Source organism: Nomascus leucogenys, chromosome 9 (genome assembly GCF_006542625.1).
Source record: "Nomascus leucogenys isolate Asia chromosome 9, Asia_NLE_v1, whole genome shotgun sequence".
Classification (NCBI taxonomy): domain Eukaryota; kingdom Metazoa; phylum Chordata; class Mammalia; order Primates; family Hylobatidae; genus Nomascus; species Nomascus leucogenys.
Window position 1 is genome coordinate 34,486,912 of NC_044389.1, and position 268,361 is coordinate 34,755,272.

At 41.6% G+C, this 268,361-nt stretch overlaps 5 protein-coding genes and 1 pseudogene across 11 annotated transcripts; 4 read left to right on the forward strand and 2 right to left on the reverse strand.

The window, feature by feature from the left end:
* Positions 1 to 1,395: 1,395 nt before the first annotated feature.
* ORC1 (origin recognition complex subunit 1) lies at positions 1,396 to 30,957 on the reverse strand. 2 transcript variants are annotated; one of them, XM_030818807.1, is made up of 16 exons: positions 30,863 to 30,957; positions 30,097 to 30,224; positions 26,568 to 26,746; positions 24,931 to 25,249; positions 22,330 to 22,690; positions 17,783 to 17,887; positions 17,023 to 17,203; positions 14,382 to 14,479; positions 13,691 to 13,792; positions 13,085 to 13,256; positions 12,364 to 12,471; positions 11,948 to 12,097; positions 10,638 to 10,757; positions 3,647 to 3,816; positions 3,034 to 3,121; positions 1,396 to 1,590 (listed from the first exon to the last, which is right to left on the reverse strand). In XM_030818807.1, exons 1-16 carry the CDS (start codon positions 30,955 to 30,957, stop codon positions 1,396 to 1,398), a joined length of 2,571 nt encoding a protein of 856 aa, XP_030674667.1. The 2 variants fall into 2 exon arrangements, with proteins under 2 accessions (XP_030674667.1, XP_030674666.1); XM_030818806.1 differs by having other exon boundaries at positions 17,008 to 17,203.
* Positions 30,958 to 33,272: 2,315 nt separating this feature from the next.
* Positions 33,273 to 47,052, forward strand: PRPF38A (pre-mRNA processing factor 38A). Its single transcript, XM_003264591.4, has 10 exons — positions 33,273 to 33,632; positions 34,428 to 34,587; positions 37,331 to 37,452; positions 39,851 to 39,936; positions 41,243 to 41,353; positions 42,603 to 42,715; positions 43,340 to 43,366; positions 43,481 to 43,578; positions 44,057 to 44,105; positions 45,448 to 47,052. The coding sequence occupies exons 1-10, from the start codon at positions 33,503 to 33,505 to the stop codon at positions 45,488 to 45,490; spliced, it is 939 nt and encodes a 312-aa protein (XP_003264639.4). The 5' UTR covers positions 33,273 to 33,502; the 3' UTR covers positions 45,491 to 47,052.
* Positions 40,175 to 40,254, forward strand: LOC115836844 (annotated as a pseudogene).
* Positions 47,053 to 54,552: 7,500 nt separating the features above from the next.
* On the reverse strand, positions 54,553 to 187,786 carry TUT4 (terminal uridylyl transferase 4). 6 transcript variants are annotated; one of them, XM_030818810.1, is made up of 30 exons: positions 187,603 to 187,786; positions 159,748 to 160,557; positions 149,105 to 149,268; positions 142,560 to 142,676; positions 128,816 to 128,993; positions 127,243 to 127,331; positions 125,433 to 125,484; positions 122,554 to 122,623; positions 120,713 to 120,839; positions 113,596 to 113,715; positions 113,208 to 113,420; positions 109,513 to 109,687; positions 106,454 to 107,157; positions 103,631 to 103,781; positions 99,606 to 99,692; positions 96,534 to 96,637; positions 93,162 to 93,219; positions 92,962 to 93,065; positions 92,577 to 92,666; positions 89,808 to 89,921; positions 77,702 to 77,779; positions 77,379 to 77,556; positions 77,070 to 77,117; positions 76,900 to 76,982; positions 69,456 to 69,571; positions 68,039 to 68,220; positions 66,651 to 66,751; positions 62,298 to 62,745; positions 56,624 to 56,782; positions 54,553 to 55,185 (listed from the first exon to the last, which is right to left on the reverse strand). In XM_030818810.1, exons 2-30 carry the CDS (start codon positions 160,463 to 160,465, stop codon positions 55,097 to 55,099), a joined length of 4,917 nt encoding a protein of 1,638 aa, XP_030674670.1. In that variant the 5' UTR covers positions 160,466 to 160,557; positions 187,603 to 187,786; the 3' UTR covers positions 54,553 to 55,096. The 6 variants fall into 6 exon arrangements, with proteins under 6 accessions (XP_030674670.1, XP_030674669.1, XP_030674672.1 ...); XM_030818809.1 differs by having other exon boundaries at positions 68,039 to 68,232; XM_030818812.1 differs by having other exon boundaries at positions 54,553 to 55,274; positions 68,039 to 68,232.
* Positions 139,857 to 140,663, forward strand: LOC100599925 (non-histone chromosomal protein HMG-14). The gene has a single exon (XM_004088954.3). It carries the CDS (start codon positions 140,015 to 140,017, stop codon positions 140,315 to 140,317), a length of 303 nt encoding a protein of 100 aa, XP_004089002.1. The 5' UTR covers positions 139,857 to 140,014; the 3' UTR covers positions 140,318 to 140,663.
* Positions 187,787 to 237,732: 49,946 nt separating the features above from the next.
* Positions 237,733 to 244,438, forward strand: GPX7 (glutathione peroxidase 7). The gene is made up of 3 exons (XM_003264420.3): positions 237,733 to 237,903; positions 242,074 to 242,335; positions 243,654 to 244,438. The coding sequence occupies exons 1-3, from the start codon at positions 237,766 to 237,768 to the stop codon at positions 243,815 to 243,817; spliced, it is 564 nt and encodes a 187-aa protein (XP_003264468.2). The 5' UTR covers positions 237,733 to 237,765; the 3' UTR covers positions 243,818 to 244,438.
* Positions 244,439 to 268,361: the final 23,923 nt, after the last annotated feature.

Here is a 268,361-nt window from a genome sequence, read left to right on the forward strand (position 1 = left end):
TCTCAGCTCACTGCAACCTCTGCCTCCTGGGTGGGTTCAAGCAATTCTCCTGACTCCCAAGTAGCTGGGACTACAGGTGACACCACCATGCCCGACTAATTTTTGCATTTTTAGTAGAAACGAGATTTCACCATATTGATCAGGCTGGTCTCGAACTCCTGACCTCAGGTGATCTGCCTGCCTTGGCTTCCCAAAGTGTTGGGATTACCGGCATGAGCCACCCACACCCAGCCTCAGTACTTCATGAGGTTTTAGATGTCCATTGCCTGTTGTTGGTTTCCATATAAATATTAGAATTAACTGCAAAGTCATACAAGAAACCTTGCCAAGATTTTGATTGGAATTGATTTCTATCTGGAGATTACTTGCATCTCTTTATTAGATTTATTCCTAGGAGACAGACATGGTGGCCCACACCTGGAATCCCAGCTACTTACGAGGCTGAGGCAGGATTACTTGAACCCAGGAGGTTAAGGCTGGAGTAAGCTATGATCCATTACTGCATTCCAGCCTTGTAACAGAGGGAAAAAATAAACAAATATTTAAATCAATTTATTTCTAAGTACCTTATATTTTCTGTGACATATAAATCTTTTGTATTTAAAGATTTGTTTTGTTTTTATGGTAAATGGTACCTTTGTAAAAATTACACTTTCTAGCTATTTGTGGCTAGAGATTACTTATGATTTATATTATTTCCAGTAGTTCCTTTTCTATAAACTAAATTTTGTTTATATTATTCGAAACTTAAGACAGATAATGACATACAGTGAAAAGTCCTCCTCTAACTCCTAACCCTGGCCATCTGATTCTTTCCAGAGGTAATCAGTGTAATCAGTTTCTTGCATACTCTCTCAGAAGTATTTTATATAGATACAAGTAAATCGTGTACTTATATTTTATATATGTTACCATTAAATAAATGGCAGGCCTAGTAACAGAAATAAAAGTCACATGGAAGGACTATTGTAGGAAGGACAGTTTGGTTTCATAATCAGATGTTTGTAATGATTATAATGTAATAACTTCATAAACACTCAGGAAAAAGCAAATTATTTAATGGAAAATTCCAAAATACATGAGAGCCATTTCCATTCAATATACTTTGTTACAACAATTCCATGTACTTAGAAAATGGAAATCAGATTCTCTGTAGACTAGCTGGGCAACATAGTGAAGCCCTGTCTCTACAAAAAATCAGCTGGGCGTGGTGGCATGTGCCTGTAGTTTCACCCACCTGGGAGGCTGAGGTTGGGGGGTCACCTAAGCCTGAGAAGTCAAGGCTGCAGTGAGCCATGATCGTGCCACTGCACTCCAGCCTGGGCGACAGAGCAAGACCCTGTCTCAAAAAACAAAACCCAGCAAGACCACAGTCTTTTAACTTGTGAAGCCCCTTTAATCTTCTTTCAGTGCATACAGCACATCGTCCTGGCTGACGTTGAGCCGCACCCGAAGGAGCAGATCATTCCTGCTGGGTTCCACAAGCAGGAGGCGACAGGAGCCCAGACGAGAACACACGGCCATGGTCTCTGACATGGTGGGGTATGGCAGCCCCTCCATTCTGCACAGTGCCACATGTTGACTATATATCTAGACACAAATAGCAAGGCAAAGGTTAAGAGGAAATACAATCCTGGGGCTTTTTCTGTTCCTTTCTTTCTTCATTTGGGAAAATCAGACACGTGGCCCCCAGGATATCAAACACTCCAGAAGGCATCAATTGGTGCCCCAGTGGTACACAAAATGCAGAGGCAGAATGGGATGCTAGCCTTGGAATCAGAAAACAGCAGGCCTGAATCCTGGTGCTACCATTTACCTAAATATGTAAACCTGGGCAAGTTACTGCACTCTTTTGAACTTCAATTTTATCTATAAAATACACTGTACATCCCTTGTGAGTTAATGGATATAAAATGACTAGTAACTCTCACTGGTGATACAAATAGTCTTGTTTCCAGGGGCTGAGAGTTCCATAATTGAGATTGTCAAAATTCAAGTCAAATTTTACTACAAGGCCACTTTCCTTATCAGGTACAGTGAGCAAATGCCAAGGCATGACCCTTGGAAAAGCACAAAGGCCTAGAGAGAAAATTGAATAAAGAAATAAAGGGAGGCAGGAGGAGAGCTGGAAACATAGATTCCTACCCTAACGTTCTCAACTGGGTCAGCTAAATCTGCAGCATTTCTGGTCACTTTCCATTCTAAGTATCTATGAGTCCATCCCCGTCCCAGCCCCAAGACTGGGAGCTTGTCAGGAACAGAGATGTTAACCAAATCAGCTTGGGGTTCAAGGATCCATCACAGTTAATGGCACACTGCAGATGTTCAGGAAATGCTTACAAACTAAAATGAAAGTCACTCTCTGCAGAAGAGCTATCTCAGACTCTAGGAAGAGAACAGTAATGGGAAAAACATGACCAGTAGCTAAAATTTTAAACAAGAATTTACAACCAACCCAATAAATAAGTAGCTGAAAGGAAAATGTTTTCCTGACTTATTTTAGTTAAATAAAGATGTCTAAAACATACATACACAGACATACACCTCTCAGGTACACACTCATAAACACCTTTAACAATTCATCTTCCAAGGCAGCCAATTACCTAGAGATACCAGTCTTAAGTAAACTAACAAAGCACAAGCCCTACTGATTCCTCTCACTTGATCTAATTGAACTATACCCATGTAGGGATTGGACTGATCTGTGATTTGTTCTCAAATATGGCCTCATTCTGAAAGCCTTGACTCCACTACAACATAAGCTGTAATCAGGAAGTAACTGTCTTGTTCATCTCATTCTTTGAACAGTGTCTGGCACATAGGCCTTCAATCTAACATGCAGAAACCAGTCACTAAAGGTCTCTTCTCATGCAGCTCTATAAAATGTCACATTAAAATAGGTGCCGGTCTGGTATTCTTTCACATACTCCAGGTGGCACAAAATAGAGACTGTCACACATTCATGGAAATTTCCACGTATTTTAAAAGCGCAAGTCCAAAATCTAGAAGGATTTGAAAAGAGGAGGAGATCACCTGTTGAAATGTGGCTTCCTCCAGTCCTGATCGATGGAACTCTGCGAGGATGGCTCTCAGGAAGCTCTGTTCCAGAACAGAGGAATTTCTTAAAGGAAACGAGGGGATGTGAGTTGTTAGTGGCTGTAACCTCAGCCCAGAGGAAAGCCAAAGAAAACTTTTCTGTGTCTTTAGAAAAGAGAAAACCTGCGAAATAATTTCTCCTATATTATGTGGCAAGGTTCTCCCTAACCCCCAAACTCTCAAACTGATACAGAAAATGTCACTGTGGAAGTGAGGAAACACAGCAACTACATCTGGAAATATACTGGTCACTCATAAATACCCGTGCCCTCATTTCATGAGCTGAGCACATCAATCAGTGTGAGAGAAGCAGCTGCTTCTTTTTTTGTTCTTATCATAGCACTTTTACGCCCTAAACACCTATAATATAGCTCAATAAGTGGCAAATATTCTATTATCCTAGGGTTATATTTCTGTTTCCCTGACTAGATAATGTCCCTACGAAAAATAACTGTGTTATTAGTAAGCGCAGGTTGAATGAGTAAAAGCTTAGAAAGGGAAACATGTTGCTACAGCCTTCCAGGAAGGCTTAGGAAGTGGAGCATCTTACTTGATGGCCATGATGTGTGATGATGAAAACATCTCATCCACAGCTTCCATTGAGTGGGCTATGGTGACCAGGCCAGGGGAGTCAGGCTTCTGCTGGGAGAACTCACAGATCTCTGTGGCACGCCTGCAGATGTCCAGGCACCGTCGTGCATCTCCAGAGAGTGCTGCTACCTACAAGAGGGAATATTTTATTCCTGAGGCCCCCTTAGCCCAGAAGAACAAATAGATTCTGTATTCAACTAAAAAGAAAAGGTAGTGCTGGCAATGGACATAAGCGTAAAGTTGAGTACTTAGCCCTGGCAGGGAACCTTGAGGAAGAATAGAAATGAATTATTATATTGTGCATGGGACTCTAATCCTCTAGTCCAAACCTCTGTCTTGGTTTTACAGTTAACTCCACAGTGGACAACGCAGAAATTCTCAGCTTTACTATTCAGGAAATGAAGTCTAAAATCAGAGACGCTTGGTTCAAGATCATTATTGAAGCATCTGCAAACAGAGTTCTCACTCCTTGTATAGAAAGAGACGTGTGCCCCCAGAAGCAGCCAGCCAAAGACAAGAGGCTGAGGTGGAGCCTATCTGGAGATAAAGCCATAGCCACGCACCCCTTACAGCACGTGGTGAATTTGGGGTTGGCTTGGTCAACGGCTAAGAGGACTAGAATCAAGAATGGAGGAAGGGGCTGGATGCGGTGGTTCACACCTGTAATCCGAGAACTTTGGGAGGCCGAGGCAGGCGGATCACCTGAGGTCAGGAATTTGAGACCAGCCTGGCCAACATGGCGAAACCCCATCTCTACTAAAAACACAAAAATTAGCCAGGGTCGGGGGCGCGGTGGGTCACACCTGTAATCCCAGCATTTTGGGAGGCCCAGGCAGGTGGATCGCTTGAGGTCAGAAGTTTAGGACCAGCCTGACCAACATGGTGAAACCTATCTCTATTAAAAATACAAAAATTAGCCGGGCATGGTGGCACGCGCCTGTAATCCCAGCTACTGGGGAGGCTGAGGCAGGAGAGTCACTTGAACCTGGGAGGTAGAGGTTGCAGTGAGCCAAGATCATGCCACTGCACTCCAGTCTGGGTGACAAAGCTAGAGTCCGTCTAAAAAAAAAAAAAAAAAATCACTTTTCAAGTAACCCAGGACACAAACATGACTATCAGCTTATATTTTTCCCTTCCTCTAATCCCCAACATCGAACTGGTAAGGGTGTCCTGTAGACCTTCTGCTTTGTCAGTTCTCCTCCCCTCCCATCACATTGGGCTAATTTTTAAATTTTTTGTAGAGACGTGGTTTTAATATGGTGCCCAGGCTGGTCTCAAACTCCCGGGCTCAAGTAATCCTCTCACCTTGGCCTCCCAAAGTGCTGGGATTATAGGCATGAGCCACCCCACCCAGACACTTCCCTGAGTTTTTACAACCATAAGCCCTCGCTTGGATTTGGAGCCCAAATTTATGTTGTATTTCCTACAGTTCTCAAGTGGAGAATTTTATTTTAAAAATGGTAACAGTTGGTAGTGCCCCTAGATAACAGAAGCAAAAAAAAAAAAAAAAAACAAATTCTAAAGGAATTCAACTTCAACCCAGGCCCCAATTAACTCTCAAATAAAGGAGCATGCTGAATCCCATGCATATAGTAAAAATAAAATAAAAATCAAGACACAAAAATAAGAAAACGAAGCCACATATGCATGGGAACCAGCAGAATCAATGGTTATCAGAATCAGATCCCTGAAGACTTCAGATATCATAATTATAAGATATAGAATATAAAACAGACTCGCTTCGTTATATGTAAAGAAATAGAGAGGGTCCTTCCTTCCCTTCCCTTCCCTCCCTTCCTTCCTTCCCTTTTTCTTTCTTTCTCTTTCTTTCTTTCTTCCCTCTGTGGCCCAGGCTGGAGTAAACTCGGCTCGCTGCACACTCCCTGCGTCCGGCTCCCGTGATTCTCCTGCCCTGGCCTGCGGGCTGCCTGGGATTGCCGGCGCGCGCCACCACCCCTCCCTGGTTTTTTGTCTTTTTTTTTTTTTTTTTTTTCTTTTTCGGGAGAACGGGGTCTCGCTATATTGCCCAGGCAGGTCTCGAACTCCTGGGCTCAAGCTATCCTCCCGCCTCTTGCCTCGCTGAGAGCTGAGATTACAGGCGTGAGCCACCGCGCCCAGCCTCTCCCTGGTTTTTCTCCTTTGGCTGGAGGCGCGCTTTCGCCATGTCGGCCAGGCTGGTCTCCAGCTCCTGACCTCCAGTGCTCCGAGGTGCTGGGACTGCAGACAGAGGCTCGCTCACTCGGTGCTCGGTGTTGCCCGGGCTGGAGTGCGGTGGCGTGGTCTTGGCTCGCTGCAGCTTCCGCCTCCCAGCCGCCTGCCTTGGCCTCCCAGGGTGCTGGGATTGCAGCCTCTGCCCGGCCGCCGCCCCGTCTGGGAGGTGGGGAGCGTCTCTGCCTGGCCGCCCATCCTCTGGGTTATGAGGCGCTCCTCTGCCCGGCCGCCCCGTCTGGGAGGTGAGGAGCGCCTCTGCCCGGCCGCCACCCCGTCTAGGAAGTGAGGAACGTCTCTGCCTGGCCGCCCATCGTCTGGAATGTGAGGAGCGCCTCTGCCCGGCCGCCCCATCTGGGAAGTGAGGAGCGCCTCTGCCCGGCCGCCCCATCTGGGAAGTGAGGAGCGCCTCTGCCCGGCCGCCCCGTCTGGGAAGTGAGGAGCGCCTCTGCCCGGCCGCCCCTTCTGGGATGTGAGGAGCCCCTCTGCCTAGCTGCCACCCCGTCTAGGAAGTGAGGAGCGTCTCTGCCCGGCCGCCCCATCTGGGAAGTGAGGAGCACCTCTGCCTGGCTGCCCTGTCTGGGATGTGGGGAGCGCCTCTGCCCGGCCGCCCCGTCTGGGAGGTCTACCACAGAGGCCAGAAGCAATGTGGGGGCTGGATGTGGTGGCTCACGCCTGTAGTCCCAGTACTCTGGGAGGCTGAGGCGAGTTGATCACTTGAGGCTAGGAGCTCGAGACCAGCCTGGCCAACATGGCGAAACATATGAAAAATACAACTGTCAAACCAACCAACAAACCAAGCGACAACAAAACAGGTCTACCCTGGAGTCATACTCTAATTTTTTCTATTTTCCTCCCTTTCTGATCCTTTATCCCACTTTCTTTTTCTTCCTCTTCCTTCTCCTTCTTCTTTGTCAAATAGAGGATTGAGTTATTATCATTGATCCATAAAAAAAAAAAAAGAAATAGAGAGGGCTTTGAAACTATCAGCAAGAGATTTGAGGAAGAGCAGCATCCAAATCGGATGTCTTCTGAATCTTTGTTTAAAAAACCAGGCTGGGGCCGGGCGCAGTGGCTCATGCCTGTAATCCCAGCACTTTGGGAGGCTGCAGTGGGCAGATCATGAGGTCAGGAGATAGAGACCATCCTGGCTAACATGGTGAAACCCTGTCTCTACTAAAAATACAAAAAATTAGCTGGGTGTGGTGGCACATGCCTGTAGTCCCAGCTACTCAGGAGACTGAGGCAGGAGAATTGCTTGAACCCAGGAGGCAGAGGTTGCAGTAAGCCGAGATCATGCCACTGCACTCCAGCCTGGAGACAGAGTGAGACTCCGTCTCAAAACAAAAACAAACAAAAAAAAGCACCAAAACTCTGGCCAGGTGCAGTGGCTCACACCTATAATCCTTTAATTTTGGGAGGCCAAGGCAGGCAGATCACTTGAGGTCAGGAGTTCAAGACCAGCCTGGACAACATGGTGAAACCCCGCCTCTACTAAAAATACAAAAATTAGCTGGGCATGGTGGCGGGTGCCTGCCTGTAGTCCCAGCTACTCACAAGGCTGAGGCAGGAGAATTGCTTGAACCTGGGAGGCGGAGGTTGCAGGGAGCCAAGATCGTGCTGCTGCACTCCAGCCTGGGTGACAGAGCAAGACTCTGTCTCAAAAAACAATGACAACAACAACAACCCACCCAAAACTCTAAAAGGAAGGGAAGCAACGGGAGGAGATTTAAAAATATAATTTTGCAAGTTAGTGCCAGGCGCAGTGGCTCACGCCTGTAATCCCAGCAATTTGGGAGGCCAAGGCAGGCGGATTACGAGGTCAAGAGCTTGAGACCATCCTGGCTAACACGGTGAAACCACGTATCTACTGAAAATGCAAAAAATTAGCTGGGCATGTTGGCGGGCACCTGTAGTCCCAGCTACTAGGGAGGCTGAGGCAGGAGAATCACTTGAACCTGGGAGGCCGAGGTTGCAGTGAGCCGAGATCGTGCCACTGCACTCCAGCCTGGACAACAGAGCGAGACTCTGTCTCAAAAAATAATAATAATAATTATAATTCTGCAAGTTAGAAAGACATGGAAGAGTAGCAGTTAGTGTAGCAGACTGCAGAAAGCCAAATCCTAAACCTGTATTGGGGAATCCAAGAACAAATCTAAGTTACATTAAAAATCCTCAAAATGCTCAGGAGTTAGTGGTGCTGGAAAGAGGTAAAGCGGGGTTGTTTTGCTAAAGTAGGGAATTTTTTTTTTTTTTTTTGAGACAGAGTCTTGCTCTGTCTCCCAGGCTGGAGTGCAGTGGTGTGATCTCAGCTCACTGCAAACTCGGCCTCCCAGGTTCAAGTGATTCTCCTGCCTCAGCCTCCCTAGTAGCTGGGACTACAGGCTCGTGCCACCACGCCCAGCTAATTTTTTGTATTTTTAGTAGAGACGGGGTTTCACCGTGTTAGCCAGGATGGTCTCGATCTCCTGACCTTGTGATCCACCTGCCTCAGCCTCCCAAAGTGCTGGGATTACAGGCGTGAGCCACCACGCCTGGCCAAAAGTAGGTACTATTTGGTTGCAGTTGAAAGTTAAAAAAAGTTGAGGACGTTAAGAAACTAAAGATGCCTTAGATCAGGAAACAACAAAGTGTGGCTCACCATCTGTTTTTATAAATAAAAGTTTTATTGGCTGTAATCCCAGCACTTTGGGAGGCTGAGGTGGGTGGATCAGGAGGTCAAGAGATTGAGACCAGCCTGGCCAACATGGTTAAGCCCTGTCTCTACTAAAAATACAAAAATTAGCTGGGTGTGGTGGTGCACACCTGTAGTCCCAGCTACTTGGGAGGCTGAGGCAGGAGAATGGCTTGAACACAGGAGGCGGAGGTTGCGGTGAGCCGAAATTGCACCATTGCACTCCAGCCTGGAGACAGAGTAAGACTCCATCTCAAAAAAAAAACAAAAACAAAAACAAAAATAAACAAAAACAAAAAACAAAAACACAAACAAAAAAACACAAAAACAAACAACAAAAACAAACACAAACAAAAAACAAAAAAACAACAACAAAGGAAATTTATTCTCAAGCGAAGTTTAGCAAAAAGTCTCTGGTCCTAGGAATGCTAGGCATTATTGTAGAAGAGGTGTCCCTTACCAAAAATAGATGCTTACTATATGCATGCCAAACTGGAAGACCTCTTCTGTACCTGGCATCAGCCCCTCATTCCCAGAACACTGCCCTCCAGACAGGACAGGGGAAGCATACTGAGAAATCTGACTATCCCCATGGGAAAGATGGAAAGACAGTGATATTGGCCCACTCAGATCATCCCACAGCAAAGCTCATAGTGAATAAACCCCACTCACATGATCAGAGCCAGCTGTTTAATCTCTACACTTACACCTGAGAGGACAACCAAGACAACTGCAGAAAGTCTCTAACAATGCAAGATAGAGACCAAAATCAACTGACAGAAGCATCTTGGAGGAAAACGGGAGAGGACAATCTCAAATAAATAGGATGGCATTGCCTGAGTGCAGTGGCTTGCTCCTGTAATCCCAGCACTTTGGGAGGCCAAGGTGGGTGGATCACCTGAGGTCAGGAGTTCAAGACCAGCCTGGCCAACATGGCGAAACCCCATCTCTACTAAAATACAAAAATTAGCCGGGCATGGTGGTACACACCTGTAATCCCAGCTACTCGGGAGGCTGAGGTAGGAGAATCGCTTGAACCTAGAAGGCGGAAGTTGCAGTGAGCTGAGATCACACCACTGCACTCCAGCCTGGGTGTCAGAGTGAGACGCTGTTTCAAAAAAAAAAAAAAAAAAAGGATGGCATAAAAAAAGGATCGTTCGGAAAAAGAAAAAGCCTCTTAGATAGTCTAGATAGACAGCATAACAGCAAAAGTGAAAAACTCTACCCATAAAATGCCTAGATGATAACTTTGAGGATCTCTCTCCTGGAAAGCAAAGCCTGGAGACAGGCACACAGCTGGCTCACCTCTCACCCCAGTCCCTAATATAGTAGCTAGTTCCAAGCAGGAGTCACAGTCATGTGCTGCTGCTACAGCCATTCAGGGTGAAGGGTGTGTTGGCAAGAGGAAACTAGAAATAAGTTTATAATTCTTTTATGTGCTGAAATACTTGTGGATGTACGGTTTTTCTTTCTTTCAGCTTGAGGCAGACATTTAACCCACTTTGTTCCTCAGTAGCCGGGGAGACTAGTCTGTGGTGAACTCTCAGGGAGCATTCTCCTATTAGACTTGGAGGGGAGGGGCATCTAATACCTCATATCTAGCCTGGAGAGTGTGCCTTGCTGGGCATGTAATAGACGTGATCTTGTTATATTTTCACAATGACCCTATGAGGTAAGTGCTCCCATTCTTCTTCAGAGAAGAAAACTGAGGCTCAGGAAATTTTTAAGTAACTTGCCTATAACCTTCTGCATGCCTACTAAGCGTTACAGCCAGAATTCAAACCAGGTTTGTCTACCTGACTACTGTCCCTTTCATCATGCCAAACTGCTTGCTCCCTGAATCAATTCCTATTAGTTTGCATATAAACCCACAATACTTAGGGCCCTCTAATCAATCATAAAATAACAAGGCTGAGGAATTTCTCAGAATCTTGTCTCTCTTTTTTGATATTTTTACAGGACTTTCTAAATTTCTTTTCATCCTCAGAGTACCAGCATAGGGCCTCATACCCAGCAGGTACTCAGCAAAGATGTGCTGACTGATTTATGGGTGTAGCTGGTGACTTACCTTCCTGGCTACCAGCTGGATGGCATCATCCTCAAAGGCCTTTAGATGCTTGAGCCGGGACCTTAGGATCTGCTGCAGCTGGCTATATGTATAGGGCTGGAAGGACATCCTGGTAAGACCCTGGGGAGCCAAAACAACAGAGGAATAAGTTCGTTGATTGCCCAATGATTATCCAGGTGGAAAGTCACCCTTGGGCCCCCAAACCCGATTCCCAGGTCCCATATAACAAATTACACATTTCATACCTAGACTACCACTGCCTTTACTGACAATGACCAGTGGTGTCCTGTAGGGCAGTAATTCTTGAACTATTTTTTCATTTCATTTATGTACCTTTGATTCTTTTTTTTTTTTTTCTTTGAGACGGAGTCTCACTCTGCTGCCCAGGCTGGAGTGCAGTGGCATGATCTCAGCTCACTGCAAGCTCCGCCTCCTGGGTTCACGCCATTCTCCTGCCTCAGCCTCCCAAGGAGCTGGGACTACCGGCACCCACCACCACGCCCAGCTAATTTTTTTGTATTTTTAGTAGAGACAGGGTTTCACCGTGTTAGCCAGGATGGTCTCGATCGCCTGACCTCGTGATCCACCCGCCTTGGCCTCCCAAAGTGCTGGGATTACAGGTGTGAGCAACCACGCCAGGCCTAAACCGGGATTATAGGCATGAGCCACCAGGCCCAGCCTAAGGACCTTTGATTCTATCAGAATCATTTGGAAGTAGATAAAAACTGAGGTGCTTTAATTGGTGGGTGAGAGGATCTTCAGATCTATGCTATACATTGTCACTGCACTTGGCTTCACTTACCAGGCTCTTCATGATTTCTCGTTGTGCTTCCTGCTGAACTGCAAGGCCCGTGAGGGCAGACATTGCATCTGCCTGCTTTATTGCACTATTCCAAGCACCTAACGCTGCCTGGCAGGTTATAAGTGCTAAAACTTTTTTTTTTCTTTTTTTTTTTGAGACAGTTTCGCTCTTGTTGCCCAGGCTGGAGAGTGCAGTGGCGCGATCTCGGCTCACCGCAACCTCCGCCTCCCAGGTTCAAGCGATTCTCCTGCCTCAGCCTCCCAAGTAGCTGGGATTACAGGCATGTGTCATCACACCTGGCTAATTTTTGTATGTTTAGTAGAGATGGGGTTTCTCCATGTTGGTCAGGCTGGTCTTGAACTCCTGACCTCAGGTGATCTGCCTGCCTTGGCCTCCCAAAGTGCTGGGTTTACAAGCGTGAGCCACCACACCTGGACCATTTTTGCAGAACTTCTTGGCCAAGCTTACAGATCTACAAGAACAGCATGGGAACTGCCCTAGAACCTACCAGTCGGCTGGACACCCGGTTCATCATGATTCGCTCTGGCAGGTCCATTGTGTTGGCAATTGTCAGGACCACAAGCCGGGCCTCCTTATGAGTGGGCCAGTCAAAGAGATTGTACATTATGTCTTGTTTGTGAGTCCACAGAAGGTCGAGCTGCCAGGGAAAAGGAGAGAGGTGCAGAGTCAATCACAGAGACTGAGCTGGGGCTTCAAAATGAAGACCTATAACCACTGCTTTAGCTGCATGTTTCCCAAGTCATAGCACCAAAGCAGTCCATTGACACATGCCTCTCAGCACCAGAAAATGGGCTCATAGGAATGGAGAAGGGAGCCAGGACTTTCCTCCCTCCCACCCAGCACTTGCTCCTGAAATGTAAGTACAGCCCCGTTTCTTCTCCTGTCCTCCCATGGGCACCTCACCTCATCCACAAGCAGGATGGTGGTTTCCTGAGGAGGCCCTCGGGTGCAGAATCGCTTTGCCAGCAGTTCTGCCGCATGGTTAGCTGTTGCTTTTTGGCCTGTTAGCTTCTGCATTAGGAGAAACACAGTTGTGAGGAACTGTAAGGATATTACTCCCTTGGGCTTAAAGTTAAATCTGCAAATGGAGGGAGGCATTTAGCCTGAGGACTTTGGTATCCTATATTCTGCCTCCCAATCTAGTCTTAACCCTAACTTGGAAGGACAAGAGAACGCACCAAAAGAGAAGATAAAGAAAGTATATGAGTTTGAAATGCAAATGAGTCACAGGCTGGGCCAGAAGCCCCCTTAAAATCACTATTACATAATTCTATAACTGGATGTTACCTGCTCCAGAATAACAGCCCATGGACAAAAGAGCAAGGCTCAACCTCTGGCCTGCCACGGACTCCTTTTCCATGTTGCCACACTGCTACCTGTGAGCTCACAGATTTCACCATGTGGGTAAGTACTGGCTTCCTGGCTTGTAATCATTATCCAGCTCCTAGACTTTGAAGTCCCTTAGGGTAAGAATTCTGTCTTCCTTGCCCTTGCTACCTCTACAGAAAGGACAATGCCTGGTATATCATGAATATGCAATACACGCAAAATTAAGTAACTCTTTCCTTTTTCATGTGTCACGAAGAAACAGTATTTTCCAAAAAGCCCAAACAGCTCTGCTTACCTGCAAGATTTGCACATAGACTTGGTGGGGCTCCGTCAGCTTCATGCCATTGACCTCAATGTATTGAAAGGGAGGAACATCATTGGCTTGGGCTGCCTGCTGCAGGCAGCGTATCACCTCATGCACAGTAGCAGTCTTCCCTGTCCCAGGGACACCGGAGATGTACATGCACCTAGAGCAAGAAGGGAAAACCCGTGGGGTAGGTCTCAGCCAGCCACTACACGCTATAATCAGTTAGGAGTGTGGTAATGTATACTGAGGGAAGGACCGAGACCCTTGAAATGTGGAGGTGGGGGCAGTAGGGACCATCCTTGGAAGCTGGTCAGAGTAGGACCTGCTTATATAGAATCATTCATTCCACAAGTAATGCTATATACAAACTGCCTACTCAATGAAGGCCAGTTTCATTCTTTCTGAAAGGCAAAATTTCTGTTCCTATAGGATTACTTTGGCAACAAATGTTTCAGAAGCTTTAGGCTTCAGCAATGATTTGGTCTAGTCTGCTGATACTGGAGAAAGCCTCTATGGCTGAACTGTAACACCCAAGGCATTCTACTAGCAGGGGCCTTATTCCCCAAACTACCCTGCCTGCCTCACATGACTCACCCTCCGGTATGGTCAAGGAGTTTGCTTTCCACAAAGTTGTAGATGTCTTGGAATTCCTGTTCCCGACAGGGAAGAGACTCAGGTACAGCAGAAACGTGCAGCCTACCATTGGTGGCAAATGAGAGAAAATGAAGACTTTAGGAACATTCCCCAACCATGTACTCATTAATCAATGGAAAATGATTATGGTTTCTTGTCTATGTTTCTACCTGAAAACTCAATTTCAAATGCCAGAGAACCCCTTCATTCTCGAATCCCTCCATTTGGCCTCATAATCCTTGGCCTCCGTTTCTCCACCCAAATCACATGGGTGGACCTCATCCCACAGGAGATTCAGATTTTGCTTGATTTCTGACAGGATCCAGACTTATATGAAAGTCTCCATATGGTTCTAAAGGGCATCATAATAAAGAGACACTGTCCTGACTAATCATCTTCCATCCCTGCGGAAATGATGGCAGCAGACGGGAAGGTCAGTCCTCCCAGGGCCTGTCCACATTGGCTAACCCAGATGCTACCTGAGAGGTTTCTTTTTTCTAAACACACACTCACTTTACCTAGATAGGTAAAAGTATAGACACATAGTGTATCTATCTTTATTAGGTAGACCAGTGACTGCTAATTTCATGTGAATGAAAGCAGAGGCCCCATGGTTCCTGCCTCTCTGAAGGGGAATCAAGAGCAGCAGTACCTCAGTCGGGCTTTCTCTAGCACACTGGCTGGCTCCTGGGCAGCCAGGCTTCGACTACGGATCTGAGGAGTGGCACAACGTGGTGTTCTAGGCTTGAGCTGTATTCAAAACAGAGAACATATTTCACAAGAGAAAAGCAAAACACCATCCAGGACACACCAGCAAATGTGATTTGTGCTGATCTGATAAAAGGAAGAGAGGTGGTGAATTCTTCTTAGTTCCTTTCTGGATTTAAAGGACCATGACTCTCCCTCTCTCACCTCACATTGCATAAACTTTGTTCATCGTCCAAACATGGTTTCTTTTTTCTAATGTATGTATAGTATCAGGATTTATAACAATGTCAGTCTGAGGAAAGAATTAAGTTTGGATGAAATACTATTTAAAAGTAAAATATTATCTTGAAAGACAAGAAATGTTTAAGAAACCCTAACTACTCTGCCCAAATACAGAAGAGAAGAGGAGGCATAAACTAGGTTTGATTCATTAGATCTTTCCCTGGGCTTATTTGAAGATGTAGTCAAGCATCAGCCCAGGACTTCCATGGCCCACGGTATGGGACTTGGAGAAACCTTGGCAGATTTTTCCACTCCAAACCCCCAGGTCACCGCTTAGTGTAGTCTAACAGCCCTCTATCTTCTTCCTTGCTCATGGCTAGAGCAAGCCTGCTGCTGCTTCCCTCATCTTCATGGCGTTTCCACAAAGCATTCCTTTCTATGGGGCATTTCACTCTACCCATCCTGTTTTCAGCCTGGCTAGAGAGAGAACAATCTCTCTACTTCCTCCTGAGGCAGAAAGCACTTAAACTCTGTTTAAAAGGCTTTACAGGCTGGTGCGGTGACTTACGCCTGTAATCCCAGCACTTTGAAAGGCCAAGGCAGGAGGACTGCTTAAACTCAGGAGTTCGAGGCCAGCCTGGGCAACACAGAGGTGAAAGCCCCCTCTAAATTAGTTAGGCATGATGGCACACTCCTGTAGTCCCAGCTACTCAGGAGGCTGAGGTGGAAGGATTGCTTCAGCCCAGGAGGTTGAGGCTGCAGTGAGCTGAGATTGCACCACTGCACTCCAGCCTGGGCAAGAGACAGAGCAAGACCGTGTCTCAAAAAAAAAAAAAAAAAAAAAAAAAAAAAAAAAAAAAAAAAAAAGAAAAAAAAAAAAAAAAAGCTTTACATTTATTAATTTTGGAGAAAACAGAAAAGAGTTGATAAGGCCTTGCTGAGAAGGTATCAAGAAACCTGATGGGCTTCTGCCCTTTTTTATTATGCTGAAGGTACCCTACACCCTATATCCCTACTCTTGGGTGGGGGCCAGGAGACACAATCAAACCAGAGGCCTGTTGGGAACCAGGACACAGCAGGAGGTGAGTGGTGGGCAGGTGAGTATTACCACCTGAGTTCTGCCTTCTGCCAGAGCAGCAGAGGCATTAGATTCTCATAGGAGTGCAAATCCTATTGCGAACTGCGTGTGCAAGGGATCTAGGTTGCACACTCCTTATGAGAATCCAATGCCTGGTGATCTGGGGTAGAACAATTTCATCCTGAAACCATCCCCCGAGCCCCTGCCATTCACAGAAAATTTGTCTTCCATGAAGGGGGTCCCTGGTGCCAAAAGGGCTGGGGACTACTGATCTACTGGATTCCTTTCCCTAGAGACTTTTTTCTTGAGATAGAGTCTCACTCTGCCACCCAGGCTAGAGTGCTATGGTGCGATCTCAGCTCACTGAAACCTCCGCCTCCCAGGTTCAAGTGATTCTCCCACCTCAGCCTCCAGAGTAGCTGGGATTACAGGCACCTGCCACCATGCCCGGCTAATTTTTGTATTTTAAGCAGAGACAGGGTTTCACCATTGTTGGCAGGCTGGTCTTGAATTCCTGACCTCAACTGATCCACCCACCTCGGCCTCCAAAAGTGCTGGGATTACAGGCATGAGCCACCGTGCCCAGCCGAGATTTTTCTTTGATTTCAACCCAAGCCAAATCACATCTTCACATGGAAAAATGGACATCAGCTTTAGAAAGTCTTCTAATTAAGATTTCTCAATTGTGTTCCAAAGAATAAGATGCTCTGTCAGTTTTAAACTTTAATTCAAACATTTCTCAAGCACATTCGAACACGAGAAGATCCTCATCTGAATACCTTTTTGGTGTTCTGCTAAAGTTCCACAGGAAGCAGAAAAGATGTCCATTGATCTCCTCCTTCCATCTTGCTGTGACACGATTTGTTACCAATATGTAAGTAGCACTCCCGGTTTCTCAGGTGTATCAAGTGGGACAACAAAACTAACACCACCGCTCGGTGGCTGTACATGCGATACCCACTCTGCCAGTGCTCCGTGGGAAATGCAAAGAGGAGTGGGTCTTGTACTTCCCTCAGGAAGTTCAGCTCTTGGCCATCTGATTCTGTACCGTAAAAGGGACTTACCTCAAAAATCACTCTCTACTAGATTCATTTTCAGTCCTAGTGTTCACTTAGGTCCCTTTCTCCATGAATATTCCACAGAGAATAGCACTGAATATAACAGACCTGTCCTCAGATTCCAGCTGTTACTAATCTGTGACCTCAGCATTTGTAACTTTTAAACTAAGAGAGGGATGCTTCAATGGGAAGTAAACCTAGAAGAACCTTACACTTTTCTTTGGCACCTTCGTGGGGGTATGTAAGGATGACTTCAAGGAAGATTGCAGGTTCCTGGACACAGTTCTGGGTGTTCTCCTTGGACGGGGTGGTGTGGAAGCCTCTTCTTCATCACTGCTAGAGTCTGAAATCTCTGCTGCTGGCAGAATCTCTTTCTCTTCTTGGTCACTTTTACTATTACCTAGAAACCTGAATGGTAGGGACACATTTTTTGATACTCAGTGTTCAAGTCTAAATAAGGAGAACTCTGTAAGATTAGTGTGGATTACAAGTATTGCAGGGTCCCTCCTGTGACCAGGCAACATGGGTGCTTGCTACCGAGACACTCTGTTAGGAGCGTTATTTATATTATCTCATTAAACCCCTCAACGACTTTATGACATGTATATTATTATATTTTGTAGATGAGGAATTTCAGGCTTAGAAAGGTAATTTTGCCTTCCCAAGGTTACACAGATGGTAAATGACAAAGCCCAGGTTCAAATCCAGACCTGTCAGAATCCAAGTTCATGCTCTTACGCACCCCATCCCACCACCAGTCTTGCTGGACATGATGATTAGGGATGGGAGCCACCTAAGCCCAGGAAGTATTTCTTGCCCCTTCAAACTAAGACAATTATTTGAAACTTAACATAATTCCAGACATGCTAGGTAAAAGGTCAATTTCAATGGATTGGCAAATAAACAGGATAAGAGGCTTTAAGTGATAAGATTATAGATATCAGAGATGGCAGCAATGTTTCTCTGCCTGCCAAGGAGTAGTCTTACCGAAGCTGCTGCCTAATCCGGTTCATAGTCAAGACAGAACTCTTTCTGCGGATACGATGGGTAGTAGAGGTGGCTTCATTCTGAGCTTCTACTTCTTTTGCATCCCTACAAGAAATCACAGCGAGGTCAGGGGAAGCAGTTTTGGATACCAGAGTGTACAACAGGCACCAGAAGATAGTCAAGTGGCCCGACTGGCTCCCAGTCTTTTTATACATACTTTGAAAAGAGCAAAACTGGCCAGGCGCGGTGGCTCACGCCTGTAATCCCAGCACTTTGGGAGGCCGAGGCAGGTGGATCATGAGGTCAGGAGATTGAGACCATCCTGGCTGACAGAGACACGGTGAAACCCTGTCTCTACTAAAAATACAAAAAATTAGCTGGGCATGGTGGCGGGTGCCTGTAGTCCCAGCTACTCAGGAGGCTGAGGCAGGAGAACGGCGTGAACCTGGGAGGAAAAGCTTGCAGTGAGCTGAGATTGTGCCACTGCACTCCAGCCCGGGCGACAGAGCGAGACTCCATCTCAAAAAAAAAAAAAAAAAAAAGAGAAGAGCAAAACTTTCTTTTTGCTAAAAAGTTGGCAAAAAATTATAACTAAAAAGTTATAATTGAAGCTTGACTCAAACCCAGAGTTCAAAGTCTGCCTTAAGCTTATTTAAATTAGACTCACCACCTCCCCAACTAGAGACCAAAATATACTACTCCCAGGGAGAGGTGCTTGTCCTTTTTTGTTTCTGATGCATGCATGAATTTATTATCCACACAGGCTCAAGGTTAACAGAAATGCAGCTATATATTCAATATAAAGCATTTATTGAGCAACCTATTATGGAACAGGTGCTGAAGTTTCTAGGTAGCAAACACTACAAATTGTAACTTCTGGCTTGTTGCATTTTTATTTGTACAGCAAAGTTTGTTCTAAATGTCTTATCTTTTTGTACAGTTTGTATTTGAGAATAGTCTCCAGTTAAAAAATGAGTCCTAGCCAGAGCAATCAGAAAAGAGAAAGAAATAAAGGGCATCCGAATTAAAAAAGAGCATGTCAAACTGTTAATGTGCACCAATGATATGATCATATACCTAGAAAACTCTGAAGACTCATCCAAAAAGATCCTAGATCTGATACATTACTGAAAGAAATCATAGATGACACAAACAAATGGAAACACATCCCATGCTCATGGATGGGTAGAATCAATATTGTGTAAATGACCACACTGCAAAAGCAATCTACAGATTCAACATATTCAGTGCAATTCCCATCAAAATACTATCATCATTCTTCACAGAACTAGAAAAAACAATACAAAAATCCATATGGACCAAAAAAGAAAGCCCGCATAGACAAAGCAACACTAAGCAAAAAGAAAAATCCGGAGGCATCACATTACCTGACTTCAAACTATAACTTCAAGGATGTAGTTACCAAAACAGCATGGTACTGGTATAAAAATAGGCACGTAGACCAATGGAACAGAACAGAGAACCCAGAAATAAAGCCAAATACTTACAGCCGACTGATCTTCAACAAAGCAAACAAAAACATAAAGTGGGAAAAGGACACCCTATTCAACAAATGGTGCTGGAATAATTGGCAAGCCACACGTAGAAGAATGAAACTGGGGCCGGCCATGGTGGCTCATGCCTGTAATCCCAGCACTTTGGGAGGCCAACATGGGTGGACCACCTGAGGTCTGGAGTTTGAGATCAGCCTGGCCAACACGTTGAAACCCTGTCTCTACTAAAAATACAAAAATGGGAGGCCGAGGTGGGTGGATCACCTGAGGTCAGGAGTTTGAGATCAGCCTGGCCAACACAGTGAAACCCTGTCTCTACTAAAAATACAAAAAATTAGCTGGGCATGGTGGCAGGTGCCTGTAATGCCAGCTACTCAGGAGGCTGAGGCAAGAGAATCGCTTGAACTCAGGAGGCGGAGGTTGCAGTGATCCGAGATCGTGCCATTGCACTCCAGCCTGGACAATGAGAGCAAAACTCTGTCTCCAAAAAAACAAAAAAAAAAAAAGAAGAAGAAAGAAACTGGATCCTCATCTCTCATCTTATACAAAAATCAACTAAAGATGGATCAGAGACTTAAATCTAAAACCTGAAACCATAAAAAATCTAGAAGATAACGGGCAGGAGCAGTGGCTCACGCCTGTAATCCCAGTACTTTGGGAGGCTGAGGCAGGTGGATCACAAGGTCAGGAGTTCGAAACCAGCCTGGCCAATATGGTGAAACCCCGTCTCTACTAAAAATACAAAAATTAGCCAGGCGTAGTGGCTGGCGCTGGTAATCCCAGCTACTCGGGAGGCTGAGGCAGAAGAACTGCTTGAACCCGTGAGGCAGAGGTTGCAGTGAGCTGAGATCATGCCACTGCACTCCAGCCCGGGCGTCAGACAGAGTGAGACTCCATCTCAAAAAAAAAAAAAAAATCTAGATGATAACATCGGAAAAAGTCTTCTAGACATTGTTAGGCAAAGAATTCATGACTTAGAACCCAAAAGCAAATGCAACAAAAACAACAATAAATAAATGGGACCCAATGATACTAAAAAGCTTCTGCACAGCAAAAGAAATAATTAGCAGACTATAAACAGACAACCCACAGAGTGGGAGAAAATATTTGCAAACTATGCATCCAGCAAAGGGCTAATATCCAGAATCTACAAGGAACTCAAACAAATCAGCAAGAAAAAAACAAATAATCTGATCAAAAACTGGGCAAAGAGCGGGGTGCAGTGGCTCACGCCTGTAATCCCAGCACTCTGGGAGGCTGAGATGGGTGGATCACTTGACATCAGGAGTTCGAGACTAGCCTAGCCAACATGGCAAAATCCCACCTCTACTAAAATACAAAAATTAGTCGGGCGTGGTGGTGAGTGCCTATAGTCCCAGCTACTCAGGGAGGTTGAGGCAGGAGAACTGCTTGAACCCAGGAGGCAGAGGTTGTAGTGAGCCAAGATCGCACCACTGCACTCTAGCCTGGGCAACAGAGCAAGACTCCCGCTCAAAAAAAAAACAAAAGGTAAAAAAACGTAGGCAAAGGACATGAATAGACAATTCACAAAAGAAGATACAGAAACAGCCAGCAAACATATGAAAAAATATTCAACAGCACTAATTATCAGGGAAATGCAAATTAAAACCACAATGAAATACCACCTTATTCCTGTTAGAATGGCCACAATTTAAAAAATCAAAAAATAATAGATGTTGGTGTGGATGTGGTGAAAAGGGAACACCACTTCTTTTTTTTTTTTTTTTGAGACGGAGTCTCGATTTGTTGCCCAGGCTGGAGTGCAGTGGTGCAATCTCCGCTCACTGCAAACTCCGCCTCCCAGGTTCGCCGCATTCTCCTGCCTCAGCCTCCCAAGTAGCTGGGACCACAGGCGCCCACCACCACACCCGGCTAATTTTTTGTGTTTTAGTAGAGACAGGGTTTCACCATGTTAGCCAGGATGGTCTCGATCTCCTGACCTCGTGATCTGCCCGCCTTGGCCTCCCAAAGTGGTAGGATTACAGGCGTGAGCCACCACGCCCGGCCAGAAAAGGGAACACTTCTACACTGCTGGTGGGAATGTAAACTTGTACAACCACTATAGAAAACAGTGTGGAGACTCCTTAAAAAACTAAAAGTAGATCCACCATTTGATTCAGCAATCCCACTCCTGGGTATCTACCCAAAGGAAAAGAAGTCATTATATTAAAAAAAGACACATGCATACACATGTTTATAGCAGCACAATTTGCAATTGCAAAAATATGGAACCAGCCTAAATACCCATCAACCAACGAGTGGATAAAGAAAATGTGGTATATATCTACCATGGAATACTACTCAGCCATAAAACAATGAAATAATGGCACTTCCAGCAACTTGGATGGAGATGAGACCATTATTCTAAGTGAAGTGACTTGGGAATGGAAAACCAAATATCATATGTTCTCACTTATAAGTGGGAGCTAAGCTATGAGGATGCAAAGGCATAAGAATGATATAAGGGACTTTGGGGACTCAGGGGGAAGGGTGGAAGGAGGGTGAGGGATAAAAGACTACATATAGGGTACAATGTATACTGGTCAGGTGACAGGTGCAACAAAACCTCAGAAATCACCACTTAAGAACTTATCCATGTAACCAAAGACCACCTGTTCCCCAAAAACTATTGAAATTAAACAACAATGAAAAACTGCTTTAAAAAATGACTGTTAAAGTGTGGCAAAAAGCCACAGGAACTAATGAAATCCCAAACTGGATAGCAATGCAGGTTTGGGAAGTTATCTTCTATAGCAATAATCCCCAAGTAACAGCTCAGTGTACTGGAATCATCTGAAGAGCATTTCCAAATACAGATTCCTAGGACCAGTGCTTGGAGTCTGACTCACCAGGTGTGGGAAGAGGCCTAGAAATCTGTATTTTAAGAAAGCTCCCCAATACTTCTGTGACATAGGTTTTTCAACTACTGTTCTAACTTTTTTGACTATGACCCACACACTTCACATGATGTGAAGGATTTCAGTTTGCTCTGTGGGTAATGTCCCTGGTCACCTCTTTTTGATGTTTTCTGGTTTCAGAATCACGGATGGCACCACTGAAGATCTCTGTCCCCCACTGATAGGGGTAAGTGTTCTCTCCTCTCTAATGTCTATGGTTTTCGAAGCTGGAATTCGGGTTCTCAGGATTACGCAACGTTCAGGTGAAGCCTTCTTGTCATCCTCAGTATAAGAGAGTTCAGTCTCTCTGGTTTTCTCTGGGGCTTTCAGAGCTGGAGACAAGGTTTGAAGTTTATCAGGCTGAGATCTCTTAGAAGGTGAGGTGATCTCCGAGAAGGCCACTTTCCGTTTTATTCTTCCTGGAGAATCCAAGGAGGCACATGAAGTCTGCTGGGACATCTGAGGGTTACCTAAACCCAAGAGAAATCACCACAATGTGTAAATTTTTTACCTAACAATGTACAAACGTGCAATCTCATCACAGCCAAATTCAGCCACTGAGTTATATGTAAAACAGGAATTATCTTATATTTTTAATCATTCCAGGCTTTCTTTCTCCAGCCCAGGTAGCTCTAATAATTTTTCATCTCTCACCTAAATTTTAGGAGTGATTTTCCTAGTTAGAACCATAAGTCAACTTTTAAGTCAGCTTTTGCAGATAAATGGGGTAAGTGTTCTCTCATCTCTAACAGGTTTCCCTGAAATAACCTATCAGAACAGTGGGTCTCAATCAGGGGTGACATCACATGCCTTCAACCCTAACTCAATGACATTTGAAGAAATTTATACTAGAGGTGCTATCAAGTAACAATGAGGCCTAGATTTTTCTTAACCCAGATTATATCTGCCAGTGGAGAGAAGGGGGTTCCTGGGGACAATCCACTGGGTTCTGTGAATACACAAAACTGTGTGGAATTGCTCCTTCCTCACAAGAACCACAGCACCAAGGACCCCAGCTGCTCATTTGCAGATACCAACTGAGCAGTTAAAAAGGCAGGCGTGTGCCAGGGGCTAAGGTTAAACAAAAGATGAATGAGGCTCAATCCTGGTTCCAACACACAAAACACTCTAACAGATGATATACATGCCTGCCTATTTTATTATATAAAGTGAAATAAGTGTCCAGAAGCACCTGAGTGCTCATAAAGATGGCTTTTGAGATATACCTTGAAAGAAAGGTAAAATTTTAACAGAGTTGAAAGAGGAAGAAGAGGGGACATATGAGGACCTAAGGAGAAAAAAAAAAACAAAAAAACCCTTGTTTCTTTCTTTTTTTTTCTTTTTTTCTGAGACAGAGTCTCGCTCTGTTGCTCAGGCTGGAGTGCAATAGCGTGATCTCAGCTCACTGCAACCTGTGCCTCCCAGGTTCAAGCGATTCTCCTGCCTCAGCCTCTCGAGTAGCTGGGATTACAGGCATGCGCTGCCACACCTGGCTAATTTTTTGCATTTTTAGTAGAGACGGGGTTTCACCATGTTGGCCAGGTTGGTCTCAAGTGCCTGACCTCAGTTGATCCACCCGCCTCAGCCTCCAAAGGTGTTGGGATTACAGGTGTGAGCCACCACGTCCAGTCAGCCCCTTTATTTCTGAAGGTGATATTACAGATTAGTTAATATTTTTGCAGCATTTTCTAAATGTTTTATACATTTATATTCAGCTCCTAAAACACATACTGTACTATAGAGCTATCAAGAATACAAGTAACTTATACTTGAACTTGACACCTACACAAAAAATTCAAAAAAGGATGACTATAACAAGATGAGGATGAGGAAAGGCTGTGGAGTGAGTTTCAGATACATTGTAAGGGGAAACGGCAAGTTGGAAAAGAATATATCCAGTATGCTACCCTTTTGGTAAGAAAACGAAAAATAAAAATATATGTGTGTCTGTATATAGGTATACATATATGTATACATATCTGATTTTTCCAAAACGAAACATACGAAAGATAAACCAGAAAGTAAAACAATTAATTAACATACAGAAGGTGGGGTAAGCAGGGTGGGAGGGCAAGGAAACGAGTAGTGCTTTTCTGGGTACATTTAAGTAGTTTTGACTCGAATGATATTAATGTTTCACATATTTAAAAAATTAAATAAAAAATGGGAGAAGTCCTAAAATTAAACACAAACTTTGATAGTTGGGCATGGTGGCTCATGCCTGTAATCCCAGCACTTTGGGAGGCCAAGGCGGGTGGATCACTTGAGCCCAGGAGTTTGAGACCACCCTGGGCAACATGGCAAGACCCTCTTGCTACAAAAAATTAAAATAAAATTAGCCAGGCATAGTGGTACGCACTTGTAGTCCCAACTACTTGGGAGACTGAGGCAGGAGGATCATTTGAGCCCAGGAGGTCAAGCCTACAGTAAGTCGTGATTGTGCCATTGCATTCCAACCTGGGTGATACAGCAAGACTCTGTCTCAAAAAACAAAAACAAAAAAAAACCCAGAAAATAGAGCCAAGTGCAGTGATGTATCCTTGTAGTCCCAGCTACTGGGGAGGCTGAGGCAGGAGGATCGCTTGAGCTTGATCACTTGAGTTCCAGGCTATAGTGCACTATGATTACTAACTCAATACTTTCCCATAAATTAACATTTTTATCACATAACCCTTTAGCCCCAGTATTGCCCACTGTGATCCATTCCACAACTTACTGCCAAGCTCCAGCCTCTTTCTGGCTCTTGGGGTAAGAGGATGGGTAGGAGTTTGGCGAGATTTGCAGGCGGAGTGCCTTGATTCAATCCTTTTGGCCACATGTTCTGCTGGGGTCCAAGAAGGGGTTTCTGCACTCTTACTCTTGGCTCCCACGGGTTTCTGGAACTTGGCTGCACTCTCTTGTGGTTTATTCAACTCCGCAAATAGTTTTGAGGAAAGTGGCCTGAACTTCTTCTCATTCCAGGATAGTTTCACAAAGAGTGTCTTCTCATTTTTCAGATTCGTCGGTACCACATCCTTTGGGGCTAAAGGTATCACCTGAATTTAGGAAGTACAGATAAGCAGGAAGAGATAAGCCCCAAGAGAGCCAAGGAGTATTCCATCAGAGCTACAATTAAAAACATTTAAGTCCACATCTGTACCTAAAATGTTACCTTTCCAATCTAAAGACACAAAGACATGGTATAGCATATTGCTAGAAAAACACACAATAATGAATATTTACTGAGTATTTACTCATTTAATCATTAATGGCTTTAAAGACATCAATGAAATAAATTATTCCTTTCATTTCATTTTAAAAATGCTTATTGTTCATCTCTCAATTCCTATTATTATCACCCTAGTTCAAATACGCATCCTCTCACTGCTGGGTTATTTTCACAGATTCCTCCTAGCTGATATTCTTATACCCTACCATTGCTTTCTTTTCCAGTCCATTCTGTTCAGCTATGCCAAGTTTCCCCACAAACTTATCTAAACATGCTCCCCTGCTCAACAGCCAATAATGGCTCCCACTGTAGCAAGACCAAATTACTTAAACTAACTTTTCAATGCCTTCTAAGATCTGGCCTCATTTTACCTACAGAGTGTGCAATACTCCTTGAAGTGGTCTTGTTACAGTCCTGCTATTCCCACCACTGTGCTCCTGCCCAGATGCTCCAAGCCCTGTGCCTCTGCGTATACTCATCCTGCTGCCTCAACTTTTGCATCTGCCTCACACTCCTTTAGCTTTCTCTACTTCACTCATTTAACTCAAAGATAAATTAAGATAATCATGCCAGATGAGAGTCTCTACCCTAACGTTCAAAGAACCACATAATCAGCATACAACCACACCTCACATCACAACCTAATCCCATGTTGGGGAGCCTGAAGTCACTTCAGGAAAAACTCATAACCAGTGACTTACTTCAGCCTGCAAACCAGCCGCTCATTAGCACCTGATTTATTAAGAAATCCTGTCATACAAATTTGTCTGTAGCAACTAGCACTCTTTGTACTGATTTACTCAAGGTGCAGTCCTCGTTTAAGCCAGCATATTCAGCCTCACAATGCTTTATGCATGCTACAGTCATAGCTAAATATAACATCCCCCTGAGATACATCTGCTAATTCCTGCTCATCCCTCAGGTCACAACCCAAATGTCACTTCTTGTAGGAGGCTCCTAACACATGATATGTGCTCTAAATAAGTATCTGTTGAGATGAAACAGACAGGCAAGCACAGAAGATGACAGGAAATAATGCATTCCCCATGGGGTATTAGAGCCGGTAATATTTCTGGGGTCATGAAGTTCAGGAGGCAGACAGAAATAAGCTTCAAGGTAGAACCAAGGATTGTGGCATCACCTACCCCAACAAGGCCAATGATGGTCTCTGCATTAATATTGCTGTCACGGGCCGGGTAATCATACCAGAATATTTCCTGTGCACCAGGCTTCCGGCCCAACAAATGCCATTTACAGGCAGGGACTTCACAGAATCGGACAAACCACTGTACTCGAGCGCGTTTCTTAGAAGGAGGATCAGAATCTAGAAAGAATTCGGTGGAAAGGGAAAGGTTAAGACAACTCAAGGACACTTTACTGAGCAATTCCTATGTGCCAGACACTGTGCTTAGCCCTTGACATGTGTGGTTTTGTTTTTTGAGACAGAGTCTCTGTCACCCAGGCTGGAGTGTAGTGGCCCCATCTTGGCTCACTGCAACCTCTGCCTCCTGGGTTAAAGTGATTCTGCTGCCTCAGCCTCCTGAGTAGCTGGGAGTACAGGCGCCTGCCATCCTAATCGGCTAATTTTTGTATTTTTAGTAGAGACAAAGTCTCACCATGTTGGCCAGGCTGGTCTCAAACTCGTGACCTCATGTGATCTGCCTACCTTGACCTCCCAAAGTGCTGGAATTACAGGCATTAGCCACCACCTCTGGCCGACATTTTTTTTTTTTGTGACGGAGTCTTGCTCTGTCCCCCAGGCTGGAGTGCAGTGGCGTGATCTCGGCACACTGCAACCTCTGCCTCTCTGGTTCAGGAGATTCTCCTGGCTCAACCTCCCGAGTAGCTGGGACCACAGGCCTGTGCCACCACGCCTGGCTAATTTTTATATTTTTAGTACAGATGAGGTTTCACCATGTTGGCCAGGCTGGTCTCAAACTCTTGACCTCAAGTGATCTGCCCGCCTTGGCCTCTCAAAGTGCTGGGATTATAGGCATGAGCCACCGTGCCTGGCCCAACATGTGTTATCTTTTTTTTTTTTTTTTTGAGACGGAGTCTCACTCTGTCACCTGGACTGGAGTGCAGTGGTTTCATCCTGGCTCACTGCAAGCTCCGCCTCCCAGGTTCACGCCATTCTCCTGCCTCAGCCTCCCTAGTAGCTGGGATTACAGGCGCCCACCATCACACCTGGCTAATTTTTTTTTGTATTTTTAGTAGAGATGGGGTTTCACCGTGTTAGCCAGGACGGTCTCAATCTCCTGACCTTGTGATCCGCCTGCCTCGGCCTCCCAAAGTGCTGGGATTACAGGCATGAGCCACCACGCCCGGCCCGATCCTTAATCCTTCTAATAACCCTACAAGGTAGGTACTACAGCTATCCCCCTTTTCAGGCAAAGAAATCAAGTGACAAGGACCTTAAAGAGTTTGTCAAAGGTCACATGACCAACTGCAGCAATCTAATTCCAGCCTACACACCCGCTCTTCTGGGATTGCTCCATTTCCTAATGGTGCTATCAGCCGGCAAAGGAATGACAAAAAGGCCTCTGAGAGGAGCTTCTCTAAACACAGGCAATGAACAAATAAAAATCAGTGACTATAAAGACAGCATCAAACAGCAGCAAAACAAAAATCTTAGCAAGAACTATAGCATCAGGCTGGGTGCAGTGGCTCACGTCTGTAATCACAGTACTCTGGGAGGCCAAGGCAGGTGGATCACTTGAGGTCAGGAGTTGGAGACCAGCCCGCCCAACATGGTGAGACCTCATCTCTGCTAAAAATACAAAAAATTGTCCAGGTGCGGCGGCTCACGCCTGTAATTCCAGCACTTTGGGAGGCTGAGGTGGGCGGATCATGAGGTCAGGAGCTCGAGACCATCCTGGCTAACACAGTGAAACCCCGTCTCTACTAAAAATACAAAAAATTAGCTGGGCATGGTGGCGGGTGCCTGTAGTCTCAGCTACTCCAGAGGCTGAGGCAGGAGAATGGCTTGAACCCGGAGCTTGCAGTGAGCTGAGATGGCGCCACTGCACTCTAGACTGGGTGACACAGCGAGACTCTGTCTCAAAAAAAAAAAAAAAAGAAAAGAAAATTAGCTGGGCATGGTGGCAGGTGCCTGTCATCCCAGCTACTTCGGAGGCTGAGGCAGGAGAATTGCTTGAACCCAGGAGGTTGAGGCTGCATGAGCTGAGATTGTGCCATTGCACTCCAGTCTGGGCGACAGAGCAAGATTCTGTCACACACACACACAAAAGAATTACAGCATCAACTACTGAGATGACTTCTGGCAAATGCTTGCAATCTTCAGCTTTATTATTATAGCATACGATTAGTATCACTCCATACCAGCAATAGCTCCAACCGAAAGAACATTCATTAGTGCCATCATCATCATCATCATCATCATCTCTTCCCTTCTTAGCTTTCTTCAGAGAAAGACTAAAGCCATCCAATGGAGCACCAAGAGAGGATTCTAGAATCTATACACCGAAGCCCATGATTCTGATGTGCTGCCTCTACTGGACATTAGTTTGATGAGGTTTTTCTCCATACTTCCAAGTATGTCAAAGAGAAAGTATGCCAAAAATCCCCCTTATCTATGTGCAGTACTATCCCCTTATCTGCTGAGGGTATGCATCAAGACCAGTAGATGCTTGAACCTGCAGATACTGCCACTAACCCTGTATATGCTATGCTTTTTCCTACACATACATACTGTACAGCACAGATACACTGGACAAAGGGATGACTCACATTCCGGGTAGGAAAGCGTGAGATTTCACCACATTACTCACAATGGCACACAATTTAAAGCTTATGACTTGTTTTTTTCTGTAATTTTCCATTTAATATTTTTGGACTATGGTTGTCGTCAGGTAACTGAAATCGCAGAAGGTGAAACCACGGATAAGGGGGACTATAGTAATATAAAACATCTTTATCCACTCAGTCTATCAGTTCCTTCTCTTGGGCCTACAGACTACCACAGGATTACCTAATGACCATGTCCTTCTTCTGTCTCTTGAACGAGGCAGTTTTAGATAGTTTCAAATTGCTGTCTTCAGCAACTCAGCTAAGGCTTTCAATGTGGGCTTGTAGGCTCTGGTTGATGCCACCTTCCCTTTTGTTCCTCCAGCCTAGGGGCAGCAGTGGCTTCCTGCACTTACTCATCTCTGGGAAATGTCACCTTTTCTTCTAGCCTTTCCAACACTAACACACAAGTTCCTCTGGGTAAAATATCTTAAGTGTTTTTGTTTTCCCTGACTGAAACCCCAATTGCGACACCTTCCAAATCCAACTTACCTCTTCACTTGTAATGAAGTAGCCAAAACTAAAGGACACATCTCTACGATAGTGCAAATTACCTGTTTTTTCCTTCTCCCTTCCTCCCAAATTCATCCATTCTCTCCATCCCCCCCAATTCTGCCTTAAAAGCCATGCTTACTCCCCAAAATAATGAAAAAGTTAAATTATTGAGCCTTCCAGTTCCATTTTACTCAATACTGCTTTGATGAGTAAAGAAGTTTTCTAGATGGAAGAAGATGCAGCTAGTTCTTACGTGATCCCAGCTCAGTCTAATGTGCCCTGCACACTGCTGTGAACAAAAGAATCCACAATCTCCCCACCTCCCAATCATTCATGACAAGGAACGGTTTATTATTCCAGTCCCAAACTCACCATCTTCGAACAACTCAAGCAATTTAGCAACATACGGGTTTTCATCATCATCCCCTTCAATCAACACAAACTGTCCAATCTGGATGTGAATCTCGGTGGAACAACCTTCTGTTTTCACACACATTTCTCTAGGAAGTAACAGAGAAGCACATTAGGAAATGACTTAAAGTGGGTCAAGCTCTTCAGATCCCCTGGGCACAAAGGAGAGCGCTCTCCAATCCTGATTTCTTTCTGCTGACCAACTCTCCTACTGGGAAACCAATTCGCCCAGTTGTATTTAAGAATAGGCAAAATGGGTTGAATGAATTGTTTTAGCTGAGTAATGAATCCAAAGGTCTTATTATGAACCCTAATTCCTCTCAGTTATTGACAAAGAACAACAAATGCTTCCCACAACAAATGTTTCCCAAAGCTGTCAAGCTGCCCAGTAACAATGTCAAATTGTCAGAGATCTCCAGGGCTGGGAAAGACACAGTAAAAACATCTATCATCTCGTTTTCATCAAAAGTTATATAGAACTCACCTAAACAGACATGACATTATCCTACATACAAAATTTTATGAGCCTGCCATAATTTTGCTTCATCACTAACTGCTATATTTATCCCACCATCTTCTTGCATCAAACAAAACCCTCCTTACAATCAGTTCTAATCTCCTGTTCATTCATCATCAATCTGTAGTAATTAGAACAGGCTAGATACAAGCTGACTGTTTAGCTTGAGAAGCTGTATTTCCAGGACAACCAAAGGACCTCATCACTCACCTATAGGTTTGGTAGTGCAGTTTTCGATCCAACAATGGCCTGCCAACCCATGAATAAGTTTTTCTGGTCTTCAGCCTTGTGGGGTAGTGTGCCATGGCTTCTGTGGAAGAGTCCAAACTCTGAGTTACCATGATAAATATTTGGTATTTATCTGATGGATTCTACAACATAGTCAGTCCCTGCCTTCAAATGAGGTCAGACTTATTTTCTGCCCCTGCTACACTCCCATACATTTTAGACTAAGAAAACATTTTATTTGAAGTCATGGTCTACAAAGATTACACACAGGCAATTTAGTATCATCTGTGTCCATCTTGTACTATGTCGTATCTCTTCTCATCCAGGAAAACCAAAAGGCCAATTCCTAAGAAATGAAACTATAACATTTAGAAATACTAGGAATAAGGCAGAAAAATAGGTGTAAAACATCTAACAAAGTGAAATTAAAAGACAGTGATACAGGGGTTGTAAATGTCTTCATGACACTTATAAAATGCACACAAGGATAAAACAGAAATACAAAGGCTGGGCGCAGTGGCTCACGCCTGTAATCCCAGCACTTTGAGAGGCTGAGGTGAGTGGATCACCTGAGGTCAGGAGTTCAGGACTAGCCTGGCCAACATGGTGAAACCCCCGTCTCTACTAAAAATACAAAAAGTAGGTGGGCGTGATGGCAGGCGAATCACTTGAACCCAGGAGGTGGAGGTTGCAGTGAGCCGAGATCGCAACACTGCACTCTAGTCTGGGTGACAGAGCAGAACTCTGTCTCAAAATAAAAAAAGAAAGGTAGATGTTATTATCACTTCAAGGTGATAACTTATCCTATCTTATACAGGATGGCACAGCCTTAACTCAAACCCCGAAAAGCCAGATTGCAATTACTGTGCTCTTAACTACTTCACCTTACAACACACTGTGTGAAACTGGATAATGTTAATATGTAACCGAGAGCTTGCTTTTGGTGTACTTATTACAATAAATCAGGCTTCCCAGCCACTGACTGAGCATTGTGGATTGGGCCTCAATTTGCTTACCCACAAAATGGAGAAAATAGAATCTTCCTTTTATTCAACCAATATTTATTAAGTACGCATCGTGTGCCAGGCACTACTTTAGGATAATGGAAGATTAAGTAAAAAAATGCAAAATGGTAAATCCACTTTCCCACTACCTTAATCCCTTGCATTTATTTGTAAGGTACAGTGGTTTCACTTATTAAGTATCATTTGATGAATATTATGGAACTAACATATAATTCAAGTAAAATTTTGCATTCAATTTCGGCAGATTCACAAACCTCCTAAAGTCCACATATTGCCCTCCATTAAAGTTAAAAACCGTTGCAAAGGGACTTAAACCATTCTGTCATATTGGAAACTCCTTTGGCATTTCCAGCCCACCTAATACAGCAGAGAAGAGGGTACTATTATTCATGTATTACAGACAACTAGAATCGTATCTAATCATTGCAGTTTCACAAATAGACCAGGATAAGAATGCTTTTTCCAACTGTCACAGCAGAAGACTCTTCAATTCCAGGGTTAGACAAGAGAAGTAGAAAGGGGGCCACCAGACTTCTCTTCTGAAAAGGTGAATGACAGCCCAGCGGTTAGGAGCTCATCTGAAAAAAAGATCTGGGTAGGAGCCCAGACTGCTTAGTCACGAAAAGCGACCTAAGACACGTCCCTCTCTGGGAGCAATTTGCTACGTCCGTAAAATAGGGTAATAATCTCTGCTCCGCCTTCCCAGTAGTGATTCCTACACTATAGCTCAAAGGACGAAATAAGTAGAGTGCTTTACAAATGCAGATGGAGGGAAAGTCATCACTGAGCCTCAGGGTGCGGAGGGCAGGTACGCTCCTGCTTCTCGGCTGTTGGCTTCCGCCTTCCCCCCCTGCAAACTCAGTTCCCTGCAGCGCGGGAAGCCTTTTAGGAATCGGAATGTGGAACACAGGAACGCTCTTAACAGTTCAGAATAGTGCCTGGCACTGAACAGGCGCTTGGTACATGTCAGCTGAAAGAATCAATGACTGAGTCTACAGAGAACATCTTCAGTTTCAGAGGTTGGGATGCGCCCTCCCCCGAGTCCCTGGCAGCCCGCGGGACGCCACACTCACCCGGCTCCAAAGCTTCCTCCGGCTAGCCGCAAGCCCTCCGTTTCCTACCGCCTCCGCTTCGAGAGCTGCGGGGGATGCGGCGCCTCTAACCTGCACCAGCAGGGTTCCTTCTACAGCTACGGGCCGAAAGCCAGGACCAAAGCGTGTGTCTCGCTAGAAATGGAAAGAAGGTGGAAGGAGAAAAGAAAATTTCGCGCCAAGCGGCGCGGCCCCGCCCCCAGCGGCGCGGCCCCGCCCCCAGACCGTCCCTTCGTTGCGACACCAACTAGCTCGCCCCGCCCACTCCGTACACCTAAGAGGGGCGCATGACGTACATCCGCTAACGTGCAGCCGCCATCATTGATTTGATCGGCGACGCGGGGCGCGGAAGGTCTTTACACTGCGGTGTTTCCGGTTTCAAGATGGTCGCATAAGCCGTTTAGTGAAACTTCTTCCACCTTTCTCCATTCCTCTAGGTGCTTTTTCTGAACCTGGATGTGATGCATTAAAGGATCCAACTGAAATAGAATTGAAGGCATTCTAAAATGGCTAACCGTACAGTGAAGGATGCGCACAGCATCCACGGCACCAACCCTCAATATCTGGTGGAGAAGATCATTCGAACGCGAATCTATGAGTCCAAGTATTGGAAAGAGGAGTGCTTTGGCCTTACGGGTAAGTGGAAGCGCGCGGAGCGCCTCTCAGCCCCTTTGTGGCCCATTTCTCCTGACCGAGCGCCGGTAGGACTAGCGACTGGCCTCTGGGGGTGGTACTAGAGCGGAGTATGTCGATTATTCAGAAAAATTTGAGTGCCTGCTAAGTGCCTCGTCTTGTGTTGAGTATTAGAGACACAGATGAATCTGATAAGGTCATATTCTGAAGGGTGTCTCAGTTGGGTGTTGTGAGTTATTCCGTATTTAATGATAGCAGGTTGGGTTGCAACAGTGTTAAGCTCAGGGATCCGGATATAACACTTTGACACAATCTGTTGAAGGTCTTTAAGGACCTAACGTTAATATGCCAGAAACCAAATTCATGATCTTACTATCCTTAGATCTGGGCCGGTTCCAGTATTTATAAATATTAGTGCTTCAGAGAAGTCTTCCAGGTAATCTTCCGATTTGAATTCTGGCTTTAAATCCATGTCCTGTGACAATCTGTGGACCTTAAGCAAGTCACTTTACCTTTCTTAGCCCTCATTTTCCTTACCTGGAAGAACGTTGCTAGAACTTTCTTCATGACTTGTTAAAAAAGGTTAAGTGAGATAATATGGAAAGCTTAGCAGGGTACCTATTTTATTATCCATTCTCAATGTATATTAGCTGTTGTCGTTACTGTTATTAATACACATTCTTTCTCCTAATATTACACTGTTGATGTATATTTTGGAGAACCAAAGCTTGAACTAACTCCACTCCAACTAGGAAGAGCTTCGCCCTAATATGTCACTCTATTGTTTTTGTTTTTTAGCTGAACTTGTAGTCGATAAAGCCATGGAGTTAAGGTTTGTGGGTGGCGTCTATGGTGGCAACATAAAACCAACACCCTTTCTGTGTTTAACCTTGAAGATGCTTCAGATTCAACCCGAGAAGGATATCATTGTAGAGTTTATCAAAAATGAAGATTTCAAGTGAGTGCAATGTTCACTAGCTAATATAAGAGGTTTAATTTTGGCGGTTCAGAATTGGGCTTTGGTTAAGAGGGGTGTACACAATGTATCTCATTTCTGCAGAGTTCCACTCCAGATTTTTGCTTTTGAGCCCTTCAGTTTGTATTTTTTTTGTTTGTTTTTTGTTTTGGAAACAGAGTCTCTCTGTGTTGCCCAGGCTGGAGTGCAGTGGTGTGATCTCGGCTCGCCGCAACCTCCATTTCCTGGGTTCAAGTTATTCTCCTGTCTCAGCCTCCCGAGTAGATGGGATTACAGGCATGTGCCATCATGCCTGGCTAATTTTTGTATTTTTAGTAGAGATGGGGTTTCACCATGTTAGCCAGGCTGGTCTTGAACTCCAGACTTCAGGTGATCCCCTCCCCCCTGGGCCTCCCAGAGTGCTGGGATTACAGGCATGAGCCACCACACCCTGCCAAGTTTGTATTTTATCTGTTCTGATTGTATTAATCTTCTACTTTACTTTCTCAGTTTTGGTAATTTTTCCCTGAAAAAGGATTTCACAAATTCACTGAATATATATTAAGCAAAAGTGAGTGCCTGATATGTTGGTAGGCACTGGACGCTCAGGGGTGAAAATCAAACAACAAAAGGTGGTGGTTAAGAGGTGTAAGATCTGGGTTCACATCCAGATTTCTGTTGCCCATTAACTGTGACATTGGAGAGGTTACTTAATTTTCTAAACTTTGCTTATCTGTAAAATGGTGACTATAATATAAAAGTGAAAGAAGGTAATGCATGCAGATCTCTGAACACAGCACTTGCTGCATGGTAAACACCTAGAAAATGTCAGCTTCTCATTACCGTATTACCCATTCTCAAGGAAATCACAGGCAAGTATAGGAGACAGACATAATAGCTTCTTATGTGCCATGCTCTAAGGGCTTTGCATATAATAATTCATTTCACTTTCACAACAACCTTCTAAACTTTTAATCCCTATTGTACAGGAGAGGGAACTGAGGCACAGAGATTAAGTAATTTTGTCCAAGTTCAAACAGCTAGTAAGTGGCAAATCTGGCTTCAGAGTTCATATTCTTTGCTACAGTATTCTGCTTCTCCTACAAAGAAACTATAAGTTTCAAAAGCCTCCTAGTTACCCAAGAGGAAATTTAAGTAGTTGGATATAGGAAAAAGGGAAGAGGAATGACTCTTCTTGTTTGTTTGTTTGAGACGGAGTCTCTCTCTGTTGCCCAGGCTGGAGTGCAGTGGCGCAGTCTCGGCTCACTGTAAGCTCCGCCTCCCGGGTTCATGCCATTCTCCTGCCTCAGCCTCCCGAGTAGCTGGGACTACAGGCGCCCACCACTACGCCCGGCTAATTTTCTGTATTTTTACTAGAGATGGCGTTTCACCGTGTTAGCCAGGATGGTCTCGATCTCCTGACCTCGTGATCCACCCGCCTCAGCCTCCCAAAGTGCTGGGATTACAGGTGTGTGAGCCACCGCCCCTGGCTGGAACGACTCTTATAAAGCATTAACAGCTAGAAAATACCTAACTTTTGTTAGGCACTTACTGTGTGCTCTGTGCTATACTTAGCACTTTAAATGCATTTCTTGTTTATATACCAAGCCATAAATTAGGTATAATTATCTCCATCTTACAAGGATTGAGAAAACACATGATTTGACCAATAGTGTCACAGAATTAGTAAATTATGGAGTCAGAATTTGAACCCAGATTACTTTTTTCCAAAACCAGCAGTCATGTTTATGTGTACTTGTTCCTGTATTGTTATTAAATATATCTTCTACTTTCTGTTTTACAATTCAATATCTGGCCAGGTGTGGTGTCTCACACCTGTAATCCCAGCACTTTGGGAGGCCAAGGCAGGTGGATCTCTTGAGGTCAGGAGTTTGAGACCAGCCTGGCCAACATGGGGAAACCCCGTCTCTACTAAAAATACAAAAATAGGCCAGGCATGGTGGCTAACACCTGTAATCCCAGCACTTTGGGAGGCCAAGGCAGGCAGATCACCTGAGGTCAGGAGTTTGAGACTAGCCTGGCCAACATGGCAAAACCGGCCCCTACTTTTTTAAAAATACAAAAATTAGGCTGGGTATGGTGGCACATGCCTGTAATCCCAGCTACTTGGGAGGCTGAGACAGGAGAATCACTTGAACCCAGGAGGTGGAGGCTGCAGTGAGTTGAGATCGTGCCACTGCACTCCAGCCTGGGCAACAGAGCAAGATTCTGTCTCAAGAAATAAATAAATAAATAAAAATACAAAAATTAGCTGGGCATGGTGGCGGGCGCCTGTAATCCTCGCTACTCAGAGGCTGAGGCAGGAGAATTGCTTGATCTCAGGAGGCGGAGGTTGCAGTGAGCCAAGATCGTGCCACTGCACTGCAGCCTGGGCTACAGAGCAAGACTCTGCCTTAAATAAAATAAAATAAAATTCAGTATTTCTTTTATTCTTAGAGTAATCCTGTGAGATAAATAGGTTTTATTCTAGTTTTACTGATGATATATTTGAAAGTTGATCAATATGTGTGATGTTCCCACAGCCATAAATGGTAGCATGGGAACTTGAACCCAGGTCTCCATATTTTACCTGTCTTTCTTCTGCTGCATTCTGCCTCCACAATTGCAGCTTTCTTACCTGCCAAAGAGAAAAACATGTTTATTCACTACTGTCATGAGAAAAGCTAGTTGTAAAACTCAGGAACTTCTAGAATGGCCTGTTGTTTCACTGTCATCTGTCTATCAGGTATGTCCGCATGCTGGGGGCACTTTACATGAGGCTGACAGGCACAGCAATTGATTGCTACAAGTACTTGGAGCCTTTGTACAATGACTATCGAAAAATCAAGAGCCAGAACCGAAATGGGGGTGAGTATGGTGCTAAGTTTCCTGACTGTCATTTTTAAGCCAGTTTTTGTTTCACTAATACTTCTACCTTTGCATTGTCATAGACAGTGTGAATGCTCCTCTTCATCTACATTGTTACTGTCTCTATGCAGGTTTTCCCTTGTCCCTCATGGGAGTTTTCAGTCTGACTGCTAGCTTCGTGTTGGCCTTACCCAGCCTGCCTCTGTCTGCCTCCCTTTCCAAGTGCATCTTATGTTAATCCCTGCCTTGCATCATATGCCCCCTTTACATGTGCTCCATCCCAAAAGATCTAGCTGCAGAATGGCTTCTCCATAAAAACCTTCCCCAGCCCTCTCAGACAAAATTAGTTTTCCATATTTTACATCTTCACAGTTCTTTCTACTGTCCTCTCCTCTAGCACTGTAATTCACACTGCAGCATATAAGACTACTCATTTTTATACAGGAATCCCACTGAAAAATAAGTATATCCAAGAGAGGCAGCTCCATACCTTCTACAAAGAGATTACTTAATGTGTTAAGGAGGGATTCCAAGTAATGCAGTCAAAACCTTTTCTCACTTGGTGTCATAACAGAAAATAGGAACATTTACCTTTCCCCCTACATGTATCATTAAACAGTAGAAGGTTAAGAATTTGGGGCCAAGCATGGTGTCTCACACCTCTAATCCCAGCACTTTGGGAGGCCAAGGTGGGCAGATCACTTGTGGTCAGGAGTTTGAGACCAGCCTCGTCAATATGGTGAAACCCTGTCTTTACTAAAATTACAGAAATTAGCAGGGTGTGGAGTTGCACACCTTTAATCCCAGCTACTCAGGAGGCTGAGGTAGGAGAATCCCTTGAACTGGGAGGCAGAGGTTGCAGTGAGCCGAGATCACGCCACTGTATTCCAGCCTGGGCGACAGAACAAGACTCCATCTTAAAAAAAATAGAATTTGGTATTATACTTTAAACTTATTAATTCATTCATTGAATAAATACATTTTAAGTGCCATTGACATGTCACATACTGTGCTATGTGGTGTAAATACCATGGTGAACAAGATGGAGATGGTCATGGCCATGATGGAGTTATTTATTTATTATTTTATTACGTAAAACTAAGAATTTCTGAACCTATTGACATTTTAGGTCATACAATTTTTGTGTGAGGATTGACATGTGCATCATAGAATGAGTAGCAGTATCTCTAGCCTCTACCCACTAGATGGAAGTAACACCTCCTTCTAAATAGGGGGATGGGCATGTGCAAAATTGCCCATGGTTGAGAACCCCAGAAGTAAGGTAATGTTTACCATGGAAGTTCTCAAAAGCTATATATGTGTATGTGTATACATATATGTATATATATGTGTATATATGTATATGTATATACACACATATACACATATAATTTATATATAAATATATGCATATATAATTATATATAATTATGTATAAATATATACATATATAATTATATACGATTTGTATATATACATGTGTAATTATATGTGTATATAAATTATATATGTAATTATATATGTAAATTATATATAATTTATTATATAAATAATATAATTTATATGCAAATATATATAATTATATATAAATGTATTATATATACAAGTATGTAATTATATATACAAATATATATACAAATATATAATTATATATAATTTATATACATACATAATTATATTTACATATAAATATACATAAGTATATATAATTTTTATATATAACAATTTATATATAATTTTTATATATAACAATTTTTATATATATATATATATATATATATATAAAATTTTTTTTTTTTTTTTTAGACGGAGTCGCGCTCTGTTGCCCGGGCTGGAGTGCAGTGGTGTGGTCTCAGGTCACTGCAACCTCTGCCTCCCAGGTTCAAATGATTCTCCTGCCTCAGCCTCTTGAGTAGCTGGGATTACATGTGCCCACCACCATGCCCAGCTAATTTTTGTATTTTTAGTAGAGATGGGGTTTCGCCACGTTGGCCAGGCCTGTCTTGAACTCCTAACCTCAAGTGATCTGCCTGCCTTGGCCTCCCAAAGTGCTGGGATTACAGGCGTGAGCCACCGCTCCTAGCCAGTTCTCAAAAGCTATCACTCCATGTGCCATATAAGATACATGTTCTAAATTCAGAAACATTGCAGGTTCAGATGAGAAATTATATTTGAGTTATATGATCTCTTCAAGATCACCCCTACATAATTCAGGACTGTTTGTGCTTGCTTTTGTGTTTGTCTCCTGCTAATTGGGACATCTTCATTCATCCCTTAATCTCTTCTAAAGAGGCCTAGCACATAGATGTCCCGATATGAGGTCTTAACACTTCTTTTACTTTTTGGCATCTAAATCTATTATTTCCAGGTTGTTTGCTCTAATGACTTTTTCTTGCAGAGTTTGAATTGATGCATGTTGATGAGTTTATTGATGAACTATTGCACAGTGAGAGAGTCTGTGATATCATTCTGCCCCGACTACAGGTAAGAAATAAAAGTCTCTTACCAGAGTCACCCTTCTCTTCCTAGACAGGCAGGCAGGCAAACACATACACACAGCTTAAACACTGAAGCCTGTGGATCTTATGGGTCCTCTTAATGAATAGTCTTCCTGTCTGGGAGAAAGATAGTGGATTGGGAGTGAGAGGAAAATAGATAAAATATTTGAAGGGTAGGGCTTTAAAAGTGAATAGTTTAAAACAAGGAAACTTTGTTTTTCTCCATCCTTTTGTAGTTCACGTGCATGTGTGAATTGTGCCTCCCTCAAACCTTGTTACAACGTCAGCACGTTACCCACCTATAATGAAAAAAGAAATTTATTAAGGATGTTACATCAAGGGTATTATAGCTAGATTAGGTAGGGATTTTTTAACTCCATGAACAGTTTTTTTCAAACTAATCTTCATGTAAAAAGCCAGGACATAAAACAGATAAAAATAGGGCCAGGAGTGGGAGACTGAGCCCTTAATCCCTTAAACTTGCCTTTACCATCCTGCTTCCCTTTCCTAGTGATAAACGATTATCCATGAGGCATCTTTTCAGGAAATGAGTGTGATACAGCTCTCCTGTTCCATGTTGGCACTGTAGGGCATGTAGTGGAAAGAATGAGATTATAAATTTGAAAACCTACTTTGAGGGCCCAATTCTTATAGCAAGACAATGTCTTGCTATGTTGCCCAGGCTGGTCTTAAAACTCCTGGGCTCAAGAGATCTTCCCACCTCAGTCTCCCGAGGAGCTGGGACCATGGGTACATGCCACTACATTTAGCCATTTGGCGTTTTTGAAATCAGCTTTGCCTCTCTGATCCTTAGCCACTCAAACATTGCTAAGCCATATCCCCGATTAAAATGGAACCAGTTCAAAATGCATGAATATCAGCAGCTCCTGAGATCCTGGGTCTACTGGAGATTTGGTGCTACTCTAGGGCTAGGCCTCTTCTAGTGGAATTACCAGCCATGAACTTACTAGCCCTTGAATTTTCTCTGTGTATGAAGCCCTTACTTTTCGTTCTAGGCTATACCTATACTGATTGATACTCCCATGACTTTAGAGTGTAAGATACAGGGAATAGAGCCAATAGAAAATGAAGATGTTCTCTTGAGGTTTGTATTTATGTTTATAGGAGAACTATAGATTTCAGGTCTATTAAACTTGTTAGGAAAATCTTGAACTGTCTTTGAAATGAAATTGCCTCAGCTGTGGCTCCTTGGAACCCTGAAGCCCAGTGTTGAGGTTTCAAGAAACAGGGGAAATGGCAACAACCCCTAACTCTCATTATGTTCTCTGTAGAAACGCTATGTATTAGAGGAGGCTGAGCAACTGGAGCCTCGAGTTAGTGCTCTGGAAGAGGACATGGATGATGTGGAGTCCAGTGAAGAGGAAGAAGAGGAGGATGAGAAGGTCAGGCACCTGAGACTTTCATGGTTGTAGGGGAGGGAGTAATAGAAAATGGGAATGGTTTTTTGTTTTTAGACTTTAATTTTTAACTCTATTCACCAGGCGTGGTCGCTCACACCTGTAATCATAGCACTTTGGGAGGCCAAGGTGAGCAGATGACCAGAGGTCAGGAGTTCAAGACCAGCCTGGCCAACATGGTGGTGAAACATCTTCTCTACTAAAAATACAAAAATTAGCTGGCGTCGTGGCGGGTGCCTGTAATCCTAGCTATCCAGGAGGCTGAGGCAGGAGAATCGCTTGAACCTGGGAGGTGGAGGTTGCAGTGAGCCAAGATTGCACCACTGCACTCCAGCCTGGGCAAAAGTGAGACTCCGTCTCAAAAAAAAAAAATGTTTTTTAACTCTAACCAAAAACAATATTTCTTTATTAAAAGCACCTCAGCTCTGCCATATACTAGTGGTATAATCTTACACAAATTACTTAAATTTAGTTTTCTCCTATGTAAAGTGAGGTTAATGATACTTTTTTCCCCAAGACTGTTTAAAGTATTAAATAAGATTATAAACTTAAAGCCCTTAGCAGAGTATTGGCACATTATAATTGCCTAATAAATGGTGGCAGCTATTAAATACTTGGAAAGAAGTAACACTTTCATAATTGCACCTATCCTAAGGAATAAGCCTTGTTTAGGAGGGGGAAAATGTCAACCGCATAGTCATGTTCTTTCAGTACTAGTTACAGTGCTGAAAAGTTGAAAACAACCAAGCTGCCCAGTTGTTTCAGGAAGCAGTCAAACTTTTTTTTTTGAGATAGGGTCTTGCTCTGTTGCCCAGGCTGAGGTGCAGTGGCTCACTGCATTCTCAGCCTCCCAGGCTCAAGCAATCCTCCCACCTCAGCCTCCCAAGTAGCTGGAACTACAGGCGCGTGCCAGCATACCTGGCTAATTTGTGTATTTTTTTTGTAGAGATGGGATTTCAGCATGTTGCCCAGGCTGCAGATAAACTAAACATACACACACACAGGTCTGTTTCTGTTCCCTCTCCTGTGAGTCATTTTGGCTGTCTTACATAGCTCATAATAAGTTTTGTTAGTTAATAGGGTAAGTGCCTCCCTCTTTGCATTCAGGTTACTGTGCTTTAAAGTCACATGGAGATGGTCTTTGGGACAAGATGGGGCATGAAGTATAATTAGTGTTCCTAGATGGCTCTTTATAAGCCTGTGCCTTTCAATGACCCAGTCATCTTGTTTCCAGTTGGAAAGAGTGCCATCACCTGATCACCGCCGGAGAAGCTACCGAGACTTGGACAAGCCCCGTCGCTCTCCCACACTGCGCTACAGAAGGAGTAGGAGCCGGTCTCCCAGAAGGTAAAGCCTAGTCATTGGCCTTTTCCCAGGAGATTTTGAGCACTGTAACCTAGAAGTTTGAATTTTAGAGAAGGAAAAATGCCAGTCTATGGAGAATGTTTGCCCAATGTATTAGTTATCTGTTGCTGCAAAACCACCACCTATAAAACCTCATTGGCAGACAACAACCATTTGTTCCTTTCACAAGTCTGCAGTCAGTGATTTAAGCAGAGCTTGGATAGGCAGTTTTTTAAGTACCTGTTCTGTTGTCGGCTGTCTACTGGCTGGTATGGAATTGCCTTAGCTTGGATGACGGGAAATTTCTCTTCTCTGTGTCATCCTCCAGCAGGCTAAGTTGGGCATATTCTCATGGTAGTGGCAGAACTCAAGAGCAAACAAACCCGGTCATGCAAATGTTTTTCCAGTATCTGCTTTTATCACATTTGCAAATATCCCATTAGCCAAAGCAAGTCATGTGGCCAGTCCTAAAGTTAGAATGGGAGGGTGCTAGAGTTACATGACAAAAGACATGAACACAGAGAAGGGTGATACAGAGAAGCGTGAAGGATAAGATTGGGGCCGTTTTTGCAATCTACAACATCCAGTGCACCAACCTAGGCTTTCTTCTTCCTCTCCTCTTTATAGGCGGAGTCGATCTCCCAAAAGGAGAAGGTAGGCCTTCAGTCATTTGTGATGAAGGATAGGGCTTTGGGGAGGGGGTGGTGGTATTGGTGTTGTACGTATATTGCTAACCAGATGTGGTAGTCTGACCAGTCTTTTCTACAGCCCCTCCCCTCGCCGAGAAAGGCATCGGAGCAAGAGTCCAAGACGTCACCGCAGCAGGTCCCGAGATCGGCGGCACAGATCCCGTTCCAAGTCCCCAGGTAAAGCATGTGGGCCTTTTGCCACAGGTTGTCTTAACAAAGAAATGTAAAAGGAGTAGTTAGCCTCCTGCAGTACAGGAGTACCTGACTGTACTGCCTAACAGAAAAGGAAATGGACATAGAATTTGAAAATTAAGGTTCACAGCTTGACTGTCACTTATAAGCTTTGCTGATAAGGTTTGCTTCAGTTTTTTCATCTAAAATTATAGGAATAAGATCTAACATAATAGTGAAAACCCAATATGATGTTTGTGAAATTAGCCATAAAGCCCTTGAATGTATATGTATTTGAACTGGTCTCATTACTACTTTCTTTGGTGCCTCTTCCTCCACTAATTCAGAGTTGCTTCCACTAAGAGGTGTCCCCTGCATAGGCCAAAAGAATATTAAGCCAATGGCAGGTATTAGGGGAGGTGAGAATGACAGTTTAATAAGAGTAGAAGGGTAAGATCTTATACAATGGCCTTTTCTTCCCCAGGTCATCACCGTAGTCACAGACACAGGAGCCACTCAAAGTCTCCCGAAAGGTAAGGAATTGATCTCTGTTTTAACTTTACAGAAATAGTCCAAATTACAACTAATTGGACCTGAAATTTTCTTGTTTTGTTGAGGGATGTTAGGAATTCTCCTTCATTACTAGACAAAATTGGTCTATTGCTTTGAGAATTACTGGGGTTAGATAACTTTTTCTTTTTTCTTTTTTTTTTTTTTTTTGAGAACTGAGTTTCGTGCTTGTCTCCCAGGCTGGAGTGCAATGGTGTGAACTTGGCTCACTCTAGCCTCTGCCTCCCGGGTTCAAGCGAGATACCTGTTTTGCTTTGTTTTGCTTTACAGGATTGCAGCTTTGGATAAAGGATGAGCTTTGGTCTCAGAAAACATGGGGTTTAGTCCCAAGTTTTAAAACTTAACAGTTGAGTGACCTTGGACAAGTCACTTTCATTTGATAAGATTTCATTAGAAACCCCCACGTGCCATATACGGTTGGGTGCACTCTTTTTTTTTTTGAGACGGAGTCTCGCTCTATCGCCCAGGCTGGAGTGCAGTGGCGCGATCTCGGCCCACTGCAAGCTACACCTCCTGGGCTCACGCCATTCTCCTGCCTCAGCCTCTCGAGTAGCCAGGACTACAGGTGCCCACCACCACGCCCGGCTAATTTTTTATATTTTTAGTAGAGATGGGGTTTCACCATTTTAGCCAGGATGGTCTCAATCTGACCTTGTGATCCGCCCACCTCGGTCTCCCAAAGTGCTGGGATTACAGGCGTGAGCCACCGCGCCCGGCCTGTTGGGTGCACTCTTAACCTCCGAGAGGTGAAATGACCTATAGTGACTCACCTGACTCAATAGTGTTGCTGCTATTATTCAAAGATCAAAGGAGTAAAACATTTCCTCAATGGTAAAATTTGGATAGTCATGCCTGACTCAATAGTGTTGCTCTGAATCAAAAAAATACCAAGCAGTTTAAAGAATATTGAGTGTCAGCTCCATCCCCATCAATGTCAGCATACCAAGGTCTTTCTCAGGACTCCTTTTTTTTTTGTTTGAGACGGAGTCTCACTCTTGTCATTGAGGCTGGAGTGCAATGGCCCAATCTCGGCTCACAGCGACCTCCGCCTCCTGGGTTCAAGCAATTCTCCTGTCTCAGCCTCCCGAGTAGCTGGGATTACAGGCACCCACCGCCACGCTCAGCTAATTTTTGTACTTTTAGTAGAGACAGGGTTTCACCATGTTGGCCAGGCTGGTCTCGAATTCCTGACCTCAGGTGATCTGCCTACCTTGGCCTCCCGAAGTGCTGGGATTACAGGCGTGAGCCACCATGCCTGGCTGCCCAGCTTCTTAATATAATTATTTATATGTGTTGCCATTTCAGGTCTAAGAAGAGCCACAAGAAGAGCCGGAGAGGGAATGAGTAATGGACTCAGTTTGGTTTTAGTCCACATGACCTCCTGTGGATATGAGGATATCTGTCTATGTGGAAGGATTAAGATCTCCCCCAGGCAGCTATAAGAATATTTTAGTTTTTTTCTTATCAAGTTTCTCAACGTTTATTTTTAATGAAGGAGGTGCTGAGTTTTGTATCTTTTTAATCATAATCAACATAAGTGTTTTTGACCCAACTAACCTTGACTGTAATCAAACTTATGAGTAGAAAGGATCTGGAGGTTGGGGATATGAATGACAAGGAAAGGATGTGGCCACTTGATGACCCTTTCCCTTTTTATTAAACCGGACACACCTGTTTCCCATTTTTCTGTAGTTTAGTTTTGGTTTGTTGTGGTTGGAACTGCTTTGAGAATCCTGGGATTTGTGTTGCTGCTATTATTCAAAGATCAAAGGAGTAAAACATAGTAGCTCCTAACTTTTTTCCAGCAGCAGCAAGTGGTAATAAACATGAAAACTGGTTTGTAGCAGTTTTGAAAGAACAGAATGCATTCAATTGTAAGGCTTCTTCTGGATCATTAAAGCCAGTTTCATCAAACAGTTCAACAGAGAGCAGCACTTAATACCCTTTATACAGCCCATTTTTTCATAGTTTCATTTGTTCTTGCCCACAAGCTTGAAATCCTGGTTAAGCTATCCAGCCTTTATCATATAAGCATTGACATTATCCAGGCCTAGTCAGTAGCAGTAGGGTAACAGGATTGAAAAAGATTTGATGGAGAGGAAAGTATCTAATATTAGTCATGGTTTTGACCTAAATTGCTAGACAGTTGTGCCATTCACAAAGTCAGAAAATACAGCAGGAAGAGACAGCTTTTAGAGGGGCAGAGAATTAGAGGATTGTGGTAGTAATGAAAATGATGCATTCAGTTTAACAAGTTTAATTTGAGATAGCTATGGTATAGCTAAAAACAAAAGCCCATAAAGTTGGAGATAGGGACCAGAGTTTAACATAGCTATCTAGGCCAGAATTGACAATGTTTAAGTAATTGTGGAATCTGTCAAGACTTCCCAGAGTGTTTATATATATCAGAAATGCACACAACAGAACCATAGGCAACACCAACACTGGTGACAGGAAGAAACAGAAGTCACCTGTTGGAAACTGGAATGGCCCATTCAGAAAGACAGGAGAATTAGGAGAGAATGAGTGAAAGAAGCCAAGGGTCAAGAATGCAGAAGCAAAGGAAGGACTAAAAAGCCTCCACGGACATCAATAATCAAGAGATTATTAAGATCTTTGCTAGAAGAGTTCCTTTACCTGTACTTAACTCCCTTAAAAAGAGAAAAGTGATGGAATGACTTCCTGCAACTGTAGTCCCAGCAGGAATTGTGAAGACCAGCTGCCCTGCAGGATCCAGTTTTTCTTGGGAGGCTGTATCTGGTCATAAGGTAAACATTCTATATATTCTATGCCTGCTTTAGAATTGAAAGACTTCAGCAGTATTAAAGCATTTTTTAATCTTATTTGAGCTTTCATATTCTTCAGTGATTCCTTTCATAATACCTGAGTTAATAAAAGTGGTCTGAAAGAGCTCTTACGGTTTCTGATACAACTATATAGGACTACCTTTTAAGATTAAATATAAGCATCTGTATGTAAATGTATTACAGTGTCATAGCAGTTATGTCTTTATGAAAGTGATCTAGGTAGAAAGAAATGTCTTCTGGCACAGACAGAAGTGACCTATGGACCAACCAAGCTGTCATCCAGTACACTCTTAAAATAAAACTTTATCTTAAAATATGTTTTATTTATTTTTATTTTTTTTTTTTTTGAGACGGAGTCTTGCTCTGTCGCCCAGGCTGGAGTGCAGTGGCGCAATCTCGGCTCACTGCAAGCTCCGCCTCCCGGGTTCACGCCATTCTCCTGCCTCAGCCTCTCCGAGTAGCTGGGACTACAGGTGCCCGCCACCACGCCCAGCTAATTTTTTTGTATTTTTAGTAGAGACAGGGATTCACCGTGGTCTCGATCTCCTGACCTCGTGATCTGTCCGCCTTGGCCTCCCAAAGTGCTGGGATTACAAGCGTGAGCCACCGCGCCCGGCCTTAAAATACGTTTTAAAGTAAAAATAAACCCACACACAAAGCCCAATAAATTTTAGTAACAGAAATAAACCTCCCTAAACAAACGTTAAAACATACTTGTTTAGACGTATGGTAATATGTGGACCAAAATAGAGGTACCACAGCCAATCAATAGCAGGAAGGAGAATGTCCCTATTCTTTAATTAGAAGAAGGAGGTAAGAGTAAGATATGTTGCATGTCTGTAGATACCGTTTTGATAAAATTACACGGGAGATGGAGCTTGAGGACAAACCTTGCTGTAAGGCTCTTTCTGTCATCCACATGCTTGCTTATGGATGAAGCATTTTAAACTTTTTGACTACAGCATACATTTTAAAAACGTATTTTACCTCTTATGTACACATCTGTATTCTGTACTGAGACAAATTTCAGGAAAGAATACTTAACTATGCAAAGTGAATTCTGGTATTTCCTACTTGGTAACAGTTTTTAATATTGGATGAAACCACTTAATCGATTTTACTTCCAATAATTTGAAATACACTGACTTAAAAGCTTTGCCATAGGGCACAATCACCTTTTAATACAAAGAAATTAAGGGAGATGTGTTCCAAGGGGCAAAAGAAATAATGCATTTTTGGCCAGGCGCGGTGGCTCACGCCTGTAATCCCAGCACTTTGGGAGGCCGAGGCGGGCAGATCACCTGAGGTCGGGAGTTTGAGATCAGCCTGGCCAACGTGGAGAAACCCCATTTCTACTAAAAAATACGGCTGGGCATGGTGGCACATGCGTGTAATCCCAGTTACTCGGGAGGCTGAGGCAGGAGAATCGCTTGAACCCAGGAGGCAGAGGCTGCGGTGAGCTGAGATCGTGCCATTGCACTTCAGCCTGGGCAAAAAGAGCGAAACTCCATCTCAAAAAATAATAATAATAATGGGTTTGGTGAGAGAGTTCCAATATTAACAACCCAACTTCAAGCTCATTCCTCTAACCTCTTCCTGTTATTCTTCAGTAGACCAAAGTTTAAAGAAGCATTATTTAGAAGAATGATCACAGATTGCCCACTCCCTCAAAAAGGTTAATGTGACAGAAATTCTCCACATGCTCAAAAAAGGCAGCAGACATGATCTCTTTTAAAAAAAAAAAAAAAAAAAAGGTTCAAAAGAGATTAAGAGATGGAAAATAAGATTGGTGGAGTTTAAAGGCCTTATACTAGAAACCACAAAACATAAAACAGCACAGAGAAAATAGGCTGGAGGAAATAAAAAATGGAAAAGAGAAATATATAGAATAAAGAAATACTCTGATGGTTTAAGAAGAACTGGCCGGGTGCGGTGGCTCACACCTGTAATCCTAGCACTTTGGGAGGCCGAGGCAGGTGGATCGCGAGGTCAGGAGATCGAGACCATCCAGGCTAACACAGTGAAACCCGTCTCTACTAAAAATACAAAAAAATTAGCTGGGTGTGCTGGCAGGCGGAGCTACTAGGGAGGCTGAGGCAGGAGAATGGTGTGAATCCGGGAGGCGGAGCTTGCAGTGAGCCGAGATCGCGCCATTGCACTCCAGCCTGGGCAACAGAGTGAGACTCCGTCTCAAAAAGAAAAAAGAATTAAATGGGGTCAGGATGGTCTCAGATCTTATAACAAGAAGGCAATGAAGCAAAAGGCTCCAAAGGTTTGAGAAAAAGTGCCAGAAATTTTATACTTTGCCAAAGTTGTCTTAAAATACAAAGGCTACAGATGTTCTCAAGTTTGTAAGAACTTAAAAGTACAAATCATGAGCCTTTGGGAAAAAACTGCCCAATAATGAAATTCAACTAAAGAAGAAATGAATCAAATTAAGGACTTAGGAACAAAGAATCAGTAAAAGGAGGGTTAGTAAACACTTCAGAAACTTTAAAAATAATGGGCAATGATTATAAAGTCAAAATTAAATATGAACACTGTCTACATAGAAATAACAAGTAGAGTGTGCTGGTTTCATCTTTCATAGCAGGAATCACATACAGTCTAATTAAAACAAACATGAAGCTAGAAAAAAAATAGCCTCTTTATTTTCCGTAATTGTCCTTAATTTTAGGAGAAATCTTACAAGACTAGATTCTCCTGTGGGAAAAAAGTATTTAAATTGAGCATTTTTTCAGTTTCACACTTGTTTTCCTTTTGTTAATGTGCTATATTTGTTAAATATAGCATATGAGCCCACTTTTGTAAAACTGTTTGTATCTATGTGCCTGTATGATTAACAGAGATGGTTGGAATGAATGAAGTTCACCAGATAAGTACTTCTTTCTGGCTGATGAACTTTTGAGTGATTAAACCTTGTACTTTTATATAATGCTTATTTTCTTTTTACAATAAACATGTTAATTTCTACAAGGAAGAAATGAGTTGTTGGGAGTTAAAAGCTTTTTTATAAGCATACCAACACATTTTACGTATTGTTTGCTGGAACTAAAAATTAATAACCACTTTTATGAAGGTCAATTTGGCAATATGTAGCAGGAACCTTAGAACTTTTGATCCTTTTACCCAGTAATCCCACTTATGGGAATTCACCCTAATAGAATAATTACATGTACACACAAATAGCTTTATCCCATCATCATTTTACACATTATATATATAATATATATATATAAGAATAACTGGAAACAGCAAAAATATCCATCTGTAGGGGATATAAATAAATATACAGTACATATTTATATTTTTAATAATCCTAATGTCAAGGGAAAATACTAATCTCCATGTTATTAAACAGAACATTTCAAAACAATTTGGTCTTAAATGTGTGTGTTCTCCCTGTATAAGATTGATAATTTTCTACTTAACTGCTCTACAATGAATCTGAACTCATAATCTACTTTGCAAACTTAAAATCTGAGTGAGTTTCTACTGTATCAATTTTAAACTACATATGTTTTCCAACAGAACAGTTTTGCCAATTATTGAACACTGGCAGTTACTGAAGGAGGGGCAAATGAGATGCTGAAAACTAGTATCTATAACACTATCATATAAGTAAAACCTAGGCTATTGGTTACTAGGTTGCCAGTTAATAGGTTTTGCCAAGTGGTATTATACTGCCTTCCTTAAGGAAGAAAGGTTGAGGGGTTGGGGCATTCTGTTATTGGAAGTTGTTTTATTTTTAATGAATACTTTTTTTTATTTTTTTATTTTTTTATTTTTATTTTTGCACACAAAACAATAAACATTTTCTAAAAGTACATACAAACAAAAAGATGCATATCAAACATATTAGGAAGGTTGCCCATGGGAAGACGTGGAATAGAAATGAGGGGTGGGAATTAAAGAAAATAAATGAGAGAGGGACTTTGTATGGATCAATGATAATATCTCAATCTCTATTTGACAAAGAAGAAGGAGAAGGAAGAGGAAGAAAAAGAAAGTGGGATAAAGGATCAGAAAGGGAGGAAAATAGAAAAAATTAGCGTATGACTCCAGGGTAGACCTGTTTTGTTGTCGCTTGGTTGGTTGGTTGGTTTGTCAGTTGTATTTTTCATACGTTTCGCCATGTTGGCCAGGCTGGTCTCGAACTCCTAGCCTCAAGTGATCAACCCGCCTCGGCCTCCCAGAGTACTGGGACTACAGGCGTGAGCCACCACATCCAGCCCCCACATTGCTTCTGGCCTCTGTGGTAGACCTCCCAGACGGGGCGGCCGGGCAGAGGCGCTCCCCACATCCCAGACGGGGTGGCCGGGCAGAGGTGCTCCTCACTTCCCAGACAGGGCAGCCGGGCAGAGACGCTCACTTCCTAGACGGGGTGGTGGCCGGGCAGAGGCGCTCCTCACTTCTTCCCAGACGGGGCGGCCGGGCAGAGGTGCTCCTCACATCCCAGAAGGGGCGGCCGGGCAGAGGCGCTCCTCACTTCCCAGACAGGGTGGCCGCGCAGAGGCGCTCCTCACTTCCCAGACGGGGCGGCCGGGCAGAGGCGCTCCTCACATCCCAGACGATGGGTGGCCGGGCAGAGGCGCTCCTCACATCCCAGACGATGGGCGGCCGGGCAGAGGCGCTCCTCACTTCTTCCCAGACTGGGAGGCCGGGCAGACACACTCCTCACTTCCTAGACGGGGTGGTGGCCGGGCAGAGGTGCTCCTCACTTCCCGGACGGGGCGGCCGGGCAGAGGCGCTCCTCACATCCCAGACGATGGGTGGCCGGGCAGAGGCGCTCCTCACTTCCCAGACGGGGCGGCCGGGCAGAGACGCTCCTCACTTCCCAGACGTGGCGGCCGGGCAGAGGCGCTCCTCACTTCCCAGACGGGGCGGCCGGGCAGAGGCGCTCCTCACATCCCACACGATGGGCGGCCAGGCAGAGACGTTCCTCACTTCCTAAAAAGGGGTGGCGGCTGGGCAGAGGCGCTCCTCACCTCCCAGACGGGGCGGCCGGGCAGAGGAGCTCCTCATAACCCAGACGATGGGCGGCCAGGCAGAGACGCTCCCCACCTCCCAGACGGGGCGGTGGCCGGGCAGAGGCTGCAATCCCAGCACCCTGGGAGGCCAAGGCAGGCGGCTGGGAGGCGGAGGCTGCAGCGAGCCAAGACCACGCCACCGCACTCCACCCGGGCAACATCGAGCACCGAGTGAGCGAGCCTCTGTCTGCAGTCCCAGCACCTCTAGAGGCCGAGGCGGGCAGACCACCGGAGGTCAGGAGCTGGAGACCAGCCTGGCGGACATGGCGAAACCGCGCCTCCAGCCAAAGGAGAAAAACCAGGGAGGGGTGGTGGCGCGCGCCGGCAATCCCAGGCAGCCCGCAGGCCAGGGCAGGAGAATCACGGGAGCCGGACGCAGGGAGTCTGCAGCGAGCGGAGTGTACTCCAGCCTGGGCCACAGAGGGAAGAAAAGAAAAAGAAAGAAGAAAGAAAGGGAAGAAAGGGAGGGAGGGAAAAAAAAAAGGAAGAAGGAAGGAAGGAAGGAAGGAAGGAAGGAAGGAAGGAAGGAAGGAAGGAAGGAAGGAAGGAAAAAAAAGAGAAAAAGAAAGAGAAAGAAAGAAAGAAATTTCGAATACAATCCTCCCCTTGGTATGTGGTGGGGGATTGGTTCCAGGACTTCCCGCAGATATACCAAAATCCAAGGATGCTCAGGTCCCTGATATAAAATAGTACAGTCTTTGCATATAACCTATGCACATCCTCCTTTATACTTTAAATCATTTCTAGATTATATATAATGCCTCATACAATGTAAATTCTGTGGGAAAAGTTGTTATACTGTATTGTTTAGGGAATAATAACAAACTGTACAAGTTCAGTACAGACACAATTTTTTTTAATATCTGCAATCCGTGGTTGGTTGAATCCATAGATGCAAAGCCCATGGATATGGAGGGCCTACTGTATGTACAGAAGTAAAGAGAATAATAAACACCCCTGTATACATCATTACCTGTTCTCCAAAATGTGGAAGGACATGAAGTATTGAATGTTAATTTAAATCTTTTTTTTTTTTTTTTTTTTTTTTTTTTTGAGACGGAGTCTTTCTCTGTCCCCCAGGCTGGAGTGCGGTGACGCGATCTCGGCTCACCGCAACCTCCACCTCCTGGGTTCACGCCATTCTCCTGCCTCAGCCTCCCGAGTAGCTGGGACCACAGGCGCCCGCCAGCACGCCCGGCTAATTTTTTTGTATTTTTTAGTAGAGACGGGGTTTCACCGTGTTAGCCAGGATGGTCTCGATCTCTTGACCTCGTGATCCACCTGCCTCGGCCTCCCAAAGTGCTGGGATTACAGGCTTGAGCCACCGCGCCCGGCCTGTTAATTTAAATCTTGAATGCTCCAGGTCATTTTAACATAAATGCATAGTTGGGTCGGGTATCTTGTTAATAAATGATTTAAGTCCACCACTTGATAGGATTCTGAAGGATGCTGATGCTTTAATAAGAAAAAATGGTAAATATACCTGACTTTAACTCAGGGCTGTAAATACAGCATGAATACCCTCAACCTCCTGCAATAGGTTTCAAATATCTTCCATGTTGCAAAATATGGCAAGGGCCCAAGCAGTCTCCTATTTAAGTAAATTTAAGTAATGTGTATCAGAGGAAGCACAGCAAAGATAACCCACTGTCCTTACATTTTTGTCTACTTACTCTGCACATTTCCAAATAGATATATAGCATCATTTAGCCTAAAATCCCAGGCAACTGGACGGACTAATTAAGGGGTTAGAGAAAATTACCTCACCTCACTGCTAAAACAGCTAAAACATTATGCCACTAACAACTCGAGTCTGAATTCCAATACCCAATAATAATTAATTCCAAGTATTACTGGTAAATATACTTGGAATTAATTATCATCTTGGCAAGTGTGCTTTCCAGGTGGAAGTATAGGACTCAAAATGAATAGAGTCTGGGCTGGGTGCGGTGGCTCAACACCTGTAATCCCAGCACTTTGGGAGGCCAAGGCAGGTGGATCACCTGAGGTCAGGAATTCGAGACCAGCCTCACCAACGTGGTGAAACCCCACCTCTACTAAAAATACAAAAATTAGCCAAGTGTGGTGGCGTGTGCCTGTAATCCCAGCTACTTGGGAGGCTGAGGGAGGAGAATCACTCAAATCCAGAAGGCAGAGGTTGCAGTGAGCCGAGATCATACTACAGCACTGCAGCCTGGGTGACAGATATAGACTCTATCTCAAAAAAAAAAAAAAGTTATCTTCCCTCCACTCTAATTGCCAATATTAGTCTCAGTGTTTTAAAACTCTCTTTCCAAATACTTTTCAGTTCAGACTCCAGCATGTAAGTTTGCTTTTTGGAATTTACTGCTTTGCATTTCAGTTTTTATTTTCAAAGATAAAATGGAAATGGCTTCTGCTTCTATCAACCTCATATGGGTGTTGTGAACATCCAACCAAATAAAGGACATGAAATGATACTTGAATCTCTAAAACTAAAATCTGTGATTTAGAATGCTCTATTCACTGAAATTAAAAGAAATCTCGTTACATAATATTTCCATCATCTATACAACAGATTAACCAAATTTAACTCTTGTCAAAAAGATTTATTAACTTAAAATAGAAGTACTTCAAATACAGACAAAATCAACTTTCCGTTCAAGTTTGAATGTTCAATATACAAGTATGGAAAAGAAAAAAAATCTGAATCTTCATGTTGTAATTTTATTTTAATTTTTTACCTTTTAAAAAGTTTTTGGCACTACAAGGTTCTGTAAAGAATAGAAGTGACAATTTAAAACACATGAAATTCTTTCCTAACTTTTAAGAACAATATATAAAGTCTGAAGCAACCAAAGTATGAATACAGCTAATAGAAAATAAAGAATGTAATTTTTTAAATTCTCTCTTTATACAATTCATCAAGGTTAAACAAAACATAAAATTCCCTTAAAAATAGGGTAATAAAATAGATGAAATTTGTATCACTCAATTTGGTGATACTAGTAAAAACTATAGTTCATATTTATATACAAATAATACAGTCTGTAAAAACAGTCTTAGAATTTAAATAAGCTATCTAAACGTGTTAAAATTTTAAATCAGGACCTGATTTGTTTTGCTTTCCATTAAATGTCACTTTTTCTGCTGAATGTAACTGACATTGAGGTACGGATACCCTTGAGACAGCAGGATTGGCTGGTTGCTGTGCATCGGTAGACCAGCTGAAAGAAAATGGACTCGCATTACTCCGACACGTTTCCTCTTGGTGGGTGGGGACAACGCTCTCTACACCGACGGGTGGCACATCTGTCTGTTGGATACAACACAGACAGGAAACTGAAAGGCTTGTGCCTGTTTATCTGACAACACCTTAGAATTAACTTGTAGTTAGCTTTCTTTTTTTCTATTTATATAATAGGAGGAGATAAAGCATGCTGCAAAACATTTGAGAGGGTGGGGAGAAAAAGGAAGAAGGGAAGGAAATACCTGTTTGTGAAAAAAGGAGAGGACACGAAAGATGGAGAAGAGGAATCAAAGGGAAAAAACCCACTAAAGAAGAGTTGCAGACTCTCCCCTCCTAAAAGGGCTTATGACTAATAATAACTTCCTTCCGCCCCAGTTCTTTGCTCAAGAGAAGAGCTCAACCACAGTCAAGGCTCTGCCACTCTATAATACAGGGATGCCCCAGTAGTATATGGGTGGTTTAAGAAGGCTTAAATATAACAAGCTTGAGACCATACCAGGCACCTCCCCTTTATCATTTCATTCAATCAGCATTTCCTGAGTGCCTGTTTTAACTTCTTGAACTCCTAGTTTAACTATATGGACTGACCCAAGTGTTCTGAACTAGGTTAACAAGGAGCTGAAGGCCAGACTCAGACAATGCCTGTAAGAACAAATACCTCTGAGGCAAGTAGGTTAGATAAAATGCTCCAAGTTTCTAGGAATTCTTTGTTTGTAATATTCATTACCCAGTCAAAGCCATTATTAGTACTACAATAGCACCAGCAGAACATAATAAATTTTAATGTCATTCAAGTCCTGCGTTTACTAAACAAATCTGATTATGTCTTCATTCCACTAAAAACCTTTCATTAGATCCCCAATGCTCAGTAAACCAAGTCCAAACTCATAATATGGTCTAAGCCTACCCTCTCTAGCCTTATCACCATCTTTCCCATATACCTCCGTCCTCTAGCCCAAATATTTTCTCCTCTTCTTCATTATGCCAGGCAAAACTCAGTGACTGCATATATTAATCCCTCAGCTAAGCATACTCCTCCTCCTCTCTCATCTCTAGGCAAAAAAAAAAAAAAAAGAATTCCTGCGTCTCTTTCAAGATCTAGGTCAACTGTCAAAATCTTGCGATGTAATAATCTCTTACATCCACATCCTGTTTGGATTTGCTAGGGCAATGTTAACTGATTCATCTAAACTCCTTTTCTATTTAACATGTCTGGCTTTCCTAATAAAATGTGCATCGAGTAATTGAGATTTTGTTTTACAAGCACCTAGCACCATCTGACACACAGTATAATCTCTCAGTAAATGTTTACTGAATTTATGAATTTTCACTCCCAGATCCTGGCCTTCACTAAGGCTCTCTATCCCAGAATAAAACCCACCCAAGTCTGTTAACTAATTTGTATGCAATGGTACCTTGAGTATAGAAAGGTTTGTTGGGCTGAAATCGGGCATTTCCCTGATGCATGAAGTTTTGATGCAAACCATAAGGCCACGAAGCTGGGACAAGGGGGAAATGGGGACGCGGTGCATGTTCCCAAGGAATTGGAGGAGTCAGTCCTCGAAAGCCTGGCTCTGCATTTCAACAAGAAGGGAAAAAGACATTTAAAAACATTAGTTCATTCATTGAAATATCCCTTCATTCCACAAAGATATATTCAGTACCTACTATTGGCTAAGAACTATGCTAAATTCAGATAATACTAAACAAATTTTTTTAAAGAATAAAGCATTGGTATTTGCTCAAATTATTCATAAGAGACATACAAGAAGATATATATATATACAACAATATGTAATAATTGCTAGAACAGGCAAAATGTTCTGAAGAGAGGGCTAACCCAGTCTTTGAAGGTTAGAGACAGTCTTCCTAAGATGATTGACTAATTTGAGTTTTAAAAAACAAGGAAAAATTTAGGCAAAATAGGGAGGGGTGGGGGGGCATTTCAGAGAGAAGGAGTATCATGTACAAAAGCCTGAAAGCAGGAAAGCACATCAAGTTTGGGGAAATGCATAACAATCTGCAATATAGGGACAGGAGTGACAGAGGAAGTGGTAAGAGAAAAGGCGGGACAGGTAGGTGGGAATATACATTTCAAAAAACCTTAGTACATCATGCAAAGGAACTTAAGATTTTATCCTAAAGACAATGCCAACTACCCCAGAATCAATTATATCTTGGCCTGGAAGGAGATCCTATTACAAGCTTGAGGCATTGTGGCATAATGGTTGAGAACTTGGGCTTTGAGGCCAAACAGGTCTAAGCTCAAATCTCATTTCCTAAAACTACCAAGGTTCCATTTTGAACCTCAGATTGTTATGAGGTTTAAATTGGATAACCAAAAGAAAGTAGCTTGCACAAGAGCTAGCATATAGGTAGGTACTCAAAAAATGTAAGTCCTATTCTTTTTATGGCTAACTATCCCCCCAAATGTTTCTATTTCCCTTTAAAATGTATCTTTAAGTACATTTTTCGAAGTGCAGTACCCAGTTGATATTCTGGATCATTTCTGGTGGCTTTTCTCATTCAGAGTCACAATGTGCTAGGGAATAAAAGGGAATAACTGCCCTTATTCACTAAACTTCCCAGCAAGAACTCAAATTAAGTATGGGATAGGCAAGAGTAGACAGCAAAAAAACTAAAGCCTGTGTGAACTGCATTCTTAGAAGCTGAATCTTCTCAGGAGGTAAGCAAACCAGCTAGTTCACTGTGAATTCATAAAAGCCAAGTTACAACTAAGGGCTGAAGCTGAAGGGCTCAGGGTTTACAAAAATAAGTGAAACCGGTATATCCAGAATTAGGTCATAACCAAATGAGAAATGATGTTTTAACATAAAAGGGTATTTTTAAAAGATATATTCCAATCCCCTTTGCCTGTTTTTCATAACCCAAAATTTCCATAAAACGAGTAATACAATCTCATTAAAGATAACTTGAAAAATGGGGGAAAAAAACTCATATAATAATCTTCTCTGATACAACTATGATTATTATTTTAATATATTTCCATTCAGTCCTTCCACTTTCAACACAGTGTAACTGTAGCTTTAATATCAATTATGAATTGGGTATCTATACAATGAATAATATTAAGTATAATTTATTAGATAATAATACTATATAACAGGAATAATGTATCTAACATGGCAGGCTACTGAAGAGAAAACTAAACTCGCTACTAGAGAGAAAATGACAACAATTTTTTGCCTCTAGAAGTTCAGTCTAATGGGTTATGCAGATGAGTAAACAGACAATTTCAGCACAGTAAGACAAATGTTATGATATGGATATTAAGAAAATAAGGAGGACTTCCTGAAGAAAGTGATCTAAATTTAAAAATGGAGGATGAGTGAGTTAGCCAAGCTTTGAGGCAGCACAGAAGGAGGTAAGAGTGAGCAGCAGAGGTAACAGAGAGGACATTCCAAGCAGAAGGAACAACTTAGATAACCAGGGGTAAGAGGCAGTACAGTATGTTTGTGGGACATTAATTAGTTCACTGTGACTAAAACATTGAGAACAACAAGTGGCAGGGGGATGGAAGACTTGAAATTATAAAAATGGAGCTGATACATCAAAGGGCAAAACACTGGGTCTGTCTTCATGGTTCTTTAACTCAGTGACTATCACAGTACATGTCATGGCATATACACAATAAACACGTTGAATGATATATGAGAAGGACCATGTATGCCATATATCCTTTGATCTTAGAAATCTAATTAAGTTACCATATTCTGGCATTTTTGCTCAGCAAAATACCTTACTTGCATTGTTCCAAAAGAAGCTGGAGATAGCAAAATAATGGATACTGGCAACAATTATCAATGGCAGCTAAGGCTATTAAGTAAAAATTAATGATGAACTTGATAATGGGTAAAACAGGCTGATAAAACCAAACTCACAGATCAATCTTAAGTCACTAAAATAGTTACAACCAGACAGTAAGTTCCTTCTGAAGTGAGGAAACTGGAAATTATATGGGACCCACCAAGCAGCATTCTTACCAACTGAAAGAGCCTGAATCTAATCCAGTCTCTGAATCTAAATCCCAGTTTACAGGAAATACAGAGACAGAGGTACACATTAAATGATGCCACAAAGACATTATCAGCCAACTCCAGAATATGGGAAATTCTACAGTGCCTTATAGTTAATATTGGAAAAAAAAAATAGAAGCACCAACTGTTACAAAGGACAGTTAAGAGATATAAAAATCAAACACACAGTTTTAATTTTGATTCAAATAATAATAGGAATACTTTTTTAGGCTGGGCACAGTGGCTCACGCCTGTAAACCCAGCACTTTAGGAGGCCGAGGCAGACGGATCATGAGGTCAAGAGATCGAGACCATCCCGGCCAACATGGTGAATGAAAACCTATCTCTACTAAAAATACAAAAATTAGGGCCAGACGCGGTGGCTCACACCTGTAATCCCTGTACTTTGGAAGGCCAAGGCAGGCGGATCATTTGAGGTCAGAAGTTCAAGACCAGCTTGACCTACATAGTGAAACCCCATCTGTACTAAAATACAAAATTTAGCTGGGCGTGGTGGTGAGCGCCTCTAATCCCAGCTACTTGGGAGGCTGAGGCAGGAGAATCGCTTGAACCCAGGAGGCGGAGGTTGCAGTGAGCTGAGATCGTTCCACTGCACTCCAGCCTGGGCAACAGAGCAAGACTCCCTCTAAAAAAAAAAAAAAAAATCTGGGCATGGTGGTGTGCTCCTGTAGTCTCAGCTATTCGGGAGGCTGAGGCAGGAGAATCGCTTGAACTCAGAAGGCGGAGGTTGCAGTGAGCTGAGATCGTGCCACTGCACTCCAGCCTGGCAACAGAGCGAGACTGTCTCAAAAAACTATATACTTTTTTAGATAAACAGGAAAAACTGAACAAGTACTAGGTATTAGATGATACTAGGTATGGCAATGATCTCATGATTTTTTTTTAAGTGACACAACTGAAGTTAAAAAGCAAATTTGATCCAATGTGTGAGATTTGATCAGTCAAGTCAAAAATATTTTTAATGGTTAGGAGTGCTAGATAAAAGAATAGCAAATTATTGATAACTGTTAAAGTTGGTTAATGGGAAGGGGGGTTCATTATATACTTTACTGTCTTTCGTGTATGTTTCAAAATTTCCATAATAGCTTTTTTTTTTTTTTCTTTTTTTTTGAGATGGAGTCTCGCTCTGTCGCCCAGGCTGGAGTGCAGTGGCGCGATCTCGGCTCATGGCAAGTTCTGCCTCCCAGGTTCACACCATCCTCCTGCCTCAGCCTCCCAAGTAGCTGGGACTACAGGCACCCGCCACCACGCCCGGCTGATTTTTTGTATTTTTTAAGTAGAGACTGAGTTTCACCGTGTTAGCCAGGATGTGCTTGATCTCCTGACCCTGTGATCTGCCCACCTCGGCCTCCCAAAGTGCTAACAGTTCTTAAGATAAAAATAATTATCACTAAAAAGTTGGGCATAAGTCAGGCGCAGTGGTGTGTGCCTGTAGTCCCACAGCTACTCAGGAGGCTAAGGCAGGAGGAGCACTTGAGCCCAGGAGTTCAAGGTTGTAGTGTGCTAGACTGGCCTGTGAATAGCCACTGCACTCCAACCTGGACAACACTTTGAGACTTTGTCTAAGTGTCTAAATATATATATATATATATATATATTTTTTTTTGGAGAGAGTCTCACTCTGTTGCCCAGGCTGGAATGCAATGGCATGATCTCAACTCACTGCAACCTCTCTTTCCCTGGGTTCAAGTGATTCTCCTGCCTCAGCCTCCTGAGTAGCTGGGATTACAGGCGTGCATCACCACACCCAGCTAATTTTTGTATTTTTAATAGAGACAAGAGTTTTGCCATGTTGGCCAGGCTGGTCTTAAACTCCTGGCCTCAAGTGATCTGCCCACCTCAGCCTTCCAAAGTTCTGGGATTACTCGTGTAAGCCACAGTGCCAGCCTGTGTGTGTATGTGTAAGTGTGTATAAACATTTATATGTATGTGTGTGTGTGTATATATATATATATATATATATGTATATTTTAAAGCTGGATATAAAACTAGATTTATAGCATGTATCAACTATTTTCTTAAATAGGCAGTTTTTTTTTTTTTAAATGACTGAATGGTAATACACCAAAATATTCCTTAGTATTTATGTCTAGGAATTGAGATGATAGATGATTTATTTCTCAAATACTCTATAATGAACATGTATTACTTAGATATCAGAAAAAAAACTATTTTTCTTTTTTAAAGAATTGTTCCTTACTGAGAAAAAATAGTGTCTAGGGCATGCAGCAGCACAGTTTTGAACAAAGAAATTAGTTTAAGTCTTGGACCTACCATTATTATTAATTTTTTTGGTTTCCTTGATCTTGTTTTTGTTTGAGACAGTTCTGCTCTGTCGCCCTGGCTGGAGTGCAATGGCGCAATCTCGGCTCACTGCAACCTCCGCCTCCTGGGTTCAAGCAATCCTCCTGCCTCAGCCTCCCACACAGTTGGGATTACAGGCGTGCACCACCACGCCCAGCTAATTTTTGTATTTTTAGTAGAGATGGGGTTTCACCATGTTGGCCAGGCTGGTCTCGAACTCCAGACTTCAGGTGATCCACCTGCCTCGGCCTCCCAAAGTGCTGGGATTACAGGCGTGAGCCACCATGCCCGGCCAACCTACCATTATTAACCATGACAGTAAGACAGTGAAGTTACTTAACTCTTCAATTTCATCAACTGTATAATAAATAATACACCAAACAGGGTGGCAGTGAAAATTTTTTAAAATACTTAAATAATAGCTAACATTTATGTGTGTTACACCTCATTTAACATTTACAATATCCCTGTGAGTTAGATGGCCTATTTTACAGATGAAACCAATGCACGAAGACATTAAGTAATTGCCCAAGCTACATAATAAGTGGCAGGGCCAGGATTCAAATCCAGGCAGTCTGAATCCAGAGCCCATATTCTTAATCTTTATCTAATCCTGTACCGTCCATCCACAAATACTGCTTTCCTTCTTTTTCCTCACATTGTTTCTACAGACAGATACAAAAGAAGAAAAGACATGCAGATAAAAAAGAAGAAAAGGAAAGGTTACCTGAATTCCCCACTGCACCATTGTTCACCAGGGAATTCGGAGCCACAGTACGGGGCCAGTGTCCATCGTGAGATGTGTTAGGGATTGCCACAGGTCTGGCAGCAGGCTGTGCAAAGATGATGCTGGGATCATTCAGGCCAATACTGCTGGGGGCACTGCCTGGTGCAGAGTGGATCACTGGGCCATGGATGGGCCAGGACGGGGCAGGGATCTGGAGAGGGTGCACTGGCAACAATCCCATATTGTGCATGGGAGAATACTGAGCTGGTGGTGACTGGGGAAAGTTATACAGTGGCATCTGGACCTGATGGGGAGGTTGGGCTCCCTGCTGAGGTGGGCCAAGCTTAGGTTGGGATCCTGGCTGAGATGAAGGCTGAGTAATAGCAGCTGACTGGGAAGAGTTCTGTGGAAATGGCTGAGGCTGAGGAGAATAAGATGGTGATTCAGACTGCAGACAAAAAAAAAAAATTTAAAATTAATTTATAAACATCTTAATTTTATCAAAGTAGAGATAAAACACAAAACTAAAAACTTTATAAAACAGAACTCTATGATGTATATCATAACAAATAATTAGTTTTTCCCAAGGTACTCAACCCCCCTTTTCAAGTAGGTATTGCCTCACAAATCGTTTTATTGTCCAAAGAAAAGAGAGCCCAGACATGGTTCCCATAGTGCAGAACACATACTTCCTATTGCAAACTCAAAACTTCCATCTAAGTATCTCATAGTCACTTTCCATCAGTCCCTCAACAAGTATTTATTGTGTCAATTATGTACTAAGTATTGTTCTAGGTAATAAAAATGTAATACCAACATGTATGCCCTCATGGAACTCAACGTTTAAGGGGGATAAGGAGGGGAGCAGATAAAGATTACATAAGCAATCAGAATAAGTATAATGAGTACTATGATAAAGAATGTATACTATACAGTTGTCCGTCAGGATATGCAGGGGATTGGTTCCAGGACCCCCACAATCCTCCTGTACTCAAGTCCCACAGTCAGCTCTACAGAATCCATATATACAAAAAGTTGGATCTCTGAATACTTGGGTTTTGCATCCTGGGAATACTGTATTTTCCAACCACAATCTGTTGGAAAAAAATTCATGTGTAAGTAGACCCACGCAGTTCAAACCTGTTTTGTTCAAGGGTCAGCTACATAATGAAATCCCAGTGCTGGAACACCTAAAGCCACTTTGGGAGAAGGAGAGAAGAGAAATCAAGGAAAGCTTCCCAGAAAAAGTGATCTTTTAGCTGAGACTCAGGGTAAACAGAAATCAGTCTGATACAAGAAGGGAGAGATAAGGGGAGAGGAAGAGTGTTCAATATGATTGAAGGTCCAGAGGTATGAAAACACATGGCTTTTCAAAGTAATTGGAATCTGAAAGAAGTTTAATATTACTGGAGTACATATAATGGCAGGGGAATGGCCGAGGCTGAAGAGCTAAATAGGGGCAAGACAATGAAGTGTCTTATAAGCCTTGTAATTTAGACTATATCCTAAGTGCAGCGGTAAACCACTGAAGGGTTTTAAACAGGTAAGGAACATGATCAATCTGAACTTTAGAAAGATTATCCTGGTTTAATAAGAATAAAACAGAGAATTTTTTTTAAAGGCTGATGAGAGACAGGAACAGTGGCTCAAGACTGTAAACCTAGCACTTTCAGAGGCTGAGGCAGGCAGATCACTTGAGCTCAGGAGTTTGAGACCTGCCTGGGCAACATGTTGAAATCCCATCTTTACAAGAAATACAAAAATCAGCCAAGTGTGGTGGTGCATATCTGTAGTCCCAGCTACTCTGGAGGCTGACATGGGAGAATCACCTAAGCCTAGGAGGACGAGACTGCAGTGAGCCATGATTGTGCCACTGCACTCCAGCCTGGGCAACAGAGCAAGACGCTGTCTCAAAAATGAATGAATAAATAAATAAGTAAAAATTAAAAGGCTCTTGAGACTGATTAGGACGTTGCTATAATATAGCAGTCCTGAGATGATAGTAGCCTAGGCTAAGGAAATATAAACAGGGATAGAGGGAAGCAAATGGCTGTGAGATACTTTTTTTTTTTTTTTTTTTTGAGACAGTCTCGCTGTGTTGCCCAGGCTGGAGTGCAATGGTGCAAATCTCAGCACATTGCAATCTCTGCCTCCTGGGTTCAAGTGATTCTCCTGCCTCAGTCTCCCAACTAGCTGGGATGACAGGTTCCCTGCCACCACACTCAGCTAATTTTTTGTATTTTTAGCAGAGATGCGGTTTTACCATGTTGATCAGGCTGGTCTCAAACTCCTGACCTTAGGTGATCCACCCACCTCAGCCTCCTGAAGTGCTGGGATTACAGGAGTGAGCCACCACACCTAGCTTTTTTAAAGGCAGAAACAACAGGACTTAGTGACTGAATATAGAAGTTGAAGGAGAGGGAAAAGTTTTGGAAACTAGATAGAAAATGGGATCATTCAATGAGATATAAAACACAGGAGGAAGAGGCAAGTCCTGGGGGTTGGAAGGAAAGATTAACTATATTTTAGACATGTTGAGGTGCTCTGTTAGACATCAGAGTAGCAATGTCCATTAGACAGACTCTTTCCGAAAGCACGGGTGAGAGAAAAGTGAGGACTAGTGGCATAAAATGAAAATTAGGGCAGCATAGAAAAGTGGTTAGAGCATAAGCTTTGCTGACAGAGAGTCTGAGGGTTCACATTCTGATTCCAAGTGTCTATTGACCTCAGGCAAGAAACTGAAACCTCGGTTTCTTTACCTATAAAATATAATCAGAATTTGCCTCAGGTTTTTGAGATTAACTGAACAATGCATGTGGAACATATAACCACCAAGTTCAAGATAGCAGATACATTTCTGTAGCAAGGGAAGGATGGTAGGAAGCTTTTAAGATAGGAATGGGATCAAAGAAGAATGTACAGGGGTTTCAACTGAGGGTAATTTTTTAATAAAGCTAAAATAACAGTGTTAAAAACTGTTAAAGCCTGGTAGTGATACATAGAGATTTATTTTCTATACTTTTCTGTACTTTTGAAATATTTTATAATCACAAACAAAGAATGAATGCATGTATAGCACACAGTTTACACTCAAAAAATGTTAACTACATTAAATGTGATTATTGTGTTTATGAAAGTATCAAGCACATAATAGGTATTCAAGTGTTTGAGGTGAGGGTGGAAAATTTCCTAAATGTTTTCCAAAGATTCTCCCTAATACTCTTCAAATACTTGAAAGTTTTTTCTACAACACAAATCACATTAGATTTAGCATGTTAAATGGTTAACGGATTTGATGCTAGAGAGACTTCGGTTTGATTTTTATAATCTCTTATTCTCAGTTTCCCAATTGGTAAAATTTGATGATACTAATACCTACCACTTCACATGGCCACTCGAAGGATTAAATTTGCTAAGTGTAAAGCACTGAACATTTTGTCAGATTTAGAGTGTTATTTAGAGTCATTATTAATTAAGAAGTACAAGGTGAATACAGATTTACACAAAGGTTAAGAGCAACTCAGCAAACTTAATATTAAACTTATGAGTCTGGGCTGGGCACAATGGCTCACACCTGTAATCCCAGCACTGTGGGGAGCCAAGGCAGGTGGATCACTTGAGGTCAGGAGTTCAAGACCAGCCTGACCAATATGGTGAAACCCCATCTATACTAAAAATACAAAAATTAGCTGGGCATGATAGCATTGCCTGCAGTCCAGCTACTCAGGAGATGGAGACAGAACTGCGTGATCCCAGGGGTGCGGAGGTTGCAGTGAGCCGAGAACGCGCCACTACACTTCAGCCTAGACAATGGAGCAAGACTCCATCTTAAAAAGAAAGAAAAGATAGTAAAATAAACTTATGAGTCTGAATTCTCATTCAATACTGTTTTTTTACAGGGTGTATTTCACTAGGTATCCACAGGTCAAGCTATGAGAAGACAGAAGTTTCATGCAAGCAAAATGCCATGTATATATTGCCCTAACAACACTAAATGCCTAAAACATCTCAATTTTTATGTCTATTTTTATTAATGGTATTGATATTTTTCCACTAAGCGAAGTCTGAAACCTCAAAGTCATTACCTTATTTTTAATCCATCTTATTAGGTAGTTATTGTATAATTTAAGAGTAGGCTCATGTAAATTAAGTAGCTTCTCTGTAGACAGAAACCCAGATCTACATTATTCCAAAAGGAATGCTCATTCCACCTTATGTGCCTAGCAAGGACATATATACAAAGCACTGTGTAATCTGGAAGATCGTATTTGCCAGTCAGAGAAAACACTATCACCCATTAAAGATACCGCTATCATCAGTCAAGACTAACACATTCACAGGCAGAATACTTACACATTCTGAGGACTGTCTAGTCCTTATGGACTGATCACCCTGTTGCTGAGCTGAACCAGCCACCTGTTGAGCATTTACAAGGTTGCGGACCAGCTGGGCTGCTAAGAGAAGGCATCACAAAGAAAATCAACAGATGAGGAAAGTAGCAGAGAAATGACAATAAATAAACTCCCTTCTTATGTAAAAGAATCTCAAATATCTCTGCAATTTTATAAACTTAGACTTTTAAAACTTAAGTATATTAGCGAAGGACTTGCAGCAACTGAGCTACTTAATTTTAAAAGCTATTTGTCAAACTAGCAGATCAAGAAAAAAAATAAACCGATCCTAGAAGCAAGAACAAATGTCATTCTGCTTTTCTAAAGGAGACAACATATTTATTTGAGAAATACTTTCTGGTTGGGTGCAGTGGCTCATATCTGTAATCCTAGTATTCTGGGAGGCTGAGGTGGGAGGATCACTTGAGTCTGGGAGGTCAAAGCTGCACTGAGCTGTGATCATACCACTATACTGCAGCCTGGGCAACAAGAGTCTATCTCTCTCTCTCTCTCTCTCTCACACACACACACACACACACACACACACACAAACAAAAACCTTTCTGCAGTAAGAATCTGAGTAACTGGAAATCACTACTTCTAAAGTGTTCTCTTATTTTCTTTCAATAAACTCTTACTTGGGTTACTATTTAATTCTCAAAATTCCTTGTGAAATATAACATGAACAGGTATCCTTCTCTCACAGCAGCAGTGGGAAGAAATATAATTTCTCCAATATGTTTCTAGGAAAAAAGTCTCTTGGAAAGAATGTTAGTGACAGAAACAGATGAAGAATCTGACTCAAATCCAAAGAATAGGCTGGCCACGGTGGCTCACGCCTGTAATCCCAGCACTTTGGGAGGCCAAGGCAGGTGGATCGCCTGAGGTCAGGAATTTGAGACCAGCCTGGCCAACATAGTGAAACCATGTCTCTACTGAAGTCCAAAAATTAGCTGGGGCGTGGTGGCATGCGCCTGTAATCCCAGCTACTCAGGAGGCTGAGGCAGGAGAATCGCTTGAACCCGGGAGGCAGAGGTTGCAGTGAGCCGAGATTGCGCCACTGCACTCCAGGCTGGGTAACAAGAGCGAGACTCCGTCTCAAAAAAAAACAAAAAACAAACAAACAAAAAAATCCAAAGAATACTTACAGGGAGATAATTGAATACAACAGACTGTGGAGACCTTGATAATGAACTTATCCAAGTACTATTCAAAGTATAAGCCTCATTGTCTAAATTTTATCTCTTTAAGAAATTGTAAGGTCCAAAATCATACAATTAGGTTTGCAATAGAGAGGAACATAAATGACTTCGTTTCTACCAGAAACTATGTTTGGCCTTCTCTATTTACCTGCCACGCTGCTATTCCTCTGACGGGCCAGCTTGACCTCTGGGCACTCCCTTCGTACGTGTCCAGCATCTCCACATATAAAACATCTGAGGTCTCTAAAGTCTCGGGGGTCATGGAGGTCTCGGGAATCTTTCTCTTCTTCATTCCCTTCCTTCTCCTCTTCACTGTCTTTCTTCTTTAGTCTAAACAGTAAACTGCTGATACCAATAATGTGGGGCTAGGGACTTGTAAATTAAGTGAGTCACAGAATAAACTACGCAGGACTCTCACAATAACAAAAGGACTAACATGCCTGTCATTTCCTGCGTCTTTTTGAAGGCAAGGGAACAAACATTTATGGCACATCTGCTCATTTGGCAGGAACTCGATTTCCCAACAGTTTTGTAAAACAATATTATATTAAATTTTTTTAAAATACCAAATTTTAAACCTTTAACAATCCTTAGAGGTTGATATTTATTATCTCCAGTTTTAAAAAGAAATTGAGGCTTAGAGAAGATAAGTGGCTTGACTAAATTTAATAGTAAATAGCAGTGATGGAAACTGAAGTTTGTTCTGTCTCAAAAGTTCCAAGTTTTTATATTAGGCCAGACTTGATGACAAAAGAAAAAGATCTTCCTGACCTACTACAATATACAGAACCTGGGAGACTATAATTCACAGATATATTTTGAGGGAGTATAGAAGATGTACATTCCCCCAGATCTATAAATATAGCTCACAGCTTCCATTAATTATATTTTAATTATCAGTTTGCATGACTGTGAGATCCTCAGCAAGAACCCAATGTCTTGGTCACTTTTATTTCTCCTAGAACAATTCCCAACACATAGATGGTGTCAATAAACACTTCTTCATTTAAAAAAAACCACAAAACTGGCTGGCATGGTGTCTCACGCCTGTAATCCCAGCACTTTGGGAGGCCAAGGCAGGCAGATCACGAGGTCAGGCGTTCGAGACCAGCCTGGCCAACACTGGTGAAACCCCATCTCTACTAAAGATAACAAAAAGTCAGCTGGGCATTGTGGTGCGTGCCTGTAATCCCAGCTACTTGGGAGGCGGAGGCAGGAGAATCACTTGAAACCGGGAGGTGGAGGATGCAGTGAGCTGAGATCACACCATTGCACTCCAGCCTGGGCGACAGGGCGAGATGCCGTCTCAAAAAAAATAAAAACAAAAACAAAAACAAAAAAACTGAGTGAATTAATGGATAAATGAACAAATGAATGTTAGAAGATACTATTATACCACATACAAATCTTACCCTATTACAAAATTCCACTCAAATGAACATTTACCTTAGGTATAATTAAATACCCTAAACTTTCTCACTTAAACATTTCTGAACATAATTATAGCTACAAATTGGTCTCTCATTTATTTTCCTCAAAATGTTGATATATATACATTTGCCAACCTTTTCCTTTTAGGGCAGTCTTTCATGTAGTGGCCTATTTTTCCACACACACGGCAACATCTATCATTGGGAGCCAGTTCTCCATCTGTTAATACTCTGGAATCAAAGAAGTACTCCTAGGGAGAAAATGCAATTTTACTAGGAGGAATCACTATAAAACTTTTGAATCCAAATGGAAAGAAGACCAAGATGCAAACATGGTTTATTTTTACAAAGAAAATAACAGCAACAAATATTTCACTTGTAAGTAAAACCCAAGATATGAAAATAAGATTCACAATCATCATCATCACAGTTGCTAATAGTACTAACCAAGTTACATCCATATGACATTACACAAAGATGCTACAGATGAATAAGAAAAATCTCAATAAAGTAGATACTATTTTCATTCTCACTTTATAGGTGGGGAAACTGATTCAGGAGTTCAAGTCATTTGCCCATAGAAAAAAATAGGTTAAGTCTCAGATAAAAGATGTAGAGCTAAGTCTGTCTCACAACAAAACTCATGCTTTCTGCTATATTGGGCTACTTTTGGAAAGGAATTATTCTCTGTACAAAATTGCCTGTAGGCTAAGTGCAGTGACTCATGCCTGTAATCCCAACACTTTGGGAGGCTGAGGCAGGGGGATCACCTGAAGTCAGGAGTTCGAGACCAGCCTGGCCAATATGGCGAAACCCCGTCTCTACTAAAAACACAAAAATTAGCTGAGCATGGTGGCGTGTGCCTGTAGTCCCAGCTATTCAGGAGGAAGAGACAGGAGAGTTGCTTGAATCCAGGAAGTGGACGTTGCAGTAAGCAAAGATCGTGCCACTGCAGTCCCAGTTACTCAGGAGGCCGAGATGGGAGGACCACTTGAGGCCAGGAGTTTGAGGCTGTAGTGCATAATGACTGTGCCTATGAATAGCCACTGCACTCCAGCTGGGACGAAGTAGTGAAACTCTGTCTCTAAAAACTAAAAATAAATAAGTAAATAACAACAACAAAAAAAAGCAATTCTCTGGTTTATGTGAAATATGATTGGATTTAATACAGCTTTTTAAGAACATGTAACATGTATCATGTAAAGAGGAACAGACCTAAAGAAAAGGCAGGGGATTAAAAAGAAGTAAATAATTTTCCAAAGTCTTAGAACCAGACTTATTTCTGCTTTATCTTTGCACCTTGCTTATCCCTCTAAACTTTAGCTTAGTTTTGCATTGTCACAAAGACTAGCTGGTCCTAACAGTGTCCATCCTTCTGGAAGTCAAGAGAACATGTCCACTTAGCTATTTTCACATTTCCCTAAACTCAAGGATAAAAGTATAAGAGACATGCCCAATAGGATGCCTACAGCTTTAAAAAGACAATAACAAGTATTGGTGAGGATGCAGAAAAACTGGAACACATACGTATTGCTGGTGGGAATGTAAAGTAGCACAGCCACTTTAGAAAACAGTTCCTTGAAAAGTTAAACATAAATTTATCAAAATGACACAGCAATTACACTATTAAGTATATACCAAGAGAAATAAAAACATACATTCTCACAAAAATTTGCACACAAATATTCACAACAGCATTATTCATAATAGCCAAAAAGTAGAAACAACTCAAATATCCAACAACTGATGAATGGATAATAAAATGTGGTATATCCATACAACGGAATATTTTTCAGCCATAAAAGGGAATGAAGTATTGATACATGGTACAGCATGAAGGAACCTTGAAAACATCACGCTAAAATGAAAGAAGCCAGTTTCAAAATGTTACATATCATATGATTTCACTTATATGAAATGTCCAAAATAGGCAAATCTACAGAGACAAAAAGTGGTTAATGGTTTGAGAAGAGGGGAAGAGAGGGAATGAGAACTGACTGCTAATGAGGACAAGGGTTTATTTTAAAAGAAGACGAAAATGTTCTAAAATTAAATTGTAGGGATGGTTGCACAATCCTGTATATATATTAAAAACCACTGAATTGCACAGTGAGTTGTATATAATGTGGACTCTATTCCAATGAAGCTGTTTGGTTTGGTTTTATTTGCCTTTTTAGAGACAGCATCTCGCTGTGTTGGCCAGGCTGGTCTTGAACTCCTGGCCTCAAGCGATCTTCCTGCCCTGGCCTTCCAAAATAATAGATTACAGGCATGAGCCACCATGCCCATCTTGTGTTTTTTTTTTAAAGACAAGAGATACAATTCTTCATTACTACTGATAAATCAATGTAGCTAATTAAAATCATCATCCTATTTTTTGCCAGGACAACATAAAGGTCTTAATTCACCCAAGCTGCTTAAGACAGAAACCTAAGAAGCATCCTGAACTTGTTCTCTTTCGCCCATCACTTCTAATTAATGACCAAGTTGTATCCATTCTATTGCTGAATATCTCTTGAATCCACTTTTCTCTATCCTTCCACCCCAGTTAGGGTGGCCTACACCTGAGGCCAGCAAACTTATTCTGTAAAGAGTCAGGTAGTAAATCTTTTAGGTGCTGTGACAAAATTGAAGATGTAATATAGGTACTTACATAATGAGAGAAAGCAAATTTCCACAAAAAAATTTTACTGAAGAAATGTTAAATATGCTAATAGAAATAATTAGATATAATCTTTTATAAGTTTACTACTAAGAAGAATATAATTATTTTGGAGGGAGATATAGTTTATTTAATTGGGGTTCAAAGTTAGTGCTCCCTATCATTAAAACTGAGAGCAACTGTTCATCTATAAATGCTGATCTGCAATGACATTTTATGTATTTTAACTAAAAACGCTTTTCACAGATGAAGAGGTTGAAGATTCAGAGGAGATAGAATAATCTAGAGTACATATGTAAGAACTAATCTTTCATAAAGAAGAAATACCTACAGATGCAGGTAGATTTACAGATCTTGTAGCAGAAAGCTAAAGGACTATTTATTTGATACTATGTACTGTCTCAGAGGAAAAGCATCCACTGGAGTGAGAAGGGCAGAGGTAAAAGGTGGGACAAAGTGCAGGGCATACGGCTTTTTTTTTTTTTTTTTTTTTTTGAGACAGAGTCTCGCTCTGTTGCCCAGGCTGGAGCGCAGTGGCGCAATCTCAGCTCACTGCAACCTCCGCCTCCTGGGTTCAAGCAATTCTCCTGCCTCAGCCAAGCTGGGACTACAGGCGTGCACCACCACTCCCAGCTAATTTTTTTTTTTTTTGTATTTTTAGTAGAGACGGGGTTTCACCACGTTGACCAGGCTGTTCTCCAACTCCTGACCTTGTGATCTGCCTGCCTCAGCCTCCCAAAGTGCTGGGATTACAAAGTGAGCCACTGCACCTGGCTGGCATACTGCATTTTGAGTAAAATAAGTAAATCTGAAATAGTGCTAACAGAATAGGAGCTAAAGGTAACTGAAGAAATATGACTGTCACACATTACTGAAAGTCCAGTTGAGGCTGGTAAACGTTTATGACTGTAATATATACTTAAAACTGTCTAGCTTTTTGACTTTTTTCCATTAGTGTACAGCTACCCAAGGACAGGCACATGGTGGATACCTGAATTCATATAAGGTACAATACAGAAGAGTGCACAGGAAGGACTGTGGCACAAAGGAATTCAAGATATATGTTAGATGGCCGGGCGCAGTGGCTCACACCTGTAATCCCAGCATTCTGGGAGGCCAAGGCGGGCAATCATTTGAGGTCAGGAGTTTGTGACCAGTCTGGCCAGCGGGTGAAACCCTGTCTCTACTAAAAATACAAAAATTATCTGGGCATGGTGGCATGCACCTGTAATCCCAGCTACTCTGGAGGCCAAGGCAGGAGGATCGCTTGAACCTGGATGGCAGAGGCTGCAGTGAGCTGGGATGGCACCAGTGCACTCCAGCATGGGTGACAGAGTGAGACTCCATCTCAAAAAAAAAAAAAAAAAAAAAAAGCCAAAGTATATACTAGAGAGCAGACAAAATCTAAGTTAAATGGGGAAGAAAAATGACAGAAGACAGCTGATGGACAGGGACAAAATGGGTCAATATATAGGAGAACATAATGATGTAGAAAAATAACTGAAAGAACAAGAAAGATGAAAGGACAGGAAATATACTTATCTTTATCTTTCATAATTTAGGGAAATAAGGCAAATCTATCTTGCATGCTGTTATAATCTCAGTAACTAGGAGTGAAACAGGTATGAAATATAAGCATGAAAGACTATGTACAAGGACATTTTCGACCATACAGGTTGAGTATCCCTTATCCAAAATGCTTGAGATCAGAAGTGTTTTGGATTTTGGAATACCTGCATTACATTTACACCAGTTGAGCACCCAAATCAGAAAATCGGAAATCTCAAATGCTCCATATGAGCATTTCCTTTGAGGGCCATGTCAGTGCTCAATAAGTTTCAGGCTTCAGATTTGGGGTGCTCAACCTGTGTAAGTTGTAACACTGACACGATGAAGATAACCTAAATGTCCATCAAAAGAAAAGTTAGATAAACTAGTATATCCAAGTTATGGAATACTACATACTGACTTTTGAAAGAGAATAAAGTAAATCAAAAAATGATTAGCAGACTCATGGGCCCTTCTGCTAGGCCCCAAATGACATTCAAGACCAAAGATTTTGACATCTATATGTAATTATAATATATTGCATTAAGAATTACTAAAAATTTGTATGCATAAACTAAAACGGGCCCATTTCCAGTTTACCGAGGACTCTAATTTAGTATTCTACTAGAAAGTCTCGGCCAGGCACAGTGGCTCACGCCTGTAATCCCAGCACTTTGGGAGGCCGAGGCGGGTGGACCACCTAACGTCAGGAGTTCAAAACCAGCCTGACCAACATGGCAAAACCCCGTCTCTACTAAAAATACAAAATTAGCTGGGCATAGTGGCACATGCCTGTCTGTAATCCCAGCTACTTGGGAGGCTGAGGCAAGAGAATCGCTTGAACCTGGGAGGCAGAGGTTGCAGTGTGCCAAGATTGTGCCACTGCACTCCAGCCTGGGAAACAAGAGTGAGACTCTGTCTCAAAAAAAAAAAAAAAAAAGGCCGGGTGCAGTGGCTCACGCCTGTAATCCCAGCACTTTGGGAGGCTGAGATGGGCGGATCACCTGGTCAGGAGTTCGAGACCAACCTGACCAACATGGTGAAACCCTGTCTCTACTAAAAATACAAAAAAATTAGACAGGTGTGGTGGCACGTGCCTGTAATCCCAGCTACTTGAGAGGCCGAGGCAGGAGAATTGCTTGAACCTGGGAGGTGGAGGTTGTGGTGAGCCGAGATCGCGCCATCGCACTCCAGCCTGGGCAACAAGAGCAAAAACCCCATCTCAAAAAAAAAAGTGTCACTACATGGGGCTGAGCATGGTGGCTGATGCCTGAAATCTCGGCACTTTAGGAGGCCAAGGCAGGAGGATCACTTGAGCCCAGGTGTCCAAGGCTGCAGTGAGCTATGATCGCACCACTGCACTCCAGCCTGGGGACGAGAGCAAGACCCTGTATCAAAAAAACAAACATTAACCAAAAGGTCTGACGGCATGCAACACTGTGAGGTTCCTACTGAACACATGCATATATAAACACAAATAGTTGGATTCCTCACAATTCTCAGGTAAAATGCTTTATCAGTGTATCATCATATTTGTTTTGATCTGTTTTCCATTGTTTCTATTTCAATTAAAATATTAGTCAACTTATGCCAAATGCGGTGGCTCATGCCTGCAATCCCAGCACTTTGGGAGGCCAAGGTAGGTGGATCATGAGGTCAGGAGATAGATTGAGACCATCCTCCTGATCAACATGGTGAAATCCCGTCTCTACTAAAAATACAAAAATTAGCTGGGCGTGGTGTCAGGTGCCTGTGGTCCCTGCTACTCTCAGCTGAGGCAGGAGGATCGCTTGAATCCAGGAGGCAGAGGTTGCAGTGTGCCGAGATCACACCACTGCACTCCAGCCTGGTGACAGAGCAAGACTCCGTCTCAAAAAAAAAAAAAAAATTGTTTGCTTTTCCTTTTTTCAGTAATTTTGTTTTTACATTTTTTGCATTGTTTCAAATTTTACGATTATTTTATTTCTCTCCATTGTAATTATTATTACCCCATAAGAGGCTAGAAAATAAAAGTATCTGAGAACCAGTGCTCCAAGGGAAAAGAAGACTTCTGTCTGCTTTTCTTATTCTACCCCCAAGAAATAAGACACCTGAAACTGGACTGAACAAGTTCAAGGACATTCACTAAGTAAATGCATGTTTGTTGTGATGGCTAATATTGAATGTCAATTTGACTGGACTGAAGCATACAAACTATTAATCCTGGGCATGTCTGTTGGGTGTTGCCAAAAGAGATTAACATTTGAGTCAGTGGGCTGGGGAAGGCACATCCGAACTTAATCTAGTGGGCATAATTTAATCATCTTCCAGTGAATATAAGGCAAGCAGAAAAACGTGAAAAGGCAAGACATGCCTAGCCTCCCAGCCTACATCTTTCTCCTGTGCTGAATGCTTCCTTCCCTCAAATGTCGGACTCCAAGTTCTTCAGTTTTGGGACTTGGACTGGCTCTCCTTGCCCCTCAGCTGCAGACACTCTATTATGGGACCTTGTGATCATGTAAGTTAATACTAATAAACTCATATATGTGTGTATATATATGTATATGTGTGTATATGTATGTATATATGTGTATATATATGTATATATGGGTATATATATGTATATATGTGTGTATGTATATATATATAATAGGATATATATATATCCTATTAGCTCTGTCCCTCTAAGAGAACCCTAATACATTTGTTCTCTTTCTTGAGATTTCTTCTAAGTCTCTTGCTCTGAAGCTAAAACCTCCTGCAGTCTCCCTAACCATAAGAAAGCAGGCAAAAACCAGAGTGAATGTGTGACAATGTGTGACCAAGAGGAATGTGTGACACTCTCCCACCCAATTCAGGCAGAAGGAAACTTCTCGGTTCCATGCCATCTAATTCAGCTTACTAAAGCGATACAAAAATTAGGGAAGCCCCAACAAATAATAAAGTATTTCTTTGGTTTTGTCTTCTATGTGTATATTTTCATCAAGATTTCTGGAGATAAAAGAGGGATGATGAGCAGCACCTAAAATTCAACAATCCAGAGTCCTGACTATCTATTCTCATTTCACTCAACAAATCCTTATTTGGTACATCCAATGCGCCAGACACTATGTATGTACTGGAAATAGAAAGGTGAACCTTACAGACATGAATCCTGTCTTCATGGGGTTTATAGTCTAGTGGAGAAGACAGAATTTAACAAATAGTTTAAACAAATAAAATTTTGAAAATATATATCTCATTATGGACTATGATAAATGCATTAAGAGAAAATATACAAAGCTATGACCATCTCTTTCTCTATATCTAACATCAGTTTGGAAACACGATTAAGCTTCTTGTTCTATTTAAAAAGAGAAAAGATTCACAATTCATATAATGTAAACTTACAGCTTCTCTGCCAATGAGTGGATAAAAAGGGGTACCAAAAAGTTTCCTTCCGTTGATAAATGCTTTCATGATGAAATTGGTCACTATTAAAGAAAGAAGAAAACAATAAAGATGCAGACATTAATGTGTCAGAGTTTTAAAATCAGAGAATCTCTATATTTAAAACTTACTTTTTCTAGAAACTCCAGCACCAAGATTATGATTCAAGTCAAAAGGGTCTACAAAAGAAATATATCAATGATTAAGAATTACATTCACTGAACCATAAAAATATACTTAGAAGTCATTGCTAAAGTCTAATACTTATATGTACTCAGACTATACAAATCAGCAAACTCTTCCTCTAAAATTACACATTAAAGGATGAAAACTGATAAAAGAGGAAGAATCTTCCAAATCCTAATGTATTTCAGTTTTCCCCTCAATTTCCTTGACCAAATTTTGGTTGCTCCTGAATTAATATCAGCTTAAATGATTACCTTCAATTGCAATGCACTTGGAAGTCCACTGCTTCTCAAAAGTTGTCAACAGCTTTTTCTGCCGAATGCTAATTACATATTCCTTGAAATCAAACTCTTCAGTATAGAAACGAAGCAGTCCCAACCAAAGCTCCCCTAATGATTCTGTGTTCTTTCCAAGTGAAGGTAAACGCTTTTTCTACATATAAAAAAAAGAAAAGAACAATGTCTATACAGTACTATCCAAAACATGGACAGCAAATCCAAGTAAAATTATTAAATTAAACAAATGCTAACATAATATCAGTGAGCATTCTAGAACATAAAGACTATTTTAAAATTACCAGTTCTTCTGTTTTATCAAAGAAAAAAGCATTCCATCCATCAACCATTCTCTGTGGAATCTGTTTTCCATCAAAGATCTGCATAAAAAAATTAATTGTATTATTAGATTTCAAGTGATCCAACCCAAAGGTCCAAATACTCTAATACCATTTTAGAATTTACCTATAAGACACAGTAAAATACTTCTTCCAAAAAGAACATGTCACGATGATGGTATAATTTGATGCCAAGAAATTAATGAATAAAACGTATCTGAAAGACCAAAGCTGGAAAAGGATGTCTTAAGAGCATCAAACTCCAAATGATACATTTGATGTTATCTACTTGGCCTATCAAAACATACCCAGTCCAAGAATAATGAAGCAAAACTTAAAAAAGAAACAGCAGTCATGATGAAACAGCAGTTTCATCAAAGGATCACAGATGTAAAAATACAAAATAGATAATACCTACTGATTGTGCACCCAAAGGAAGTCAACAGAACTGTTTTGGGACCTAGTACTTTTAATCATTTATCTGTATCAGATAAGGCTAAAAAGCAATTGGACAATCATTTTGTAAAAATGGAAAACTAGGGCCGGGCACAGTGGTTCATGCCTGTAATCCCAGCACTTTGGGAGGCCAAGAAGGGTGGATCATGAGGTCAGGAGTTTGAGACCAGCCTGGCCAACATGGTGAAACCCAGTCTCTACTAAAGATACAAAAAATTAGCTGGGCGTGGTGGCGTGCACCTGTAATCCCATCTACTCGGGAGGCTGAGGCAGGAGAAACACTTGAACCTGGAAAGCAGAGGTTGCAGTGAGCCGAGATTGTGCCACTGCACTCCAGCCTGAGTGACAGGGCGAGACTCCGTCTCACCAAAAAAACAAAACAAAACAAAACAAAAAAAAAAGGAAAATTAGGAAGCTTTCCCTTACATTTTGATAAAGACTATAAACTTTATTAATTATGAATAATAATTCGCTGTCCTAAGGAGAAGAAAAAAGGAGAAAAAAACGCTATTTTTACAAGAAGAAAAATATCCCGTAAGATGTCTGTGTAACTGACTTCCACAAGTAATTGATACTTTTATTCTAAAGGAGGCTTAAGAAAGAGATGCAATAAAGTAGGAAGGTGCAATAGATTCAGTCAGGAGACCTGATTTCTAGCCTCTTATCCTGAGGAATAGTGATTCTGGGCAAGATAATCATCTCCCTAAGTGCTCAGTTTTCCCAGTGAAAATGAGAAAAGACTATATAAATTAGTCAGTCAGTAGTTTATAAATGGAGAAAACATATCACACCACCTTCTCTTTACCCTCCACCCTGACTAATGGGTCCCAGAATACAGTTAAACCACAATACCATTTAAATCCACTAGTTAAGGTGGGCCTGGGCCCAATGGCCATTTCCATTTTTGATGTGACAGTGATTTATAAAATTAACTACATGTCTGGCCCCTCCAATTTTATTCTCAGATTTAAGTTCTTTGTGGGTAAGGACTATGGCTTATCTCTGAAACCCAGAACCCTACTAGACCAAAGCCACATAGAGAACACTTAATATATGTTTGTTGAATGACTACATTTACTATGTAAGTATGTTACACAGAAATCAAGCTTCCAGGGACTAGGGCTAGTAGTTGCTTTTTTACATTTACATATTACTTAAACAGATACAGTTTACCAAAAGTCATCTAGCATATATTCTGACATTTCATAAAACAAAAAAGTGAAAGACTGAGGCCGGGCGCAGTGGCTCATGCCTGTAATCCCAGCACTTTGGGAGGCCGAGGCAGGCAGATCACCTGAGGTCAGGAGTTCAAGACCAGCCTAGCCAACATGGCAAAACCCGGTCTCTAACAAAAATACAAAAAATTGGCCGGGCGTGGTGGTTTGTGCTTGTAGTCCCAGCTACTTGGGAGGCTGAGGCAGGAGAATCGCTTGAACTCAGTAGATTGAGGTTGCAATGAGCTGAGATTGCACCACTACACTCCAGCCTGGGTGACTGAGCGAGATTCTGTCTCAAAAAAAAAAAAAAAGTAAGAGGCAATTACAGCTATTAATATCTGAAACAAAAGATATAGGATTTCTGACCTCAAGAAAGAAGTGAAGATATTAAGGGGCTGACGTGTAACATTTTACCCTTAAAGATTCAGACGCTATTATAGGTACTTCATGTTTTGTAAACACAGATTTATTTGCTAGATATTGAAATAAACTACCTCTTTAGAACCCTGTTTTCAGATAATTCATACTTCTGAGTAACAACAATCCAACTCTTTAGATCTTGATTTTTTTAAGAGATTTCATATTTTTCAGTAATATCCATGATCCAACCCAACTATGTTGGCTGATAACGCAGTGGAGTAGGTCTGTGGGCATTGGAACGTTAATCATCACTCATTTTGCCTACTCTTTTGAATTATCATGTTTTACTGTGTTTAATTCTCCCCACTCTGTTTCAGCCCTCAGAAGCACTAATGCTATCCACTTTTACACACACACGCACACACACACACACACTCTCTCTCTCCCTGCTGTCTCTCTGTTCTCTCTCATTCAACACGAATCATCTTCAACTTAGCACTCAGTCCTCCCTCTAAACAAGTCAATCATATTACAAGGATCACTAAATAAGTCAATCATATTTATGTAAAGAATGACCCTAAACATTTCCAAATTTCTTATCTTATTGTGATATTCTAATATGTACTGCTATATTTATATTGCATTTTTCTTTTTAGACAGAGTCTTGCTCTGTCACCCAGGCTGGAGTGCAGTGGCACAATCTCAGCTCACTGCAACCTCCACCTTGCCAGTTCAAGCCATTCTCGTGCCTCAGCCTCCCAAGTAGCTGGGATTACAGGCATATGCCACCATGCCCGGCTAATTTTTGTATTTTTTAGTAGAGACGAGGTTTCACCATATTGGCCAGGCTGGTCTCAAACTCCTAACCTCAAGTAATCTACCCCCCTCGGCCTCCCAAAGTGCTGGGATTACAGGAGTGAGCCACTGAGACTGGCCTAACTTGTAATTTTTTAGTTGTGGTAAGATACACAAAATATAAAATTTACCATCATAAGCATACAGTTCTGCGGCCTAAGTATAGTCATACTGTCACACTACGATCACCACCATCCATTCACAGAATTCTTATCATCTGGTAAAACTAAAACTCTATATTTATGAAACTATTACTTCCCATTTCTCCCTCCTTGATTTCCTGGCAACCACCACTCTACTTTCTGTCCCTATGAATTTGACTACTCTAGGTACTTCATATAAGTAGAATCAAATAGTATTTGTCTTTCTGTGACTGGATTACTTCACTTAGCATAATGTCCTCAAGGTTCATCCATTAAGTTGCAATTTTTAAGCTGATATGGGTTAAAAAAATTTTTCATAAAATCATGTGTGAACACTCCCAAATCTCTTTTGGAATTAATTTTTATGTGAAAATTTGCTTTTACTTATTATGATTTGCTAGGTTAGAGCAAAAATCTTCTGCCTAGGACAGCTCTTTTTGACATAAAGAACTTTGTACTGCTGACCATCAAAAAAATGCTCTTAGCTGTGCCTTAGTAATACCCAGCCACATAAAGTTAAAGCTTAATTACAAATGGAGGCAGACATCATTAGCTTCTTTAAACATATCCTTACCCTTAAAAGATAATTGATGCCAATGGTCAATACTTAAATGATGCCAGAGCAATGGACAATGAGGTCCCATATGACAACCATTAAAAAAGGCCAGAAACAAAAATCCACGTATCATCAGTGTATATATATCACAAAGTCCCCCGAAATCAAACCTCATTATGATGGGAAACATTCCATGAACTGTCTCTCGTTTGATCAATATTAAGCAGATGTCTGTTAAACAGATAATGAAAGAGTTTTTAAAGTTGAATATGGTAGTCCTACCTACATTTTTCCAATAATAATAGTAATAATGCTGCTAATGAGCATAAATCATAATAGTAAAAATAATAAAAGCAAGCACTGTTTATGAATGTCTACTTTCGCACCTACTACATTCAAAAGCATTCAATGTTTCTGTTCCTCATATCAACACTGAAATATTATCATTATTACATTTTTAATGATGATGAAACTCAGACTTATGCAGATTGTTGAAGGCCAAAATGTTAGAATTAGGATTCTGACTAGTTATCTCTGGCTCTAAATACCATGCCTTGCTATTTCTATTACTTCATGCTACCTCAGTGACTCCTAAATCCATGAGTAAGGAGAGAATACAGACAAACCACCAAGAAAATCAAATTTGTGGTCCATTTTTGTTATTCATAGTATTCTGGCAAAGTGGCAAATGATATTACTGGAGAATTAGTACGTATGATCCCTATTTAAAGCCTAAACAATGATTAGAATAATACAGAGAGTAGGCTGGGTGTGGTGGCTCACGCCTGTAATCCCAGCACTCTGGGAGGCCCAGGTGGGTGGGTCACGAGGTCAGGAGATTGAGACCATCCTGGCTAACACGGTGAAACCCCATCTCTACTAAAAATACAAAAAATTAGCCGGGCAAGGTGGCGGGCGCCTGTAGTCCCAGCTGCTCGGGAGGCTGAGGCAGGAGAATGGCGTGAACCTGAGAGGTGGAGCTTGCAGTGAGCCGAGATTGCACCACTGCACTCCAGCCTGGGCGACAGAGCGAGACTCTGTCTCAAAAAATAACAATAATAATGATAATAATACAGAGAGTAATGCTGGCCTTGGCAGGCCTAATTAATTTATGGTAAATTTTAAATATCATCCAGTGAACAAATTTGTTAAAAAACAATTCACTCCTAGCCAGGCTAATTAAGAAAAGAAGAGAAGGTATATAAATTACTAACGACAGAAATGAAAGAGGGGATATCAATACATATCTCATGGACATTAAAAGAATAATAATACTATGAACTACAATTTTGATAACCTAGATGAAATGAACTAATTCCTTAAAAGACACAATATACCAGCCAGGGGTGGTGGCTCATGCCTGTAATCCCAGCACTTTGGGAGGCCAAGGCGGGCGGATCACCTGAGGTCAGGAGTTCAAGGCCAGCCTGGCCAACATTGGCGAAACCCTGTCTCTACTAAAAATACAAAAATGAGCCGGGCATGGTGGCGGGCACCTGTAATCCCAGGTACTCGGGAGGCTGAGGCAGGAGAATTGCTTGAACCCAGGAGGCGGAGATTGCACTGAGCCGAGATCACGCCACTGTACTCCAGCCTGGGCGACACAGTGAGATTCCATCTCAAAAAAAAAAAAAAAAAAAAAAAAAGGCACAATATGCCAAAACTCACACAAGAAGAAACAGAAAATTTGAATGGGCCTATATCTATTAAATAAACCGAATCAATAATTAATAACCATCCAAAAGAGAAAGCACTAGGCCTAGATGGGTACACTGATGAATTCTACCAAACATTTAAGGAAGAAATTAAACCAATTCTCGAAGAATGAGTGAGGAAGTGTTCCTTCTGCCTCATCTCTTTCAGAGGACAGAAGCAGAATGAACACTTCCAAACTCATTCTACGAGGCCAGCATTAACCTAATACAAAAACCAGACAGAGACATTGCATTGTAAGTAAAGAAAACTACAGACCAATCTCTCATGAACAATGATGCAAAATTCCTCAACAAAATATTAGCAAATCAAATCCAATAATGTACAAAAGAGAGTTATACAAAGCAGGTTCAACATCTGAAAATCAACTGATCTAATTGTGGTATTATAACTGGCCTCCAAACCCGTTTCCTGACATACAACTCCTAACATCCTTGGAATCTCCAAAGAGAAGTCTTTTTGTACACAAGCAAGTTGACTACTGGCTGACAGCCCCTAGGTATCTTTAAAATAGGGGTTGGTCACCAGAAAGACCAAGGCATGATTACAGGGTTGGGACTTTCAGCCCTATACCCCAACCTTTGGGGAGCGGAGAAGGGCTAAAGGTTAAGTTGATCACCAATGGCAAACAGCTTGGCTTAATCGATCTTGCATATGTAATGAAGCCTCCATAAAAACCCAAAGGTCTCGGTCCAAATAGCTTCTTGATAGCTGAACACATGGAGGTTCCTAGATGGTGGTATGCCCTGACAGGGCATGAAAGCTCCTCATCCCTTCTCCCATACCTTGTTTTATGTATTTCTTCATTTATATCCTTTGTAATATCCCTTATAATAAACCAGTAAGCCTAAGTAAATGGTTGAGTTCTGTGAGCCATTCTAGCAAATTAATCAAATCCAAAGAGGTCATCATAGGAACCCAAACTTTAAGCTGGTCAGTCAGAAGTTCTGGGGGGCCTAGACTTCAACTGGTGTCTAAACTGGAGATAGTCTTGTGAGACTGAGCCCTCAACCAGTGGAATATGATGCTATAGACGGTGCCAGAATTGAATTGGAGGACACCATGGTGTTTAGTGCAGAAGTGGTTGCTTGCTTGGTGTGTGGGGAAAACCCCCCAACACATTTGGTCACAGAAGTCTTTTGTGATTATTGTTGTTGAGTGAAAGAATAAAAAAAACACTTTGGGGGCTGGGCGTGGTGGCTCAGGCCTGTAATACCAGCACTTTGGGAGGCTGAGGCAGGTGGATCACCTGAGGTAAGGAGTTCGAGACTAGCCTGCGTGGCGAAACCCCGTCTCTACTAAAAATACAAAACAATTAGCCGGGCATGGTGGTGGGCACCTGTAATCCCAACTACTGGGGAGGCTGAGGCAGGAGAATCACTTGAACCCGGGAGGCGGAGGCTGGAGTAAGCCGAGATTGCAACACTGCACTCCAGCCTGGGTGACAAGAGAGAAATTACGTCTCAAAACAAAAAGAAATAAAAAACATTTTGGGTTTGAGTGTGTGTTTTCTCCTCAGTAACGCATCACATCAACAGGCTGAAGAAGAAAAGTCACAGATCAATAGATGCAGAAAAAGCATTTGACAAAATCCAACACCCATTCATGATTTAAAAAAGAAAACCTCTCTATAAACTAAGAATGGAGAAAAATTTCCTCAGCTTGTTAAAGAAATCTATAAAAATCCTACAGCTAACATCATACTCAAATGGTGAAAAACTCAACGCTTTCCCTTGTAAAATTAGGAATAATATAAGGATGTTCTCTTTCACCACTCCTTTTCAACATCTGGTAAGTCTTAGGTAATGCTGATACTGGAAGTTCTAGCTAATGCAATGAGACAAAAAAAGGAAATAAAAGGTATACAGGTTGAGAAGAAATAAAACTGTTCACATATGACATGATAATCTATGCAAAAAATCCAAATTGGAACAATACTCCAAGAAGTAATAAGCAATTACAGCAAGTTTACAAGACACAAGATTAATATAAAAAATTCAAACACTTTCCTAGATACATGCAATGAACAAGTGGAATTTGAAATTAGAAATACAATACCATTTACATCAGCACCAAAAAATGAAATACATAGGTATAAGTCTAACAAAATATGTGCAAGGTCTCCATGAGGAACACTATAAAACTCTGATGAGCAAAATCAAAGAACTAAATAAATGGAGAGATATTCCATTATAATTGACAGGAAGACTCAAAATTGTCAAGATGTCAGTTCTTCCCTACTTGGTCTCCAGATTCAATTCAATCCCAATCAAAATTCTAGCAAGTCATTTTGTGGATATTGACCAACTGATTCTAAAGTTTACATAGAGAGGCAAAAGACTCAGAATAGCTAACACAATATTGAAGAAGAAGAACAAAGCTGGAAGACTGATGCAACCCAACCTCAAGACTTATTATAACGCCACTATAAATAAGAGAGTATGGCATTGGTGAAATTATAAATAAATCAATGCGACAGTGGAGGGCCCAAAAGTGTATAAATATAGTACATAAATATAGTCAACTGATCCTTGACAAAGGAGCAAAGACAATACAGTGGAGAAATAATATTCTTTTCAACAAATGGTATTGAAACAAATGAACATCCACACGCAAAACAATGAATCTAGGCATAGACCTTATTCCCTTCACAAAAAATTAACTCTAAATGGCTCACAGGCCTAAATGTAAAATAAAACTCCTGGAAGAATACACAAGAGAAAATCTACATGACCTTGAGTATAGTGATATCTTTTTAGACACAACATCAAAGGCAAGAGCTATGAAAGAAATAATTGACAAGACGGACTTCACTAAAATTAAAATTTTCTGCTCTGCAAAAGGCAATGTCAAGGGAATGAAGAAAAAAGCCACAGACATGGAGAACATAGTTGCAAAACACACATCTGATAAAGGACTATTATTCAAAATACACAAAGAACTCCTTAAACTCAACAGTAAGAAAATAACCTGTTTAAAAAAATGGACCAAAGAACCTCACCAAAGAAGACATATGAATGGCAAAATAAGCATATGAAAAGATTTCCACATAATGTCATCAGGGACATGCAAATTAAAATACAACAATGGCCAGGTGAGGTGGCTCACACTTGTAATCCCAGCACTTTGGGAGGCCAAGGCAGGCAAATTACTTGAGCCCGGAGTTCGAGACCAACCTGGGCAACATGGAGAAATCCTCTCTCTATAAAACATACAAAAATTAGCCAGACATGGTGGCTCATGTCTGTAATCCCCGCTACTTGGGAGGCTTATGTAGGAGGATCACTTGAGCCCAGGAAGTGGAGGTTGCAGTGACTGGAGATTGTGCCACTGTAATCTAGCGTGGGCAACAGAGCAAGACCCTCTCTCAAAAATAAATAAATAGATAAATAAAACAAAATATTAGATTGATGCAAAAGTAACTGCGGTTTTGCCATTAAAAGTAATCTCAACACTTTGAAAGGCCAAGGTGGGCTTGAGCCCAGGAGTTCGAGACCAGCCTAATAAGCAACATGGCAAAATCCCATCTCTACTGAATATATAAAAAATTAGCTGGGCTTGGTGGTGTGCACCCATAGTCCCAGCTATTCAGGAGGCTGAGGTGTGAGAATCACCTTAGCCTGGGAAGTTGAGGCTGCAGGGAGCCGTGACTACACCACTACAGTCCAGCCCGGGCAGCAACAAGAGTGAGACACTATCTTAAAAAAAAAAAAAAAAAAAAAAAAAAAAAAAAAAAAAAAGGCCGGGCGCGGTGGCTCACGCTTGTAATCCCAGCACTTTGGGAGGCCGAGGCGGACAGATCACGAGGTCAGGAGATCGAGACCACGGTGAAACCCCGTCTCTACTAAAAATAGAAAAAAATTAGCCGGGCGTGGTGGCAGGCACCTGTAGTCCCAGCTACTCGGAGAGGCTGAGGCAGGAGAATGGCGTGAACCCGGGAGGCGGAGCTTACAGTGAGCCGAGATTGCGCCACTGCACTCCAGCCTGGGCGACAGAGCAAGAGTCCATCTCAAAAAAAAAAAAAAAAAAAAAAAAAAAAAAAAAGGGGGGGGGGAGAGGAGAGGAAGGGAGGGGAGGGCGGGGGGAGAGGAAGGGAGGGGAGGGCGGGGGGGAGGGAGGGAGGGGAGGGCGGGGGGGAGGGAGGGAGGGAGGGGGAGGGAGGATGGACGGACGGATGGACAGACAATTATACACCTAAGAAAACAAAGAAAGACTACTACACACCTAAGAGAATGGCCAAAATTTGGAACATGGACAAGTACTCAAATGCTGGGTGGATGTGGAGCAACAGGAACTCTCACACATTGCTGGTAGAAATGCAAACTGGTACAGCCACTTTGGAAAACAGTTGGCCATTTCTTACAAAACTAAACATACTCGTACGTATGATTCAGCAATGTGACTCCTTCGTATTCACCCAAAAGACTTGAAAACTATGTCCATACAAAAACTTGCACACAGATGTCTGTAACAGCTTCATTCTTAATAGCCAACACTTGGAAGTAACACAGATGTTCTTCCATATGTGACTGAATAAACTGTGGTACATCCCAACAACGGAATATTACTGAGCACTAAAAAGAAATGATAGGCCAGGAATGGTGGCTCATGCCTGTAATCCCAGCACTTTGGGAGGCCGAGGCGGGTGGATCACCTGAGGTCAGACATTAGAGAACAGCCTGGCCAACATAGTAAAACCCCACTCTACTAAAAATACAAAAATCAGCAGGGCATGGTGGTGCATGCCTGTAATCCCAGCTACTCAGGAGGCTTAGGCAAGAGAATCGCTTTAATCGCTTGAACCCTGGAGGTGGAGGTTGCAGTGAGCTGAGATCGTGCCACTGCACTCCAGCCTGGGCAACAGAGTGAGACTGTGTCTCAAAAAAAGAAAAAAAAAGAAAGATAAAATAGATTTAGAGGTTCAACAAAAAAGTCTGAACATTTAAAAATTAAAAAAACAGAAAAAGAAATGAGCTATCAAGCCATGAAAAGACATGGAGGAAATTTAAACACATATCACTGAGTGATGGAAGTCAATCTGAAAAAGCTACATACTGTATGATTCCAACAATATGATATTCTGGAAAAGTCAGAACTATGAAGACAGCACAAAGATTAGTGGTTGCCAGGGGTTGAGGGGAGGATGACTAGGCAAAGTACAAAAATTCTTAAGGCACTGAAAATTGTATGATACTGTAATGGCATATATTGATGTATCATTGATTATGATAAAATGTGTACATCATTATATATTGTCCAAACCCTTAGAATATACAACATCAAGAATAAATGTTAATTGCAAACTATGGACTTGGGGTGATTATATGTCAATGTAGGTTCATCAGTTGTAAAAAATGTACCACTCTGGTGGGGTTAATAATGGGGGAGGCTATGCATGTGTGGGTACAGGAGGTATGTTGGAAACTCTTTACCGTCCTCTCAATTTTGCTGTGAACTTAAAAGTGCTCTGAAAAAATACTTTAAAAACACACCCAAACATACATCACCCAACACAGATTCAGCAACTTAAATCTTTGGCTAGGAAAGGATTCCCATTCGTTGTTTAAAACAGGGAAGGAAACGCTGGTAAAACCATATATATTCATTAGAACTTCTTAAAACTTAGTAAGGCTATCTGACATCTAGTATATGGCTTATAATTTTGTGATTTTTCTTTTTTTTTTTTTTTTTTGAGACGGACTCTCCCTCTGTCACCAGGCTGGAGTGCAGTGGTGTGATCTCAGTTCACTGCAACCTCCGCCTCTCAGGTTCAAGCAATTCTCCTGCCTCAGCCTCCCGAGTAGTTGGGATTACAGGCACACACCACCACGCCCAGCTAATTTTTATATTTTTAGTAGAGAGGAAGTTTCACCATGTTGGCCAGGATGGTCTCGATCTCTTGACCTCGTGATCTGCCCGCCTCGGCCTCCCAAAGCGCTGAGATTACAGGCGTGAACCACCGGGCCTGGCCTATTTTGTGATTTTCTTCTTTGCCATAACTATCAAAATTGATGTGAAACCAGAATATGTGACTTTTCCAACCAAGTCTGATGCTTGTCTCCTAACTAAAAATAGTCACCAGTCTAAAAAATTTGAATTGGATCCTCCCTAACGCCTACAAATCTACTTTGTGCCAAGAATCAGGAGGAACAGATGGATGATTAATATCTCCTTTGTACCAATTTCAGAGAGTATAAATTGACTACAAAAATGAACTTTATAAGTCACCAATTCTGAGTGAATAAGTATAATCTGTTTCTTTCAATGTACATTCTTATGTTTAATGTAATTAATATGACTTCAGAAGAGATAAGGAAGAGTTTCCCTGGGTTCATTCTAAACCAATTCACAAGGTTGACCAAAGTACACATAAGAATAAATCAATCTTCATTGCCAGGCAACAGGAGGGAAAATATTCTAGAAAGAAGAAACTTGTGTACTTGCATCTTGGAGACTATAAAATATATGAGTTCATGGCTGGCTACAAGAACTTCACAATCATCCACAGCACTCTAAGACTGTAAAATTTAAAAACATTACAAAAGATATTCAATGGTTCTGTTCATCTAATATTCTTTTGGTAGTCTATATTTTCCCATAATAAATTTTTCAAAAAGATTCATTGTTTAATTATAGCATTAATGGAAAGAGAAAACTTAGGACATCCATGATGGAAAAATCCTTCACGATGACATGAACCAAGCAAAATCTCCTGTGTTTAGATCTATTGTTTTCAAAAAAACTCCTTTATAGTTTTCTTAAACACCTACCTCTTGTAGAACTGGGATAACTGGTGGCTTTCTCTGCTGCAGAAAGTACAGCACCATAAGGATATATGCATATGAAGATAAACTTCCTCTGGAAGCATCCCCAATGTCACATCGCTAAAAAACAACATGATTGAAAACAAAACTTCAGAGTCTTACTCCATGCAGAAGTATATTAAACATTCTGCCACATCATTTTTTTTTAACCCATAGAACTGGGTTAAATTGGGTTAAAAACAAACTGCACCGTCTATAATCCCAACACTCTGGGAGGTTGAGGTGAAAGAAATGCTTGAGCCCAGGAGGTCAAGACCAGCCTGGGTAATGCAGTGAGACCCCATCTTACAAACAAACAAACAAAAAACTACTATACATGATGTGGGGAAATAGGTACTCTCACACACTGCAGGTCAGAGTGTAAATTAATACAAACACTATGAAGAATATTTGACAATATCACAATTACAAAGCACATTTTCTTTGAACCAGCAGTCCTATTCTAAGAATGTACCCTGCAAACATGCCAAAAAATATGTGAAATGACTAAGAAGGTTTTTTTAATTGCAGCACTATTATAATAGCAAAAAATCAGAAATAGTTTTAGGTTCATCAATAAAGCACAGGTTTAAAATAACTAAGCACTATTCACAAAATGGAATGGTATGCAGCCATTATAAAAGAACGAAGTCCCCTGATGGTCTCGTGGTTAGGAAAAACATCTTTTTTAATAAATAAAAAACAAATAAAAAAGAACAAGGGGCTAACATGATGAAACCCCGTCTCTACTAAAAATACAAAAAGTTAGCTGGGCGCAGTGGCGGGCGCCTGTAGTCCCAGCTACTCAGCACACTGAGGCAGGAGAATGGCGTGAACCCAGGAGGCGGAGCGTGCAGCGAGCCGAGATAGTGCCACTGCACTCCAGCCTGGGCGACAGAGCGAGACTCCATCTCAAAAAAAAAAAAAAGGAAGCCAGATATGGTGGCTCACGTCTGTCATATCAGCACTTCGAAAAGCCGAGGAGGGTGGATTGCTTGAGCCCAAGAGTTCAACAACAGTCTGGGCAACATGGCGAAACCCCATCTCTACAAGAAATACAAAAAATAGTTGGGCATGGTGGCACATGCCTGTAGTCCCAGCTACTCAAGAGGCTGAGGTGGGAGGATCAACTGAGCCCAGGAGGTCAAGGCTACAGTGAGCTGTAATCACACCACTTTACTCCAGCCTGGGCAACAGAGAGGGATCCTGCCTCAAAAATAAAAATAAAGGCTGGGCGTGGTGGCTCACGCCTCTAATCACAGCACTTTGGGAGGCCGAGGCGGGCGGAGGAGGTCAAGAGTTCAAGACCAGCCTGGCCAACATGGCAAAACCCTGTCTCTGCTAAAAATACAAAAATTAGCCAGGCGTGGTAACAGGCACCTGTAATCCCAGCTACTCTGGAGGCTGAGGCAGGGAAAACTGCTTGAATCCAGGAGATGGAGGCTGCAGTGAGCCGAGACTGTGCCACTGCACTCCAGCCTGGGTGACAGAGCAAGATCCCATCTCAAAAAAACATAAAATTAAAATTAAAATTAAAATTAAAAAAGGGGAGGGGGGGAGGGGGGAGGGGAGGGGGGGAATGCAACCTGAAAGAATCTTCAGAGACTTCTTCCCTTCAGCAAGGATTTAGCTTATATCTATATTTAAAGGGGAAAGGGGTGATTTCATTAACAGAATTCTATGTAGTTATAACAAAACTGTCATGTTAGAGTTACGTTGTTAGGTGAATCTAGAGAAGTAGGCATATCAAGTCTTATATGTAGTATGTGCCTGAATGCTTTTCTAAGATACACTCTTGTCTAGAAAGACATGTACAGGAATATCTTTAAAAATATGCTTTCCAGCCAGGCACAGTAATCCCAGCACTTTGGGAGGCCGAGGCTGGAGGATCACTTGAGGTCAGGAGTTTGAGACCAGCCCGGCCAATACAGTGAAACCCCGTCTCTACTAAAAATACAAAAATTAGCCAGGCATGGTGGTGAGTGCCTGTAATCCCAGGTACTTGGGAGGCTGAGGCAGGAGAATCGCTTAAACCCAGGAGGCGGAGGTTGCAGTGAGCTGAGATCCCACCACTGCACTCCAGCCTGGGTGACAGAGTGAGACTCCATCTCAACAACAGCAACAACAACAACAGCCTTCCTATTAGAAAGACAAAGCTTTATGAAATGAAAACCTGACCAAGTTTCTCCCCTACTAAAACTCTTCCACTAACACATTTCTAGTGAGCAGCTACCATAAAGCAGGCACTACAATGAACTAGGGAAACAGAGGTCCCTGTTCTCATCTAGTTTACACATTTAGCAAAAGAATGAGAAAATTAAATTCAATGTCATAACAAGTGTTATAATAGGAGAAGCATAAGGTATTATTGGTATTGTTCTGTTTTCTGGGTCAGAAAAATTTATCACTCAACTCAAATATAAGATTTCTTAACCCAGAAATTCTTAACTAGGATGATATGCCAACTCCCATGCCTGGGGCTGAAAATCACTGCATTAAGAAATGTTACTGCTGAGAAACTGACTAGTCAGTTGCACATGGGAATAGAACACATACAGGAAAAAAAGACAGAGCCACCCTACTCTGATAGGTATCAATTCAACCTATGTAATACTGAAAGTTTCTTTTTTGAAAGCTCAGATAAACAAAACTGAGACAAAATTTTTCACAAATCTGACATTAGTTTTCACTTTAATTATCATGAACAAAGCAGATCATTAATTTTTTCATAAATACCTTAGCAAACACTTTCATAGTATATCCCAAATACTGCACTCTAGGATCAATAGCTGCATAAGTAGCTAGCATTCTTGTGTTATGTTGAGCCTGAAAAATAATTACGTATTTGAAAGGATTTCAAATTTCTTAAAATTAAACTACAAATCAGATTTAAAAATATAATACACTCCAAATACAAAATATATAAATGTAAAATGTAAAATACCTATTAATGAGTCAAACAAAAACTGACCTTCAATCTGAAGGAAATATCAAGATAACTAGTAAAATACTTTTTCCTTATACTGTTCACGTTTGAAAGTTTTAAACATAAAGGTAGAGTCAGTAATCTGTAAAGTTTTAAAATGAAAAGTATATACATGGCCCATAAAGATAAACTTACCAACGTATTATATAAACTGATATCGCCTTCTAACCCACTTCGTCTGTGTTCAAATTTTACTATAGGCACTTTGGCAGTAGTTATAGGCAAAATGTTTCTTAAACCTAATTAAAAAAAAAAAGACTTCAGTAGGTTAAATAATTTTCATATATGCTAAAAAAAACTTCTTTTGTTTTAAAGATAAGATTTAAAATTCATACCTGGATGTCTCTTAAGAATTTTTGCCAAATTTTCAATTATTTCCTTACAATTTAATTTCTAAAAAACAAATCAAATAAATAAAAGTTTGACTCAATTTCACCTTGTGCAAATTCTACTTTAATCTAGGCATTTAATAGTAGCATTTACAATTCCCAGCCATAAAGCTCTATAATAACCTTGCTACTCCAAGTAAGTGATTCATAGACCTACAGTATCAGCATAATCTGGAAACTTGATAGAAATGCAGAATCTGAGGACCCTCCCCAGTCTACTAAATCATAATCTGCATTTTAACAGGATCCCAGGGTAATTCACATGCAGATTAAAGTTTGAGAAGCACAAAGTCAGGAGAAGAATATGGTTTTCAATAAGTGAATAAACAAATAGAGGTGAGTTTGGTAAAGGTAAAACAATATACTGATTAAGTAAGTACATAGGCTCTGAATTGAGACAACCCTGGATTCAAATCTTTTTTTTTTTTTTTTTGAGACGGTGTCTCGCTCTTTCACCCAGGCCAGAGTGCAGTGGTGCTATCTTGGCTCACTGCAAGCTCTGCCTCCCGGGTTCATGCCATTCTCCTGTCTCAGCCTCCCGAGTAGCTGGGAATACAGGCACCCGCCACCGTGCCCAGCTAATTTTTTTGTATTTTTATTAGAGACGGGGTTTCACTGTGTTCACCAGGATGGTCTCGATCTCCCAACCTCGTGAGCCGCCCGCCTCGGCCTCCCAAAGTGCTGGGATTACAGGCGTGAGCCACAGCGCCCGGTCTCAAATCTTAAACTAAGTATTGATTAGCTGTGTGACTAACCAGATGTTTAACCTCTCTGAGCATTACATCACTATTCTATAAAATCAAGATAATCATAAACTCCTGTCCTGCAGAGCTGTTGGGAGGATTACATGAGACATGTATGTAAAGCACTCAGCAGAATGCCTGGCACAAAATAAGCCTTTAAATCTGTGAGTTATTTATTATAATTATGTTCATATGGAAAAGAAAGATACTCCTATTATCACCAGCACCTATTTCTCCAAGGAAATTCTTACCTCTGTAAATTTAAATGTGTTACTATTGTAAAAACCAGAGACAGCAGAGCTGGTATGGTAATGATAATCATAATACATAATGATTATGGCATTAAAAATTAACTGGAAATAGCTGAAGGGTATAAACATCAATCCCAAGAGTAATAAAGTCACTTGCATTTTTCCAACATGTTCTTTTTAGCTACATGAGAGCAGGAGCCATTGCAGCTAAACCAAAGGATTTCAAAGAAACCATTAGTTACTAATTCACATACGATAAAATTAACAAAGAAGGTCATTTTTCTCTTTGTTATCCAAGGATACAATTATGCTAAATCTTAAAAGTTTCAATTATGGCTCATCTGAAAGAAAATGATTTATTATTTTCATTGTTTCAACTTCCCAGTAGGAATGGCACAGATTATATATAATATACAAACCCTTAGTGATTAGAAGTTTAATAAATTTTACATAGAAGATATCTAAAACTCTAACCTCTTTCCTGGGTATAAAAATCTTTTCCTATTCCCTCAATTCTTACTCTTCAGAATGGAGAAGGGCAGCCACTTTCCAAGTAGGTGGCTCTAAGCAGAATTTAAGTAAAGGAGAACAAATAAAATACTTGCAACTTTTCAGTTTCTTTATAAAACAAGATGTTAAGACACCAGAAGCAAATTCTTATGGCCAGAAATAAGTCATCACTGCCATCTTTACTCCGGGTCTAACAATTTCAAAACTACCATTCAAAAGAATGATTTTAGAAAAGCACACTATTCTGCTGAATTCTTTTATAACGTAACAGAGGCAATACTGACACCACTACAGATGCCAGAAGCTGGGCCTCACCCCAATCTTGCAAGCAGTCCCTCATTTTGAAACATAAATAACAATAGCTAGGCTGGTAAAGGACTAAACATCTACAAGGATACCCTCCTTTGCTAGTTGCTGTTGAGAAGGCCTGGGACACTTCTTCCCTGTCCAATCAATCTTTTCCTTCCCTGGAGCTTGGACAATCTCCTTCCCACTATTAAGGCCTGGTATACAAAAAAGGAAAGCGTAAGTACCCACTCTTATTGCTGAAATTGCACTTGGGGAAGGTCTGCTCCTGGCATCTCACAGTGGAACTCAGAAAGCTATCAGTTTCAGAAAGCAGTGGTTAGGTTCTACAGTACTATTAGTACTATATTTCAGCTACATTATGGGTTAAAAAAATTACAGAGAGGCAGTGAGATACAATGGAAAGAGCATGAACTCTGGAGTCAGACAGACCTGGGTTACGAATCCCGGCTCCAACAATTACTAGCTGTGTGAACTTGGACAAGTCAGTTTATCTTTCAAAGCCTCAGTTTCCTCATCTGTAAAATGGGGGAAATAATACCTACCTCGAAGGTGGTTGTAAGAATGAAATGAGATAATGTATGTAAAAGTGTATACTGGGAACTCAATAAATGTTAGTTCTCCTCCCCGCCCAAAATGAGCTTCTAAAAGCTATCTTAGCATTTTATTTATTTATTTATTTATTTATTTATTTATTTATTTATTATTTTGAGATGGAGTCTCACTCTATCGCCAGGCTGGAGTGCAGTGGTGCGACCTCGGCTCACTGCAGGCTCCGCCTCCCGGGTTCAAGCGATTCTCCTGCCTCAGCCTCCTGAGTAGCTGGGACTACAGGCGTGCCACCATGCCCAGCTAATTTTTTTATTTTTCGTAGAGACAGGGTTTCACCATGTTGGCCAGGAGTGTCTCGATCTCTTGACCTCATGATCTGCCCACCTTGGCCTCTCAAAGTGCTGGGATTACAGGCATGAGCTACCGCGCCCAGCCCTTAGCATATCATTTATAACATTGCCTCTATGGAAAAAATTTTATGTTAGTGGTCAAAAATTATAACTAACTTTTAAAACAAAACCAATTATAAATTAGATGACCACCTATATTTACTACCTATAGTAACGCAAAGACATCATCTAATGAAAGAGATATGAGAAGACAAAGTATGAAAGATCAATGTTCACTACAAAACTGACGCATCAGCTTCCCATTGGTTCTAGTGAAAAAATTCCAACTTCGTGGTATATTAACTTTTTCCCAAAATTCATTACAAATCACTTGTAACTCTCAGTGACATGGTTTTTGTATCATAAAATTACTGAAACAGTTTTACTTAAGAGTTTAATGTCTTCTAAACTGAAAATGCTACTGTTTTCATATTTCAAACACTTATTTTGATAATATATTTATACAAAGAGTGATACCACATTTTTATCAATATCACATACAAAAATAAACATAGAATCGTCATTGGGAGAAAATAAACTTACATAACGCTTTCCAAACACTCTTACCTCTGCATTTTCATGGCCTTCCAGGGTCATACAAATATCCAGATCACTATCACGAAATCCAAATCCATTCTTAGAAGAGCCAAATAAGCACAACCTTGCCTTTTCTAAGCAAAGGAAAACAAAGTCCAAAGCCTTATTGTAAGCAGAGAGGAGGAGTCTTCTGTTGTCTACTAATGACTTAATACAACATGCTCTTGTCCATTTCTATGATTTAAATTACCTACCACTGGAAGAAATACTGAGAAATTCCAAAACATCTTGAGCCCAAGCTTTTGCCCAAGTTCCCATACCGATGTACCCAACTGCTTTTTCCAATTTTCCACAGACATCATAAATTCAACATGTCTGAACTATCAACTTTGCCCCAAGTCTATTATTATTTCTATTATCCCTCTTCTTAGCAAATAGTACCATCATGTACTCAGCTGCCCACATCAGAAATACAGGTGCAATCCTTAGTATCCCTCTCTCAATGTCCACATCCAAACAATCATTGAGACTTTTAGCTTTTTCCGACTTACGTAATAAATCCATCTGCTTTTATACATTCTCAACATCACTACCAATAGTTAAGATCAATATTTGAGGACTGCCCTCTTAAAAATAAATTAGTTCTTTCAAAGCACAATTCATGTAGGTTTACAAATATCACCTTAGTATATGATTCTCTTCCAAAAATGAGTGATTATAGTCCACTTGATATAAATTATGACAGGGTTAACACTTCAGACTGAGTGTCATCCAATAACAGCTACCATTTCAAATAAGCTATGGTTTAACAGAATTGGATTTTTCTTCCCATTACTTTTTTTTTTTTTTTAGAGACAGGGTCTTGCTATATTGCCCAGGCTAGAGTGCACTGGCTATTCACAGGCACAATCATTATACACTACAGTCTTGAACTCCTTGCCTCAAGCAATACTCCCACCTCAACCTCCCAAGTGGCTGGGATAACAGGTGTGTGCCACTGGGCCTGGCTCTTCCTATTAATTCTAAAGTAGACTACACATTTACAGGACACTCTGTACCTTCAAAACTTCATACCCCCATCCAGTTCTGATGCTCTACTTGAAATTTCAATGATAGCTGAGAGGCAAAAAAGAAGCTATACTCATCAGCAAATAAAACTGAGCATGAGTTTTATATAATAGAGACTTAGATTTGGTCAATACTTTATATACTCCTATAATCCCAGTGCTTCAGGAAGCCAAGGTGGGAGGATCGTTTGAGACCAGCCTGGGCAACATGGTGAGACTTTGTCTTTATAAAAATTTTTTAAAATAAAAAAGAAGGCGAGGTGCGGTGGCTCATGCCTGTAATCCTAGAATTCTGGGAAACTGAGGTGGGTGGATCACTTGAGTTCAGGAGTTTGAGACCTGCTTGGAAAACATGGTGAGACTCCATCTCTACAAAAAATAATGTGCTGGGTGTGGTGGCGCGCACCTGTGGTCCCAGCTACTCAGGAGACTAAGGTAGGAGGATCGCTTGAGCAGTTGAGCCTGTGTGACAGAGCAATATCCTATTTCAAAAAAAATAAAAATAAAAAAAAAATATATATATATACATATATTTCTTTTTTGAGACGGAGTTTCGCTCTTGTCACCCAGACTGGAGTGCAAAGGCATGATCTTGGCTCACTGCAACCTCTGCCTCCCAGGTTCAAGTGATTCTCCTGCCACAGCCTGAGTAGCTGGGACTATAGGCGTGTGCCACCACGCCCAGCAAATTCTTGTACTTTTAGTAGAGACGGGTTTCACCATGTTGGCCAGGCTTGTCTCGAACTCCTGACCTCAGGTGATCCACCTGCCTCAGCCTCCCAAAGTGCTGGGATTATAGGTGTAAGCCACCGCACCTGGCCAAAAAAAAAATTTCTTAATAAAAAATACATTAGCCAAGCATGGTGGCACACACCTGTAGTCCTAACGACTTAGGAGGCTAAGGCAGGAGGACTGCTTGAGCCCGGAAGTTTGAGGCTGCAGTGAGCTATGATCATGCCACTGCACTCCAGTCTGGGCAACAAAGTGAGACCCTGTCTCTAAAAAACAATAATGATAATATAATTTTTTAATTAAAAAATACTGTTTTCAAATACTTTTAAATGTAATATATAGCACATAATGGGTCATCTTGTAAAAGTACAAATTCATTCTGATTAAAGTAAACTTTTATCCTTTTCTAAAATATTTAGTCACAAAAATCTTTATTCTTCATCCTCATGCCCAAAACTTACTCTTCCTGCTCTCTTTGCCATCTCAGTTATATAGGACCACCCATTGTAACTGTTATAGCAAAAACCTTGAAACCATCCTTGATTTCTTTCTTTCTCTCACACCTCACATTTTCCATCAGCAAATCCTATTGGTTCTACCTTCAAAATATATCCCAAATCTGACCACTTCTCATCTACTCTGGACTCACACAGCAGCCTCCTAAATGTTCTGCTTGCTTCTAGTCTTATAGCTCAGCAACCCATTCTCTCAGATCATGTCATTTATTAACTAAAAATCCTCTAAAAGATTTTCATTAGGTACTCAGAATAAAATTCAAAGTCTTTCTACCAACATCCATAAGGCACTAATGACTCAATCCCTAGACCACCTCTCTGACCTCTTCTATACATTACAATCTACCTCTAATACTCCACTCCAGCCACACTGACTTCCTGGCTATTCCTCAAATATGCCAGACATAATCTAGTCTTGTTCCATCAACAATGTTTTCTCCTTGGATATTTATATAACTTGCTCCTTCATGTTCTTCAGGATTCTGCTCAAATGCTACCTTATGAGAGAGGCCTATCATAACACCCCATCACTTCAATTCTTTTATCTCCTACACTTTTAACAGCATGTATTATTTGCTGACATAATATTATATATTTATTAGTCCACTATTTGTCTCCCCGTTTGAAACATAAGCTTCATGAGGTTTCATCTCTTTTATTATCACTGTATTCCCAGCAACTAAAATAGCACTTAACACATAACATTCAATAAATATTTTTAAATAAATGAAACTCAAGACTATATGACTACAGCAAAAATGCAATAAAATTTTTAACCTATGACATACCATCATATTCTTTTTGAATAAACTTTTCCAAGCCAATTAAAATTTGCTCCCTGTTGTGTTGTTCAGAACAAGGTGGTGATAACTCATCTGGGTTTATAAAAAGAAGAAAAAAGGAAAAAGCAAAGTAAGGAAAACAGAATCTGAAAACATCTTCAAGTTTTTACCCTAAAAATTTTACTTACAGTTTGTTCATTATTTGTTGACTTCTCTGACTTTAAAACCATAAATGTTACTGGGGAAGGGTCTGGGAGACAGAAGGAAAAAAACCGTTTTTCTGTTTAGCAACCCAGGGGAAGAAACGAAAATAAATGAAACAGAAAAATAATTTTTAAGATATATGTACATTTCGCATGATCATTTTCCGTATAGCTACAAACCTATTTACTTCTTCACTCTCCTCCATATCCATGCTTATTTTCCCATCTGTTAAGATCTGTATTCATGTTGCTACACTAGGCATCTGGCCCACTCAAATTTAACAGTTCCCTCAAATGCCTGGTCAAAATTTCTATCTTCCCTATAAACTGTTTTGCCTAACCACAGCCTTCAATCATCTCTCCTTAGTTCCACACTTCTTTGGTTCTTCAAACTGTGTGCCACAGTCTAGTACCTAATTTATTTTGTCCTTTTGGTTTTCTAGTTATTTCATTTATATTCATCTTATTTTTCCAAATAAGTCCATATATTTCTTAAGAACAAAGTCTTTTTTTCCCTATCTCTTCCAGACTTATCCCCAAAAGTTAATACAGTAACAGAAACAAAGCAGTAATTTATTAATAATTTGTTATAATGAATTAAACTAATATTCAGCTTTTTAAAAACAAATGCAGTGGCCGGGCACGGTGGCTCACGCTTGTAATCCCAGCACTCTGGGAGGCCGAGGCGGGCGGATCACGAGGTCAGGAGATCGAGACCACGGTGAAACCCCGTCTCTACTAAAAATACAAAAAATTAGCCGGGCGTGGTGGCGGGCGCCTGTAGTCCCAGCTACTCGGGAGGCTGAGGCAGGAGAATGGCATGAACCCGGGAGGCAGAGCTTGCAGTGAGCCGAGATTGCGCCACTGCACTCCAGCCTGGGCGACAGACAAATGCAGTTTATCAGTGCTTACAGAAGGGGAGTTAAATAAATGAAATTAATGTAATTTGTTAACTTGTTTTAGGGCAGTGAAACTATTCTGTATGACACTCTAATGGTGGATACATGACACAATGCACTTGTCAAAACCCACAGAACTTTGCAGCACAAAGAGTGAGCCTTAATGTATGCAATTTTAAAAAAATCATCTAGGAGGTCAGAGGATCTCAGGATGTAATGTAGACTGTAACAAAATAATCTAACTGTATTATAAATGTATGAAACAACTTCACATGAGGGAGTGGGGGGAAAGGTGCTGACCTAAGTAAATTTGAAAATGAGTGGAATTGATAAGACTAAGGGCAAAAGAAACCATACATAAGCACTGCACTCTAGTTAATAAAGTTGTTTCCCACAGGGGTATTGGTTAACAGTTCTGATACTGCTATACATATGTACTAAAATGGAACAATTTAAAAAATGAATAATAGATGGTGGGAACCAGGTTTCTCACTGTTGGAGTGGGGGTTTACATATATGCGTGGCTAAAACGAGCCATGTGGTAATGAGTTAGTTGGATATACCATTATGAAATCATGTTTGGTTTAATACAGATAAGATGGCTACATATAGGCTGTGCGCCGTGGCTCACGCCTGTAATCTCAGCACTTTGGGAGGCCGAGGAGGGCGGATCACAAGGTCAGGAGATCAAGACCATCCCGGCTAACACAGGGAAACCCTGTGTCTACTAAAAATACAAAAAATTAGCCGGGTGTGGTGGCACGAGCCTGTAGTCCCAGCTACTCGGGAGGCTGAGGCAGGAGAATTGGCAGGAACCCAGGAGGCAGAGCTTGCAGTGAGCTGAGATGGCGCCACTGCACTCCAGCCTGGGCGACACAGCGAGATTCAGTCTCCAGAAAAAAAAAAAAAAAAAAGACGGCTACATATAGAAATATTTATAGTAAGTTTATATACGTAGATTAGTATATACACACGTATTTTCTTGCTCTGAGATGGCCTCAAAGCAATGACAGCCCAGTAACAGCAAGCACATCTAGTGTTCAGGTCTTGGTTTCTAATCTCATTCTCCAATAGAAGGAACCACAGCTCCTTGGACAAATGTCCAATTCTAGGAGTAGGGCACAAAATATACATGCAGTGCCAGGAGCATCTTGTAGTGCCAGAAAGTATGGAAGTGTTAAAACCCAAACAAACAAAAAAACCACACACTGACGGATATATATAAAAGGGACTAGGTAGTCAAGTAAAAGAGCTCCCAATGGCCAAAGCTAGAATAATCTGAACAAAAGAAAATTATATTCAATTATAACCCAAAGTATCAAATATCTATGAGCCCACATTGAGGTAAATAAATGACTAAATAAGTAAAAGTAAATGTAAATTGTATCTTAATAAAGCTGCTAAAAAACATGTGCCATGACCCAGCCATTCTAAGTATTTAGCCAAGATAAATAAAAGCATATGTTCATACCCAGACCCACCCAGCCAAAATTTTGAAATGAGACAAATATTTATCAACAGGTGAATGGATAAACTACACTACTCAGATACAAGAAGAAATTAACCACTGATACACAACAACATAAATAAATCTCAAAGTAATTATACTGAGTGAAAAAAGCCAGACATAAAAAAGAATACATTCTGTATAATTCCACTTTTACAGAACTCTAGAAAATGCAAACTATCTATAGTGACAAAAGCAGAAAAGTGGGAGGCAGAAATGGGGAAGAAGGGAGAGATTACAATGAAGCACTAAATGTTATGACCAGAAATTTTATCTTACCTGGACACTGCAAGTAATTCATAAATGTTTGCTGAGTAAAGGTGACTCCCAGGTACTCCGTAAACGTTTGCTGAATAAAGGCATGCAGGGCTTTCCCCAAAATATCTTTATAGCCTTATCTCTCTCTATTGCCTTTCTTATACCCTACCAAATCAAAGGCAATTATTCCCCCAAACAAATTATGCACTCTATGCTTTTTTTTTTTTTTTTTTTTTTTTTTTTTTTTTTTTTTTTTTTTTTTAAGACGGAGTCTCACTCTGTTGCCCAGGCTGGAGTGCAGTGGCATAATCTTGGCTCACCACAACCTCCACCTCCCGGGTCCAAGCGATTCTCCTGCCTCAGACTCGCGAGTTACTGGGACTACAGGCACCGGCCACCATGCCCGGCTAATTTCTGTATTTTAAGTAGAGACAGGGTTTCACCATGTTGGCCAGGCTGGTCTCGAACTCCTGACCTCATGATCCGCCCACCTTGGCCTCCCAAAATGCTGGGATTACAGGCATAATCTTTGACGTTTTATGCATAAATCTTTGACATTTAAAAATGCAGCTCAAGGTCCATCTCAAATATCACATCATTAATCCTGATTCCTCTAATCCACCCCAGATAAAACTGTGTTTACACTGCGTTTCATTTACCATTACTATAGCATGTAACACATTCTATTTCCAATTATGGCAATTTACATAAATGCCATATTAATCCATCTAGAGCAGTGTTATCCAAGAACGCTGCAATGATGAAAATGTTCTCTATCAATGCTGTCCAATGCAGCAGCCACTAGCCACATATAGCTACTGAGTACTTGAGATATGTCTAGTATAAAACTGAAGAACCTGGTTTTTAATTTAATTTTAATTGATTTAAATTTAAAAGCCACATAGGCTAGAAGCTACCATGTTAGACAGCTCATATCCATATTTTAAGCTCCTTAAAAGCAATATATATGGACTCTCAATTCCCCTTGGCATTTACCATGATGCCTTGCACATAACAGTCATTTAGTAAATATCTGTGCTTGGGTATCTATTCAAAAACCTCTAGCAAAACAAAACGTAAACAAACTGTTTTTAAATCAGAAAATTAATATTTAATATCTAAGAAGGAATCTAGTCCCAATACTTGTAGTAATGAAAGACTTACCAAAACATCTTTTACATACTAAATCAAGTATTTCCCGAAATCGGTTTGTCATTGGTGGTAGAGGTTTTAGATCAATTTTCCTAAAATCCTCTGGGCAATCATTCTTTGAATGGCCATCCTTTTTGCAGATGCTGCATACTATCGTTGGTGGCTACACAAAGATAAAAAGAAATCTAATCTAATAAACTTTTGAGGGACATCATCACTTAGGAAGTGAATTCAAAACAAATCTTTTATGTAACTCAGTTTTGATAACCTGTGCTTTCAGGAGGTAATTAAAAAAAAAAAACATGTTGTTAAAATGCAGTATTAGCTACAAAAAACTTTTTTGAGTCAACCACTTTTTCTTCCCCACTAAAATTATATCAAGGATTAAATTAACCTGAAAATGGAAGATACAGAAAATGCCAGGAGATGCAGAAAGTATGAGTTCATTCAAACAGCTCCCAAAGGAAAATATATGCATTATATTTTTAACTCACTGAGATCTAACAAAATAGGTTATAAAGAAATTTTAAGGTGCACCTTTCATTTCACTCCAAACATTTTCTATTTTCTGAATCAATCACAGAACCCTCACTTAGTTGGTTCAATTTATTAAATTAGTTGCTCAAGAGACCAAACTGCAGACTGAACACTAAAAATAAATTAGCTTCATACGAACAGTAACTTATTCAATAGCCACAAAATGAACTCCAAACCCTATATAACCATTTTAAATGTATTTCAATGGACACCAAACAAGTGGTTAAAACACAAAAATTTATGCCAACTCAATGAAACAAACACATATGTTTAAAAAACACCAATACTCTTTTCTTTACTGTAATATGCCTACATCCTGTAAGTGTCTTTCTCCAATGTTAGCCTGGACATTTATATAGCCATAAATTCTGATACAAATTATATAAAGAAATCTCTCTTTGTAAGAATGATGCACTGTGGGCTAATTAACAGTACTATAAGAATCTCTATCACCTTTTCAAAGCTTTTTTTAAAAAATGACATATTTAGGCAGGAAACTCTTTAAATAGTAAAAATGAAAACTGGAGAAACAGTACTTACCCTAAGTTTCCAGGAAAAAAAGTATAAAGCATAAGACATGTAAACTGAAGTTATATAATTAAGTTTTCTAAAAACCTGCCATTTATTTGATGCTTTCAATAGTCCATGTGCCTTAAATACTGCAACCTAGATAAAATGCAACAGATGTATATTTATACAGAATGAAGAAATACTGCTTACTGGGAGGGGAAAACGGGGAGGTGTTGGTCAAAGGGTACAAAGTTTCATTTATGCAAAATAAATAAGTTCCAGAGATCTGTACAAAGTAGTTCTGGAAATCTGTACAGATTAACAATACTGTATTATATTCTTAAATTTGCTAATAAGGTACCTCTTAAGCTCTCTAACAACAAAAGGAAAAAAAGCAGAGGGTACTTTTGGAGCTGATGGATGGACAGGTTTGTGGCATTGACAGTGATAATAATATATATACTTAAGTTCAAACACATCCAGTTGTAGACATTAAATATCTATAGCTTTTTAAATGCTAGCCATACTTTAATAAAGCAGATTTTTTAAAAATAGGCAATACTATTTAATAATTAGGTTAAACATCTTAAAGCTTGTCAATAATTACTGATAAAACAATAAGCCTGGATAAGGCTAGATGGCTTCCCTTTTTTTTTTTTAATATTCTACTTGGCTTATGAATGATCTGTATAATCATTTTTTCACATGGATAATAATAATGATATTTCAATTATCTGGAATGCACTTGAAGTAATGTGATTTGGTTAAAACTTTGTTTTATTCACAAAGCAGTTATTGCTTACTTCCTGTTCAATGGGTTTTTTCCTATGATTTTAAATGATTTCCTTTATGACTTAAAGTTCAGACTATCTGGCCGGGTGCAGTAGCTCACATCTATAATCCCAGCACTTTGGGGGGCCAAGGCAGGCGGATCACTTGAGCTCACGAGTTCGAGACCAGCCTGGGCAACATGGCGAAATCCCGTCTCTACAAAAAAAATACAAAAATTAGCCAGACATGGTGGTATGAGCCTATTGTCCCAGCTACTCAGGAGGCTGAGGTGGGAGAATGGCTTGAGCCTGGGAGGCGGAGGTTGCAGTGAGCTGAGATTGCACCACTGCACTTCAGTCTGGGCAACAGAGCCAGACCTTGTCTCAAAATAATAGTAATAATAAGTTCATGCTATCTTACTTGAAAAGAAAAAGTAGAAAAGTTTGGATTCCTGTAATTCATACAGGATAAGCCAAAATCCAGAGGCTCAGCAGCAGAAACAGAATCTGGATTCTTCATTTTTTTGACTACTAATCCTAGTTTCCCTCAACTACCTTTAGTATGCTTATATTTCCCCCCTCTAAAAATATCTTTAAAGTAGAATACTATTAGAATTTACAAACCTTTTATTTTTGGGGGAAGAAAAATTTTATGTATAAAAATAAGCTTGAATGTGGCTTTTGTTGGGGGAAAAAAAAGAAACAAATACAAAATAAGCAATATTTAAAATGCAGGCTACCTTTGCTAAGATTTTCATGAAATATCAGATGAATCCTTTCATACATGAGAAAGTAAAGGAAACCAACTGGTAATAGAATGCTGAAATCTTTTGAGGCTTTATATACATTATTTAAAGGCAACTATATGAAAAACACAAAAGGTAAAATACATACCAAAATATCATTCCAAAACAAGTCACCACTATATATAGCTATTTTTACATTTCTAATCTAAAAAATATACATAGTCATACAACAACCACAAAATCTTATAGATCATTTACAAACTGTATCCTACCTTGCCAGAGGTTAAAATAAATTTATCAAACACATAATATAATTCCTGGGTGGGGAGGTTATCATCATCATTAAGGTCAGAAACATCTTCTGTAGCTTTGCAGTTGCAAGAGGTAGCAGATGTGTCGGTGCACACACTCTGATGTGAACTCTCTGTTTCTAAATTTGACCTGCAGTCTGTTCCAGTAGATTTATCTGGGTCAGGCGACTTAGACAAATCAATGCAATTACATTGGCTGAGCTCTTTTTTTAAACAAGTTTCTGAAGGCGCTAAATCATCTTGTTTCTTATCTGATTTTGGCTCTAATTCACTGCTTTTGCTGGTAGAAAGAGATGAAGAGTCCTGTCCGTGGTCAGCAAAATCTAGTTCATTTACCAACAAATTGTTGTTGTCAATAATACATCTCTGTGATGTACATTCCATTTCATCATATTTAACAGGTTGCTCTCTTTCTGCATTTATTTTTTCTGTGGTTTCCCCAAGCAGAATACAACCATTGGTTGCCATATTGTTCGACTTGACTGGTTTCTTATTGCTTATTTTCCCCTTCTCTCTTTTCTTGAAGTCCACTGTAGACTTATTTCCACCCTTCGTCTGAGGACAGGCAAAATACCGATAAGCTGCCCTAAATCTCTCCACAACATATTCGTAAACCAGCTGGCTGTTTAAGCTCCGTGCAACATTCCTCTTGACTGAAAATGGATCTAGCAAAACAGAAAATGGTAAATAGCTAAGTCTCTACTAACAAACTACATTTCCAAGCTCATACGAGTAGATCTTAACTGATAAATTGTCAGAATACATTTTCCCAAGGGGTTTTTCTAAGCTAGACTCCCAACGAAAGTTCCTGAAAATGGGAGGAAATACAATTGCAACATTTTTTTTCTTTCTCTCATAAAATAAAAAGCTAAAAGGAAAAATAAACAAGACTAATAATAAGATAACTAATAATGGGATGGCTGAGAAGGCCAACTAGGTAATTAGTTTCAATGATGAAATTGTGGAAAAAGGAGTTTTTTTTTTTCTTTTGAGATGGAGTCTTGCTCTGTCCCCCAAGCTGGAGTACAGTGCTATGATCTCAGCTCACTGCAACCTCTGCCTCCCAGGTTCAAGAGATTCTCCTGACTCAGCCTCCCGAGTAGCTGGGACTATGGGCACATGCCACCATGCCCAGCTAATTTTTGTATTTTTAGTAGAGATGGAGTTTCACCATGTTGGCCAGGCTGGTCTTGAACTTTTGACCTCAGGTGATCCGGCTGCTTCAGCCTCCCAAAGTGTTGGGATTACAGGCATGAGCCACTGCGCCCAGGTCATAGTGTTCTTTAATATAGTTATATGCTCTTTGCAATATAAACAAGTAAAACCTAAAACTCTCAAGGCTTCAACTTGGAAAAAAACTGATTTTAAGATTTAACTTTAGTGAGATAAATCCCATCTCTACAAAAAAATACAAAAATTAGCCAGACATGGTGGTACGCGCCTGTTGTCCCAGCTGTTCAGGAGGCTAAGGTGGGAGAATGGCTTGAGCCTGGGAGGCGGAGGTTGCAGTGAGCTGAGATTGCACCACTGCACTTCAGCCTGGGCAACAGAGCCAGACCTTGTCTCAAAATAATAGTAATAATATGTAACAGACAGTAGTAGGAAGAAACAGCAAAAAAGCAAGAAACCTAAAAAAGTAAAAATTAATCCAATATTTAAATTTCGATCCAGTCAAAAATAACTACCCTGCAAAGTCTTGACACAGCTGCATCCTTATTATTAACATGGCAGATTTCTGAAAATATCTGTAAGCCTTAAATATAGATAAGCCCCAGGAAAAATGAACAGTGCACCAAAAAGACAATACATATGCTCTCCACTACTTAAGATCTTTTGGTATTAACAGGCCAGGCTTCAAACTGTTAAAGCTGGGGCATCTGTTACTTTTTGCTGCTATCTAAATCCACAGGCTTTAAAAAGATTTTTCTACTTTCTTCCTCACTTCCCAAAGCAAATGAAAAAGGGGGGGAAAAGAAAGAAAAAAATAGAGATAAATTATGGCTGGAAGGCTTCAGAGCTCATTTATTTACTATATATAAGAGTACAAGATGTGTATAAATGTTTGCATGTATATTTCAGAATATTTCTGGGTTGAACTCACAGTAGAAAAGGCCAGCAGGAGTGAGGGAATGGAATAAGATGTAGGCTGAACAGACTAAAACGGACATAAATTCAATTTCTTATCTACAAAAGGTAAGTGAAATGCTGTGAAATTTAAATTTTTGATTAAGAATTGAGGAGCCACTCTATTGTTTTCTGTATCTCTGAAGATCTTAATGGTCTTGGGATCTGATGTGAAACTTTGTCAACATCAATTTTTATTTTTCTCCTTAGCGAAGCCACATTTATTAGGTGAGGTACTTTAAAAGACAATGAAAACTTTCTCATAATCTCATGACACAAATTTATTCAAAAAGATCTTATGGTATTCATAACTTATATTTTTCTGTATTTCTGTAAGTTTGCATAATTAAAAAATAAAGTTTTCAAATTTAAAAAATGCTAATTACTGACCTTAACCATATATGGCAGAAATCTTTAAATAAATACTAATTCTATAAAACTATAATAGACTTGACAAAGAATCTAAATAAATAATGAAGGCCATGCACGGGGGCTCACACCTATCATCCCAGCACTTTGAGAGACCAATGCAGAAGGATCACTTGAGGCCAAGAGTTCCAGACCAGCCTGAGCAACACAGTGAGACCCCCATCTCTACAAAAAATAAAAAAAATTAGCTGGGCATGGTAGCACAAGCCTATAGTCCTAGCTACTTAGGAGGCTGAGGATCCCTTGAACCCATGAGTTTGAGGATGCAGTAAGCCATGATCCTATCACTGCACTCCTGCCTGGGCGACAGGGCAAGACCCTGTCTCTAAAAAAATTAAAAATAAAGAATGACAATTTAGTGACATATATATATAGTGCTACAAAGCCAAAGGATTATTAACACTGAATTAGATAATGAGTAGCGCATAAAAAATATTCTCCAAATGAAATACAACATATCATCTCACCTTCAATGGCTATTCGCCTTTTAGGCCAGTTTTTATTTTCTCTTGTTAAAATATCTTGTATCCGTACACATATGACATATTCCTCCAAAGCAAAATCCAGTGTGTAAAATTTTAGCAGCTCTAACCATAACTGTCCCAAGGATACCCAATTTGGTGTTTCCAATGTTAAAGGAGACTGCAAAAGAAAAAACACTTTTCATTTAAGCTTAACAAAACCATAAAATCAACAGATTTTCAGTTAGAGAAGACCTTGGAGATCCCATTTTCAAAAACAGACATGAAGGAGTAATTTGCCAAAAAGCTGTCAGTTTGAAGCAAAGCTGGGAACAAAGTCCCAGTTTACTGACTCCTAGGAATTCTGCATTCTTTCCACCGAACCAGTGATTCTCGAACTTGGCTGCACATTAGAATCATGTGGAGAGCAGTAAAATACACTAGTACCTGAATTCCACACCACCCCCACCTTCTACACCCCTCCCAAGATTCTGCTAATTGACTAGGCTACCGGCCTAGGCCATGGTATTTTTAAAGCTCCCTAAAGTAATTTTCATGTGCAGCCAAAGCTGCAAACCACTGCGTAACTACTACGACTCCTTTTTCCAATAATTAATTTTAAAATATAAGCAAATGCCCTGGCTTTCAAAAACACTAATTCTTTCATTCAGCAAACATTTCTTTAGAACCTCCTATGTCCCTGACATTGTTGGGAATATCATAAAGTAAAGAAAGCTCACACTTATACATAAGGTCTACCATGTACCATTCACTCTTCTAAAAGCTGCACATATATTAACAATTAATTCTAACTATTCCATGAAGTGGATAGTTAGAAGACCACCTGGCTACTGGGTCCATGCAGTGAATCACTATACTATACTGCCACCTAAATAAGGTCCTACTTCATAGACTATTAGAAGGGGGAGAGACAATTTAACAATTATAGTAAGGGCTACATGCTAAGATGGGCCTCTAAATCAGGGGAATCATAACAGAAGATGTAACACCTGAATTCCAAAGAATTAGCTAGATGAAACCTGGCTAAAAGTAATCACTAGGCAGCATAAACACAATGAAACAATCATTCTCACATTCCATTCTGCAACTATTCATTGAGTGCCTACTTTGTGCAAGGCAGTGTTCTAGGCACTTAGGATATATCTTTGAGGGAAAAAAACCCCAAAGATCCTTGCCTTCATGGAGCTTACTTTCTATGGAAAGACAACAAACATATTTAATAAGTAAATTACATAGTAACTTAAAAGATAAGTACTACAGAAAAAAAGAGAGTTGAGTACGCTAAAAAGGATGGGAGTGTGGAAGCAGGAGAAGGTCACAGTGTTCAGTAGAGTAGTCAGGATAAGAATTATTGAGAAGGTACGGTTTAAGAAGAGGGAAAAGTGCTGTAGGAATGGGAAACAGTGCAAACGCACAAAGAATGAGACCAGTTTTAAAAAGAAAACCAAGATAGAGTGAGAGGAAGAGTAGAAGAGGAAAGAAAGCAAAGAGCCAGGAAGGGCTGTTTGGCTTGTTATCTAAATGAAATGAGGAACAACTGAAGCATTTGAGTGTGGGGAGAGGGAAGCGCATGATCTGACTTAAGTTTTAGAAGAACTGTTCTGATTGTTAAGAACAGACCATAAGAGGAAAGGGTAGACACAGGGAAACCTCTTAGGAGGCTATAGTAGTATCCCAGGCCAGAGATGATGGTGGCTAGGACCAGGAAGGTAACAGTGGAGGTAGTGAGAGGTAATCAAATTCTGGATATATATTGAAGTAAAGATGACAGGATTTCCTGACAAGACTTGACAGGGGGTATGAAAGAGGAGTAAAGGATGACTCCAAGGTTAACTAAAAGAAACATCCTTTCAGTTAATTAAGCAACTGAAAGGATGCAGTGCGAACAATTAAGATTAAAAAACTAAGTGTGGAGCAAGTTTAAAGGGAGGATCAGGAATTCAGTTTAGATACATTAAGACACCTATTAGATGGCTGGGCGCGGTGGCTCACGCCTGTAATCCTGGCACTTTGGGAGGCCGAGGCAGGTAGATCACGAGGTCAGGAGATTGAGACTATCCTGGCTAACACGGTGAAACCCCATTTCTACTAAAAATACAAAAAATTAGCCGGGCATGGTGGCGGGCACCTGTAGTCCCAGCTACTTGGGAGGCTGAGCTGAGGCAGCAGAATGGCATGAACCTGGGAGGCAGAGGTTTCAGTGAGCTGAGATTGCACCACTGCACTCCAGCCTGGGCAACAGAGTGAGACTCCGTCTCAGGAAAAAAAAAAAAAAAAAAAAAAGACATCTATTAGACATCTAAGTAGAGACAGTAAATGGGCAGTTGGTTATACAATTATGGTGGTCAGGAGAGAGGTCTGGCTGGAGATTTGAATTTGACAGTGATCATCATACAGACAGTACTTAAAATCCACAGGATTAGATGGGATTACCAACGGAATGTACATACACAAGAATAAAGGGATCGTGAACTATAGCACTTCAACTTTAAGAGATTACAGAGGGAAAAAGAAACCAGCAAAGGAAACTGAGAAGGAATAACCAGCCATGGGTCTGGTGTCCTGAAAGTCAAGTGAACAAAATTTTCAGAGAGGGAAGTAATTAACTGGCAGATGTTCCTAATAAATCAAAAACAACAGAAACTGAGAAATGACCACTGGATTTAGTAATGTGGAGGTTACTGACATTGATGATACAAGTTTTGGCAAACTGATGGGGTGACATCAAAGCCTGATTAGTGTGAGTTAACGGGAAACAGAAATCAAAAACAGTAAATACAGACATTTAAGAAGTTTCACTGCAAAAGGGAGCAAAGGAATAGCTGGGAGGGAAAGTGATGTCAGATTTTTCTCACAGTGGGAGAAATAAGAGCATGTTTGATTTTGTAGGGAATGAAAAATTGGTAATTTATGAGGGAATAATTGCTAGAGTGATATTCTGGAAAAGACAAGAGAGGATGAGACTGAATACACAAGTGAAGAAAATGACTTTAGATAAGAACATGGCAAGTTCTCAGTGAAGTAATAAGCAAGCATTAGCTGAGAGTATTAGTGGTTTGAGGTGAGAGTGTACAGTAGTCCAGGAAAGTGGAAGAGTTGAATACAATAGGCAAGTATATCAGGAAACTACAAATAATTCAGTATAGCTAGAGCAATGATTTCAGAAATGTTCAGATTTCTGTAATAATGCATCTGTCCATTTAGAAGACTACAAGCTTCTGGAGGACATAATCCATGTACCTTTAGTTCTCTAGCACTCAAGATAATGCCTGACACATAGCAGGTCCTTAATAAATGAATGCTGAATGATCAAATAAGCAAAGCTACCCTCTCTTACAGCACAGAGGCTTTATTTCTCCGCCCAATTGCCAACAAAATTCCCATATGCTGAAGTCTGGTCAGAGCCCAACTCTTGAAGGAAATTTACCTTGTCTAGATGAAAAATGACAGATTTATCTTGACATGATTCAAACAACACAAGTTTTCCAAAACAAGGCATAAATTCATTACAGAATCTTGGTACTGAAAAACTAAACCAGATCAACCCCTCACTTTATAGATGAGGAAAATGAGGCCAAGAGGCTTGCTCAAGGTCAATCTACAATTAAAATAGCTTCAATCGAAGGCATCACAAATTCTACAGATAGAAAAGCCAAAAAAACAAAAACAAAAAGGCTTACTTTGCCATGTTTTTCCTTCATGGCATTACTTTGGTTGTCTGTTTCTGTCTTCTTGGTATCATCTTTTGGTTGGTCTGCCTTAGCTTTGTTTTCCTCAGCAATTGAGTTTTTCTCAGTTGCACTACTTGAATTATATTCCCACTTCACAAACTTCTCTTCTACTATGCCCTTCAGCTGAAAGTCATCCATTCTTTTTGGGTCAAAGCCTTCAATCTATATAAAAAGGCATTCCAAATTGGTAGTGGAAAAATTATTTAAAAAAAAAAAAGATGGACAAACAGACAAACCAGAATTCCAGCTTAAAATGTTTGAGCAGAGTTCTCTGCAAGAGCAAACTATATATATATATATATATATATGCATATATATATCACAAACTCATGCTTACCCAACTTCCAAGTAAGCAAGGAAGAAGAGGGGGTTTTCTCTGTTGTAGAAAAAACATCACCATTAAAGCAAAACAGTAAGAAGGGATTCCACCATCAGTTTGGGAGTCAATATAGCACAACTGCAAAATGAAGGGGAAAAAAGTACTACCATTTAGCTTTCTTAATTTTCATGATAAAATTAGCTTGTTTTTTCCTACCCTAATCATTGTAAAAAGTTCAAATGACAATGAAAAATATAAGGAATAACTTGAAATATCATCATTCTAATAACCATTAAAATGTTGATCATTTTTTCATTCTTTTTAAAATTCATACAAAGATACATATTTTTATTAAAAGGAATAATATTATATGTAGTTATTTTACTGTGGATACATTTTAAAAATATTTTCTCATCTTGCCTCTACTTCTACTTCAATTAACAACCTTCTATGTCTTCTTCTAGGCCTTTTTCTATACTCATATACAAATACACATACATTTCTATTTCCTATATAGGTATATGGAGAAGTTTAAGTTTTTCAACATTATTTTACCAAAATAGTATATTATAGACACCTCTCTGTATATTACTCTTCTCCCTTAACAATATATCAAGAAAGTCCCTTTAAATCAATTAGCAAGATCTAACACGTTATTTTATTTTTGAGACAGGGTCTCGCTCTGTAGCCCAGGGTGGAGTGCAGTGGCATGATCACGACTCACTGCAGCCTCAAACTCCCAGGCTCAAGTGATCCTTCCACGTAGCTGGGACTACAGGCATGCACCACCACGCTCGGCTAATTTTTTTTATTTTATAGACAGATTTTTTTATTTTGTAGACTATTTGTAGACAAATTTTACTTATGTTGCCCAGGCTGGTCTCGAACCCTTGGGCTCAAAGGATCTCCCCGCTCGGCCTCCCAAAGTGCTGGGTATTTATACACATGAGCCACCATGCCCAGCCAACACATTCTTTTAAATGCTTAAATTATAGTCTATGATATGGATGGTTACATAATAGTTCCCCCATTCAAGAACATTCCCATGTTGTTCCCAGTTTTTGCCACTTCAAATAATGCTGTAATGTTCATCCTTATACATGTTTCCTAAGTATTGGTGCTTATTTCTATGAGCTGTATTCCCAGGAATGTTTGTTAAATTAAAAAATGAGTGATATATTTTAATCTTAAAATATATTGTTAAGAATCGTTTTTCCAAAATCACTACAAAAATTTGTATTTTCCACCAGGAACCTAGGTGTGTTCACCCCTTCGAACACTAGGTATTATCTAGTGCATACACGCCTTCAAACACTAGGTATTATCACTTAAAAAATAATTTTCAATAATTTTCAATGGGATGGGTGAAATGTAATATCTGATGGTTACTTTAATTTGCATGTCCTTGACCCTAAAGAGATTATGAAATTTGTGTATGTTTACCCTTTGGGATTTATTCTTTTCTAAATTGCCTATTAAATATTTTGCCAGTTTTTCTATTTTCATGCAATACATCAATTTATAAGAGTTTTAATTCTAGATAATAACCCTTTACATCTGATATATGCATTTGAAAGATGTTATTTTTCCCAATCTACTATTTTTCTTTTGATATTATTTATGATATATTTTACCATATAAAATTTTTTAATTTTCACTATGCTTTAGTTTAAATATGCTTATTTCAGACATTCAGCCCTCCATATCAATGGGTTCTGCATCTGCACATTCAATCAGCTGCATACTGAAAATATTTTTTAGGCTGGGCTCACTGGCTCATGCAAGTAATCCCAGCACTTTGGGAGGCAGAGTGAGTGGATCGCTTAAGGTCAGGAGTTCGAGACCAGCCTGGCCAACATAGTGAAACCCTGTCTCTACTAAAAATACAAAAATTAGCCAGGCACAGTGGCAGGCACCTTTAATCTCAGCTACTCGGGAGGCTGAGACAGGAGAATCACTTGAACCCAGGAGGTGGAGGTTGCAGTGAGCTGAGATTGCGCCTCCAGCCTGGGCAACACCCCATCAAAAAATTTATATATACATTTTTTTCATTAAGTAAAATTATTTATTTATTTATTTACTGCAAGGTGTGGTGATGGACACATATCACCTGCAGTTGATGTAGTCCTGGCTAACTACTCAAGAGGCAGAGGCAGAAGGATTGCTTGAGTCCAGGAGTTTGAGTCCAGCCCAGACAACATGGCAAGACCTCCGTCTCTAAAAATATATATAATTGAAAAATTTGTTAAATGCCAGGTGCAAAGGCCCTGCTCTTGAAAAAGCAAAACAAAACAAAACAAAAATATGCCAGGCACAGTGGCACACACCAGTAGTCCTAGCTACTCAGGAAGCTGAGGTGGGAGGATCCCTTGAGCCCAGGAGTTCAAGGTTACAGTGAGCTATTATGGCACCACTGCACTCTGGCCTGGGCAACAGAGTGAGACTCTGTCTCTGAAAAAAATTAAAATGTTAAATTTTAAAAACTAAAAATAGCAATATAATAAAAAATACAAATTAAAAAATACAGTTCAACAACCATTTACAGAGCATTTATACTGTATTAGATGTTATAAGTAATCTAGTGATGATTTAAAGTATGTTGGAGTCTATGTGAAGGTTAGATACAAATAACACACAATTTGTATAAGGCACTTGAGCATCCTCAAATTTTGGTATCCTTGGGGGTATCCCCCCCACCATTGGACACTGAGGACAACTGTACACCTTCTAGGTATCCTATCACAGTAAAAAGATCTCCCCATCCCATTATTTACATATACATACTCCTACATTTTTCTTCTAAAATTTTAAATTTTCATTTAAGTAAAATTTATTTTTGCATTTAGCATGCTGAGTCCAACATTATTTCCTTCCAGTAAGATACAGTTGTGAAAGCACTATTTAATAAAATCTATACACTAGATCATGAGCATTCCATTCTGTTCCACAGATCTATTTTTCTATTTCTATGCCAATAGCATGCTCTTGACTAAAGCAGTTTTACAGCCTTCCTTTTTGCTCCTCCTGAGTTCATTCCCACCTTGGAAGCTTTGGACTAACTGTCCCTTGGAGAGTTTTCCATCAGATTTTCATGTGGCTATTACCCGTCTGAGCTTAAATATCATCTCTTCCGAGTCTTTTCTTGACCATTCAGAGTAATGTCATTAATTCTATCATTTCATTTTTGTAGCACTAAGCTCTAGCAGATATTATTATTTATATATTTCTTTACTGTTTGACTCTTCCAGAAGCATGTGAGCACCATGAAAGCAGGACTCTGTATGTCCTGTTAGATGTTCCCAGCCTCTAGAACAGTGTCTGACACACAGGAGGCATTTAACGAATGTTTGCTGAACCCATGGATTTGTTCAGATTTTGCTTTCATCTTTCAATAATATAATTTCTTCTTATATCTTTCTTATTAAATCTCTTCCTTAGTGTTTTATAATTTATGTTGCTGTCATAAAGGTACATATTTTTCCCCATTTCCATTCTAACAGGTTATTTTTATGGCAGAGAATGGCCATTCACTTTTGTATATTTATCTTGTATTTAGTCATCTGACTAAATTCCCTTATTAATCCTAGTAGTTTTTTTACTAGGGTTTTCTAGGCATACAATCAGATCATTAGCACAAAGAGATACTTTTATCATTTTCCCAGTATTTACATTCAATTATTTCATTTTCTTATTGCATTTCCTAAAATCCCAAAACAATGTACATCAATGGTGAACTTCTCTGCAATATTCTTCATCTTAACATATATGGCTTAAATGATGTTTCTTCTTGTTTTGGCTTTGTTTTTGTGTGTTTTTAATAAATGGCTTTCATCATAAACTTCCATTTCTAGCTGACTTAAAAGTTTCTGTTAGGGGGAACATGCCCTTTTAGCATCTAGGATTCTTTTTTCTGCTTCATGTGTTAATATAATAAATTATGTGAACAGACTTCCTGATATTAAACCATTCTTATAATCTTGAAGTAAATCATGCATGATCATGGCATATTAACCTTTGATACATGGATATATTTCATTTGCTTACATTTCATTTAGATTGTAGCATCTATATACGATTGGTCTATACTGGATTGGTTGGATTCATTTTTAAATCATTGTTTTCTTCTGTAGACAATGAAGATTTAGGATAATAATAATATAGAGTAATTATACTGTAGTATAATATCTTGGTACATTTAAGATTGCAACTCAAAATAAAAGACAACTAAAAACACTTGTCAAAAAAGAGTTTGAAACATTCCACTAGAATAAACTCTCACTTATCCAAAATATTAAGACGGGTAAACTGCCTAATAAGTAAGTCAACTTAACCAAAAATTCCTTTGCAACTATAAAGAACTGTTAATACATTCTGCTAACATTACCAGACATCTCACAGATAAACGAGATTAAGGCAGTTTGAGAGCTCTTAAAACCCAGATATCTCTTTCAGGTGACAAATAGTGCTAAAATGCAATTCTTATATTAACCACAAAAAGTGGCTCTAAGTCAGGTAACTTGACTAATAATGTACTGATAAGGCTAAAGAGTTCTGCCACCTAGAGTTAAGAAGCTTTATCTAGAAAACTATTTCCTATTATTAAAATGCAAAGACTATAACTACTTTAGACAGCCAGAGAATAATCAACTGCAATCTCATATCACAGTTATAAGAATAAATTATATACTAGAATTGTCCTGAACCCCCAAATCATGGAAAAATGTGTGCTTAACTAGATAATGTACAATATGGCTTAAAACTTAAAGAAAAACAAAGCTATTTAAAAAAAACTTTAGAAGAAAAATATACTAGGAATTATTTCTAAGTTTCTTAAGAAAATGAATACCATGAGAAAACTTTCTTTGCAACTAACACAAATGACAAAAATGAGACATGTTATTCTGTTGGAAACAGAAAGGAACCACTCTACAACCAGTTTTGTAATATATGTTTCAGTGTCCATTGACTGGCATATTTAGAATCTATATGGATCAACTACTAAAACACCTCGAGCAACCTTTTCCAAGAGTCACTTTAGGAAACAATATTTATAGACCACATTTTTTTCCAAAATAAAAAGAATGTATTTGAGTATCATTTATAATCTTCTAACACAGACTACTTATTTTACTGAGTAGAACAATGTCTGGGAGAAAACTGACATGACTTTATGACCACAAAAAAAATTAGGGCATAATTTGAAAGTACCAACACAGAAGCAGCTATGTATTCCATCATCCTTTATGTTTCTGTAGTATTTTCGAGCCTAAAATATATTCTCATGAATTATCTAACAGCATTACCAAAATATTCTCTCCAGGTGAAAAAAACTGAAGCTCAGATAGGTGAAGTACCTTGCTTGAAGACTTAGCAAAGCCGGGTGCTGTGGCTCACACCTGTAATCCCAGCACTTTGGGAGACTAGGGTGGGAGGATCATTTGAGCCCTGGAGTTGAAGACCAGCCTAGGCAACAAAATGAGAACCCACCTCTACAAAAAAAAAAAATTAAAAATTAGCCAGGCATGCTGGTACATGCCTGTGGTCCCAGCTACTCTGGAAGCCTGCGGCAGGAGGATCGCTTGAGCCTGGGAGGTCAAGGCTACTGTGAGCCGTGATCGCTCACTCCAGCACTAGGTGACAGAGACCCCATCTCAAAAAACAAAAAAAAAAAACTTAGTAAAAAAAACCAGACCTGGAATTGGTTTACTCCATTTCATAGCACTGATTTCCTATAGTATGCTAGGCATAGAGTATAAGATAAATGAGAGGAAGTAGTCACCCTCCCTCAACCTATTTTACTGCCTCCACTCACTTCCATGGGTTAAAAATCTTTCTGGCCAGGCACAGTGCCTCACACCTGTAATTCCAGCACCTGGGAGGGCAAGGTGGGAGGACTGCTTGAGCCCAGAAGTTCAAGGCCAGCATGGGCAACATCATGAGACCCCATCTCTATTTAAAAAAAACAAAACAAAAAAAAAAAAACACAACTCCTTTCTGAAGAAACTAGGTCATTTATTCAACAAATATTTACTGAGTGCCTACTATGTGCTGACACAGTAAAATAAGCGGAAGTGGGGATCAGCCATTAATACAAAAACATTAAAATCCCTGCCCTCAAAGAGTTTACAATTTCACAGAACAGACTGCAACAAATTTATGTATGGCAGGTGGTAATCAATGTGAGCATAAACTTGAAAAAAGTAAAAGAGTGAAGCATTCTAAATACCGAAGGTAAGAACATTCTAGATGAAGGAAACAGCAAATACAAAGGCCTTGAGTATAAAGAAGCCCCAACCTTAGGCTTTCTGAGACTGCTCCGTACTCGGCCAGCTGGTGCTGCCTCAAGCATTGGGGCAATTCTCTAAACAGAGCCCAGACAAAAAATTCCAGAGACTTCTCTATTTTTGCTATGAAGTTACCACTCTAACACCATCCCCTTAATCAGTTTTCTTTGTATACGACTGAGAATTTACTTATCACCAGTCTAACAAGTGATGAATACTCTACTGATAGGGCAGGAATACACAAACAAAAAGCTAAAATCTCTCTCTCTAGTCATTTGGACTGATATTGATAACTAACCACTCCTCCCTATCCCCACACCAAAGAAATAAACACAGGGCAACCACAGCCTTCAGACATACAAATTAATTCTAATTTAGGAAATTTAAATAACTAATGCTCAGCAGTTGCCCAATCAGAAATTGGTACATGTTATCAATGATTTAGAGGAAAGAGAATAGCATTCTTAGAGACTGGGGAAAAAAATATGCCAACAAAAGAATCTTAACGTATATACATCGTAAAACCTTACAAGTTTAACTTACAATAAGAGTGAAAACTTGAGCCTCATATGCGATATGAAAGAGAACATTCTATAGTACATAAAAGGAGAATAAAGCATGACAATTAAAAATTCTAAAATATATCAGTAAGTGTATGTGTCTATAAAAATTTATTTTTATGTCCATAAATTACAACCTGCCACACCACTTTCTGTCTAGCACAGAAAACTACTTTGTCCCATATGTTATGATTGATGTTACATGTCAGTACAAGAAAAGGCCTAATTTTGAAGATTAAATACATTTCCTTCTAAAAATATAAATAAGTAGTTTCCCTTTCTTTCACTTACCTTAGCCCAGTAGCGAAAGGCTAACACCAAGGGAATAAAGACAGGTTCTATTTTGCCAAGGGCAGTAAGTAAATCAGTAGTGAGACATGCCATATCATTTCCTGCACTCACTCTACAAAGTAAACCACTGTGAATGAGAAAGAAACAAATTTCATTGTATTAATACCCTTAAAAGCAGAATACTTCAAATCCTGTGGCTACTCTTTCTAGTTATCATATTGTAATACAGTACCTTAAAAGCCCTAATAAAAACAAATGTTTTAATAAATTGAGAGCTAACTGAAAACTACATGTCATTCCATTACTAGAGTTCCATACGAATTAAAGAAAGATGTTTTTAACATTCATTTGTACTTCAGAAATAAATTTCGACCAAACTTAGTATTTAAGTTAATGAGAAATTAATTTCAAAAGCATCATTATGAATTATCAAAACTGATATACATGAGAGACAGGGCACTGTGATCTCTTCAATGTCAAATAGTGCAAGGTAATTTCCTAGTTCAATCCTCTTGCTTTGTACATGATAATAGCAAAAAATGAATACTTAACTGACTGGCTATACTTCTTGACTCTAATTTTTCCTATCCAAGCTTTTACAATTGTACTAATATGTTTTCAGAGTAAAGATTAGACAGGATTTGCAGATTAACCCACAAATTATACTTCTGTGTAAGTGAAAATAGCAGCTACCTTAAAAGGGATGACAGAAGTGTAGTGAAGATATTTTGAAAGCAGGGAGAAGAATAAATTTGAGGTGTCACACACAGGCAATTTAACACAATGTGGCAGAAAAAAACACTAAAAGTCACTTTGCCTCCATTTTCCAATTATAGTTTCCCCCTAAATGATGTGAATCTAGATAAATTGATAAACCACTCCAGGTCGCATTTTTCTAGTTTAGAAAATAAGAAATCTGAACTAGATCGCCATAGACTCATCCAGCTTTGAATAAGAAAATACCTTGATCTTAAAATATAATACAAGTTAATAATCAATAAAAGAATATCATTTCTGTATTGTTTCCATGTCTCCCATACTACTTTCAAATAGGATTTAGCTTTTGCTTTCAAAGGCACTTTGCTCTCTTAGACTTATAAACATCTAACTAGAAAGGCAAGATCAGTCTTCAATTTAGGACTGATCTTGAGTTTATTCAATTTAAATCAACTCATTCAATTTAAGTGAACTAAAAACTAAATTCTAAATTCTAATAGATTGTGAGATCCTTTAGAAGAGAGGCTTTTATTTTTTCTTTTTTATTTTTATTTTTTGAGACAGGGTCTCACTCTGTCACCCAGGCTGGAGTGCAGTGGCACAATCACGGCTCACTGCAGCCTCAACCTCCCAGGCTCAGGCCATCCTCTCACCTCAGCCTCCCGAGTAGCTGGGACCACAGGCACACACACCCACCATGCCCGGCTGATTTTTTTATTTTTTTTGTGGAGACAAGGTCTCACTATGTTGCCCAGGCTAGTCCTGAATTCCTGGGCTCAAGTGACTGAAGAGGGGCTATTTCTTCTTTATGTCTGTATCCCTAGAGCAAAGTAGTACCTGCATATAAGTAAATGCAATACTCTTGGGTGAGTGAATGACTTGAAAAAAAAAAAATTAAAGTTTTGCCTAGAGTATTTTATTTTCAACTGTCTGGTGTTCTATATATTTCTTGTTCACATGCATTTGGTAAGCTTGCTATTTTTAATGAATAGAAACTAGCTTAGTCATATTCATCCAAGGAGAAATCTAAAACAAAAACTTTCTCTCTTAAAGATCATTCACTATAAATTTGGTTGTTTGTTGGGGTTTGTTTTTTTAAATATTTTATCTTCATTGTTACCAACCTTTTTCGATCTCTGCACACCACAACAGGAACTTTAGCGTGAAAATCAGATTCCACATCTACATATAATACTAATAAGGAAAAAAAAAGTAAGCTAATGTCAACATCTCTAAAATATGTACTCTACGGCAAACATTAAGTAACAGTTTCCTTCTGAAAATCATTCTCATTGCTTCTGTGGGATAATCCACTCTTCTCATTATGAGCACCAACCCAACGAAATCTCTTACCTCTCTTGGTGTCATTCACTGTACATCACAAACCACAGGTAGAGCCCCAAATACTGTCCGAAAATTATAATCACCTTAAGAAAGGTCTTAACATCCCTAAAAGTTTTAATATTTCCAAGTAAGTAGATAATCTCGTCAAAGTTGTTAAACCTTCATAGATAATTGCAAAGAGAGGACACTCCTTACTCCTGAGAGCTAGTTCCACAGGAGCCATGAAAGGAAGACCTATCATGCTTTAACAGTTTCGTTCTTTTAAATTACCAATGTAATTGCAACCTAACTCTTCTGGCCACATTTCCCATTAGTATATGAAAAGTTTGCCTAATCAAAGCTGCTAAGGAAGGACTAACTGGATGAAGCACATTTCTACCCTGAAATCTTTCTCTGTATCTCCAAGGCTAAGCCCCAGGCCATAAATGTCTAATCTAAATAAAAACAGATAGATTGGCCGGGCGTAGTGGCTCACACCTGTAATCCCAGCACTTTGGGAGGCCAAGGTGGGTGGATCACGAGGTCAGGAGTTCAAGACCAGCCTGGCCAAGATGGTGAAACCTCGTCTCTACTAAAAATACAAAAATTATCCGGATGTGGTGGCACGCGCCTGTAATCCCAGCTACTCGGGAGGCTGAGGCAGAGACTGCTTGAACTCAGGAGGCAGAGGTTGCAGTGAGCCGAGATCGCGCCACTACATTCCACTTCAGCCTGAGCGAGACTCCATCTCAAAATAAACAAAACAAAAATAACAACAACAAAAAACCAGATAGATTAACATCACTTGTAATTCAAAGAAAATTTCTCAATAGTACTTGTTGTAACGATTAATTTAGTCAAAAAACACATGCTGAAGACCTGTATGTCAGAAATTTCATTAAGCAGGGTCAATATGACAATGAGTAAGACACAAAAAAGGTCAATAAGGGGTTTGGAACACAAATATATAAACAAATCCTGTAGGTGACCTGTAGAAGATACAATAAGAACATAAAGGAAGAAATAATCAATTTTACAATCAGACTGAGTTTTATAAGCCTACATTGTATGACTTAAGATGATCTACTTATATATCTTGGATGGAAAAGGCATATATTGAATATTTGTGCTAGGATGATACTACCTAGGAAGTCTGAAGAGGTAAATGCTATGTCTATGTCTTATCTGTAGTAAACTTTAAAGTTTTTCAGCAATTAGAAACAAGTATTTAAGAAAGAAAACTGTATTAAAATACCTTTATATGATAAACTGTACCAAACTCATTCCTAGAAAACTATTTTCCCAAGACAATGGCCAACAGGAAACTGATAAATAAGAGCTGATTGTGTGGACAGAAAGAAAAAAGAAATTTAGAATTCATATTAAAGCCAATGAGAGAGTATGGCTTTAAAAAAAAGCTCTCTCTTCTAACCCAAATTGCAAATACTTTTGCCAGATACTTTTGATTCATATAATTTAGGGTAATAATAACAATCACAACAGCAAAAATGTAATAAGAAGTTATTGTATATCCCACACTTTTCTAAACTATAGCTTAGCCTATCTCATTCTTACAACAACTTTCTCATCAAAAAGATACAATATTGCCATTTTACAGATGGGAAAGCTAAGGTATTAACACAAATAATTTGTCAAAGGACACACAACCAATAAGTGGCAGAACTAAAATCTGAGCCCAGAAAGTCTAGCTCCAGATCCCAAGCTTAATCTTAAGCATTTACTTTGTAACAAGAAAAACAGTAAGTAAAAACCAAGCAAATCTTGTAGATTGTAACACATGACCTGGAGCCTTGTTTGAGAATCTTGTAATTTTTAAAATTTTTTTACCTATATGAATGATGTGTTTACAAAGGCAATCCAGACAGACAAAGCACATATGAAAAACTCAACTAGGTATGATTCAACTGATGTAATATAAATGATTAAATATAGATGCTTTAGGTGGGAAAAAACATATTTACTCAATGCATGCATACATTTTTATTCCAAGTCTCTCCTTAATTTTTCAGTAATGACCTCATAATGATTATAGGTTTTGTCTTCTTTTACATAAGAAATGCCCATAATATTCAAAGCAAATATTTTTTAATTACCCAAAAGGCAGTAGTGTTTTGCATATGAAGGTTTTTTGTTTTTGTTTTTTCAAGACGGAGTTTCACTTTTGTCGCCCAGGCTGGAGTGTAGTGGCGCAATCTTGGCTCACTGCAACCTCCGCATCCCAGGTTCAAGCAATTCTTCTGCCTCAGTCTCCCAAGTAGCTGGGACTACAGGTACGTGCCACCACGCCTGGCTCATTTTGTGTTTTTAGTAGAGACGGGGTTTCACCATGTTAGTCAGGCTGGTCTCAAACGCCTGATCTCAGGTGATCCACCCATCTCGGCCTCCCAGAGTGCTGGCATTACAGGTGTGAGCCGCTGTGCCCAGCCTACATGTCAATTTTAATATGGCATTTTTTTTTTTTTTACCTAAGTTACAGTAAAATTATATTTTCTAGTATACCTATAAACAAGTGTGTGTATGTATCTCCATTTGTAATGCAATGACTCAACTATGCCAGCAGTTTAGTTTTAACTTGGTTAGCCATATATAAACAACACATGTATCTTTAGAAAGACAAACTTAAAAAAAAAAAAGAAAAAGAAAAAGAAAAGAAACTCACCATTTTTCTTTAAAATTCCAAGTACTTTTATCAGAAGATCTGGATGATTCATCTAAAAAAGTTTCAAAATAAATCGATATACTAATTTCAAAGTTTAGACAGCAGAACATTAAGGAGAACTCAATTTCATTAAATAACATTTAAATATAATCATGCTCTGTGTTTTAAATTGTGAAAACAGAATCGTTTTTTGTTTGTTTGTTTGTTTTTGAGATGAGGTTTCCCTGTATTGCCCAGGCTGCAGCGTGACCATAGCTCACTACAGCGTGAACTTCTGGGCTCAAAGACTCCTCCTGCCTCAGCATCCTGAGTAGCTAGGAGTGTAAGTGTGTGCCACCACATCCAGCTAATACTTTTTTTTTTTTTTTAAGAGACGAGGTCTTGCTATATTGCCCAGGCTGGTCTTGAACTCCCGGCAAGAAGGATTCCTCTTACTTTTGCCTCCAAAAGCACGGGAATTATAGGCATGAGCCACTTTGCCTGGCCATGTTTTACTTTTATGTCGACAAATCTTGTTCAAAGAAGTAGAATCTAATAAATGATATAGCACTATTATTCCAGAAACACTCTTAGAATTAATGGTTTCTTAAAGCAAGAAAAGGTTCTGGAATTTCCCATCTAAACAAAAAAGAAATGAGTTGACCAGATGACTGTGAAAAAGAAATTGTTGAGATAAAAACTTTAAGGGATATAGACAACTGGCAGCTTAGTCAAAAGGCTTAGAATAAAATACTATTTTATGTAACAAGCTTGGCAAATGTTTAAAGTGTTTTTTGCTATTTAAGAATATTTAGGCCAGGCGCGGTGGCTCACACCTGTAATCCCAGCACATTGGGAGGCCGAGGCAGGCAGATCACCTGAGGTCAGGAGTTGAAGACCAGCCTGACCAACGTGGTGAAACCCCGTTTCTACTAAAAATACAAAAATTAGTTGGGCATGGTGGCATACACCTGTAATCCCAGCTACTCAGGAGGCTGAGACAGGAGAATCGCTTGAACCCAGGAGGTGGAGGGTGCAGTGAGGCGACATTGCGTCACTGCACTCCAGCCTGGGGAACAAAGTGAGGCTCTGTCTCAGAAAACAAACAACAAAAATATTTAATAACCATACATTAATTATAAAGTAAATGTATCACCCTAAAAACACCAAATTTTCACCCAAATCAAACCTCCCTGAACATAAACATATTATTCAATTCAATTTAAAACATAAAATATTGACTTATTTTAAGATTGATATGTCAATAAAGAATGTCAGCAGTGCTAAACAATATTGTTCTAATACTGACAACAATATTAGAACAATATCGATATTGTTCTGATTCTAGGTACTACTTATTAAAATACCCATATGCACCAGATACTATATTAAAACACCCGACATATATTAATATTATCTCATTTAATATAAAAATTATTATTCCTGTTTTGGAAATGAGAAAACTGAAGCTCAAAAAGTTCAAGCAACTTGCTTATCACAGAGAAGATCTGAATCTAGGTATCTGATTTCAAAACTCTTCCCACCTTCTATACTGCTTACCAGAAGTATTAACTATTCAACATGTTCAAATATAAACATTTTTCCTTTTTCCAGCTTTCCTCTTCTGCTTCCTTTTGCCCTTGTCCCTTATTTCTTTTATCCTGCCTTTGTCTGAAATCTAATAGTAATTTCCAAAAGCACTGTTTAGTCATGATGGTAACACTATACAAACCAGAGTTTTATATTCCCCTATCCTTTCTCTACAAAGATAATCCATAAAAATTACTAAGTACTAGTTAAGAACCACACAGGTAAGATTCTAATTACTTACCTTGGGAGGAAATTTTATATCTATATTAACATCACTACTTTTCAGAGCAAATCTAGTCAGAGATGAGCCATACAACCTAAGTGAACATTCTGGAATAAAGGAAAAACATCAAAGCATGAAATAGCATGCAAATATGAGAGATGTAAAAAAACTGCGACAGGAAAATTTCACACACTTCAGTTCTACGTCTTCCATTTCTAGTAAGACAATTATACAAGAAGGACACCCTTTCTAACTGATCTATAAAATAAAAAAATGGTTCCCAGTTATGGAGTGTAGGCACAGAGAAGGGAGAGAGAAACTACTCATAGAAGCTTAGTGTTTAAACAAAATTTTAGTAATAGTTCATTTAGAAATGACTGAGAATATGTTTAGCATTCAATATATAACAGTAACTAATGTACCAACTTAGCTATGGCTACTGTCACAAACTACATTTATTCTTAAATATTTATGTAAGAGCACTTTGGGGAAAGGATCATAAAAATTCAATGCCAATGCTTTTATAAAATACGAAGTGAAGCCAAGTCAGTTAATTCTGTAAACCTAAAACCCAAAACACTGTGGTTCTCAAGTTTATAGAAAAAAAAAAAAGCAATAACACACTACTTACAGCTTTCCCAGACTATGAAACATGTTATTCCAAAAATCATAATAAGGCAAATGTTAAAAGGATCTCACCAGAGGCCAATTTGAAAATAGTATGATTGAGACAGATCAGGCAGATTTAGTTTCTTAGAAAGTTTAACTTCATCCTCAGTTATATATAAAAAAGTCTACTTTTCAAGTTCATAAAATGTCTGAAAGTCATTCAAGTCACTAAACCCATAAAAATTTCATTCCTTTTCTTATCATAGTAAATAATTTTTACATGTAACTTAAACAAGGATTCAATGTATTTTAGGTAGAAAGCCATATTATGATATAAATACTTCAAAAATTCCATTTTTAAATTTCAATTTTATATTCTTTCTTATAAATCTCAAAATGGATCTATATGAAAGTATAATTTATCAACTTTCCAAAATCCCTTTGGTGGGAAGAAGTAAGTCTTATGTCAGATACATTTACTTTAACCCTATACTGAGGCAAAAAAGGTATGGGTTAAGCAAATAGTCCATACATAAATATCTAAAATAAATCTGACACTCCCTTGTACCAAACAAGGACCTTTTTCTAAAGGCCCTATTAAAGTAAATTAATTTTTCCCCACCATCAGGCAACAGAAATTTAGTTCAGTGACTGGATGAAATGTTTATACTGAAAATAATATAACAAAATAGTCCACTCAGAAATCAGTGATATTGAAAAACTAAAATATTTGACTGCTAAGAAATAATTCTACATCTGGCATTTTTAAAATCTTTTTTTCTTAGTACAAAAGTGTGCTGTGCCATAATTCTCAATTTCCTTGTGTGAAATACTTCCCTCAAAAATTCATTCATAAAACAATAAAATTTATCTACTTTTAAGGAGAAAAGAGAAGAAAAACATTAAGAAATGTACCCTAGTTCAAGAGGAGCAAGGGAAGAGTTTTGTGATTTTCAAAATCAAATATGAAATGTATTTCTACCTGGTAAAAATGTCGTTATAACCTTTGACATTTCCTCCACAATATCCTGACGTACTCTGAGGTCATCATCTGTTATTCCATGTTCTTTTGCTAATTCAATGACTGCAACACTTAAAGCAGCCAAGTGGGCAGGGGAAGGAGGTGGCAGAGAACGAAGCTCACTTTCTTCTTGTTTTTCCTATTAATGTAATGATTCACAACAATAAAAACAAAAAAGGTTTCTATTTTAGTGTCCTTATATTTAGCAGGGAAAGACAGAAATAAACTAACTCAACAAATATTCACCTTCCATCTACCAGGTACCTACAATATGGAAATGAACGAAAGAGAGACTTCTGCCTTTGGGAAGCAGGGTTTTGAGAATGAGAGGTACTGTGTGGGGAGGGGATGCTACTAAGTTTTTAAAAATTTGTTCCACTGTACTGTCTGCATAAATTCTGAAATGCTACATTAAAGCCAAGGTACCTTAAGTACAATACTTACTTGATGATTTTGTTGCACCAAGGCAGATTGTCTTAGATGTAGCAGAAAAGTCTTGAATCCTATCTAATCAGTATATACAGTATCAAGTTAAATGGTCACAGGAAAACTTTCTGCCTACTATTTACCAGTGATTTCTCTTTGTGATTTTATCCAACGCTATGCAAAATGTTCAAAAAACCTCTATTCTGCTAAAAGTTTTAAAGCCAATTTAAATCTAGGAGGTAAAAAGACACTTTGCTATATATATGCAATGACTTTTATAAATTAATGTATTTTCTGATTTAAAAAATGTTAATTACAAAAGCTACATAAAACACAGGAAAATACAAAGAAGAAAATAACCCACAATTTCACATCCTACTATCTCCTTCATTCTTTAACACAACTGAGCCACAATCATTCTCTTTTATTTAGTATTATTAACACATCCCCGCCCCACACAGGCATTTTCTATTAACATTTTTCACTCAAGAAACCATCTCTTATCTTTTGAAACATGACGCTCCTATCAGATATAATAGCCAAAGCTAGTTGGTTTCCCCACCCAATCAAATATATTAAAGACTTTGGTCCATTCCTATTTTCACTAATTGTTACCATATTCAGACTTAACCTAAGTAAAACTTACCTCAGGTATGGAATTATCAAACATGAGGGGTAAGTCAAACTCATTTTTCTAAGTCTCTGTGATCATTTCTGCAATTCTTAATTATAATCTAACTCTTAGATGAGCATCTAAGTTTCAGTACTATTTTCTTTTTTTTTTGAGACAGAGTCTCGCTGTCACCCAGGCTGGAGTGCAGTGGCGCGATCTCGGCTCACTGCAAGCTCCGCCTCCCGGGTTCACACCATTCTCCTGCCTCAGCCTCCCGAGTAGCTGAGACTACAGGCACCCGCCACCTTGCCCGGCTAATTTTCTGTATTTTTAGTAGAGATGGGGTTTCACTGTGTTAGCCAGGATGGTCTCAATCTCCTGACCTCGTGATCTGCCAACCTCGGCCTCTCAAAGTGCTGGGATTACAGGTGTGAGCCACTGCGCCCAGCCGTTTCACTGAGGATCCATCCAAAGAACTAATAGCAACAGACTTAATGAAAAAATGATAAAAGGCCAGATGCAGCAGCTCACATGTGTAATCCTACCACTTTGGAAGGCCAAGGCAGGCATATCACTTAAGGTCAGGAGATGCAGACAACCCTGGCCAACATGGTGTAACCCTGTCTCTAATAGAAATACAAAAATTAGGTGGGCATAGTAGCAGGCACTTGTAATCCCAGCCACTTGGGAGGCTGAGGCAGGAGAATCATTTCAACCTCGGAGGCGGAGGTTGCAGTGAGTCAAGATCACACCACTGCACTCCAGCCTGGGTGACAGAGCAAGACTCCATCTAAAAAAAAAAAAAAAAATTATATATATATATATATATATGACATTTTTTACAGAAATATAAACATTAATCCTAAATTTACACGGACTCTCAAAGGACCCCAAATAGCCAAAACGATCCTGACAAAGAACAAAGCTGGAGGAGTCACACTTACTGGCTGCAAAACATACTACAAAGCTATAGTAATCAAAACAACATGGCCAGGCCAGGTAGCCCACAGCTGTAATTCCAGCAACTTGGGAAGCCGAGGCAGGCGGATTGCTTGAGGTCAGGAGTTCGAGACCAGACAGGCCGACATGGAGAAACCCCATCTCTACTAAAAATACAAAAATTAGCCGGCCATGGTGGCACACAACGGTAATCCCAGCTACTCAGGAGGCTGAGACAGGAGAACTGCTTGAACCCAGAGGCAGAGGTTACAGTGAGCCGAGATCGTGCCATTGTACTCCAGCCTGGGCAACAGAGCAAGACTCTATCTCAAAACACAAAACAAAACAAAACAAAACAAAACAGTATGTGTACTAGCATAAAGACAGACATGGCTGGGCACAGTGGCTCATGCCAGTAATCCTAGCACTCTAGGAGGCTGAAGTGGGAGGATCACTTGAGCCCAAGAGTTTGAGACCTGCCTAGGCAACATGGTGAAACCCCGTTTCTACAAAAAATACAAAAATTAGCCTGGCATGGTGGTGCCTGCCTGCAGTCCCACCTACTCAGGAGGCTGAGGTGAAGATGGCTTGAGCCCCGGAGGTGGAGGTTGCAGTGAGCTGAGATTGCACCACTGCACTCCAGCTTGAGTGACAAACAAGACCTTGCTTCAAAAAAATAAAATAAAAATACAGACAGACATATAGACCAATGGAATCAAACAGAGAGCCCAGGCCAGGCGTGGTGGCTCACGCCTATAAGCACTTTGGGAGGCAGAGGTGGGCGGATCACTTGAGGTCAGGAGTTTAAGACCAGCCTGGCCAACATGATGAAACCCTGTCTCTACTAAAAAAAACAAAAATAAATAAATATATATATATATATTAGCTGGGTGCGGTGGTGCATGCCTGTCTGTAATCCCAGCTACTTGGGAGGCTGAGGCAGGAGAATTGCTTGAACCAGGGAGGTGGAGGTTGCAGTGAGCTGAAATCATGCCACTACACTCCAGCCTGGGCAACAGAGCTAGACTCTGCTCAAAAAAAAAGAACAGAGAGCCCAGAAATAAACCCTGGCATGTATGGTCTAATTATTTTTGACAAGGGTGCCAAGAGCACTCAATAGGGAAAGGACAGTTTTTTCAACAAATGTTGCTGGGAAAACTGAATATCTACAAGTAAAAGAATGAAGCTGGACTCTGACCTTAGATCATACACAAAAATTAACTCAAAATGGATCAAAGATCTAAATGTCAGAAACTAAAACTAGGCCAGGTATAGTGGCTCACAGTTGTAATACTTTGGGAGGCCAAGGCAGGAGGATTGCTGAAGCCAAGGAATTTGAGATTAGCCTGGGCAACACAGTTGAGACTCCACCTCTACAAAAATAAAAAATTAGGCCAGGCACGGTGGCTCACGCCTGTAATCCCAGCACTTTGGGAGGCTGAGGCGGGTGGATCACCTGAGTTCAGGAATTCAAGACCAGCCTGACCAACATGGTGAAACTCCGTCTCTAATAAATACAAAAAATTAGCCGGGCATGGTGACAGATGCCTGTAATCCCAGCTACTTGGGAGATTGAGGCAGGAGAACTGCTTGAACTCAGGAGGCAGAGGTTGCAATGAGCCGAGATTGTGCCATTGCACTCCAGCCTCGGCAACAAGAATGAAATTCTGTCTCAAAAAAATAAAAATAAATAAAAAATTAGCTGGGCATGGTGGCACATGCTTGTGGTCCCAGCTACTTGGAAGGCTGAGGCAGGAGGATCACTTGAGCGCAGGAGGTAGAGGCTACAGTGAGCCATGACTGTACTCCAGCCTGGGCAACAAAGAGAGACCTCATTTCAAAAACAAAAAAAAGAAAAGAAAGATACTAAAACCTACACTTATAGCTGTAAAACCATAACTAAGAAATGTGAAATCATAAAACTCCTAGAAAAAAACAGAAGGGAAAAGTTTCATGACATTGGATTTGGCAATGATTTCTTGAATATGACACAAAAGACATAGGCAACAAAAGTAAAAGCAGATAAATTAGACTGGACGAAATTTAGAACTTCTGTTCATCAAAAGACACTATTGACAGAGTAAAAAGACAACCCACAAAATGGAAGAACATATTTGCAATCAAGTATCTGATAAGGGATTAATATCTAGAATATATAAATAATCCCTTAAACTCAACAATAAGAAAACAAACAACCCAATTCAAAAGTGAACAAAGGATTTGAATAGACATTTCTCCAAAGATATACAAATGCCAAATAAGTACATGAAAAGATGCTAAATATCACTAATCATTAGAGAAATGCAAATCAAAAGCACAATGAAATACCACTTCATATCCATCAGGATTGCTGAGGGTGGGGGGGATGGGGGGCAGAAAACAAGAGTTGGTGTGAATGTGGAGAAATTGGAACCCTTGTGCATTGCTGGTAAAGATGTACAATGATGTAGCCACTGTGGAAAACAGCATGACAATCCCAAAAAACTAAACATGGATTTACCATTTGACCCAGCAATTCCAATTCCGGGTATATACAAAAAATAAATGAAAAAAGGAACTCAAATAGGTATTTGTACATCGATGTTCACAGCAACATTATTCACAACAGCCAAATGGTGGAAACAACCCAAATGTCTATCCATGGATGAAATGATTCACAAAACATGGCATATAGATACGATGGAATATTATTCAACCTCAAAAAGGAAAGACATTCTGATAGATGCTACAACACGGTTGACCTGAAGACATGCTAAGTGAAATAACACTAAAGGATAAATAATGTATGATTCCATTTATATGGGGTACCTATTATAGACAAGCAAATAGAAACAGAAAATAGAATGGTGGTTACTACGGGCTGCAGGGAGAGGCGAATGGGGAGTTATTGCTTAATGGATACAGAGTTTCAGTATAGAATGATGAAAAAGTTCTGAATGAAGGTAGACAGTGGAGATGACTGAAAAACAATGTAAATGTAGTTAATGTCACTAAACTGTACACTTAAAAATGGTTAAAATGGTAAATTTTATCTTATATATATTTTACCACAATAAAAAATTTCAAAAAAAAAAAAACCTTCAATGTGCCAATAAGACAATGCAACATTTTCTCAACATGGAATATAAAGCGTTTTGGTCTCAATTTGCATTTCTAGGCCTTCCTCCAACCATTCCCTCCACCCTCTCCAATATTTTTGACAGACATCCACATTTAAACAGTCACCAGTCTCCAAATACTCTATGTGCCATTGGGCCTCCATGCCTTTAAATCATTTCGTCCCCTATGTGTATCCACCTGGTAAAACTAATCATCCTTCAAGGTATAGCTTAAAAGTCAAATATTCAGCGAACCCTTCTTAATATCTTTCTTTTCCAACATAATGAAATGCTCCATTTAAATCGTGATCAATACTATCACCTGTGCTCTGAATTCCATCCTTCTTTACCTACTCAGTAATAATCTCCTTCTCCTTATTTTAAACATTACACAATCTACTAGTCTGTGTTTTCAGCCCTCTTTTTTTTTTTTTTTTTTTTTTTTTGAGACGGGATCTCACTCTGCCACTCAGGTTGGCGTGCAATTGAGTAATCTCTGCTCACTGCAATCTCCACCTCCCAGATACAAGTGCTCCTCCACCTAAGCCTCTCAAGTAGCTGGGATCACAGGCACGTGCCACCACGCCCAGCTAATTTTTTGTATTTTTGGTAGAGATGGAGTTTCACTATGTTGCCCAGGCTGGTCTCAAACTCCTGAGCTCAGGAGATCCACCTTCCTCGGCCTCCCAAAGTACTAGGATTACAGGTGTGAGCCACCAAGCCCAGCACATTAAGAACAGCAACAACTATCATTTATTGAGTACCTACTATGGACCTGGCACCTTGCCAAGTGCTTTACAGATGTTATGTCATTTAATTCTCACAATATCACTCCCCAGATAGATACTACCAAAACCATTTTATACATAAGAATACTGAGGCTTACAGATGTTAAATATCGTCCTACAACTACAAAGTGGAACTGAGAATTAAATCTAGTTCTAACTCCAACACGTATGCTCTTTCCACTCCATTTAAATCATTAATCAACAAATATTTATGGAACAACTATATGCCAGGTACTGTGCTAAGATGGGAAAAAAATAATGCATATATTCCCAGCCCTCATGGAGCTGGGAAAGAAAGATTAAATGATTATTTAAATTAAAAAATTAAAACTGCGATGAGAATTTTACTCTGCCAAATTAAAAGAAAAAAAAAACTGTGTGCCACTCTAGCTACTACCAATCTTCCTTTCTTTTCTGCACCATTAAGTTTCCTGAAAGTTGAGTCTACTCTCCTTTTATTTCCTTATCCCTTCTCACTCAAAACTATGTCTTTTTTAGTTCTAAAGCAGAAGCTGTTCTTCCCAGGATTATCAAAACCTCCTTAGTTGCCAAATCTGACATTTTAAATTTTTATTTATTTTTTAATTGACAGGATTTTGCTACATGGCCCAGTATGGACCCAAACCCCTGGGCTCAAGCAATCCTCCCACCTCAGCATCCTGAGTAGCTGAGACTACAGGCACCAAATCAGACATTTTTAAGCTTTTAGATTATTTTTATCTATATTATCACATTTTCAACTAACATCTTGAAACTTTCTTTTAGCTTCTCTAACACCTTTCTCTCTCTACTTTTCCTATTATTCTACTCATTCACCAATCTATTCACTGTTCTTCCTCTACTAGTCCCTTAAATGTTTGTATTCCGTGACATTCTGTCCTTATTCATTTGGTGACCTCATCCACAACTATGATTTCAACTGCTGAAGTTTACCAAACCTTAATCTCCAACTGCTAATATAAGTTCCAGATCCTTATATTCAAATGACTGTGGGACATCTCTACTTGAAATGTTCCGTAAGTGTCTCAAACTCAGAATGTTATGAAACATTTTTTATTTCTGCTAAGTAAATGGCACCACAATCTATGATAACATCTCAAATCAGCTATCTTATGATCATTCAAGACATCCTAGGCCTCTACTCCCACAATTCTACATCCTGAATCTCTCTTAAAACTCAACTCCATTCTCACTAACTACTACTTCAGGTCAGTGTTCATCACAGCTTAATTAGATTATTATGAAAGGCTAACTGGTCTCCCCAAACAGACCCTTCTCAGGCTTCTTTCACAGAGGCCAGGGTGAGTGACCTTGCAGAAATACATGCTATGGCCAGGCGCAGTGTTTCACACCTGTAATCCCAGCACTTTGAGAGGCTGAGGTGGGCGGATCATGAGGTCAGGAGTTTGAGATCAGCCTGGCCAACATGGTGAAACCCCGTCTCTACTACAAATACAAAAATTGGCCAGGCGTGGTGGCATGCACTTGTAATCCCAGCTACTCGGGAGGCTGAGGCAGAAGAACTGCTTGAACCCAGGAGGCGGAGGTTGCAGTGAGATGAGAGAGCGCCACTGCACTTCAGTCTGGGCAATAGAGCAAGACTCTTTCAAAAAAAAAAAACAAACATGTTATTAAACTCCATAATGCTCAAAATCAAATCCAAATACTCTAACACAGAACACAAATGCAAAATCAAAACTATCTATCAAGCAATAACTCCCCATTTTCCCCTCCTCCAAGCCTATGGCAAGCACTATTGTGTCTCTGATTCTGACTACTCTAAAAACCTCATATAAGTGGAATCATACACTATTTTTCGTTTTCTAAAAGGCTTATTTAACCTAGCATAATTTCCCAAGGTTCATCCATGTTGTTGCATATTGCAGAATTTCCATCCTTTTTAAGGCTGAGTAATATTCCATTGTATGAATACCACACATTTTGCTTATCTATTCATCCATCAATGGATATCTGAATTGCTTCCACATACTAGCTATTGTGAATAATGTTGCCATGAACCTGGGTGTATAAATATCTCTTTGAAACCCTGCTTTCAATTCTTTTACGTATATACCCAGAAGTGAAATTACTGGATCATACTGTAGTTCTATTTTTAATTTGTTGAAGAACCACTGTACTCTTCCGTGGCAGCTACACTACTTTCATACCTGTCTTTTTTCCTAATCTTGGGGGGACACCATTCAGTCTTTCACACTTAAGTATGATGATAACTGTTAGTTTTTTGTGATTTTTTTTTTTAACAGGGTCTCATTATATTGCCCAGGCTGATCCAAACTCCTAGGTTCAAACAACCAAAGGAGCTGGGACTAACATACCCAGCTTTGTAGATGTGTTTATCATGTTATAGAAGTCGTCTTCTACTCCTAGTTTGCTTAGACTTTTTTTTTTTTTTTTTTTTTTGAGACAGAGTATCACTCTGCCACCCAGGCTGGAGTGCAGTGGCGCCATCTTAGCTCACTGTAACCTCCACCTCTGGGGTTCAAGCGATTCTCCTGCCTTAGCCTCTCGAGTAGCTGGAATTACAGGTGCAGGTCACCAAGCCTGGCTAATGTTCGTATTTTTAGTGGAGAGGGCATTTCACCACATTGGCCAGGCTGGTCTCGAATTCCCAACCTCAAGTGATCTGCCTGCCTCAGCCTCCCAAAGTGCTGGGATTACAGGCATGATCCACCGCACCCGGCCGTGCTTAGACTTTTTATCAAAGCATTTTTGAAAACACTTTTTCAGCATCTACTGAGATAATCACATAGTTTTCTCTGTTTGCTAACATGGTAAATTACAATGAGCGGGGTTTTTTTTTGTTTTTGTTGTTTTTTGAGATGAAGTCTTGCTCTGTTGCCCAGGCTGAAGTGCAGTGGCACGATCTGAGCTTACTGCAACCTCAACTTCCTGGGTTTAGCCTCCCAAGCAGCTGGGATTTCAGGCATGAGCCACCATGCCCGACTAATTTTTGTATTTTTAGTAGAGACGGGGTTTCACCATGTTGGCCAGGCTGGTCTCAAACTCCTAACCTCAGGTGATCCACCTTCCTCAGCCTCCCAAAGTGCTGGGATTACAGGCGTGAGCCACTGCGCCTGGCCAATGAGCGATTTTTTAATGTAAAACTAACATTGCACTCCTGGAATAAAGCCCCACTTGATCATGACATATTCATTCCTTTAATATGCTGTTGGATTCAATTGGCTAAAGTTATATTTAGAATTTTTGCGTCTATGTTCATGAGGAGTTTTGGTCTAAAGTTTTCTTTCTTTTTTTTCTCCCATCGGAGTCAAGTTAAGAATAAAGTTTTCCTTTATTGTAATATATGTCTCTGGTTTGAATATCAGAGTTATGTGGACCTCATACTCAGACTGAACTGGGAAGTATTTCTCCTCTTCAGTGTTCTGGAAAAATCTGTATAGAACAAGTACATGTATATTGATCAATTATCCCAGAGCTCATTGACTTTTTTCTTTTTTCTTTTTGTTTAATTTTTTCTTTCTGTGTTTCACTCCGGTGGTTTCCACTGCTATATCTTCAAGAGTTCACTAACCTTTTCTTTTGCAATGTTTGATGTACTATTATTCCTACCCAATATAGTTTTAATCTTAGATGCTGTAGTTTTCATTTCTAAAGGTCCTGTTCATATCTTTTTTATATTTTCCATGTCTCTACTTCATCTCTGGAACATCAAGAATACAGTTATATTAACTGTCTTACTGTCCTCTGCTAATCCTAACAAAGGCGTCAGTTCAAGGTCAGTTATTATAGCTGACTTTTCTCTTCATCATGATTTGTATTTTCCTGCCTCTTTGCATGCCTGATAATCTTTGACTAAATGCCACATTATGTGAACTTTTTTCAGTGATGAGTATTTTTGTATTTCTGTAATATTCCTAAGCTTTGTTCTGTAATGACATTAAACACTTGGAAACCATTTATCATTTTGAATCTTGCCTTTAAAATATTTTATGTAGGACCAGACCACATTTAATTTAGGGCTAAATATCCCCACTACTGAAACAAGAGTCTTCTGAGTACTCTACCCAGTGTCCCATGAAGCATGAGGCTTTCCAGTCTGGACAGGAAGAAGTCCTGTGTGAGCACCAATCACTGGTCTAATCTCCTCTGACAGTTCTTTCCCTGGGTTCAGGAAGCTTTTTCATATGCATGCACCAAACAGCATTGTGCTGAATACTTGAAGAGGATCATCCACAGTTCTCTGGATTTCTTTTTGTGCAGTTTTCTCATTTTAGTTACACTGTCCTGTGAATTCTAGCTATCTTGGACTTAGTGCACTCTAAGGTCCCTCTCTTCAACTGTGAGAGTCCACTGGGTTCCCTTCCCTTTGGTGCAACCTAGAAACTCTCAAGCTGGAGCCAACATTGGGCTCAGGCCATTTGTTTTTCATTCATTGACTCTCCTTTGTCGCCTGAAAACCACTGCTTCATATTTCTGTATTTTTTTTTTTTTTGTCATTTCAAGGGAAAAGTAAATCCACTGTTACTCTAACTTCACCAAAAGTATAAGTCCTATATGGCTGCATTCAAGTTTACTTTCTTTTTGTTCGTTTCTGTAATGTTCTAAAGTTTCCCTATACGGGCTGAGCATCCCTAATCTGAAAATCCAAAATGTGAAATGCTCCAAAATCTGAAACTTTTTGAACACCAACATGATGCTCAAAGGAAATGCTCATTAAAGTATAATGCGAATATTCCAAAATCTGAAAAAATCCAAAGTACTTTGGTCCCAAGCATTTAGGATAAGGTATACTCAATCTGTAATGTGTATAGGTATAGTTTTCCTTTTTTTTTTTTTTTTTTTTTTTGTGATAGAGTCTCACTCCCTTGCCCAGACTAAAGTGAAGTGGTGTGATCTTGGCTCACTGCAGCCTCCACCTCATGAGTTCAAACAATTCTCATACCTCAGCCTCCCAAGAAGCTGGGATTACAGGCACATGCCACCATGCCCAGCTAAATTTTATGTATTTTTAGTAGAAACAGGGTTTCGCCACGTTGCCCAGGCTGGTCTCAAACTCCTGGGCTCAAGCAATTCACCTGCCTCAGCCTCCCAAAGTGCTGGGATTACAGACTTTAGCCACTGCACCCAGCCTAGGTATGATTTTCTTTTTAAGTTTCTTGCTTGCCCAGGTGAAACCCCGTCTCTATTAAAAATACAAAAATCGAGCAGCTCGGGCGGCGGGAGGAGTGGCAGCGGCCAGGCAGCCCAGTTTCGCGAAGGCTCTTGGCGGGCCGCGACCCGCAGGCACCCAACACGCGCCTTCCCCGCCGCCAGGATGCCCAAGAGGAAGGTCAGTTCCGCCGAAGGCGCCGCCAAGGAAGAGCCCAAGAGGAGATCAGCACGGTTGTCAGCTAAACCTCCTGCAAAAGTGGAAGCAAAGCCGAAAAAGGCAGCAGCGAAGGATAAATCTTCAGACAAAAAAGTGCAAACAAAAGGGAAAAGGGGAGCAAAGGGAAAACAGGCCGAAGTGGTTAACCAAGAAACTAAAGAAGATTTACCTGCAGAAAACGGGGAAATGAAAACTGAGGAGAGTCCAGCCTCTGATGAAGCAGGAGAGAAAGAAGCCAAGTCTGATTAATACCATATACCATGTCTTATCAGTGGTCCCTGTCTCCCTTCTTGTACAATCCAGAGGAATATTTTTATATCAACTATTTTGTAAACGCAAGTTTTTTAGTAGCTCTAGAAACATTTTTAAGAAGGAGGGAATCCCACCTCATCCCATTTTTTAAGTGTAAATGCTTTTTTTTAAGAGGTGAAATCATTTGCTGGTTGTTTATTTTTTGGTACAACCAGAAAATAGTGTGGGATGTTGAATTATGGGAGGCTCTGGCTGTCTCGGATGTTAGCTTAACATTCTGTAGATGGGGAGTTAGTTTTTATATCCTATAATACAAAGCATATTAAATGGCAATATGGAGTCAGTCCCGCATTTAATGTCTTGAACATTTTAAATTACTTCTATTCCCATGTTGTTTTTTAGTAGAATTGTTTCCTAAAGAAAACCACTCTTTGATCATGGCTCTCCCTGCCAGAATTATGTGCACTCTGTAACATCTTTGGTTGTGGTAGTCCTGTTTTCCTAGTAACTTTGTTACTGTGCTGTGAAAGATTACAAATTTGAATATGTAGTTTACGTGCTATTGAGTTGTGAACTGGTGGGCTGTATGTAACAGCTGACCAACATGTGAAGATACCGGTACTTGATAGCCTCTTAAGGAAAATTTGCTTCCAAATTTTAAGCTGGAAAGTCACTGGAATAACTTTAAAAAAGAATTACAATACACGGCTTTTTAGAATTTCATTACCTATGTTAAGATTTGTGTACAAATTGAAATGTCTGCACTGATCCTCAACCAATAAAATCTCAATTATGAAAAAAATAAATAAATAAAAATACAAAAATCAGCCAGGCATGGTATGCCTGTAATCCTAGCTACCTGGGAGGCTAAGGCAGGGTAATTGCTTAAACCTGGGAGGCAGAGGTTACAGTGAGCCAAGATTGCGCCACTGAACTCCAGCCTGGAAGACAGAGTGAGACTCTGTCTCCTAAAAAAAAAAAAAAAAAGGTTTCTTGCTTGCAAGCCTGAGCTTCCTGGAACTAATGATAGGCATCTTCTGACATTTCTGGAAAATTCCTAATTATTATCACCTAAACTATTCCCTTGTCCCTGTTCTATCTGCTTCAGTTCATTTATTTTTTTCAAGAAAACTATGTTGAGCACCTACTGTTGTCAGACGCTGTCCTAAGCAACTCAGAAACAAAAATAACTAAATATGCCTTCTAGAACACTGCATACTGAAGTCTAGAAGGGAAGAGAAGGTAGACAGCCAGAATACAATGTGTTACATTTTCGGATCAAAATATGTGAAAGTTGTTATGGGGGCACAGAGAAGGAGTATCCAACCCAGACTTGCTGAGAGGGTCAGGCAGAATATTTCTTAAAGAAGATATATGAGCTAAGACTTAGAGATAAGTAAGAGGTTACACAGTATTATTATTGCTGTTGTAACTTTAAAAAGAAAAAATTAAATAGCTAATTTACTAATACATTTTTAAAAGAACTCTTATTCATATCTATGTCTATGGGATATTTCAATAGAAATAACTAAAAAATTACAAATTACCAAAGCCTATAAGTTTCTTAATGGCCTGCACTTCTCCAGCTTCACATCACACCATTTTCTCCCAGCTCTCTTTGTTCCAGTCATACTAGACTTAAAGTTACTCATATGCCATGCCTTTTCCTGCCTAAAGACTTTTAATTCATGCTGCTTTTTGTGTAAAATGCTCTCCCACTTACCCTTCTAGGCCACTCACCTTTTTGCCATTTAAACTACTACTTCATTCAAATGTCACTTTCTCAGAGAAACCTCCCCTGTTCTAGATCAAGTAAAATATCCTCGTACACCTCCTTAGCACAACCTTCCCCCTCTAACGAGACTCACTATATTTAAATCTTTATTCAACGCATGCCCTCATCAATTCTTAGAAAATCTGAGGGCAGGAACCACAACTATCTTACTCACCACTGCCTAGAACTAGCACACAAGAACTCAATAAACATCAGTTGGATGGACTAATTGTACCTAACAGCTCTAAACTTAGGAATCAACATTCTACAGGATGAGCAAACTGGTCTCAACAAGGTTCCTTCCTGATTATCTCAGATAAGGAAGGCAACAATAGCTTCCAAAGCTATCACTTCAGTTACTAATATAATAGTGGACAAATATTTCATTTTTAGTTTCACAAATAAAAAATATTCGATATGGTTTTACAACTTGAAAAATAAATAAATTTTTTAAAAAGAACTTACCAAAATATTTTTCTTATGTCGTTTCTCCTTTATATGTTTATGAGCCCCCTGGATATTTTCAATGTGAATTAAGCAAAGTTTGCATAGATACCGACAATTGGTATACTCTGGTGATCGCTGAAGAGACAAATTTAAAAAATGCACTTTACTCAGAAAACAGAGGAGTAAACTATTGACTATATAAGTGAATAATACAATTATGTAAGTAGACAGAAATAAGCACTGAAGGTTTTTTCTTTATCCTTTCCTTCTTCTAAAGTAATAGTTTTTAATAAACTTATATACCAAAGAGATAGTAGTCCTCTTTCAAAATAGTTATCATAGAAGATTACATACTAACTTTAATACAATATCTAACAATATCACGGTAATGCTAAATTATGTTTAATATTCACCTACTATCATCTTTAGAATCCAATGTAAGAAAAGCAGTCGGGCCGAGTGTGGTGGCTATGCCTGTAATCCCAGCACTTTGGGAGGACAAGGCTGGCAGATCACTTGAGCTCAGGAGTTGAAGACCAGCCTGGACAACATGGAGAAACCCATTCTCTACTAAAAATACAAAATTTAGCCGTGCATGGTGGCGCAGGCTTGTAATCCCAGCTACTCTGGTGGCTGAGGTGGAAGAATTGTCTCAGCCTGGGAGGCAGAGGTTGCAGCAGTGAGCCAAGATCACATCACTGCACTCAAGCCTGGGCAACAGAGCAAGACTTCGTCTTAACAAAAAAAGTGGTCTTGCTATTTAGTCTTATTCCAATGTTTTCCCCAAAACTGATTTCAAACTTAACTTGCAGCCATTTTGATTACTATAAAAAAATAAAATCTGCCCTCCAATTGGGGATTTCAAAAAAATGGGCCACAAATACGTAAGAAATTTCAAAAGTTGAGTTCAAAAAACACTCCAGTCACAGTATCATGGGGATAAATGAACAACCTCTTGAGGTCACTACTGAAGGGAATAACAATTCTAACACACTAAACTATCAGTCACAGAACGTCACTCACACTTCGTGTATGTATTCTCAAAATACTAATAAAACTTAGTAATTACTGAATACCTGTTATGTGCCAGGCACTATGCTAGGTGTTCGATATACAATTTGTCATTTTAATTCCCCTAATCATCCGATTAAATTGGCATTATTTTCATCTTACAGATGTGAAAACAAAAGCCCATAGAACCTGCACCCTTTACAAGGATACAGCAGTATTAAGTGGAAGACACTGAATTTAAATTCCTGTACACCTGAATCTGAAGTCAACATTCTACACAGATGACACAATAAAAAATTACAAACACACAATAAATACACGTGGAATTTCAAAAGTTTCTAATGCCTTACACTGAAACTTTAGCAATGCTTAGTTTTTATTTCAGATTGATTTACGATATTCAACAGGCTTCAGCTTCTGACAAAAAGATTCTTTCACCTCAGAAAATTACATAATTTCTTTTAAATGAGAAACTTGCTCCAAATTTAGCAACGATCCTGCTACAGACTAAAAATAAATATGGCCATCCCTTATAGAGTATTAACCTTTCAACAACCCTATCAGAACTCCCCATTTTATTGGCAAACTAAATCTCAGGGATTAAATAATTTGCCCAAGGCAACAAGTAAATAAGAAAAGTTGGCTCAATCTAGTTATTTCAATTCTCTAGCATAAAAATGCTGTCAAATCAGTTCCTATTGGAGAATGAATTAAGTCCTCAAAGAAAACGCTACTTCTTAGTTTCAAAACAACTACTTCTTTACTCGCCAAATATATTCTGAGCTCATATTACACAGCAAACATTTTTCTAGGAGCTGGGGATAAGAGCAGTAAATAAAATAGAAATCCCTGTCTATATGAATTTACATTACAGTGTAAGGAGACAGGTAATAAACAAATGCACAAATATGCCTGGGGTTGGGGGAGTTACTGTTTTTTAAAAGTAGAGACATCACTTAAGACCTTATTGATAAAGTAACTTTAAGGAAGTGAAGGATTAAGCTGTGTGGATATCTGAAAAGGCACATTTCAAGCAGAGGGAAAAGTGAATGCCAAGGCCCTGAGGCAGGAAGGTACCTAAAATATTTGAGAAACTACAAAAAAGTTAGCACAACTGGAACAGAGAGCTAATAGGGGACAGATCACAAAATCCCTTGTGAAGACTCTGGCTTTTATTCTAAGTATGAGGGAAAGCCATTGAAGGTTTATAAGCAGAGAATTACAAGATCTAATTTATATTTTAAAAGGATCATTTGCTTTCTATATTGAGAATAGAAGCAGGAAAAGGCTATTGCAGTTAACAGCATAATTCAATAATCCAAAAAAGAGATTATGTTGGCTTAGTTCAAGGTGAGAGTGGTGAAGGTGGTAAAAAGGGTTCCTTTCAGGAGTTGAAAGCATATATACAGAATACCTAAAGCCCTGTGTACTGATGAGGTCACCAAGGAAGTCATGAAATCAATCATATAAACTTTTCAATTGTAAAATGTTAACAGACCAAAGACAAGTCTACCAAGAAAATCTTGGTATTACACTGAATGGGGAGTCAGAAGGCCTTGGAGGACGTCTCAACTGACCTTGGATAAAGCTGTATCACTGCAGCCTGATTCTACCTCCTTATTTATAATAGAAAACTGCCCCACCTGGTTAAAATAATTCAGTTCTACAAGTAGCTCATCTTTATTTCTTACTACATACCAGGACTTGTGCTAAAAACTTTACTTGTATTATCTTATTTAATCCTCATAATAGTCCTATGAGCTAGGTGTTATAATTGTTATCAATCCCATTTTACTGATGAGTAAACTGATGTTTAAAGAATTTAAATAATTTATCCAAGGTTATACAACCAATAAGTGGCAGAGCTAGACCCAATGACTCCAAAATCCATGCACTTGACCACTGTGCACAGTCTAATTACCAACCAACCACTTCGTGCAAGGCACGTATTGGTCACAATATCAAATCAGACAAAACTGCTATTATCATAAACTTTCTAGTTTCACAGAAAAAAATACATAAAAAAAAGTTAAACACTTTTTATTATATTTTATTTTACTATTAAATAAACCAACTAGTAAATCTTTACCTTTCTGCAAACAAGCTAGAACAAAGATTTCTGGGTATTTCCAACTCAATATTTAACATTCAACCATAGGAAAATTTACCCTTCTGATCTAATGATTTGGACTTATTTCTTCTTTGGTACAGAGCAAAAATCTACAGTCTACATCTTTACTCCTCAATTAGATAATCTACGGAAACACTGAACCAAAGGACATGAAGAAATTAAAAAAAAAAAAAAAACCTGGGAATATTCTTAATGAGTGTCTAAATTTGGTAAAGAAAAATGTTAAGAGGACAAGCCAGTTGCGGTAGCGCATGCCTGTAGTCCCAGCTACCTGGGAGGCTGAGGCATGAGAATCACTTGAACCCAGAAGGCAGAGGTTGCAATGAGCCGAGATCGTGCCACTGCACTCCAGCTTGGGAGATAGAATGAGACCCTGTCTCAAAAAAAAAAAAAAATGTACAATGAATTTGCCTGAGCACCGTGGCTCACACCTGAAAACTCAGCACGTTGGGAGGCCGAGACCAGTATGGGCAACCTGGCAAAACACCATCTCTAAAAAAATACAAAAAACTAGCAGGCTTGGTGGCACATGCCTGTAGTCCCAAGCTACTCGGGAGGCTGAGGTACCTGAGCCTGGGAGGTCAAGGCTGCAATGAGCCATTATTGAACCACTGCAATTCAGCCTGAGCAACCAGAATGAGACCCTGTCTCAAAAAAAAAAAAAAGACCCTGTCTCAAAAACAAAACAAAAAAAGAGTACAATGAATTGTACCAAGTTCAGGAGGCCATTTAAAAAAAAAAAAAAGAGTACAATGAATTGAAAATAAGTTTGGAGGGCATGAGAAATAAAGAGGTAGAAAGGAAAGGGATTACAAATATCTACGCTGGTACTGGCACAGTAACTTTACAACATTACTGACTATAAATTGAACAATAAATAAAAGGTTTTCCAATGCTTCCAAGCTTTACTTTCACCCCAGGCCATTTTTCCTACTACCATCAAATACCTATTCCATCCTAACTTCTTCCTTCTTTCAATAACAACTGACCTTTCCTGCTTCATTCCTATGTAACTTCCCAACCAGTTCTCTGCTTATTTTTCTTGAAAATACATCTTTTCGTATTTCCTTCATACATGCAATTTACCTACACCATCCTTCTCCTACCTACCTGGTCATTTCCTAGCCATTTCTTGAGAGACAGCTCCAATGTCACCTTTTTTAAAGCATTCTCCAAACTGATGCCTCTATACTCACGACTTAAGTTGGTCACTCTTTTGTCTATGATACCATTTTCAAAAAATACTGTTATTATCACTATTATTTGCTTATGTGTCTTTTTCTAGTGAACTCCTAGAAAAGCAATCATGTTTTTTAAAACGTCAGGTACTAGATCATGGAACATAAAAGGCACTCAATATTTATTCTCACAATGGACAAAATTATAACACCTAGCACATAGGGCTATTACGAGGATTAAATAACACAAGTAAAGTTTTTGGCACAAAATCTGCTATGTATTAAGTACTAAATAAAGATGAACAGAATTGAATTATTTTACCAGGTAGGTCAATCTTTATTATATTATAAATAAGGAGATAGAATCAGGTTCCAGTGACAGAGATTTATCCAAGGTCAGTTGAGATGTCATCCAGAAATTTACTAATTCCAGAGGAAAAGTGAAAGAACTAAGTAAAGACAGAACTAAGTAAAAGGCCGGGCACGGTGGCTTCCACCTGTAATCCCAGCACTTTGGGAGGCCAGGGTGGGTGGATCACTTGAGGTCAGGAATTCGAGACCAGACTGGCCAATATAGTGAAACCCCGTCTCTACTAAAAATGCAAGAATTAGCCAGGCATGGTGGCGCACAATTGTAATACCAGCTACTCAAGAGGCTGAGGCAGGAGAATCGCTTGAACCCAGGAGGTGGAGGTTGCAGTAAGCTGAGATCATGCCAATGTACTCCAACCTGGGCGACAGAGCAAGACTCTGTCTCAAAAACAAATAAACAAACAAACAAAAGTAAAAGAGCAAATTGCAAAAAAGACTTCCTTTTAACTAGGATCTTGTAATACTAACTATACAACCCAAACTCTCTCTCGTGTATTATGATCCTCTACTCCTTGATATTCCTTTCTCTTTTCATGTGGCGACTACTCTGCTGTAAGTTCTAATAATAACCCAGGATTGTCTTGTTCAATCTAGGTATAATTTCATTTTTCTAAACTATACAAAATCATATCATTTCTTTCCTTATTTATCAAGAATGATGACCTATTTCCTTGTAAGCACATTTACAAATAATGCAAGTATCTATTTGTTAATAGTTTGATTTGTGATTTTTTTTTTTTTTTTTTTTTGAGACGGAGTCTTGCTCTGTCGCCCCGGCTGTTGTGCAGTGGCACAAGCTTGGCCCACTGCAACCTCTGCCTCCTGGGTTCAAGCAATTCTCCTGCCTCAGCCTCCCAAGTAGCTGGGACTACAGGTACCGACTACCACACCTCGCTAATTTTTGTATTTTTAGTAGAGACGGGGTTTCACCATGTTGGTCAGGCTGGTCTCGAATTCCTGACCTCAAGCAATCTGCCTGCCTCGGCTTCCCAAAATGCTGGGATTACAGGCTTGAGCCACTGGGCCTGGCCGTGATTTGTGATTCTTTCCTTCAAAATCTAGCAGTGTTTTTATTGAGGCCAGGAATGTGTATTTCTAGGTTAAGAAATTAATACACAGGAATAAGATACCAATGGCTAGGATAGTTCCTATTACATAGTTAATGTTCAATAAATATAGGAAAAGAGAAAAATGAGGAAGTATAGTGTGTTGTATAGTGTTTGCTATTTTATTTCCATCTATCTGAATGGACTTTTAACTTCTAATGGGAAGAAACTGCCATTTTCACCAATACATCCCCAGTGCCTATCATAATACCTGGCACAAAACAAGTGCTCAGTATCTATTTGATGAGTGACTAAATCAGAGGTCAGCAAGCTTCTTCTATAAAGGGGCAAATAAATATTTTGATAGACATTTTATGCTTTGGCAAAGACTAAATATTTTATGCTTTTCAAGCCATATAAGCTCTGTGACAACTACTCAACTCAAATTTCCTATCATAGCATGAAAGTAGCCATAGACAATATGTAAACAAATAGGCATGGCTATATTCCAATAAAATGTTTACCAAAAACGGTGGGGAGACTAGGTGTATTTTAACACATTCAAAAACAAAAACAAGGGGTAGACCATAGTCTGCCAACCCTTGGGATGAATGAAGTCAGACTCACAGATAGTAAGTAACTGCTGAAAAAGAGAGGCAAGGAAGAAAAGAGGGAAAGAAGAAGAAAGGTAGAGAAGAGGGAAGTAAGGAAAGATGAATGCTACCCCTGTCTTATGAATAAAAGAAAAATAAAAAGAGCTGTACTTGGGGAAAACAATTATGAAACACACATTTCCCCCCAAATAACTAAAACAACATAGTATACTTTTTCAAGTCGAAAGATGTGATCTCTTTCTAAGCGTTCTTCTGCTTGTTTCAACCCCAGCCTCTGCTCAGGTGTCAATGTAGATTCATCTATCACAGTGGCATTTTCTAAATAGTCCATCTCTGAAGAATTTTCTTTATTAGATTCATCATTCTTCATTTTACCTAGAAAAGAAAGCAATCACTCAGTTATCATCAGAACTGGTAAATTTTTAAATTTTTTAATGGAAAACAGACATTAAAGTTATACACAGAAAAATATTATTTCCTTATATTTTCCTTAGGAAAGTATACAAGTTGGTATGCATATATAAAATATAGGTAAGAGATAGACATGGTATCAAAAGTCACAAAGAAAAACCTTTATGGGTCAAATGACTAGCTTGTTCTTCCAACCTATCCATCAAGAGATACATAACTGAGACTTACATTACACAAAGCTAACTATACAAAGCTAATATAACATAATCATCTTGTAGAATCTCTGAAGTCAATCTGATAAAAAAAAACTGTTTGGAGTCCCACTCAAAGAAGATTAGTCACTGAACTAAATTCACTAGCAATTAAAACAACATATGTATACTCCAGACCACAAACCCACACAAGGCTCCTTCTTCTTTCCTTCCACAGAACTCCTGGATATCTCCACTACATCAATGATTTTCCTTTGCTTCTCTGCCTCCTAACTAGATTGTAATCTCTCTGAGGCATAGACGATGTTTTCACCTTTGCATCTGCAGCATCTAGCAGTATGTATCTAACCTACAGTAGGTTCTCCCACCAGCGCGATTTTTAAAATATAAACCAAATCACCTTATTCTCTTGCTTAAAACACATAAATGGCTTTTGTAGAGTTCAGAATAAATTTTTTTTTTTTTTTTTTTTTTTTTTTGAGACAGAGTCTCGCTCTGTCGCCCAGGCTGGAGTGCAGTGGCGCAATCTCGGCTCACTGCAAGCTCCGCCTCCTGGGTTCACGCCATTCTCCTGCCTCAGCCTCTCCGAGTAGCTGGGACTACAGGCGCCCGCCACCACGCCCGGCTAATTTTTTTGTATTTTTAGTAGAGACAGGGTTTCACCGTGGTCTCGATCTCCTGACCTCGTGATCCGCCCGCCTCGGCCTCCCAAAGTGCTGGGATTACAAGCGTGAGCCACCGCACCCGGCCCAGAATAAAGTTTTAACTCCCTAGCATATTACGCACAGTCCCTTGACCTCATGAAGGCAGTAAACAGAATAATTCCAAGTTGTAATAAATGTTACAAAGGAAAAAAGCAAGGAACTAAGAGGGAGACCAACTCTAGATATGGGAGCCAGAGAAGGCTTCTCTGAGGAGGTATCATTTAAGACAAAACCTAAAGAAAAAAATCTAGCTAACTTACCTGTAACTCTAACCTCAGATCTTGTCACGACACTTTTCGCTTCATATTAAATGTGCTAGAATTAATCACCAAAGCTGCTTCAAGTCTCAATGTCTTTACATATGCTACTCCCTCCTCCACTGATACTCTCCCATTAAATTAATATTTACCTGTCCTTCAAAATTCAGCTTAAGCACCACTTGTTTCCATAAGCCAGTCTGACATTCTCTTGTTCTATTACCCTCTATTATCTCACATTTACCGAGTAATGGAATTTGTATTCATTTATCTGTCTCCTATATTAGATGATGGATTTCTTGATGCTAATGACCGGGGTCTTACTTTTACCTTCAGATTTTAATACAATGCCTAGATCCGAGCTAATGCTCTGTATCATGTTGAATAAATAAATGAATCTGGATGTATCTACAAGTATTTTGAAAAAGAAATGCTCATAGATCATCAACAAATCTCTCCATTCTGTCCTCAAAAGCCAATTGCATGGCATCTAGAGGAACCCTGACAGTCAAGCCTACCTTTTGATAGCACTAATTTTCTGAACAAAGAAATGGTATGCCTCTGGAGATGGTGCATTTCCTACCATAAGAGCACAGGAGTTTCTAGACTAGGAAGGCAAACTCAGATAAGGATGTTATAAAAAGGACTCAAACATGAGAAGTATGGCTAGGTTACGTAAGTGTTTCTTAAATTACAGTTGGAGGAACATTGATGCACTATAAGCAACTTGCACTTACGTCCTAATATTTGGAAAAATGATTTAGTTTTTTAGTAACCATTTTATTATGGAAATGTAAAAGAAAAGATGAAATCCTAGTATTATTTCTACTTTTCATGAAAAAGGATAGTAAGAAGACAATATAATAATGTAACCTTCTTCTCTTTTCCATATGTATAACTGGCCTTGTGTGACAAGGTAACCAACATCAGCAAATCTTGTGAAAGTATCGTTTCTGCTAACATAAAGAATTAGAGAAAGCTGCCTTTCTTTAAAAGTCAGAAATATATGAAATTATTTAATTTTCTGGAATCAACATATAAAACAAAATAATATCAGGCAGAACATCCTAAATTGTGTTCCAAAAACAATAGTTCATTACATGTTAATACTCTCACAAAACAAGAATTGAAAACCTGTATCCACACAAAAACTTGTACATGAATGTTCACAGAATATTCACAATAGCCAAAGGTGGAAACAATCCAAAAACCCATTTCTGATGAATGGATAAACAAAATGAGGCATATGTATACAATGGAATATTATTCAGGTGTCATAGTCAGCTCAGGCTGCCACAACAAAATACTACAGACTGGGTGGCTTAAACAACAGAAATTTATTTTCTCACAGTTCGGGAGACTGGAAAGTCAAAGGTCAAGGTGTTGGCAGGGTCACTGTCTGGTGAGGGCTCTCTCCTGGGTTGCAAACAGCCACCTTCTTGCTGTGTGTTCACATGGCCTTTCCTTATAGGAGAGAGGTTTTCTCTTCTCCTTTTTTATAAGGCCAGATTAGGACCTCACCATTATGACCCCATTTAACCTTAATTACCACCTAAGGGACTGTAAACTAGTTCAACCATTGTGGAAGTCAGTGTGGCGATTCCTCAGGGATCTACAACTAGAAATACCATTTGACCCAGCCATCCCATTACTGGGTATATACCCAAAGGACTATAAATCATGCTGCTATAAAGACACATGCACACGTATGTTTATTGCAGCACTATTCACAATAGCAAAGAGTTGGAACCAACCCAAATGTCCAACAACGATGGACTGAATTAAGAAAATGTGGCACATATACACCATGGAATACTATGCAGCCATAAAAAATTATGAGTTCATGTCCTTTGTAGGGACATGGATGAAACTGGAAAACATCATTCTCAGTAAACTATCGCTAGGACAAAAAACCAAACACTGTATGTTCTCACTCACAGGTGGGAATTGAACAATGAGAACTCATGGACACAGGAAGGGGAACATCACACTCCGGGGACTGTTGTGGGGTTGGGGGAGGGGGGAGGGACAGCATTAGGAGATATAACTAATGCTAAATGACGAGTTAATGGGTGCAGGAAATCAACATGGCACATGGATACATATGTAACAAACCTGCACATTGTGCACATGTACCCTAAAACCTAAAGTATAATTTAAAAAAAAAAAAAAAAAAAAGAGAAAGAGAAAGAAAATATAAAGTTTTTTTTCTAAGTTGTAAAAAGAAAAAAAAAATTACCACCTAAAAGCCCTGTATCCAAATACAATTACGTTGGAGGTTAGGGCCTCAAAATATGAATTTGGGAGGGGACATAATCTAGTCCATAACAACAGCCATAAAAAGGAATGAGGTACTGATACACGTTACAACATGGATAAACCTTAAAAACATGACATTAAATGAAAGCCAGACACAGAAGACCACATATTGTATGATTTCATTTCTATGAAATATTTAGAATAGGCAAATACATAGAAATAGAAAGTGTATTAGTAGTTGCCAGAGGCTGGGGAAAGTGGGGAATGGGGAGTAACTCTTAATGGGCATGAGGTTTCCTTCTAGGATGATGAAATTAGACAGTAGTTATGACTGTGCAACACTGTGAATGTACTTAGTGCCACTGAATTGTATACTTTAAAATGGTTAAGATGGTAAATCTTATATATATTTATCACAAAAAAATTTATAGAGTTAGCATACAACTAGCAATTCCTTTTTTAAATATATATACAGAAAAAATGAAAACATACATCCACACAAAAACTTTTACACAAATGTTCAGAACAGCATTATTCAGAATAATCAAAAGATAGAAACAATCCAAATATCCATCAACTGATGAATGGACAAACAAAATGTAATATAACCATATAATGGAACACTATTTGGCAATAAAAGGGAATGACATACTAATACATGCCATAACATGAATTAACTTTGAAAAAAATATGCTAAGCCAAATAAGGCAGGCACAACAGGCCACATATTGTATTATTTCATTTATATAAAATAGGCACATCTAAAGAGAAAGAAAGTATATTCATGGGGAGGAGGAAGGGGTAATGAATAGTGACTGCTAATGGGTATGGAGTTTCTTTGTGGAGTGATGAAAATGTTCAGAATTAGATAGTGACGGCAGCACAACTTTGTGAATATAATAAAAACTACTGAATAATTAATACTTAGATTTTTAGTAAAATATTCCTTTTTTTTTTTTTGAGACGGAGTTTCGCTCTTGTTGTCCAGACTGGAGTGCAGTGGCGCAATCTCAGCTCACTGCAACCTCTGCCTCCCAGGTTCAAGCGATTCTTCCGCCTCAGCCTCCCAAGAAGCTGGGATTACAGCCATGCGCCACCTATGCCCAGCTAATTTTGTATTTTTAGTAGAGACGGGGTTTCGCCATGTTGGCCAAGCTAGTTTCGAACCCCTGACCACAGGTGATCTGCTCGCCTTGGCCTCCCAAAGTGCTGGGATTACAGGCGCAAGCCACTGCACCCAGCCTTGAATACTTAGATTTTTTAAATAGAAAAACTGACCCAACAGCAAGACAGAAGTATATACTTTAAAAGGATGAATTTTATGACATATAAATCCCAGCTACCTGGGAGGCTGAGGCAGGAGAATTGCTTGAACCCGGGAGGCGGAGGTTGAAGTGAGCTGAGATCGCGCCACTGCACTCCAGCCTGGGCATCAGAGTGAGACCCTATCTCAAACAAAAAAAAAAAAAAAGAAGGCAAAGGAAGTTTAAGAGAGCTAGCTATATGGACATTTGGGGAATGAGTGTTTGACGCAGAGGAAAAAGCAAATGCAAAGTTCCTCATATGGATATCTATCTTCTCAGTTGAGGAAATTCAAGAAAACCATGCGGATGGAGCAGAGAGAAAGGGTGAGAAGTAAACAAATGAGGGCAAGGCAGAGAAATAGGGGAGTGTCACAGATCGTGTAAGGCTCTACAGCCACTGTAAGAACACTAGCTTTTACTCTGATGGATGGGAAGCCACTGAAACGCTGTAAATACTAGTAATGTGATCTGCCTCATTTTAACAGGATCATTCTGCTTACTATACTGAAAACACAATGAAGGGTGATGTAAGTGAAAGTAAGATGAGTTGGTGCATGCTGCTTGAAAGCATTATCTTGACCAGCAGCATCAGCATCACTTGGGAGCTTATTAGAAATCCAATTTATCAGGCCTTATCCTAGGCTTTCTGAATCAAAACACACTGGAAATGAGGCCCAAGACTCTGCATTTTAATATGAATCCCAAACAATTCATATACATATTAAAGTTTGAGAAACCCAGATCAAGAATACTTTCTCCTCAAATATTCATCTGGCTCATTCACCTCTTTCCTTCAAGTATTTGCTCTACTGTCACTTTCTCATTGACACTTTAACTCCACCAATACCAATAGTAGCATCATTCCCTATATCGTTCCTATTTCATTTTTCTCAAAGGATTTAAAACCACCTTACTTAACTTACTCTATATATATACTTTTTTCTTTTTTTTTTTGAGATGGAGTTTCGCTCTTGTTGCCCAAGCTGGGGTGCAATGGCGCAATCTCAGCTCACTGCAACCTCCAGGCAATTCTTCTGCCTCAGCCTCCTGAGTAGCTGGTGTTACAGGCACACGCCACCATGCCTGGCTAATTTTTTGTATTTTTAGTAGAAACGGGGTTTCACCATGTTAGCCAGGCTATTCTTGAACTCCTGACCTCAGGTGATCCGCCTGCCTCGGCCTCCCAAAGTGCTGGGATTATAGGTGTGAGCCACTGTGCCCGGACAACTTACTACCTATTTTTCTTATTTATTGTGTGTTATCTGTTTCATCCCACTAGAATATTAACTCCGTAAGGGTGGAATTATCGGTTCCATCACTTCTATATTCCTAATGACTAGTTCACTGCCTGGCATGTAGTGGACACCAAAAGACGAAATTTTATTGAATGAATGAATAAATGACAAAAAGAAAAATGATGCGCCAGGTGGGAGCTAAAGTTAGGCCTAATGGAGAAGACTGAGATCAATCAAATTTCTATATAACCTATCAAGTCCAAATAGATAATGATCTAGCCATGTATGGTAGCTCATGCCTATAATCCCAGCACTTTGGGAGGCCGAGGCAGGCAGATGGCTTGAGGTCAGGAGTTCGAGACCAGCCTGGCTAACATGGTGAAACCCCGTCTTTACTAAAAATACAAAAATTAGCCCAGTGTGGTGGTACATGCCTGTAGTCCCAGCTACTCGGGAGGCTGAAGGACAAGAATCACTTAAGCCCGGAGGTGGAAGTTACAGTGAGCTGTGATCGTGCCACTGCACTCCAGCCTGGGCGACAGAGCGACTCTGTTTCAAAAAAAAAAAGACGGCTGGGCGCAGTGGCTCACACCTGTAATCCCAGCACTTTGGGAGGCCAAGGCGGGTGGATCACAAGGTCAGGAGTTCGAGACCAGCCTGATCAACATGGTGTAACCCCATTTCTACTAAAAATACAAAAATTAGCCAGGTGTGGTGGCATGCGCCTGTAATCCCAGCTACTCAGGAGGCTGAGGCAGGAGAATCACTTGAACCCAGGAGATGGAGGTTGCAGTGAGCCAAGAGCATACCACTGCACTCCAGTCAGGGCAAAAGAGCAAGACTCTGTCTCCAAAAAAAAAGATAATGATCTAGATGTAAGGGTTTTACTGTATTTATTTCACCGAGAATCAATCTAATAAGAAATCATTAATTCAAATATTATTAATTTGGATGTTTTCATATGGGGAAAAAAAGAAGTGCTAAACAATTACATATAAACATGACTTCAAGGCAAATATTATACATATCATATTATACATGAATTTAAAGAGAATTCTTTAAAACATGAGAAGCACTTACTTACAAAAAATGACTGTATACTACAAATCATTTTTATTAATTTGTTAAACCAAGTTTCCCAAAAGAACCTCTACTTGGTCCACTAGCTTCCTTAAGCTAGCTTCCTGAAACTAGTTCAACTCATTCTCCATGTTAACAAGTAAAAAAAGTAAAAACTGCATTTAATTGGAGTAATATAATAAGTGATAATCATTGCCATTGCATGCCCACTGTGTCTGGTACTACATGAAACCCTCTACTGGATTATTTCACATAATCTTTATAACATAGGCAGCAGCATCTCCACTTTTTTAAAAATGAGAAAATATATTTTTCAGTGATAAGCAGTTTATTGAAGGTTACAAAGTTACTAAGAAGCTGGAATTCAAAACCCATGCAATTTCACTCCAGAGCCCATATTCTTAACTATCTCTCTATGTCATCTCAATTATTTTGTTGGCTTTAAAAGAAAATAATCTTTGGCCAGGGCAGTGGCTCATGCCTGTAATCCCAGCACTTTGGGAGGCTGAGGCAGGCGGATCACCTGAGGTCAGCAGTCTGAGATCAGCCTGGCCAACATGGCAAAACCCCATCTCCACTACAAACACAAAAATTAGCTGGGTGTGGTGGCAGGCGCCTGCAGTCCCAGCTACTTGGGAGGCTGAGGTAGAAGAATCACTTGAACTCAGAGGCAGAGGTTGCAGTGAGCCGAGATCACACCACTGCACTCCACCCTGGACGACAGAGTCAAACTGTCTCAAAAAATAAATAATCTTTAAATCAAGCTTTTCACCAATTCAGATAACAAGACCCTTAACTAAGTGATCTTTTTTTTTTTTTTTTTTTTTTTTTTTTGAGACAGAGTCTCACTCTGTCATCCAGGCTGGAGTGCAGTGGCGCGATCCTTGCTCACTGCAACCTCCATCTCCTTGGTTCAGGCAATTCTCCTGCCTCAGCCTCCCAAGTAGCTGAGATTACAGGCATGTGCCACCACACCTGGCTGATTTTTGTATTTTTAGTAGAGATGGGATTTCACCATCTTGGCAAGGCTGGTCTTGACCTCCTGACCTCAGGTGATCCATGCACCTCGGCGTCCCAAAGTGCTGGGATTACAGGCATGAGCCACTGCGCCTGGCCAACTAAGTGACCTTAAACACCACTATTTCCTGGCTGGGTGTAGTGGCTCATGCCTGTAATCCCAGCACTTTGGGAGGTCAAGGTGGGGGGGTATCACTTGAGGCCAAGAGTTCAAGACCAGCTTAGCCAACATAGTGAAACCCAGTCTCTACTAAAAATACAGAATTAGCCATGCATGGTGGTGCACACCTGTAGTCCCAGCTGATGCAGGAGAATTGCTTGAACACGGGAGGCAGAAGTTGCAGTGGAGCCAAGATCACACCACTGCACTCCAGCCAGGGTGACAGAGCAAAACCCCATCTCAAAAACAAAACAAAACCAAAACAAAAAACAACCACCACTATTTCCTGAATCATTCAAGTACCATGATGTTTACATTTTTCCCATATCTAAACATTACTAGTATTATCACTTACTTGATTCTGTCTCTAAACTGACTTAGTTTTTAAATTTGGCCTTGTCCTCAGCCTTAATATACAATTATGAGACTGAGACACATAAAGTCAACTCTATTAAAATTCTTTTAAGTCTGTCAATATACCATCATCTGTGTACCACAAGAAATAAAAACAAGCTATTTCTGAATTCTTTACCAGTGTTTCTCAAAGTGTGGCAAATAATGATTCAGAAATAGGTTCTTTTTATTTCTACATCAAGATAACGCTGTATTCTTCCAGCCATGAAAACACTAGGAAAAAAAGATTATAAAAGAAATCATTTAATTTAAACAAAATCAGGATTAAAGTTACTCAAAAGACATAGACAATATTTCTAAACAATTAAAACTAAAATCAGGATCCCACAACAAAATGAATTTTACAACAGTTCTCAAGCAAACTCTAAGTGTCCTAACCAATCTCTGCTTCCAGTCCTGTTCCTATCAAAGAATTTCCTGCATTATACTCAAAAGGATTTTTTTTAAAAATCTGATCACAGCATTACTTTACTTAAAACTCTTCCAAAGGCCGCGCACGGTGGCTCACGCTTGTAATCCCAGCACTTTGGGAGGCCGAGGCAGGCGGATCGCGAGGTCAGGAGATCAAGACCACGGTGAAACCCTGTCTCTACTAAAAATACAAAAAGTTAGCCGGGCGTGGTGGTGGGCGCCTGTAGTCCCAGCTACTTGGAGAGGCAGAGGCAGGAGAATGGCGTGAACCCGGGAGGCAGAGCTTGCAGTGAGCCGAGATCGCACCACTGCACTCCACCCTGGGCGACAGAGCGAGACTCCGTCTCAAAAAAATAAAAAAAAATAAACTCTTCCATGCCTGTAATCCCAGCATTTTGGGAGGCCGAGGCAGGCGGATCAAAAGGTCAGGAGTTCGAGAACAGCCTGGCCAATATGGTGAAATCCCATCTCTACTGAAAATAAAAAAGTTAGCCGGGCATGGTGGCAGGTGCCTATAGTCCCAGCTACTCAGGAGGCTGAGACAGAATTGCTTGAACCCAGGAGGCGGAGGTTGCAGTGAGCCAAGATCGCACCACTGCACTCCAGCCTGGGCAACAGAGCAAGACACTGTCTCAGAAAAAAATAAAATAAAATAAAAATAAAAACTCTTCAATGGCTTCTCAAAATACTCAGGATAAAGTCCAAACTTTCTGGCATGGCTTAGAAGGCCCTGATATTCCTGTGTTCCCTTTCAGCTGCATCTTTTGCCATTCTCAACCTCAACTTTTTGCTCCAGCCATATTAAGTCTCAGTAATACTCAATCTCACAATTTATATCACCTATTTTGTCTGCCCAAAGTCTAAATCTCACTATTTCATCATGTGTTCTCTCAACTTCAATTACGTTTTTGGTGCTGAAAATCATTGTTTATCTGTATCCCCCTCCTATCAGACTGGAAGCTTCCTTGAAGTTTAGGGCTATGGTTTTTTTTTTTTTTTGGTTTTCCATTGTAAACAAATGCTTGATATATATATAAGAAGAACTCAATACATACATATTTGGTGAATGAATGAGCAATACAATATCAAGACCATTTAAACAGAGTATGTATGTGTACAAGCACGTGTGTACCAACTAAAGAAGACACTGAATTTTTATTTGCACAGTCTTTGTACCTACCATAATAAATGAAAATGCTTTTTTTAGCTTCACCAAGGATCAATCTAGTAAGAAACCATTAAATCAAGTATTATTAATACAGATGTTTTCATACGAGAACAAAAGTGCTAAACAATTATGTATAAACATGACTTTTTGTATTAAAATGGTTAAACTAGGGATAATCTAAAGAACATTAATATACAAAAATCCCTCCAAAAAATGACTTACTTAAATCGTCCGATACGTCTTCAATTCCTGAAGCACTATCATCGGAATCACCAGTATTATCTGTACATGTTTGTTGCTTCTGAGATCGTGGTGAGTTTTGCAGAGCATATTTTTCTCCCTCTACAGCTTCAATATTCACTTTGTCCACAGAAGTAAAGGAGGTTGGAATTTTTTTTCCAATCTGTTGTAATTCTGTCTTCTGTCTCATGTCTTTCAACAGTAAACTGGGCCCCTTTTCTGCTTCTGCTGGTGAACTCGGTACCTTTTCTGACTTCATCTGATAACTGGATGCTTTTTCTGCTTTCACTGAATTAGGTGACTTTGGTGATTTTTCTGCTTTTGCCTGTAAACTGGTTGCCTTTTCTAATTTTGCCTGTGAAATGGCTGCCTTTTCAGCTTTCACCGGTGAATTAGGAAATTTTTTTGCTTTGCAATGACTTTGATCTCGAAGGACTAACCCCAAATCTTTAGGACCTGGAAGGTTGGCAGCATTTACTTTACATGATTTAACTTCTGTTTTTTCTATACAAATATCATTTTGCTTATTTTTTTTACTACTATTCCTATTTGGAGAGCTGTTCCCAATTTCTTTTATGGATTTATCATTTCTAGTTTTCAATGTTTGATTACTTATAACTTGAACTGCTTTGCTTTCTTCACAAATAACATTCTTCTTTGGTTCATGATTTTCACTTTTTAAGGTTTTAGACTCTTCCATTATTTGAAAATCTGTTTCTTTCCAATTGTGATATTATAAAATGGCAGATCTCCAGTAGTTTAAATTGCTTCAAATCCAGTTAGGCAAGCAAACTATTGGGTTAAAAAAAAGAGAAAAATCTGTTATTTAAAATGCAAAAACAATTTTTTTATGGTTAGATATTTAAAAACAATTTTTTAAACTTGTTCTAAAAACTGAAGAAATCGTTAAAAAAAAAAAGACAAAACTCAGAAAACTATATGAGAAGGAGTTACAGCGCACTAGGTAAATAGCCAAATGCTCATCAAGGGAATTCTCATGTAATTGTGGTAAAACAGCACCAAAATAAATGATTTTAGAAGTAAAGGTTGTTTCATATTTCTTTAACATTTTCAATAGAAAACTAAAACTTGCAATTGAATATATCACAATTAACATGAAAGGAAACAGAATAAAGAAAACACAAGAATTCCAATCTTGGCTAGGTGTGGTGGCTCATGCCTGTAATCCCAGCACTTCAGGAGGCCGAGGTTGGCTGATCACTTGAGGTCAGGAGTTCAAGACCAGCCTGACCAATATGATAAAACCCCGTCTCTACTAAAAATACAAAAATTAGCCGGGCATGGTGGCATGCGCCTGTAATCCCAGTTACTCAGGGGCTGAGACAGGAGAATCACGTGAACCCGGGAGGCAGAGGTTGCAGTGAGCCGAGATCGCGCCATTGTACTCCAGCCTAGGCAACAAGAAGGAACGAAACTCCATCTCAAAGATGGAGAATCTCAATCTTTATGTGCTACAAATGAATCAGTTTATGGAATCCTAAATGGTAAAATCTTGCCCACAAGACTTTACCACCAATTAGCATCTATTTGTACCTCTAGCCTACCTCGAACTTACCTCAAACTTGACTCTCTAAATATGGGAAAACAATAGACTTTCTCCACCTTGAAGTAAAAGTGGGTTCAAATGAATTCGCCGAAGTATACTTTAAAAACCAACAGGGGCCGGGTGCAGTGGCTCATGCCTGTAATCCCAACACTTTGGGAGGCCAAGGCGGGTGGATCACGAGGTCAGGAGTTCAAGACCAGCCTGACCAACATGGTAAAACCCTGCCTCTACTAAAAACACAAAAATTAGCTGGGCATGGTGGCGCGTGCCTGTAATCCCAGCTACTCGGGAGGCTGAGGCGGGAGAATTGCTTGAACCAGGACCCAGAATGCAGAGGTTGCAGTGAGCCAAGATTGCACCACTGCACTCCAGCCTGGGCCACAGAGTAAGACACTGTCTCAAAAACAACAACAAAAAGGAACTTAAGATTTAAAAAAAAAAAAAAGTAATAGTAATAATCTCTATGACACTATAATAGTGAATATCTGTCACTATACATTTGTATAATGATACAAAATGCACATTACCAAGAATGAACCCTAAAGTAAACTATGGACACTGGGTGATCAGGTATCAATGCAGGCCAATGTAGGTTCATCCACTGTAATAAACATGCTACTCTGGTGCCAGATGTTGAAAGTGGCGGAGGCTATGCATGTGTGGATGCAGGGTATACATGGCAACTTTGTACTTTCTGCTCAATTTTGCTGTGAACCTGAAAGTGTTCTAAAAAATAATGTCAGCCAGGCATGGTGGCTCACGCCTGTAATCCCAGCACTTTGGGAGGCCGAGGTGGACAGATCACAAGGTCAGGAGTTCGAGACCAGCCTGGCCAACATGGTGGAACCTCGTCTCTACTAAAAATACAAAAATTAGCCGGGTACGGTGGCAGGCGCCTGTAAAATCCTACCTACTTAAGAGACTGAGGCAGGAGAATTGCTTGAACCCGGGAAGCGGAAGTTGCAGTGAGCTGAGATCACGCCACAGCACTCCAGCCTGGGTGACAGAGCAAGACTCCATCTCGAAAAAAAAAAAATAATAATAATAATACTAATAATAATGTCAACGCCGGGCACATGGCTCATACCTGTAATCCCAGCATTTTGGGAGCCCGAGGTTGGCTGACTGTTTGAGTCCAGGAGTTCAAGACCAGCCTGGACAACATGGTGAAACCCCATCTTTACAAAGAAAACAAAAATTAGCCGGCCACTGTGGCATGCGCCTGTAGTCCCAGCTACTCAGGAGGCTGAGGCGGGTGGATCGCTTGAGACCAGGAGGCAGAGGTTGCAGTGAGCCAAGATTGCAGCCCTGCATTCCAATCTGGGCAACAGAGTGAGACCCTGTCTCAAAAAAAAAACAGTGATTTTATTAAAAAATCAGGATGTTTTTTACTATTCACTTTGCCCTATACACCTTAAATTCAGATCCGTTTCTAAACAAAGATTAATAATATGAATAAAAATCAGAGTCCTTCTGCCTGCATAAGCAAACTGCATACAATTAAAATGTACCATCTTTGATTTTACTTGGTTGATTTACTAAATTACGAATTTAGGTAAACATCTCTATCATATAACTTTACATCACATAAACAAAAAAATCTTACCTAAAATAAAGAGTTCACTCTTTAATAATCGTTCACTGCAGCCTGGAACTCCTGGGCTCAAATGATCCTCCTGCCTCAGCCTCCCAAGCAGCTAAGAACATAGGCACACACCACCATACCTGGCTAACTTTTTTTTGTTGTAGAGACAAAGTCTCACTATGTTGCCCAGGCTTGTCTCAAACTCACAGCCTCAAGTGACCCTCCCACCTCAGTCTCCCAAAACACTGGGATTACAGGAATGAGCCACCACACTTGGCCAATAATTCTTCTTTATAGTGCAGTCCTCTACATTCTCTGCCTTGCTTTTCCAGAGTAATATTGTCTTTTACTTTAAACATGTATTAGGTTCTTCTTTCTAAATTATTATAATGAAAATTAAAGTCAAAACCATACCAGATACAGTGTCAGTTGGAGTCTAGCAAAGTATTTTAAGAAATTTTTTAATTAAAAAAAATTTTAAACTACACTACATTTTCACCATTAATATTTTGACTAACATTTTCCAGTAAAAGCTATAGAAACTTACAACTGCAAAAGAATGCTTTTGCTCCTAATTTTTATACATATGAATTTGTTTAATACATTTTGCTTTTATTATTCTTGATAAGGTGTTTTACATAACTGTCAGAAAAGTTGTCAAAACATATGACTATTTCTAAATTCTTGTGAGAACTGCTGCAGGTTCCTCATTTTAAAAACTAAAATGAGCTCTATTTCAAAAATTAAAATGAGTTATATTTCTAAAAGATTAGTTTTACCTTGTCTAGTAACCAAAATATCTTTAAATTTTTAATGCTAGTCTGCTATAACGATTCTTTAATAATTTTGTAGATGTCATCTGACAAAAGCCATAAACAATAAAGATTTGAAATAACAATGCTGAGCCACAATTTTGCTTGTAAAACATTTTAGACAATTTATTCATCCACTCAAAAAATACTCCATAAATCAAGTTTGTATACATAAACAAACGCTACAAAGATTAAAAAAAGAAAAAAAATCAAAGTACCTAATATAGATCAATGTACCTGGAGAGTCCCAGGCTCAGAAAATTGACAGGTTTTCAATTTGAGTAATCTTTTTTTTTTTTTCTTCTTTCTTGAGACATGGTCTTGCTCTGTCGTTCAGGTTGGGGGGTAAAGTGGCACAATTATGGTTCACTGCAGCCTTGACCTCCCCAGGCTCAAGCAATCCTCCCATCTCAGCTACCCAACTAGCTGGGACTACAGGTGTGTGCCACCATGCCAAGCCAATTTTTGTATTTTTTTGTAGAGACAGGATTTCACCGTGTTACCCAGGCTGGTTTCAAAGTCCTAAGCTTAAGCGATCCTCCTGCCTCGGCTTCCCAAACTGCTAGGACTACAGGCATGAGCCACTGCATCAGCCACTTTGAGTAATTTCTCATATAACTAAAAATACATTTAAATTACTAATAGGAGGTTGCAGTGAGCCGAGACCACGCCATTGCACTCCAGCCTGGGTGACAGAGTGAGACTCCATCTCAAAAAAAAAAAAAAAAAATTGCTAATAGGAATATGTGTTATGAAAAAGACTGTATTTTCCCATCTTCCTCATCTTTATTTTTTACTTTTTAAGGGTACATAGTAGGTGTATATATTTATGGGGTACAAGAGATGTTCCAGTACAGGCATGCAATGTAAAACAAGTGCATCACAGAGAATGGGGTATCCATCCCCTCAAGCATTTATCCTTTGAGTTACAAACAATCCAATTACACTCTTTATTTGTAAAAGTACAATTAAGTTATAATTAACGATAACTGCCCCCACATCTTTTCTTGTAAGAGTAGCCAATGTCTTACTGCCTCAAAAATTTTATCACAAAATTGCTATTTTCAGTTTTTTCTTTGAAGCTTTCAAGAGTACAAAATTTTCCCCAAAAAGCTATAATTCCTAGAAATGAAGTTCTCTCTGAGGAGAGAGTATTTTGAAGATAAGGCTCAGCTGGGCACAGTGACTGACACCTGTAATCTCAGCTGTATAGGAGGCTGAGGTAGGCTGATTGCTTGAGCTCGCAAGTTCGAGGCCAGCCTGGGCAACATGGTAAAACCCTGTCTCTACAAAAAATACATAAATTAGCCAGGTGTGGTGGTATGTGCCTGTAGTTTCAGCTACTTGGGAGGCTGAGGTAGGAGGATGGCTTGAGCCCGGGAGGCAGAGGTTGCAGTGAGCTGAGATAGCACCACTGCACTCCAGGCTGGGTGACAGAGCCAGAACTTGTCTCAAAAAAAGAAAACAGGCCGGGCGCGGTGGCTCACGCTTGTAATCCCAGCACTTTGGGAGGCCGAGGCGGGCGGATCACGAGGTCAGGAGATCGAGACCACGGTGAAACTCCGTCTCTACTAAAAATACAAAAAAATTAGCCGGGCGTGGTGGCAGGCGCCTGTAGTCCCAGCTACTCGGAGAGGCTGAGGCAGGAGAATGGCGTGAACCCGGGAGGCGGAGCTTGCAGTGAGCCGAGATCGCGCCACTGCACTCCAACCTGGGTGACAGAGCGAGACTCCGTCTCCAAAAAAAAAAAAAAAAAAAAGAAAACAAATGAAGGCTCACTGCTTCCCCTGCACACTTTATTTGGTTGAAACAAATAAAAATAATAGAATTCAAATAACCTCAAATCATGGAAAAAAATATTATCAGAACTAACCTCTAGTTCTTGGTTACATTTTTAGAATGTGGTAAATGGGTATTAAATGAAATTCTAACCTTAAATAACCAACTATATCTTAATAATTATCAAGAAAAAGTACTTTTTTTTTTTCAGAGCCAGGGTCTCCCTATGTCACCCAGGCTGGGGTGCAGTGATGCCATTCTAACTCACTACAGCTTCGAATTCCTGAGCTAAGGCAATCTTCCCAGCTGATGTGGCTGGACTGGGGGGCCACACTTAATGAACCATGGCTGTAAGAAGTGATCCTGAAAGCAGAAATGAAGGGACTTCTGTACAGTCTTACCATGAACAATCTGATTCATGTCAGTCTCCCCATTAGATTCTCAAGTCCATGAGGTAAGAAATCATTTCTGATTTTGCTTATCATTACATCTTCTGGGCATACCACAGTGCCTAATACAAAGTAGGCACCCAATAAATGCGTTAAATGGATTTTTTTAAAGTAATCTGAATTATTTTCAATTGTTCACACTTTAAAAATACATGAAATCCAAAAGATGTTTAATTGCATCATACTTTATGTTGTCTACAATATAACTAGGAAATGTCTCTCTTTCAGAAAGCTTTCCATAACCTACTCCTCCACCCTCCTACCCAGGATGGGCTCAGATAAATATGCCTCTTCTTAATGAACTCTTTTTACTTTTCTCACAGCACTTAGCACTTAAACCTATTTATGTTTTTACTTCCTATCTGAACAGTAGAGACTGTCTTTTCTCATCTTTTTTTTTTTTTTTTGAGACACAATCCCACTCTGCTGCCAGGCTGGAGTGCAGTCTCAGCTCACTGCAACCTCCGCTTCTCGGGTTCAAGCAAATCTCCTGCCTCAGCCTCCTAAGTAGCTGGGACTACAGGTGTGTACTATCACGCCCAGCTAATTTTTGTATTTTTAGTAGATACAGGGTTTTACCATGTTGGCCAGGATGGTCCTGACCTCATGTTCCGCCACCTCGGCCTCCCAAAGTGCTGGGATTACCACGCCAGGCCTCTAATTTGTTTTTAACAAAACAAATACATTTACATGGTTGAAAAACAGTACTCTCTTGCCAACTCCCAATTTCTCTCCTCAGAAGCAACTACCTACTTTCAATTATTTTTATTCATCTCCATATTTCTAAATAACATGCTTAAGATAATACTTCTTGTTTTGTTTTAGCTTTTTTTTTTTTTTTTGATACAGTACCTCACTCTGTCACCCACGCTGGAGTGCAGGGGCTTGCAATCATGGCTCACTGCAGCCTTGACCCCCTGGGCTCAAGCGAGCCTCCCACCTCAGCCTCACAGGCACACACGACCACACCTGGCAATTTAAAAAAAAAATTTTTATGGAGACAGGGTCTTACCATGTTGCCCAGGCTGTCTCGAACTCCTGGGCTCAAGTGATCCTGCTGCCTTGGCCTACCCAAGTGCCGGGATTACAGGCATGAGCTACCGCGCCCGGCCTTAGCTATTATCTGCTAACTTCCTACATGAAAGGTATGGATTTAGCTATCTCAAATATTCCCCGTAAAAACATAGATAACTGTGCAACGTAAGTACCTCCCCACCCTACCACCATCCTCCTAGGATGATTTTAATAAGATATGCCAATATTATTCACAGTTAAGCCAACTATACTGTAGCACAGAGGTTCCTAGATGTCCCTAAAAATTAACTTTCTCCTTTTTCCTGAGCACATGACTAGTCTACATTTCACAAACTTCTCTGCAGTCTGGTGTGGCCTTCTGATAAAGTTCTCACTTCCTCATGCTCTCTTTCTCTTCTCACTGAATAAAATTCTCAACTGCCCAGCTTCAATCAGTCAACCAACCATCATGTTCTAATCCAGACCAGTGAGTCTCAAACTTTTGTGTATAGGAATAAACAACTAAATGCGATTCTGATTCAGTAGATTGGGAGTGGGTTCTGATATTCTGCATTTCAAACAAACCCAGGTCACGTCCACTCAGCTAGTCCTTGGCCATACTTTTGGTGAGACAGCAGGATCAATGTAACTTGGGCCCCTGAATGACCACATGGAACAAACTACTCATCTAGATTTCCTGACCACTCACTTACCCAGCAACTATTATATGAGACAGGAATAAAACTCTTTGTTTTTTAAGCCACTCTATTACTGGATCTAGCTTTTGACTTAAGAAATATATATACTTAATCACATTTCCCTTTTACTTTTCAGTTTTACCTGAAATTAATCACTTCTTCATTTTTCTTAAGCTCTTCTACATATCTATCCATAATTCATTGACAGAACTATAAATATCTTCTCAGTAAGATCAAACACATCAAGTAATTTGGTTTTGTTGTTGCTGTTCTCTCCTTGGATATCTCTTCTTGGGAGCTTTCTGGTCATTACTACACTTTCACTACAGTTGTCATTATACTGAGACTTCCTTTCACTATCATCCTACCAATTCCCATACACCCTCTCATGTTGACTCTTCTTTTTACCTCTTCCATGATTTATTCCCTTGTTTTTGGTGGAACATATCCTCCAGCAGCTTTCTAAGAAAGGAAACATGAGGCCAGGCACAGTGGCTCACAGCTGTAATCCAAGCACTTTGGGAGGCTAAGGCAGGTAGATCACCTGAGGCCAGGAGTTCAAGACCAGCCTGGCATGGCGAAATCTCATCTCTATTAAAATACAAAAAAAATTTGGCCAGGTGTGGTAGCACACACCTGTAATCCCAGCTACTGGGGAGACTGAGGCACAAAAATCGCTTGAACCTGGGAGGTGGAGATTGCAGTGAGCTGAGATTGCACCACTGCACTCCAACTTGTGCAACAGTGTGCGACTCGGTCTCAAAAAAAGGAAGAAAACATGAAAGACATTGAAGAAAATAATTATGCCCCACTTTTGATATTTCATTCTGTGTAGAGGGATACCCGTTATCATAACATTCCTGACCTCTTTCCACTCCCCTCATTCATTCCTTACCTAAGGAGAAGAGGTAACTTACTTCATCGGTGAGTTTGGGAAAATAATCCAGACAAAACTTAGCCTCGTCCCCTCTCCTTCCCATTCTGTTCCATCACACCCTAACATTTACAGGTGTAAGCCTCACATAGGGCCTGCAGTTGTTCAGCTCTGCCAGTTCCTGAGGGCTAAGTCTGCCTAATTCTGGCACTCGTTATCAGTAAACCAGTTGAAAGTATAAGCTGCCTTCTCCAAATTGAACCGTATCAAAAATAAAATTATAAAAACTAAATAAAAATAAAATTATATTGTGGTCTCCATATGCTTCCTTTGTTTCACCCAATTTGTTGAAAATTCAGGAAAGCAAAAGGGGTGCTATTTATCGGACCCCCGCAAACTCCAACCAGAAGTAAATTTTATAAAACTGCGTATTTGAAATGTCTTTATTGTATCTTCACACCTCATTTAGTTAGGTATAAAATTCTAGGTTAGGGCCAGGCACGGTGGTTCATGTCTGCAATCCCAGCACTTTGGTAGATAGAGGCGGGAGGATCATTTGAGTTCAGAAGTTCAAAACTAGCTCAGGCAACATGGCAAAACTCTGTCTCTACAAAAAAAAAAAAAAAAAAAAATCAGCCAAATGTGGTGGTGCATGCCTGTGGTCCCAGCTACTTCGGAGGCTGAGGTGGAAGAATCACTTGAGCCCGGGAGGTCAAGGCTGCAGTGAGCCGTGATGGCACCACTGAACCCCAGCCTGGGCGACAGTGCAACACCCTGTCCCAAAAAAATAAACTAAAATTCTAGGTTAGAAATTATTCATTCAAAATGTTTTCAATGATTTCTAGTTTCTGGGACTAGCACTGAGAAAATTATGCCATTCTTATTCTTTACCTTTTTTACTGACCTGTTTTTTTCTCTATGAAAACTTCTAGGATGATCTCTTTGCTTTGGTATTCTGAAATTTCAAAGCGATAAGCCTGCTGTAGATATCTCCTAATTCATCTTGTTGCATAGTCATCTTGTTGCATAGTCAGCTGGCTCTTTTCATCAGTAATTCACATCATTCACTTCTGTAAAATTTTTTTCTTCTATCTACTATAAATTCCTCCTTTTCATCTTTTCTGTTCTTTCTATTGCTCCTATTAATTAGACTTGGGCCTCCTAAATTGATTCTCCAATTTTCTTGTCTTTTCTCTCCATTTTTCCACCTTTCTTTTTGTTCTCCTTCCTAGGTGATTTCCTCAACTCTGTCTTCCAACTCTTCTATCATATTTTTACTTCTAAGAACTCTCACTCTCTAATTATTCCTTTTTACAAGCACTCTGATCTTGTTTCATAGTTATAATCTCATATTTCTAAAGACCACTAATATTCAGAACACTAAAATTCTTTCTCAAACTTTTTTCTGCCCTCTGTATTTCTTGTTCTCTGGCATTTTGTTCCCTGGGCAATACTGTTTATTTTCTTCTCTACCAAGCATACCAACATATGCATAATAGGAGTCACAGAAAGAAGAAAAAGAAGGGTGTAGAAAAAATATTTGAAGAAACAAGGGTCAGAAACTTCCCCAATCTGATGAAAGACACAAGTATATACCTCCACAAAGCTCAATAAACTTTAAGCAGCATAAACTCAAAGAAATCCACACTGTGACACAGAGTCAAATTGTCAAAACCAAAGAGAACTATGAAAGAAGCAAGGGAGTTTAACTCATCAAACAAAAGTTAACAGCTGATTGCCCATAAGAAACCATGGAAATGAGAAGGCAATGCAGTGACATATGTGAAGTCCTAAAAGAAAAAAGCTGTGAACTAAGAATTCTCTAGCCAGTAAAACCACCCTTCAAGAATGAAGGAGAAATTGTATTTCCAGATAAACAAAAAGTGAGAAAGTTCATTCTGCCCTACAAGTGCTAAAAGAAATTCTTAATGCTGAGATGAAAAGACACCAGACAATAACTCAAATCCATAACAAGAAATAAAGAACACTAGTAAAAATAACTACATAGGTAAATATAAAAGCCAATGTTATTGTAACTTTGGTAACTCTTGGGTTTTTCCCTTTTACATGATTTAAAAAACAAATGCATAAAAATTCATTACAAACCTCTGTTAATAGGCACATACTATATAGATACAATCTGTGACAATAAAAATATAAAGGAGAGAAAGATGAGTAGGAGCAGAGTATTTGCGAACTATTTAAACTAAGCTGGCATTATTCAAACTAGGTTGTTATAAATTTAAGATGTTAATTACATCATTATCCCTAAGGCATCCACTAAGAAAGTAACACACACACACAAAATCAAAACAGGATTATAATTCTATAAAAAATCAACTAAATACATAAAAAGGCAGCATTAGAGGAACAAAAAGCATAAAAAACATATGGAAAAGAAAGAGCTAAATGGCAGAAGTAAATCCTTCCTTACCAGTAATTACTTTAAATGTAACTGAATTAAACTTTCCAATTAAAAAGAGAATCGATTGGCCAGGCATGGTGGCTCACGCCTGTAATCCCAGCACTTTGGGAGGCCGAGGTAGGTGGATTATATGAGATCAGGAGTTCACAACCAGCCTGGAGAACATGGTGAAACTCTGTCTCTACTAAAAATACAAAAAAATAAGGGGGCGTGGTGGTGGGTGCTTGTAATCCCAGCTACTTGGAGGCTGAGGCAGGAGAATCACTTGAACCCAGGAGGTGCAGGTTGCAGTGAGCCGAGACTGCGCCACTGCACTCCAGCCTGGGCAACAAGAGTGAAACTTCATCTCAAAAAAGTAAAATTAAATTAAATTTAAAAAAATAGGCCAGGCGTGGTGGCTCATGCCTGTAATCCCAGCACTTTGGGAGGCCGAGGCGGGCGGATCATGAGGTCAGGAGATCGAAACCATCCTGGCTAACACAGTGAAACCCCGTCTCTACAAACAAAAAATTAGCTGGGTGTGGTGGCGTGAGCCTGTAGTCCCAGCTACTCGGGAGGCTGAGGCAGGAGAATGGCATGAACCCGGGAGGTGGTGCCTGCAGTGAGCCCAGATCGTGCCACTGCACTCCAGCCTGGGCATTACAGCAAGACTCCATCTCAAAAAAAATTTAAAAAAAATAATAAAAATAAAAATAGGCTGGGCATGGTGGCTCAAACCTGTAATCCCAGGACTTTGGGAGGCTGAGGCGGGTGGATCACCTGAGGTCAGGAGTTCAAGACAGGCCTGACCAACATGGAGAAACCCCGTCTTTACTAAAAATACAAAATTAGCCAGGTGTGGTGGCACATACCTGTAATCCCGGCTACTTGGGAGGCTGAGGCAGGAGAATCGCTTGAACCCAGGAGGTGGAGGTTGCAGTGAGCCAAGATTGTGCCACTGCACTCCAGCAGCCTGGGCAATAATAGCGAAACTCTATCTCAAAATAAATAAATAAATAAAAATTTTTTAAAAAAGAGAGATTGGCAAATTGGAAAACACAAATCTTTTTTTTTTTTTTTTTTTTTGAGACGGAGTCTTGCTCTGTCGCCCAGGCTGGAGTGCAGTGGCGCAATCTCGGCTCACTGCAAGCTCCACCTCCCGGGTTCACGCCATTCTCCTGCCTCAGCCTCTCCGAGTAGCTGGGACTACAGGCGCCCGCCACCACGCCCGGCTAATTTTTTGTATTTTTAGTAGAGACGGGGTTTCACCGTGGTCTCGATCTCCTGACCTCGTGATCCGCCCGCCTCGGCCTCCCAAAGTGCTGGGATTACAAGCGTGAGCCACCGCGCCCGGCTGGAAAACACAAATCTATCATCTATCTACAAGATTCACTTTAGATACAAAGAGCAAAAGCGTTATAAGAAAAAATGAAAAAAGATATTCCATGCAAAGAGTAACAAAGAGAGAGCTGGGGCTAAATTATTATCAGATAAAATAACACTTTAAGTCAAAAAAGGTTACAAAACAAAGACAGATATTATATATTGATAAAAGGTTCAATCCACCAAGGACATATGACAGTTATAAACATATGCACCTAACAACAGTGACCTAAAATATAGGAAACAAAAGTTAACACAATTGAAAAGAGAAAGTGTTCTATAATCATACTTGGAGACTTCAATACCCCACTTTTCAATAACAGATAGAACAAACAGACAGAAGATCAAAAAGGAAATAGAGGATTTGTGTAACACTATAAACTAATTTGACCGGCTGGGCGCAGTGGCTCACACCTGTAATCTCAGCACTTTGAGAGGCCAGGGCGGGTGCATTACCTGAGGTCAGGAGCTCAAGACCAGCCTGGCCAACATGGCAAAATCCCATCTCTACTAAAAATACAAAAATTAGCCAGGCATGGTGGCACGTGCCTGTAATCCCAGCTACTCAGGAAGCTGAAGCAGGAAGATCGCTTGAACCGAGGAGGCACTTTGCCGTGAGCCAAGATCGGGCTACTGCACTCTAGCCTGGGCAACAAAAGCGAAACTGTCTCAAAAATAAATAAATAAACTAATTAGACTGGCTGGACATGGCGGTTCATGCCTATAATCTCAGCACTTTGGGAGACCAAAGGGGGCAGATCACTTGAGGTCAGGAGTTCAAGAAAAGCCTGGGCAACATGGTGAAACCCTGTCTCTACTAAAAATACAAAAATTAGCTGGGTGTGGGCCACCAGCTGCTTGGGAGGCTGAGGCACAAGAGTCGCTTGAACCCAGGATGTGGAGGTTGCAGTGAGCCAAGATTGCGTCACTGCACTCCAACCTGAGCGAAAGAGACTCCATCTCAAAAAAATAAAATAATTAGACCTAACAGATATATAAAGACTGTATCCAACATCAGCAGAATATACATTCTATCCACAATGGGCATGTAACATGAAAGACAAATAAATGCTCTTGTTTTGGCAACTGAGAAAAAAAAAGGGAGCTGGGTGCGGTGGTTCATGCCTGTAATCACAGCACTTTTGGGAGGACAAGGTGGGAGGACCGTTTGAGTCCAGGAGTTTGAGACCAGCCTAGGCAACTCCATCTCTACAAAATACAAAAAATTAGCCAGACACCTGTAGTCCCAGTCTCAGGAGGCTGAAGTGGGAGGATCACTTGCACCCGGGAGGCGAAGGCTACAGTGAGCTGCAATCATGCCACTGCACTCCAGCCTAGGCAACAGAGCAAGACTCTGTCTCGAAAAAAAAAAAAAAAAAGAAAAAGAAAAAGGAAAAAGAAGATAAAAGAAACATGAATGGTCAAAGAATCCTATCATATCTTTCCTTACTAGTGTTACTTCCCTGAATTAAACATTTATTCTAAAAATGATGATGCAGAAGGAAAGGGAAAGACAGTGCAATTCATATCTCCTTTTCCTTTCATTCCTGCCTTACTTATCACCAAGTTAAAGAGAGTGTTGAGGCCAGGTAAAGTGGCTTACACCTGTAATCCCAACACTTTAGGGCGCCAAGACAATTCTCTCACCTCAGCCTCCCAAAGTAATCCCGGAATTACAGGTGTGAGCCACCACTAGTTATACAATTTGTAGATAATTTGTACTGGGTTGCGAAGTTACAGAATCACTATTTCAATAGGGTAAGGAACACAACAGTAATCATGCTGATGAAGGGAAAGGATAAAGCCAAAAAGAGGCTTTACAGTGAAATTAGGGATAGATAAAAAAAACTAAAGAAACATTAAAAATACATATACAGATAATTCAGAAAATTTTGGTTAGAAGAATCATTTTGAATCATATGAATAGGAGCTATCAAGGAAAGTAGAGCTGAATATCACTAGAAGATAGAAATTAAGGAAATAAAGTGTTAGATACATTCAATGTTATGCTTCCAACTGCCCAATATGGATGTCACGAATTACACCAAAGTATCAGTGAATATAAAGGGGTGACCTAGAGATTCCTAGATTGAAATGACAATGTCAGATAAGAAATATAGCCATCAGGACACCAGTCTCACAAGAGAACGAAGAATAGATATTAGGTAGTAAACTACGGATATATTTCCTGGCTTTGAGGAAACAGGTATGGGCAGAAAAGCAATGTTCAAGACATTACCCACATTAACAATGCCACAAGTTCCTACAAAAAGTCCTGGAGCTCTTACAAATTTTCAGTTTTAAAAAAAGATGGCAGGGCAGGGCGCGGTGGCTCCTATAATCACAGCACTTTGGGAGGCCAAGGCAGGTGGATCACCTGAGGTCAGGAGTTTGAGATCAGCCTGGGCAACACAGTGAAATCCCATCTCTACTAAAAAGACAAAAAAATTGCAGGGCGTGGTGGCATGCACCTGTAGTCCGATTTCGCAGGAGGCTGTGGCAGAGGAATCACTTGAACCTGGGAGGTAGAGATTGCAGTGACCTAAGATCGCACCACTGCACTCCAGCCTGGGCGAAAGGGCAAGAGTCCGACTCAAAAAAAAAAAAAAAGAAAAAAAGACAAACACTACCTGTCTAGCATGCCCATTCACTTATCCTTACACATCTGTGAAGTTACTATAGTCTTGTAGTATTTCCATTTTATACATTAATGAGGCACCCTGTTTATGACTTGCCTAAGATAACACAAATGGGACTGGTATATGACTACAAGAAACATGACTCCCAATTTTTGGTCCAAGTTTATGTACTAGAGTATGTCTCTGAGCCTAAATCAGTAATTCTCAAACTTCTTGGTCTCAGAATACCTTTATACTCTTAAAATACTGAGGATCCAAAGAACCTTTGTCTTTGTGTGTTATATCTATTGATACATGCATCATTAGATTAGTAAAGCTGAGAAATTTTTCAAATACAAGAATACACTGGCCAGATGCAGTGGCTCATGCCTGTAATCTCAGCACTTTAGTAGGCCAAGGCAGGCAGATCACCCAAGGCCAGGAGTTAGGGACCAGCCTGGCCAACATGGTAAAATGCTGTCTCTACTAAAAATACAAAAATTAGCTGGGCATGGTGGCGTACGCCTGTAATCTCAACTACTAGGGTGACTGAGGCACAAGAATTGCCTGAACCCGGGAGGAGGCAGAGGTTGCAGTGAGCCGAGATCACGCCACTGCACTCCAGCCTGGGCCACAGAGCGAGACTCTATCCTAAAAAAAAAAAAAAAAAAGAAGTAAAACTTCTACATCAGGCTGGGCACGGGGGCTCACGTCTGTAATCCTAGCACTTTGGGAGGCCAAGGCAGCGGATTACTTGAGGTCAGGAGTTCGAGACTAGCCTGGCCAACGTGGTGAAACCCCATCTCTACTAAAAATACAAAAATTAGCTGGGCATGGTGGCGGGCACCTGTAATCCCAGCTAATTGGGAGGCTGAAGTAGGAGAATCGCTTGAACCCAGGAGGCAGATGTTGCAGTGAGCCGAGATCGTGCCATTGCGCTCCAGCCTGTGTGACAGAGCGAGACTCCATCTCAAAAAAAAAAAAAGAAAGAAACTCCTACATCATGTCACATTAAAAAAAAAACTCAAAATGGATGAAAGACCTAAATGTAGAAGCTAAAAGTGTAAAACTGTTAGAAGAAAACATAGGAGTAAATCTTCATAATCTTGGATCAACAATGATTTTTTAGGTATGACACTTAAAGCAGAGAAAACTAAAGAAAAGATAAATGGGACTTCATCAAATTTAAAACTTTTGTATTTCAATGAGCACACTCAAGAAAATGAAAAAACAGTATGACAACTCCTCAAAAAATTAAACGTAGAATGATCTAACAATTCCAATTCTAAGTATATGCCCAAATAACCAAAAGCAGAAACAGGTATTTGAACATCAACGTTCAAAGAAGCATTATTCACGATAGCCAAAATGTGAAGGCAACCCAAGTATCCACCAACAGATGAATGGATAAACAAAATGTGGGACATATATATAATGAACTACTACTCTGCCTTAAAAAGGTAGACAATTCTGACACATGCTATGACATGGATGAACTTTGAAGACATTATGCTATATGAAAGAAGCCAGTCACAACAAATATTATATGAGTCTACTGATACGCAGTACCTAGAGCAGTCAAAATCATAGAGAAATAAAGTAGAATGGTGGTTGCTAGAGGTTAGGAAGCAAGGGAAATGAGAATTTATTGTTTTATGGGGACAGAGTTTCGGCTTGGGAAAATGGAAATGTTCTGGAAATGGATGGTGGTGATAGTTGCACAATCATGTAAATAAATTTAATGTCACTGAATGTATGCTTAGCTACTTGGGAGGCTGAGGCTTAAAATGAAAATAGTATAAACATTCATGCAAAAATCCATAACAGAATACTAGCAAACTGAATTCAGCAGCACAGTTAAAGAATTATACACCATGACCAAATGGGATTTATTCCTGGAATGCAAGGATGGTTCAACATATGAAAACAGATCAATGTAACATACATTAACCAAACAAAGCGAAAAACCACATGATCATCTCAATTGATGCAGACAAAGAAGCTGACAAAATTCAATACCCTTTCATGATAAAAACACTCAACAATCTAGGAATAGAAAGAAACTACTTCAATATAATAAAAGCTATCTAAGGAAAACCTACAGTAGACATCATACTCAATGATAAAAATGAAAACCTTTTCCTCTAACATCAAGACAAGGGAAAGATGTCTGTTTTCACCATTTCTTTTTTTTTTTTTTTGAGACGGAGTCTTGCTCTGTCATCCAGGATGGAGTGCAGTGGCGCGATCTTGGCTCACTGCAAGCTCTGCCTCCCGGGTTCACGGCATTCTCCTGCCTCAGCCTCCCGAATAGCTGGGACTACAGGTTCCCGCCACTGCGCCCGGCTAATTTTTACTATTTTTAGTAGAGACGGGGTTTCACCGTTTTAGCCAGGATGGTCTCGATCTCCTGACCTCGTGATCCGCCCGCCTTGGCCTCCCAAAGTGCTGGGATTACAGGCATGAGCCACTGTGCCCGGCTTTTTTTTTTTTTTTTTGAGGCAGAGTTTTGCTCTTGTTGCCCAGGCTGGAGTGCAATGGCACGATCTTGGCTCACCACAACCTTTGCCTCCCAGGTTCAAGTGGTTCTCCTGCCTCAGCCTCCCAAGTAGCTGGGATTACAGGCCACCGTGCCCAGCTAATTTTGTATTTTTAGTAGAGACAAGGTTTCTCCATGTTGGTCAGGCTGGTCTCGAACTCCTGACCTCAGGTGATCCACCCACCTTAGCCTCCCAAAGTGCTGGGATTATAGGCATAAGCCACCATGCCCGGCCTGTGTTCACCATTTCTACTCAACACGGTACTGGAAGTTCTAGCCAACGCCATTAGGCAAAAGAAACAAAATGCATCTCAATTAGAAAAGAAGTAGTAAAATTATCTCAGTTTGCAAATAATATGATTTTATATGTGGAAAACCCTAAAGATTACACACACACACACACACACACACACACACACACAACAACTAAAAAATGAATTCAGCAAAGTAGCAGGATACAAAGTCAACACACAAAAAACCAGCTGCATTTCTAAACACAATACATAACCTAAAGGGAAATTTTAAAAATTCCATTTACAATACCATCAAAAAGAATAAAGTACTAAGGAATTACATAACCAAAGAAGTGAAAAACATGTACAATGAAAACTATAAAATATTGCTGAAAGAAATTTAGAAATATATAAACAGAAACACATTCTATGTTCACAGACCAAAAGACTTAATTTTTTTTTTTTTTTTTGAGGTGGAGTCTCGCTCTCTCTCCCAGACTGGAGTGCAATGGCGCAATCTCAGCTCACTGCAACCTCCGCCTCCCGGGTTCAAGTGATTCTCCTGCCTCAGCCTCCTGAGTAGCTGGGATTACAGGTGCCTGCCACTGGGCCCAAATAATTTTTGTATTTTTAGTAGGGACAGGGTATCACCATGTTGGCCAGGCTGGTCTTGAACTCCTAACCTCAGGTAATCCACCCGCCTCAGCCTCCCAAAGTGCTGGGATTACAGGCATGAGCCACCACGCCTGGCCTTACTGTTGTTAAAATGTCCACACTACCCAAAGCAATCTAAACATTTAATGCAATCCCTATCAAAATCCCAATGACATTTTTTGCAGAAATACAAAAATCAATCTTAAAATTCACATGGAATCTCAAGAGACCCCAAATAGCCAAAAGTCTTGACAAAGAAAAACAAAGGTGGAAGACTCATACTTCCTAGTTGCAAAACTTACTACAAAGCCACAGTAATCAGGCCGGGCACGGTGGCTCACGCCTGTAATCCCAGCACTGCGGGAGGCCGAGGCAGGTAGATCACGAGGTCAGGAGATGAGACCATCCTGGCTAACACGGTGAAACCCCGTCTCTACTAAAAATACAAAAACTTAGCTGGGTGTGGTGGTGGGCGCCTGTAGTCCCAGGCTACTCGGGAGGCTGAGGCAGGAGAATGGCGTGAACCTGGGAGGCAGAGCTTGCGGTGAGCTGAGATCGTACCACTGCACTCCAGCCTGGGTGACAGAGCGAGACTCCGTCTCAAAAAAAAAAAAAAGCTACAGTAATCAGAATAGTATGGTATTAGTATAAATACAGACAGATAGACCAATGGAATCAAACAGACCAGAAATAAACCCTCACATATGTGCTCAAATAATTTTTAACAAGGATGACAAAGCTATTCAATAGGGAAAGGACAGTCTTTTCAGCAAATGGCACTGGGAAAACTGGTAATCCACCTGCAAAAGATTGAATTTTGACCATTAACAAAAATTAACTCAAAATGGATCAAAGACCTAAGAAACCTAAACTTGTAACTATAAAACCATAACTAAGAAACATAAAACTATAAAGCTCTTAGACGAAAACAGAAGGGAAAAGCTTCATGACATTGGAGTTGGCAATTATTTGTTGAGTATGACACCAAAGGCACGGGCAACAAAAGAAAAAATGGACAAACTAGACTGGCTGAAAATTTAAAACTTTTGTTAATCAAAAGACACTATCAACTGAGTAAAATGGTGGCCAGGCTAGGCATGGTGGCTCACACCTATAATCCCAGCACTCTGGGAGGCCCAGCCAGGAGGATCACTTGAGGCCAGGAGTTCAAGGCCAGCCTATGCAACATAGTGAGACCCTGTCTCTACAAAAATCTTAAAATTCGAGTGTCGTGGTGACATGTGCCTGTAGTCCCAGCTACTCCAAAGGCTGAGGTGGGATGATCTCTTGAGCCCAGGGAGGTCAAGGCTGCACTGAGCCATGACTGCGCCACTGCACCCCAGCCTAGGGGACAGAGTGAGACCTTGTCCCAAAAAAAAAAAACAAAACAAAAAACAGAAAAGAAACAGAGTAAAGGCCAGGCATGGTGGCTCATGCCTATAATCCTCATACTTTGGGAGGCCGAAGTGGGTGGAACATTTGAGGTCAGGAGTTCAAGACCAGCCTGGCCAACATGGTGAAATCCCATCTCTACTAAAAATATAAAATTTAGCTGGGCAGTAGTGGCAAGCGCCTGTAATCCCAGCTACTCAGGAGAAGGAGGTACGAGAATTGCTTGAGCCTGGGAGCTGGAGGTTGTGGTGAGCCAAGATTGCGCCACTGCTCTACAGTCTAGGTGACAGAGAGTAAGACTCTGTCTCAAAAAAAAAAAGAAACAAGAGAAAAAAAAAAGAACCCCACAGAACAGAAATGGAAGAAAATATTTATAAATCATGTATCTGATAAGGGACTAATATCCAGAATATATAGCAACTCCAAAAAATGAACAAAAAACCTGATTCAAAAATAGGCAAAGGGCTGACATAGACATTTCTCCAAAGAAGATATACAGATCGCCACAAGCACGTGAAAAGATGCTGAATATCACTAATCATTAGGGAAATGCAAATCAAAACTCCAATGAGATACCAACTCACAACCCATAGGACAGGACTACTATTAAATAAATAGAAAATAGCAATTGTTGGCAAGGCTGTGGAAATATTAGAACCTTTGTGCACTGTTGGTAGGAACGTAAAATGGTACAGCCACTATGGAAAATAAATAGCAGTTCCTCAAAAAATTAAAAATATACTCAATGATGTAAGGTGTCAAAAATAATAATAATAATAGGCCAGGCGCGATGGCTCATGCCTGTAATCCCAGCAGTCTGGGAGGCCGAGGCAGGCAGATAACTCGAGCTCAGGAGTTCGAGACCAGCCTGGGCTAAACGGTGAAACTGCATCGCTACAAAAATACAAAAAAAAAAAAAAAAATTAGCCAGGTGTGGTCGCAAGAGCCCACAGTCCCAGCTACTCAAGAGGCTGAGGTGGGAGGATGGCTTGAGCCCAGGAGGCAGAGGTTGCAGTGAGCCAAGACCATGCCACTGCACTCCAGCTTGGGAGACTGAGCCAGATCTTGTCTCATAAATAAATAAATAGAAGAAGAAGAATAAAATTAACATATGATCCAATAATTTCACTTCTGAGTATACACCAAAAAAACTGAAAGCAGGCTAAGAGATACTGTACACTCATGTTCACAGCGGCATCATTCACAATAGCTAAAACATGGAAATAACCCAAGTGTCTACTCATAGACAAAGGGATAAGCAAAACGTGGTATATCCATACAATGGAATGTTATTCAGCCTTAAAAAAGAAGGAAATTCTGCAATATGCCACATGAATGAACCTTGAGGACACTATGCTAAGTGAAATAAGCCACAAGACAAATACTGTATGATTCAATTTATATGAGGTATTTAGAGTAGTCAAAATCGTAAAGACAGAATAGTGGTTGTCAGGGGTGAGGGAAGAAGGGAACGGGAAATTATCATTTAATGGGTATAGAGTTTCAGTTTTATAAGATGAAAAGGGTTATAGGGATGGATGGTGATGATGGTTGCACAACATTATGAATGTATTTAATACCACTGAATGATACACTTAAAAATCATTAAGATGATATGTTGTGCTATGTATATTTTACTGCAATTTTTAAAAGTTGGAAACAAGGCTAAATGGTTAATTTTGTTATGTACATTTTATCACAATTTTTAGAATCTTTTTTAAGGTGAATAGACACTCCACAAAATGAGACAGCATTTTTGTAAATAATATATCTAAAAAGGGTCTAGGTTGGGCGAGATGGCTCACACCTGTAATCCTGGCACTCTGGGAGGCTGAGGAAGGAGGATTATTTGAGGCCAGGAGTTTGAGACCAGCCTTGACAACATAGTGAGACCCTGTCTCTACAAAAATAAATAAATCAATCAAAAAAATTAGCTGGGCATGGTGGCATGCACCTGTAGTCCTAGCTACTGAAGAGGCTAAGGCAGGAGGATTGCTTGAGGCCCAGGAGGTGGAGGCCAGAAGGCAGAGGCTGCAGTGAGCCGTGTTCACGCCACTGCACTTCAGTCTTGGTGATAGAGCAAGACTGTCTCAAAAAAAAAAAAAGTGGGGGCATCTAGTATCCAGAATATATTGAGTTGTTAAAACTCAACAATTTTTAAAAACGGGTAAAGGATTTGAATAGGTATCTTTTCAAAGGAGATAGACAAATGCACAACAGGCACATGAAGAGATGCTCAACATCTTATTAATCATTAGGGAAATGCAAATCAAACCCAAAATGAGGTAGTGAGATAGTGGGTGAAGTGTCACCCACTAGATGATAGTGAGGATGTAGAGAAATTGGAACCTTCTATACATTGCCACTGAGAATGTAAAATGGTACAACTTTGGAAAACAGTTTGGCAGTTCCTCATAGTTAATCATAAGTTTATCAAAACACCCAGCAATTACAATCTGGGTATATACCCAAGAGAAATGAAAATGTACATCCACACAAAAACTTTTAACGATGTTCACAGCAGCAGTATTCCTTATAGGCAAAAAGTAGAAATAACCCAAATGTCCATCAAATGATGAATGGTTAAACAAAATGTGGTCTCTCCATAGAAGGTAATACTATTCAGCCAGAAAAAAGCTAAAACATGCTACACTATGGCCAACCTTGAAAACATTAAGTTCAGTGAAAGAAGCCAGGCACAAACAGCCGCATACTATATAATTCCTTGTATATGTAATGTCCATAATTTCTAGAGACGTAGCTTAGTGCTTGCCAAAGGCTTGGAGGAGGAAGGAATGGGGAGTGATTGTTAATGGGAACTGGGTTTCATTATGGGATAAAAATATTCCAAAATTAAATAGTGATGGTTACACAACCTTATAAATATACTAAAAGCTACTGAATTGTATCTTTTAAAAGTGTGAATTTTATGGTATTGTAAATTATATCTCAAAGAAAAATGGGAAAAAAAATACACTATTACACATTACATTAGCCATCAAAGCAATAAAGTCTTCACATGTCACTCCAGACCAGGGAATAAGGGAAAAGTCAAATTGTGTCTTAATATTACCATGAAAACAGTTTGACTCAGAGACACCCCTCTCCAAGAGATCCCCAAACATAGTTTGAATACCACTGGCCTAAACTGATACTCAGCACATGACTAGCACTCAATGAACACTTAATGATTGGTCAATTATTTAAACTATAGTGTTAGTCAAATATTTAATTTAATAATTATATTATTAAACTACACACTGACAAAATGCAATCAGGTTTATTCTTTATAATTGATACTTTGCATACTTGCAAAATATTTTTGACAACCTATGTGACTACAGAATTTAATACTCTCTGAACACAAAATTTTGACACCCTAAGCTTGAAGGTACAACACAGTATAGTGGCAAACAGCTATGACTCTAGACTCAGACACTTTGAATTCAAATCCTGACTGCAGCAAACTAGCTATAAGATATTGTCCAAGGTACTCAACCCTTCTACATAGACTTTCCCCGTCTGTAAATGAGGATAATATAAAAAGGGTTGTTTTGAAGACTAAGTTAACACTTCAAAGATCTTGACAAAGAAATTAGCTCGTAGTAACTATGCAACGTTATCTATTATCATTGTAAATCAAATACCCACTTAAAGCAATCAGATTGTTGTGTGGTTAACAAACATACCTATTTCTTTTTAAAAGTACAAGACGCCTTATGTAAAGATTAGGACTTTGCCCATCTGTAGTGGTGAACATCAAACTTGCATGAATAGCGTCTCCCTTCTTCCAGCCCATGCTCTTCAACACCTTAAGCTATTGTTTTCTGGAGCTAAACTAGAAAATAGTCAACTAATCCAAGCCAACAAGTGAAAAAACTTCCTAAGTAGTATAACAAGGTGATTTCCCCCAGAGGTGTTCTCATCTCAAAAGACTTTTCTAAAAAATTAAAAGTTCTTGGACAGTAAGATTTGGATCACAGAATCCTCAAGATAAAAGTCTAGAATACAGGGAGAGAAGAGTGGTATGGAAAAGGCGGCTTGCCTGTCCACTAAAAACGGGTAAACTCTGTTAGCAAAGAAGCCAAGGAGAAAGAAATACAAAACTAGGAGTCAGAAAACAAAGTTCTAATCACAGCTCAACCACTATCTCACTTGGTGATCTCACAAGATAAAAATTCAAACACCTTAATACAACATAAATGGTCCCTCACAATTTGCTACTTCCAATCATTTATCTCACCATTCTATCCATATCAATTCCTACCACACTGAATTTCTCACTCTCACCCACTCCCCAAGGCTCATTACAATTTATCATCTTTGCATGTTATTCCCTAGGTCTGGAATGACCTCCAACCTCCAGTCCATCTTCCTCTCCACCTAGCAAACTCCTACTCACCCTTCAAGAGGTAGTTTCTTCCCTCTCAACTCCCACAATCTAGTGTGTTGTAATTTACTGTATTATATGTAGACTGATACAAATGCAAATGTTTGATGAAATGAATGTTTAAATGAATGAATGAATGAACAACCTTAGGCAGTTTCCCATTCTAAATAATTGAGAAAATAATACACCTGAAAAGTAACATCACATATACATTATATTAGGAAGAGAGATCTGCTTTGAAATCTAATTCTATGATCTTCAGCAAATCACTAACCTCTGTGAGTCAAAGATTCCTTGCCTATAAACAGGTTTCAAAGGGTTACACTGAACAAGTGAAAAAAAAAATGCATAAACAGTGTCTAGCACAGTGCCTGGAACAAAACAGGCACTCTAAAAAATTTTGGTTCCCTTCTCTCTCCCTCAACTCATAATTATAGATATCCAATGAGATGATTTGACATAAAAATAATCTGAACATAAGGCACCACACAAATCTCTCACTTAAGGGGGGAAAATCCTAACATTAATCTTTGCATTCATATACCCTTTCTTCTCTTTGGGTCTATAAGAAATACTCTGGAGGAAAAGTTGGAACCTGCTTTTTCAGAGTGTGTGGTTTATTTGAATACAGTCTGTACATAATAAAATAAAGATTTAAAAAAGGAAAGAAAAATACTCTGCAGAAATGATGGTTTTTAAACATTTCCCCCAAATTATGTAATTATTTAGGATTCTAGAATTAGAACAATTCAGTTAGTACCATGTAAACAACTCTAATTGCTCTAAGATTAATCAGAAAAAGTCTACATATCCTGTTTTAAACTATGGTGTCCCTTTCCTTTGTCTTTTTTAGGTCTTTCTAGAATTGTTCATTTTTAGAACATATTTCTATCCTACAGCAGTGGCTTTAACTGAATTTAATATTTTTTAATCAATTCAAGTATTTGTAATTTATTTGAAAAAGGAACACAACTCATTGAATTCTGTTTTGTCAAACAAAACGTTCTGGCATCAACATTAACAGGTAAGTATTGCTTTTTTTTTTTTTTTTTTTTTTAAGACAGGGTCTTACTCTGTCGCCTAGGCTGGAGTACAGTGGCGCAATTGTGCCTCACTGCAACCTTGAACTCTGGGCTCAGGCAATCCTCCCACCTCAGCTTCTGGGACTACAGACGCACACCACCACGCCCAGCTAATTTGTTTTATTTTTTGGTAGTGACAAAGTCTCACTATGCTGCCCAGACTGATATCAAACTCCTACGCTCAAGCAATCCTCTCTCCTCCACTTCCCAAAGTGCTGAGATTACAGGCGTGAGCCACCTGGCCAGGCCCTACAGGTAAGTGTTGGTTATTTTGTTTCTCTGAAACTAGAAACTTTCTACAGTGAATAAATTCAAACACCTTTCTTGACCAACAGATCCTGATTTGACATTCTGTAGAGAACACAACATAATTAATGGTACTTATTTTGTATGTCAAGGTTAACTTTGAGACAAAAAAAATTCTAATTACTTACTCTAAAATGAATCTGCTGAGAGCTAATAAAAATTCTCTTTAAACAGCTCTTTGTTAATCAGAGAAATTTATAATTATACATTTTGATTCTAAAAGGTCTAAAATTAAAACGTAGACACTACTGTTCTAGCTCCAGCAACTAAAAATAAATGTAATTTTAGGTGTCACTTAGAATTTATAAAATTGAACTTATATGCACGACAATATTTGTTAATTTATCTGTACTAACAACTTGGCCTATGACAATGAAAATACTTTAAATTTCTTTTCTATATTTAAATGTTTGCTGGATTTAAAATATCAAATGTCATTAACTTTCACTTCCATTTCTGAATTATTTTAAGAAAACTTCATTTTTCATTTTCCACACTTGCCAAGTGAAAAACTGCAAGCAGCAGGAAAATTTATCTAAGAGTTTTAAAAGTTTCTTTTGTTTATATTAAATATAAATATTTTTAAAGCATAAAACGACTTAAAATTCTTATCTTCCCCAAAGTATATGGTTTCTAAGCACTCTTTAAAAATTTGTTTATAAAAGCAACATAGCACACTAGACACTAATGAGTTATCTTAAGCACAGCTTTTTAAGCGAATCAATATTTCATCATTTTACAAGTTGTGACTAATCAGTACTACGTTGCAGTGTAGTGACATACATGAGTTCTGAACCTAAAGAAAATTTCAGCGCGCGCGCACACACACACACACACACACACACACACGTCGGCTTTTCTTTTTAAACCATCCCACAATTCAACACCTCAGTGTGGCATTCTCTCTAAATTATCATATCCGACTAGGATTATCCAATTTTATTAGCTAACAGTTCTCATTACTTTAAAAACAGAAACAGGATATGTTCTGTTTCATCAAGTGCTACAAACATTTCGCTGCTGTAAGACTGGAGGGAAAAAATCTTTGGAAATAAAAGGTAATCTGATCCACTCGAGCTAATTACTAAATGCATGCCAACAATACACAATTCGAATTGCATTTCTGGACACAATTTAAGATCACGATAGGGCAGGTCAAATGTGTAAGGAACTACTATCAAAATGAAGAAGCAGATATACGGAATCTAAGATCTCACGCAAAAGTCATCTAAGACTTGGTAATCTTCTGAAAAGAAAACGTGTAATCAATGTTGTTAATGCAACAGTAATTCATCCCATTCAAGTACGACTAGAAATCCCGCTGATATGCTTCTTTCAGGTCTAAACATCTCATTCTTTCGCAATCCAGATACCAACAGGAGTCTGAAACCCTTCGCAGAGGCGTGCAACACACTAGGAGAGCGCTATCTGTTTACAAATACGAATCTCAGTTACCCACGTCAAAACCGCGCATTACCACCTTTCGACTGGGGGGCGAGGGAGAGTGAAGGCGGGCGAGCAAGAAACGAAATCCACACAAACACCTCTGCCTTCTCCCTACAAGGACGAGCCCAGGGAAACATTCAGTATGTATCATATGCGTGTATACATTTATATACATTATGTAGTCACCTATGTCTAAGCAAGGGTGAAAGAAAAAGGTACACATGACAGGGAATCGTAACTGCACCCAAGAGAAATGTTCAAACCAATCCCGTTAACTCAAAATCCGCCCCTCTGGTCTACAACAGGTTTCGGTCCGGGACCGGGAGCCCCAGCCACAGTGTAGAGTTCATCCCCAAAGCGCCCCAATGCCCTCCTCAGGCCGCCCAGGCCGCCGTCCCTACCTCCCTTACCTCAGCCTTCCCCTGGGACACCCGAAGCCCGTTCCAGGAAAGAAAGAAGTGTCAGGCCCCAAGGGGCGGCTGAGACGCTCTCAGGCCAGGCCCCCGACACCTGCGAAGCGCCGCACCTGGGGAGGGCGAAACGGGGGCCTCCCGGCCTTCCCGAGCACACCCCCTCGGCACCCGGCGCTGCCCCGCGGCCGGAACCTCGTACCTGCGAGGCCCGCGAGCTACTGGCGCGCGCGACGCCTCCTCATCTCAGTGGCTCCCGCTCTCCCTCCGCCTCCTGCTGCCGCCACCGTCGCCGCTGCCGCCGCTGGAGGCCGGGACACGACGAGCTCAGGACTCCAGCGCCATGTCCGCCGCGCCGCGAACTGCATTGTGGGGGGGAAGGGATGGGGAGGGGGAAGAGGAGGGAGAGGGAGAGGGAGAGAAAGAGGAGGACCGGCTGAGGGGAGGGGGCGAGGGAGAGCGGTAGCCGGGGGAGAGGGGGAGGGGAGAGGACAGAGCCTGTAATGGGGTCCAGGCCCGGGAGAGGAGGAGCTACGCGCGGAGGAAAGGGTTCGGGGGACCCCACAGGCACCGTTTACACCGGGGCGGGGGAGGGAGAAACAGCACTGGGGGGAGGGGTCTCGTGGTGGCCGCGAAGAAACAATGGGGAGAAGGCCGAGGTAGGAGGATCGCGCACTCACACCCACGCGGAGGGAAGGGAGCGCGCGAGAGACACTCGTTAGCTCGCGAGGAGGGGGCGGGCCGCGGGCAGAGGGGAGGAGGGAGCCACCCGGGGCTCGCAGGCAGGGGCGGGGCCACCGAGCGGAGGTCGCGAGGTCCCGCAGCCCGCCTGGGCGCCGCGAGGGAGCCGCGCTGATTCGCCCGCTTGCCGGAGTGGGTGGGGGTGGCGGGCACCCCAGTGCTGCCCCAGTCTGGTTCCTGGTCTCTGCCGAGGCCCCCCGAGCTGGAAGCCGAGCCCGAGAGCCGCCTCGGCGCCTCGCGTCCAAGGCTGCTCCCCCTGGGGAGGAAGGCCGGCCTGGAATGGGTACCGTCTGGCCTGGCACTCGGACTGGGCCCGGCCCGAGCCTCGGCGGACCCTCGGAAGCCCGAGCGGGCTTCGGAGCAACTGCGGCAGGGAGCGGGACAGAGGAAGCCGCCAGGGTCGACCCCCACCCACTCACCACGGCCTCCAGCCCACAGCAGCTGGACCTTTTTTCCTTTTAAAAGGCAGTCAGTTCAGGAATGAAGGAGCTCAAAGAGAAATCTCTGGAGCACTCCATCTCCCACCCCCAAAAGTGGTTTTAGAAATCATTTCTTTAGCTGCAGGCAGGCATAAAACCAACTACCATCAATGGGCCCCCTCATCCCCTTGCTTTTAACGTATTACATTCCTCTACATAATTATTTAAAGTCACGGGCAGAACGGACTTAAGGTTTTGTTAGTTTTGTTTTTTGTTGTTTTTTTAAGACCCCAGCCTCAGAGATTATTTAGCCAACCTCTGACCTCAAAGCTGGACAAAGCCCACAACCTCTGTGCTCTTTGCCCAGCCCTTTGAGTTTGACACATGCTAGGCAGGAAAAAGGCATAAAAAGAGTGGACGTAGAGGTGAAGGGAAGATGTTAAATCTTAAGTATCTACAAGATAGTGCCTTATAAATTTTCTTATAATGTGACTCAGGCTGGGACTGGTTAGAGGTTACAGAGGGACGCTCCACTTCACGATAGCCCTGTGAGGTACGTACTGTTGCTCCCATTTACGGATGAAAAAACTAGGGTTCAGAGTTAGTGCATTTTACCCCAATCTGGCTGATGCTACAAGGCCCAGGTACAATGGATAGAGGACTGGATTTCAAGTCAAAAGAGCCCTACCTGGTTTTGGCGTTTATCAACATGATGCCTTTGAGCAAATGTACCCTCTGAGTTTCCTCATCTGCAAATTCTTAATCTGTATCCCTGCTTCGCTTGGCTAGCCTAGAAACAAAGAGAAAATCCCTACTTCAACAGGCTGAAAGCCTAAAAGCCTATAGAGACACTAAGAAGATACCGACATGCCCTTCAATTCAGTGATATCAGTGTCCTTAGAACAAGTTCAATTGAGTAAACATTTCCTAATTAAGAGCAAAGCGTTGTTAGGTGCCTAGGGAGACAGAGACAAATCATTGATTCCTGTCTCCAAAAAGTTCACCATTGAGCAAGCAGGTGAGCTACAATAAAAGCAACAGGTCTTATTAACGAAGAGCTGGGCAAATCCAGAGGAGAGTGTGATAAATTCCACTTTGGTGAGACCTCAGTGGAAGAACTAGAAGCTGGACCTTGAAGATTTGCCTGCTGGCCGGGCGCGGTGGCTCACGCCTGTAATCCCAGCACTTTGGGAGGCCGAGGCAGGCGGATCACGAGGTCAGGAGATCGAGACCATCCTGGCTAACACGGTGAAACCCCATCTCTACAAAAAAGTACAAAAAATTAGCCAGGCGAGGTGGCGGGCGCCTGTAGTCCCAGCTACTCTGGAGGCTGAGGCAGGAGAATGGCATGAACCCCAGGGGGCGGAGCCTGCAGTGAGCTGAGATCGCGCCACTGCACTCCAGCCTGGGTGACAGCGAGACTCCGTCTCAACAAAAAAAACAAAAAAAAAAGGTTTGCCTGCTGTGTGCCAGACACATGTCTGTGATTCAGAGGACAGCATTGAGTCGGGAGTGTGCAGAAGATAATGAGTCTGGAAAAGAAAACTGGGGCCAGACTGAGAATTTCAGTGCCTCTCTGCCCTTATCCCCGCCAGATAACTCTCTTCTACTACCTTGCTTATTCCCCAATACCCAGCTCAACCTCTACCTTCTTTATTAAATATTCCTGATTACCACCCCTCCTCTGCACTCCACTGAATGTGATCCCTCTATTCTCTGAATTCCGTGACCCCAATAGATTGTACACTTTAGCACAGATACTTACAAGGTATTCCTTCTGATACCTACATACTTGTCGAGTTGAAAATTTTGGCAACTATAATTTTGTTTATCATCACAGCTAGAGCAAGTATGGTTCTGACACAAAGAATAAGGAAATTTATGGAGTATAAGGTTTAATTCATGCCCAGGGTCATACAGTAAGTCACAGGCTGGACTAGAATGCCAGCCCTGTATTCTTTCCATTGAACCACAGGTTTTTGAGATATAAAATGGTAAATGTCTGATTTCTATGTAAAAATACTCTGAGGACTTACACTTTCAAGGGAAATCTCATGATTGTGGTTAAGCCTCCAGTCTGGAAGTTCTGAAAACTTAGTTTCATCCAAACCCAGGTGAAAATAACTTGCAGCAAAAATCTTATTTCATTGTATTTCATGAGGAATATAATTACTCAGCAGATCAATATTCATATTCTGTTGTCTTCCTAGGTGAATAAGAAAACTTAGTAAAATACTAATAATATTAAATGAAAAGGTGACTTGGTAAGTAAAATTATAACAAGAAAGGTGCCTAGTCCCAGCACTTTGGGAGGCCGAGGTGGGCAGATCACTTGAGGTCAGGAGTTCAAGACCAGCCTGGCCAACATGGTGAAACCCCATCTCTACTAAAAATACAAAAATTAGCCAGGCATGGTGGTGGGTGCCTGTAATCCCAGCTACTCACTCGGGAGGTTGAGGCAGGAGAATCACTTGAACCCGGGAGGCAGAGGTTGCAGTGAGCCGAGATCATGCCTCTGCACTCCAGTCTGGGTGACAGAACAGGACTCCATTTCAAGAAAAAAAAAAGGTGCCTAAGTCTGTTCAAACCAAGTTTTGCTGTTTGATCATAAAGGGCCCTGTATGCCATTGGAAAAAAAGCAGGCTTTATATTGTAGTAATTGGGGAATCACTGATCACTTACGCAGAGATAAATACAATCAGACCTGCTACGCTGTTTCTGTGAGCCCCATTTTTTTTCCTGTGTACTTGATTTCTCCAAGGAGAGAGACTATAGGCCCCGGATGATAATGATATCTAGTGAAAAACAGTGCATCACCCCATGATGTGGTCCTAACCAAGTCTCCTTTACCTTTGTATTTTCAGCACCCAGCATAATCCTGACACATAGAAAGCACTCAGAAATTGCTTGTTGACACTCTAAGTTGTCTGTAAAGCATAAGATATGGTCAGTGTTTAAAATTTTTGTGATTCTTGCAAAGATCATGACAATACCAGAGCTCTTAAGGTGTGTGCTCACCTCAAGATAGTGTAAAGGATTTACTTCTCTTTGTCTGTTTGCATTCTTAAAAGTCAATGAGATGAAAATGTGTAAAAATGCCTATTTCATGGTAAACGTTCCACACAAATGAATTCCCTTTCTTCTTAAAATGTAGTTTCTTCTCATCTGCCCCATTTGGATTTCATGTGTCCTTAGACTCACATGTGTGTACTTGCTACCTGTTGATTCCATTTCATCTGTCCTGAGGATTCTATGTGTGGAATTTTAAACTACAGCCACACCCTGTAGCTTACTTCATTGAAACATTAGAAAGTCAGTTTTTCTTAAGATGGCATTTTTTTAAGTGAATAAGATTTTAGAATTTAAAAGGACATTAGCGTTCATAAAGTTAGAGATATCAAGAACATATATACATGGCAGAAGATGATGCTATAAAGTTAGACTAGGACCGCATCATTTTTAAAAAAGCAAGTTTTTATTCTGAAGTTAATGGGCAATCATGGAACATCTATAAACAAGGAGAGAGATGTTCAGACTTGCCTTATACAGCAGGTGTTCATCTGACTTCTGTTTGTACATGCGTAGCTATAGAGAGCTCATTCCTTACCAAATCTGCCTATTCTAGGAAATAGAAGTACTTCCTCAACAGAGCTGAACTTTTCCTTCCGTGATACATATTTGTTGGTAATCCTGGCCTTAGGAATAACATCAGCCTTCTTTGTACATAAAAACGAGGGAGCCAGGCATGATGGCTCACACCTGTAATCCCAGCAATTTGGGAGGCTGAGGCAAGAGGATCAAGGCCAGGAGCTTGAGACCAGCCTGGGCAACATGGTGAGACCCCATCTTAAAAAAAATAAAATTTAGCTGGGCACCATGGCTCACACCTATAATCACAGCACTTTGGGAGGCCAAAGCAGTTGGATCACTTGGCAATCAGGAGTTCGAGACCAGCCTGGCAAACATGGTTAAAATTCCATCTCTACTAAAAAATACAGAAGTTAGCTGGGCATAGCACATGGCTGTAGTCCCAGCTACTCGGGAGGCTGAGACAGGAGAATCACTTGAACCCGGGAGGTAGAGGTTGCTGCAGTGGTCTGAGATCATGCCACTGCCCTCCAGCCTGGATGACAGAGGGAGACTCTTGTCTCAAAAAAATAAATTAATTAAATAAAATTAAAAATTTAAACAGGAATGGTGGTGCATGTCTGTAGTCCTAGCTACTTGAGAGACTGAGTTGGGAGAATCACTTGAGCCCAGGGGGTGGAGGCTTCAGTGAGTTATGAATGTGCCTCTGCACTCCAGGCTGGGTGACAGAGTGAGACCCTGACTCTTAAATGTAAAAAGAAAGAAAAAGGTGTGAGCCAGATGAACTAGGTCAGGAAAGGAGTCTAAAAATCCATAATTCTTTTTTATTTTATGTTTTTGAGACAGAATCTCGCTCTGTTGCCTAGGCTGGAGTGCAGTGGCATGATCTCGGCTCACTGCAACCTCTGCCTCCCGGGTTCAAGCGGTTCTCCTGCCTCAGTCTCCCGAGTAGCTGGGACTACAGGCGCATGCCACCACGCCCAGCTAATTTTTGTATTTTTAGTAGAGACAGGGTTTCACCATGTTGGCCAGGCTGGTCTCAAACTCTTGACCTTAGGTGATCTGCCCACCTCAGCCTCCCAAAGTGCTGGGATTACAGGTATAAGCCACTTCACCCGGCCAATTCTTTTTTATTTATTTTGAGACAGGGTCTCACTCTGTCACCCAAGCTGGAGTGCAATGGGATGATCACAGTTCATTACACCCTTGACCTCCTGGGCTCAAGCTATCCTCCTACCTCAGCCCCCCAAGTGGCTGGGACTACAGGCACACACCACCATGCCTGGCTAATTTTTTATTTTTTGTAGAGGTGGGGGGTCTCACCATGTTGCCCAGGCTGGTCTCAAACCCCTGGACTCAAGTGATCCTTCAGCCACAGCCTCCCAAAGTGCTGGGATTACAGGCATAAGCCACCTCACCTGGCTCTAAATATCTATAATTCTGACATGAATTTCCTTTAAGTCAGCTAATTTACCTCCCTCGAAGTCAAATCTCTCCCCTTTTTCTCTGAAACAAAAATGAGATCCAACTCCATTCTAAACAATGTCCCTCTGACCAATTCTAATGTATTAGAACAGTCTGCACTCTCATGCACCTTTGTGCCCTACAAAATGTAATGCCCTCTCTCCGGAAATAAATCGTCACATATATGGTCAAATGATTTTCAACAAAGATGCCAAGACTATTCAATGGATAAGAGACAGTCTTTTCAGTAAATGGTGCTGGGAGAATGGAATACCCAGATGCAAAAGAATGAACTTGGGCCCTGACCTTAGACGATATACAGAAATTAACTCAAATGGATCATAAGACCTAAAACTATAAAACTCTTAGAATAAAACATAGGACAAGAGCTTCACAACATTGGATTTGGCAATGATTTCTTGGATATGACGCCAAAGGCACAGGCAACAAAAGAAAAACTGTATGAAAATGTAAAACATTTGTTTGTCAAAAGACACTATCAGAACTGGGGACACTGGCATGCACCTGTAGTCACCACTACTCAAGAGGCTGAGGTGAGAGGATGGCTTGAGTCCAGGAATCAGACTGGGCAACAGAACAAGAGTCAGGAAGGGAAAGAAGAAAAGAAAAAACAAAGATATGATCAACAGAGTAAAAAGGCAACCCGCAGGATGGGAGAAAATATTTGTAACTCAGAAACCAAAAAAACTCAATTGAAAAATGTCTAAATAACTTGAACAGATATTTCTCCAAAAAAGACATATCACTAATCACAAAGGAAATGTAAATCAAAACTACAATGAGATCCCACTTCACACCCATTAGGATGGCTATGGAAACAAAAAATTGAAGACCAGCCTGGGCAAGATAGGGAGACCCCATCTCTACCAAAACACAGAAAATAACAAGAGTTGTTATGAATGTGGAGAAATTGGAACCTTTGTACACTCATGGTGGACATGTAAAATGATAGTCACTGTGGAAAACAGTATAATGGTTCCTCTAAAAATTAAAAATAGAATTACCGGCTGGGTGTGGTGGCTCACACCTGTAATCCCAGCATTTTGGGAGGACGAAACAGGCAGGCAGATCACTTGAGTTCAGGAGTTTGAGACCAGACTGGCCAACATGGTGAAACCCTGTCTCTACTAATAATACAAAAATTAGCCAGGTGTGTGGCATGCGACTGTAGTCCCAGCTAGTTGGGAGGCTGGGGCATGAGAATCACTTGAACCTGGGAGGTGGAGGATGCAGTGAGCTGAGATTGCACCACTGCACTCCAGCCTGGGCAAAAAAAAAGACTTAACATGCGATCCAGCAGTTTCACTTCTGGGTATGTACACAAGATAATTGAAAGCATGGTCTCAAAGAGATATGTGTACATCCGTGTTCATAGCAGAATTATTCACAATAGCTAAAATGTGGAAACAATCCCAAATGTCCATTGGTGTATGAATGGATAAACAAAATGTGGTATATCCATACAACGGAATGTTATTCAGCCTTAAAAAGGAAGGAAATTCCGCAATATACCACAACGTGGATGAACATTGGGGATGTTATGGTAAGTGAAATAAGCCAATCACAAAAAGACATATACTGTATGATTCCACTTTTATGAGGTGATGAAAGTAGTCAAAATCATAGACACAGAAAGTAGGTTGGTAGTTGCCAGAGGCTGTGGGAGGGGAGACTAGGGAGTTATCATTTAACTGGCATAGAGTTTCGGTTTTATCGGATGAAGAAAGTGGGCTGGGTGCAGTGGCTCATGCCTATAATCCCAGCACTTTGGGAGGCTGACGCAGGTGGGTCTTTTGAGGCCAGGAGTTCAAGACCAGTCTTGGCAACATAGTAAGACCGCATCTCTACAAAAAATTTTTTTTAAATAAGCCAGTCACGCTGGCGTGCACCTGTAGCCCCAGCTACTCGGGAGGCTGAGGCACATGGATCCCCTGAGCCCAGGAGTTGGGGCTGCAGTAAGCTCTGATTGTGCCACTGTCCTCCAGCCTGTATGACAGAGCAAGACCCTGCCTCTAAAAAAAATCATTTAAAAAATCCTGGAGATGGATGATGGTGATGGTTGCACAACAATATGGATATACTTGACATCATTGAACTGTACACTTTAAAATGATTAATATAGTAAATTTTTTTTTGAGACAGAGTTACACTCTTGTCGCCTAAGCTGGAGTGCAGTGGCATGATCTCAGCTCACTGCAACCTCTGCCTCCTGGGTTCAAGCGATTCTCCTGCCTAAGTAGCTGGGATTACAGGCATGTGACACCACACCCGGCTAATTTTGTATTTTTAGCAGAGATGGGGTTTCACCATGTTGGCCAGGCTGGTCTTGAACTCCTGACCTCAGGTGATCCGCCTACTTCGGCCTCTCAAAGTGCTGGGATTATAGGCGTTAGCCACTGCACCCGGCCAACATAGTAAATTTTATGTTATGTGTATTTCTACCACTTTTTTTTGAGGCAGGGTATTGCCGTGTCATCCAGACAGAGGCACAATCACAGCGCATTGCAGCCTCGATCTCCCAGCCTCCAGCCATCCTCTCACCTCAATTTTTAAATTTTTTGGATAGAAGACAAGGTCTCACTATATTGCCCAGGTTGGTCTTGAACTTCTGGGCTCAAGCAATCCTCTGGCCTCAGCCTCCCAAAGTGCTGGGATTACAGGCATGAGCCACTGCACTTGGCCCTTACCACAATTTTTTAAATTAGAGGACAATGTTATGCAGTCTGATGAGTTCTGGAGCTATAAAGTTCTTTCCCATCAAGGATCTCTCAGAAATATAAACAGATAATAATATAACTGCCACAATAAGGATATGTATAAAGTATTATGAGTACACAAATAAGAGATAATTGATTTTGCCGGGGAGAGAATAACTTTAGTAGCAAAAGAATGATCAACAAAAATTTGGGGCCGGGTGCGATGGCTCATACCTGTAATCCCAGCACTTTGGGAGGCCAAGGCGGGCAGATCGCTTGAGTCCAAGAGTTCGAGACCAGCCTGGGCAACATGGTGAAACCCCATCTCTACTAAAAATACAAAAAATTAGCCAGGCACATAGTGGCAGGTGCCTGTGGTCCCAGCTACTCAGGAGGCTGAGGTGGGAGGATCATTTGAGCCCAGGAAGGAGAGGCTGCAGTGAGCCAAGATGGTACCACTGCACTCCAGCCTGGGTGACAGAGTGAGACCCTGTCTCAAAAAAAAAAAAAAAAAAAAGATAGTAAAAGTCATTTGAGTCTTGAAGAGTGAATGGACTTAGCCAGGTAGGGGAAACAGCATTCAAGACACAGAAGAGAAAAGGGGCAGGGCACAATTCAGGAAACTGCAGATAGTTGGCATCTAGGGGTGGAGGGGCAAGGTATAGGAAATGGTACTGAGGAGATGAGTGGGGCAAGATCATGAGGCCAGTAATACCATGCTAAGCACTTATGCTTAACTGGAAAGGTAGTCCTTCAAGGGTCTTACCCAGGATAATGATGTAGTTATATTTGGATATTTATGCTGTTTTCTTCTGGAGAGGAAACAGCAGTGTGTGGAAAAGAATAAAAGAGCCAAACTGAAAGCAAGGGAAACAGTAAGGGATTATTGCAGAAAATCAGGTGAGAGATTATATAAATAGGAGCAGTAGGCCAGCACGGTGGCTCACCCCTCTAATCCCAGCACTTTGGGAGGCCGAGGTGGGTGGATCACTTAAGGTCAGGAGTTGGAGACCAGCCTGGCCAACATGGTGAAACCCCATCTCCACTAAAAATACAAAATTAGCCAGGCATGGTGGTGTGCACCTGTAATCCCAGCTACTTGGGAAGCTGTGGCACAAGAATCGCTTGAACCCAGGAGGCAGAGGTTGCAGTGAGCCGAGATCGCACCACTGCACTCAAAACAAACAAACAAAAAAAGAAGCAGTAGGAGTGGGAAAAGGGGCAGATTAGAGAGATATTAGTGATAGAGTCAGTTAAGACAAATAATTTATTAAATGTGTTGTGGGTGGTGGAGATGATAGTTTTCATGTAGAAGAGGTCATTCTCAGGCCGGGCGCGGTGGCTCACGCTTGTAATCCCAGCACTTTGGGAGGCCGAGGCAGGTGGATCACGAGGTCAGGAGATCGAGACCACGGTGAAACCCCGTCTCTACTAAAAATACAAAAAAATTAGCTGGGTGTGGTGGCGGGCGCCTGTAGTCCCAGCTACTCGGAGAGGCTGAGGCAGGAGAATGGCGTGAACCCGGGAGGCGGAGCTTGCAGTGAGCCGAGATCGCACCACTGCACTCCAGCCTGGGTGACAGAGCAAGACTCCGTCTCAAAAAAAAAAAAAAAGAGGTCATTCTCCTCCAGGGAGATTTCACTAGTACCAACTGGTTATTTCAGTTCTGAATAACTAGTAGTGGCTGCTGGTGTGCAGTTTAGAAAAAGAGCCTAAAGCCCAACCTAGGCACAATGAGAAAAAATAGTGAATTAGTAATGTCTACAATGGATGCAGAATGGGAGAGCATTGACACATGACAAATACTTAACACTCCTATTCTCAGGCAGGAGAAACTTAAAAAGGTACTGTGTTTTGATGAATACATATGGTGTGTTTCCATTTTTTGAAATTCAAGAACAGGAAAAATTAATCTTTGTTGATAGAAGTCAGAATAGTGGTTATCTCTGTGGAGGTATAGATATGGACAGGAAAAGATATGGGAGCCTTCTAGAGAGTTGGAAATTAACTAGATCTTACTGAGTCACAGTTACACATGTGTATACTTATGTGACCATCCACTGAGTTATACACTGAAATTTTATACTCCTCACTGTACAAATGTTTTATGTGAATAAAAACGTGAAAAATGGGCCGGACATGGTGGCTCATGCCTGTAATCCCAGCACTTTGAGAGGCTGAGGCAGGTGGATCACTTGAGGTCAGGAGTTTGACACCAGCCTGGCCAACATAGTGAAACTCCGTCTCTACTAAAAATACAAAAATTAGCCGAGTGTGGTGGTGCAGGCCTGTAGTCTCAGCTACTTGAGAGGCTGAGGCGGGAGAATCACTTGAACCCAGGAACCAGAGGTTGCAGTGAGCCAAGATCATGCCATGCACTCCAGCCTGGGCGACAGGGCAAGACTTCATCTAAAAAAAAAAAGTGAAAAATGTTAATAGTTAATATATGTTAAACATATAATAAATGTTTAAGGAATGGCAAGTAGTCTGATATCACATAGAGAGAGGAAGAAAAAATGGTTTGCAGACAACTGGGAGATAAAGTTGGAGAGATGGAATGACAATAGATTGTAAAAGGGCCGGTACAGTGGCTCACGCCTGTAATCCTAGCACTTTGGAAGGCTGAGGTGGGCAGATCACCTGAGGTCAGGAGTTTGAGACCAGCCTGGCCAACATGGTGAAACCCTGTCTCTACGGAAAATAAAAAAATTAGCCGGGTGTGGTGGTAGGCGCCTGTAATCCCAGCTACTCAGGAGGCTGAGGCAGGAGAATCACTTGAACCCAGGAGGTGGAGGTAACAGTCAGCACTCCAGCCTCGGCGACAGAGTGAGACTCCATCTCAAAAAAAAAAAAAAAAAAAGTCTTGGGAGCCATATTAAGTCACTTGGACTTGATCCTGCAAACATTTGGGGAGCATTCAAAGTTTTGAAGTAGGGGAAATATGTGCTTGTATCTCTGTTTTGAAAAATAAACTGGGGGCAGTGCAGAGTCGGCTTTGAAGGGAGGAAGATGGAGAACAGATTCTCTGACCCAGATAGGATCTCAAACCCCATATCTTGTTGGCTAGAGGAATATCAGTTTTATATTCATCCTTGGAAATCATGAAAGGGAAGAAAATTCAATAGTTATCTATGAAAGCACTGGATGAGTGACTTCAGTAAACTTCAAATATTTTTATTTAAAATAACATAACCACATTGCAAAATTTTAAACCTATAGAAAAATGACATAAACTACCCACAATCCCACCATAGTGCTATTTGGTATTCTGGATTTCCTGCCATTCTGTTTTTTCTTTTTATTTTAACAGCTCTTCAAGATGAGGCAGCTGGCCTATGCTGATAGGAGAGTACAATGGTCTAGGTCAGATCTGGAGAGACATAACCAAAGGTAGTCAGTAAGCTTATTTTGGCAGGAGCAAGACAAAATTTAAATAAAAACCAAGTCAGAAATATGTGTCAAAATGAGCAAGCAGGCCGGGCACAGTGGTCCTGCCTGTAATCCCAACACTTCGGGAAGCCAAGGCGGGAGGATTGCTTGAGCCTAGGAGTTTGAGACCAGCTTGGGCAACATAGTGAGACCCAGTCTCTAAATACAAATTTAAAAAATTAGCCGGGTGTAGTGGCACACCCCTGTAGTTTAAGCTACTCCAGAGGCTGAGGCGGGAGGATCACTTGAGCCTAGGAGTTCATTACAGTGAGCTATGATTGCACCACTACACTTCAGTCTGGGCCACAAAGTGAGACCCTGTCTCAAGGGGGGGAAAAAAAAAGAAGGAAGCAAAGAGCAAAGATACAAAGGTGGAAAAGTTCGAGAGTGCCCTAGAAAGGGCCAGGGAAGTGGAGAAGATTAATATATACAAAACATAGAAGGAATGGGTAAGACCTAGTATTTGCTAGCACAACAGGGTGACTATAGTCAAAATAATTTAATTGTACATTTAAAAATAACTAAAAGAGTAAAATTGGATTGTTTGTAACACAAAGGATAAATGCTTGAGGTGATAGATACCCCATTTACCCTGTGTGATTATTATACATTGCATGCCTGTATCGAAATATTTCATGTAACTCACAAATATATACCCCTACTATGTACTCACAAAAATTAAAAATTAGTGCTATAGGCTAGCCAGGCATGGTAGCATGTGCCTGTAGTCCCAGCTACTCAGGAGACTGAGGCAAGAGGATCCCTTGAACCTAGGAGTTTGAGGCTGCAGTGAGAATTGTGATTGTGCACTGCACTCCAGCCTGTTTGACAGAGCAAGACTCCATCTCTAAAAATAAAAAAGAGTGCTATAGGCTGAATGTTGGTGTCCCCCCAAAATTTGTATTTTGGAACCTAATACCCAATGAGATAGTATTAAGAGATGGGGTCTTTTGGGAAGTGATTAAGTCATGAAGGTGTCATCCTCATGAATGGGATTAGTGTCCTTATAAAGGGAGATGGAAGGAAACTGTCTTGCCCCTTTCACCATGTGAAGGTGCAGCAAGAAAGTGCCATCTTTGAAGCAGAGAGTAAGGCTTCTTCAGACACTGAATCCGCTGGCACGTTGACCTTGGACTCTATGGCCTCCAGAACTGTGAGCAATACATTTCTATTGTTTATAATACCCAGACTAAGGTATTTTGTTGCAGCAGCCAAACAGACTAAGACAGAGAGCTAGCCACGGCAGATGATATAGTTTAGCTCTATGTCCCCACCCAAATCTCACCTTGAATTGTAGTTCCCATAATCCCACGTGTCATGGGAGGGACCCAGTGGGAGGTAATCGAATCATGGAGGCAGTTACCTTCATGCTGTTCTTGTGACAGTGAGTGATTTCTCACGAGATCTGATGGTTTTATAAGGAGCTTTTCCCTGTTTTGCTTGGCACTTCTCCTTGCTGCTGCCATGTGAAGAAGGATTTGCTTCCCCTTCCTCCATGACTGTAAGTTTCCTGAGGCCTCCCCGGCCATGCTGAACTGTGAGTCAATTAAACTTCTTTCCTGGCCTGACGTGGTGGCTCACACCTGTAATCCCAGCACTTTGGGAGGCCGAGGCAGGCAGATCATGAGGTTAGGAGATCGAGACCATCCTGGCCAACATGGTGAAACCCCATCTCTACTAAAAAAAAATATATATAAAAAATTAGCCAGGCATGGTGGCATGCACCTGTAGTCCCGGCTATTTGGGAGGCTGAGGCAGGGGAATGGCTTGAACCTGGGAGGTGGAGGTGGCAGTGAGCCAAGATTGCGCCACTGTACTCCAGCTTGGTGACAGAGCAAGACTCCATCTAAAATAAAATGAATTTTTTTTTTAAATCTCTTTCCTTTATAAATTAGTCACAGGTATGTCTTTATTAGCAGTGTGAGAACAGACTAATACAGCAAGAATGGCAATATGTGTAGGGAAATTCCTTTTACTGGGTGCCTACTGCATGCTGTGGGGCTGAGTATGATTGCTTAAAGGTGCTAAACTGGATGGCTGTAATCATAATTATTTTGGCCTCTTTTCATTTCACCTTAAATCATAAGCATTTTTCATGTTGTTCTATAGCTTTCATAAATACCTGTTTTTCCAGAGGTTAAATTTCATTTTATTCCTTTTAACACTTTTTTTGTTTTCTTTTCGTTAGCCTTTTACTCCTAAATCTTTTGTAAAATTATTTTTAACTTATAGCAATGCAAGAATATAAAATTTTAAAATTTATTATTATTATTGTTATTTTGAGACAGAGTCTCGCTCTGTCACCCAGGCTGGAGTGCAGTGGCACCATCTTGGCTCACTGCAACCTCCGTCTCCCAGATTCAAGTGATTCTCGTGCTTCAGTCTCCCGAGTAGCTGGGATTATAGGTATGCACCACCACGCCTGGCTAATTTTTGTATTTTTAATAGAAACGGGGTTTCACTATGTTGGCCAGGCTAGTCTCGAACGCCTGGCTTCAAGTGATCCATCTGTCTTGCCTCCCAAAGTGCTGGGATTATAGACATGAGCCAACGTGCCCGGCCTAAAAAAATTATTTTTAGCAAAATGACTTTTATGTGTGTAAACATTTAGTTGCCTGATGTTTTTAAACTTTTAAAATTAAACTTTTTTCTGATTATAATAGTATTAAAGGTCTTTTACAGAAAATCTGGAAAACATAGGAAAACATAAAGAAAAAAATAATGATAACAATAATCTGTAACTCCATTATTTTAAGACCACCAATGTAAATAACTTTTTGGCATATTTCCTTCCAGTCTTTTTTTAAATGCCTTTTAACATGGTTGAGATCATATTTTGTCTATAATTTTTTACTTAATATTTTGCTGTATTTTCCCATATCCTTAAGAATGTTTTACAAATACAGTTTTAGCATCTGCAAAATACTACATTAAGAGAAGGTGCCAGAGTTTGCTTAACCAGTCCCTTATTGTTGGGCATTTAAGTTACTTCTAATTTTCTGCTATTATAAATAATGCTTTTTGCATAAATGCATAAAGCACTATAAGGTTATTTCCTCAGGGAAAATTCTCAGATGTGGGATTTCTATATCAAGTAGTGTGAAAATTTAAAAGGTTCCTGATATGCACTGCCAAATTGCTTTTTAAGAGGTTTGTACTAAATTCCACTTACACTATTATGTGGGAGAGAAAACCAACTAAACATTCTTAAGCTTTAAAAATGATAAGCTTCTCAGAATCTCTGGGCAAGGGCTATAGCATCCACACATGTATTTTCCTTTGAAAACTAAATATTGCCTGGTAGCATAAAGTCTCAGATTTTGCAGGGAGGGTTTCACACACTTTACTTCCCTTGACATCCCCAAGAACCCAAGAAACATACCTTTTAGTCAGCTAAGTACCTCCACCTTGCAAGCCAACAATATTTTAAAGAGAAATTTTCTTAAGGTTATACAACATCAACAAACTGTCTTGCTGGGTGTCTCTGAAGTTCCCCAGAGAATAAGATCACTCACAGCTTTGGAGGAAGGACTTCTAAGGGATCCCTGAAGGGATCGTCAGTTCTAGCAGATTTAGAGCTGCAGCTCTAAATTTTTCTTGTTTGGACAGTCTTTGGTCTAGTTCTAGAGATCCCAGCCTTAGATCTCTCCCAACATTCCTCTGGGGCCCTCCAGACATCCACAATCTCAAGAGAAATTGCAAGCTTCTCACCATCTCTCTCTCGCCCATACATGCTCCGGCTCCCCCCACTTCATTCGCTCTCTCTCCTCTTCTTGTTCTCCCTAGCTTCTCTTCATATGCTCTCCTCCCCCAACTGTCTCTCTCCTCTTGCTAAGTGTGCCCTCCTGAGTCTATCTTGTAAATTTCTTTTTAAGCCTTACTTTTAATATTCTCCCTTTCTCTCTCTCCCCTCTCTCGGCTGAGTCTTTGTGTGACTGTTTTCTACCCCCCCACACCCCCACCCCACCGTCCTTCTAATTGTCTCAGACTTTAGTCCTTTCCTCCTCTCTCAAGGGGACACAGTTGACCTTTCCTAGGAGTAGCCTCTTTTTTTGTCCCCAGACTTCTTGCCCCTGGGCTCTTCTATTCTTTTCAAATGGCACACATGCCATCCCTGAATTTGCAGGAGTTTCTTTCTGCCTGTTTCACGCCAAATATAGCTTTTTTTTCATACCATGTTACCAAGGAATAATCTTAGTAGACCGCTGTTAATACTTCTAGACCCCACCATGACTTCCTTCTAGTATTTATCCTTATCATACACTCCACGAAAGGATCACTTATATTATGCCCATATTTTCCTCATTCTATCCAAATCAGGATACCTAAGAGTAGAAGTCTAAGCCTACTTATAATTACAGTAAGATAGGATATTTGAAATCTGGGCTGTCCTCGGAAATCTGGGACATAATGTTGCTATAAATGCCACCTATCCAGAATCCAGCTCTCAAGCAGTTTCATAAGCAAGCACTCTGAACATCCTCAGCATTGTCAGGAAGTTTGTATATTACACTCAGACTAAAAAAGGTTTTCCTCTCATTTTGTCCATTCTGGGAATCAGAATTTTGACTGCACATGAGGTGGGGTCTGGCCATCCAGGTTGCTATCTAGAAATCACCACATAGGGGGATTCTTCACAAAAAGTTTTTGTGAGTTTTTTATGAAGCTCACAAAAATCTTTCACTGAGGCCAGGCGCAGTGGCTCACACCTGTAATCCCAGCACTTTGGGAGGCCAAGGGGTGGGGGGGGGGGTGGATCATCTGAGGTCAAGAGTTCAAGACCAGCCTGGACAACATGATGAAACCCCATCTCTACTAAAAATAGAAAAATTACACGGGTGTGGTGGCAGGTGCCTGTAATCCCAGCTACTTGGGAGGCTGAGGCAGGAGAATCGCTTGAACCCAGGAGGCAGAGGTTGCAGTGAGCTGAGATCGCGCCATGGCACTCCAGCCTGGGTGACAGAGCGAGACTACACCTCAAAAAAAAAAAAAATCTTTCACTGAGAAAGGTTGAACCCAAGTCTGAAATGAAAGCATACAGTTTACTACCCACTGATTGATTTATGCAGAAATCTGTATAAAGATCTCCAAAGGTGGCTTAGTAGGTTCTGTTTTAAACTTTCAGTTCCTCCTCCCTAGAATGTTAGGGAAACCTCTTAACCAATATGAGTTCCTCTGATCTGAGCTGAACTTTCCTTCTTCCACTATCCAAATTCTGCTGATTCTTTTCTGTCCAGGATATTCATCTAAGTCACCATGGTTGTATATGCTCAAGGTTCACTTTAAGTACAGTCTTAATCTTGTTTCTGAGGAAGTTTGCTTTCTCCAGTAGGTCTGCAAAACTTCCGCTTCTTATTTCCTATTGCCCCTGAAATGACATTTCTCCTTGTGAATTAATATGGGACTGCCTACCTCTAGGTAATCCTGTTTTTGTCATGTATCTGTATTGCATTTTCTGCCCACTTTTGTCCTCTCCTACAGTGAAGGGAGCATTTTAAACTTTTTTGTTTCCGTAGAAGAGTAACTTGCTGGTTGGAAGACCCAAGTTTAACATGGATCCCCGGAGAAACATGGACCCCCGGAGAAACATGGAGAGCCTGAGACATCCTGTGTAATTCAATAAATATCCACCCACTCCCACCCCCACCTTTGCTGGCTACAGCAGCTGGGGAAGTTAGAGGGAAGGAGGTTTTTTTATGTTTTGTTTTGTTTTGTTTTGGAGACGGAGTTTTGCTCTTGTTGCCTAAGCTGGAGTGCAATGGCATGAACTTGGCTCACTGCAACCTCCGTCTCCTAGGTTCGAGCAATTCTCCTGTTTCAGCCTCCCGAGTATCTGGGATTACAGGCACACACCAAACCGCCTGGCTAATTTTTTGCATTTTTAATAGAAACAGGGTTCCACCATGTTAGCCAGGCTGGTCTCGAACTCCTGACCTCAGGTGATCTGCCCGCCTCGGCCTCCCAAAGTGCTGGGATTACAGGCGTGAGCTACCGCGCCCGGCCAAAAGGAGTTATTTTTGAGCATTTTATGCAGCTCAGTCTTGTGCAGACCGCACATACTGTAGAGTTCATGCACTTTTCTCCCAGTAGTGACTTTCAGCTCTTGCTTTACATGTAGTTCCAACAAGCTTGGATATTTAGTTTCCATGTCTATAGCAGATCAAAATTAACAATTAGTGGGTGGGGGTTGGGAGGCCAGAATAAGACAGTTAAAAGCACAGATTCTGGAGTCAAACTGAGTCTTTGAATCCTGTGCTGCTGCTTTCTAACTGTATGACTTTGAAGTATTTAACCTTTTAGCTTCAATTTCCTCATCTGTAAAATGAGAATAATAATAGTAGCTATTTTGCACAGTTGTCATAAAGATTAAATAAGTTAATATATATTAAGTGCCTGCAATTGTAAGTACTATATGAGTATAGAGAGGGCACATTGGTAACAGTAGTGATGAGATGTAGCAAAGAAGCAAACCAACCAAAAAAAAGCAGTGAAAACAGAGCATTCTAGGATCCAACTGTGTAAGACAGAGGTTCCCAAACTTTCTCAGCTCAAAGGCACCTTTAGTGTCTCAGTAATTTTTTCATGGTGCCTTCTCCATGTCCACCCCCCCAACAAGAAAACCAAAGTAATAAATCTGTTTATTAAGTAGTGAAGTCCAAACAATTTAATCAGTATTTATAACATCCTAGTAATTTACTAACCATTTGAAATGATAATTATATAAGTTTTTATTCTTTTCTTTCTTTCTTTCTTTTTTTTTGAGATAGAGTCTTGCCCTGTCGCCCAGACTGGGGTGCAGTGGTGCCATCTCAGCTCACTGTAACCTCCGCCTCCGGGTTCAAGTGATTCTCTTGCCTGTTCTTTAAGGAGATGGGGATCATTAAAAGAAACTGAATATTGAAAAAAAAAAGTTTAATTTAAGGTCAGTTCCATTTATGAAGACTGAGAAATACCAAGTGCCGACTTAACAAGATTGCCATCCAACATTATTAACATTTAAAATAAAAATATTGGGCCGGGAGTGGTGGCTCACACCTGTGGCTCACATCCCAGCACTTTGGAAGGCAAAGGAGGAAGGATTGCTTGAAGCCAGGAGTTCAACACAAGCCTGGGCAGCAAAGCAAGATTCTGTCTCTACAAAAAATATATAAAAAATTAGCTGGGCATGGTGATGCATGCCTATAATCGTAGCTACTCGGGAGGATGAGCTAGGAGGCTCACTTGAGCCCAGGAGTTTGAGTCTGCAGTGAGCTATGACTGCGCTACTGCACTCCAGCCTGGGCAATAGAGTAAGACCTTACTCTAAAAGTAAAGAAATAAATAAATGTACTTTCAGCTACGCTAAAAACTTACAAGGTCATTGTCAGGCCCCATCCTTTCCTCAAAGAACAAAGAACACAAACCTTAGAGTCACATAGTTTTGGATTCAAATTTAGACCCACTGCTTTCCATGATCTTGAGCAAGTCTCTCAATCTTTCCAATCACCTTCTCATAAAAAATTTAGACCATAATTCTCACCTCTTAAGTTCTTATGGAAAGTGAAAGAACTTATAAAAAGTGCCTAGCACAGACCCTGGAACATAACAGGTGGTCAAGACCCCCTTGCCATTTTCTAAACATGCCTTAGACTTGCATCCTACTAAACCTTTGCAACATGGTGCTTCCTTGGCCTGATAAACCCTACTGCTTTTGTCTGCTGCCAAACTCTGTTCATTCTGTGTCACCCAACTTAAATACATTCTTCTCTCTGAAGCTTCTCTTGGCTTCTTTGGAGAGAATGAGTCACTCTCTCGTTCAGTTCTGCAGGATTTACCACTATCGCCTCACTTGATCACATTATGTTGTAATTGCTTATTTATGAATCTTCTCCCTCACCAGATTTTATGGTCCTCCTCCATGGCTGAAGCCACATATTTTCACAGCACCTGGCATGGTACTTGGCCCTCAATAAATGTTTTGATGAATGGAGGAATAATAATAGCAAACACTCAGTGCTTAATTCTAGGCACTATTCCAAGTGCTTTACAAATATTATTAACTTGTTTAATCTCCATGACAATTCTATGAATTATTATCATTTCTCTCTTGCAGATGAGGAAAATGGCACATAGAAAAGTTATGTAATTTGTCTAAGATCACTCAGCTGTTAATTGTCAAAGCCAGGATTCAAACCCAAGCAGTTGGTGTGAGTCCAGACTTTTAGCCAACACACCACAATGCCTCCCAGTGAACAAAGGAACGAATAATCACAAACAAATTTGCTTTTCCCAAATGTCTTGCTTTCTCAGGTTTTGGAATGGCTCATCCATTCATTTAACAAACATTTTACATAGAGCTTTCTATGTGTATAATTATCACACTAAACACCAATCTCTGCTTTCCTCACCCCGGCCACACCCCACTTCACACAATCTTCACTGCTTGCCCCAACCTCGACTGGTCTGTGAATTTCTTTGTTTTGTTTTGCTGGAAACAGGGTCTTACCCTGTCACTCAGGTTGGAGAGCAGTGGCATGATCATAGTTCACTGTAGCCTGGAACTCCTGGGCTCAAATGAGCCTCCTGCCTCAGCCTCCAGCCTCCAGCCTGAGTACCTAGGACTTCAGGTGCCCATCATCACACCTGGCTAATTTTTAATATGTTTTTGGAGAGACAAAGTCTAGCTATGTTGCCCAGGCTGGTCTCAAACTCCTGGACTCAAGCAATCCTCCCATTTCAGCCTCCCAAAGTGTTGGGATTATAGGCATGAGCCACCGTGCCCAGTCCTCTTTCAGTTTCTGGAATGTGTTGTGCTCTCTCCCACCTCTGACTCGTGATTGCCACATTGACTAGCTAACTTGTACTTTTTCTTCAATTCTCAGCTTAAATTTCTTCCTTCTGAAAGACTTCCATTAGTGCCCTAAAGAAAGTTAGGTACACCTGCTCTGGGCTTCCCATGGCACTTGACACTTTCCTCATCATAACATTTTTCATATGTACTATTCTTGCCCATTTGCTTGTCCACCTTCTGCACTAGACTATAAGCTCTACGAGAGCAAGAACTGAGTCTATCCAGGTTGTCACTGAATCTGCAGCACCTAGCCTGATGTCTGGCATATAGTAGGTACCTGACAAATATTTTTTGAATGACAGATTGAAGCACGAGCAAGACAAAATCTCTATGCTTAAGTCTAGGGAGGCTGGGCACTGTGGTTCATTCCTATAATCCCAGTGCTTTGGGAGGCCCAGGCAAGAGGATCACTTGAGGCCAAAGGTTCAAGACCAGCCTGGGCAACATAGCAAGACCCCATCTCTACAAAAATAAATAAATTAGCGGCATGGTGGTGTGTGGTTGTAGTCCTAGCTATTCTGGAGGCTGAGGTGGGAGGATCTCTTGAGCCCATGAGTAATTACAGTGAGCTATGACTGTGCCCCTGCACCCCAGTCTGGGCAATAGAGCAAGACCCTGCTTCTTAAAAAATAAAAAAATACAGAAGTCTACTGGGGGAAAAAAGCCTAGAGGGGATACAGGAAAATAATCACTTGTAGTATATTGTGATAACTACTATAATAGAGATCTCCCAGGGTTCTTCAGGGACACAGAGGGAAAGATTTCTAACTCTACTTGGGGTAAAGTGGAAGGAGGAAAGCTCACCAGAGTCTTAAAGGATAAGTGAGAGTTGAAAAGAAAGAGGTTATTAGCTAGGCGCAGTGGCTTATGCCTATAATCCCAGCACTTTGGGATGCCGAGGTGGATGGATCACCTGAAGTCAGGAGTTCGAGACCAGCCTGGCCAACGTGGTAAAATCTCATCTCTATGAAAAATGCAAAAATTAGCCAGGCGTGGTGGCACATGCCTGTAGTCTCAGCTACTCGGGAGGCTGAGGCACGAGAATTGCTTGAAGCTGGGAGGTAGAGGTTGTAGTGAACCGAGATCACACCACTGCACTCCAACCTGGGCCACAGAGTGAGATTCCATCTCAAAAAAAAAAAAAAGAAAAGAAGAAAAGAAAGAAAGATGTAGTATAGAGGCGAAAAGTAAGATCAAGAACTGTAATAGAAATTGCTTTGTAGCCTAAATGGCTAAATCATTTTTCTGTGTGTCTAAAAATAACATTAATCTAAACTTAGTCTTACAATTGGCTTGTTTAGTAAGAATTTGGAAGCAATATGAAATAACTTAAAAGGTAACATGATGGAATAATGTTATTTCTTAATTATCACTCCTATAAATTCCCATGAAAATCCCTTCTTTATTATCATATTTATTATGCTGCACTACCATTGTCAAAATGTGTCTATCCTACCTGATTGTGAGCTATTTAAGGCATTGGATTAAAGAGCATTAAGATCTGATTCGATTCTGTGTATTCCTCATACCGAGAACAAAGCCAGGCCCAGAGGATCTGTGAATACTCCAGCATGACCACAAAGTCCTAAATGAACTGACCCCCAACAAGCTGTGTTTTGTCTTGTGTCCCATACTCTGTGCTTCAGCCAATATTAAACACCTTTCAGTTACCTGGGCAAAATTTGGCTGCTTAAAGCCTCTAGGCCTTCACACATGCCAATGCCACTCCCATTTTCTTCCCACCCATTTCCCAGCTCTTCATCTAACTAACTTCTACTCAGCTTTCAGCTTAAACATTACTTCTGAAGGAAGCTTTCCCTGACCTGAAGGCACAATTAGACCTTCCTATTATATGGCCTTTAACGCCCTATATTTTTCTTTGGTGTCATTTGTCATACTTGTAGATACTTAATCATTCTCTCTCCTTTAGATAGTAAGTTTCATAATTCAGCACTTGGACTACAGCATATAAGGCAGATGCTCAATAAAAATTATTTTGAATAAGTTACTGAAAAAATGAATAAGGTGCTACTATGTGTTTTTAAGTATGATTTTAGTGGCTCGGTTTTCAGGAATCTCTATGTGGTATCGTGGTGGACTGGAATTAATTAAAATCATTAAATCAAACTAGGGCCAGGCACGGTGGCTTATGCCTGTAATCCCAGCCCTTTGGGAGGCTGAGGTGGGCAGATCACTTGAGGTCAGGAGTTTGACACCAGCCTGGCCAACTTGGTGAAACCCCATCTCTATTAAAAATATAAATAAAAAAAAATTAGCTGGGCATAGTGGCACACACCTGTAGTCTCAGCTACTTGGGAGGCTGAGGCAGGAGAATCACTTGAACATGGGAGGCAAAGGTTGCAGTGAGCCAAGATCGTGCCCCTGCACTCTAGCCTGGGTGACAGAGTGAGACTTTGTCTCAAAAAAAAGAAAAAATAGACTAATCAAATCAGTGAATCACCATGTAGTGATTTAGTACTAGAAGCACTTCGCATGCACCATTAAGAATCAAGGTTGTGGTCGGGGGTGGTGGCTCACACTTGGAATCCCAGCACTTTGGGAGACCAAGGCAGAGGATAGCTTGAGCCCAGGAGTTTGAGATTAGCCTGGGCAACACAGCAGGACCCTGTCTTCATTAAAAAAAAAAAAAAAAAAAAAAAAAAAAAAAGGTCTGGGCGTGGTGGCTCACACCTGTAATCCCAGCACTTTGGGAGGCGGAGGCGGGCGGATCACGAGGTCAGGAGATCGAGACCCTCCTGGCTAACACGGTGAAACCTCGTCTCTACTAAAAATACAAAAAAAATTAGCCAGGCGTGGTGGCGGGCGCCTGTAGTCCCAGCTACTCAGGAGGCTGAGGCAGGAGAATGGCATGAACCTGGGAGGCAGAGCTTGCAGTGAGCCGAGATCGCACCACTGCACTCCAGCCTGGGCGACAGAGCGAGACTCCGTCTCAAAAAAAAAGAATCAGGGTTGTTGCTCTGCAGAGCAAGTAGTTGAGGCAACAATGCCTTATCCAAGAAGAGTTAGGTGGCCCTCTGTTCACACCACTTTCTTCCCTCTACTCTTTTTTTTTTTTTTTTTTTTTTTTTTTTGTCGGTGGGACAAAGTCTCGTTCTGCCGTCCAGGCTGGAGTGCAGAGGACAATCTCGCCTCACTGCAACCTCTGTCTCCCAGGTTCAAGCGATTCTCCTGCCTCACCTCCCAAGTAGCTGAGATTACAGGCACCTGCCACCACGCCTGGCTATTTTGCATTTTTAGTAGAGGTTTTGCCATGTTTGCCAGGCTGGTCTCAAACTCCTGACCTCAGGTGATCCTCCTGCCTCCCAAAATGCTGGGATTACAGGAGTGAGCCACAGCACCCTGCCTTCCCTCTGTTCTTTCTGGTGATCCTCTCCTTGCTATCAAAATTCCTTCCTAGGCTTACATTTGTTTTTTAGAGATGAGGTTTCACTATGTTGTCCGAGCTGGACTCAATCTCCTGGGCTCAAGCTATGCTCCCACCTCAGCCTCCTGAGTAGCTGGGATTACAGGCATGAGCCACCGCACTTGGCTTTACTTTACTTATACCAGCTTTCAACTCATCTCTAGCTCCAGGTCCTCTTCCTGGATCTTCGAAGGCTTGCCCCATCCAGCCAGCACCAGGAGCCACCTTTCCTCCACAGCCTTGCCCGGGCAGCAGAATATTACTGCTTCTGGCCCCAGACTATCTTACTCAACACCTCTTCAGATCCTACCAACCTTCATTACTAGTGAGCTCTGGCATAAGGCAAGAGTTTGGGTGTGTGGAGGAGCCAAAGAAAGTTCCTACCCTGAAGCAGCTCCCAGTCTATTGAAGACACAAAGGGTATTTCCTCTTTCATAAAGAAGTTTAGAAGAGTCATCATTCTTGAGTCTTCCTTTTCACTTACCACACATCCAATCCCTCTCCAATTCTTGTTCTATTTCTTTTTAGCACTTGTATCTCTCCCTTTCTCTCTATGCCCACCACCACTGTCCTGAGTTAGACCTCATAAACTTTATTCTGGACTATTGCAATAGCCTCCCTCAATTATCTCCTTGTTTCTATTTTCAAATGCCATTCAATCCATTCTCCACAGTAACTGGAGTGATGTTCTCAAAACACGACTCTGATCACATCCCTCCTCTGCTGAAAACCTCTGATAGCATCTGTTACTCTTAGAATAAAGTGCAGGCATTCAAGGTCCTTTATAATCTGCTGACCAACTCACCTTTCTCAAGTTTGGCTCAGGTTTTGGCAGTTGTTCAATGGGAAATCTATGCAAAGGAATAGGGTAAGGCCTTATCACAAATGTTCATTTTGGCATTGAGCTATATATTCAATTTTTAAAGGAAATATTTCAGGTATACACAAAATTATACAAAACAATACAGTGAATACTGTATTCCCATCACCCACCTTAAGAAATGAAACATTACCAATAAAATGGAAGCCCCTGTGTACTCCTCCCCAGTTGTCTAATCCCCTCTTCCCAAGCATCCAGAGGTATCCACTGTCTTGAATTTGTTTTTCATTCCCATGTGTGTTTCTAGACTTACAATATGTATTTGTACCCCTGAAAAATGTATAGTGTTATTTTGTATTTTTAAATTCTTTAATTTAAAATAATTTTTTAAAAAGAGTTGCAAAACCAGTACAGATAGCTCTACATATCCTTTACCCTTTTTTTTTTTTTTTTTTTTTTTTTGAGACAGGATCTCACACTGTTGTCCAGGCTGGAGTGTAGTGGTGGGACCATGGCTCATTGCAGCCTCAACTTCCTGGGCTCAGGTGATTCTCCCACCTCAGCCTCCCAAGTAGCTGGGACTACAGGCACACGCCACCACATCTGGCTAATTTTTGTATTTTGTAGAAGCAGGGTCTGGTCTTGAATTCCTGGGTTCCAGTGATCTGCCCATCTCGGCCTCCCAAAGTGCTGGAATTACAGATGTAAGCCACCACACCCAGCCCCAGTTTTTTAATGCCAATATATTGCACAATCATAGTATAATTATCAAAATTTAGAAATTAACATTAACACAATATTATTAATTAAACTAAAATCTTTATTCAGATTTCACCAGTTTCTCCACAATGTCCTTTTTCTAATCTTGGATCCAGTCTGGGGTCTCACATTGCATTTGTTTGTTTGTTTGTTTGTTTGTTTTTGTTTTTTTGGGACAGGATCTAGCTCTGTTGCTGGAGTGCAGTGGTGCAATCATGGCTCACTGCAGTCTTGACCTCCCTGGCTCAAGTGAGCCTCTCGCCTCAGCCCCCCAAATAGCTGGGTGCACCCCCATACCTGGCTAATTTTTGTATTTTTTGTAGAGACGGGGTTTCTCCACTTTGCCCAGGCTGGTCTCAAACTTCTGAGCTCAAGGCACCCACCACCTCAGCTTCCCAAAGTGCTGGGATTACAGGCATGAGCCACTGTGGCCAGCCTCACCTTGCATTTTGTTGTCAGCCTCTTTAGTCTCCTCCAATCTGTGATGGTTCCTCCAGTCTTTACTCTTTTATTGTAATTTTGGCGCATTTGAAGAATACTGGTTAGATATTTTTAGAATGTTCCACAGTTTGGGTTTGCTGGCCAGCAATTGTCTTAAGAGTAGCCTTTTGTTTGATTCATCCTCTGCATTATTCCTAAGAGCCATAGAGCTACCAATTGTAAAGATTATTGTTAGTCACTCATAGTTATTTGTAGGTGGTAGGCAGTTTTCTAAGGAGAAAGGAAACTTGGTTGCCCAACTCTCACTCTAGGGACATTATAACTGTCACATTCATATGGTGACCCTCTTGTGGAGAACACAGTAGGAGAGTTCTGTTAAATAGCCAAATTCCCTATTCCTTTACTCACAGTTATTTGTGAATAATACTTGCATGTTGTATAACTGCATCAATATGGAGTTAACAAAAGAAGGGGGTATCTGTCTGCTTTTATGCTTTCCCCACAACCCCACTGGAAGTGACCAGAGGCTCCCACTGAAAAGATCGATGACCCACTGGCATCAGTTGATAGTGGCAAGGCAGTGTCAAGCTAATGGGCTTACCCTGGCTCTAGAACTATGTTTTTAGTCCCATTATCATACTACACTGCTGAGGGAAAAGTATAGATGGGGAATTAGAAAGTTTGGATTCCAGTCCTTGCTGCGCCACCAACATCGTGTGACCTTGAACAAGTCTGAACATCCAGTTGCCAGTGTGTACAATAATAGCATTGGTTTAGAAGGGCTTGGAGATAGACTTCCACTCTAAACTTCCGTGAAACATTAGACTTTAACCAACTGCACCAATCACAGAAACATAACAAGGCACTATTATCATAAATTCACTTATGGGATGGAAAAGAACCTTGAGTTGAATTGAAGGTAGTTATTGTAGTCCACCTTCCCTCAAGAGCTTGAAGTCCTGATGCAGCCTTCATAAACAGTTCTTCAAACTCAGTTTTTATGCAACTTTTTGCTCACAGCCCATATAAAATTCAAACTTCCTGCTCTGCTTGCTCATTCATAAATCCAGTCAGGGAAGTATAGACCGACGACACTGACAAGACTCATTATCCCCCTCCTCATACAGTTGAGAAACATGAGGTCCAGAGAGTGAGGCTTTTCCTCAGGTTACTCAGCAAATTTTAGACAAATAATAAATTCTCCAGCAATACCATCAAAAGACAGATCAATCCTGGTTATTATTGAATTTCAAATATAAATAATTATTTCTTCAAACAGAAAAAGCAAGTTACATATCAGAAGGTAAAACAGCCACATTGTAAGCTCTGGGTTTTTTTAGAGATGGGATCTCACTATGTTGCCCAGGCTGAAGTGCTGTGGTTATTCACAGGCACAATCATAGTGCACTACAACCTCAAACTCCTGAGCTCAAGCAATCCACCTTCCTCAGTCTTTGAGTAGCTGGGACTATAACTTGTACCATTGTATCCATCTCAGACTGTAAACTCTAAGAGCAGAAGCCATGACTTCGCTCTCTTTTTTTCGTCTCCTACCTCTGCCTAGCACAGGGCTAGGAAGTTCTAGAAACTTCCTCTTTTTATTATTATTTTTTTTTTGAGGTGGAGTCTCACTCTGTCACCCAGGCTGTAGTGCAATGGCATATTCTCAGCTCACTGCAACCTCTGCCTCCAGGGTTCAAGCGATTCTCCCGTCTCAGCCTCCCGAGTGGCTGGGACTACAGGCACGTGCCACCACACCCAGCTACTTTTTGTATTTTTAGTAGAGATGGGGGTTCACTATGTTGGCCAGGCTGGTCTTGAAATCCTGACTTTGTGATATGCCCACCTCAGCCTCCCAAAGTGCTGGGATTACAGGCATGAGCCACCATGCCCAGCCAAGCCTTTTTTCTTTTTTTTTTTTGAGACGGAGTTTCACTTTGTCATCCAGGCTAGAGTGCAGTGGTGTGATCTTGGCTCACTGCAACCTCTGCCTCCCAGGTTCAAGCAATTCTCCTGCCTCAGCCTCCCAAGTAGCTGAGATTACAGGTGCGCGCCACCATGTCCAGCTAATTTTTGGTTTTTTTAGTAGAGACGGGGTTTCACTATATTGACCAGGCTGATCTTGAACTCCTGACCTCAAGCGATCCACCCACCTTGGGCTCCCAAAGTGCTGGGATTACAGGTGTGAGCCACCATGCCCCCCACAAGAAACTTCCTAAAGTGACTGGTAATATTAAAGAAAGAAGGAATATATTCAGTGCATATGGGAATATGTCTCTGTATTGTAGAAACTTGTGCTCAGTCTCCGTCCTCATATCAGGAGGCTGGGGTACCTGGCCAATGATGTTTCCAATTCTGAGATGGATGCCAGGTGCCAAACAAAGTGCCTGGTATTGAAGACTTTGAGAATAGGTACCTGGGATGGGAGGTGGAAGGGTATAATTCTTTTTTAGTTTCTTTTTTTTTTTTTGAAATAAGATCTTGCTCTATCGCCCAGGCTGTAGCGCAGTGGCATGATCATGGCTCACTGAAGCCTCAACCTGCCAGGCTCAAGCGATCCCCCACCTCAGCCTTCTGAGAAGCTGGGACCACAGACGGGCACCACCACACCTGGCTAATTTTTTAAGGGAGAGTGTAATTCGTAGTTGGCTAACACTCCTTTGTCCTTCGGGTCTCAGATGTCATCTTTGCAGAATATCTTCCCTGATGTCTCCTGATTTCCTATAAAAATCAGTTCCTCTCCTTTGTAATCCCAGAGTCCCCTCTGCTTTCTTCTATCCTGGCCATTATCACAGTGCATTCAAATTGTCCATGTACTCACTTGTCTCCTACCAAACCAGACCTGGAATTCTCGAAGGCAGATGCTGTGTGTTGGTCACCTTTGTATTCTCAAGGCACAATATTACAAGTTCAATAACTATCTGTTGAGTGTAGAGGACAGTTGCAATTCTGAGTGCCCCACATCTGAACCTCTTCTCTATGTTGGGAGACTCCTTATGGGTCTTGGTGAAAGATAGAAAGCTAATATAGAAGCAGAAATTGCAAAATGCTCGTTTTCCTAGCCTCCCTTGCAGATAAGCATGTACCCACCAACTAGTTGTATCCAACCAAAACTTTGAATCAGAAACTGGTGACCATCGAGAATTCATTCTTATGGCAGTGGGAGCAGCAGCAGGCATACGTGGTTTCCAGGGAGCAGTGGCAACATACAGGGCCCAGAGAAGGCAGTGGTAATGGTCATGGCAGCAACCTCTCTAGTCTGGTTTGGTTGTGTGATTTGGGTTGTGGGCTGGGTACTCACTGCCTTGCCTCTCTGGTTCCAGCCTGTTTTCCAAGGCTTCCCTGTGATTCTGTGAAATCTTCAGTGCCCTTTGGGTATATTTTTCTGCTGAAATCCATAAGAGTCCGTTTCTGTTGCTTACTACTTAGAGCATTGTTATAGGATGAATTGGGTTCAACCCCATTTCAAAATTTGTATGTTGAAGCCTTAAGCCCCAGTACCTCCAAAGGTGACAGTATTTGGAGAAAGTGCCTTTGAAGGGATGATTAAGTTAAAAGAAGCTTTTAGGGTGGGTCCTAATCCAATCTGACTGGTGTGCTTATAAGAAGAGGAAATTTGGACACATGAGGAGACGCTATGGGGTATACATGTGCAGAGGGACCACCATATGAAGAAGCATGGAGAGGAAGGTCACCTGCAAGCCAAAGAGGCCTCAGAAGAAACCAAAGCTGCCAACACCTTGATCTTGGACTTCCAGCCTCTAGAACTGTGAGGAAATTAATGTATGTTGTTGAAACCACCCAGTCTATGGTATTTTGTTATGGCAGCCCTAGAAAACTAATACAAATCCTGACGACATTTAATGATTGATTCAATGGATGAATAAATTATTTCCTGGTCAGTCACAAATTGGAATAAGATTACAATATGCAAATAGGGCAAGACAAGAAGGAAGAGTCAAGGTGTGAAGCCAAGCAGGACCCCAGGAAAGTGTGGACTTGGAGGTGCAAAGCAGAAGGTAAGACTGGAAGCCTAGGGGAATTCTTTAACACCAATGAAAGTATTTATGTGGACCCCAAGACTGAGAGTCTTGGAATGAATACATAGGCTATAACAGAGAGATCCAGGACTTCAACAGCAGAGATCTGGCTTCAAAATCTCACCCAATCACTTAATGCAGAAGTGGGCAAATTAGCCTTTCTGGACCTCCATATTCTAATCTGTAAAACAAAAATGAAAAATAATACCTATTTCATGGAGTTGTTAGGATTAAATTAAGTAAGAAAGATGCCTAACATCTAATAAATGTTGAAATCCTTTCTTATTTTTCCCTTGGGCTGGGGGAAGACAGAAGAAGTGGAAACCTAGTGAGGAGGAGACTTAAGAACTTCTTGGGCCAATGCACAATGTTCAAAGAGTGTGATGAGCATAGACACACTCTGGATACATGGTTTAGGTAACAGAAGCCAGAGTCTAGGCAGTAAGTGATACTAATAAGAGTCTGGGACAGTGCAGTGGCTCATGCCTGTAATCCCAGCACTTTGGGAGGCCAGACAGGAGGAATACTTGAGTCCATGAGTCTAAGACTAGTCTGGGCAACATAGCAAGACCCCATCTCTATTATTTTTAAAAAATATAGAATGAAAAAAGAGCCTGATGTGGAGAAACATTGTGGTTCTGGGTTATCTGTCTGCTCATGGCCATATGCCAGCTGGTTGCATAAGGAACAGGATCCAGCCCCACTCCCTACCTGGGTTAGGATTAGTAAGACTTACACAGGCTGATGACCATGGGCGGGTGTATTAAGCGGGAGAATTTCAGCTAAAGACCACTTGTGCAAACTGAACCAGGGGTCACACCTGGTCTATCCCAAACCAGTCTAATTATTGGCCCTGCCTGCTATTATAAATGAAGCTTTCTGCCCCCATGTTGGCCAGGATTGGCTAAAAAACTGGGCAGAGCCGAGCCTTTGGTTCAAGGGTAGAGCTGTAATAATGGTTAAAACTTACTAGCAATTACTATATGCCAGGATTTCATATACCTTCTTTCCCCACCTCATCATAACCCTTAGAGGTAAGAACTGTTATTTCCCCCAAATTTTTTTTCAGAAAAGGAAATCGAGTTTCAGAGAGGTTAAGAAACTTGTCCAGAGCTATGTAGTTAATCAGTGGTAGGGCTAAGAGTTTGATAAATCCCAAAGTTTGCCAGCTGAAGAAAAGAAGAGGTTTTAATTGTTGACAATGTAAATAAATTTCTAAAAAAGGAATTTTCTAATATCACATCAGATTCCTTACAAGTACAGTATACCTCCTAGCATCTCAATATGGGGCCCAGCTTCAGACCTTTGATACTTCTACCAGAAACCCATATAACAGAGGGCAGCGCTATGGAATATTTTCCACAGGAAACATCTGCCCAAATATTTCAGAGGCTGCAAAGTGTCCCAAGAGGGAGGGGGGAAAGCTGAGATCAGTCACAAGGATAGTGATAAGTCCAGGTACCAGGTGGACTGAAACAGAGAGAAAACGCAGGCTTCCTGCTTTCCGCTCCCTCTGGAAGCATGCTCTGGTAAAATAAACTCTTTCCAAGACTCGGGTTCCCAGGTTAGTGATCTGGTTTTCTTCTCGTAGGAAGTGAGCTGTCTCTCAATCAGAAGGTGGGGGAAGGGAAAATTATTGCCAATTACTCCAAATAAGTAAGCAGGAAGATTCAGATATTTCATGTCTTTACAATTAAGAGACCTCCACTTTATTCTAAGAGTCAGTCACAGCCCAGCCACAGGATAGACATTCTTTGAGTGTTTACAGGAGAATCAATTTCAAAAGATTTTTTAGGCTGGGCGCAGTGGCTCACGCCTGTAATCCCAGCACTTTGGGAGGCCGAGGCCGGCGGATCACCGGAGGTCAGGAGTTGGAGACCAGCCTAGGCAACAAGGTGAAATCCTGTCTCTACTAAAAATACAAAAATTAGCCAGGTGTGGTAGCACAGGCCTATAGTCCCAGCTACTCGGGAGGCTGAGGCAGGAGAATCACTTGAACCAGGGGGCAGAGTTGCAGTGAGCTGAGATCGTGCCATTGCACTCCAGCCTGGGCAACAGAGTGAAACTCTTGTCTCAAAAACAACAACAACAACAACAAAAAGAAAAAGAAAATTGCTACCAGGAAACAATATAACAATATATATATTTTTAAATGAATGTCTTTGAGTGGAAATAGAGTCTGTAGTCGTCCTGAATGTACTGTTCAGACTCAGTGTTCCTTATATTTCGACTTCACATGTGCTTAATGAGAACTGCTCCCCCACGTACCAGGCATTGAGGAGCCAAGGGTATGAATCTATCCTGATCCTTGCCCTTCAAGGGCTTCCGGTCTGGGGATAAAATAGACTGGTACTCGCAGATGGTACAAGGGAGTGAATAAAAGGATGGGGAAAGTAAGGTCTAAGGGGGAGTGAGCACACAACACCCAGTTAGAGGGTTTTGTTTTTGTTTTTGTTTTTGTTTTTTTTGAGACAGTGTCTCCCTCTATCGCCCAAGCTGGAGTGCAGTGGCACTATCTCAGCTCACTGCAACCTCAGCCTCCTGGGTTCAAGCAATTCTTCTCCATCAGCCCTCCGAGTACCTGGGACTACAGGCTCCACCACAACACCTGGCTAATTTTTTGTATTTTTAGTAGAGATGGGGTTTCACCATGTTAGCCAGATGGTCTCGATCTCCTGACCTTGTGATCCGCCTGCCTCGGCCTCCCAAAGTGCTGGGATTACAGGCGTGATCCACCGCGCCCGGCCGTTAGGGGGTTCTAAATTGGAATTTGGGCTCCCTGAGTGAGAATGTGTTCAGAATTGGTTCCTTCCGGTGGGTTCTTGGTCTTGCTGACTTCAAGAATGAAGCCGTGGACCCTCACAGTGAGTGTTACAGTTATTAAAGATGGTGTGTCCGGAGTTTGTTCCTTCAGATGTTCAGATGTGTCCGGAGTGTCTTCCTTCCGGTGGGTTCGTGGTCTCAGGAATGAAGCCGCAGACCTTCTCAGTGAGTGTTACAGCTCTTAAAGGTGGCACGTCCAGAGTTATTTGTTCCTCCCAGTGGTTTCGTGGTCTCGCTGACTTCAGGAGTGAAGCCGCAGACCTTTGCAGCGAGTGTTTACAGCTCATAAAGGTAGTGGAGACCCAAAAAATGAACAGCAGCAAGATTTATTATGAAGAGCGAAACAACAAACCTTCCACACTGTAGAAGGGGACAGACCCGGTTACCGCTGCTTGCTTGGCTGGCCAGCTTTTATTCCCTTATTTGGCCCCACCCACATCCTACTGATTTGTCTATTTTACAGAGCGCTGACTGGTCCATTTTACAGAGTGCTGACTGGTCCGTTTTTAGAGAGTGCTGATTGGTGCAGTTACAAACTTTTAGACACGGAGCACTGATTGGTGCATTTTTACAGCATGCTGATTGGAGCATTTACAAACCTTTAGCTAGATGCAGAGCACTGATTGGTGCATTTACAATCCTTTAGCTAGACAGAAAAGTTCTCCAAGTCCCCACCTGACCTGGAAGCCCAGCTGGCTTCACCTCTCAAGAAGAAGTGGAAAGCTCTTTAGTCTTCTCCCAAAAATGATGGAGGGAAAAAATCCTCTTTATCTGAAGATAAAGGGGAATTGTCTTTTTTGCTGTTTTTTTTGTTTTGTTTTGTTTTTTTCTGTTTTTGAGACAGGGTCTCACTCTGTTGCCCAGGGTGGAGTGCAGTGGCATGATCTTAGTTCACTGCAGCCTCAAACTCCCGGCCTTAAGCAGTCCTCCCACCTCAGCCTCCCAAGTAGCTGGGACTACAGGCATGCACCACCATGCTAATTTTTGCATTTTTTTGTACAGACGGCATTTTGCCATGTTGCCCAGGTTGGTCTCAAACTCCTGGGCTCAAGCCATCCACCTGCCTCGGCCTCCTGAAGTGCTGGGATTACAGGTCTGAGCCACCGCACCTGGCCAAGGGGAACTGTCTTTTCCTTGTTCTTCTCTTCAGCCACTGCTATGCAACCCATCTGTCCGTTCATTCAGCCAGCACTAACTATGTGCCAAGTACTGTGATAGGCATTTATAGCATTTTCTCATTCAACCTTCACAACAATCCTGTGAGGTTGGAACTATTGCTCCACTTGACCCTTGGGAAAGTGAAGTCAAAGAAGGTTAAGTAACTTACTCAAACTCACAAGCTAGTATGGGGTTCAACTGAGATTTTCCCTTAGTTTGTTTGTTCCTGAAAGCCCAGGCACTCTCCACTATAGGAAAAGCCACAAGAGTTCTTAGAGACTAATTAGATAGGATTCTTGCCTTTGAGCAACTCATTCTTCAGTGGAGGAGAAAGACACAGAAATAGTTTGTTCATTTATTCAGTTTTCCAACAATATTTATTTATTTATTTAGATAGGGTCTTGCTCTGTCACCCAGGCTGGAGTGCAGTGGCACATTCATAGCTCACAGAAGCCTTGAAATCCTGGGCCCAAGCAATCCCTCTGCCTTAGCCTCCTCAGCAGCTTGGACTACAGCTGGGCACCACCACACCTAGCTAAGTTTTAACATTTTTTGTAGAGATGGGGTCTTGCTATGTTGCCCAGGCTGGTCTCAAACTCCTGGCCTCAAGCAATTCTCCCCCCTTGGCCTCTCAAAGTGCTGGGATTCCAAGTGTGAGCCACTGCATCTAGCCTCAACAATATTTGTTAGGTGCCCACTATTCACTAGTTGCTGTTGCAAGGCAGAATCAGACATAGTTCCCTGTCTTCAAGAACTCACAGTCTTTAGAAGGCAGATAAATATAAACAAAATATTACGACCCAGATAAATGATAATATAATGTAATAAATCCTGTCTAAGAAAAGACATTGTAAGGCTTCAGGGAACAGAAGAGGATAGAAGTCTCCCTGGGACATGGCACCCATGTGGAGCCATGGGGAATGGCTCCACGAAGAAGGCTTATGTTTCAGTGGAGACTAAAAGAATGTGTAAAAATTTGCCATGAGGGCCGGGCGCGGTGGCTCACGCTTGTAATCCCAGCACTTTGGGAGGCCGAGGCGGGCGGATCACGAGGTCAGGAGATTGAGACCACGGTGAAACCCCGTCTCTACTAAAAATACAAAAAAAAAAAATTAGCCAGGCGTGGTGGCGGGCGCCTGTAGTCCCAGCTACTCGGAGAGGCTGAGGCAGGAGAATGGCCCCGGGAGGCGGAGCTTGCAGTGAGCCGAGATCGCGCCACTGCACTCCAGCCTGGGCGACAGAGCGAGACTCCGTCTCAAAAAAAAAAAAAATTGCCATGAGAAGCTTCTTTTGCTTGTCCAAATGTACCACGCTGTCTTGCCTCTGAGCCTTTACTCATGTTGTTCCTCTCTCTAGACCAGTTCCCTCTTCCCCTTTCCTGACCTGAGTAAAACCACAAATCTTTCTAGTATCAGCTGGAGTGACACTTCCTCCTGGAAGCCTTCTTTCACATGCCCTTTCCCCATTCTACATGCAGATTACAGACATAATGTCATGGCTTTCCATAGAACTGTGTATGTATGCAAAAGTTTGAGGGGGATAGAGTTTTTGTTCATTATATGAAAAGAAATAAGAACTTCAGTGTGGTTGAAGCACAGGGTACATGGCTCACAATAAATATTTGTGGAATAAATGAATGAATGGATGAATACCTGAAAGAACTGTAATTTTGAGGCAGGAGAATAGGGCCTGGAGGCAGGGAATCTAAGGCAGATTCATGCTGACTTCCTAGAACCAAATCAAAAGGAAAACTCCAACTTTCCACACCCAAGTAACAAAAGGACTGGAGGCTACTCCCTTTGCAAACCCCCCGCCTTTTTTTCTGTGTGGCAGTTGGAAAATTGAAAGTATTTCTGCAACCAATCAGACGTTTACATAGGAGCGTAACTTTGTAGCTTCCCTTCAGCCGCTGAGCAACCAATCAGACTAATTTCGGGCCAAGTATTTGTTTGCATAGAAGTGTTAATTTTGTAACTTCACTTCAGCCTCTGACTGGTTGCTTTTCACAATCAATCAGACTGATTGCCGGCCACTACTTCATTTACCTAGGGTGTACACCAGGTAACCCAAGGGAAACCTCTAGAGGGTATTTAAACCCCAGACAATTCTGTAAAGGGGATTTTGAGCCCCTGTGTACGTTGATTTTCAATAAATCTCTGCTTTTGTTGTTTCATTCTTTCCTTGCTTTGTTTGTGTGTTTTGTCCAATTCTTTGTTCAAGACACCAAGAACCTGGATACCTTCAACTCGTAACATTTTCACCCAGGAAAGTAAGCTTCAACCAGATTATTAAAGCTCTCCTAAACCTACATCACATGCCATTTGAACTGCCTCCATCATGTTCCCCTGTCTCTACCTGGCTGCCTCCTAGTCGTTGTTCAAAATGTCCCCTTGTCCTGGAATCCTTTTCTGACAGCCTTCCTTTCTTTCTATAGTTTGGGTCAAGTGCTTACTGATCTGTTGTGCCTTTTGGGGATCAGTGAGGTCAGGCAGAGAGGCTCTGGGGTTCTGGTATTGCTGCTTTATGGATCAAAGCCCACCAATCCCAAATTTCAGATATCAAGTTGGAGAGAACCTTCAAGGTTATCCTTTCTCCCATGGGAAACTGTCCTCCTGGCCTCTGGGCTCTTGTTTGTGATTGCAGCACCTACTCCATGGAAAGCTTTGCTGGGGAGAGCAGCAAGGTGACCGCAATAGAGTCCAGCTTGGATCTCTCCACCAGTGGGCACCTCAAATTCAACTTTTCCAAAATCAAAATAGTGGAAAGAGCTCAGACAACCCTGGGTTTGATTCTGGACTTTACTTGTTTTCTGGACTTTTGGCAAGTTATTTCAACTCTCTAAACCTTGGTTTCTTCCAGGAGAGCCAGGAGGTTTTGGAATAGGGGAGCACAGGGATCTGATGCCTGTTTTAAAACAATCCTTCTTGCAGCTGTGGGGGGAGGGGACTGGGGGGAGGGGATGGGCTGGAAAGGAGGAACCAGAGGCTGCTGAATAGAAGTGTTTCCAATTACCGTCAGGCTGGCCTTAGCAGCACACTCTCCACTGTGACCCCAGAGCCAACCTCATGCTGTTGCCTAGCAACTCACCTGCATCACCCAGGGATCTGAAGCTGGGGCCCCACCGTGGATGGGGAAATGACCAGTTAATTACAAAGGCTCGGGGGAATCATACATCACTTCATTCCTCAAATTCTCACTGCGCTCCAACCAAGTACCAGGCCCCATGCTAGATACCGGGGACTTAGAGATGAATAAAACCCTATCTCATTCGTCAAAGAACTCACAGAGTAGCAAGATGGACAGATTTCTTCATTCATCCAAGAAATATGTATTGAGTGCCCATCAACAATACAATGGTTAAACAAGTTGTAGCATATTTGCACAATTTAATAGCATACATGTGGCATGAGAATGAACAATCTACAATTACACACAAAAATATGGAATATTGATGAGTGAAACATATGATAAGTGAAAGAAGCCAAATAGAAAAGAGTACATTCTGTATGATTCTATTTAGATAAAATAAAAAACAGGCCACACTAATCTATGCTTTCAGAAATCAGGATTGGGGGCTTGGGAAGTAGTGACTGGAAGTAGCATAAGGAGGCCTTCTTATGTTTTCTTTATAGTCCTGGAAATACTATAAATCTGGGGGCAGGCCAGGCATAGTGGCTCATGCCTGTAATCCCACACTTTGGGAGGCCAAGGCAGGTGGATTTGCTGGAGCCCAGGAGTTCGAGACCAACCTGGGCAACATGGCAAAACCCTATCTCCACAAAATATACAAAAATTAGCCGGGTGTGGTGGCATGCACCTGTAGTCCCAGCGACTGGGGAGTTGGGGGGCTGAGGAGGGAGGATCACTTGAACCCAGGAGGTTGAGGATGCAGTGAGACATGATCACACCACTGCACCACAGCCTGGACGTCAAAGTGAGATCCTGTCCCCACCAGCCCAGAAAAAAAAAAAATCTGAATGCATGTTATATGGTGTGTTCACTTCGCAAAGTTTATCAAGGCCATATGCTTGCAATATCTTAACTTTGCTGTATGTATATTATATGTCAATAAGAAGTTTTTTTAAAAAAATTTTTGAATACCTATCACGTGCCAAATTCTGCATATTAGGTAAACAGAAATTTACAACACTGCATGATAAATACACAGGGGTGTGGGGGCACAAAGAAAGGACTTCTCATCAGAACCAGGCATGGTGGCTCGCACCTGTAATCTCAGCACTTTGGGAGGCCGAGGCGGGCAGATCACTGGAGGTCAGGAGTTCGAGACCAGCCTGGCCAACATGGTGAAACCTCATCTCTACTAAAAATACAAAAAAAAAAATTAGCCAGGCATGGTGGCATGTGCCTGTCAGTCCCAGCTACTCGGGAAGGCTGAGGCAGGAGAATCGCTTGAACCCGGGAGGTAGAGGTTGCAGTGAGCCGAGATCATGCCACTGCACTCCACCTAGGGTGACAAAGGGACACTGTCTCAAAGAAAAAAAAAAAAAAAGGTGTTCCAGGAGTCCAGGTAAGAGAAGCCAAGGCCCGAAGGAGGGTAGAGGCCAAAGAGAGGAGGAAGGGACTTTTAGAAATCAATTTCAGAACTTACCTGCTTTCCTTTTATACATAATAATAGAAAAAAATCCATGAGACACATGGCTTATATTATTTTTCAGCTTCAGGTACAGAGAATTGAGGTAAACATATTTCTCAATTCATAGCACACTGTATCCTTTGGCCTCAAAGGCCTCTTTCTTTTTTATTTACCCTCCTCCCACCTTTTTTTTTTTTTTTTTTTTTATGAGATGGAGTTTCACTCTTATTGCCCAGGCTGGAGTGCAATGGCACGATCTCTGCTTACCACAACCTCCGCCTCCCAGGTTCAAGTGATTCTCCTGCCTCAGCCTCCCGAGTAGCTGGGATTACAGGCATGTGCCACCATGCCCGGCTAATTTTGTATTTTTAGTAGAGAGGGGGTTTCTCCATGTTGGTCAGGCTGGTCTCGAACTCTCGACCTCAAATGATCCTCCTGCCTTGGCCTCCCAAAGCACTAGGATTATAGGCATGAGCCACTGCACTGGGCCCAACTTATTGCCTTTCATTCCCTTTCCTCTCCCTATCCCTACAGACAACTCTTCTAATGTGTTTATTGTGTAGCCATTTATGTTGTTCTTGCAAAATATGCATTTTCATTCTGTGTGCACATATTTTACATTTATATAAATGGTACTAGGTTATATATATCATCTGTATTTTACTTTTGCATACCACACTATATTTTTTCAATCTATCCCTGCTGCTATGAGTATCTTTAGTTTGTTGCTTCTAACTGTTCCCAGGACTACAGAACTGGATTGACAATACAATGCTACTATTATATTTGGCAATCCAAAGTGCTCTACCACAGAGTGGGGAGATTTCAGCTGTAACCTCTGTCTCTCTCGGGTTTGAACTTGGGCAAGTCCCTTCCCCTATTTGGGTTTCAGCTTCCCCATTTGTAAAATCAGAGGTGTCTTCTACTTCTAACCTTCCATGCAACCTCCCTTATTTTACATACAGGAAAATCTGGTCCAGATAGTGGGAGTGACTTGATCAAGGTCATGCAACAGTTATCAACAGTTCAATTCAATTTAGCCTACATTTATTGAGTGCCAGGCATGGTGCAAAATGCTTTAGACACTTAAATAACTAAGGCCTGCTGAGTCCCTCCCCACTAGGGCCTCTAAACAGAGCTGTGTTAATTTTCCAAGAGCAGGTGCAGAGATAGCTTGTGGGCACCGGTCAAATGCAGTAAAGATATTAATAGGATGTAGCCTTAGATAGAATCTAAGACAGCACCTCCACCACTCTAATCAGGCCCCAGAATATTCCTGGCCTCAAGAAAAGAAGCTGGGTACACTGTTTCCTATTTGTAAAAGCTTATTTATTGCCATAGCACTTACCAATAATAACTGATCTAATATAGTAAGATAAATCACGCTTGTCTAACTGCGTGCATAATATCACACAGCAGTAACTGTGGCATGAATACAATTTTATATTCTACTTGTTACAAATGTTTGTTGTCGCACAACATTAACGGCTACTGTTGATTATTTACTCTGTGCTGGACATCAAGCACTTTACATATGATAGCTCATCTAATCTTCATTACAATGCCATGGGGTAGAACGTAGCATTATTATCCCCATTTCAAAGATAACAAAACACAAGCATAGTTATATTATTTGTCCTAGGTCAGTGAATTTCAAGCATTTTGAATGAAACCCACGGGAGAAGTATAGATTACATTGCATCCTGGATTACACATGTGTGTTTCACAATACTACACTAACCATTACTGTATAGGACATACTCTGACTTTTCTATTCAATTTTTTTTCCATGCTAGTCTGAGCTACTAAGTTGATTCTATGACTTACTAATGGATTGCAACTCTCAGTTTGAAAAACAATGCCCTAGATGATATACATATCACAATCATAACAAAATTACACAAAAATTAAAATCTTAATACTCTTTAATGTGAACTTTCATGTCCTGAGCATCCGCCCTGTACAAGGTCCCATGCTGCAGGTTAGTGACAGGTTTGAATCAAACACGGTCCTGCACTCAAAGAGCTACAAATTCCTCAAGGTAACATACAGGTAGACAGGCAATGACATCACGACAGTGATTGTCAATCCTGACTGCACCTTAAAATCCGCTGGGGTATTTTTAAAATACATAGTGCTGGGACCCTATCCCCAGACTTCCTGATTCAGTTGGTCTAGGGTGGAGCCTGGGCATTAGTGTTTTTTAAAAGTTCCCCAGGTGATTCTAAGGTGCAGCCAGTATTGTGGATCATTGCAATACAGCATGATAAGTGCTACATTACATGAAAGCACAAATTGGGCTCCATGGCTGACGCCTGTAATCTAATCTCAGTTACTCGGGAGGCCGAGATAGGCCAGGAGTTCAAGACAAGCCTGGACATCATAGTGAGACACCCCCACCCCCAACCTCTGAAAATATAGAAAAAAAATTAGATGGGTGTGGTGGCCCATTCCTGTAATTCCAGCTACTCGGGAAGCTGTAGCAGGAAGACTGCTTGAGCCCAGGAGTTGATGGCAGCAGTGAGCTATGATCACACTACTGCACTACAGCCTGGGTGACAGAATGAAACACCGTCTCTAAAAAATAAAAAAACAAGGCCGGGCGCAGTGGCTCACGCCTGTAATCCCAGCACTTTGGGAGGCCGAGGCGGGCGGATCACGAGGTCAGGAGATCGAGACCATCTTGGCTAACACAGTGAAACCCCATCTCTACTAAAAATACAAAAAAATTAGCCGGGTGAGGTGGCGGGCGCCTGTAGTCCCAGCTACTGGGGAGGCTGAGGCAGGAGAATGGCGTGAACCCCGGGGGGCGGAGCCTGCAGTGAGCCGAGATCGCGCCATTGCACTCCAGCCTGGGCGACAGCAAGACTCTGTCTCAAAAAAATAAATAAATAAATAAATAAAAATAAATAAATAAATAAAATTTAAAAACAAGAAAAGGAAAGCTTAGAATGGGGGCAACTAACTACCTAAATAAAAGTGTTGAGAAAAGCCTCAGAGAAAAGCTGTTTTCTGAGTTGGGTTTGTGTGCTGCACACCTTCTGTCTGACTCTTTGGATCCACTGTCCACCCCCATTGTCTGCTCGGTACACTGAACCTGTACAGCTGACATCGATGGGCTCCTTTGCTCCCTGGCTTCCACTCAGGTACCGGCCAACATCCCCGAAGGAGACTGGTGAGAAAGAGGAGATGAATTAACTCCCTGGCTCCTTCCCTGTAAGTTTACCTTGGGCTGGCTGTGATTCTCCTTTGAAAGTAACAGCCTCTGGGAGGCTGAGGCACAAAAATCACTTGAACCCTGGAGGCAGAGTTGCAGTGAGCTGAGATCGCGCCACTGCACTCCAGCCTGGGTGACGAAGACTTTGTCTCAAAAAAAAAAAATGGGGGGGACTGCCCCTTTCAAGATGGCTTGGTGTATAGGACTCTTTTTCCAGCTTCCAAAATCTCTCCTCCCTCTTCCCATCCATTCAGGTCAAGGGATGTTAACAGTTCAGATAGGTTCCTGAACGATCCCTGTCTTCTCCTACACCCCACCCACACAATGGAAATTAGTCCCTGTGTAAATGAGCCTTCCTCAAATTCCCCTAATCTGAGTGTGTCATCTGTTTCCTATTGAGGCCCTGATTAATAAAACCTGGAAGCCCTATAGGACCTTGCTGTAAGCACGAGGGCGGGAAAACAATATAGGCAGGGGAAGCAGATGAGGAATGGCAAAGAGGCACGGAAATGTGATTTTGTCTGTTTAATTCCCTTTAGTGGTTGAAGGATAAATTGCTAAATCCCATGTTCAGGTCTCAGTCCTAATCTTCCTAGATTTATCAACAGCATTTTACCAGTTAATGGCTCTCTTCATTCTGGAACAAATTCATTACTTGGCTTCCATGACATCGCACTCTTTTGGGTTTTTGGTCCTTCCTGTGGCTACTCTTTTTCAGTGTCTTTTTCTGGCTCCCTCATGTCTTCATCTCCTTGGTGCTGAATGCTGGAGTCCCAGGAGCTGTCCTTTGTTCTCTTTTCTCTTTATTCCACCTCACCATCATCATCCAGTACCATGGTTTTAAATATTCTGTGTGCTGTCCACTCCCAAATATATATATATATATAAATATATATATATAAAAAAAAAAAAAAAAAAAAAAAATAAATATATATATATATATATTTTTTTTTTTTTTGAGACAGAGTCTCACTCTGTCACCCAGGCTGGAGTGCAATACCATGATCTCAGCTCACTGCAACCTCCACCTCTCAGGCTCAAGTGATTCTCCTGCCTCAGCCTCTCGAGTAGCTGGGATTACAGGTGCCTGCCACCACGCCCCGCTAATTTTTGTATTTTTAGTAGAGATGGGGTTTCGCCATCTTGGCCAGGCTGGTTTCAAACTCCTGACCTCAGATGATCCACCTGCCTCAGCCTCCTGTGTAGCTGGGACTACAGGCGCCTGCCACCTCGCCCGGCTAATTTTTTGTATTTTTAGTAGAGACGGGGTTTCACCGTGTTAGCCAGGATGGTCTTGATCTCCTGACCTCGTGATCCGCCCGCCTCGGCCTCCCAAAGTGCTGGGATTACAGGAGTGAGCCACTGCACCCGGCCACCACAGCCATTCCTAACAATTAAATTACATTTTTAAAATTAAAGAAATTATGTTAAAAAGAAAGGTAATATTCAAAACTTATCATTTTCTAATTGTTTTACTCTATTTTATGATTTTCTGTGCTCTCAAGTTTATTGATGTCCATTCTATCTGTATTGTGGAAATACTACATAATGGTATGCTATTCTCACATCTCTTGCTAACTCCACGTTCAGTAACGTCATGTTGGAAGCTCAAAATCAACCAGGGTGGGAGTATTGCACCACATATTAGCAAATGTTGCTATCAGGGGTTGATTTATTGTTTTGTTTATTGCCTAGACTTAAGAAAGTAATGGAAAAAATGTTAATAATACAGATTAAATTGAGAGTATATTGTGTCTATAGCCATTGCTTTGTGAATAACACAAAAATTAGTGTAAATATTCTTCTGGTATTGGAAACTACTCTCAGATGCTACAAAGAAAGCCCTTGTATTATTGACTTTATCCTTGTTCTGGCATATATCTCTATTGTTTTGCTTTCATCTTACTATTAATGGAAATAAAAATATCAACCAACATTAATCTTGGAATTATACATGTTCAGCAATTGCAACCATTACTTGGCTATAGACATAAGAGTTTGGCAAACATCAATTAAAACATTCTCTGGGAATAAATTGGCCATATGGAATTTACAATAAGAAGTACTATATATTTTATTATTTGTGAATTGTGTGCTATGCATCATTTATATCAGTAAACCTTATAATAAACTTATACACACACACACACACACACACCTTTTTCTCCTAGAAAGCCAATTTGTAAATGTTTACTACATTGCTAATAGGCAACTCAAACTTAACATGTCCAAAACTGAGCTCTTGATTTTCCATCCCGAACCAGTTCCCCCAACAAGCATCCTCATCCCAATTAATGGCAACTCCATCTTTCCAATTGCTCTGGCCAAAAACCTTAAAGTCATCTGTGACTCTTGTCTTTCTCTCATTCCCTATATTCCACCTGTCAGGAAATACTTTTGCCTCTACTTTCTATTTATTTATTTATTTTTGAGACAGGGTCTCACTCTGTTGTCCAGGCTGGAGTGCAGTGGCACGATCTCGGCTCACTGCAATCTCCGCCTCCCAGGTTCAAGCAATTCTCCTGCCTCAGCCTCTCGAGTAGCTGGGATTACAGGCATGTGCCACCATGACCAGCCTCTTTTTGTATTTTTAGTAGAGATAGGGTTTCGCCATGTTGGCCAGGGTGGTCTCAAACTCCTGACCTCAGGTGATCCGCCCACCTCGGTCTCCCAAAGCGCTGGGATTACAGGCGTCAGCCCCTGCGCCCTACCTTTATTTTTATTTTTAGTGACAGAGTCTCACTCTGTCTCCCAGGATGGAGTGCAGTGAAGGAATCATGCTCACTGCAGCCTCAAATTCCTAGGCTCAAGCGACTCTCCTGCCTCAGCCTCCCAAGTAGCTACGACTGCAGGTGCACACTACCGTGCCTGGCTACTTTTTTTTTCTTTTTTTTTTTTTTGTAGAAACAGGGTCTCACTATGTTGCCTAGGCTGGTCTTGAACTCCCAGCATCAAGAGATTCTTGTTGGGATTACAGGCATGAGCCACCACACCCAGCCTCTGCTTTCAAAATATATTCAGAATCTACTTCTCACCACCTCCACTGCCCACATGTCCCCTTATGAGGATTACTGCAATAGCCTCCTGACTATTTTCCCCATTTCAGTACTGCAGTCAGAATGATTCTGTTAAAACATAAATTAGAAATGTCCATTCCCTGATTAAAACCCTTAAGTGGCTTCCCATCCCACTCAGAGTCAAAGCCACAGTCTTCACAATGGCTTGTAAGATGCTACGGTAGCTGTGTACCCATCCCTTACCTCTCTGATGTCACCTTCCGTTACTCTTCCCCTTGCTCACTCTGATCCAGCCACACTAGACTCTTTGCTGTTCAGCAAACACATCGTGCCTGCTCCTGCCTCCAGGCCCTTGTACTTGCTGCTTCCTCTACCGAGATTGCTCTTCTACTTTGCTCTCTGACATTCTTTAGGTCTTTGCCCAAATACCGTTTTCTCAGTGAGGCTTCCTGATCATTCAAATTAAAGTTACAACGGCCGGGCGCGGTGGCTCAAGCCTGTAATCCCAGCACTTTGGGAGGCCGAGGCGGGCGGATCACGAGGTCAGGAGATCGAGACCATCCTGGCTAACACGGTGAAACCCCGTCTCTACTAAAAATACAAAAATAATTAGCCGGGCGTGTTGGCGGGCGCCTGTAGTCCCAACTACTCGGGAGGCTGAGGCAGGAGAATGGCGTGAACCCTGGGAGGCGGAGCTTGCAGTGAGCCGAGATCCTGCCACTGCACTCCAGCCTGGGGGACAGAGCAAGACTCCGTCTCAAAAAATAAAAAAATAAAAAAAAAAAATAAAGTTACAATCCCTTCTTACTCTACTACCATACTACTCTACCCTCTGCCCGGCTTAATGCCATGTAAAGTACCACATGTTGGCCGGGCACGGTGGCTCACGTCTGTAATCCCAGCACTTTAGGAGGCCAAGGCGGAAGGATCACTTGAGGCCAGGAGTTTGAGACCAGCCTAGCCAATATGGTGAAACCCCGTCTCTACTAAAAAGACTAAAAAAATTTAGCTGCGCGTGGTGGTGGGCGCCTGTAATCCCAGGTACTCAGGAGGCGGAGGCACAGAATCACTTGAACCCGGGAGGCAGAGGTTGCAGTGAGCCGAGATTGTGCCGCTGTACTCCAGCCTGAGCCACAGAGTGAGAGTCTGTCTCAAAAAAAAAAAAAGTAAAGTACTATAGGTTTTGTATTATTAGTTTTAGTTTTTATTTCTTCTCTCTCCCAACAGGCAAGGAAGAAGGAAGAAACGCTTCCTGTACAGAGACAGAGGTGGGGGGGCTCTAAAGCTGAGAGGAAACCCCAAGTACAGCAGAAACCAGCCAGTTACATGAGGAGGCTGGAGGAGGCAGTGTCTGATTTGCATAGGGCTCAGGGGATTGGTTTGACTAATTCATTCCTTTTTATGGCTGAGTAGTATTCAATTGTATGGAGTATGCCACAGTTTCTTTATCCACTCGTTGATTGACGGGTATTTCAGTTGGTTCCACATTTTTGCAATTACAAATTCTGTTGCTATAAATATGCATGAGCAAGTATCTTTTTCACATATGAGCTGGGTTTTGAAGCATAAATAGGAAAGGAGAAAAGTGCCCAGGAAATAAAGTTACAGCTGAGAAATATTTAACTATTAACTTTTTTCCCCCTGCTTAGTAGAAATGCCCATCTATCGGATTTTTTTTTTTTTTTTTTTTTTTTGAGACGGGAGTTTCGCTCTTGTTGCCCAGGCTGTAGTGCAATGGCACGATCTTGGCTCACCACAACCTCTGCCTCCTGGTTTCGAGCAATTCTCCTGCCTCAGCCTCCCAAGTAGCTGGAATTACAGGCATGCGCCACCACGCCCGGCTAATTTTGTATACACATGTGAGCCACTGCGCCCGGCCCATCTATCTGGATTTTAAAAGGAAATAGCTTGGCCAAACTTGCAACACTCCAAGTTATATGAAGTAGAATTTGAGAACTCCTGGTTACTGGCACACTCGAGAAGAGGCTGAGTGAAAGGGACAGGTGGCAGGAAGAGAGCCCAATGGTTCCAGAGGGCAGAGAGAGAAGAGACCATTTAATAGCTGTGGGACCCATCACAGGCTTAAGGCTCCCAAAAGAGAGGGAGAAGGAGCAGGATGGGCAGGGGCACCTTATGTATGCCTTGGCCCTTGCCTGGAGCACCCTTTCCCCTGCTCTCCACCTCTCCTGATAATGTTGCCTTCTCCTGAAGAGTGAGGCCACCTTGGTGGTGCAGAAAAATCCCATAGTCTACATCTGAAGGCCTGGGTTCGAGTCCTAGTAACTATATGATTTTGTGGCCAGCTTCAAAACCTTTGCTTGCCACACTTTAGAGAGTGACTTGGCACTCAAGGCCCTTCTCTATCCTCATGACCCTTCCAATCTCATCTGCCCCACACCTCTTCTCACCTCAAACAGCCAAGCACTTCTGTCAGACTCTGTGCCGTCATAGATACTGCTCTTTCAGTCTGACGTTGTTGCCCTGACCCTCCTAGGGAATTCCCATTCCTCTTTCAAGATATAACTCCACTGTCACCTAGCCTGGCTGCTCAGGCTAGGTAGCAACTGCCTCTGGGCCTCTAAGAGGTAGCCCTGGAGCTACATCAACTCCAACATCTAGACCACATCTGCTCTTGCCCTTTCCTGTCCACTCCACAGAACAGCCAGAAAGATTTTTTTTTCTTTTTTTTGAGATAGTGTCTGTGTCACCTACGTTGGAGTGCAGTGGTATGATCATAGCTCACTGCAACCTTGAACTCCTGGGCTCAAGCAATCCTCCTGTCTCAGCCTTCTGAATAGCTAGAACCACAGGCACATGCTACCACACGAGGCTAATTTTTAATTTTTTTTTTTTTAAGATGGAGTCTTGCTCTGTCACCTGGGATGGAGTGCAGTGGCACAGTCTCTGCTCACCACAACCTCTGCCTCCTGGGTTCAAGCGATTCTCCTGCCTCAGCCTCCCAAGTAGCTGGGACTACAGGTGTGTGCCACCACACCTGGCTAATTTTTTGTATTTTTAGTAGAGATGGGGTTTCACTGCGTTAGCCAGGATGGTCTCGATCTCCTGACCTTGTGATCTGCCTGACTAGGCCTCCCAAAGTGCTGGAATTACAGGTATAAGCCACTGCACTCGGCCTAATTTTTTAATTTTTTTAAGAGACAGTTCTTGCTATGTTGCCCAGGCCGGTCTTGAACGCCTGGCCTCAAGCAATCCTCCAGCCTTGGCTTCCCAAAGCATTGGGATTATAGGTGTGAGCCACCGGGCCCTGTCGAAAGAGATCTTTCTACAACATAAGACTCATTGTGATACCTCCCTGCTAAAAAGAACCTTCATTTCTTAGTTTAAAGACCATACTCCTTACTGTGGCCTAGTAGGCTCTGTGTGATCTCACTTCCGCCTACCTCTCCACCTTCCCCTCTCATCCTTTGTCCTCTCTGTTCCAACCAAACGAGCCTTCTTTGTTACTCAATGCACCATGTTCCTTTCCCCCCAGGACCTTTGCACTTGTACCTTGCTTCATCCTGGCCAATTTCTACTCATTCTTCAGAGCTCAGCTCAAATCTCCCCTTTTCTGGAAAGCCCTCCTTGGCCCTCCAGGCTAGTTTAGGTGGTACTCACCACAATAGTAATTTTAGAGCTATTTATACATTATTTAATTCCTGTGTCTCCCTGGATAGAGATCATGCCCTCCTGTTCATCCCTGCCTAAGAATCACGTAAAGCAAAACTTGGCATAGAAAAGGTGCTCAGGAAGTTTTTGTTGAATGACCACAGGAGTGCTTAGCCCTTACCACATTACATGAAATCTGCAGTTTACCTGGTTTCTCTCACACCAGCCTGTGAGTTTCCGGAAAAAACTCACAGCCTGTGAGTACAGGATCCAGCCCCATGCTTGACCTTTCATGGGCTCAGCAGGGGTTTTCTGAGCAGGAGAGACATTGTGATGTGCTGCCCAGATCCCCCATCACTGAGGACTTAGGACAGACACCAGCTACTAGGAGTGCTGTTAGCACAAAGCCTTTAATGTCAGCTTCTCCACAGACAGGGCCATCTTGGCCCTTGTTGCCCCACTTGCCAGGTGGCCCCACATCCAAGGACTGATAAAGGCAGGGTGACCTGGCCATCTTAGCTCATCTGATGGGCTACTCTAGCTCCAGAGTCCCTGTCGAGTCAGCTAAAACTGTCTTGGGGCCTGCATGGAGCTCACTACTTTCCCCCTCTGCCACTCCTGTTCCCTCCCATCCTTCCCACGCGTGTTGATCCCAAGGGTGCTCCCTCATAAACATCCTGCACTCCAATCTCCATCTCAGAATCTGCTTCCAGGAACCTAACCTGCAACGGGCCCTCGGTCCTCTCTTCTTCTCCCAGCCATCACTTTCAGGGAACATGCATTCATTCACCTGAAGTTTGCAGGCACCATTCAACTGTTAAAAGTGTTTCGCATCCGTTTTTCTATTACTTCCATCCTATACCAACTAGCTCCACTTAACATGTGGAGAAACTGAGGTCGGAGTGGGGGCGTGACCAGGCCAGCCTAAGGCCGCTGCACTAATGAGAAGCTGAGCTCTCGGATTTTTGCCTCCCTGTCCCTGCCAAATCGCTGCTTCCTGGGACAAGAGGGAGCCTCACTGAAACGAACTCCAGTCTCAGGGGACAGAATCCTGAAACCCTGGCTCTGGGGTCCGGGGCAGGGGGGCGCTGCCTCAGGACAGACGGGGAAACTGAGGTCCAGAGCCAGGCATCCACCGCCTGCGGAGGAGAACGAGAACGGGGCGCGTCCTGCCTTGCGGGCCGAGCGGCGCCAGAGCCGCCTCCTCCCGCCCCCCGCGCCGGATCCCCCCGCCCCGTCTTTGCCCTCGCGACGCCGCCACCTCGGGAACAAGCCATGGTGGCGGCGACGGCGGCAGCGGCGTGGCTGCTCCTGTGGGCTGCGGCCTGCGCGCAGCAGGAGCAGGACTTCTACGACTTCAAGGCGGTCAACATCCGGGGCAAACTGGTGTCGCTGGAGAAGTACCGCGGCTCGGTGAGTGCGCGGGGTCTGGGGTGCCGCGGGGCCCGGACTCGCCCTGGCGGGGCCTGCTGGGGGCGCCCCCCAGCCCGGGCCCCCGAGCGGTGTGGCTCCGAGGACGCCCCAGCCGCGCGGCCGCCAAACCCCGGCCCCCGCCCCACTCGGCCGTGACCTCTGGCGCGGCGCCCCCATCCCGCGCCCGGCCCGGCCCGCGGCTACGTGGCACGGCCCTGGCGCGGAGGAACCCGAAGCGCTCGCAGTCGGCGCCCACTTCGCTACCGGCACCTTTGGGCAGCGGGGTCCAGACCTTCGCCGGAAGGCCGAGCACCACTGCCCAGCCTTTGCCATTCACGGGTGAAAAAAGTAACCGTAGCATCGTGCGGCCTTTCCCTCTCCCGTCCCCATTTTTTGCATCTGGAACGGGGAGTGGCTGATTTGGAGTCCAGTGAAGAACACTGTGGAGATCTATGTGCAGGGCAGAGGGAGTTATTTCAGATGCACGGAGACCTCACACGAATCATCCTTGGGAGAGGGCACAAAGGCGCAGAGAGGGCAGGCATTCGCACAAGGTCACACTACACTAGAAAGACGGGGCCTGAACCCCACCGCCACATCCGGGGTTCGCTGTAGTTCAAGTCGTTAGATGGCAGCTCAGGGGCACAGATAAGAGTCATCCAGGCTAATTGCCCCCTCCTTACCAAGGGGGAATCTAAGCTCAGAGAAGACTTCGGAGAGGAAGGGTATCTGGGTTGAGTCTTTGAATACGAGTGGATTTTAGCAAGACTAAGAAGCAAACAGCAAGAAGGGTGGGGAGTGGGGGCGGGGGCCAGGAGTTCCAGCTGTTGTGCTTCAAAGAGTCTAAAGCTGGAGGCTAAGAGTGGTGGAAGATGAGGCTGAAAGGATTGGCAAGGGAGCAGGCGGGACCTTGAACACTACATTGAGAAGCCTGCATGTCACATTGTGTGCAGTGAAGAACTCCCGGAGTGGACCTCTTGAGGATGGGCCTGGGGACTGGTGTGAAATGGCTGGGGAGTTGAAATCTAATGAACAGGTGGGCCAGCGTCCAGTTTTGGATGAACCACACAAAAACAGATGTCAACATTTTTCTCCTGGGAGCAACACCATCTTTAGTGAAGACCAGTACTCTATAAGCCTTGAAATTTTCGATTGTGCTGGGGAGTCTTGGGGGCAGTAATCCCTGTCTTGACTGTCCCCCAGAGTGTCGTGAGTTTCAAATCAGATGATGGCGTGGATGCACTTAGTAAACTGTACAGTGCTCTGCACCTGTGTTTGGTGGATCCCAGCAGGAACTTCATTTAGAATTCTGGGCAAAGAACCAAGAACAGGGCCCGTTCCAATTCAGGCCTCCTGTTCTCTCTAGGGCAGCTCACCAGAGAGCCCCAGGTTTAGCCTCTGACCAGCTCTGCTACTTAATTCGTTGTTCATTATTGAACACCTACTGTATGCTAACTAGATACTAGGTCAGGCCCTGGGGATACAGTGGTGAACAAAACAGATACATTTCCGCTAAGTGGAGCTTATATGGGGTCAGGAGAAGAAAAAGACAATAAACAAGGAACTGAGAAATGCACAAGGTAATTCCTAGTAGTAGTAAGTGCTAAGACAAAAATAGAACAAGGTCACACAGCTAGTAAGAGAGTTAGAATTTGAACCCAGACAGTCCAGCGCAGAGTCTATGTTCTTAGTTGCCAAGTTCAGCAGTAAACCGGGGAACAGTGAGTCCAGAAAAGCTGTAATTGGTGCTGAGTTAACCCAAGCTAGGCCTGCTGCTTGGGCAATATGCTCATTCCTTCACCTGCAAACATTTACTGGCTCCTACTACATGTCTGACACTGGGTCCGGCTCTGATGACACAGTCATGAGCAAGATTGACATGGTTGATGCCCTCAGGCTAATTGGGACCATAGTCATTTAGGCCAGTATGGATGAATGGGTGACCACTTGGGAATGTGTGGGGTTACGTGTAGTGTGTGTGTTTGTGAATGGTTTGTTTACTTCTTCTGTGTACAAATCTGAGTCTGTGTCTGCGCTTGTATATGTACAGATGTAAATTAACTGTGTGTACTTGGGTGTGTCTGTCTGTGTTTTGGTTTCTAAGGACCAAGCTTTTTGGTTTCAGGGATGGAACTAGAAGCCAGATTTTCTCCCTTCCAAAAGAGTGGGCAGACATGCAAGGTGTGAGTTAAAAATAAGCAAGCTTTGGCCGGACGCAGTGGCTCATGCCTGTAATCCCAGCACTTTAGGAGGCTGAGGCGGGCGGATCACAAGGTCAGGAGTTAGAGGCTAGCCTGGCCAACATGGTGAAACCCCGTCTGTACTAAAAAAATACAAAAATTAGCCGGGCATGGTGGCATGTGCCTATAATCCCAGCTACTCAGGAGGCTGAGGCAGGAGAATTGCTTGAACCCAGGAGGTGGAGGTTGCAGTGAGCCAAGATCGCGCCACTGCACTCCAGCCTGGGTGACAGAGCAAGACCCTGTCTTAAAAAATAAATAAATAAATAAATAAATAAATAATTTTAAAAAGCTTTAATGTTCTCATTGCCTAGGGATCCAGCAGGGGGAAAAAAGGAAGAACCCTAACTGAGGAAGGGAGTTAAGAGTCCCAGTTTCTCACCATTCCAGGCAGAGTATGGTGTATGCTGACCTCAAATTGAGGAGGTTGTTCTAATAGCCAGTGGCCCCAGGCATGGGTCCTTTCTCACCTGGTGGAGGTAGGGTACAGGAGGTACAGCTCAGTAGTTCAATCATCTAGCCCAGTAGTTCTCAACTAGGGGTGATTATTCCGTTTAGGGCACAATTGGCAATGTCTGGAGACATTTTTGATTGTCAAGACTAGGCATCTAGTGGGTAGAGGCCAGGGATACTGCCAAAAACATCTGACAATAAATAAACAGGACATCCCCCCAACAACAAATAATTATCTGACCCAAATGTCAACTATGGAGGATAGGGCTAGGCTGCCTAGGCACAGGGTAACGTTTAAAATCCTTTAATAATATATACCTAGAAGCTAAAAACATAGCATTTAAGCCAAACTTCTAATCACATTATTATAATCAAGTTCCATTAGCCAGCTTTATATTTATTGCCTAAAGGCTTTAATAAATGTAGGGATTAGTCTAGTGATAAAAGAAAGTGGTAGGCCAGGCATGGTGGTTCATGACTGTAATCCTAGCACTTTGGGAGGCTTAGTTGGTAGGATTACCTGAGGCCAAGAGTTTTGGAGTCCAGCCTGGACAACATGGCGAGACCTGTCTCTACCAAAAGTAAAAATTAAAAAATTAGCCAGGTGTGATGGCACATGCCTGTAGTCCTAGCTACTTGAGAGGCTGAGGTGGGAGGATCACTCCAGCTCAGAAGTTTGAGACTGCAAACTGTTGGGGGGATGTCCTGTTATGATTATGCCATTGCTCCAGCCAGGGACCTTGTCTCAAAAACAACAACAACAAAAAAAGTGGTATTGGTTCTCTGGAGAGGAGGGGGACAAAAAGGTATTGCCCTGGGGTTATGAGGGTTCTTTTGTCAAGAAAACCTGTGTTTGTCTATGTTCCCATGCAGGCGTTTGTGTTTGTGTGCACACTTACTCATTCAGCTGAAACTTACGGAGACTTTTTCATATGCCAGGCCCAGAGATGAAGTGGACATAGCTCCTGCCCTCAGTAGGTTCACATTCTAGAAGGGAGACTGACACACTGCAGAGTGGCGAGTGCTAGATGACTGAGCCAAAAATTGAGCCCAGGTCTGCCTTTGTACCCCCTCTTATCAGCTCTCAGTATGTGCTCACCAGTATGTGTGCCTCTGTCTGTGGATGTGCTGTGTGTATGGGCATGTGTGGTGTTTGCTAACATATGTTTGTATCATGGCACATGTGCATACCTATTTATGTATGTTGTATACTTATGTTCACAGATGTTCTTGTATGTGTGCACACATCTGTAAGCTCCTGAATGTTTGATTTTATATGTGCCTGTCTGTGTGCATGTGTTTGTGTATGTGTGAGAGCACTGGACACACATTTACATATGTGTACAGTGTTCTTGTATGTGTGAGGCAGTATTAACTGTTGAGGGAGTCACATGTGGAGACGTGTCAGGGCATGTACAGGTTCATGCCTCTTCACTGGCTTGTCTGGGCTTTGTTTTGTTTTGTTTCTGTCATACAGGTGTCCCTGGTGGTGAATGTGGCCAGCGAGTGCGGCTTCACAGACCAGCACTACCGAGCCCTGCAGCAGCTGCAGCGGGACCTGGGTCCCTACCACTTCAACGTGCTCGCCTTCCCCTGCAACCAGTTTGGCCAACAGGAGCCTGACAGCAACAAGGAGATTGAGAGCTTTGCCCGCCGCACCTACAGTGTCTCATTCCCCATGTTTAGCAAGATTGCAGTCACCGGTACTGGTGCCCATCCTGCCTTCAAGTACCTGGCCCGTAAGTCCCGGTCTCTTCATCCCCTCACACCTCCCTCAGCTGGCTGAGGCCATGGCTCCCTGGGCAGCAGAAGCCACTGGCTGGTTGCGTGACCTGGGGCCCCTTCCCCTTCCTGATCCTCTCAGGTGGACTGATGCTTTGTTCCAGCACTAATCTTTGAGGAGAGTGGAGGCAGGTACAAGCTGAGGGGTATTCCTGCCTAAGAATATTTCCATACCTGCTGCCTCTCACTTCTCCCTCAGAAGTCACTCTTTTGGACTTTTCTGGGATCCTGTTTTCACATTCAGGGGCTCCTAGAAGGAGACATTTAAGTCAGTGTGAGCTAGATGAGTTTATGGACATATGATGGAGAAACCAAGGCATAGACAGGGGATGCCACCTGCTTGGAGAAAGCTGACCAAGATGGCGGACAGGCATCTCCACCCTGAGTCAGTGGCGGAGTCTGTAGGCCATGGAGGGAGACCTTCTGAGCTAAAATACCAGATCTTAATATTTGAGAACTAGATCCCTTCTCCAGCTGCAGAAGCCTCAGAGCCACAGAATGGGGTCATGGGCTAAGCTTGCCTTTCTGACCCTGTTTCTTCCCTCAGGCCTTCTCCTTTGGAGGCCCCATTTTTGCCTTTTCTCATTCCGTGCTTCTGGTGGCCTTTGTATCCCTCGCCACCACCCCACCCTGCAACCCATTCACCTGGAGGGGTAAATGAGAAGCAACAGTGCAGCAAACAAAAGGTCCCTTACTGAGGCAGGTTTGCGTTTTCCTCTGTGGCTCAGTCCTAATGTTTATTTTTTTCTCTGTGTTCTTTTATTAGTTCCTTCCCAGTTCGCACAGTTATAGATCAAACCCGGCCTTGCTTTTAGAAGCACCTGGGGAGCTCTTAAAAATGCACAAGGCTGAGACCTACTGAAGCAGGGCCCAAGAATCTTTATTTTAAGCACTCCCCTGACCCCCAGTGATTCTGATGAAACCAGTCCATGGACTAACATTTGGAAACCATTAAAACTGAATTAGAGAATAGGGTGTAGACTATTCAGTGGTTTGAAGTCATTAATAAAAGAGGATTTGATACCACTTTATCAAGCACGTCACAGAATCGTACAGCAGTCGTTCTCAACCTTGGCCCCACTTTGGAACCTCCCAGGGGGCTTTTGAAAAATGCTGATGCCTGAGCCTCATCCGCAGAGATTCTGGTTGGAGTGGTCTGGGGTGTGGACTGGGCATCAGAATTAGCTGCCACCAGGGAAAGATGGACACTGAGAGTGAAGTCCCAGGAGAGGGTACGCAGGGTAGCACACTTTGCTCTCCTTCCTTTTTCTCTAGAGACTTCTGGGAAGGAGCCCACTTGGAACTTCTGGAAGTACCTTGTAGCCCCAGATGGAAAGGTGGTAGGGGCTTGGGACCCAACTGTGTCAGTGGAGGAGGTCAGACCCCAGATCACAGCGCTCGTGAGGAAGCTCATCCTACTGAAGCGAGAAGACTTATAACCACTGCGTCTCCTTCTCGACCACCTCATCCCGCCCACCTGTGTGGGGCTGACCAATGCAAACTCAAATGGTGCTTCAAAGGGAGAGACCCACTGACTCTCCTTCCTTCACTCTTATGCCACTGGTCCCATCATTCTTGTGGGGGAAAAATTCTAGTATTTTGATTATTTGAATCTTACAGCAACAAATAGGAACTCCTGGCCAATGAGAGCTCTTGACCAGTGAATCACCAGCCAATACGAACGTCTTGCCAACAAAAATGCTGGCAAATAGAAGTATATCAAGCAATAATCTCCCACCCAAGGCCTCTGTAAACTGGGACCAATTATAACCTCATAGGGCTGTTGTGAGGATTAGGATGAAATACCTGTGAAAGTGCCTAGGCAGTACCAGCCAAATAGGAGGCATTCAATAAACATTTTTTTGCATATAAACCAAAAAGTAACTTGTTATCAATAAAAACTTGCATCCAACATGAATTTCCAGCCGATGATAATCCAGGCCAAAGGTTTAGTTGTGTTATTTCCTCTGTATTATTTTCTTCATTACAAAAGAAATGCAAGTTCATTGTAAAAATCCAAACAATACCTCATGATATAAAATAAAAATGAAAGTATCCTCATTTCCCATAGTCTCCCTCCCTAGAGGTAAATAGTGCTAGCAGTTTGGTACAAAGGCTGCCAGGCCTTTGGTTAAGCCAATCATTATTGCCCAATAAGAACTCGCTGAGTGACCGGGCGCGGTAGTTCACGCCTGTCATCCCAGCGCTTTGGGAGGCCGAGGTGGGCAGATCACCTGAGGTCAAGATCAGCCTGGCCAACATGGTGAAAACCCATCTCTACTAAAAATACAAAAATTAGCCTGGCATGACTGTGCGCAGTGGCTCATGCCTGTAATCCTAGCACTTTGGGAGGCCAAGGCGGGTGGATCACCTGAGGTCAGGAGTTTGAGACCAGCCTGGCCAACATGGTGAAACCCCATCTCTACAAAAATATAAAAATTAGTCGGGCATGATGGCAGTTGCCTGTAATCCCAGCTACTCGGGAGGCTGAGGCAGGAGAATAGCTTGAATCCGGGAGGCAGAGATTGCAGTGAGCTGAGATCACGCCACTGCACTCTAGCCTGGGCAGCAGAGAGAGACTCCATCTTAAAAAAAAAAAATTCACTGAGTAATCCACTAGCCAAAAGTACACCTCAATAACAAATAGGCAAAGGAGATGAATAGAGAGTTCACAGAAGACTATAGATGCATAATAAGGATACAAAAAGATGTCTAGCCTCATTGAAGTTGGAAATATATATATATATTTTTTTTTGCGATGGAGTCCAGCTCTGTTGCCCAGGCTCGAGTGCAGTGGCACAATCTTGGCTCACTGCAAGCTCTGCCTCCCAAGTTCACGCCATTCTCCTGCCTCAGCCTCCCGAGTAGCTGGGACTACAGGCGCCCGCCACCACGCCCGGCTAATTTTGTTTTTTGTATTTTTAGTAGAGATGGGGTTTCATCGTGTTAGTCAGGATGGTCTCGATCTCCTGACCCAGTGATCTGCCTGCCTCAGCCTCCCAAAGTGCTGGGATTACAGGCGTGAGCCACCACGGCCGGCTGAAAGATTTTTTTAATGATAATACCCCTGGTTGGCAGGGATGTGAGGAAATGGGCATTCACATAAACTGTGGTACGATAAACTGGCACAAGTGTTTGGAGGGTGATTTGGCAATATCTTTTAAAACAAAATGTTCATACCTTTTGTTTTTGCTTTTTGTTTTGAGACAGGGTCACACCCTGTTGCCCAGGCTGAAGAAGAGTGGCTCGATCGTAGCTTACTGCAGCCTTAGCCTCCTGAGTAGCTAGGACTGCAGGTACACGCCACCATGCAACATAGTGGGACCCCGCCTCTACAAAAAAATATTAGCTGTCCATGGCAGTGCATGCCTGTAGTCCCAGCTATCAGGAGGCTGAGGCGAGACAATTGCTAGAGCCTGGAAGGTCAAGGCTGCAGCGAACCGTAACCATGCCACTGCACTCAGCCTCGGTGACAGAGGAGACCTTGCCTCAAATTATAAACTAATATGGTTATTAAAATGAATGAATGTTCTCAGTAAACTATCGCAAGGACAAAAAACCAAACACCGCATGTTCTCACTCAGGTGGGAATTGAACAATGAGAACTCATGGACACAGGAAGGTGAACATCACACTCCGGGGACTGTTGTGGGGTGGGGGGAGGGGGGAGGGACAGCATTAGGAGATACACCTAATGCTAAATGACGAGTTAATGGGTGCAGGAAATCAACATGGCACATGGATACATATGTAACAAACCTGCACATTGTGCACATGTACCCTAAAACCCTAAAGTATAATAAAATGAATGAATGAAGTCTCTATATGCTACCATAGAAAGTTGTCCAAAAGTGAAAAAACGATAAGTTGTAAAACAGAATGAATACATGCACGTAACCGGAAAAACCAGTATGAACAAGTGTAATGTTTTTATTAAAAATTTACAAAAATGTTGCTGGGTGCATTAGGTGGCTCACGCCTGTAATCCCAGCACTTTGGGAGGCAGAGGTGGGAGGACTGCTTGAGCCCAGGAGTTCAAGACCAGTCTGGGCAACATGGCAAGACCATGTCTCTGCAAAAAAATTTAAAAATTTGCCAGGTGTGGTCACTCACACCTGTAGTCCCAGCTACTCAGGAGGCTGAGGCAAGAGGATTGTTTGAGCCCAGGAGGTTAAGGTTGCAGTGAGCCGTGTTTGCGCCACTGTACTCCAGCCTGGGCAATGGGAGTGGACCCTGTCCCAAATTTTTAAAAAATTTACAGTGTTAAGTGGGAGGGAAAGAGAGAGGGAAAAATAATAGACCGAACTCTTAATGGTGGTTGTCTGTGAGGGGCTGAGGTAGGATAACAGGAGTCATTTTCATTAAGTTTCTGTAATGTTTGAATTTTGTGTGTCAGATCCATATTTCACCTTTATATAAATATGGAAAGGTGGCTAAAAATTGGGGTGCAGCCTGGGCAACATAGTGAGACTTCATCTCTACAAAAAATCAAAAAATTAGCCAGGTGTGGTGGTGCACACCTATAGTCCCAGCTACTCGGGAGGCTGAGTGAGGAGGGTCACTGGACCTTGGGAGTTTGAGGCTGCAGTGAGCTATGATCATGCCACTGCACTCCAACCTAAGCAACAGAGCAAAATACTATAAAAAAATGGGGTGATGGGCAGAGTCACTGGTAGATAATTCATTGGCCAATAAGAATTTCAGGTGTACTTTATCTAAGGTCACTCTTCTAGAAGTCTGGAGACTCAGATTCAAGTTCTGGTTGTGCCCATGACTCACAGCAAATTCTTTCCTCTCTGCTGTCCTCCGTTTTCTCACTGGACAATGAAAAGGTTAAACTGTGCTTAGGATTTTCACAGTCTCCCTTCATGGTGCTTCTCAAAAGCTAACAAAAGTAAAGTGAAGGCTGTCCATGGGGTGACCACAGCCCCTCCTACGGTGGCCTCTCAGCTGCCCTTACACACCCTCCTCTTAGCTGCAGCTCTGCATGTGCTTGTGTGGATGCACACACACACAGTGAAGCCCAGCTTGCACACATGTTCACGTTGGACATCTGGGAACCACAGTCTCCTGTAGCTACCTTCCTCCCTCCATACCCACTGTCTCCACCACCCATATGTATGCCTCCCCTCACTGTGCTCACCAAGGCCACCACTTAGTGCCTTATCGTTAAAGCCAATGAATATCTCTCACCTTGTCCTCCTTGACCTCTCAGCTGCATGTGACACTGCAGACTCTGCTCTTCTCCCTGGCACTTGCTCATTCCTTGGCATTCCTGTGTCTGTCTTCTCTTAGTTTCCCCCATCTCTCTAAGTGTTCCTTCGTTCTCAGTGTCAATGTCTCTCCCTTCTCTATCCACCCCTTCCCTGTTGGTCTTCCATGGGGTTCTAGTCTGATCTAGTTTCCCACCCCACATACCCTTCCATAGCCAGCTCATTTTTTCCCATGGTTTTGACCACCATCTACAGCCTGCTGACACCCAAATCTCTATATCCATGCAGGACTCCCACCCACCTGCCTCCTGGGCATCTCTACAGATACCTCAATTCAACGTGGCCAGGACTAAATTCACCCTCATTTTTCCCTGACACATCTGCTCTCCCTTCCACTCCGCCTTGGCAGCCCCTGGAGCCTTCTCTTTCATACACCACTTACTTATCACACTCTATTCCCATCACTTAAGAAACTGCCCTCCCTTCCCTCTCCTGAGCACAGTGCTAGGCCCTTAATAAATGAAATTAAATTATGTCATAAGCCTTTGGAGCACCAGCTCCATGCCTGCTCCTGCCTAAGCCCTATCTGGAAACCAAAGATGAGCAAGCCCATTTCCCCAGAAATTTAGAGTCTGTCTGAGGACTTTACGCTCCCAATTAGCCCTGCATTTCTGTGGACTTTATCAGCTTTCTGCTGTTCCCAACCCCCCTCTAATACATGCAAGAGTCCCCTAGGAAAAAGTTACTTTAAATCCTTATCAACAGTTGTCTTAGTCATTGGTTAACCAGTATCTGCTAAGATCTTGGTTTTAAATTAATCCCTGGTTATCAAATAACACTTGAGTAGTTAATATTTGATTATCTACTAATACCACCTTAATTATCTTCTAACACCTTATTTACAAGCCAAATACTTTATTTATTAGATTACATCTTAGGACTTAGTATTTTAAAAGTATTTGCTATGTCTTAGTTATTAATCAAATTTTCTTTTTTTTTTTTTTTAAAACAAGGTCTTACTCTCTCATCCAGGCTGGAGTGCAGTGCTGCAATCACAGTTCACTGCAGCCTCAACCTCCTAGGCTCAGGCAATCCTCCCACCTCAGCCTCCTGAGTAGCTGGGACCACAGGTGCTCACCAACATGTCTGGCTAATTTTTGTATTTTTTGTAGAGATGGGTTTTTGCCATGTTGCCTAGGCTGGTCTTGAACTCCTGGGCTTAAGTGATCTGCTCTCCTTGGCCTCCTAAAGTGCTAGGATTACAGGTGTGAGCCACCACGCCTGGCCTTAATCAATATTTTAATTACCTGATCCCTTAGCTCTCTGCTGAGTTTACAGTAGATTAGCAAGTCAGAAACCATCAGTTAGGAGTTTGGGGAAGAGGTCAATTCTGGATATGGAAAAATACGGGCCTTTGTCTTTTGCTGAGCTCTCCTCTCACCCCCAAACGATTCTCTTTCAACATCAACCGGCCCCAGGTCCTGAGAGAAAAGGAGGTCCCATCCTAATTTCTTATTTGTTTCTCTGAGCCAGGCTGGAGGGGACTTCCTGGAATGTTGTGATTGGCAGGGACTTTCATTCATCAACAAATATTTCTTGAGCACTGCATATCTGTCAAGTTCTCCCTAAGTTCTAACTGTACATCAGCAAACAAAATGGGCATGTTCCCAGCTGCTATGGCTCTTAGAGAATAGTGGAAAAGATAAACATTAAACAAATAGTTATTCTGATTATTATGTGATTACAATTATGATAAGCACAGGGATTATGATAAGTACAGGGAGCTGTGTGTATAAAAGTGGCACTTGACCTATTGTGGGATTCAGAGACTTCCTTGAGGAATGACATTAAAGCTGAAAGCTGAAATTTTAATAAGAGTTAGGGAAAAAATGGTAGGGAAGTCCTAAGCAGATAGAGTGGCTTGGGCAAAAGCCCAAAGGAAGGAAAAGGCTGATATGATGGAGCTAGTGCTGCCTGGAGCCACATGATAAGGAGAAGGACCAGAGAGGTAGGCAGATGCCAGATCATGCAGGGCCTTGTGGAATCTAAGTGATAAATGATGTGACCTGGCCTAGCATGAAGCATCTGTCTTCTACTGGTATAAGAAGATCTTCCTTAGAGTCCCAAATCTGACGGCCAGAAATAAACCCTGGGGCAGAGGCAGTCATTGAACTACTGGTAGAAGAAGGCTGCAGCTGAATGCGGTGGCTCACACCTGTAATCCCAACACTTTGGAAGGCTGAGGAGGGTGGATTACCTGAGTTCAGGAGTTCGAGACCAGCCTGACCAACATGGCGAAACCCTGTCTCTACTAAAAATACAAACATTAACCGGGGGCAGTGGCTTGTGCCTGTAGTCCCAGCTACTGGGGAGGCTGAGGCAGGAAAATCGCTTTAACCTGGGAGGCAGAGGTTGTGGTGAGCCCAGATTGTGCCACTGCACTCCAGCCTGGGCAACAGAGTGAGACTCCATCTCAAAAAAAAAAAGAGTAGGCTGCTCTGCTCTGGGGGCTGCCTGGAGGACAGGTCACCAAGGAGACACCTGTGGAAAGCAGGCAGCCCTGAAATCCCCCAGCTCTCTAGCAGAGCCAGCCAAGGGGTAGCTGAGAAGATTGCCAAGACTGGAGTCCCTACTAACCGCCTGCTTTCACGGATTCCTGGACACCCCTGGAGTGATTACATTGCAGACAGTCCACTTTTTTTTGTTGTTTTTTTTTTGAGACAGAGTCTCGATCTGTCGCCTAGGCTAGAGTGCAGTGGTGCAGTCTTGGCTCATTGCAACCTCTGCCTCCCCAGTTCAAGTGATTCTCGTGCCTCAGCCTCCCGAGTAGCTGGGGACCATAAGCGCGTGCCACCACACCCAGCTACCTTGTTTTTGTTTTTTGTTTGAGACGTAGTTTTAGTCTTGTTGCCCAGGCTGGAGTGCAATGGCGCTATCTTGGCTCACTGCAACCTCCGCCTCCTGGGTTCAAGCAGTTCTCCTGCCTCAGCCTCTCAAATAGCTGGGATTACAGGCATGGGCCACCACACCAGGCTAATTTTATGTTTTTAGCAGAGATAGGGTTTCACCATGTTGGTCAGTCTGGTCTTGAACTCCTGACCTCAGTTGATCTGCCTGCTTCGGCCTCCCAAAATGCTGGGATTACAGGTGTGAGCCACTGTGCCTGGCCCAACTTTTTTGTATTTTTTTTAGAGATGAGGTTTTGCCATGTCGGCCAGGCTACTTTCAAACTCCTGGCCTCAAGTGATCCTCCTACCTCAGCCTCCCAAAGTGCTGGGATCTAAGCTTGAGTCATTGCACCCGGCCCAAAGACCACATTTTAAGAAAGAAACACTCCCTGGGCACAACAAAAAGTCTACAGCTTCCTCCCCAAATACCCTTTAATCCCTACATCTCAGTCCTCACCTGTGGCATCTACCACTTTGTGTGAGGATAGAGATTTGGTGGTTATAACAGGAACTCAGAGGAAACAGAGTCTCAAATGAAGTAGAAGTTTATTTCTATCCCATGTGAAAGTCAGACCTCTACTCTGCTCTATGAACTCTCAGGGGCCGAGGCCTATAGCTCTGCCATCCCTAGGATCTTGCCACCATCTGCATGACCCAAAATGGCTGACCACCTTGACCATATTCTTTTAAAGGCACTACAGCACATCTTACAGGTCAAAAGAACTTAGTCACATAGCCACACCCTGATCACTAGGAAATAAACTTTTTTCTTTTTTTGAGACGGAGTCTCACTCTGTCACCTAGGCTGGGGTGCAGTGGTGCGATCTCAGCTCACCACAACCTCTGCCTCCTGGGTTCAAGTGATTCTCCTGCCTCAGCCCCCTTGGGATTACAGGCACGTGCCACCATTCCTGGCTAATTTTTGTATTTTTAGTAGAGACGGGTTTCACTATGTTGGCCAGGCTGGTCTCGAACTCCTGACCTTGTGATCCACCTGCCTCGGCCTCCCAAAGTGCTGGGATTACAGGTATCAGCCACTGCGCCCAGTCAGAAATAAACTTTTTATGCTGTGTGGCCATGTGCCCAAATGAAAATCAGGGGTTCCGTTAACACAGCAGAGGGGGAGAACAGATGCTGAGGGGCCATTTCTGCCCCACACCTTAACATCTTTCACATCTCTCCTCTCTCCTTCTTTCTGCTGCATTCTGCCTCCATCTTCATTTGAGATTGTTTACTTTGTGTTTCTTTTCTTTCTTTCTTTTTTTTTTTTTGAAATAGAGTCTTGCTCTGTCACCCAGGCTGGAGTGCAGTGGAGCAATGTTGGCTTACTGCAACCTCCACCTCCCAGGTTCAAGAGATTCTTCCGCCTCAGCCTCCCGAGTAGTTGGGATCACAGGCACCCACCACCATGCCAGGGTAATTTTTTGTATTTTTAGTAGAGATGAAGTTTCACCATATTGGCCAGGCTAGTGTCGAACTCCTGACCTCAAGTGATCCCCCCGCCTTGGCCTCCCAAAGTGCTGGGATTACAGGTGTGAGCCACCGTGCCCAACCTGGGTTCCTTTAGAGCAGCCAAATCGCTATCCTCACACAGAGAGATAGAAGCCACAGGTAAGGGTTAAGGTGTAGGGATTGCCCAGGCACAGTGGCTCACACCTGTAATCCCAGCACTTTGGGAGGCCGAGGCAGGCAGATTGCTTGAGCCCAAGAGTTTGAGACCATCCTAGGCAATATGACAAAACCCCATCTCTACAAAAAAATACCAAAATAATTAGCTAGGAATGGTGGCACGCACCTGTAGTCCCAGCTACTTGGGAGGCTGAGGCAGTAGAATCGTTTGAGCCCAGGAAGCAGAGGTTGCAGTGAGCAGTGATCGCGCCACTGCATTCCCTCCTGGGTGACAAGCCAGACCTCGTCTCAAAAAATAAAATAAAAGATGTAGGGATTGAAGGAGACATGGGGATTTTTCATCCGTCTAGATTATCTCTTTGGCCCCAACTCCCTCCTCCAATCCATCTTTCACATTGCAAGCTGAATGTTCTAAAAAGCAAATCTGAACACATCAGCTGTCTGTTTCAGTGTGCTCCCAACACCAAACTGCTTGCTGTGCTCTCTTTTACACCTTCCCATTGCGCAAGTGGAAATTATTTTCCTTGCCTTGAAATTGCTGAGTGTTTTATCTCCAGGGTATTCCTTTAACCTATCAAGTGCATGGCCCATAGTAGGTGTTCAACATGCATTTGCTGATTGACTAACCTTATTGTCATCATCCATGTCTGTTTCTGAATGTCCCAAGAACAGTCTGAACTCTTGTACCAGCTAGGTTCCCCATGAAAGACTCAAATCCTCCCAGGGAGGGGGTTGACCACTCTCAGTGAGATGGAAAAGCCCAAGCAGAGACCCCTTCTTCCTAATCCCTTAGAATATCAGCTCTCTCTTCTGATCACAAGGCCAATGAAGCCCCACTCATCATTCTCCAGAGGGGAGTCCCAGGGCCACAGGAGACCTGGTATTCATGACGATTGCATGGGAAATACTTATATTTTAGAAGTATTCATTGTTTATCTGAAATTCAAATTTAACTGATCATCCTGTATTTTATCTGGCAACCCTAACGTGGGGTTGAGAACCATGTAGTAGGGAATTGAACTAGATAGCCTATAGAACCCTCTCAACTCCAGGAAACAAAGATTCAAAGATTCTTTTTTAAATTTTATTTACTTAGTTTTTTAGAGACGGGGGTCTCACTATGTTTTCCAGGGTGGATTAGAACTCTTGGGCTAAAACGATCCTCCTGCCTCAGCCTCCCAAGTAGCTGGGATTACAGGTGCATGCCACCACACCTGGCTCCTAAGATTCTTCTAGTTTGCCTTATTCCTTCCAGTGAAAGCAGAAACTCTTCTTGGGATTATAGTAAAAGAGTTGAGAACAATAACTAACAGGTGAATTAACATAACAAATGACAATACCCCCTTACTCGCTGTGTAACCTTGGGACAGTCACTTAACCTCATTGAACATCCATTGATTCATTTACCCAATGAAAGAAAACCAAGATTTTATCTAATAAATGCCAGGCACTGTGTAGACACTTCCTTCTGTGAGATCTCTTGCCTAGGACAATCAGATAAAATACTGTCTGAGAAGGCACTTTGTATGTGGGAATAGGCTGTAACAAATATAAAACGGTGTTACCATTAGTATCATATCTGTCTGCAGTTTATTTCTTTTACTGACCCTTAGCAGGAAAGAAGCTTCCTTAGTTCCATCATATTGTAGAGGAAGAACGTCGTTGTCCAGGACTCTAGACTATAGAACAGTGGTTCTTTTTTTGTTGTTTTTTTTTTTGAGACAGAGTCTTTCTCTGTCTCCCAGGCTGGAGAGCAGTGGCACAACCCTGGCTCACTGCAACCTCTGCCTCCTGGGTTCAAGTGATTCTCCTGCCTCAGCCACCCAAGTAGCTGGGACTACAGGCTTGCACCACCATGCCCAGCTCATTTTTGTATTTTCAGCAAAGATGGAGTTTTGCCATTGTTGGCCAGGCTGGTCTGGAACCCCTGACCTCAAGTAATCCGCCTGTCTTGGCCTCCCAAAATGCTGGGATTACAGGCGTGAGCCACTGCGTCCGGCCAGAGCAGTGGTTCTTAATTGGGAGTGATTTTATTTCTTGGGGGATATTTGGCAGTATCTGGAGACATTTTCTGTTGTTACGACTGGGCGGTGGATATTACTGACATTTAATAGGCAAAGGCTAGAGATACTGCTAAACATGCTACAATGCAGAGAACTGCTTCCCACAACAACAAATTATCTGGGCTGGGTGCAGTGGCTCACACCTATAATCCCAGCACTTTGAGAAGCCAAGGCAGAAAGATCACCTGATTTCAGGAGTTCAAGACCAGCCTAGGCAACGTGGCAAAACTCTGTCTCTACACTTAAAAAAAGGTTGAGCACTATGGCTCACACCTGTAATCCCAGCACTTTGGGAGGCTGAGGTGGGCAGATCACTTCAGGTCAGGAGACAGAGACCAGCCTGGCCAACATGGTGAAACCCTGTCTCTATTAAAAAAAAAAAAAAAAGAATAGCTGCGCATGGCGGTGGGTGCCTGTAGTCCTAGCTACTCAGGAGGCTGAGGCACAAGAATGGCTTGAACCCAGGAGGCGGAGGTTGCAGTGAGCTGAGATCCTGCCACTGCACTCCAGCCTTGGCCACAAAGTGATACTCTGTCTCAAAAAAAGAATTTTTTTTCCAGCTGGCCATGGTGACGTGTGCCTGTAGTTCCAGCTATTTGGGAAGCTGTGGTGGTAGGACTGGTTGAGCTCAGGAGGTCGAGACTATAGTGAGTCATGATTGCACCACTGCATTTCAGCCTGAGTGACAGAGAGAGATGTCCAAGATCACCCAGCAAGTCAGTTGCCAAGTAGTAACTGGAATCCAGGCTGATCTGGTCCCAAAGTCCTTGCCTTTCCCTGTATTCCTTGTTTCCTGGACTCTGGCAACTCTCCAGCAAGGAGAGGGAGGGTTTACAGCAAGCTTGTCAAACCTGTAGCCCATGGGCCACTTGCAGCCCATGATGGCTTTTGAATGCAGCCCAACACAAATTTGTAAACTTTCTTAAAACATGATTTTTTTTTTTTTTTTTTTTTTTTTTTTGCTTAAACAAACGAAAAAGGCTGGGCATGGTGGCTCAGGCCTGCAATCCCAGCACTTTGGGAGGCTGAGGCAGGTGGACCACTTGAGGTCAGGAGTTCGAGACCAGCCTGACCAACATGGAGAAACCCCATCTCAAATAAAAATGCAAAATCAGTCAGGCATGGTGGAGCATGCCTGTAATCCCAGCTACTCGGGAGGCTGAAGCAGGAGAATTGCTTGAACCTGGGAGGCGGAGGTTGCGGTGAGCCGAGATTGCACCATTGCACTCCAGCCTGGGCAACAAGAGCAAAACTCCGTCTCAAAACAAACAAACAACAAACAAAAACTCATCAGTTATTGTTAGTGTTAGTGTATTTTATATGTGGCCCAAGACAATTCTTCTTCTTTCAATGTGGTCCAGGGAAGCCAAAATATTGGACACCCCTGGTATGCAGTTAAAGACACTGATTCTAGGAAAGGGCCATTCACCCAAGGTACAAAAGTCTTGGAGTAAGTTCCAGAAGTGGCTGATATTAGGCTGAAAAAGAACCATGAACATGATAAATGCTTGATAATGTGTAAAGTGCTGAACTCATGCTGAGATCAGAGAAGGAGGTAGGCAGAGGCAGTGTTTCCTTGAACTTTGGGGACAGGCATCCCCAGGACAAATCCCAATTTCTACCATTCTTGGCTGTATTTCTCTATTCTAGAGAAAGCCAGAGTCTGAAGCTGTGATTCTTAAGTAAGGTGATGGCACACAGATGGTGCTCAATGAATGCTATACATACAGTCAAGACAGCAGATGCTGAAAGAAAGAATGATGTGCCGAAAGTTGGTCACAGAAGAGCTTGCTGCAAGAGGGGTTTCTTCAAGCCAGGCATTGAAGAATGGGAGACAATTTAAGTAAGCAGAAGGAGGGAAAATCACGTGGACAAAAACCTACGAAATAAGGCTCCTTTCCCCAGTCGGACTAGCTGAATCAGAGGCTTCCTGTAGGAAAGATGAGGTAGGAATAATTGGAGAAATAGGGAGAGTTCAGATTTTAGAGGTCAGACTGGAATAATTGGGGCTACTTCAAAAGCTCTGATCAAGTCTTCAGAAGAGCTCTCTGTTGATAAATGTGTGGTGGGAAAGAATCAAGCGGTAAAAACGCACAATTGTCCAGAGAAAAAAGAATAGCACAATTTTACCTCCAAAATCAAAAGAATTCTCTTCATCATTATACTGGACAATGCAATAATGCAAGAATAATAAATAAAAGGCACCTGCTGAAAAGTAAAAGTAAAACTGCCTTTATTCACAGACAACACAATCATGTACATAAAAAATTCTAAGTAATCTACAATGAAGCTACTAGAACTAATAAGTGAATTTATCAAGATGACAAGATATAAAGTGAATATACAAAAGTAAACTGTATTCATACATATTAGGAACAAACAATTAGAAAATCACATTAAAATGCCATTTCAAGGCTGGGCACAGTGGCTCACGCCTGTAATCCTAGCACTTCGGGAGGCTGAGGCAGGCAGATCACTTGAGGTTGGAAGTTCACGACCAGCCTGGCCAACATGGTGAAACCCTGTCTTTACTAAAAATACAAAAAGTTAGCCGCGTGTTGTGGTGGTGCGTGCCTGTAATCCCAGCTACTCGGAAGGGTGAATTGGGAGAATCTCTTGAACCCAAGAGGTGGAGGTTGCAATGGGTTGAGATTATGCCATTGCACTCCAGCTTGGGCAATAGAGAGAGACTCTGTCTCAAAAAAAAAAATAAAATAAAAATAAAAAAAGAAACGCCATTTAGAAAAGTACCAAAAATAAGAAAAAGGGACAAATTTTACAAAATACTGTAAGTTCTATACACCAAATATAAAATATTGCTGAGGTAAATTAAAGAACTAAATAAATGAAGAGACAGGCCAGGTGTGGTGGCTCACATCTGTAATCCCAGCTCTTTGGGAGGCCAAGGTGGGTAGATCACCTGAGGTCAGGAGTTCGAGACCAACTGGGCCAACATGGCAAAACCCCATCTCTACCAAAAATACAAAAAAATTAGTCATGTGTGGTGGCATCCACCTGTAATCCCAGTTACTTGGGAGGCTGAGGCAGGAGACCAGTTCAAACCCAGGAGGCAGAGGTTGCAGTGAGCCAAAATCATGCAACTGCACTCTAGCCAGGGTGACAGAGCGAGACTCTGTCAAAAAAAAAAAAAGAAAGAAAGAAAGAAAGAGAAAGAAAGAAAAAGAAAGAAAGAAAGAAAGAAAGAAAGAAAGAAAGAAAGAGAAAGAAAGAAAGAAGAGATATACCATGTTCATGGATTGGGAAGCTCAATATTAAGATGTTAACACTCTCCAAATTTATCTATTGATTCAATGCAATCCCAAGCAAAATCCCAGCAAGTATTTTTGTAGTTGACAAACTAATTCTAAAATTTATATGGAAATGCAAAGGCCCTAGAACCACAAAAACAACTTTGAAAAATAAGGGCAAAGTTAGAGGACTTATACGATCTGATTTAAAGTTTGTTTGTTTTTTTTTTTTTAGATGGACTCTCTCTCTGTCACTTAGGCTGGAGTACAGTGGCCCAATCTCAGCTGGCTGCAGCCTCTGCTTCCTGGGTTCAAGTGATTCTCCTGCCTCAATCTCCCCAGTAGCTGGGATTACAGGTGGGCACCACCAAGCCCAGCTATTTTTCTATTTTTTAGTAGAGATGAGTTTTCACTATGTTGGCCAGGCTGGTCTTGAACTCCTGACCTTAGGTGATCCACCTGCCTCAGCCTCCCAAAGTTATGGGATTACAGGCATTAGCCATCATGCCCAGCCTCAAGATTTACTTGTAAAGCCACAGTAATTAAAACAGAGTGGTATTGGCTTATGGATAGAAGGACAGACAAAGATTAATGAAATGCTTGCAATCCCAGCACTTTGGGAGGCTGAGGCAGGCAGATCACGAGGCCAGGAGATCAAGACCATCCTGGCTAACATGGTGAAACCCCACCTCTACTAAAAAATAGAAAAAAATAGCCGGGCGTGGTGGTGGGCACCTGTAGTCCCAGCTACTCGGGAGGCTGAGGCAGGAGAATGGCGTGAACCCGGGAGGTGGAGCTTGCAGTGAGCCAAGATTGTGCCACTGCACTCCAGCCTGGGTGACAGCGAGACTCTGTCTCAAAAAAAAAAAAAGATTAATGAAATGAAATAGAAAATCTAGAATTCGACATGTATTGTTGATTTTTGACAAAGTTGTCAAGTTATTTCAATGAGGAAAGGCTAGTCTTTTCAGAGAATGGTTCTGCAACAACTGGATATCCCTGTGTAAAAAGTGAACTTTGACCTTTGTTTTACACCGTACACAAAAATTAACTCAAAATGGACCAAAGACATACATGCAAAAGCTAAAGCTATAAATATTCCAGAAGAAAACACAGAAGGAAATCTTTGTAATCCTAGGGTAGGCAAAGATTTCTTTTTAAACAGACACAAAAGCTCTGACTTTAATAGAAAAAGGTGATAAAGAAGACTTTAGCACAATTAAAAATTTTTCTTTTATTTTTTATTTTTATTTTATTTTTTTTTGAGACTGAGTCTCGCTCTTTTGCCCAGGCCAGACTGCAATGGCGCTATCTAGGCTCACTGCCAGCTCCGCCTCCCGGTTTCATGCCATTCTCCTGCCTCAGCCTCTCGAGTAGCTGAGACTACAGGCGCCCGCCACCACGCCTGGCTAATTTTTTGTATTTTTAGTAGGGACGGAGTTTCACTGTGTTAGCCAGGATGGTCTCAATCTCTTGACCTCATGATCCGCCCACCTCGGCCTCCCAAAGTGCTGGAATTACAGGCATAAGCCACCGCGCCCAGCCAAATTTTTCTTTTAACAAGACACTTTTTAAAAAAAAGAAAATAAGGCTGGGCGCAGTGGTTCACGTCTGTAATCCCAGCACTTTGGGAGGCCGAGGCAGGTGGATCACGAGGTCAGGAGATCGAGACCATCCTGGCTAACACGGCGAAACCCTGTCTCTATTAAAAAAATACAAAAAAAATTAGCTGGGCGTGGTGGCGGGCGCTTGTAGTCCCAGCTACTCAGGAGGCTGAGGCAGGAGAATGGCGTGAACCCGGGAGGCGGAGCTTGCAGTGAGCGGAGATCGCACCACTGCACTCCAGCTTGGGTGACAGAGTGAGACTCTGTCTCAAAAAAAAAAAAAAGAAAAAGAAAAGAAAAGGCAAGCCCACAGACTGGAAAAAATGATTTACAATAATATATTTGATAATGAGATTTGCATCTAGAATATTTAAGAACAGTTATAACTCAATAAGAAGATAAACCTATAGATTCAATGTAATCCCTATTAAAATTCAAATGTCATTTTTCACAGATATAGAAAAAAGTTCTAAAACTTATTTGGAACCACAGAAAAGCTCTGACCAGCCAAGGCAATCTTGAGCAAACGGAATAAAGCCAGTGGCATCGCACTACCTGATTTCTTGCTATATTACAAAGCTATAATAATTAAAACTGCATGATAGTAGCATAAAAATAGACATATTGACCAATAGAACCAAATAGAAAGCCAAGAAATGAATGCACATATTTTCATCCCATTGATTTTTAAGAAAGGAGACAAGACCACACAATAGGAAAAGGAAAGCCTCTTCAATAAAGGGTGTTGGAAAAACTGGATATTCACATGCAGAACAATGAATTGGTCTTACACCATATTCAAAAATCAACTCAAGGCCAGGTGTGGTGGCTCATGCTTGTAATCCCAGCATGTTGGGAGGCTGAGGTGGGCAGATTACCTGAGGTCAGGAATTTGAGACCAGCCTGGCCAACATGGAAAAACCTCGTCTCTACTAAAAATATGAAAAAATTAACCAGGCATGGTGGTGTACACCTGTAGTCCCAGCTACTTGGGAGGCTGAGGCACAACAATCACTTGAACTTTGGAGGCAGGGTTTGCAGTGAGCCAAGATCACATCACTGCACTCCAGCCTGGGAGACAAAATAAGACTAAAAATACAAAAATTAGCCAGGCATGGTGGTGAGAACCTGTAATCCCAGCTACTCGAGATGCTGAGGCAGAAGAATCACTTGAACCTGGGAGGCAGAGGTTGCAGTGAGCCGAGACTGCACCACTGCATTCCAGCCTGGATGACAAAGTGAGAAAAAAAAAATTATTATTATTATAATTATTCAAAATTGCCCATGCATGGTGGTGCACACCTGTAGTCCCAACTACTTGGGAGGCTGAGATGGGAGGATCACTTGAGCCTGGGAGGTTGAGATTGTAGTGAGCTAAGATCATGCCACTGCACTCCAGTCTGGGCAACAGACCAAGACCCTGTCTCAAAAATTAATAATAATAAAACAAAAAAGCAGGCTGGGTGCGGTGGCTCACGCCTGTAATCCCAGCACTTTGGGAGGCCAAGGTGGGTGGATCATGAGGTCAGGAGTTTGAGACCAGACTGACCAACATGGTGAAACACCGTCTCTACTAAAAATACACAAATTAGCCAGGGGTTGTGGTGCATGCCTGTAGTCCTAGCTACTTGGGAGACTGAGGCAGAAAAATTGCTTGAACCCGGGAGGCAGAGGTTGCAGTGAGCCGAGATCACGTCTCTACATTCCAGCCTAGTAGACAGAGCAAGACCCCGTCTCAAAAAAAAAAAAAAAAAAAAGCAAGGAAATAAGTTGTTTTCATAACATGAAAGGGTAAGGTGATGCAGCAAAGTCTGATGGAGAAGCTGTAGCAAGTTACCCAGAAGTTCTAGCTGAGATAATTGATGAAGGCAGCTACACCAAACAACAGATTTTCAATGTAGACAAAACAGCCTTTTATCAGAAGATGCCATCTAGGACTTTCATAGCTAGAGAAGAGAAGTCAATACCTGGCTTCAAATCCAGAGGACAGACTGACTCTCTTTTATTAGGGGTTAATGTAGCTGGTGACTGCCAGCTTTTTTTTCTTTCTTTCCTTCTTTTTTTTTTTTTATTTTTTTTATTTTGAGAAAGGATCTTGCTCTGTCACCCAGGCTGGAATGCAGTGGCGTAATCTCAGCTCACTGCAATCTTTGCCTCCTGGATTCAAGCAATCCTCCCCTCAGCCTCCCAAGTAGCTGGGACTACAGGTGCACACCACCATGCCCAGCTAATTTTTAAATTTTTTGTAGAGACAGGGTTTTGCCATGTTGGCCAGGCTGCTCTCGAACTCCTGAGCTCAATCAATCCACCTGACTTGGCCTCCCAAAGTTCTGGGATTACAAGCATGAGCCACCATGCTCAGCCTGAAGCCAATGCCTCTTTACCACTCAGAAAAGCCTAGGGCTCTTAAGAATTTATGCTCAATCTGGCCAGGCATGGTGGCTCACGCCTGTAATTCTAGCACGTTGGAAGGCCGAGGCAGGTGGATCACCTGAGGTCAGGAGTTTGAGACCAGCCCAGCCAACATAGTGAAGCCACATCTCTACTAAAAATACAAAAATTAGCCAGGCATTGTGGCATGTGACTGTAGTCCCAGCTACTTGGGAGGCTGAGGTGGGAGAATCACTTGAACCCAGGAGGCTAAGGTTGTAGTGAGCCGAGACTGTGCCACTGCACTCCAGCCTGGGCGACAGAGCGAGACTCCATCTCAAAAAGAAAAAAAAGAATAATTATGCTCAATCTACTCTGCCTGTGCTGTATAAATGGAACAACAAATCCCAGATGACAACACATCTGTTTATAGCATGGTTTACTGAATTCTAAGCCCACTATTTAGACCTAGTGAACAGAAAAAAGATTCCCTTCAAAATATTACTGCTCAATGACAATGTACCTAGTCAACCAATGGCTCTGATGGAGATGTACAAAGAAGGAGGTTAATGTTGTTTTAATGTCTGCTAACATAACATCCATTCTTCAGCCCATAGATCAAGGAGTAATTTTGACTTTTAAGTCATATTATTGAATTTCCTAAGGCTATAGCTGCCACAGATAATGATTCCACTGATGGATCTTGGCAAAGTAACTTTCATTTGCACTGCAAAACCAAAAATTTTCTGTGACTTACTTTATTGTGATATTCACTTTATTGTGGTGGTCTGGAACTGAACCTGCAATATTTCTGAACTGTGACTGCATCTGAATAGCTAATGAGTGCATGAAAAGATCTTTATCATTAGTTGGCCCCTCACGGTGGCTCACGCCTGTAATCCCAGCCTTCTGGGAGGCTGAGGCAGGCAGATCAATTGAGGTTAGGTGTTCAAGACAGCCTGCCCAACGTGGTGAAACCTCTCTACCAAAAAATACAAATATCAGCCGGATGTGGCTGCGTGTGCCTGTAGTCCCAGCTAAACTACTCGGGGAGGCTGAGGTGGGAGGATCACTTGAACCAGGGAGGCGGAGACTGCAGTGAGCCGAGATTATACCACTGCCCTCCAGCCTGGGCAAAAGAGTGAGACAGTTGAGACCCTTTCTTAAAAAAAAAAAAAAAAAAGTCTTTTATCTTAGCCATTAAGGAAACACAAATTAAAGCCACAATGAGAAACCACTTTACACCTGTAAGAATGCTAAAGTAGAAAATATTGACAATATCAAGTGCTAGTGAAAACATTTCTGCAATTTATTTCTCTTTCCCCTCCTCTCCCCTCCTCTTTCTTTCTCTCTTTCTCTCTTTTGTTCTTTCTTTCTTGATAGGGCTGTTGCCCAGGCTGGAGTGCAGTGTGGCACAATCAGCTCACTGCAGCCTTGAACTCCCAGGCTCAAGTGATTCTCTTGCCTCTGCCTCCTGAATAGCTAGGACTATAGGCCTGCGCTACCATGCCTAGGTAATTTTTTGTTTATTTTTTGGGTATAGATGGGGTCACATTGTGTTGCCCAGGCTTGGCAATTTCTTATAAAGTTAAACATATATCTACCCTATAATTCAGAAATTCCACTCCTAGGTATCCAGCTAGGAGAAATGTAAACACATGTCCCAAAACAAAGCATATTTGCAAAAATGTTTATAGCAACTTTATCCATAATAGCCCCAAACTAGAAACAACCCAAATGCCCATTAACAGTTGAATGCACAAACTGTAGTATTTCTATATAATACAGTATTACTTAGCAATAAAGAGGAAGGAACTACTTGTACATAAAACAGTTTCTGTGTATCTCAAGGATGTTGCGATGAGCAAAAGGAAGTAAGACCCAAAGAAGGACATGCAAGAAAAGGCAGAACTAATCTATATGGACAGAGAGCAGAGCAGTGGTACCTAAGGCAAGGCTCAGGGAGAAGAGAGCTGGTTGCAAACGGGCACAGTGGGCAGAGATATGTGACAGAAAACTGCTGTATTTTGACTGTGGTGTTGGTTTCATAGATATACATGTTTGTCAAAACTCACCAAGCTGTATACTTAAGCATATTCTATGGTTTGTAAAATAGACCTCAATAAAGTTGATTTTTGTTTTCAAGGTAGAGTCTCGCTCTGTCACCCAGGCTGGAGTGCAGTGGCGCAATCACAGCTCACTTCAGTCTTGACCTCCCAGTCTCAAGCAATCCTCACACATCAGCCTCCTGAGTAGCTGGGACTACAAGCACATACCACCATGCCCCGCTAATTCTTTTCTTTGTTTTTAGGGATGAGATCGCACTTTGTTGCCCAAGCTGGTAAGTTGATTTTATTATATTTACTTATTTTTTTGAGACAGAATCTCACTCTGTGCCCAGGCTGGAGTGCAGTGGCGCAATCTCGCCTCACTGCAACCTCCACTTCTGGCGTTCAAGCAACTCTCTTGCCTCAGCCTCCCAAGTAGCTGGGATTACAGGCACCCGCCACCATGCCCAACTAATTTTTGTATTTTTAGTAGAGACGGGGTTTCACCATGTTGGCCAGGCTGGTCTCAAACTCCTGACCTCAGGTGGTCCACCTGCCTCTGCCTCTTAATGTGCTGGGATTACAGGCATGAGCCACCGCACCCAGCCGGTAAGTTGATTTTAAAAGAAAAAAAAAAACAACTCAACAAAGTATCATTGTTTGAAATAGCAATAAAAAATTGGAAGAAACCTAAATGTCCAGGAGGAGAATGGATAATAAATCACCACATATTCAATAACTGATTGATATAGCACAATGAATAAGCTAAATAGAGTATACACATCAGTATAGACAAAGCTCGCAAACAGAAGGCTGAGTGAAAAAGCAGGTTCCAGGAGAATACATGCAGCATGATGCTATTTATTTAAAATTTAATTACGTGCAAAGCAATTCCACACATTGCTCAAAGATCCACGCATATGTGAGCATAAATAAGAATATGGGAATAATAAATACCAAATTCAGGAGTGCAGTACCTCTTGGGGAGGAGGGAGGAGTATGCAAGGGACTTCAAACCGGATCAATCAATTTTTTTTTTTTACATTTTATTTTATTTACTTTTTTATTTTTTAAGCTGTTCCTTTCAGAGCAGGGCTAACTCCCAAGCAGTGAACTCAGAGTCAGCCAATTTTTGTATTTTGTAAACTATGTGGGTGGTCCCTGTATTCTTCTTCATGTCGCTTTGTGTGTCTGAAAGATCGCCTAGTAAAACAAACAGACAGCAAACCAACGAAGACCTAAACAGAAAGTGTGGCCACAAAGAGTGAGGAAGAGCCTGGCTGGTATGTGGGCCACTGGTTTGTCCCTGGATTTGCTGTCCAACCATGTAGGTTGCTTCTCTCTGATCAAGACACAAGAGCCTCATTCTGGAAGAAAAGAGAAAACATCCTTCCTGACCAGGCACTCAGAGGGATTTGATGCATGTCGCATCCTTTCTTTGCTTCTGCAGCTGCAGAAGGTGGTACTGCAAACTGGTACCCGATCCTGGCCGGGGGGAAGCTCGGTGGCCATGTACACACTCTCAGGCCAGTGCAGCCAGGGCAGGAGGGCAAGAGGAGGGGCTGCTCTCACTCTGCCAGGGCCAGAGGCCAGGGACCCACCAGGGACCACACACAGCCAGAGTACTAGTTCTGCCTGGGCCATTGGTTGCCATGTGACACGAGCAGAACTGGCTCTTCTAGCCAGGGGTTGTCCCCGGGATTGTGGTCACTGGGCTGTGCAGCAGACCATAGCGAGGGGACATTTCTTTCCCGACCCTCCCTGAGGGAACTTGGCTCCTGGAGCAAAAGCTGCCAAGGTCTTGAGGGCACTGTTTCGTGTACACTGCAGAAGGGGGTCCTGTTAAGGCTGGCCCAGTACCAGATTTTAGGATCCTCCATCTGGAGTAATCTTAGCTAGTGCCCTATATGCAGAGAGGGAAAGTGACCGTGACCAGCCTAAGCTCACACAGAAGGTGACTGGAACTTCTGACTTGTAGATCCCTGAGCAAGTTACTTAACCTCTCTGGGTCTCAGTTTTCCTACCCATAAAGTGGGTGCATAATTGTGTGCATGGGGGCAGGGTTTGGGGGTGTATGATAGATATTTCTGTGTGGTGAAATTATGGGTGATTTTTATTTTTCCTTTTGGCTTATCTGTATTTTCTAATTTGTTGTTTTATAATGAATATGCATTTTGTTATTTTTTCTTTTTATTTCTTTTTTTTTTTTTTAGAGACAGGGTGTCATCTCACTCTGTAACCCAAGCTGGAGTGCAATGGCACCATCACAGCTCACTGCTGCCTCAAACTCCTGGGCTCAGGTGATCCTCCTGCCTCAGCCTCCCAAGTAGCTAGGACTACAGGTGCATGCCACCATGCCCAGGCTGATTTTAAACTCCTGGGCTCAAGCAATCCTCCTGACTCAGACTCCCAAAGTTCTGGGATTACAGGTATGAACTGCTGCACCTGGCCTATTTTTAATTTTTCTTAATGAAGAGAGTAATACTACACATAGTTGGTATAAAGATTAAAAGAGATAATGAAAAGCACAGAGCACAATTTCCCATTCACAGTGTGTTCTCCATAAATATTTCTTCCTGCCCACACTTCCCTCCTATGCCTTTTTTCCCTTCTGGAGTTGGGGACTCTGGCCCCAGGCCTCATTTGGGAAGGGAGGAAGAGGCGGTACAGGACTCTGATCAGTCACTGGCTACGTGGCTTTGGGTAAATTATTTAACCTCTCTCTCAGTTACCTTGTCTGCAAAATGGGAAAACTAACACCTACCTCAAAGGAAGTTTTCAAGGACTACATGACATACAGGATGGGTATTGCCTGGCACATCATGGCTCTGTAATCAGTGTCTGCAGGAAAACAGAATGAAGGAACACAATGCATATAATGAAGGAAAAAGCATTAAAGTAGGAGCTAGAACAGAGACATGAGAGGATGTTCACATAGAGTCCATGGAGCCCAAGGAGCCTCTGGATAGAGTGTAGAAGGTTCATGAATTTACATGGGAAAAATCACATCCTTGGTATGCATTACCTCTAACTGAAATTCAGTATTTTCTTTCATCATGCATACTGGCAAGAAAACCCATGATAATATTAGTAGTACTTGTGACTTTGTCACCAATAGAAATCACAGATATTTTCATATTGTATTACAGTAGAGACATATTGAAATACTAGTTATTTTCATTCACCACTTCAAAATTATAGTAATTAATAGACTCATCTCTAGATCTTATTGACACTTTTTAAAAAGCAGGACTAAATCATGATTCAACATAATTGGTATCCTTTGTAACCCTAAATAATTTTTTTTTTAGTTAAAAACATTATTTGTGGCCTGGTGCGGTGGCTCACACCTGTAATCCCAGCACTTTGGGAGGCTGAGGTGATCACTTGAGGTCAGGAGTTCGAGACCAGCCTGGGCAACATGGCGAAACCCTGTCTCTACTAAAAATACAAAAATCAGCCAGGCATGGTGACGCATGCCTGTAATCCCAGCTGCTTGGGAGGCTGAGGCAGGAGAATCACTTGAACCCTGGAGACAGAGGTTGCAGTGAGCCGAGATTCCAGCCTGGATGACAAAGTGAGGCTCCATCTCAAAACAAAACACAAAAAAACAAAAACAAAAAAAACCCATTATTCTGAATAGGGGTTCATAGGCTTCATCAGACTGCCAAGGGGGACATGGAGACAGACATGGGTATCAGCCCTGCCTGGGCCATTGATCGCTGTGTGGTATTGGACTTGTTATTTCAGGCACATTCACCCCTGCTGGAATCACCCCAGAGGGCTGTTGGAAGGAACAAATTAATCCTTGGCTGGGAGAGGGTTTTGGAAATTGTTGGAGGCTTTCTAGTTTTGCCAAAAGCCAGGGCAGAGCGCTTTCTTCCTCCCAGCTGATCTCCAGGCCTCCAGGAAGCCTCTCCCTCCCAGAGGATCCCTCCCCTGTACTCTCCATCTGATAAATAAAGAGGCTGGAGTGCACACTCATTAGTGTAGGCTCTCCAGCTCCCAGTCTGTACAGACCCACAGCTCAGGGGAGGAATGTTCTGGAGGCTAATAACAGTTCCCTCCAGCTTTCATATTTGACCTTACAGTGACTCTTGAGGACACCACCTCCCTAAAAGCCCTCCCCTGCTTCCTCAGATGGTGCCCCTCTGTGTCCAGGTCCTTGCATTTCCCTTTTTACTGCCCTGTGCTGTGATCGTCAGTCAGTCTGACTCCTCCATCAGACTGTGTGTTTCTCAATGGCAGGTCCAGATCTGATCCCTCTCAGGGGCCCTAGGGCCCAGGTCAGGGGAGCGGCACAATCAGCATCTGAGGAGCTGGCCTGGGTGAGGACAAGGAACCCAAAGCTCAGAGAGAAACAGCAGGGAAGGGGTAGAGCTGGGCTGGAGCCCAGATCCCCTGATACCCACGGCCCGTTCCCCACACGTCCAAAGCAAGGGTGAAGGAATTGGGGGTGCCCAAGGCATCACAGTAACTATTTCCTACCCTACCCGCTGCTGTGAAAAATGTAGAGCTAAGGCACTGAAGGTGCTGTATGAAGCCCTTCCAGATGGCGTAAGGCAACAGGGTACATGGGGGAAGCCAAGGCGCTGAGAGCCCCTTCAGACTGGTTCTCCGATGCTAGTGAGAACACTGCCCTTGTTTTCTGGAAGTAATTTTTCAAAATGGACAGGTCTGCTGGCTTTGCTGGTCAGTGTGGGGAAGGAGGTTACCGTCTGGGCCCATCCACACCCATATTCGGCTCCTTGTCCCAGGCCAGTGGCAGGTAGTATGAACAGAAGAGTGTGGACATTGTGCGTGCACGAGCTAGCTCTCAGGGAGACTAGCAGGGACTCCAGATGATGAGGACATCTAAAA

What these genes read in the sequence shown, in the direction of transcription:
- ORC1 (XM_030818806.1), bottom strand. Translation starts at nt 30,957, where the DNA reads ATGGCACACTACCCCACAAGGCTGAAGACCAGAAAAACTTATTCATGG. An exon ending in AAAGAGGCTGGAGCTTGGCA is followed by an intron (nt 22,691 to 24,930) that starts GTAAGTTGTGGA and finishes GATTTCTCTTGG; the next exon opens with GTTTAGGTAACCCTCAGATG. An exon ending in CTCCTTGACCATACCGGAGG is followed by an intron (nt 13,257 to 13,690) that starts GTGAGTCATGTG and finishes TTCTTGCTCTAG; the next exon opens with GTGCATGTACATCTCCGGTG.
- GPX7 (XM_003264420.3), top strand. Translation starts at nt 237,766, where the DNA reads ATGGTGGCGGCGACGGCGGCAGCGGCGTGGCTGCTCCTGTGGGCTGCG. An exon ending in TGGAGAAGTACCGCGGCTCG is followed by an intron (nt 237,904 to 242,073) that starts GTGAGTGCGCGG and finishes TCTGTCATACAG; the next exon opens with GTGTCCCTGGTGGTGAATGT. An exon ending in TGCCTTCAAGTACCTGGCCC is followed by an intron (nt 242,336 to 243,653) that starts GTAAGTCCCGGT and finishes CTTTTTCTCTAG; the next exon opens with AGACTTCTGGGAAGGAGCCC.
- PRPF38A (XM_003264591.4), top strand. Translation starts at nt 33,503, where the DNA reads ATGGCTAACCGTACAGTGAAGGATGCGCACAGCATCCACGGCACCAAC. An exon ending in GGAGTGCTTTGGCCTTACGG is followed by an intron (nt 33,633 to 34,427) that starts GTAAGTGGAAGC and finishes TTTGTTTTTTAG; the next exon opens with CTGAACTTGTAGTCGATAAA. An exon ending in TCATTCTGCCCCGACTACAG is followed by an intron (nt 39,937 to 41,242) that starts GTAAGAAATAAA and finishes TGTTCTCTGTAG; the next exon opens with AAACGCTATGTATTAGAGGA.
- TUT4 (XM_030818808.1), bottom strand. Translation starts at nt 160,465, where the DNA reads ATGGAAGAGTCTAAAACCTTAAAAAGTGAAAATCATGAACCAAAGAAG. An exon ending in CCTTTCGCTACTGGGCTAAG is followed by an intron (nt 113,716 to 120,712) that starts GTAAGTGAAAGA and finishes TTCATTTTGCAG; the next exon opens with TTGTGCTATATTGACTCCCA. An exon ending in TCAGTTTATATAATACGTTG is followed by an intron (nt 92,667 to 92,961) that starts GTAAGTTTATCT and finishes ATTATTTTTCAG; the next exon opens with GCTCAACATAACACAAGAAT.
- LOC100599925 (XM_004088954.3), top strand. Translation starts at nt 140,015, where the DNA reads ATGCCCAAGAGGAAGGTCAGTTCCGCCGAAGGCGCCGCCAAGGAAGAG.